The 284,004-nt window shown below is 45.7% G+C and overlaps 8 protein-coding genes and 2 long non-coding RNA genes across 37 annotated transcripts; 4 read left to right on the top strand and 6 right to left on the bottom strand.

Annotated features, from left to right (window-relative positions):
• Window positions 1–6,194: 6,194 nt before the first annotated feature.
• LOC118352526 (uncharacterized) lies at window positions 6,195–9,631 on the bottom strand. Its single transcript, XR_007406340.1, has 3 exons — window positions 8,855–9,631; window positions 8,498–8,711; window positions 6,195–7,161 (listed from the first exon to the last, which is right to left on the bottom strand). It is a non-coding gene; the product is annotated as an uncharacterized LOC118352526 (long non-coding RNA).
• An 11,984-nt stretch (window positions 9,632–21,615) lies between these two features.
• On the top strand, window positions 21,616–26,861 carry TMEM106C (transmembrane protein 106C). 2 transcript variants are annotated; one of them, XM_025477406.2, is made up of 8 exons: window positions 21,616–21,755; window positions 22,214–22,425; window positions 23,334–23,397; window positions 23,870–24,029; window positions 24,122–24,262; window positions 24,709–24,758; window positions 25,219–25,272; window positions 26,126–26,861. In XM_025477406.2, the coding sequence occupies exons 2-8, from the start codon at window positions 22,242–22,244 to the stop codon at window positions 26,220–26,222; spliced, it is 750 nt and encodes a 249-aa protein (XP_025333191.1). In that variant the 5' UTR covers window positions 21,616–21,755; window positions 22,214–22,241; the 3' UTR covers window positions 26,223–26,861. The 2 variants fall into 2 exon arrangements, with proteins under 2 accessions (XP_025333191.1, XP_025333192.1); XM_025477407.3 differs by lacking the exon at window positions 21,616–21,755 and adding an exon at window positions 21,996–22,072.
• Window positions 26,862–37,998: 11,137 nt separating this feature from the next.
• COL2A1 (collagen type II alpha 1 chain) lies at window positions 37,999–68,666 on the bottom strand. Of its 2 annotated transcripts, XM_025477408.3 has the most exons (54): window positions 68,417–68,666; window positions 63,882–64,088; window positions 62,430–62,446; window positions 62,194–62,226; window positions 62,057–62,089; window positions 61,902–61,955; window positions 61,624–61,725; window positions 60,509–60,586; window positions 59,776–59,820; window positions 59,617–59,670; window positions 59,162–59,215; window positions 58,348–58,401; window positions 57,881–57,934; window positions 57,695–57,748; window positions 57,339–57,383; window positions 56,751–56,804; window positions 53,682–53,726; window positions 53,096–53,149; window positions 51,807–51,905; window positions 51,469–51,513; window positions 51,279–51,377; window positions 51,028–51,081; window positions 50,569–50,676; window positions 50,135–50,188; window positions 49,953–50,051; window positions 49,753–49,806; window positions 49,241–49,339; window positions 48,865–48,918; window positions 48,461–48,514; window positions 48,087–48,140; window positions 47,820–47,873; window positions 47,553–47,597; window positions 47,313–47,411; window positions 47,045–47,152; window positions 46,679–46,732; window positions 46,379–46,432; window positions 45,990–46,043; window positions 45,572–45,625; window positions 45,189–45,296; window positions 44,551–44,604; window positions 44,031–44,084; window positions 43,143–43,304; window positions 42,843–42,950; window positions 42,483–42,590; window positions 42,105–42,158; window positions 41,821–41,928; window positions 41,540–41,593; window positions 41,271–41,378; window positions 40,961–41,014; window positions 40,471–40,578; window positions 39,775–40,063; window positions 39,259–39,446; window positions 38,822–39,064; window positions 37,999–38,353 (listed from the first exon to the last, which is right to left on the bottom strand). In XM_025477408.3, the coding sequence occupies exons 1-54, from the start codon at window positions 68,499–68,501 to the stop codon at window positions 38,207–38,209; spliced, it is 4,464 nt and encodes a 1,487-aa protein (XP_025333193.1). In that variant the 5' UTR covers window positions 68,502–68,666; the 3' UTR covers window positions 37,999–38,206. The 2 variants fall into 2 exon arrangements, with proteins under 2 accessions (XP_025333193.1, XP_025333194.1); XM_025477409.3 differs by lacking the exon at window positions 63,882–64,088 and having other exon boundaries at window positions 68,417–68,665.
• Window positions 51,815–53,411, top strand: LOC112678248 (uncharacterized). The gene is made up of 3 exons (XR_003147479.3): window positions 51,815–51,945; window positions 52,365–52,462; window positions 53,279–53,411. It is a non-coding gene; the product is annotated as an uncharacterized LOC112678248 (long non-coding RNA).
• Window positions 68,667–105,848: 37,182 nt separating the features above from the next.
• SENP1 (SUMO specific peptidase 1) lies at window positions 105,849–161,368 on the bottom strand. Of its 6 annotated transcripts, XM_025477422.3 has the most exons (20): window positions 160,549–160,816; window positions 158,919–159,218; window positions 157,312–157,359; window positions 155,436–155,566; window positions 153,624–153,708; window positions 152,702–152,743; window positions 147,861–148,020; window positions 143,579–143,750; window positions 136,395–136,498; window positions 136,028–136,311; window positions 134,142–134,196; window positions 130,239–130,277; window positions 129,301–129,385; window positions 128,915–129,070; window positions 127,931–128,062; window positions 115,028–115,231; window positions 113,880–113,959; window positions 112,843–112,927; window positions 112,293–112,388; window positions 105,849–111,373 (listed from the first exon to the last, which is right to left on the bottom strand). In XM_025477422.3, the coding sequence occupies exons 3-20, from the start codon at window positions 157,313–157,315 to the stop codon at window positions 111,311–111,313; spliced, it is 1,977 nt and encodes a 658-aa protein (XP_025333207.1). In that variant the 5' UTR covers window positions 157,316–157,359; window positions 158,919–159,218; window positions 160,549–160,816; the 3' UTR covers window positions 105,849–111,310. The 6 variants fall into 6 exon arrangements, with proteins under 6 accessions (XP_025333207.1, XP_048958321.1, XP_025333206.1 ...); XM_049102364.1 differs by lacking the exon at window positions 158,919–159,218 and having other exon boundaries at window positions 160,504–160,817; XM_025477421.3 differs by lacking the exon at window positions 158,919–159,218 and having other exon boundaries at window positions 160,549–160,817.
• On the top strand, window positions 160,428–205,244 carry PFKM (phosphofructokinase, muscle). Of its 5 annotated transcripts, none has more exons than XM_025477414.3 (25): window positions 161,433–161,752; window positions 162,936–163,030; window positions 163,675–163,797; window positions 184,900–184,992; window positions 191,014–191,087; window positions 191,924–192,001; window positions 193,395–193,584; window positions 193,801–193,966; window positions 194,675–194,719; window positions 195,144–195,252; window positions 195,373–195,468; window positions 195,684–195,776; window positions 196,586–196,711; window positions 198,065–198,129; window positions 198,635–198,704; window positions 199,473–199,622; window positions 200,031–200,101; window positions 200,420–200,507; window positions 200,602–200,754; window positions 201,431–201,595; window positions 202,603–202,664; window positions 202,874–202,985; window positions 204,188–204,287; window positions 204,369–204,474; window positions 204,702–205,244. In XM_025477414.3, exons 2-25 carry the CDS (start codon window positions 162,949–162,951, stop codon window positions 204,844–204,846), a joined length of 2,562 nt encoding a protein of 853 aa, XP_025333199.1. In that variant the 5' UTR covers window positions 161,433–161,752; window positions 162,936–162,948; the 3' UTR covers window positions 204,847–205,244. The 5 variants fall into 5 exon arrangements, with proteins under 5 accessions (XP_025333201.1, XP_025333199.1, XP_025333198.1 ...); XM_025477413.3 differs by having other exon boundaries at window positions 161,433–161,755; XM_025477416.3 differs by lacking the exons at window positions 161,433–161,752; window positions 162,936–163,030; window positions 163,675–163,797 and adding an exon at window positions 160,428–160,566.
• A 1,090-nt stretch (window positions 205,245–206,334) lies between these two features.
• Window positions 206,335–238,809, bottom strand: ASB8 (ankyrin repeat and SOCS box containing 8). Of its 16 annotated transcripts, none has more exons than XM_025477429.3 (5): window positions 214,503–214,645; window positions 212,185–212,369; window positions 211,626–211,789; window positions 210,092–210,196; window positions 206,335–208,250 (listed from the first exon to the last, which is right to left on the bottom strand). In XM_025477429.3, the coding sequence occupies exons 3-5, from the start codon at window positions 211,752–211,754 to the stop codon at window positions 207,618–207,620; spliced, it is 867 nt and encodes a 288-aa protein (XP_025333214.1). In that variant the 5' UTR covers window positions 211,755–211,789; window positions 212,185–212,369; window positions 214,503–214,645; the 3' UTR covers window positions 206,335–207,617. The 16 variants fall into 16 exon arrangements, with proteins under 16 accessions (XP_025333214.1, XP_025333213.1, XP_025333215.1 ...); XM_025477428.3 differs by having other exon boundaries at window positions 212,223–212,369; XM_025477430.3 differs by having other exon boundaries at window positions 211,626–211,785; window positions 212,223–212,369.
• Window positions 238,810–239,447: 638 nt separating this feature from the next.
• LOC118352596 (translation initiation factor IF-2-like) lies at window positions 239,448–241,513 on the bottom strand. The gene is made up of 3 exons (XM_049102826.1): window positions 241,451–241,513; window positions 240,402–241,372; window positions 239,448–239,934 (listed from the first exon to the last, which is right to left on the bottom strand). Exons 1-2 carry the CDS (start codon window positions 241,511–241,513, stop codon window positions 240,707–240,709), a joined length of 729 nt encoding a protein of 242 aa, XP_048958783.1. The 3' UTR covers window positions 239,448–239,934; window positions 240,402–240,706.
• CCDC184 (coiled-coil domain containing 184) lies at window positions 241,225–243,334 on the top strand. Of its 2 annotated transcripts, XM_025477425.3 has the most exons (2): window positions 241,344–241,988; window positions 242,228–243,334. In XM_025477425.3, coding segments are annotated over exons 1-2 (474 nt in total). In that variant the 5' UTR covers window positions 241,344–241,516; the 3' UTR covers window positions 242,230–243,334. The 2 variants fall into 2 exon arrangements, with proteins under 2 accessions (XP_025333208.2, XP_025333210.2); XM_025477423.3 differs by having other exon boundaries at window positions 241,225–243,334.
• Window positions 243,335–254,734: 11,400 nt separating this feature from the next.
• Window positions 254,735–261,584, bottom strand: LOC112678140 (olfactory receptor 10AD1). Its single transcript, XM_049102825.1, has 2 exons — window positions 261,580–261,584; window positions 254,735–259,868 (listed from the first exon to the last, which is right to left on the bottom strand). Exons 1-2 carry the CDS (start codon window positions 261,582–261,584, stop codon window positions 258,902–258,904), a joined length of 972 nt encoding a protein of 323 aa, XP_048958782.1. The 3' UTR covers window positions 254,735–258,901.
• Between the last annotated feature and the right edge of the window lie 22,420 nt (window positions 261,585–284,004).

Here is a 284,004-nt window from a genome sequence, read left to right as displayed (position 1 = left end):
TCTCTCTGTTTCATGAATAAATAAATAAAATCTTTAAAAAAGAAACATAAGGTTGAGTGTTAACAAACTACATATTCAGTTAAAGACTCAAGAGGATGTTCAAAGAAAGTAGAAACTGAAATAAGAGCAGAAACAAATGAATCAGGAGACAAACTCAAAAGCCGGTGTCTGAGATTATTAAACCTGACAGACGTAAAACGAAAACTAAAATAGCATGATTCATCCAGGGATAAAAAAGAAAGAGGTGGTGGAAACAGCCTTCAGGTTGATCAGAGGTGGTATAGATGTGACAATGGCCTGTGGGACTCTCCTGGCCGGGGAGGGGGACACATCTGGCCCGCGTATTGCCCATATCTTATTTATCTTTGTATCTTCACAGGTTGGCTGTCTAGTACATAATAGTGGGTCTGTTGCCTAAAAATCAAATTCCATTCTTGAGCAGATAGTCCCTGGCCCCTGTGAGGAAGCCAAGAGAATCTGTGGAGAGTTCTTAACAGAGGATCACATGTCCCTGGCTGTCCTGATGTTAATTAAAGCATGCAAATTTAGGAGCACCATACTTTGTTCAATAATTATGATCTTATCTCTTGTATGCCTTTGTTTTTTTAAGATTATTTATTTATTTATTCATGAGAGACACACAGAGAGAGAGAGAGAGGCAGAGACACAGGCAGAGGGAGAAGCAGGCTCCATGCAGGGAGCCCGAAGCGGGACTTGATCCCGGGGAACCCCGGGATCACCTCCTGAGCTGAAGGCAGATACTCAACCACTGAGCCTCCCAGGCTCCCCGAAGTTATCCTTATCGTAATATTCTTGCCTCTTTCTTGGGTGAGGCTGGCCTGAGTAAGGGAGAGGTGCAGAGTCTAGCTGGGGCAGGGGCAGGGGAGGGAGTGGTATTCATTGCCCAGGATGCACGGGAGGCTGTGTCCCATGTGTCTGCCAAGCTATTGAGGGGATAGGGAGGTTGAGAGCCCCCGGTTGATAATGATGGCTGTGCCCAAGCTCCATATGGCCAGGAAACCTGCATCTGCCAGATTTTCACATCAGTCTATGACATCAAAGAGTTGGTCTCAGCTCTCACAAACACCCAAAGTGGGTCAGGAGCAAGATCGGGAATGCACACGGCAAGGATGGAATATTTCTGGCTGGCAATGGAAAGTCGCAAGGCATACAGAGGCAGGACGCTGGAGTCTAGGATTTCAGAGGTAGTACAGAGGCCTCCTAACCCCTTCCAAAAACACCACCCTTTGCAGGCACTGAGGCCTGGACCACTCCTCTAGTTCTAACCCCCAACTTGGTTTTGTCCCCTAAAGAGAGGTCACCCCCAAGCCTGATGAGCCATTGTGAACTCTGAATTCGTGTGTCGGATGCTTTCCTGACTTGAGGTCTGATGGGGGCAGGTTGGGTGCAGTGAGTGAGGACAGGAGGGCAAGAGGGCATGAGGACACCGGCTGCCCGAGGGAACAACCCGGAGCTCCAACTGCCTAGCGCAGAGTCCTGCCCAGGGCCAGTCCTGAGCTTGTGGTGAGCTGCAGGGAGAGCCCACAGGCTGGGAGCCAGATGCCTTCCGGATGCCCCAGTGCAGCTGGAAGCCATGTGGCCGCTCTGGGTCAAGGGCCAGGAGCACAGGCCAACCAGCAATCAGAGGGTGGAGGGAGCCACACACCGAACATCTGCCTCTGCAAACAACAGCTTCCAGGGAAGCGGCTTCACGTGAGTGCTCTGCGGAGGATGGGGGCACTTATCACTCCATCCTCTCCCTGCCCTGTCAGCAGCAACGGAGAGTCTTTGAAGGTAAAGCCCAGCAACCTCCAAACAGTAATAACACACGTCTGTAAGACACTTGACAAACATAGACAGGGCTTTCCAATGTGTCATCTGCTATGGCTTCACAACATCCTCTGCGAGTATGTGTTTAAGACTGTTTTTATTTTGCAAAAGAGGAAACCGAGGCTCAGCAAAGATAAGAGACTATGGCAGACCTGGGACCTCTCACTCAGCCCCACTCTGCTAGTCAGAGCGTGGTCCATGGACGAGCAGCATTAGCCTACCCTGGGAGCGTGCTAGAAATAAGGCATCTCAAGCCCAGATGTAGTGAATCCGAATCCGGATCTTCACAGGACATTCACATTTACTATGCGCGTGAAAATTTGAGAAGTATTATTTCCACCATATCAGAACATTCCTCATAAACACCTGATGATCTACTTGAGTGATGTACTCTTGGGGAGTCTCAGTAGTTCTTGAGCTGAAAGGAGCTTCTCAAAAGCACGTGTACCTACTGATGGAAAAAACTGAAGACACGGACAAATTTTCAGAAGCAAACTCCTAGCAAAACTGAGGTGAAGACCCAAGTCTCCTCTCTTTTGGCTCAAGAGGCTTCCATTACACCTACCCCCTTCCTATTTCTTTAGTTTTTTTTTTTTTTTTTTTTTTTTCGTATTTGGTGTTTTTCATCTGGGGTTCTGTTTTTTTTTTTTTAATAAAATAATTTTGTATTGGTGTTCAATTTACCAACATACAGAATAACACCCAGTGCTCATCCCATCAAGTGTCCCTGGGGTTCTGTTTTAAAGGCAGGCTGTCTTTGCCGGTTACGTGCAATTTAGGCTAATGGTAAACTTCACTGCATTTTCTGAGCACACACTGTTAGAAAAGGAAGACAAGAACAAAAGCAATTATGGCGTTTTCTTTGCTGGGTATGTGCTACTTTTTCAGTGTTTTTGTAGCCATGGTTCAGTCACGTGATAGGCAGTTGTAGAAAACCAGCCTGGTAGGAAAGATTAGTCCCGAGTAATCTGGGGCGATCACTGGGTTGGTTACAAATACACGTTAGATGTGATAACATGTGGAGAGATATACTTAATAATAATGTGTGAAGGGATATCTAGGTATCTGCAAGGACGCAGGCCGCCCTAAAATTTGTGTCTGTCCAACACAAGTGCAGGACTTCGGCAATTTTCTGGTTAATTTGCTAAGTCTAGATGGCCAAACCAGATAATTCAGGCCAGTGGTAGATATTTTAACTTACATATTCTGGTTTGGCCGTCTTCGTTTATAAAGTTAACCTGATACTTGCCAAGTCATGGAGTGTGAGCCCTCTCAAGGGGAAGAAATGCTCATGTGAGTGTGAACGCACACGGGTTTTAAAATGTACATTCCCATGTAATTCCACTTGGGTCATGTTGCTCTGTGAGAAGAAGTAATATCGACTCCAACATTCATCCCACAGGTGGTGGGAGGTTCAGGGTCCCTCTCAATATTGCCAGGCATGTTTGGGATGGAGTTGGGGTTGGCCTTATGTTCCCCTATCTGCCCAGTGGCTTCTGGCTCCCAGTTCCTGCTTCTGTGGAAGTTTCTCTCTCTCTTATGTCTTGTCTCCTGTGCACATTTCCACTCCCTGCTCACATTGAATCAAACATCTAAATTAATCCACCATCCAGGATTTCTCCAAAACATCACTCACCAAGACCAGTAGGTGCAGTAGACTTTCCCTCTAGATGTGAAGTAACCGAGGGGCAGTTTTTTGCTGCACAATAGAATAGATCATACTGTTGATGACTATAGAATCTCTGTCCTTAAAAGTCTTTCAGCTATTCCCTTTCTCCACCTTCCCACCATGGGGATTTGTCTTCTCCTTGGGCTGAAGCCTCCTATCATGTTGTGGTTTCTCCTTCATCCAAGTTCCCTCTAAGCTAAATGACTCTTCCCCCTCAAATCCCTGTTTGGGTGTCTCTTTGTCTCAGTGCAAGCCGTCCCGTTCCACGACTGCCTCTACCACCCGAATGACATGTCTGATGTCTGTTCAACAAAGGGCCCAAGGATGAATTCTCCCACAGGCTGTCGGTGACAGTGGGCCCTCTCCCAACACTTCAGTGTCTTCTGTTACAGAACAGACAGCTGGACAGCATCCCCCTGCGTGTGTGAACATACGTGCAAGCAGGGATGAGAGGGTGTGTATGAGCTTGTGTGCAGTGTGGGACTGTGTGCACACACGTAGGGAGCAGCCGTGGGAATTAGATCAAATGCAATTAGGAAAATGTGTGAAGTGCGTCTAGATCCATTCATTAGGTACTGGAGCCAATGCTGGGAAATCCCACATGTCAGACCCATGAAGGACTCAAGGAAGGGATTCCCCACATCCGAGCTACATGTCCTTGGGGCAACATGGACACCAAGGCAAGTAAAGAGGTAGAACCATGGGGAACAGGAAAGACCAAAAGAATGCGTTGAACAACAGGTTCCAAGGTTGAATAAATAAATAAATAATCTTAAAAAAAAATAAAGGCATACAAGAGATAAGATCATAATTATTGAACAAAGTATGGTGTTCCTAAATTTGCATGCTTTAATTAACCTGGACGACAGCAGCCTGCCACAAACAGCACTGGGAGGGGGAAAAGCTGGGTAGAAGTTTCTACTCCTTGGGCGTAGAAGGCTCTGGGGCAGGTGAGCAAGATGTGCAGTGCCGCCTCTCCTTCCCAGGAATCTCTAAGGCCCCAAGAGCCTCCTCGTCAAAGCAGGGGAAGGGCCTGGCCTTGTGGAGGGAGAAGGAAGGCAAGAACGCCCTCTTGGAACCCACGCTGACCTGAAAGTCTGATACATGGGTTTCGAGGAAAGGAATGTGAGCCCAGCTATGGCCCAAGTTGGAAGCAACAGGACTATCAGAGTGGAAGGGAGGACAGGGTAGGACTAGCATTTCACCAGCCCCTTCTCCAAAACTGCTTGTGTCCCCCGGGGCTTAGTTACTTCTGGAGGACTGAGGTCACCAGACAGTATGTGTAATGTCACTGGGGAAGGCTGGTGAGACCCGGATGCCAGTGGCCTTGCGCTAATGGCCTTCCCCGTCATATGTTCCAGGCAGCTCTCCTGGGCCTCGGTGGAAAACAGCGGCTAGGAAGTTTGTGCCTTACCTCTTATTGTGCGGAGCACTGTCTGGGTGAGTCCCCCCGCCCTCCGATCACCTCCTCCTGCCCTGCTAGCCTCTGACCCGGTTCTGACAGCTGAGACGCTCCAAGAGGGAGGAGTTCTTCTCCAGGGGGTCAGAAAACCAAATCTGCATCCGGCCTCATCACTTCCTTCCTCTGCGACCTTCGCTAAGTTACGGAGTCACCTGAACATTTATTTCCTTGTGTATGAAGTGGCAGCAATAATGCTTTACCTTGTGGAGGGAGTCTGGAGGATTAAATGAGGTAAAGCTGGGAAGGCACCCAGGTCTGTGTCTGGGGACAGTGGGTACTGGTGATGGCTTTCCTCCCAGGGCCAGATCACGCCGTCCAGTCCTCAGGGACAAGTCTTACTCATCTTTATGCCCTCAGTACCTGGCCCCGCGCCCAGTAAGCCCTAGGGTATCCGGTAAGCGTGTGTTGAAATGAACAAAATTTGAGGACAAGTCAGAAGGTCATGGAAAAGGAAGGGTCTCATAGGTTCCGCCCGTGATCTTAGAAGGTCAAGGACCTGAATCTCCACTGCCACGCCAGGCCCCAGCTCCCCTACCCCTCACCCAGAACTTAGTCCATGTCTCTCAGAGCTTCCTCTTTACCTCCCCTCAAGGGGGCTGCACACTGGTGTGCTGTTGACATTTTCTGCTCCTCCCAGATCAGGTCCCAGACAGCTCCAGCTGCCCCCTGGCTCTGTGTACTACCCCCTTGGCCCCATGATACTATCAGGCTCTGAACCCACTTCCATCCCACCCTCCTCACTCTCCAGGTTGCCAGATAAAATCCAGGATGCCCAGTTAAATTTTAACTTTGGACATACCTATACTGAAAAATGATTTGGTGTTTAACTGAAATTTCTATTTAAATGGGTGTTCCGTATTTTTCTTTGCTCATCTGGCAACCCCACGTAGGGAGTATCAGTCTACCAATCACAGGCTTCCTGTCCTCCATACCTTTCTTCAGCCCTACCAGAACTTCAATGCCTATCGCAGCCAAGACCCCTCATTCATTTACTCACTCACTCATTCAGCAAATTTTAGTGTCTGTCTACCAAGCCCCAAGCCCTCTGCTAAGTACTGGAGGTACACTGCTGAAAGCATCACAGTCCCTGCCAACATGAAGCTTATATTCTAAACAAATAAAATTATTACAAGCAGAGTAAGTCAGGGATTAAGAAAATAAACAAATGTATTTGTTTATTTATTTTAAATAAATAAATAAATAAATAAATAAATAAATAAATAAAGGGGTTGAAATTGAAATTAAAGGCTGATATTTTATTTATTATAAATAAATAAATAAAATAAATAAATAAATAAATAAATAAATAAATAAATAAATAGAAATTGAAATTAAAGGCTGATGCGGTCACAGGAAAATCTCTCGAGAGAGACCCCAGGCTAATCTGAGAGAGGAGAATGGGGCTGGCTTGCGTGTGTGTGTGTGTATGTGTGTGTGTGTGAGTGTGGGTGTGGTGGGGGGATTCTAGGCCCTAAGGCAGGGAAAGAACTTTGACCATCAGGGACGAAAAGAAGACCCAGGCGCCAGTCGGCCAGTGGGGAGGACACAAGACAAAGCTGGGAAATGAGAAAACAAAACAAAACAAAACAAAACAAAACAATGCTTGAGGCCTTATAGGCTCTGGTCACGTTCGGAACACACACACAGCACATTGAAAGGCTTGTGGGGAAAGGGTTTGTGGTCTGAATGATGATTATTTAATGCTTCATTGTGATTGAAACGGAGGAGCCTCCCTTGGAAGCAGGCAGACGGGCTGCAAGGCCACCGCAGAGTCCAGGTAAGGGAGGATGGTAGTTCAAAAGGAAACCAGGTGGTGGCAACTGAGACACACTTTGGAGGACCCACTTTGGAGGAAGGATTTGCTGGACTTGATGGTAAGTTGGCTATAAGAAGTAGGGAGGAATCCAGGACCACAGCCTCAGCAGCTAGGAAGGTGGAGGTGATACAGGCAAGACGCGGGCAACATGGGGTGAGAATCCAGAGTTCTCCCTGCGACGGGTCACGTTTGAAACATCTGGGAGGCTTCACGTAGCAATGTCAAGTCTGCTTCTAGGAGGCAGAGCTCAAAGAGGAGGAATAGGCTGGACAGAAACAGGGACTTGTCACTTGCACGGTGGTGCCTACAGCAATGGACTGGCTGAGAGAGGCGCTCACGACCCAGGCCAAGGGCACCGACATCAGAGCCACGTTGCAGAGGAACCTGCGGAAGAAAACCAGGAGAGCACCACGTGGGGAGACCCAGAGAGGGGAGCACATGGGGCCAGGGGCCGGCTGAGTTCAAGCTGCAGACAGAGGAGGTAAGCGAGGCCAAGAAAGTTGGGTTTGGCAAGTTTCTTATGGGTGGGTGCGGTGAGGTGGGTGGTGGCACAGAAGCTGGACTTGGGGGGAGGGTGAAGAGGCAATGGCAGGGGAGGAGGTGGAAGCAGCCAGTATCGCCCGCTCTCGCAAGAGGGTGGCCGTGAGAGCAGCAGGGCAATGCAGCCGGGGCTGGCAGGGCATGGGTCTTGGAGAGGAGGTTTTTTTTCTTTTTTTTCTTTTTTTTTTTTTTAAGGCAAGAGCTACAGCATGTTCGGGTGCGGATGGGAACATTCTGGCAGGAAGCTGCAGAGTAAAGATGCAAAGGAGAGAGGGTTAGCCTGCCCTCAGATGCCCCTGGCTTCCCCAACACAGACGAGGGCGACCTTGCCCCTGGACCCAGACCTAGGCACCTGGCCACCTCCCTGGAGTTGGATGGCGGGGAAATGCCGAAGACTTGGGGTAAAGGGAGCTGGGAGGGGAGGGCCTGGTCTTGCCCTAGAAATAGAAAACCAAAACTGGTAACTGAGTAACTCCTGGAGAGGGGGCAAAGGCATTGGCAGCCTCTGAAGGAGCCAAAATAATCTGTCCCGCTTGGGCAGTGAGGCGGGTCCGACGTGGGGTGGAGGGGACTGGCCTGGGGTCACTCAGCCCCCAGCAGCCCTCCTTGGCCCACGGGGGCGAGCGGGGTCCTCAGGCTTACTCTGCCCATTCCCCCGCCCCGGGAGCGATGGGGCTTGGTGGGCAGAGCAGCCTCCAGCCAAGGTCATGCGCCCCGTGCGGGGGGCCAGCCAGCCGGGTTCCCTCTGTCCCGCAGCCACAGCCCGCTCTAGACCCCCACAGGCAAGTGTTCCTGCCAGACAGACAGACAGGTCAACAGAGCAGAGCCCCAGGGAGCCCCAGCCAGGCAGAAAAGCCTGAGCACAGGGTTCCGGGGGGTGGGGGTGGGGGGCTGGCCTACATCCCTCAACCCCGCCGGCCACTCCTGCTCCAATCACCCCAGCTGGTCAGGTCTTAACCGGTCACCCAGCCCCCAGGAGACAGGCCTCCGTCTTCTGAGGTCCCAAAGTTTGTGCCACACACCTCCTCTGACCCCCAGCCAGATAGCAGCTTCCTCAGGTCCGTCTCATCTCACAGCACCTGTGGGTGGACTGAGTCGGGGGCTGGTTTGTGCGTGTGGAAGCTGCTGGCAGGACCGGGGCCCTCCTCCTCCTAGCTTCGGCACCTCTGTCCTCTCTCACCTGCAGGGGAAGGCTGCCCAGGCTCACCTCGACGATCACAGGAAGCAAGGACACATCTCACGAGCTGACGGTGCCAGGAGATGCAGGAGGGCGAGGGCGGAGGGCTCAGCTCCCAGGTGTGTCCCTCCTCGGAGGCAGGCCTTGTCCTGGGGAAGCAGGGGTTTGAGGGAAGGACAGTGCTGGGCTCCAGAGAAGGGGGCTGGGCCTCTCTCCACTGAGGAGGAAAAGAAGGTGAGAATCACTGACCTGGGAAGTTTCCATGAACTCTGGCTCTGGGGGAGGAAGAGGGGGAGAGGGCAGCAGGAGCAGGGCCAAGCGCAGGGGGAGGGAAGCAACGTTGCAAAGTGGTTTCCTTACCATAAACTTCTAATTGGATCCCATGGTAAACAGACACGCTGGACCTGCCCTGAGGAATGAGAAGGGCCAGGCACTGCTGGCCACCGGGTAGAGAGGTGTTTGGAGCAAGGGGACCCGTGGACCTGGATGACTGGGGGTGCGATCCTGGGTGAGGGGGGCAGCTGGCCCAGGACCCACACGAAGGCTGCGCCCATCCCGCCCCCTCTGCCTCCCAGCACGGAAGTGGTGTCTGTTTATTGGTACTGAGAGTGTGGGGCGTGAAGGAAGGGGTCACGGCTGGCTCTTGGTAGCCCCAAGAGCTGCACCACCTGCTGACTCAGTCACCCCCCCACTCCACACTACACCTCTCTCCCCAGCTGATGGGAACAAAGTGGCCGCAAGTTTCCAGTTGTAAAAATTGGGGAGGAGCATCAAGAACAAAGATCAAGGCTCTGGATTTTCCATGACACTTGGGCAGGGGCGGGGGCACCGTGCCTGGCTGGCACAGTTCCCATCGCCTGCGCCCTCAGGGAAGCAGGAAGCTGCCATGCGGGCACGGGGCAGTCCCAGGCTCACGGTCTGCGGGGCGCCCTCTCCTGGGGTGCCCTTGGCAGCAGATGAGCTGACCGCCTTGCAGGTTGTCCGCGCAGAGTCTTCTCAACTCTGGGCCTTCCCGGCTCCAGTTCCCCCAAGGCCGGGAGCTCACCCAGCAGCCCCTGAGCCTGCAGCAGTAGGCAGAGGTCTAGGGTCGGGAGAGGGACAGGGAGGGACATGGAGAAAAAGACAGAGCACAGGAGAAGGAAGTGTGGACTTTGGGGTGGGTGGGGTTGTAGGGTTGCTGGAGGTCAAAAGGCAACTGGGACTGGGCTGTCTTCCCGAATAAGGCCAGTCTCCTTGCCCTACCACTCCCCTTGCACCATACTCTCCACCTCAGGAAGACTGGGGGAGCTGGGGAGGAAGACTGGGGGAGCCTACAGAGAGGCCAAGCCTGTTAGACACACCATGGTACATCTGTTTCGAGGAGTACTCTTCAGCTGTTACCAAAAAAAAAAAGGGAAAAAAATCCATACATACTAACAGAGAAGAAGGCCAAGGTACAGTAAATGAAAAAAAAAGTTGAAAGACAGTATGTAGATTCTGATTCTATTTTGTTAAAAAATAATTATTTTTAATTACCAACAATTACTTAACAACTATGAATTAATTAACAACTGTTGCCTTTAGATACGTACATCTAAATAACTATTTATTTGAATGTGCTTAGAAAGAAGCACAGAAGGATACATGCCAAACTGTTAAAAGAAATTATGTCTGGGATCATTTGGATTAGAATTAGAAGAAAGGAGAGACTTTTGTATTTGAAATTTCTTTCTTTTTTAATTAGTTTTTTAAAAGATTTTATTTATTTATTCATGAGAGTCGCAGAGAGAGAGAGAAAGAGAGGCAGAGACACAGGCAGAGGGAGAAGCAGTTTCCCTGTAGGGGAGGGACTCGATCCTGGGACTCTAGGATCACACCCTGAGCCGAAGGAGGGTGCTGAACCTCTGAGCCACCCAGGTGCCCCTGTATTTAAAATTTCTATAACAACAATAATCATTTTATAATGAAAAGAAAACAGCTGAGGGTAGGGGGAATGGTCCCAGGCACTCCAAGTGTGCAGATAGAGCTGGGCATACGGACATACCAGGTGCACACATACTCACACACTCGTGCTCTCACACCAACCCACACCTGGACCACCAACGAGGGCACACCTGGTAAGTCTGGCAAAACCTTGGGCACATACCTGGCTCGGGCATGTCCTCATGGTCCCGGGCTCCCTTGGCATGTGGCAGGCAGGGCCCTTTCTAGGCATCTATCCCATCCCAGATGGGCTTCTAGCTCCTTCTAGCTACAGGGTACTTCCCTGACTTCCAGCTACTCTCCTCTGGGCCTCCATCCCTTCTTGTCAGGCACTCATACAGCAGGGCCCTAAGGAGTCAGAGAGTCAGCAAATCTGGGAAAGGAGCATCTGGCCTGGCTGCAAAGACAGCCTCCCCCTTCTCCGGGCACTGGGGAGCTGCTCTCGAACACCAACACTGGGGCTGTCCCAGAGATTCTGATTTGACTGAGAAACCGCCCCAGGCATCAGCCAATCCAAATATGCTGCTGGTTCTCCACTTACTGGGTGGGTGGCCTTGGACTTGATGGCTAACCTTTCTGAGCTTCGGTTTCCTCATCTGTAAAGTGGGAATAATAAGGTTACTGTGAAACTCAAAGGTGATACTATCTAAGAGACTAAATGCTTTGGAAGATAAACAAGGAAATGACGATCACTAAAGTCAGGATACAGTCCTCTCCGGGGTGGAGGGGTGGGACTGATGAAGGGGGGCAGGCAGGACTTCTGGGGCACTGATGCTATTCTATTTCTCTGCCTGGCCTGTGGAAACCTGGGTATACGATTTAAATTATTTGTTAAACTGTACATCCATTTCTTAATAGAAGCATATTATGTTTCATAATAAGAAAAAAAGTGCTTTGTGAAGCTCCCAATTCAACATGAACATAAAATTGTATTAGGAAGTACAAATTCCCATTCTCCTAGCCCCTGAGAACCCTCCAGGACTCTAAATTTTGCGGTGGTCCAAGTTAGCCAGCAGCAAGAATCGCCTAATAGTAGCAATTTCAGTTATAAATTGAGACCTGTGTGTTGTCTTCCTTGCTGGGGGAGACCCAGGAGGGAAGATGTGTCTGGGGGTGCGGATCATTATGAGGGCGGCCTCGAAGACAGCCGTCAGCCCACTCGCAATCCTGAGCCTACCCTTCCCCGTGGTTCCTCGCCCCTGCAGACTGCTGAGCACTGCGGGCACGTCCTCCCACCCACACTTCCTGGCCACAGCAATCCTCAACCCCCCGAAAGACAAGGCGCTCTGAAGCCCAGACAGCCTCCTTTCACCCCCACCCACCACCTCTTATTCTTCAACAGCCTGGCCACTTTCTTGGTCCTCAGGCCCAGCGATGCCCTGCTCAGCTGGCACCCCAGCTCACTCCTGAAAAGTCAGCCCCCAGTTTCCAGCCTTTCTACCCCTGCTACTGGCTCCCTGAGATTGCAAGGCACTCTGCGCCCCACCTCCCCCCAGCTCCACCAGGCTCCAGAGCCCACAGGGGCATCCCCCCCCACCCCGCGGGCTCTGACTCCAGTGGAGGGAGCCCTCAGAAGAACCTGGCGTGGAGGGCAGGACCTCCCTGCCCGACCAGGCCCGAGACCCCCCGCTGGGCCCCCGTACCCGATGGCACCAGGCAGCCCCGGGAGCTGAGCCCACCCTGCCATCAGAGGCCACAGGAATTTCCATGTGGGTCTGGCCAGGGCACTGCCTAGTGACTGTCAATTCCCTACCCCCACATCTGACTCGCTCCCTGTCTCTTTCTGACTCGGCTTCTGTTCCACTCTATGATTTGCTTTCTCTCCCATCCCTGAATTTCTGTGGGTCTCTGTCTCAGCAACCCTCCCCCGGCCCGCACAGGGGCAGCGTGAACCCTCCATCTGCGTGTGGGGCAGCCCGTGGCCGTGGCCCCCCGCTCCTGGCCCTTGGCCTGGGCCTCTGCCGGCTGGGGAGGTCTCCCTGGCTGAGGCCCCACCACTAGCGGGAGGTAACTAAGGTGACAAATTTGGAAAAGAGTCTGCGGGTCTCAGAGGCAGAGCAGAACTGAGCGGGACAGGGCTGCAGATGAAGCTGGGGTGGCAGGAGGATGGCACTTCTCTTGGAAGTTTGGAAGCATGGGGTGGTGTTGGGGGAATGAAAAGCAACTGGGGTGCCCAGGGGCTCCCGGAGGTATTGTGTAATAAAGGCTGAGAAGAGGGACGCCTGGGTGGCTCAGCAGTTGAGTAACTGCCTTCGGCTCAGAGTGTGATCCCGGGGTCCTGGGATCGAGTCCCACGTCAGGCTCCCTGCATGGAGCCCGCTTCTCCCTCTGCCTGTGTCTCTGCCTCTCTCTGTGTGTCTCTCATGAATAAATAAATAAAATCTTAAAAAAAATAATAAAGTCTGAGAAGAAAGTTGAGTTCTGGAGAAAAACAGGTCTTGGGTGAAATAAAGGTGGGCTTCTCAGTGTCTAACCTCAATGCCGTCTGCTGCAGAGCCAACTCTTTGCATCTTCAGAATTCACACGAGGCATAAAGTGCGAGCAAGTGCAAGAGGTGCTTGTGAGCGGCAGAAAGGCTCTCTCCTCAGCCTGGGAAGCTACCAGGGTGTCCCCTCCCACCCCCAATCACCTGATAGCTCCCCAGTCCTTGGCACGACCCAGAGACAGACGGAGCTGTCGGCGGTGGCAGTTTCAAGTCACTTAGACAATCTTCCTTTCACTGGTTTATTTATTATTCTCTTCCCACCTCTCCACCCCTTCCCCACCAGCTGCTTAAAATATTTTTTCAAACAGAAAAATCCAACCACAGCTGGAAACCAACCCTAAAGTTAGTGGAGAACGTGGGAGCTGCCAGGGAAAATTGCCGGAGTTCGGGCGGGGCCGTGAGAGGAAGGGCCCCAGCCACGGAGACAGCACCGCTCTCGGCAGGGGCCCCGGTGGTAGGGCTGCGGCCCAGGGGAGAGGGCCCTTGCACCCCATCATCACTCCACAGTCTGCGAGGATCCGCGGTGGGGGCGGGGACACAGGTTGGCTTAAGTAAAAGAGGGGGACCCTCCCCTCAAGGAGCTGTGGGCTTAATGAGGAGACAGGGCACAGACACAAACACACCAATGACAACAACAGCCTCCACTGAGAGAGTACCTCCATGCACCAGGTCCTGGTCTAAGTGCTTTACATGCATCGACTCCCTCAAAGCCCTAACAACCCTGTAAGGAAGGTACTATCATTATCCCGGTCTTGTGGAGGAGGAAACTGAGGCACGCGGGAGTTAAGAAACTCACACACCAGCACACAGCTGGTGTAACAGTGGGGCTCTGTGCTCAGCGGGCCCAGAATCTAGGGGCTCTTGGCCACCGTGCTATGCCGCCTCTGGAGGACCATGCAAAGGGTGAAGCAACACCGACCCCCCTACCCCCCGCCCCAGAGAGAAGTCTAGAGAAATTAATGTGAGAATCTGCAGAAGGGAGAGAGGGTCCCTGGCAGAGGATTAGGACAGAAGTGCTTCACGAAGGAAGTGACATACGCGCTGCTTCTGGAAGGAGAGCAGGGATTGAGGGCCCATGCGCAGTGGCAGGGAGACGACCATACGAGCAGAGAGAGATGAGGCATGAGCAGAGGCAGATGCAGGACCCAAGAGGCCCAGCTCCCAACGTATGGCGCCCATCGCTCAAGAGGCTGTCCTCACAGCAGCCCAGAGCTCGGAGAAGGATGTACAGGCGCCCAGGCCGCCACCGTGGACAGTGAGTGCTTGCTCGTTCCGACCTCTCTGTGTAGGACATTCTTTTCTCCCTGCCTCGCCCCACTCCACACCCCATCTGTCACCGTGGACAGATTCCTGCTCCATCTCTCTACACCCTCAGCTGCTTCTCACCTCCGACCCCTCTCTCACCTGCCCAGTTCTCTCACTCTTACTGTTTGTGCTGTCCCCTGCAAACTTGTCCGTAAGGAGGGGTGAAAGACAAAACAAGAACACTCAGAAAGTCTTTATAATACAAATGTTTGGTGCCATTTAATTTAGACAAAAATCACCAAGCTGTCTCAGTTGGGATGGATGGCCCACCAGAGTGGCCACACAGCCATGTGGCTCAAAGACCCCCAAGAGATAGGGTGGTGGGTCAGGGGACTGGAACCTTCTCCCTGCCCTGCCTCTACTTGTCTCTGTGACCTTTATCAGGTCACTTGGCATCTCTGGGCCTCAGTTCTCTGTCTGGACCTGTCTGGTGTGCTCCCTTTCAGATCCAAAAGCCCCATGAACTCAGAGTCCCCTGAGTCCTACAGGATCTTCTTTTCCACATCTAAGGACTTGGAAGGACCGGCTGGGGGGGATGCTCAAAAGTAATCCAAAGATGGTGACAATGCTGCCAGGACACAAGTCTAGCTCTTCTCCTATATACCTTCAACTGCAAGCTTCTGAGGGCCGGTTCATAGAGAATCGTCACCATGATGATGGCTGTGATTTCTTGAATGCTTACTACCTGACAGGAACTCCTCTAAGGGGCTGTCATGGGATACCTCACTCCATCATTTTAACAATGTTACACATGAGGAAACTGAGGTACAGAGGGGTTAAGGTCAGTGCCCGAGGTCACACAGCTAGTGAGAGGCATCCCCTGCCTCAGTCTGGCCCAGAAGCCACTGGAAGGAGGAGGCAGGTGTAGGGCGTCCACAGAGGAGAGGGGGAGCACCCGGAGGGCAGGGACTACGTCCTGTTTGTCACTGCCGCCCAGGGCCCTGACTCCCTAAAAGATTGGGTTGGCCTTGACTGACATGGGGTAGAGCAGAGAGACAAAGCTGTGAGTTCTAACGAGTTGCTAGTGTCCAGGAATTTGTGCACGCCCACGATGTGGAAGGCTCTGCACCCATTCCCAGTTCAGCTCCAGCCAGAGCCACCAGCTGCAAGCCTCTATCTGTCCCAAGGTGGGCCTTGCCCGGGCGCATCTAGATGCCAGCAGCTGGCTGCTTCCTGTCCCACCAGGCAAGGGCCAGCCAGCCAGGCCCAGGCCTGCTGCTGCAGTAACCCAGCTTTGGGTGGGCTCCTTCCCTTAGAAGCTGGCCGTCTCCTTGGCCCTGCTGTGGAGGGGAACAACCCCAAACTTCTGCAGGTTTTAAGGCTGAGCCTCAGGGGGAAGAGAACTTCCAAGGTGGAGGCCTCCGATGCTGGGCCTCCCGCGCCCCCTGGTGGAAGGAACAGAGCGGCGCCAGGCCTGTAGGGCCACCTAAGCTCTGCTTTCTTTCCCCTCTCCCCCCACTCTGTCCTCTCTCCTCCTGCCTCTGGTCATTCACCATGACTGCACGTCCATTGGGTACCAAGCACGTGCCATGAGATGGGGACACAGAAAGAGTCCTGTGACTATGACACTGTCCCTGCCCTCCCCATTCATTCACTCAACTCACTCAACAAAATGTTGATGGAGCACCTACTCTCCGCCAGGCTTTCTTCTAGGCCCCAGGGACTCCATCCCTGCCCTCAGGGAGTCTACAGTCTAGCAGGGACATTTAAGTGCCTGGTTCACAGGCACTTTAAAGCACAGTAGGGAGAGCACAGGTGCTGGAGAAGATGTGACGACAGCTGTGCTGACGCTGAGCCGTGTGTGTTCCGGGACAGCGGGAGGTAGGTGTGCAGGGAAGGGTGCAGAGTGGCATCTGGGCTAGGCTTGGATGGCCGCGTAGGAGCTCTCCGGGTGCAGGAAATGGGGTGTGGAGTGGGGCGAGGCGGGGAGAAAAGAATGTCCTACACAGAGAGGTCAGAAGGAGCAAGCGCACACAGTGCCGGCGTGTTCAGGGAGCTGCAAATAGTCTTCTGTGGTCGGAGCGTGTGGTTAGTGGGAAGAGAGCAGCAGGAGAGTACAAAGGGCCTTGTCAGCTTTGGAAGGGGTTTGGGTCTTTTCCTGAAGCCTGTGAGGAGCCTCTGAAGGTCTTAAGAAACAGAATGATATGACTCCGTTTGCGTCTTATTAAAGGACCTCTTCCTGCGGAGGAAGAGCGGGAAGGGCACGTGGCCAGCGGGGTGTGCTGCTCCTACGGCGCCGTGTGATGTTGGGCAAGTCACCCCACTTCCCTGAGCCGCAGGCGTCCTATCCATCCAAGGGGGGCGTCGCTAGCCAGCCTGCAGAGTTGTTGCGAGAACTAAACACGTAACCAGTGCCTGCTACAGTGCCGGACGCGTAGTATCTACTGAAGAAACTGCTACCTTTCTTAAGCCAGGAAGCTTACTAAGAAGGCCATTGCGTTGCCCCGGCCAAGGATGTCCATGGCCTGACCATAGACAGAGAAGAGAAGCCGCCAAGAGCTAATTCAGACAGTTAACTTAGGGGATGGGGCTGAGGATGGATTTTGTTTTTCTCAAATCCTCTAGATCACCTCTGCCGTCTGTCCTCAGGCTCTGCCCTGCGGATCCCTCGTTCCTCGCCCACGGTTTTCGCTGCCCCCTTTGCACAGGGTGTCCACCCATTCACTGCTTGTCCCTCTTCCGTTCGTCTGGTGGAGTCTCAGAGACCACAGGGGGCCGAGGCTCTGCTGGCTGAGGCCCCAGGCACCCTGCCCAACGCAGCGGCACACACAGACAGGAGTTTAATGGCAGTTTGTGACAACAGTCAGGTGTAGATGTGTTTGGCCACCAGACTTGTCCCTGAGGCTGACACAGGGGGTAAGAAAGGCAGTGCTGGGGGAGGTTGACCAGGAGACTGGCTGACTCCTGCTCGGGTTCCAGCAAACACTCACTGAGGAGTTAAAATCCAGCAAGCCCACGTTGGCCTCCCCACCTCCGCCAGGCAGGCTTCCCTGCTTCGCCGGCCTAGACACCTTCCTCCCACACCTGGCCTGAGGGTGCTGACTCCCGACACAGTTCCCACTCAGGAGGTCCAGAACTTCCAGGCAGGGGCACCTAGGGGTGGCAACTCCTGGAGGGGGGAGGCCATGCAGTGCACATGTGTGTAGCACGCACACTGATGTGACTCGGCGTGCGTGTTCCTCTGAGGTTGCCAGCGGGGCTGGGGGGGGGGGGGCTTCTGGCATTTACTAAGGACCAAGGCCCCCGGGGCCATCAGGTGGACACTGGGGACAGTTGTTAACAGTATCCGAGGGCCAGATAGTGGTCTCCTCAATCTGGGAGTCCCCTGACAAGAGAGCCTGGTTCCAGTGTTTATTTTAAGATGTTGGTTTGTGTTTGTGTTTTCCTTGTATTTCTGTCCCTTGTTCCAAAGAGATAACAGTCCTTTCAGTTTCTTTGATTTCTGTGGGGCAGAAATCTTTCTTAAAAGATGGCTTCTGGAAAATCCCTCAACCATCTTCATTCCACTGAATGAAGTCCAGCTCACTGGGGAGATGACACCAGGTATCCCTGAAGTGCCATTGAGGAGAAAGGGGAAAACATGGGGAGAGCAGGGAGAGACGCAGCCTGTGCTAGGTGGGGAAGGGACCTGGGGCAGGTGAGCCCGCTGGAGGGTTCACAAGGATTTGAGACCTTTGCCCTGGCACCGTCGTGGCGAACAGCGTGCGGGTCCCAGCCCAGGCAAAGCAGTCACATCACTCAAAGCAGAGGCCCGTGGCACACTGTCCAAGGAGGAGAGAGCAGCTTCCCGGGCTTAGAAGCAAATGCTGACTGTTTCACGTACAGGGTGTCCCTTAACTTCAAGCAAGTTCTCCCACATGTGGAATAGATAAAGGGAGCAGAACCCTCAGCCTCCACGTCAGAGCAGAGGGAGGTTAGCATAGTCCTAAACTCTCCTTTGCACACCCGTCCCTATGTGCGAGGGGGGAGGGTATAGAGCTGAGCAGAGCTGGTCTCCGTCTCCCCCATCCCTCGGTGCCTCTCAGGATGGCAGCCCTGGGGCCCCTACTGCTCCCCGCCTGTGAGGCCCGGCTACCTAGTGCACAGGGAGCAACTGAAGAGGCTGGGAGTGCAGGGATCCCCAGGTGGCCCCACTCTGCCCTGGCCCACCTGGAAAGCCCCAGTGAGCTCATGTCTGCAGTAACCTCACTGCTCATAACCAGGATGGTGAGACAAACCTGGAAGCCAGGCAAAGGTGCGAAGTGATGGGTGCCTCCTCAGGAATGCGCCGCCCAATTAAAACTGCCTCCCGGATGGCACAGGCAGATGCCGGGACTGCTCCCCCAGGCAGTGCTGGCCAGCCTTCGGGCTGAGCCATCCCGCAAGCATTTACTGAGAGCCTACTATGCAGGCGTCGGGCTGGGTGCCGGGGACACAAGGAGATATTGGAGCCACACTGGAGAGTGTAGTCTATCTGTCCCACACTCACTTTCAGAAGCAGATGACCAGAGAGCCTCCGAGGTTCTTCTGCTGGTTAAGGCCCCCTTCACAGCCTCTACCAACCCGAAGCCCTTTTTTGTCTTCACCACAAGCCCAAGTGCTTCCTTAGCCTGTTCCCTTCTCTTTTCAAAGCATCCACAGCCTGCCATCTTCCTCTGGTCTCCACCTCCTATAAATCAGGCAGCTGCATCTTCACCCTCCCCGCTCCTGGGACAGCCAGGACGCTCTGGAACGCCCATGTGTAGTGTGGACATCAGTCCTTGGCAGGGTTCCAACAGAGGCCATAAGGTGAGGCAACACCCACGTGATGAAAGGATGGGCTCATTCCCCAGATTCCCCAGATGAATTCTCTGTCAGAAGAGGGTCCTCAGACAAGAAAGCTGAACTTGGAAGAATGGCTTCACACAGGAAAAAGGCCCCCCTCCTACTAAGAGCAGACGTTAGCAGAAGATAGAAACCTAAGTGTGGCCTACACAGTGTGTGATTAAAGCAGTGAGACTGCTTGTCTTAAAGCCCAGGCTTCACCCCTAACTAGGTCTGTGTCTGTATCTTTTAGGATCACATCTCATGGTGAGAGACACGCCAAAAAACTCACTTTTGGTGGGGAGTGGTTATTTTTCTCATGTATTGAGAAGTCAAAAGATAGGCAGTCTGGGGGCCTGAATGTGGCTCCAAGTGCCACAGGGACCGAGGCTCCCTGTATGCTTCTACCCTGCCTCCCCATAGCATGCAATTCTTGCCTCACGGCCACAAGAAGGCTGCCCTATCTTCAACATCAAGTTCAAACTACAAACAGGAAGAGGAAGGTCAAGGGGCCAGTTGAGTGTCCATCCCTTTTTTTTGTTTGTTTTTAAGATTTTATTTATTTATTCATGACAGAGAGAGAGAGAGAGAGGCAGAGACACAGGCAGAGGGAGAAGCAGGCTCCATGCAGGGAGCCCGACGTGGGACCCAATCCTGTACCAGGCCCTGGGCCGAAGGCGGCACTAAACTGCTGAGCCGCCTGGGCTGCCCGTGTCTGTCCCTTTTAAGGAAATATATTTTTAATTGAGAATATCGTTGTCTCAAGACAAAATCAGATTTGTATAAAGAATACAAATTGATATAGAGCTTGCAAAGAGAGGTGAAGATCAGATTTCAGGAGGGAGAAGGTACAGGCTGGACACAGAAAAAGAAGAACAATGGCTCCTTGTCGCTTCTGATAAAGATTCTTTGCTCGACCAAACTCTAGTCAGGCTCCTGAGACTTCTCATAGGCCCATCTGTGTGTGTACTGTACAAGCCAGTCTGAGCAAGAACTCCTGACCCTGGATACTTGATCATTCTCCACCATCCCTCAGGAAATGTCTGATCACCCTGGCCTGTCTTCAGCAGGAATCCTGTTAGGTCGGTTTAGCCAGAATCTTCCTTACGCCTGAGGTTTCCTCTTAGTAATTTTCCATCCACTGACCCCTACCCTGCTCCTTGGCTCTAAACTCCTCCTTGCCCATGTTGTATTCAGAGCTTCGCGCAACCCTTCTCCCTCACACCAAGTCCCTGGTGCAGCCGTCCCTACCCCTGTGGCCATGGCCCCCTTCAGTCAAGTCTGCCTTACTGTCTTTAACAAGTGTCATTCTCTCTCTTTTTTTTTTTTTTTAGCACTTCTTACTCTAAGGGCTCAGTGGACCGACTGTGACCAGCGGTTGGGCAGGCGGCTAGACAGCGGAAGGGGAGGCGCCAGCCTTACCCACGGAATGAGGAGAGAGATTCAGAGGGGCAGGGGCCTCGGCAGAGGTGGCCAGCCTCACTCCCCCTTGCCAAGCAGGCCCCTCATCCTCCCAGGCCAGACTCTCTCCCCTCCCCAGCATCATCTTAAGCAATGTCACCTGCTTAAGGTCCGCCGCTGCTGTAGGCTAAGCTCCACGGGGCAGTACGTGCAAAGAAATCCACCTTTTCTTTTAATATTTTGTTTATTTATTCATGAGATACAGAGAGAGAGAGAGAGATGCAGCGACACAGGCAGAGGGAGAAGCAGGCTCTCTGCAGGGAGCCCAACGTGGGACTCGATCCCCGGTCTCCAGGATCACGCCCTGAGCCAAAGGCAAGCGCTGAACCGCTGAGCCACCGGGACCGCCCCCACCCTTTATTTCTATTTATTTTTTACTGTTTTACTTATTTATTCATGAGAGACACACAGAGAGAGGCAGAGACACAGGCAGAGGGAGAAGCCAGCTCAGCCCGCTGCAGGACCCCATCCCCGACCCCGGGATCACGCACGGCCTGAGCCGAAGGCAGCCGCTCAACCAGAGCCACCCAGGTGCCCCGAAATCCACCCTTCAAAGTGTTCTCTAGGGCAGCCCCGATGGCGCAGCGGTTTAGCGCCGCCTTTAGCCCAGGGCGTGACCCTGGAGACCCGGGATCGGGTCCCGCATCGGGCTCCCCGCGTGGAGCCTGCTTCTCCCTCTGCCTGTGTCTCTGCCTCTCTCTCTCTGTGCCTCTCATGAACGGATAAATAAAATCTTTTAAAAAAATAAAATAAAAAGTGTCCTCTACCCCGTCCTATACACGCCTTCTGTGCGTGCGGGCTAGGACTAAAGGCAGGATGGGGGCAGCAGGGGGCAGCGCGCGCGTCCTCTGCATCTCCGTCCCGCCCGCGTCCACGTAGTTGAGAACGGCTCCGCCACCGCCGGCTCCTTCCTCGTCCCGCCGCCCGCCCCCCGGCGGAGACACGCGGCCCCGACCCGCCTTTCCGAGGAGCCGCCCGCCGCCACCTGCCTCCACCTGCCTCCACCTGCCTCCACCGCCCCCTGCCGACGCCCCAGCCGGGCTGCGAAGAGCGCACGCGCGAGCTCCCGCCTGCGTCTCCCGCGCCCCGCCCCCTTCCCAGGCCCCGCCCCCTTCCCAGGCCCCGCCCCCACGCCGCTGGCCCTTCGGCGCGTGCGCAGTGAGCGCCCGCAGCTGCGAGGAGCGGAGAGGCAGGTCAACCTGCGGAGCGGGCAGGTGGCGGCGGGTGCGGCCGGAACCGGAGCTGCCGGGAGTCGGCGCCCTGCAGGTCCGGGGGCGTCGGCGTCCACGCGGGCGCCCGTGGTGGGCTCGGAGCGCCGCTCTGCCAGGGGGCGTGACCTGAGCGCGCCCCCCGGGCTGGGCCTGGAGGGGGATGGGGAGCCCGGAGCCCCGTCGTCGGTCCGGGGAGGTCTGGCGGAGCGCGCAGAGTTTGCGCAGAGCGGACCGGGCGGGGCGGCGCTGGGCGGGTCTCCGGGCTGCGGGGAGCCCGGCGCGGGGGGGGGGCTGTGGCTCCTTGGGCTCTAGGGAGGGGCTGGGAGCGGTGGGGAACGTACCTAGAAAATGACCCTTGATGAAATTGTGCAGGTGTGTGGAATCACGGGACGGCAGTTGGGTCATTTTTGTGGTTTCGCTTTTCTCCTAGAAAGATGCAGTTTCTTCTGTTCCTGGCTCACTCAGTGCGGCCACTCAACCTGCACTTACTTTGCCTCTCTACCTACCTCCCAGGACATGACACAAGTGGCACATCCCGGCCATGGGGTCCCAGCATTCCACCTCCGCTCGCCCCTCTTACTGCAAGCGAAAGAAAGAGAACAGGGAGGATTTGCTGGCAGAAAGGGAGCAAGAAGAAGCCATTGCTCAGTTCCCATATGTGGAGTTCACCGGTCGAGATAGCATCACCTGTCTCACGTGCCAGGGGACAGGCTACATTCCAACAGGTGAGACTCTGGTCATCATGGGAGGGGTTCCCAAGGTACCCTCAGGGCTTCTCCTGTCTCCCAGGCAAAGCTTTTCTTCTAGCAGTAGTGCCGTAGTCCTAGGCAGTGTCCCGAACAGGAGCCAGTTGAGCTGACCTGATAGGCTTGGGTAGGTTCCACAACTTCTGTTGGTCTCCTTATATCCGAAAGCCTTTCTTCACTTCCTCTCTTTTGTTCTTTGTTTCCCTGCTTTGGAATGCTCCATTTGTTCCACGTTGTGGGATTTGTTGACAGGCACATCTTTTTATTGCTCGCTCTCACTCATGAGGCCTGGCACAGCTCTACAGGTGAACCATCTTGGAAGCTTCTTTTCAAGGAAGCAGGTAGTCAATCATTAACAGCCTAAGGTCTGGAAAATATTTCAAGTGGGGAGAGAAAAACATGTGCTCAGGAATGAAGCCTTGATTAAAGTGCAGGATCATGTGTCACTAAGTTGGCCCTCAGAAAGTCCTAACAGTTTAGATGGAGCATCACGGATGTTTGCAGCTGGTAAGAACCTTAGAAAGCATCTACTTCAGAGCCTTCGTATGACACATGAGGTGACCGTGGCCTAGAGCAGTAATGACTACTTCCCCAAGGCCATTTGGCAGCTCCAGGCCGCCATGCGGTAAAACTAGAACAAGATCGTAAGTTTCTCAACTTCCGTGTCACAGTCCTGGTATGACTGATTAATGTTTTGTAATTTGTAGCACACTCTATAGCTTTACTTGTTTCTTGTTCCTTAGACCCAAAATGTGAAACCCGTATCCTAGAAATGTCTAATTACAGACAAGTGTGTGTTACGGCAGGTTGACGTGTGACATAAAGGAAACTACCACCAGCACATGAGGTTAATTTCTACCAACGTTAATTGTTTGGTTCTTTCCTAGAACAAGTAAATGAGTTGGTGGCTTTGATCCCACACAGTGATCAGAGGTTGCGCCCTCAGAGAACGTGAGTTATTTCCCTCTCCTGTTAATAACTGCTTCTGTCCTATAAATTTATGAGCACCTGCTAACTCTTTGAAAACTTTTATCTGTTCTTGTAAATTCCCCATTTCCTTTTATACTGTTTGCCGAAGCAAGATATCTCTGCCCCATCACAGTCTGGGGAAGGAAACTGCTAGACATGTTCTCAGGGCCAAGTGAAAGAGCTGACTTGGAAGACTTTGGAGAATAGGGGTATCATGGGAAGTGAGGAAATGTTTCTGTCCTCGGAGCTGCTCTCTTCAGCTTCTCTCCCAGATGACAGACAGCAGTCAGATGGGTTTTAAAGGCTCCTCCCACTGCACTCACTCTTGCCTGATTCATGGTTCCTGGCTCTTTGTACTTTCCCTTTTCCCTCACATCTAGTTTTGCATTTAATCTTGACTAATTGGACCTTGATCTCTGACTGCCCGGTTGATCATGTGCTGTGTCATTTGCAGTAAGCAGTACGTCCTCCTGTCTGTCCTGCTCTGTCTCCTGGCATCTGGTTTGGTGGTTTTCTTCCTGTTTCCACATTCAGTCCTTGTGGATGATGACGGGATCAAAGTGGTGAAAGTCACATTTAATAAGCAGGACTCCCTTGTCATCCTTGCCATCACGGTAAGACTTAGGGCCTTGCCTCCCAGATCATGCACCTGCAAGTCTGGGACCCAGAACACTCATAACTTGTTTCCTCACTTGTCCGGATGCAGGCTACCCTGAAAATCAGGAACTCCAACTTCTACTCGGTGGCAGTGACCAGCCTGTCCAGCCAGGTTCAGTACATGAACACAGTGGTGGGCACATATGTGACCACTAACGTCTCCCTCATTCCTCCTCGGAGCGAACAACTGGTATGCTGTTCTTTGAGGGTCCTTGCTTCACAGGTTTCCAGGAGGAGTAGGGGCTATGGGATGCTGTAGCTTCGTGACTTTGCGTTTCCTCATTTCCACTGGTAGAAACTGGTTGGTGGGGAAGACCCATCATGCCCTGTGACTGAGAAATTAGGGAGGAAATCAGCGTTTAAGTATTAGGGGAACAGAAGAATTTGTCAGAGCAAGCAGTTCTCTACAAATCAAGAAGTGGGGGTAGGCCACCGGACAGTCCGAGGTCCATTGGCCTCAGAAGAGAAGAGGTTGCAGGCATTGTTAAAGGGACACAGTCTGTGTCAAGGACAATCTTGGGGAAGTATTTTGTATGTGATAGAAGAATGCTCCCAGGTCTATGAATTGCTCCTAACAGTACCATTCTGGGTCAAGCCTGCCTGGCCAAAAACTGACTCTGGTGTCTTTATTTTCAGGTGAATTTTACTGCGAAGGCTGAGATGGGAGGACCATTTTCCTATGTGTAGTAAGAACAGTTTTCTCTATATGTGTGCTCTCTGCCAGATAGAAGGGATTCAGAGTGTATTCAATTGATTGGGGCCAGCCCTACCTTAAGTCCCAGGCTTCGGCCTGTAGGTTCCCTAAGCTTTGGCCATCCTGAAGTTTCTTTGGAGGATGTGTTGTTGAATAGGAGACTGAAGTGCTGGAATTTCTAAGAGAACATTAAGGCACTAGAAACATCTCCAAGCTTCAGCATGTATATGGTGGGTTTGAAAAAACCAGAAAAGCATCATAATGTGGGAGGATGCATGGACACTGTGGGAACTCAGAGCTAGTGGACCTTGGCAGACGCTTAGGTCAGAAGGGTGGGGGAGGAGAGGAGCCCCATACAGGGCTGACCATGTAACTCAGCATTCTTATGATTCTTCTTCTTCTTCTTTTAAACAAAACGAAACACGACTGTTTCCATATTTGCCGTTTGGTAGCTTCTTCTGCACATTGCCCGATATCCTGGTGCACAACATAGTGATCTTCATGCGGTACGTTGCTCTTCCCCTATCCCCATGGCCTTTGTGTTTGTGCCTGGACCTCACCACCTTTGCTCGGGAGGTGCTTTGTGACCCACAAAGTAGAGGCACCTAACCAAAGCGGAGACACCAGTGCCATACAGGCACTCTCTTGGGTGTCCTCTAGAGGCTGCGTCCAAATCACAAATCACCAGATTTACAATGAGCAGTTAGACCATTTTCTCCATGAAGTGAGGTCTAGTTTTGTGATCCCATTAGAATTCTAATGAGGCTAGTTAAGAAAAGCTTCTCAAGGTGTAAGGTACTGAGCGTTTCGCCAGCTTACTTTGTCCACACAAATTACCCTATGCCACGGATCTTTAGAGCTGGGCCTAGAACCATGACTGTTAAATCTGCAGATGAAAAGCACCTGCTGCAGGCATTTGAACTACTTTTAGGGTCTAAAGCAGGGATTTTCAACCTCAGCAGAAGATTCACAACCCTTTTTGTGAGGGGCTGTCCTGTGCCTCACAAGATGTTTTACAACAACCCTGACATCTACCTGCTGAACGCCAGTGACAGTCACCACTTCCCCCTACCCTCAGTTGTAATACCCCAGAATGTCTGCAGACAGTGCCAGAAGTTTCCTGTGGGGTAAAATTGTCCTGGGTTGAAAACCACTTATTTAGAAGGTCGTCTCATGGCATAGCATTTCTATGAATGTACAGAGATCTTCTGGCCTCCTGGTTCTGTAAGCAAGAAGATACGCAGCTGGAACCCGTGGATATTGTTGCCTGAGCTTGCAAAAAATTATGTAGGCATTTTTTTCTACTTCATCTCAAAAACAGAACTTATTCTTCTTGTTTTTGTTTTTTTTCCCCCCTAGAACTTCAGTGAAGATTGCATACATTGGCCACATGACCCAGAGCTCCTTGGAAACCCATCACTATGTGGACTGTGGAGCTAATTCCACAGCTGTTTAGAAACTGCTCTTGGTTCTTCCATGGCAGCACCTGCCAGAAGAGACACAGCACCTGTTCCCAGGGCCTGAGTTACAGACCTATCCCAGGTGGTAGAAGTAGAGGAGAAATTGGTTCTCTTAATCCCCAGCAAACATCCTCCTGCCATTTAGGGGTGGGGGTGGGGAGAGCTCCTCTTTGTAGCACCATCTGTATTTCTCAGAACCAGCAGAATCACTGCCCAGTGCCTCGCTTGTGCCTGGCAAATAGTAGGCACTTAGAGCAAGTTTGAAGAATTGAATTCCCATCTTTTCAGCTGTTCTTGGGCATTACACATTGAAATCCTACCGCGGTTCTAGGTTATCAGACCATGGAGAGTGACATGGAGGTTGGACTGTTAGGGCAGCTCCAGAACGGGTCTCCCTCATCTGTGCAGAAGAGGCAGCGGGTGGGAATGTTTGAATACGTAAGAAAGCACAGACTGTCTAATACGGGAAATTTTTTCATCTCGCAAATGTCTAGGAACTTAACAGAAACCTTTTTCCTGTAGAAAATTACAGTTGTTTTTACATAGAGTCTATGTGAGGCTTGATTTACCCTTCATCCATTGGCTGGAACATGGATTGGGGATTTGGTAGAAAAATAAATCCTGCTTTTGATTCATCTGCGTCTCCTCTGATTGTCTGGGTGTCTTAGGAGCCACCTCCGGGGGACTCTAGAATAGTTGCCTGCTAAGTGGGTCAGCACAGGATTAGGAGGGAGGAAAAGGAGCCCTGACTGCACTGTCCCCGTGAGCTCCCATCATAGAAAAGCAGCCTCCGGCCACAGCAGCCCTGCTGCTCTCCATCTGTCCCTGGTGGTGGGAGGTTGCCCTCCTGCTCTTCTGAAACGGAGCACTCGGTACCCCTGGAGGTAGCTCGAGATAGCGCAGATGTCTGAGGAGTGAGAAGCTACTTTCCTAAGGAGGAATCCCTTCCCCCATCGATTGGCTGTAGTGCTGACTTAAGAGGACCTGGTTCGAGGCCGACCGTTCCTTGAAGTGTGACCACCACCCTCTTGGCGCCCAGAGAGTGGGCTCCAGCCCCGTGACGGCAGCGAATCTAGTTGAGTGGTGAGTTTTCAGGACTCGGCTGAGATGTTCTCCCTCACAGAGCAACAGATGGTGGCAGGGAGCCTAGCTCAGTTTTGCTTCCCATCCCCGGAGCGTGCCTCTCAGTATTCGCTTAATGATTTCTGGACTCCCAAATCTTCCAGCCACGGTTTAATGTCACAACTGTTTGGCTGATGTTGACTACGATTGAGTAACCCAAAGCTGAGGGTGAGAAGTCGAGTTTCAGTGCTGCACCAGATCCTTCGGGGGTGTTCGTGTGCGTGTTGGCGATGCCTGTTGGGTGTAGTGGTGCGGGGGCACGTCGCCATATCAGGGCACTGTCCCAAACCAAAACGTGCCCTCAACACAGGAAGACATTCACAGTTACACGCTCTCTCTTTAGTCTTCCCTTTTGCAAATAGCCTCTAGCACATTTCTCATGTAATTTTGGAAAAGTCGTTCATCTTGGTACTTCAGTTTTGAGTCCCGTTTTATGGCCGTGTGCCTCAGCATTTCTACTACATATTAACCATAGAATTCAGCTATGATAGATGACAGCACCTCACAGTCTTTAAACACGTCTGACTGCAAAATGCTATGTGGCTTCCCAGGCCTGTTTATATCCTGACATCCCAAACTAGCCTTCGGGCTGTTCTGCGTGGTTGCTGTCAGCAGCACGAAAATAGGGCAAGTGGTTGGCTTGGGCGTCACTGCCGTCACTATTGTTTTTCTAGTGCGCTGAGGTTTGGAGAGAATATGTTTCTTCGAGATGAGGCTTCACTATTGGTATCGCTGTAGTTTCTGGCTTGGCCTGTACTCTCAACTTTTTTGCTCTCAGGTTACTTCTATGTCACCTGGTGGAAATCTCCATTTGTTTGTTTACTTGTGCCAGAAAAATGTTAACTGAGCACCTGCTGTATGCCAAGGGTTGCATTTTGTCCAGAATCAGAGCTAGAAGTTTATCTGTCCCAAGCTTTTGATATTTGCCAGGCTCCATATAGGCCACAATTTGCCTCCCCCTCTATTCTGCAACCCCAGTTTCCTCAAAGCAGGATCTGCGAGATCTTTGGATCAGCTGTTCTAGGGACTCTGGCCTCAGGTGTGAACCAAACTATTTAAAAGGTTCCACCTATTCGGGGGGGCCCTGGCTGGTTCAGTTGGTAGACTGTGACTCTTGAACTCAGGTTTGTGAGTTCAAGCCTCACGATGGATGTAGAGCCTACTTTTAAAAAATAAATAAGTATGGGACGCCTGGGTGGCTCAGTGGTTGAGCGTCTGCCTTCAGCCCAGGGCGTGATCCCAGAGTCCCTGGATTGAGTCCCATGTCAGGCTCCCTGCTTGGAGCCTGCTTCTCCCTCTGCCTATGTCTCTGCCTCTCCCTCTCTCTCTCTCTCTCTCTCTCTCTCTCTCTCTCTCTGTCTCTCGTGAATAAATAAATAAGATCTTTTAAAAAATACTATAAAAGCTGTTTAAAAAAGCTCTACATGAATCTGAAGGGCCGCAAGTACTTCCTCTGGGCCAAGCAGTACTTATTCTTGCCTGTATAAGTAAGATTTTTGTTTTCAATGTAGTTAACACTGTTATATTAATTATAAGTATATAATTTTAGTGAATCAACACTTCTGTACGTTACTGAGTGCTCATCCTATGTGCTCTTCCCCTGCTTCACCTGTTGCCCCCATTCCCCACCCACTTCCCCTCTGGCGAGCATCAGTTTGGTCTCTGTAGTTCTCTGTTTCTTGGTTTCTCTCTTTTGCTTTGCTTGTTTTATTTCTTCAGTTCCACGTATGAATGAAGTCATATGGCATTTGTCTCTCTGGTTTATTTCACTTAACGTCATTCTAGCTCCATCCGTGTTATTGTAAATGGTAAGATTCCATTCTTTTCTATGGCTGAGTAATATTCCACTATGTACATATATCACATGTTTTTTATCCATCCATCCATCAGTGTACACTTGGGCTGCTTCAATAATTTGGCTTTTGTAAATAACCCTGCAATAAATGTGGGGGTGCCTGTATCCCTTTAAATTAGTGTTCTCATATTTTGGGGGTAAGTACCCATTCATGCGATTATTGGATTATATGTTAGTTCCATTTTTTATTTTTTTTAAAGATTTTATTTATTCATGAGAGAGAAAGAGAGAGGCAGAGACATCGGCAGAGGGAGAAGCAGGATCCATGCAGGGAGCCCGAAGTGGGACTCGATCCCAGGACTCCAGGATCACGCTCTGGATTGAAGGTGGCTCTAAACCACTGAGCCACCCGAGCAGCCCCCACTTCTGATTTTTGAGGAACCCTTATACTGTCTTACACCATGGCTGTAACAGTTTACATTCCCACCAATAGTGCAAGAGGGTTCCTTTTTTCTCCACGTCCTTGCCAACACTTCCTGTTCCTTGTGTTTTTTATTTTAGCCATTCTGACAGGTGTGAGGTGATACCTCATTGTAGCTTTGATTTGCATTTCCCTGATGATGAGTGATGTTGAGCTTTTTATCATGTGTCTGTTGGCCATCTGTGTGTCTTCTTTGGGAAAATGTTCATGTCTTCTGCCCATTTTTTAATTGGATTATCTGTTCTTTGGATGTTGAGTTGTATTAGTTCCTTATATATTTTGGACACTTGCCCTTTATCAGATATGTCATTTGCAGGTATCTTCTCCCATTCCCTAGGCTGCCTTTTGGTTTGTTTGAATGTCTCCTTAGCGATGCAGAAGCTTTTTATTTTGATGCAGTCCCAGTAGCTTCCTTTTGCCTTTGTTTGCCTTGCCTCTGGAGACCTATCTAGAGAAATGTTGCTACAGCCAATGTCAGAGAAATTACTACCTATGCTGTCTTCCAGGATTATTATGGTTTCAGGTCTCACATTTAGGTCTTTAATCTATTTTGAGTTTATTTCTGTGTATGGTGTAAGAAAGTGGTCCAGTTTCAATTCTTTTGCATGTAGCTGACCAGTATTCCCAACACCATTTGTGAAGAGACTGTCTTTTTCCCATCGGATATTCCTTCCTCCTTTGTCAAAGATTAATTGACCACATAATTGTGGGTTTATTTCTGGGTTTTCTGTCCTGTTGATCTTTGTGTCTGCTTTTGTGCCAATGCCATACTGGTTTCATTACTACGAGCTTTATGTTATGAGTTGAAGTCTGAAATTGTGATACCTCTAGCTTTGCTTTTCTTTGTCAAAATTGCTTTGGCTATGTGGGATCTTTTGTGGTTCTGTATCCATTTTAGGATTGTTTGTTCTAGTTCTGTGAAGAATGCTGTTGTTATTTTAATGGAGGTTGCATTGAATCTGTAGATTGCTTTGGGTAGTACAGACATTTTAATGATATGCTTCCAATCTATGAGCATGGAATGTTTTTCCATCTCTTTGTGTCATCTTCAGTTTCTTTTGTCAGTGCTTTAGAGTTTTCACAGGATAGCTCTTTCATCTCTTTGGTTAAGTTTATTGCTAGATTTGTGTGTGTGTGTGTGTGTGCAATTGTAAATAGGATTGTTTTCTTAATTTTTAGTGTATAGAAATGCAATGGGAGGTGCCTGTGTGGCTCAGTCAGGTAAGTGTCTGCCTTCAGCTCAGGTCATGATCTGAGGGTCCTGAGATCAAGTCCCACATGGGGCTCCCTGCTCAGCGGGGAGTCTGCTCCTCCCTGTCCTTCTGCCCCTTAACCTGGCTTGTTCTCTCTCTCTCTCTCTCTCTCTCAAATAAGATCTTTTTTAAAAAAAATAAATGCAATGGATTTCTACACATTGATTTTGTATCCTATGATTTTCCTGAATTCATTTTCCAGTGTCTATATATAGGTTTGGTATCAGGGTAATACTAGCCTCAAAGAATGAATTTGGAAGATTTACTTCCTCTTCTAATTTTTGGAATAGTTTGAGAATAGGCATTAACTCTTCTTTAATTGTTTGGTAAAATTCACCCATGATGTTGTCTGGTCCTGGACTTTTGTTTGTTGAGAGTTTTTTGATGACTGGTTCAATTCATTGCTAGCAATTGGTCTGTTCAAATTTTTTATTTCTTTCTACTTCAGTTTTTGGAGGTTATATGTCTAAGAATTTATCCATTTCTTTATGTTGTCCAATTTTTTTGGCATATAGGTTTTCATAATCTGTTAAAATTGTATTTCTGTGGTGTTGGTCATTTCTTCTCTTTGATTAGTGATTTTGTTTATTTAGGTTGTTTCTCTCTCTCTCTCTCTCTCTCTCTCTCTCTCTCTCTCTCTCTCGTCTAACTAGAGGTTTATCAATTTTGTTGATCATGTCAAAGAACCAGGTCCTGGATTCACTGATAATGTTCTGTTGTTTTTTTAGTTTCTATATCATTTATTTCTACTCTAATCTTTATTATTTCCTTCCTTTTGCTGGTTTAGATTTTTTTTGTTCTTTCTCTAGTGCCTGTAGGTGTAAGGTTAGGTTGTTTATTTGATATTTTTCTTGCTTCTTGAAGTAGGCCTGTATTGCTATATACTTCCCTCTTAGAACAGCTTTTGCTGCGTCCCAGAGATTTTCGACCATTGTGTTTTGATTGCCTCCATGTATTTTTTATTTCCTTTTTGACTTCTTGACCTGTTCACTGTTTAGTAGCATATTATTTAACCTCCATGTATTTATGTTCTTTCCAGATATTTTTCTTGTGACTGATTTCTAGTTTCATAGCGTTGTGGTTGGAAAAGATTCATGGTATGACTTTGATCCTGAATTTGTTGAGGCTGTTTTGTAAAAGAATATGTATTCTGCTATTTCAGGATGATATGTTCTGAGTATATCTGTTAGACCTATCTGGTCCACTGTGTCATTCAAAGTTGTTTCCTTGTTGATACTCTTATTTGAATGGTCCATTCATGTAACTGAGTTGTTAAAGTCCTCTACTACCATTGTATTACTCTTTATTACTTCCTTTATGTTTGTTAATAGCTACTTTGTGTATTTGGGTGCTCCTGTGTTAGGTGCATAAATATTTACAATTGTTAGATCTTCTTGTTGAATTGTTCCCTTTATGATTATGTAGTGTCTTTCTTTGTCTCTTGTGACAGTCTGTTCATAAGTCTGTTTCGTCTGATACAAGTATTGCTTCTCTGGTTTTCTTTTCACTTCCATTTGAATAATAATTCTTTTCCATCCCTCCACTTTCGATCTGCATATGTCTTGAGGTTTGAACTGAGTCTCTTGTTGGCAGCATATAGATGGGTCTTGCTTTTTTATCCATTCCATCACTCTGTGTCTTTTGTTTGGAGCATTTAGTCCATTTACAATCAACATAATTATTGATAGGTATGTACTTATTGCCATTTTCTTACTTGTTTTATATTTGTTTTTGTACTTCTCTGTTCCTTTCTTCTCTTGCTTTCTTCTCTCACAGTTTGCTGGCTTTCTTTAGTGATATACTTGGATTCCTTTCTCTTTATTCTTTGCATTATCAGTGGGTTTTTTTAATTTGTGGTTACCATTATGTTTGTCTGTAATCTCTTAGGCATGTAGGGGTCTATATTAAGTTGATGGTCACTTAAGTTTGAACCCATTCTTTACTCCTCTCCCCCCACCCTACATTTTAGGTTTATGGTGTCATACTTTATTTCCTTTTGTTTTGTGAATCGCTTGACTGATTTTTACAGATATACCTATTTTTACTGCTTTTGTGCTTCCTACTTTTTCTTATTCCTACTTATCTTTATTTTCCACTCAAAGAGTTCCCTTTAATACTTCTTGTATGGCTGGCTTAGTGGTCATGAACTCCTTTAACTTTTAGGTTCGGGTTTTTTTTTTAAGATTTTTTTTTTTTTGGATTAAGAGAAGGGGTTGAGAGGGAGAAGAGAGAGAGAATCTCAAGCAGACTTCCTGCTGAGCTCAGCCAAGTGTTGGGCTCAATATCATAACCCTGAGGTCATGACCTGAGCCTAAACCAAGAGTCAGATGCTCAACCGACTGAGCCACCCAGGTACCCCTAACTTTTGGTTTTTTGAGAAAATCTTTCTCCTTTGAATCTGAATGATAGCCTTGCTGTATAGAATATTCTTAGCCGCAGGAATTTTTCTTCCAGTACTTTGGCCTACAAAGGTGCTGCCAGAAAGTACCCTAATAGCCTTATGGGGTTTCTAGGTTTCCCTTTTATATAACTTTTCTCCTGCTGCATTTAAAATTCTTTATTACTTTTTGCCATTTTAATTACTGGGTGTCTTGGTGTGGACCTTCTTGGGTTGATTTTTGGAGGGGCTCTCTTTGCCTCTTGGATCTAGATTTCTTTTTTTTTTTTTAAGATTTTATTTATTTATTCATGAGAGACACAGAGACAGCGAGAGAGAGAGAGAGGCAGGCAGAGACACAGGCAGAAGGAGAAGCAGGCTCCATGCAGGGAGCCCGACATGGGACCCGATCCCAGGTCTCCAGAATCACACCCTGGGCTGAAGGCAAGCGCTAAACCTCTGAGCCACCCAGGCTGCCCCAAGATTTGTTTCCTTCCCCCAGATTCAGAATGTTTTCAGCTATTATTTTTTCGAATTTTCTGCACCTTTCCTCTCTCTTCTCCTTCTAAGATACCTATAATGTGAATGTTGTTATGCTTGATGGAGTCACTGATTTCCCTAAGTCTGTCTCCACCCCCTCTCATTTTTTTTTTTTTTCTCTCTCTCTCCTATTCAGTTCTATTGATTTCTAGTGTTCTGTCCTTCAGGTTGCTGATCCATCCTTCTGCTTCTAGTCTACTATTTATTCCATGTAGTGTATTTTTTAATTTCAGTTATTGAGTTCTTCATTTCTGATTGGTTCTTTATGTTTTCTGTCTCTTTGTTAAGGGTCTCACTGAGATCCTCCACTCTTCTCAGTACAGTGAGTATCTTTATGACCATTACTTTAAATTACTTAGTCATACTACTTATCTTCATTTTGTTTAGCCCTCTTTCTGTGATTTTGTCCTGATCTTTCACTTGGGACATATCCTTTTGTCTCCTCATTTTGTCTAACTCTCTGTGTCTGTTTCTCTGTATTAGGAAAGTCAACTATGTCTCGCTCTTGAAAGTAGTGGTCTTATGAAGGAGAGGTCCCGGATTGCCCTGCAGTGTAATGTCCTCTGTTCACCAAGACCTGGTCCTTCAAGGGTGTCTCCTATGTGTTCTGCATGAGCCCTGCTGTTGTGGCTGAACCGTGTTTGCCTTCAGTCCAGTCATCTGCAATGGCTCTCTTTGCCTATTGTGGGCAAGGTTTGGCCCCTGTGTTAGTAGGCCAGTCTGGGGCTGCCTTTGGGCTTGAGTTGTCAGTCTAAATGTTTGCCAGAGATATAGTAGCACCAAACTGCAGGGTGCTTTCCTTGTGTTATCCCCTGAGAGCTTTCATTGGTGAGTGGGGTCAGCAATCACATCAGCTGCCTGCCCCTAGCCCACTGTTAGGGCCATAGTTGGACTAGTGTGTATGGTTATCTTCACCTTTCCCCAGGGCATTAGTCACTTTGGAGTGGTGCTGGCCCCTGTTTGCACACTGCCACGCTTGTGGCACCACTTTGGGTAGGCTCTGGCCAAAGGCATATTGGAGGGGACAGGTCCACAGGACAGCATGGGAGCAGGGCTTGTGGCCAGTAAATCTTGTACCCTTCCACTGTGGGGGAGGATATGCAGCTGCCTAAAACTCTGGCCAAAGCCAGCCAGGTTGGAGGGGGCATGTCTTCAGGAGAACCTAGCTTGCCATTGTTGGCAAGCTAGGTGGGGGGGTGTTGATGTCACACTGGTTCCCTCAGGTGTCCTTGTGTCTAGGCTGAGACAGGGGAGGGTTATGCTGCCTGCCAGCTCCTTTGTTCCTGGACAAGTCTCCCAAAGATCCCTGCTCCTCCAGCACATGCTCTGAGATTAGCAAACAAATCTCCCTCCCATATACCCTAGGTGTCTTTCAAACTATTTCTTCTATGCTATATCTCAGCAGGGGTGTTTGTTTTGCTGTTTCTTTAAAGACAGGGACTCTGTTCCCTGTCACCCTCCCAGCTCTCCCAGAGCTGAGCCTACTTATTTTTAAAGTTCCAGGTATTCAGCCCCTGCTGATTGATTGTAAGAACTACAAAGTTTTGCCCAGTGGTTTTCAAAGCCAAGTGTTACGGGACTTTGTTTTCCATATGCAAGCTCCATGCCTGGGATTTCTGGTGTGAAGGTTTGTTCTCTCCCCCTCCTTCACACCCTTGGTGTCCCTCCCTCCCATGGACAGTTCTCTAAGTCTGTTTAGCTCTGGACCACATCTTGGCCCTTTCTACTGTTTCTGATGTGGCCTCTTCTCTACATTTAGCTATGGTATTTTCGACTATTTGTGTCATTTTCTGGGTTGTTAACAGTGATATGGGTAATTCTGGAGGTATCTGTGGGACAGGGTGAGCTTAGGATCCTCTTACTCTGCAATTTTCCCCAGAAGTAACTATAAATAAGATTATTTACCACCTTGACAGCACTCTTGAGATTCTGTGTTCCTTCACATGGTTAGAAGGGGAACCAATTTCAGAAGTTGTGATTAACTTAGGAACTAAGTGACTTGAGGAAGTCTGAGCTCCAGTTCCTAGTGAAAGCCCTTTAATGCTATGTTTTTATGGATATAAGCGATCTCATTTTAGTAATCCAGGTCTATCCATTCAATCCTACTGGGGTCAGGAGAGGCTATCCTTACCAGACAAACATTTTTGCCTTTCCTGGGGCACCAGGGATCACAGGAATTAGTAACAAACGTGGTTATTCTCACAGGACGCCTGGGTGGCTCAGCGGTTAAGCATCCGCCTTGGCTCAGGGTGTGATCCCGGGTCTAGGAATTGAGTCACGCATCGGGTTCCTGCAGGGAGCCTGCTTCTCCCTCTGCCTATGTCTCTGCCTCTCTCTCTCTTTCTCTGTCTCTCATGAATAAATAAATAAAATCTTAAAAAAAAAAAAAAAAAAAGGTTATTCTCACCTTTCCCTCTAGGCTAAGTTGGGACAAGAGAACACTGGTAGGGAGCATAGCATTGGCAGCCAAGGATGTATATTTTGATTTGACCACAGTTGAAGCAGATGCAGGCTTTCTGTTCCACTGCTTCCCTTCCCTTCCCTTCCCTTCCCTTGAGCTCTTCTTTCTGGCTTACTTGTTGATGACCAATGCAACAGTTGCTCTTATTTCTAGGTTTTAGTAGGTGCTGAGGAGGTGGGTGGGCTTTGAGGGATCATCTTGATATCCTGGTATAAATGGGACTTCTTTTATAAAAGTCTGAGCTGATGGTCACAATCCTCTGTGCTGCCTTAGTAAGAACCGGGAGCTGTGACACCACTGTGGGAAGCAAAGTGGGCTAGGAAGCAGTGTAAGTTCATTGAATGTAGCTACAGGGTGGAGCTAGACTCCACCACTCACCTCCACCTTAGTCTAGGTAGAAGTTTTCAAAAGCATCCGTATACCCCACTGCTCTCTCCTTGCTGGCATTAGGTCTCTCAGTAGATGGAAGAGTTATTTTAAATTATCAGGTAGCTTTTCTAGTTAGGTATTTTCACTTATGTTTTCATTTTACTCTTAGTTTGTCACAAACTAGCCCTGATAAGTTACACTTTATTCAACAAAGTTGACACTGTAAGCTGGATTTTAATACAAGTCCAACAAAAATATCTTAGGTATTTTAATTTTTGTTGTTTAATAGAAAAACTATCTACCTTCATCATCTGGAGGAAGGAAGAGGCAGGGATAGGAGAAAGGGATGGCTCCCTGGTTTATCAGCAGTGTCAGGTATCTTTTGAAATTTATTTTACAAAATACTAGTGTTGTTGATTTGGATTGTCTTCATGTCTCCTGCTCACATCACACATCACACCCACCATACCCTCTGGTAGGGAAGGTGACAGTTTCCTCAGTGTGCCACTCATGAGTCACTGGAAAGCAAGGGACCCCTGCTGATAGGGAGACATGGGAGGCTATCCGCTCATAACCCTGGTGTTGAGAGGAAGTCCGTGGAAGCTTTGAGTTCAGGCCTAGGAAGTGGAGAAGGGAAGGCCAGAGCAGGGGGCAGGAAAATGGAATGAGGGGTACAGGCAAGCATGTAACACCTCCACCTCTCCATGACATAAGTCACAGATAAGTAGATCACCCAGATTGGCCCATCATGTGCACTTATCACAGGCCCCTGAGGACGTGCTTCCCCTCCCCTCCTCCCCACCCCCTGCCATCCAGCAAGATGGGGCCCACACAGAGTCCTACGCCCGTATGCCCTGGAGTTGAGTTTTGTGTGTGTGTGCTCCAGAACAACGCAATTCCTATAGTTTCTGCCTCCCTTCCCAAATCTTGGCCTCTGGTCCCAGTTCACTCCTGGGTTCCATGCAGTGCAAAGGTTACAAAAAGAGGCAAGTCTGTGTTCATGTGAGGTCACAGGCAATATGACTCTAGTGCCCTCCCCTCCTGGTTGAAAAGTCAACAGATTAAGGCCTTAGGATGGCCATTTGGTCCTGCCTACAGACTCAAAGACTGAGGGCAAATAAAGAACAAAGCACAGGTCAATATGTACTTTCCAATAATTTTTTTGTTTTTAATATCAATTGATGTTTTAAAAAATACAGAGGTGTTTGACACAGAATAGCACCATTGTGTAGGACACACGCAGTTCCTGCGCCCGGCACCTGAAGGGAGATCTTCTTGCCTGGGCTGGGGACAGTCACTCAGGGGGCGTTTGACTCACACCAGTTAGTTTCCTGCCTCTGCCTCGACCCAAAGGTCTTACAGGAAGACAATAAATAAATAGAACACCGAGATTTTATTTTGCAGTCTGCCCAGTTCAGGTCTCTTAGAAAGAGGGGAGAAAAGTCCACACTGTGAGCGGGTGGGATGAATGGACATCAGGTCAGGTCAGCCATTCAGTGCAGAGCCCTAGAGTGACTGGGACTGGAAAGTACTTGGGTCCTCTGGATTGGCAATGGATTGTGTTGTTTGTGGGTTCGGGTTTTTACAAGAAGCAGACAGGCCCGATGTCCACACCAAATTCCTGCTCGGGCCCTCCTATGTCCATGGGCGCAATGTCAATGATGGGGAGGCGCGAGGTCTTCTGTGACCGGTACTCGATCATAGTCTTGCCCCACTTACCGGTGTGTTTCTAGGGGAGAAAGAGAGGAGAAACTGTCCAGTGCCAGCTGCCAAGGACCCCAAAACTGAGCAGCATAGAGCACAAAGTACAAAACATGCTCAGGGGCTCCCTCGACCTCTCCTTGGCTTCCCAGAGCCATCTCCACCTCAACTCCTGTCCTTAGAGCAAGGCCCCCTCCACACTGCCCTTCCCTCCTTGCTCCGTCCACTATAGTGAGAGCCTCTCTTTGCTCCACCCTGTGGGCCGAGCCAAACTCATGATGTGAGTACTCCAACAAGAGTAACTGGATGTGCCGGGTAGGGCTTACTCCCCTTATTTGCCTTGAGCCAGGGGAGTGAAGAAGACGGAACAGCACCCTGCCCTCTCCCATCACTCTGCATGTCTTCTCTACCCAACCCCTCACACTCACACCCCTGAGGATCCCATCACTTTAGGATGTGGGCCACCCTTCTGGAAGCTCCAGCCAGCTTGACTCACCGTGCAGCCATCCTTCAGAACAGTATATGTGAACCTGCTGTTGCCCTCAGCCCGGATCTCCACATCATTGGAGCCCTGGATGAGCAGGGCCTTCTTGAGGTTGCCGGCTGCTTCGTCCAGGTAGGCAATGCTGTTCTTGCAGTGGTAGGTGATATTCTGAGAGCCCTCGGTGGACAGCAGGCGGAGGAAGGTCATCTGGACGTTGGCAGTGTTGGGAGCCAGGTTGTCATCACCGTAGCTGAACTGTTAGGGCAGACAGCAGTGGTGTGAGGCCCAGGAGCAGCATCCAGAGGAATCCCAGTTAAAAATACTATCCCTCCTGTTTCCTTCCTCTTAAGCCCCCAAAAAGGCTGGCAAGAGTGTGGGTGAGGTGCCATCAGCTTGGAGAGAGAAAGATTTTGAGGTGCCATCCCTGGTTAGAGCAGCCAGGTACTCACGTGGAAGCCACCATTGATGGTTTCTCCAAACCAGATATGTTTCTTGTCCTTGCTCTTGCTGCTCCACCAGTTCTTCTTGGGAACGCTCGCTGGGTTGGGGTAGACGCACGTCTCGCCAGTCTCCATGTTGCAGAAAACCTTCATGGCATCCAAGGTGCAGCCCTGGTTGGGGTCAATCCAGTAGTCTCCTGCAGGGGGAGGAGGCAATACCCCATTGGGGTTCAGAGAGGCAGGCACTCCCAAGAGGGCCGGGCCTGCCTGGGAGAGACAGAAGGGCTTATGGGGACCCACAGGAGAGGCACGGATTGTGAGGGCCAGTGGAGCCCAAGGGCGGGGGGAGAAGCAGGGACCCAGGAGCAAGGAGACCCTCTTGCAGGTGCAAGCCACCCGTGAGAACCTTTCAGGCCGGCTCTGCCTGGTGCTAAGAGATGCCGCCTCCCTTTTTCTGAAGGCGCCGTGCCCAGTGGGCTGACGTCCTGCTCTACTGGGGCCAGGGGACCTGCCCTGCAGGCTCACCGCTCTTCCATTCAGGGTGGCAGAGTTTCAGGTCCCGGCAGGTACGAGCGGGGTTCTTGCGGGAGCCCTCGGGGCTGCGGATGCTCTCAATCTGGTTGTTGAGGGACTTGAGTGTGGCGTCCACCTCGGCATCATGCTGTCTCAGGTCGCCGGCCGCCTGGTCAGCCCGCATGTACTGCAGGGGGTCGGGGCCCTTCTCTCTCTGGCCCAGGCCAGCAAAGGCAGACATGTCGATGCCAGGGCCAGGGGGACCTGGAGGGCCAGGGGGTCCGGGGTTTCCGGGAGGACCCTGCAGCAGGAAAGCGGGAAACACAGCAGTCAGCCAGGAATTGTGGGGACACGCCCCTCCTGTGTACCTCTCCACCTGCTAGAAGATGCTAGGGTATCGTCTTCCAGTCCCCTGGGTGGGGGAGGGGTGCGGCAGGCCAAGGCCAAGAAAATCCTAGCCCTTCCCCTACTTCTTCATCAGCCCCTCTCTTCTGTGTCCCAATACCAATATGGACCCTGTATTATTTTTTTTTTAATTTTTTTTTTTCAATATGGGCCCTTTAAATGTCCCGGGAAGACCCAGGATAAAGGATGCTATCATCGTTGGCCGCAGGCTGATGCCCTGAAAAAGGCCCTTGGCACAAGAGAGCTCGAGCCTCGGGATGCTGGGGACAGCCCGGACAGCGGGGAAGGAGTCAGCACACTCACAGCAGGGCCAGTTTCGCCTGAACGTCCACGGGGACCAGGAGGTCCGATGGGGCCAGGGATTCCGTTAGCACCATCTTTGCCAGAGGGACCGACGGGACCAGGAGGACCCTGCAGGCCAGGAGAGAAGAGCCATCACCAAGGGGGCCGTGGGGAGTGGCTGGTCACGTAGCCGTCCTGCTGTGAGGCCCTGCAGCTGCACACGTCTCAGTCACAGAGGCCAGGCTGGCGGCTGCTTGGCCAAGGACCGCAGGGTGGTTTCACAGCTCTGCTGCCATCCTAAGCTCCTCCTTGTCAGACCCTACTCCCAGGGGGCCCGGCTGACAGCCGGGAGCTGTTGTCATGTTCATCCAGCCTGTGGACTCAGGAGCTTTTCTGGCCCTGGTCACCCTGAGCCAGTCCCCTCCCTGAGCCCAAGGCTTCCCTCCCCCTCAGAACGCCTGGCCAGTGCCCGGTCCACCCCATGAGGAAGGACTCCCTCCATCTCACTTACTCTAGGGCCAGAAGGACCAGCAGGGCCAGAAGCACCTTGATCTCCAGAAGGACCCTGTGCAAAAGGAAGAGGCAAAGGTCAGAGGTCAGCCCCGACAGGGCCCCATCTTCCAGGGTGGGAGGCCTTCTTGACTGTACATATGACACATGTCCTACCCCTGTTCCCTTTCCACTGGCTCCTCCCTCCAACCCTGAGGAAGTCCTGGCAATTTCTGAGGATGAGCCCAAGTTGACTTAGCAGCATGGGACACTCAGGGGGGCTCTGAGCAGTGGGAGGCACTGGGGAGCCACGCATAGACAGCAACACTCACAGGAGGGCCGGGCAGTCCCTGCAGACCAGTGAAGCCACGGTGTCCCTTCAGTCCCCTCTCGCCAGCCTCTCCAGCTTCTCCTTTGTCACCTCGGGGACCTTGAGGGCCCTGGGAACAAGAGAGACGCAGGTTGGGTTGGGTTGGCCAGGGCAGGAGCACTTTGCTGGCTTCCCCTCAGCCAAGGAGTCCCAGGAGCCACAGGGTCCCCACTGCCCTCCAGACCTGCCCCCCACCCTCAAGAAGCCAACAGAGGACAAGCAGATACTCACTGGGATTCCCCGGGCTCCAGCCGGTCCTGCAGGACCCATGGGACCTTGTGCACCCTGTGAGGGAGAGAGCGGGAACGGTGTCGGAGCAGAGCCGGGACAGGGCTGGCCCTCCTCTGCACCTGCCCCGGGCTGGGCACTGAGGCTGCTGCTCCCAGGGCTCAGAGACCTCCCGGACCCAGAGACGCCTCCAGGGCCTGGCGACCGGTAGACGGTGGGTGAGCTCCCAGCTCCCTTGGCCACCCTCCTCCACTTCCAGCTTTGACCAAATTCCGGACACTCACAGCTTCTCCTCGGTCTCCCTGCTTTCCAGTTGGGCCAGCGGGGCCAGGAGAGCCAGGGGACCCAGGGGCTCCAGGAGCACCCACGGGACCAGTCTCACCACGATCACCCTGTCAGGAGAGAGGTCTCGGGCTTAGAGAAGAATGTTCCAGGGAGACATGGAGAAACTGACCTCCCGAACTGAGACAAGATCCTGACCCCCGACCTGCCACCCCAGGCTGACCTGTTAGGCCCAACAGAATGTCCTCCCTGTCCCCACTGCACATAGAGACCGCCAGATACTCACCTTGACTCCAGCTGCGCCATCTCTGCCAGGAGGACCATCAGCACCGGGGCTGCCCTGGGCAAGGGGAAGCAGGATGCCTTCAGAGCTGCCCCTGCACGGCTCCCACTCTGCTCCCCCAGCCTCCCCCCGGGCCCCAGCCTGCTCCCTTCCATGCAGCTGGAGCTGCCGAAGCTCACCAGGCTTCCTTGTGCCTTCCTCCCCATGCACCAGCTCTGCACCCCATGCCCTTCTCCCTCCCATCACATCCTCCCCACCACAGCCGGGCACTGGGGCCTATCAGCCCGTCCTGTCATCCCCTCCGCCGGGGCACCAGGACTTGGCCTGGCCCAGCACACCTCTCCCCAGTAAGGGCCATGCACAACGGGTCTCACTGCTCACCTCTCGTCCAGGTTCACCAGAAGGACCAGTCAGACCAGGAGGACCCACGGGGCCTGGGGGGCCTCGGTCTCCAGATGCACCAGGAGCTCCCTGCTTGCCGGGCTCACCCTAGAGGGACAGCGAGAGGGAAGATGAGCGTGCGCTCTTAAGAATCCTGGCCCAGGACCTGCTGCTGAGCCTCTCCAAAGAAAGGGCTGATGAAGGGAGAGTTCTGCAGGTGCACAGCGGGTGGAAGCCCCAGAGGGCGGTGGTGCTTCTGCACAGGCCGGGCCACCACACCAAGAGCTGTGGGTGGAGAGCTCAGGCCTGAGCCGGACTGGGCCCAGCTCACCAGAGGAAGGGGTATCATCCTTCACTCACCGATGGGCCGGGCAAGCCAGGGAATCCTCTCTCACCACGCTGCCCAGGTAGACCAACGATGCCCCTCTGACCGGCCAGACCCTGGGGACCTGGAGGACCATCGGGACCCTAAGAGAGGGGAGGCAGGAGTGAGAACGTGAGCTCTGACATGGAGTGGCCAGCCGTCCACACCCGGCCTGGCTGCCACTCCCAGGGACCAGCACTCTTCTTGTCCCGGCAGAGGTCCCTCCATGGTGTCCCCCTCCACTCTGCGCTCTGGGAGCTCAGAAGACTCCCTGGCCAGGCATGTGAGGGACTTACAGAGGGACCATCATCTCCAGGCTCTCCCTTCTCGCCAGGGGGTCCAGCAGGACCTTGGAGACCAGGGTCACCAGCGCGGCCAGGGGGGCCGCTGTCTCCTCGAGCGCCTTTGGGACCATCTTTTCCAGAAGGACCAGGGGGACCAGGGGGTCCAGGGTTTCCCTAGAAGAGCAAATGGAAGACATGAGAACTCATCTTACCCTGCCCCATCCAGGCTGCCAAAGCCACTGTGACCCTAGGGATAACAGTTTCCCCCCAGGGTTCCCTCCACACGAAGGATGGCCTGACCCCGACCCCCAGTCCACCTCTTCAATCTTCTCTCCCATGTGGGATCTGTGATCCCCCCCTGCCCCCCGGCTTCCCCAGCCCCTGCATTTGCTTTTTCTGATCTATGTGGACTTCCTCCTGCCTCCTTACTCTGGGCCCCAAGCCTAGTGTTCCTCAAGGAACAACTCAAACTGGGCTCCTCTGACCCCTAACTAAGCCTCTGTACCCGCTCCCTCTGCACTTGGTGGGGGTGGTGACCTGGGTGACTTTTCACCATCTCTCTTCCCTCCATAGCAAACCCCCTGTGGGCAAGATGCATCAAGGCAGTTGTGCCAGCCTATCCCACCCAGTGTGCCAGAAGTCTGAGGGTTCAAGCCCAAGTCAGCAGGGAAGGCTGCCCTTGGCTAACAAGAGGGTCACAGCCCCTGCTCCCAGCTGTTTACAAGAACAGATCCCCGTGATGAAGTAACGACTCATCCGGGGAGTAGGAATGGGTATAAAGGGATGGACGCCAGTCTGGGCTCTTTGGGTGCCTGTTGGGGGGACTGTGCCAGACTCTGACCCCTGCCCATGCCTCTCATGCCAGGAGGAAGGTAGGAACCGGCCAGGAACATCACTTACATTGGAGCCTGGGGGTCCGACGCGGCCAGCAGCTCCAGGGAATCCGGTGGCTCCCTATATGAGGAGAAGAGAGGTCCTGAATCCCTCGGGTCCTCAGGAGGCCCAAGAATCAGATTGGGTTGGGGGGTCTCAGAGGCTGGTGTGGAAAGGAGAGCTAGAGAGGGCCCTGTGGGGTCTGGCCATCGGATCAGGAAGCTGCAGCTTCTCTGCCTCCAGCCCCTACAGGGGGCATCGGCCAGGACATTCAGTGCCCCTGGGAGCTGAGCGCGGCCTCCGTGGGACCAAAGACCTCCCAGGACCACGGCACACCCGCAGAGAGGGGCCCTCCTTCCCACGTGGCTGTGGGCTGGACTGAGGCTGGGGGCAAAAGCAACGCTGAGAAAGGTGAGTGAATCCCAGAACACCGGCGCGGGAGCCTCCGGGCAGGCCGCCTTCATGAGGCCAGAGTGGAAGCATGAGAGAAGCTGCTGCTCCCACAGTCCCCCCAACCCCACCTGGTAGGAACGGGGACCTCACTCACCGGGGGGCCTTGAGCACCTCGGGCTCCTTTAGGACCAGTCACACCAGTAGGACCCTGGCAAGGAAGGAGGGACACAGTGAGGCCTGGTCACCCAGAGGAGGGCTGTGGGCCTCGTGGGGGTCAAACAGGCCCTATGCCCAACAATGGACTCCTGAGGGCTAGGTTTGCAAAGACGTAGCTTTCTTGGTGCTAAAATCCCAGCCCGAGGAAGCCGTCACAGATGGGCCTGCCACCCCCGCCACGATACACTCATGTTCTAGGAGACCTCAGGGAGGAAAGCCCATCAGGCATCTGCAGAGCCCGGCCAAGGGCTCCCCAGTCCCTCCCCAGGAGCCTGGCTGCTTTGTCCCGGGCTATTTGTCCTCAACCCTCACCCTGTGTCTGTCTCTGGCACCCACACCCTACCCCAAGACAATGAAATCCAATTTGCTATTTTTGAACCTTTATCCCGGAGTACAGATTCCTCCCCACAGCCTCTCCCTCTGTCTGGGGCAGTGGCAGGCTCCGGTAGGTCCCAGGTGAAACTCAGGAGGGGCTACACCCCTGGCCAGCCTTGGCCTCGCCCCGGGCCCCTCACCCTGCACCCAGACACCCCTGCCCCATGAAAACAGTTACTGGGGGAGCTCACTGCTACCCACCTGAGGCCCAGGAGCTCCAGAGGGGCCCTGAGGACCTGGGGCACCAGCATCGCCTTTCTGGCCGGCCTCTCCTTGCTCGCCTTTGGCACCCGGCTGGCCATCAGCACCCTGTCCCAAGGAGAAAGGGGAGTGAGAGGCAAGCCGAATACTCAGGGTTCTTCCAAAAGGGCCAGGGGGTCTGGGTGAGTGGGTGGTCCGGGGTGAATGAGTGAGCGAGCCTGTGTCCACCCTGGCCCGGAACGCTGCCCTCAGATGGGATCGTGAGGTCAGTGTGGGTGTGCAAGGAGAGAAAGAGGCCACTTCCATCTTCTTTACATTCTGTCCCTCCCTCCCCCACAGGCCTGAGCAGAGGGGTGGGAAGGAGGGTGGTCGGGGACACTCACGGGAGGACCTGCGAATCCAGCGGGCCCAGGGGGTCCAGTCTCTCCACGTTCACCCTGTGAGAGAAGGGGCCCGGAGAGCTCAGGCCTCGTGCCTGCCTGCCTCTGTCCCCTCCTACACCAGAGCCCTCTGGGCTGGCCCCGCACCTCCCTGCCCCTCCCCGCCCGACACTATAACCCCAGAGGGAGGACACCTTGTCCTAGTGACAAGAGACCCAAGTCAGAAGGCCTCCCTTGGTCAGAGGGTCTGGTGACCTGAAGGCCCTCCACCATGACCACATCATGGGGATGACAAGCCCTCTCCCTCCCTTTCTCCTCTCTCCCCCACCTCCAGCCCCAAAGAGCCAGGCTGTGAGGCAGGGCCACTTCTCTGGCTCCCAGGGCCCTGGGGACAGGGCCAGGTTCAGGGGCAGATACTCACCGGGGCGCCACGAGCACCAGCGGTTCCTGCAGGACCAGGAGGTCCAACTTCTCCCTAAGGTGGGGAAGGGGACGAGAGTCACGGAGAAGGGTTGGGGGTCGGAGTGGGGCTCTTCAGAGCGAAGTGCATCCAGGAAGCCTCACAATGGATGGTCCATTTTCTCTTGTTGCTTCAGGCACCCCCCAGCCCCCATCCTGGGGCCTCCCTGGCCACCCCCCCTCCCCCCATGGCTCCACTGAACAGGGCCCACAGCCTATGACTCTGCTTTTAAGAAGACTCCCACCCCTCAGTCCCTGCAGCCCCCTAGTGGGCAGGAGGGGGCGAGAAAGCAGTCCTTGGTAGGAGATGAGGAGGCTGATGGGGGAGGCCAGCCAGAGAGAGGCACTCACCTTCTCACCATTGGCGCCAGCGGGGCCAGGGGGGCCAATGGGACCAGTCAGGCCCTAGGGAGAAAGCAGGCAAAGGTGAGGGTGACAGAAGAGTTGACCAGGGACTTGGAGCCCAGCAGGGAGTCCGGGGACCCTGCCTACGCTCCCACAGCCCCCAGAACTCCCCCTCACCCCGTGGCCCCAGTCTTGTCAGGAGAGTCCCCAGATCTGTACAACTGAGACAGGACCAGGGGTGCACTCACACGCTGCCCTTCTGTCCCCCCGGGGTCCCCATGGCACCTGCGACCAGCATTCACTTACTCGTCCTCCGTCCTTTCCAGGGGCTCCCTCGGGGCCTTTCTCACCAACGTCTCCCTGTGGGATGGAGAAGAAGGGCCACCTCAGCAGGGTTCTCCAGCTCAGCCTCCCCCTCGCCGAGACTCCCAGCAGAGCTCAGCCCCCCACCCAGCAGGATCTGCTCCGGGTTCAGGGTGGGTCAGGGTGAGCGAGAGGAGTGGGAGGGAGGGAAGTGGGGGGAGGGTGTCACTACAAGGCAAACAGAGCATGCCCGAGGGATCTCCAGGTTCCTCAAGAGGGTTAACTAGGGACCTCCCCACTCACGGGCCATGGGGAGATGGGGTGTGGGCAGGGACCTGCGACTTTGGGGGAGCTCAACCTGGTACTCACCCTGTCTCCTTTGGGCCCGGCGATGCCAGCCGCGCCCCTCTCACCGGGCATCCCCTGCAGACCTGGAGGGCCCTGAGCCCCAGGGGGGCCAGCCGGGCCAGATGCGCCCTGCAGGAGGAGGGGGAAGGGGGTCTGTGGTGGGCAGCACCTGCCCAGGACCCCAGCGCCCAGGTCCCCTTTCCTTCCCTTCCTCCTCTGCCCTCCCAGCCCCTCCCCTTCCTCCTTCTGCCCCAGCAGGTGGCCCGGACAACCCGCCAGCCTCACTTACTTTGGGACCGTCTGTGCCAGGAGTGCCGGGGAGGCCACGGGGCCCCTGGAGGCCCTGGGCGCCGGGAGAGCCACGTTCGCCTGGGAAGCCTCGTTCACCCTGTGGCAGACACCAGGAGCCATGAAGCAAGAGACCTGGGGCAGGGGTGCAGGGAGGAGCAGGGAGCAGGACAGCAGAGTGCCGCGGGGGGGCCCTGGCAGAGGCTCGCAGGGAGGGGGCAGCAGAATGACCGATACTCACCCTGGGACCCACGAGGCCGGGGGCTCCCGCTTCACCAGGGACACCCTGGAGGACAAAGAGGGACAGGTGAGACGGCCAGCCAGGGCTGATCGTCCCTCCCCTGAGAGGCTGAGCTCACACTGTACCCTGGGGGGAGCTGGGGTGTGGCCCCAGGCATTCCCAGTGACACATCATGGGGGCCCTGTGCCTTCCTGCCCTCACCTCCGGGGCATCGGAAGGGATCTTCCCATCTAAACACTTTGCACCTGCAAAGAGCCCCATACTCACCTGGTCACCTGGTTTTCCACCTTCGCCTGGGGGACCCGGAGGGCCAGGAAGTCCCTAGAAGGCAAAGTGATATCCATTAGCAAAGGAGTGAGTTCACTGCCCCAGCCCTCCAGGGAGGCCCAGGCCGGGACAAGAGGCAGGACTGCAGGGAGGCCTCGTTCCCCTGTTCCCCTCAGGAGGGGGGCGCCCTCCCCCCTCCAGGGGCCTGCTGCGGCCCACAGAGCCCTGGACACAGAATTGTAGAGAGGGCCCTGTCCAGCCACCTACCTGGAACCCAGATGGCCCAGGAGCACCCTGCTCGCCTCGTTCACCGGCAGGTCCCTGCAGAGGGAAACAAAGGTGGCCTGAGCCATTGTTCCAGAGAATCTGAGAGCCTCAGCGGGAGGGGACCTCGGTGGCAGCAGGAGGGCGGGCCAGACACATTCTGGCACTGCCCAAGAAAGATGTGCCTGCGTGCTTCCCCTGCTGTTCTCCCCCCAGTGACCTGCACCCCTGAAACGGGGGTGGGGTCCACACTGCCTTGGCTGAGAGTGGGTCCGGTGCCCCAGAGGGATCCGGATCCATGGCTCCTCATCCGTCACCGCCACTCCGCCACCCCCAAGCCCACAGGACCACCTCGAGGGGGCCAGGCAGCTACTTACAGCAGGTCCGGGGGGTCCTGCAGCACCAGTCTCACCATCTTTGCCTGGAAGACCCTAGAGGGGGGAGACAAGGGTGGTGTCATGACACGTGTTCTTCGGTCTGCAGGCCCCAGTGCCCAGCAGTCACACTTGGTGGTCCATGATCCCCCAACCTGAATTCCATTTCTACCCCTACTTCCCCTGGGCCCCTCCTTTCCCCAGTCTTTCTCAGGTGGGAGTCCTCCCCAGCCCCGGGCTGCTGACCAACAGCAACTAGAAGTCTCTGTGTGGGGGCTCCCGGAGCAGCATGGGCTCAGCCACAGGAACCCACGACGAGGGGCCCCAGGAGCATGCCCCGGGAGGTGTCTCCCCTTGCAGGTGTCCAGCCAGCACCAATGCATGTGCACACGAGGCGGGGTACTTACTCTCAGACCAGGAGCACCGGGAAGTCCCTTCTCACCAGCCTTGCCAGGCTCGCCCTGGAGGAAAGAGTGCAGGACCATGAGGGGAGGGTGTCGGTGGGAGGGGGTAGAGCAGGGGAGAGTGGGGCTGGGGGCCATGGGCAAAAGCCCAAGCCCAGCGTCGGCACCCTGTCTCACGCTCAGGCGTGTGATGGAATAATGTCATGGCTGAGGTGCCCCGCGTTTCCCCGGGTCACACAGGCCCACGCTGCCCACGGCACCAGGGATCGTGTTCATGACTGCCTGTGGGTTAACTCTACTCGGAGCCAGTCCTCTCTCCAGGGGGCGAGGGGGGAGGGGCACCATGTGGAAGGAAGTGGAAGGGCCGGCTGTTACTTACGTTGGCACCTTTGGGACCAGGGAAACCCATGACACCAGGCTGCCCACGAGCGCCCTGAGGACCTGGAGGTCCGGGGCGACCATCTTCACCAGGGGCTCCCTGAAAGAGAGGACATCAGTCTCAGAGTGTAGACACTCAACCCACAGTCATCCACCCGCTGAGTGCCTACTGCGTGGGCAGCACAGGGCGAGGCAACAGCCAGACCCCGGGCGTGGGGGGTTGACCGAGGTCTGGGCCAGCGGCCCACGCCGCGCATGCGGCCCAGTCAGCAACAGGGCACTGCTCGAATGAGAAGTGTTGCTCCTCAAAACGCACCCAGGCTCTGTCTCCCTCCAAGGAAAGGCCCGAAGGCGCAGAGGTTGGCATTTTCAGGGCTCCGCACCTGGCCCGGTAACTACCATCTGCCCCCTTCTCAAGTCTCAAAATTCACAGGCTGCCCCTCCCCAGACCCCCGTCTCCCTTACTACCTGCCTTCCCGGGGTTATCCTCCCAACCCCAGACGGTAGACTTACAGAAGGACCGACTTTGCCTTGAGGACCAGCATCGCCAGGGCGACCAGTGAGACCCTTTGATCAGGAGAGAGAGAAGATGGGTATCAGGGGAGGCCCCAGGTCTTCCCAATCCTGGCAGCACAAGGCTGGGGGGCCAGCCGGGGAAGGGCACGAGGACTTGCTCAGTGGAGGTCAGGCGCGAAAGCAGCTCGGCTACTTACCCGGGCTCCAGGAAGGCCAGGCTCTCCGGGACGGCCAGGGTCCCCATTAGCTCCCTTGGGACCAGCAAGGCCGCTGGGCCCACGCTCTCCGGGGGCTCCCTACACGGGGGGAGGCAGGGAGTCAGCAGGCGGCCGTCTGACCAGCAATGCAGGGACCCCAGCCCCTTCCCCCCCCCACTCACCTTTGGACCTGCCAGACCATCCTGACCTGGGAAACCGCGGTTGCCAGGAGCCCCCTAGAAGGACGTGGGAGGAGGACAGGTGGCGAGTCAGATTGGCCCCGACCCAACCACACAGGGAGCCTCGGCGGCCTCGGGAGCTCCATCGCACCAACCCCCCAGCCACAGCTCCTGGGGGGCAGGAGCGACAGCCCGCAAGACTCCGAGGGGTTAACCGCTAGGGCCTGTCCCACGGGGGAGCTCAGACCGTCTCATGCCATCCTGGGGGTGGCGGCAGAAATAAGATGGGCTCCCTGCACCCCCCCTCGCCACCGGCAGTGAGTGGGGGAGAGGACTGACGCTCAGGCCACGGGACTTGGCCAGGACACAGCTGCAAAGACTCTGCTTCCACATCCAGGTCACACCCCTCAGAAAGTGGGGCCTCCCAGCCCACCTACCCTTTCTCCGGGGGGACCAACGGGCCCAGCGCCACCAGGCTCTCCACGGGCACCTCGTTTGCCTTCTTCACCAGCAGGACCGGGGGCTCCTTGGGGGCCAGCAGGGCCCTGAGAATCAGGAGGAAAGAGAAACCGGGTGAGCGGTGACCCGGCACCGCCGCGGAGCCAGTCACCGGCCGGTGGGCCGAGGGAGCGGCCTCCGCTGCTGTTTCAGGGCTGGGGGTGCTGGGGGACCTGGGGTGGGGGCAAGCGGGGCCGCAAAGGATCAGCCCGGGGGAACAGGGGCCCAGTGGGCAGAGGGACGGTGGAAAGTGGAAACTGTTCACGTGGCTCAAACCAAACATGGGAGCTCGACCTGGAGGGTCCCCTCCTCCGGCCACAACCTGGGAGGTCCCGGATCCGGGGATGGGGCTGCAGAGGATGGGGGGGGGGGGGCAAGAGCTGCAGGAAGATACTCACGGGCTCGCCCTTGGGGCCTTGTTCGCCTTTGAAGCCAGCAATTCCAGGTTCGCCCTTGGGGAGAGAGAGAGGCGGGTTCTCACATGGGGTCCTCTCCACGGACCCTGCCCCCACCTCCAGACACCCTTAAAGGCTCCCCCCATCCCCGCCACCATCCCCCACAAAGGACACAGTGTGAGCACAGGAAGGGGGGACGGCGGGGTTTGACTCCAGGGGTACCGGTGGGACTTGGGGTTCACTCTGAACCTTACCGTCTGACCTTTCGGGCCCAGAGGACCAGTTGCACCTTGAGGGCCAGGTGGACCACGGGGCCCCGGGAAGCCGGGGGCGCCAGCGATGCCAGGAGCGCCCTGTCAGTGTGAGTAGAAGAGGGGGCATCAGGAGAGGTGGCCAGGAGGGACTCCCCTCCCCACAGGAGCCCAGTCCCCGGGCAACACTCACAGCAGATCCTTTAGCTCCAGGAATTCCATCAGTTCCGGGGTTACCCTGGAAAAGGGAGAGGGTGTCATTACAAAATAAGCAGCAAAGAAACCCCAGGCACCTCCCAGCCCGCCCCGCTGCAGATCCAGGGGCTAGACCAGCGGTTTTCAGTTCCAGACAGGGTCCCGTTGCGGGTTGCGGTGGGGGGGGATGGGGGTGCTGTAGAGAGACCCTACAGATGGCCCTAGAGATGGGCATGCAAGCATTGGGCCAAAATAAGGGTCTGGTGAGTGGAGCTCTGACAGGGGCCCCACTCCTCTCAGAGGTAAACAGAGTCAAGAGCACCAGAGACCACTTACAGAGGCACCAGCCGGCCCGGGGGACCCAGGAGTGCCAGGCTCGCCGCGAGGACCTTGAGCGCCTTCGGGACCTCGGGCGCCAGTGGGGCCAGCTTCCCCCTGGGTAGAGACAGACAGGGATGGAACAAGAAGATGACAGGTTGGGGGCACAGACCTCTCACAGGCCAGCAGCAGTTCGGGGGCAGCTGTTGGGCCCCCTGGGCCCCACCCCGGCCCTGCCTTCCACTCTCTGTGCCCCCCACGTCCCCCACGCCCCAGGCCAGGTGCACTTGTAGGTGCGGCCACCCTCAGGAAGGCCGGTGCGGGGTCCTGCCCTCTCCGGCACCCCCCCTGCCGCGGGGTTCTTGCACTGAGGAAGTGGGGGCCCTGCGACGTCTGGGCTGCAGGCCCCGCTCCACTCTGCAGCGGCTCTGGCCTGGGCCTGCTGGAGGGGGGGCCGGCAGGGGCCGAAGCAAGCTGGGACAAGCACCCCACTCCACCCGGGGGCTCTGGGGCTCAGTTCTCGCCTCTGGCAGCGCCCACAAGCCCCAGGACGCCTCGGCTTCCCCCCCTTTCCAGGGCACCCCGAGGCCCGCGGACCTGCAGGCAGGGCCGAGCCTCCTCAGCTTCCTCCTCCCAACGTTCTCGGTTCACTTCTGTAATTATTCTTTCTAAAGGTCAGGCCCCCTCACCTTCCGCTGTCCCTCGTCACAATGGGTCCCCTTCACCCAGCTCCCGGGGCCTCAGACACTGTCTGGTTGCCATGGAAACCCCAGGAGGGGAAAGGCAACCTGATGCCAGTGACCACATGGAGGCCGCATTCATCTGGGGCCGAATTCCCGAGAACGCGTGCAGCGCATCCCTGGGGCCGGGCCTTTCCCTGACCGGCGGCCTCCCGCTGGCCCCCATTCATCCTCGCTAACGGGGCTGGGGGGCGCCAAGCCTGGGGGGGGCCGGGGGGGGCTTGGAGCCATCTCCTGCCCACCCCACCTCCTCCGGCTGCCTCTGGGTCTAGTTTGCTGAGCTTTGCCTGCTTCCCTCCCCTCCCGGCCCTGGTCTCCTGCTCCCTCCCAGATCTCAGCCGTGTCCCCCATCTCTTCCTGCCTCCCCAAGTCTGAAGCTCTTCCTCATGCCCTCGTACTTTCCCTTCCAGCTGGTGGCCCTGAAAGGCCTGGCCCTTCCTTGCCCCCACGGAAAGCAGCGGTGGGCGGGGGTGGGAGACACTCTGAAGAAGGGAGGGGGCACCGTGGGGGGGCGGTGGCAGTCAGCAAGGGCAGCAGGGTCACGGGAAAAGGGGACAGGGCACGTACCTTGGCGCCGGGAGCACCAGGGAAGCCAGGACCGCCGGCAGGACCTACAGGACCCTGGGAGGGAGGGAGGAGGGGGGAGGGGAATGCTGTTTCTGGGTGGGACTTCTCCACCCCCAGAGGGAGCCACCCCACACCTCACACTCCTCCCCACGTCGTACTGATCTCGCTCTGCGTCCCCTGTAGCCCGAAGCCCCTGGATGAAAACTGTCCCCACTGCCAGTGTCCCGAGCCTGGCTTCCCAAAGCAAAGCAAGTATCCGACTATATACGTGCTGAGAAGCAGGGGACTCTTTGACCTCCCTGGCTATCCCTCCTCGGAAAAAAAAAAAGAAAGAAAGAAAAAAAAAGAAAAAAAATGCTAAAAGAGTGGCTGAGCAAAATGAAGCATCATTTCAAAGCTTGTAATCAACGTAAGAGGGTAATAGGGAGAAAGCACTCCTCCCCCTCCCCCTCCTCCCCATCCTCCTCCCCATCCTCCCTCCACCCCCCCCCCCCCAAGGCCCAGCACTGCGGTGGGGCCACGGAAGGCACCTGCCCGCTCCCCCGGGACTCAGGTAGGCCAAGCCCAGGCGGTGAAGGGCACTTACCGGAGGGCCCGCGGGGCCTGGTTGGCCATCGTTCCCCCGGGCGCCCTGTGAGTGGGGAGAGGGAAGCAGCGTGGTGAGAGGCCCCGCGAGGCCAGGCCCTCCCCTGTCCACGGTCCACCCCCACCCCACGGGGAACTCGGGCAGCGCCGGGCCCCGGGGACGAGAGGCAGGCTGGCCGGGTGCGGGTGCGGGTGCAGGCCAGCACCCCGGGCAGGAGCAGCCGGGAACCCTCCATGGTGGCCGCAAGGAGGGGTGCTGGGGCGCAGTGGGCATGTTCTCCTTGTAAACAAAGCTTGGTGATCTCCTCGCCACTCCGTCATTTTGGAAACTTTCCTTCAGACCCCAAATAACCCCAACTGCAAGGCCAGGTTATCATTTAAAGACTCGGTGAACTGGGCCGAAGAGAAATGGAAGCCGAGCAGCAAACCTAACTCAATTCCTGCCCCGCACTAGGAGAGACACTTTCAGGGCTTGGTTGACCTCCTTAGCTAAGGCTTGGTTAAGGCCTCCCCCTGGTTAACCCCGGGATGTCTCTGGGCTCCACCCCCTTCCCAGCCACTCAAGACCACCTGTTCCTAAGGGAGCCCCAGGATGTCTGCCACTGGCCTTGGAAGCAGCCTGTGATGGGGACAGGACACTGGGCACAGCCTGAGGACCACATCTGAGCTCACGCCCCTGAGAGTCCTTTACACAGTAAGACAAGGCTGCCAATTCTTTCTCTCTCAGACTAGTTTTTTGGGTGTTTTTTGTTTTGTTTTGTTTTTGGTAAAGGTTTATTTGAGAGAGACGGCACGTGAGTGCGGGGAGGAGCAGAAGAGAGAGCATCCTGGAGCAGATTCTCCGCTCAGCGTGGAGCCCGACGTGGGGCTCGATCTCACTGTCCATGAGATCAGGACCTGAGCCAAAACCAAGAGTTAGATGCTTAACCGACTGCGCCACACAGACACCCTTAGGACTAGTTTTGAGGGTTTTTTTCCCCACAGGTTTGAGGTAAGCACTCCCCAGTTTCTCTCTCAAAGCCCCTCTGGGCCTAGGGAACTTTTACCCAAACTCCAGGAGCCATCAGACCACGCAGAGCAGGGCTTGGCCCCTGGTCCTTGGCAGGGGACCAGAACAGCCGAGAAAGTGACCTTTCCCTGCCTGCCTGCCCCTGCCTCTGCTTTCTCTGGGGTGCTGAAGAAGGATACTTTAGGGGGAGCTCACGTTTTAAAAAAGACATCTTCTTCCTGGCTATGGCCCATTTCTCCTGATGGAGACGCTCCACATTGGCATTAAACATGAAAGCAAGAGGAGACTTGACAGAAAAGAAAATGTCAGAGGGCACGTAAAGCCTCGGCATTGGCCAGACCCCCCTTCTGAGCCAGGCTGGCTGCTTCGGGCAACCCTGGAGCACCCTCCCTCCAGGACTAGGCCGGAGGAGAGGCCTGGGGCCCAGCGTGAGCAAAGGGAAGCTGCAGGCCTGGGCTGGCATCCGTGGCTCTCCCTGCAGTACGGCCGGGAGAGGGCACAGCCTGGCCCAAGGGGGCGCGTGACCACGGCCAGCAGAGCCCAACCCAGCCGGGTCCCAGGCCCAGCCTTGACAGCAGGCCCGCACTGGGAACTTCTGTGACGTTGTCAACTTTCTTTGCCAAATCCTGCGCACAGCCTGCCAGCCAGACTACTGTGGGGACAGGAACCAGCAAGGAGGAGCAAGAAGCAGGGCCTGCTGTGCCCAGGAAGGAGGATGAGCAGGGATGCAGCTCATCTTCGCCCCGCACGGGGCGCCACCCGCGTGGCTTCAGGCCTGGCCAATAAACCACAAGCCAGGGCCGAAGATTCTGCAGAAATAGTGGTGTTTCTTGGCAGCCCCAGCACTCTCTAATCCCCTCACACAGAGTGACTCTGGGACAAGGCACTTCAGCAGCTCCGGCTGACAAACAGGGGTCAAGGCTGCCTGTTATATCTCACCGATCTGCTTTTGAGGGAAACGTCCGCCAGACAGATACATTATCTGGAGAAGAGCGCGGGGAGCGAAGCTGATTTACTCAGGCCGGCCTCACAAGGACGCGTGAGGAGGGGCCGCGGAGCTTGGGTGGCTGGGGCATGAGCTCAACGGAAAGCATAATCTCTCTTAAACGCAGCTTTCATCACATCACTCGCCTGAGCGAGCGCCTGCAAGGGCTCTGCCTCTCAGGGATCAGAGCTAAACACCTGCACACTCCTCTGGCTGCAAATCCCCTACCGATCCCCACGCCCCACGCCGTGCCCTTCCCACACCAACAAGAGGCCACCAGAGTCTGAGGCTGCCCAGCACTGTCTGAAGCGATTTAAACTTTCTAGGCCTCAGTTCCTTCTTCTCTAAAATGGAGAGAATAGGGGCGCCCGGGTGGCTCAGTTGGTTAAGCGTCTGCCTTCGGCTCAGGTCATGATCTCAGAGTCCTGGGATCGAACCCTGCATTGGGCTCCTTGTTCAGCAGGGAGCCTGCTTCTCCCTCTGCTTGTGCTCCTGCTCGCTCTCTCAAATAAAATCTTATTAAAAAATAATAATAAAGTAGGGAGAACAGTAGAATCTATCTTACAGGATTTGAGGGAAGATGAGTCAAAGCACAGAAGGTATTGACTGACCCTAGAAAGTGCCTGTGGCATAGTGGCCATGAATGTCACCCTATTGCCAGCACCAGTGACATCAAGTATGAAGGCCCCATGAGTTGAGACTGTTACACTTTCCCTAGAGCATCATCTCAACAACCAGAAAGGTCAAAATGTAGCCCAGCACTGTAGCCATCTGAAGGCTGTCCATAAATTCAAACTGGATTGACTAGGAGTGGGCGGGGGGCTGGGAAGGGGAGTACCTGAGTAATGCAGACTCCTTAAGAGAAAATCCCGCCCTCACCAACCAACCACCCTGCCACAGCTCACCCCTGCCCTTCAACTGTGCAGGCTCAGCCTGGCGCTTTGAGACATGATCAATCCTCCCAGGATGACAACACCCTCTACACCTCATGGGGGTTGTCGGGAGGATCAAGCCCTATATGAAAGCAACCTCCAGAGTGCTGGCCAAATGGTGGCTTTGGCCTTGTCATTACTCACCGCAGCACCAGCAGGACCGGTCCGTCCTCTCTCTCCGGGCAGGCCGCGGGGACCCTGGAACACGGCAGGAGGACACAAGCATGAGTTGGCTCAATGACACTCTGCAAGTCCTTCCCAGACACCAGAGTGGGGAGCATGCACGCGCCCAGGAGGCAAAGGTGTGGATGCCCCCGATCCGGCCTTCCCGACTCATCTAGGACTCCCCAAATCACATCAAAGGCCTTCCTGCCCAGGCCGAACACACAGATGCCCCTGTGGTTCCTGCTGGGAACCTTGTCATGGGTGCATCTTGCTTCATGCAACAGATGAACTCCCCAAAATATCAAGAAAAAACGGAATTTGTAAAAACTGAAGCACACCTTAAGTGTGCTCACAGGGCTATTTCAAGGAAATGTTGGTGAAACTTGACCACATCATCTATTCAATAGATTCACCTTTTTGATCCGATCGTAATCATCAGATCTACAAAGCTGATGATCTACCTTGCACAAAGGGAGCAGGGCATTTATAGCGGAGCCATCTGCTAGGCTTTAGGAGATGTCTGAGGAGTGTCTGGAGGCCCTCCCAGGGGAGGCTGTCCATACTCACCATTGGGCCTGGAGAACCATTCTCACCCGGTGAACCGCTCTCTCCCTGGGAAACAGATGCATAGGGTCAGTGAGCGGGACCCCACTGCCACCCCACCTGGAAAACTCCCAAGGAAGAACCTGAAAGCTCTGGTCAACTCAGCTAGCACCGAGACCCCACACTTGGGTTCTGCAAGGCACCATTCCCTGAGCTCTCCCGGCCTGCTGTTCTTCCATCAGGGTGTAGGACTGGGTCTTCCCAACCAAAGTTGTCCTCACATCCTCACTCCACTGACTCAAGAGCATCTCCTTGACCAGAGGGAAAGGCTCCTCATCGTCTCCCTCTGTCCCCACCCCCATGTGTTCCTTGGTCCTTACCTTCACACCTGGAGCACCGGCTTCTCCCTTAGCACCATCTAGACCTGGGTAGCCCTAGGGGATGAGAGAACACGTTCCATCACACTTCTGGGATGAACCCTAATAAGGGGATTCATGCTCCCACATGCTTTTTTTCTCCCCCCTGGATAAGTCTTTCCTTCCAAAACCCTTGTCTGCGATACTTACTCTGTGACCCTTGACGCCAGGAAGGCCTGGGGTTCCCGGGAAGCCGCGAGCACCCTGTGGTCCAAAGAGGAGACGGTCAAGGCCCAGAGCAGAGGGTGAAGTAGAGGCTGCCCTGCTTTGCTGGAGAACCTCCAGAGCCAGCTCCCTCAGGCCAGCCGAGTGGTCAGAAGCCCAGCACTGGGGCAGCTCTAGCAGGAGCTCCCAGAGCCCCCCTTCCTGTGATCGCCCCGTCTTATCCAAAATGGGTGAAAACGACAGCAGCTCAGCCACCACGGGGCTGGGCGGGGAGGGGGCTGTGTCAGGATCCTAAACATCAGCACGAAGGCCTGATGCAGGTAGGGGCTGTTGGAGTTCCCATTTTAGAAGTGAGCCCACTGAACTGGACGCACTGGGCGTGAGGCCTCAGCTGCAAAGGAGGGAGACTCAGAACAAGGTCTGAGGCTGGGAAAGGGGTGGGAGGACTTTACCTGAGGGCCAGGAGGGCCTCTTTCACCAGATTTCCCAGGCTTTCCAGCTTCGCCCTGCAAGGAGAGAGATGTACTTCAGCTTCCCCAGGAGACAAGTTAGCGCAGTTGGCGCACTCCAGATCCGGATCGCCTCTCCGCGGTCCGCTGTGCCTGTGGCCCACCTGCTTACTCATCTCCCTCACCTCCTTCGGATTCCAGACTTTCAATGCTTTTCCCAGGTCACTATGTGTCCTTTCAGACAGCTGCATGTGACACGGGCCACCGACCAGCCTGCGGCCTCCCGGGGACTCTGCTCTCTCCCGTCCTGGGCTCTGCAGACTGGGCTAGCGCTGCCCTATGCCCAGAGACTTCTAACGGGCCAATGTGATTCCCAAGAGCAGCTGAGAGCCAACTCTTGTCTCTTCCCTTCGTTTGCATCCTTTGCAGACATCCCCGCCCAGGCCTTGCTCCACTTTTCCTAACTCATTTACAATTAAGATAATGTCGGGCTGCTGAGTGTCTCCTCTGTTGTCCCCTCCCTACCATGGTCCCCCTGTGTTTTCCCTCGCCCTTCTCCCGTCTCTCAATTTCCCTTCCTGGAGCTAATGATGTTTTAATTATTTCCCTTCCCGATGGCTCCAAGGCAGTCCCCGGACACTCGTAAGCTAGGTTGCAAGTGGGAATGTAGACAGGGTCTGAGGCTCTGGTGGACCAGAGGACACCCCCACCCTGGGCCAATCTGAGGGCGCTTCTGCACCCCTGCCCCAGTACACAGCCTCTCCAAGCCCTCCCTCCGAGGAGGCAGCCACTCATTCCGCTACTCAGGTATACTCACATCATCACCAGGTTTTCCAGGGGGGCCAGGAGGACCACGGGGACCCATGGGACCCTACAAATGAAGGGAGAGAGTAAGAGATGGTTGGAGGGGGGAACGATACCTAATCAGTGGACAAGACTTCGGGACTGTAGCCTTTGGAATCTAAGTTCTCTCATAAGGAAGAGAGGTGGGGGTGGGGGTGGAGGGGAAGCCCACTTTGTGCTGAGAAAGCAAGAGTGCAGAGCCGATGATACCAGAGGGCAGCAGGCAACACAGGCCAGGGGTGAGCCAGAAAGGGGACGGTGGTGACAGAGTTCCTGGTGGTCCTTGCCACCCGGGGTCCTCTGTCAGGGATCCCACAGAGCTAAGAAGTGGCACCTCTGGGCCCTGCACTGGGGAAGCTCTGGGCAGTCTTGGGGTCTGAGTGGTACATCACTCCCTAGGAGGAGGGCGGGGCCCGTGCCAGTACTCACAGAGACGCCGGGTTCCCCAGGTTCCCCAGGGTTGCCTTGAAATCCTTGAGGTCCCTAAAAAAGCAACACGAGGACACCAGGTTAATTGACTCCACAAACTGACATGCAAGAGCTTGAGAGCATCCGCCCTGCCAGGGAGAGGAAAGACCCAGTACTCACGGGAGCACCAGCAGGGCCTGGAGGTCCTCGAGGTCCCATGGGGCCCTGCATTGGAACAGGAGAGGAGGAGGGTTACTGGAAATGCTTCGCCAGCGGCCTCCAGAGCGCCACCTCCTCCCAGCCAACAGCCCAGACAAAGGACAAAAAGTTACTCTGTGGGCAGGGGCCCTACGGTGGCTGCTCCCTCTCATTTCCCACTCCCCACGCAACAATCTATTTATTTATAGGCACCGTTTGGATGGAGAAGCTGGCCCTGCTTTCTCCTGGCCCACAGCCATGTTTACTAAAGTCTGAGTTTCATTTAGCATGTGCCAAGTCGGAGCTGCAGGGCTGAGATTTCCTGCTGGAAGTCCTGTGGGCGCTGGAGGACGGTGGCTGCTGTCTGCATTCTTCAGTTCTCATTCCAAGAGCAATAGCGACCGGCCTTCCAACAGCTCAGCCTAGATGTGTCTCTCCATCCTCATTCTTCTTGGTCACTCCAGCGCATCATTAGAACTGGCATCCGTCACCATTAAAAACCAAATGCTTTGGGCTAACCACATGGGAGGTTACATAACCTCTGGAGAAGAGCTGCTCTAAGCAATTATCTATAAAGTGAGGTTGTCAGATTCCCTTGCTCTGCGTAGGGCCACCTCCCACCACTCTGGCTGCAAAAAAAAAAAAAAAAAAAAAAAAAAAAAAACAACAAAAAAACAAACAAACAAACAAAAAAAAACCTGATGTCTTTTCTTACCATTGGCCCTTGCATCACCCCCATCTGGGCGCCACCAGCCTTCTCATCAAATCCTCCAGCCATCTGGGCAGCAAAGTTCTGCAAATCAACCCAACAACATTAGGAGCTTGTGAGGCCCCAGATTGTTCCCTCTCAACAAGGTAAGCTATAAATTGGGATAGAAAGAAAAAACGACGACAGCTCCATTTTAGATAAACTCTAAGTGTTGGAGACTAACCTAGCATTGAACAGACTTGCCAATGATTCCTGAAAAATCGTTCTGGAAATGTGTTATTAGATGCCAGTGGCATCACTTCCCTGGAAGATAAAGTGCTCTTCGGAGGCGCAGGTCATCAGTTACCTGCATTTCATTTTATGGAATTATTTTTTAAATTCTACAATATTAATACATTGTTCACTATACATTGAGAAGTATATACACAATATATACATTCAATATACACTGAGAAGTATAACTAAAATATCGCTTTTAAAGTTTTTTTTTTTTAATTCCCAGGAATTCGATGCCCAGCAAGAGACTAAAATCAACAGCCCTAAGATATTTCAGCAAGGGAAAGAGTAAGAGTCTGCAAGCCACCTACGTACTTAAAACATAGCAAACATCAAAAGGGCAAACCTGCAAAAACTGGACAATAATGTAATCTGTTGGCTGGCTGGATTCCAAAACTGACTTTAACCACACACCTTTGCTCAGTGGGGCTCTTTCATGAGAATGAATGGTTGCTTGGAATGTACCTGGCAAGGACCAGGTTTAAATGTCTTCCAAGGACAGTGGTCACTCTTCTTCCAGGGAACTACAAGTGCCCAGTCATCCCATCCCTCAGCCCCCACACCCACGCCCAGGAATCAACCGCACACAGGACAGACGCCTGGGAGCCAGGTAACTGAAGACTTTCTTTGCAGAAGCCCCGTGAGTGAAAAAAGCCAGCCCTTAGCACCACAGTCTCAAGCCTAATATGTGATTCCACTAAATTACAGGCTCAGGGAAAAGCCCATGGACAGGCTGTGTACACACTGCTGGCAGCCCTGGGAGCCAGCCAGGTGAGTGTGAGTAGCAATTTAGAAGCCACATTCTGGAGGGACAGCCTGAAGGAAGGGGACATAAGGATACTTACTCCACCAAGGCCAGGGGGGCCAGGGGGGCCAGGAGGACCAGGGGGGCCAGGATTTCCAGGGGTCCCAGGCTCTCCATCTCTGCCACGAGGTCCAGGGGCGCCCTTGGCAGAAAGAGAACAGGACACGCACATGAAGCAAGGCCTACTCAAGAACCACCCGTCCACGGGCTGCCCCTGAGGAGGTGGTCGAGCACATGGTGGGGCGGCGATGAGTGGAGGGCGAGACACTCAGGGGACCTGGGCAGCCCACGTGGGTCAGGGAGCATTTCTCAACTCACTTTTTCACCTTTGTCACCACGATCACCTCTGGGTCCTTGTTCACCTGCAGGTCCCTGAAGGCAAAGAAAATGTTGAGATGACGGCATGGCCCGGGGGGGCCTGCAGATCGGTAACTTGAGGAAGGGATGGTGGAAGGGATTTCTCCCTTTCTTACCTGAGGCCCAGGAGGTCCTTTGGGTCCTACGATCTGTGAGACAAAGAAAGAGACACCCACAGGAGGGCATGTTAGAGGTAGCCCAAGATGCTGACCCAGTTGAGACCCAACCCCTGTTGCGAGTAATTTGTACTTACATCCTTGATGTCTCCGGGTTCTCCTTTCTGTCCCTGAAACATGACACAGTCTGAGGATCGATCCATGCAAGCCCACCAAGCCCCAAGCACAAAAGCCTGCCCTGCAGCCCGAGCATTGAGGTGCCCCCTAAAACAGCCCTCCACTGCTGCCTAAAAACCACGGGCTGGGTGAGCATAACATTGCTTCTGAAAAAAGCAAAAAAACAAAAGAAAGAAAAAAGAGAGAAAGTCCTTACCTTTGGTCCTGGTTGCCCTGCAAGTGGAAAAATAGAGAAGAATGAAAAATTTGTGAGATGGAGAAGGACGAAGAACAAGTGCTTGTCACTCCCACGCTCTTGAATGAATTACACAAAGACTAGGACACAACCCAGGAAGGAGGCAGCTTCCTGTCCTGCTGGGATGTTAGGGTCACCGGGGTCCCGGGGTTGCTGAGGTCCCTTGAGGCACAGAGCCGACCCAGACTCGGTTATTGAAAAAGCAGCCAGCATGCAAAAGAATGGAGCGGGGCGTGTGAAGAGAAAACCAGGAGCTCAAGATCTAATTAGCACCAAGAAAGGAAGCACAGAAGCTGGCAGAGGGTCCGAGCCTCTTCCCTCCTCATAGGGTAGGAAGCCCTGCCCGCGGCCCGAGCCCTCCCTGAGGAAGTTAGGGAGTCAGAAGGGTCTTACGTTCAAGCTGGGTCTCCTCGAAGCAAGCACAAAAACACAGCAGGGCATAGGAGTTACAGAGGGCATTGCAGCCAGGGCCATCCCAAATCAGTGACCCCTTCCCCCTTGTAGCAGCACAGTAGTGAGGCAATCAACACTTCCCTCCACACAGGCCTCAGAAATGATCCGAAAATCCGAACCACAAAGGCAGCTCGCCAGTGTTGGGGAAGTGTTAAGGAAGGGCAACTCCTTGCTTCCAGGTCAACTTGCTTCCCCATTGGATGGGAAGGGGAGGGTGAGGACCACCGGAGGGGCCTGGCCATGTGCCTCCCCCTCCTTCCCCCCCATAGGGAGATGGGGCCTGTGTCCAAGTGCTGGGGATGGGTCACGTAGGCCCAGGTGGGCCCGCAGCACTGGTTCTGGCTGGGAGCAAATAAACCCACCAGGGCTCAGGCCTGCAGGGCTCCAGCCCCGCCCGCCTCCCAGAGCCCGGCTCCTCCTTCCCTTATTAACTTGCTTCTTAATTGGCAGTTAATTCCAAGAGAGGTAAAAACAAAAGAAAACTGCCACCACTGTCCCATAGTTCAAAGAGGGAGCCTGTCTTCTGTCTCCCTACAAGCCGGCGGAGACTCTCCCCACTGAAGACCACATATTCAGTGGATACTTAGTGGTCTTCTAGCTGCGGGTGAGAGGACTCTATCTGTGGTTTGGCCCACGGACCAGGGCATCTCCCTTGCGGCTCTAGGGATTTGCGGAGACGATTCCAGAGAGGATACTTTTGTGGAATCACATCTGTCCTTCCATATCTTGGAAGTGTATTTTTTGGGAGGTTTTAGGTGAGGACCGCCCCCGCTAGTGTCTCAGGCTCATTCAATTTCAACCTGCAAGCAAGACGTGGCCCTTCCTTTCAGCCTCAGCTGCTGGGGTCCCATGGATAACCAGTCCCTCTGTTTCGCAGAGATGACCAGCATCCATGGGAGGGCATTTGCTGCACCTGCAAGTAATTTATTTATGTGGAACAGGAAATAAATAAATTACGACCACTGGCAGTGGCGAGGTCAGTTGAGCAGATGGGACAGCACTCTCCGAAGGGGGTCTCGGGGCTGAGGCAGTCTTTCATGTCTTCACAGATTATGTCGTCGCAGAGGACAGTCCCAGTGTCACAGACACAGATTCGGCAGGGCTCGGGCTTCCACACATCCTTATCATTATACCTCTGCCCGTCCTGCACACAGCTGCCAGCCTTCTCTGCACCAAGGGCAGGGCAGGGGAAGCAGAGAGCAAAGGGAAGGAGGGGGTCGGGGGCCAGAAGAGAAAAAGAGAAAGAGGTTGCAGTCAACTTGACATCATTCAAATGTCGAAGAATGCGGGCTCTGGCCACCCAAACATAGAGAACTTGAACATTATTTTTCTAAGCCATCATTCGATCTTCTTGAATAAATTCAAGGCGTATTTATTGTGCACCTTGCGCTATGCTGTCTGTTGGCCCGTGGAAACCAGGACCCAGCCATGAAGGTGACGGGGTGCTACCGGCATCTAGCCTGGGAGAAGCCTGAGGGGGCAGAGGTGAGCTGCACGGGGAGCTGGGGGTGAAACCCTGAACGGGAACTCAGGGACTTTAAAGATGAGGACAGGGGAAACTGGAGAAGACCCCCACCCACCCCCACAGGAACAGCCAGCCTCCAAAAGCAGATCTATGGGGCAGGGTTGGTGGTGAAAGGAGGGGCTGTCAGAATGAGGACCATATCCAGTTATTTAAATCATATTAGAATCAGGATTCTAGGGGCACCTGGGTGGCTCAGTGGCTGAGCATCTGCTTTTGGCTCAGGGAGTGATCCCGGGGTCCTGGGATCGAGTCCCGCATCCCCCCCCCAACCCCCGCAGGGAGCCTGCTTCTCCCTCTGCCTGTGTCTCTGCCTCTCTCTGTGTCACTCATGCATAAATAAATAAAATCTTTTTTAAAAAAAATCAGGATTCTAATTCAATTCCAGGAGGAGGATAGGCCGATTCAGACAATACACTTGGGACCCAAGCAGGCTAACAAAATACCTTGGGAGGCAGAAGGACCAAGGCCCCCTACCCCCCCCACCCCCCCCACCCTCGTGCTGACCTCCAGCCCCCCCCCCCCCCCCCGCTGCTGACCTCTAGCCATAGCCCTCCCTGGAGCGACCCTAACTTCATCAGAAGGCAACACCTCAATGTGGGGGGGCGGGGAGGGCGCAGGGGGCGTCGAAGGCCTGGCCAGGGCTAAGATGAGCCAGTCCGGGCCTCCTGCAAGAATGCAGCCCCGGCGCGGAGCGGCACGGACTCGCCCCTCTGCACCAGCGCCCTGCCGTCTGGAATTCACCCTGCAGACGAAACCTGTGCTGACAAGAGCGCTCCCGGGAGCGCCAAGGGCCGAGGAGCCGCACCACGTGCCAGGGAGCGCCCAGCGCTGTTTTTCTCATCAAAATCTCCAAAGCAGTGGCAGCTGCGGGGGAGGAATAATAGGAAAGAGCCACAAACCAGGTGGGCGGAGAGAGAAATGGGCCTGCCTGCGGCTCTGGAAGGAGACTCTGAAAATCGGAAGATAAATCTTTTTTTTTTTTTTTTTTTTTTTCTTTGCCACCGGGAGAAACCCGCTCCGGCCTTTAGGCGAGATGATCCGGGCGAGGGTCGGGGGATCGCAGGGCGCACCCTGCGTCTCCCAGGGCTGGGCTGCAGCTGTAGAAAGCAGGCGGCGGGGAAGGGGAAGGCGGAGAGGTTAATGGTCTCCCATCCGGACTCAGGAAAGGCCCGATCTCACCCAACAGGGCTCCGAGTGGAAAAAAAAAAAAAAAAGAAAAAGAAAAAAAGAAAAGAAAATGCTGGGAGCAGGGGGTGCACCGGCCTGCGGCTCGGATTTCCCGGGGAGGGGCGGCCCGGGATGCGCGGGGGCGGGGCCGGGGCGCGGGCGGTGGGAGGCGCGGGGGGACTCTCCTGGCGGCCGCTCGGGCCGCGGCTCGCCCACGGACACCGGGAGGGTGAGCAGTAGGATTAAATGACTGGCCCAGAAAGGAGCCAGCCCCGTAACCGGATCCCCTAGGTGTGGACGGAGGAGCCCAGCGCCACCATAATTGCTGCTCGCGGCGGCCGCCGATAGCATCCCGGCGCGCCCGATCCGGTTCCCGTGGTTCCCGCCGCGCCGCATAAAGTGCTCCTTTGTCGCAGGCCAATTAAAAAGTTACCTCTTTCGGGGAACTGTTTTTGCTCCGCCGCCGCGCTGCGCAGGGCTGGAGCCCGGGAGGTGGCGGCGGGCGGGCACAGGGGGGCATTGTGGAGAGGGGGTCGGGGGGTCCGGGGGCGCCCGCCGGACCTCGCCGCTCATGAATGGGGCTTTTCTCGAGCGCACACAGAGCCCGATTCACGGGTCTCCGCAAGGAACCCGTTTAAATAAATACGGGCAGCATTTCAGCCCCATCTGGAAGCCATCGCTGCCAATCTCCCAACGCAAACAAGCCTCACAAAGGAGGATTGAGGTCTCTCCCCGCAGCCGAGGGGCACTTTTGGAGGCCAGGGCTGTGAAATGCAGATGTAGGTCAAAGACAGCGCCTCCCATAAGTTTCTCGAACTCGTGGACGGATGGGGAGGAGGGGCGTGCCCCCGCTCTAGGTTTCTGACATTCCTGACGTCCACGCAGACGGTGCCTTCCCCACCCCACCCCCCCACGCCGCTTCTCTGGGTCCCCTGACCCCTCGGGTAAGGGGGTCACGGGGCTGGGATGCGCCGGGGAGCAAAGTCAACCGCCCCGACGCATTCCCCCCACCCCCCACCCCTGGGGAGAAGGAGGAGCGACTGGAAGATCTGGGCCCCAGAAGCCCTGGAATTCGCTCGCTCCCCGCAAAGCTGCGGCGGTGAGAGCGCTCTGCCCCTTAAGTGAGTGCCTCTAATGCCAGATGCAGAATTGGGGGGTGATCTTAAAGTCACTTAGCTCATTTCACCGTGCACTAAGCAGAGGTCAGTTAGGAAGACAGCTGTGTGGGGATGCACAGGCAGAGCGAAGACAAAAATATGGTCAGTCCGAGCCTGGGGATCACTTAGAGACGCACCGTGTTCCAACAAGTGCCCGGGAGCGCGCCGCCAGCGGAGCGCGGAGCTGGACGACCCGGCCAGGATCTCCTGCCCCGGACTCCCTGCGGCTGCGCCGGCGGCCCCAGTCCTGCCCCCGCCCTGCCCCCGCCCTGCCCCCGCCCTGCCCCCGCCCTGCCCCCGCCTGGGTCAGCCGCGCTGAGGAACGGAAAGTCCTCCTGGGCCCAGGGCCTTCCAAGCCGTCTCTGGAGACTGCCTGGTGGCGGGAGAGACCAAACAGAGCCTGGTGGGCAGAGGGATTTTGATTTCCCCTCTCATCCTCCGCCCCCCACGAAAAGTTTCCCCCCGCGATTGATTTACAATCTGTAACATACAAAGACGGGGCTGGAATCCCAGCCATCGGAAACATGCCCAAACACGTGGGGAAAAAAAAAAAAAAAAAAGAAGAAGAAGAAGAAGCCTCTCTACCTAATACACTTTCCAGGCTTCGTTTGTCCTGAATATAATCCCAGACGGTGGGACTTTACCAAGGGAGGCGATGGAGAGGTGCGATCCGAACCGCCTCTGGACTAGACTGTAAAACTGTCATCCCTAACTATATCCAGTTGAAATTGTTACAGCAATTGGCCATCTGTGCCCCCCTCCCCTGCGCGCGCGCACACACACGCACACACTCAGCCTGCAGCCTGGCTCGGCGAGTTCCAGAAACTTAGAAGAGTAACTCATTGTAGTACCTCCGGGATTTGGAGAGGAAGACCGCGGGGAGGGGGCGCTATTTTCTGGGGCGTCTGAAAAGCACGGTCTGGTTGGAATGTTATCGCCTTTCAGATGGCCTCTCCTCCGGGCAGTTGCTGGACCCGTTAAGAGGCAGGACGAAAGCCGAGCTGAGACTGGGGGCCGCACCTCGCCCCAGAGCCAGCGGGGAGGGGAGGAAGCTGCGAGACGCGCCGGGGTCTCAGAGCGCGGCTGCGAAGCCTCTTTGTGGCCTCGGATTTCAGCCCCGGTTTCAGAGCGTCTCCTTTGTCTGACTCCCCCTTTGAACCCTCCAGCCACCAACCCCTGGACGAGACTGCGAGGTCAACCCTTCGGCGCTTCCTCGCGCCCTCGCTAGGGCGCGTCCCACCTGCTCCTAAGGCCGAGGGGCCGCGCCGGCGCTTCGGGGCGGCGAGGTGCGTGCGTGTGCGCCTGCCTGCTTCTCCACGCTGGCGGAAAGCAGCGCGCTCACAGCTGCGCGCAAACCTCTCCACCCGACACTGCGCGGGTTTCAGATTCCTGCGCGCCGTGGAGAGCGGCCGACGCCTCCACCTGCGAGCCGCACAGGAGGACGCTCGGGCCGGGCGCCCTAACTCGCGCAGCGCCGCCAGGTGAGCTCCTGCGCATCTTGCGCCCCAGGCCCGGCGCGCCGTGACCCCGGCGGCCAACTCCAGCCCGGACCCGCCGCGCTCCAGAGCCGGAGACGGCGCGGGGGAGGGCGCGGCGGGACGGCACAGGGGGGCGCGGACACAGCGAGGTGGCGTGGGGCGACTTACGGACATCCTGGCCGTGACACCGAAGGACAGCGGCGACGAGCAGCGTCAGCAGCACCAGCGTCTGGGGAGCCCCGAGGCGGATCATGGCTCACCGCGGGGCCTGGCGGCGAGGCGGCAGGAGCTCGGCGCGGGTCCGGGTCTCTACCGCGCCCTCATGCAGGAGGCCTTTGGAGCAGGAGGAGGAGGCAGGAGACCCGGCAGCCCAGCAGCGCTCTGCGTCTTCTCGCCTCCGCGGAGCCCGTTATATGCGCCCGGCCCCTCTCGAGACTGGCGAACTCGCCCAAACCGCGGGCCGCCCCCGGCCCCCCGCGGGGCTGTAACCTGAGACCCCGCCCCCGGAGCCGGCCGGGGCCCAGCCGGAGCCCGCACCTGCCCGGGCCGGACCCCCCTCTCCGCCAGCCCTGCTTCCCGGCCCCCGCCCCCCACCCCTAGTGTGCTGAGTGGCCTGATCGGGCGGGGCGCGGAGCCGGCTGCCGTCCTCCCCCCGGCCCGGGGCTGCGGCGCTGCCCCCTCCGACCGCAGGCGGGAAGGGGGGCCTCCGGCCCCTCCCCTCGGAGTTCTGCCCGGATCGGAGGGGCGGGGGGTGTTTGCAGAGGCGCAGGCCGCGAGCCCTAGACCGTGGACGGAAAGACTTGGGAGGGAGCAGGGAAAGTGGTAGAAAGAGGCAGCGGGGGAGGGCCAGGGGGGCTCCGCGCCGGGGCCTTGCGCGGGGGGCAGGAAGGAGGGCGCAGGGGGAGCTCGCGATGCTGTCTGGAACCCTAAATCTTGGAGACGGGCAAGCAGGGCCCGGCCTGGGGAGCTGCCCCGGCCTACCTTCTGGCCGCTTCCCGGAGTACCTGGCCCGGGGGCTCCCACCTGAAGATTCGGAACAGCAGCTCCCAGCCCCTCCCCCATCCAGCTTCTCGAAGAAAGAGCCTCCTCTGGAGCCTTGGCAGACGGTGGCCGGAGCCCATCGCCAGGAAAGGGGCCGGTGTGTTGCAGCACAGAGGGAGACCTGTGTGGAGGGCTGGGGGCGGGGGCAGGCCCCGGGAAGGGGGCTCGAGCGGCCCCGGAGGACCGGGGAGCCGAGGCGGAGCGGAGCTTGCTGCCCAGGTGGGGGACTGTCTAGTTCCAGGCTCAGACGTGGTGTCTGCTCTTCCTGGCCGGGGTCCGGGAGGCCCGGGGGGAGTGGGCACCGGTGCCCGGGCCCCGCGGCTCTGGCCAGGGACGGCTGGTCACTGCTGCAGGCCTGTCCAGGGAGCGAGGAGCCTGCTCCAGCTGGCCCGGTTCCGGGAGCCGGCGGAGGAGCCAGGATTTCCTAGTTGGCCCCCTGGCCCTGTGCTGCTTCCCACCTCCCCTCACCTTGCCCCACCAGCACCCTGGGGCACCTTGGCCCCATGCTGCTCCGGGCTTCTGGGGAGGCCCAGACATGCTCTTCTCTTGGCTCCTGGTCTCTCCAACGATATTAGAGAGGAAAGGACCCCAAATAGGCCTTCTTCCTCTTGAGGACATGGTTTTCTATCCCTGAGGACTGTCAGGGCCCTCAAAGAATTTTAGGAAAAATACAAACTTTCATGAAACTCGGACTTTGGGGTCTGACTTGACCGAACTCCCCTTCACAGCAGTGGGGTTTCTGCTGCCTTTTCCCCCTGGGAGTTGAGGGCACTTGGAAGAAGCTACTTGTATCACCCAGGCTTCGGGCTTCCATCCACCAGGAGTTCTGGGCTTCCCCCTCCCTCTCTCCAATCCCTCACGCTTTGAAAGTTCTCAGAGTAGAGCCCGGAATTCCAAGTGTGCAGAACTTCTGTGCACGTGTGCTGGCCAGAAAGAGAAGTCTCGTTGTTTAAAGAGATGCCTCTACGTTTTGTGCAGTCTGGATGGAGGTGGGTAAAGGATCGAACCACCGGTTCCGACTTCTCTGCCTGCCATGGGCCTTCTCTCGCTCTTTTCCCAGCCTCCTGTTCAAGAGCTTGCATTAATAAGCTCTGTGCCTTTCCTCCCTCGGCCCCAGCCTCTGCCAGGAGAAAGCAGGTCTCATGCCTCAGTGTCCCATGCCCTCCTTGGGGTCTTGAGGCTTGTCTTCTGCCTGGAAGGTAGGATGTCTAAATCCCATGCATTTCTCGAGACCCCCTAATGCAAGCCCCCCCCAGAAGTCGTCTCTGATATCACTAGAACATAACATCTCCCTGCCTTTCTGAATCCCTCTGCATCCACTATTATAGTCTATGCTACATACCTTTTGTGTATGGTTTTCTTTGTTTTTGTTTTGTTTTTTACCTTTGTATTCATTGGTTTTATCTTAGCAATGAGCCTGCGAGCCTCCTGGGGACAAGAAGAGTGCCTAGCACAATGTTAGCCCACAGGAGGACTTAGGTAAAGCCCTGTGAGGTAGTCCCTGTAGATGCAAAATATGATTTCTTTTATGATACAAGCAGTACATAGGCAGCTACAAAGTGAGGCATTCATTCAGTTGACCTCAAATAAAAGTGGCCATAAAAATCCAACCAAAAAAAAAAGTTTTCGTGAAAACCACTCAAATATATGAAAAAATCAAATCCTATTTCAAGGTGATCTAGTTTGGTAGGCAGTGACATGCAACATACTTCTGGGCTAAGCTGATCTAGATTTCATCCTCTAACTCTGTGATTCATCTTTGCCAGTGAACTCTTTCTACATATAAGAGCTGTGGCGTCTTTCCAGTAATCATGTTTCATCTGTGAATACAGTTTAGTTCTCCACTCCCTGTGGGGGAAAACAGAAGTTTTTTCATCACAGATGAGAATTGACCAAAGCAAAATAAAATTTAAAATTTAAATTGGCAAAGCCAAAATAAATTATGGAAATTATTTAGATTCTAAAGTCAACTAGACACCGATATTAATATTTTACCCATTCATGAATCCAAATAACTACCATTTAAAAACCTCTAATTTGTGACTCAGACTAAAACTGAACCTGTATGTGGCAAAAAAAATAAAAATAAAATAAAAAAAAATCACGGATTTGGGGATGACTTACCCAGCAATCTCATTATAGCCAAGAAGCTGAAAAGAAGAAAAAAGCAACCAGTGAGCAGCAGAAGAATCGCCACTCAGAATTCTGAGCAGCCAGGATTTAGGTCATGTACTAAAGCATACACACTTTATGCATACTGGAGTCCCTCTTGCTCAGTGTCCAGTTGATTCATAGTTTAGATATTCTGGTTAACAGGTAATGTCATCTGACCTCCCCCAGTTAGATGCAGAAAGGTAAGGTAGGAGAGCAGTTGTGGGATGAAAACACAATAAGAACAGCAAGAAAGGACAAGAAGAGAGGAGATAGAAAAGCAATGAGAAGTTGCCACAGGGATTAACAAACATGGTAGCCTAGGGCCGACAGGGTTGGGGTCAAGTGCTCTGAGGTCCTATGTGGCTCCAGGGAGTATCCTGGTTTATAGCATTTGCTGCTGTCCTGTGGTTCATAATGACTAACTTAAATGTCCAATAAAATGTTCACTTCAGTGTAATATGGCCTCTTCGAAGAGGCAGGGAAATCTGTGTTACATTTTAGAAAGGTCTCCATTAAACTTAATGAAAATAAGTGTGAGTTCACTTAATGTGACACATCTATCCAGGCAGTGCTAAATTGATGAGGAGGCACCTCGATGTCCAGAACTGCAGACGTGGAATCCAAGAGCTGCCACTTTCCCCACATGGTGGAAGGAGGCATCGATGGCTGAGGATGAAGCTCCCCCATGGCCTCATCATCCACTACACCCTTGACGCCCTATGTAGGTGTACTCCCCACGCCTCCCTGTAGGGAGAATGTCGGACAGACACAATAGCTCCATCTACCCCAAATGAGATCGACTCAGTGAGACAGCTGGATTAATCCAGTCATTTTGTATTGTGAAATAACTGTTCCACTGTGTTCTCCTTGTGGAGGGATATTAAATTTAGACTTATGTAGACACAGACTCACTGGGAAAGATATTTGTAGGTAGACTGTAAAGGAAAGATCTTTCTCTCCCTCGGCACAAATTCCATTTAAAAATAGTGATAAAGTGAGGAAGGATTCACATTCCAAAGAGGTAAACCCACCCCAAATATGGCAGGTGGTGAATGCACACACTTCACTCAGCCTCCAGCCACACCTCACCCAGACGGCCGTGGTGGAGGGAGAGCAGGTCCGGCTCACTCAGTGACACTCAGCTTCTATTGGTTGGGCTCAGTTCAGACAACTTTTCAAGACGTGTTTGTTTTCCTTTGGCATTTTTGGGGAAGAGTAACAGAATCAGGACAGTTCAGGATAGGGTTTCCAGATTTATGGTGTACATTCCACTGCATAGGAGCATAAATGCGTCACTCTGTATTCTCGAACGCAAACAGCGTCAAGAATCGCAGTCTCCTTGGCCCTTTCTCAGCACCACGCGAATCCAGCTCAGCACTCCTACTGAACACCTTCTGCTGTGTCAAATGGGGAGACAGGATTAAGGACTGTCTTTGAATTTGTAAGGGAAACACAAACAGACTGCAAAAAAAAAAAAAAAAAAAAAAAAAAAAAAAAAAAAAAAAAAAAAAAAAAATCCTGTAAGGAAGGTACCCTCCTAAAAAAAGAAAAGGAAAGAAACCACAGAGAAGGGGCGGGGGAGCAAGAACAGCATTCTGGAGGCCATAGAGGAGGCTGGGGAAGGTTTCCTGGGCCAAGTGAGCCTCTGGGATGGGTGGGGTTTTGAAATGCACAGGTATGGCGAGAGCACAGGATGGCTCCTATCACAAGGCCAACAGGCCCACAAACCGGAAGACATGGCCAAGGTCCCAGAAGAGTATGGAGTCAGCTGTGGGGGCCACTGGGAATAAGACGTGGCACTAAGGTTGAGATCTAGGCCACACACAGAGGACGCCATGAATGCCACTGGGTGTCACCGAGTCTGGCCCAGACCTGCCTTTCTTACTTCCCCTCTTTTCCCTCTTGGACTTCTCTCCTACTAGGTAGGCCTTGGAGGAACAAGAGAAAGATGTCTGGGTTTTTCAAAGACTTACTTTTGGAAGAAATACAGAAATGATCTTCCCATTTCACTTTGTTTCTTTCTTTCTCTCTCTCTCTCTCTTTTTTTTCAGAGGCCTTTCATACAAAATCTTGTGTTTTCTTAAAAACACGTGGCATTCAAGCTTTAGGGAACACATGTCTCTCTCATCAGCTCTTGTATGGTGCTGGGGTGAAGGGAGAAGCGTACATGCCTCGTTGCAGAGGTGTCCGAGCACTCGCACCAGAGGCTGCATGTGAAGCATCAGAAGCTTGTCCAGCCACGCCGGCCGTCTCTAAGAGCCAGAGAGCATTTGCCCTGGGCACTCGTCAAGCAATGGCACAGTGCAATGGCTCCAGGGACACCCTTTAGGGGCCACAACCCCGCAAGACATGCGTAAGTGTCTGCTTCTGTCTCCCGTCTCTCTCTCTCTCTCTCTCTCTCTCTCTCTCTCTCCCTTGAACTCTACACTTACACTAGTACCAGCACCGTGGAGTTGTGCCCTTAGTCAATCATTCATTCGTCCAATCATTCGTCTGTTCCTCAAACCTGCAGGGAAATCCTATGTGAATCTGTCCTCATATCCTCCTTGAGAGCAGGGCCTGTGACTTAGACATTTTGAGTCTCTGTAGCACGGTGCTGTTACAGAGGAAGTGCTCTAAATTCTTGCTACTGGAAGTGTGGTCCATGGACAAGCAATACCAACCTACCCTGGGAACTGTTGGAACAACAGAACCTACTGGATCAGGCCTGGCACTTCACCAAGATCTCCAGATAACTCACATGCCCCCTAGACCTAGCCAAGTGCTGGCCTAAATATTGGTGGGTGGCTAGCTATTTGTGGCCCTGGCTCATGGGGCGGTGTGGCCTGCGGTGACAGATGGCTGGGATCACACGTGCACTGCACCTGCAGGCCTGGCAGGGATGGGGTGGCGGGGGGGCTGAGTCAAGGGGTGGTAGAAAGGAGAAAGGACTTGAGGAGAAAGGATGGACAGAAGGTTATGGAAGAGGCACGACTTTGACAAGCCTGCTGCTGGGGGTGTGAGCCTGTTAACCCTCAAAGGACATCTCCCTCTGAAGTAGGTGGGAGGTCACTTTTCCTGTGCCCCAGATGGGAAATGGGACGAGAGCATGAAGCAGAGGCTGGGTTCCGTGGAGGTGGAGGGAGTGTTGAGGCGCAGCAGGGAGCGGAGGCTGCCGTCCTGCCTCCTTGCCAACAGCCCTTCCACCCTGCCTGCCTCTGGGGGGCTGCTCACCCCTGAATTCTTCCTGGGGTGGGGCTAGGATCATGGGAAGCGAGGCGCCATCCAGGGATGCCTCTGGGCCTGTCAGGGCACGTACACCTTCAGAGAAAGCCAGGTGCCTGGAAACCAAGTTTATTTTGCCCCAGTGGGTGGGGGGGGGCCTGCCCTCCAGGAAGTCCCTGAAAAGCTCAAGGGAACCAGTGGTAAGCTTCTAGTGGGCTCCCCTGCCAAAAACAACCTCTGGAGGGAGCAGGACAGCGTGTGCTCCCTCCTCCACACCGCAAACCCAAGGAGGGCACCTTGTGTGACCTGGCCCAGGCACCTGTCCAGGGGAGCCGGCCGCACTGCGCCGCCCGCCCGCACCCCCGCGGCCCGGGCCGCCCTCGGCCCAACCCCTCCCGGGCACGCTCGGGCACTTGGGGCCCTGCAGTCCTTCTTGGCTGTCCCCTCGCCTGTCCTCCCTCCTGTCCCCTCTCCCTCCCGTCCCCAGCCAGCACTCCCCTGGCTCCAGCACCAACAAGGCACCAGACACTTGCTCAGGGGTGCAGGGGCCACAAGGCACCAGACACTTGCTCAGGGGTGCAGGGGCCACCAGGGGGGATCTGCTCGGCAGGATCCCTGCTCAAGGACGTGACCCCATCAGAGGAGATACAGGAAGAGCCAAACCCAGCGGTAAATAAGCTGCACTATGTCGCGACCAGGGGTGACAGGCGCTGCGCAGGGCCACGCACGGAAGCATCCTGTTCCAGCCTTTAGCTGAGCATGGCTCTTCTGGACACGGCCCCGGGCAGGGAGGCCAGCTGGGCCACGGCCTTGCTAATCTCGTTAGGATCTCCAGAGAGCTGCCTTTTCCCACCCCTACCTTCACCCTCAATGAGAAGTTTCTTCCTCTGGCAGCTTAGCCACGTTACAGGCGAGGCCCCCACCCCACAAGGACAACCCTCCTTGTCACGCAGGGACCCTGTCCTGGAGTCCTCACATCCTTCTCATGTGAACGAGAGGAAAGAACCCCACTTGCACCTAGCTGCCACCTGTGCCGGCCCATCACGATGTCAGTCTAGTGCCATCCTAGTGCTCTAGGCCTGTCACGATGTCAGTCTAGCACCAGTCCCTACTGTTCTTTTGGGTAAACATAACAAGAAATAAGGGTTGCCCTTCAACTTGCTCAGGTTCAACATGGCAAGTGCGCTTCCTAGCTTTGTCCCCTTGGGCGAATTACTCAGCTTCCCTGAACCTCATCTATAAAACAAGGGTAACAGCAATCTCTCCTGGGCTCACTGCTGGGATAAATGAAGTAACGGATGTGGAGCATCCGCAGAGGATGTTACAGATGAGGCTCAGAGTCACATTTATCCTCCTTGCTCACCACCCTAGTTACTGACCCTCACTCATCCCACCTGCTTGCCACACCATGAAAAAGCAATCTCACTTCCCTGGTTTTAATTGAGTCCCATCTTTGTCCTACCAGTTATGTTTCCATGCGTTTGGATTACAACCGATGGCATCTAGGCTGGTCGATGAATATCCTGGAATTTGAGGTTTGCTGTTGAAGACATTTTAATTATTTTTAAATCGGTAACACAGACTCTTGGTGCACAGACTTTCGGTTACCCGAAAGGCACCCTTGGCACTGGGAACACACAGACCTGATACCTGGGCACAGTTTTTCCCTAAGAAGGAGAACTGGAGCTTGTCGTGTTGTCCTGAGGTCTAGGAAGACTAAAATAGCAACTGACCTTCTCAACACTTACCAGGTTAAACAAAAAGACAAGTTTAATTTGACTGTGGAAAGATAAAGGTGGGGGGTGGGGGAGCCACCTGCAAGGCTTTTTGATCTGGTTTGATGAGAAGTTTGAGAGGATCTAACTCAAAGATGTGAGAGGGAGAAGCTGCTGCTTCTCAGGTCAGGAGAGCACCGATATGATCTTTCCCAGACAGGGAGAGCAATTCCGAATAAACGAAAAAGGTGCCTCATCGTATCTAGGTGTTTCTGTGTCTTCAAATCTTGCTTAGAATTGTGTAGCTTTGTTTCTAAATTACTTGCTCTGATTCTCTGTGATCTTTATACTTAACTGCATTAACAAAGGGTTCCATTTTGTTTGGGGAAATATAGTTAAATAGAAAACTGCATGTGCCAGATTCTTCAAACTATCCACAGGTAAAACAGGGTATCCGCCTGGTGTCACGATTGCAGGCAAAGTGCCCAGGAGCCCGGACCGTGGCTTGGCAAATGCACCTAATAGTGAATGTCACATCACTCTTCTATTAGGGTCGTAAAATACCCAACATTCTCCTTGTGAGTTCAGTTACTGTCTTCAGCTCTTGGTGAGCACCTACCAAATGTTTTTTATTTTTATTTTTAAAGATTTTATTTATTTATTCATGAGAGACACAGAGAGAGAGTGAGAGAGGCAGAGACATAGGCAGAGGAGGAGCAGGCCCCATGCAGGGAGCCCGATGTGGGACTCGATCCTCAGACTCCAGGATCATGCCCCCCGAAGGCAGGCGCTAAACCACTGCTCAACCCAGGGATCCCCAAATGTTTTTTAAATGACAGCACTTAGCAAATGTTAGACTCCCCTAATGTTAATGCCTGTGAGTGTCCGTCCAGTCTGGTGTGTTTGTTTGTTATTGGCGTTAAACTGAAGGGCAGGGATTACTTTTGCCCCACACAGTTTCTCAGTGGAGATAACTCTGAATGGTGATAACTCTGGGATAGGCGTCTAGCCTGAGAACTGGTAAATAGCATGATCCGTGCCGGGGTGGGGAGAGAGAAAGGAGATTTTTGAGAAAAGCTGGTGGACGTAAGTTCATGTGTTTATTAAGAGCAGACTTTTTACCAGGGAAGGGCCTTGGGCTGCACAGCTTGCGAATGTGCAGGTGGCGTATCCACAGGCTCACAAACGGAGCTACCCTTCTCTGCTTTACCAGCTTGGAAACATTTCCTGTAGTTGTGGTGCTCATCATGTCTTCTTTCTTTATGCATGGTGAGTTACTCATTAAAGATGTTGCTGTAGGGCTGAGATATGTGAGCTGGTGGAGGGGAGTTAATCATCCCAGAAGGAGTGTGTGCAAGGTGAATCCAGCAGTAGGATGTGGTGAGTGGGAGTGAGAAGGCAGGAAAAAAAGCAATTTCATTACCCTCTTTTCCAGCTAACATTTCGAGGACACCGATATTACATATTGTACTGGAGACACAGATTTACGTAATATTCGATTTCTTCTCTTGAATGGCTTATACATTCTTGTAGATCTCTTGGGCATGAAGCAGTGAAAAGAGTATTGGCCTTGGAGTTAGGAATCTACATCTTATACTGACCTGTGCATCTAACTTGCTGTGTGATCTTGATCCACTTGCTCTACTCCGTGGGCCTCAGATGGTTAATCTGTAAAGTGGGGTGGCTGCATGCAGTTGTGTGATGAGAGGCACCAGCTCCACTTTGCCTCTATCCTTTACCCTAATCCTAACAGAATTTAATTTCACTATCAGTGACCCTCCCGTTGAATCTGAAAATCAACCACCGTGAAGCTAAAATAAGAGATCAACTGGCTGAAAGTTTTTCTACCCAGTGTGGCTAAATCAGAGGGAAACACCTCTGCCTCTGGGACTCAACACCACTCGCCCCATCCTACTTGTCTCCTGGGTCCGTGTCAGAGCCCTGCATTTTCTTGCCTGATTCATGGGCCAGTCATGGGTAAGGAAGCATTCCCAGCGCAACCTGGTCATTAACCTTTGCCAAGCTGACATACCCATTGAGCGGTCCTGGATACAACTCGCCAAGAATGCTGACTGATGCCCAAGTAGGCATCACGTAATCACCTAGTATTTATATAGGGTAGTCTACGGACAAAAGCATGAGTGCTCTAACCTGAGCAAGTATTAATTGAGCACCTAATACAGGCCCAGTGCTTGGGCACTCTGAGGAGAACAGAAGAAATGTGTTCTAGCCCCATGGCTCCCTGCCACCAAGAAAGCTTCAATCTTCAACATTTCAAGAGGTGGTCACTCGAATGGGGTGTCAGAGACAAAGAAATGCTCTAAGACAGAGCTACCTGATAGAACTTTCTGTGCTGATGGAGATATTCTGTATCTGTGTTGTTTACTAGGATAACCACTAGCCCCATGTGGTGACTGGGCATTTCGAGTGTGGCTAATGCAACTGAGGAACTGGATTTTTAAATTTATTTAATTTTAATTAAATGGCCATAGTTATCATACTCTCCTACTCAGCATCATGTCCCTGCTACGCAAAGTGTGTTCTGCAGACCGGAAGCATCCCATCACTTGGGAGCATTTCAAAAATACAGACTATCAGATCCCACTCCTATTGAATCAGAACCTTCCTTTTAAAACAAATGAAAGATTTATTTATTTGAGAAAGAGGGGGTGGGGGAGGGACAGAAGGAGAGAATATCTGAGCAGACTCTACACTGAACGCAGAGCCCAACTCGGGGCTCCATCTCACCACCCTGAGATCATGACCCGAGCCCAGACCAAGAGTCGGATGCTTAACCAGCTGAGCCACCCAGATGTCCCAGAATCCTCCTTTTAATAAGAACCTGAGGTCATTTGTTTACACATTAAGTTTGAGAGGCAAGCTAGTCTAGGACCATAGTTCCCAGCTTGACTGCATATTAGAATCACTTGCATACTGGGAAGCTTTTAAAACTCCCTATGTTATGACTGCACCCCAGACAGATTAAACCAGTATTTCTGGGGGATGAAACCCAGACACCAGTGTTTTTTAAGCCCCCAGGTGATTCCAATGCACACCCAATGTTGAGAACAGCTGCTTTGGGGCCATGCAGCCAGCCTGGGTCACACTCTGATGGATGAGTCCATGTGAGGGCCAGCGACTCAGCCTTAGCCTCTAAATTCACTTGTTGGGCCCTGCTGGCTGGGAAGCCAAAGGGAGTTATTCATTCTCAGCAAGTGTAAGAACTGGCTGGGGCTTATGTTTGTTTCCAGCGCCTAAGTGAGATGTTCATTAGTTTTTGACAAAACACGTCCAAATGCCACAGCACCAAAGGGTATTGAGCCAGCCGGATGACTGAAGGCTGGGAAGGGCTGATTCACTTCCTCACTCTGGGGCTGGATACCCTGGCATCCCAGAACAGTCCCATGAAGGGAGCTATTCTTCCCACCTAGGGTGGAGGCTGCCGGTTTTTCCAATGCAACTTGTCTTCAGCTGCCCCTTACGGCAGCTCAACAAGTGCCCAAGGGTCACTGGGGCCAAATAGAAAAGGTGGGTTTTCCTGAAGAGCCAGACTCTCATCCTGTTGATCTGAACAGGACCTGAGAGGCCCCAACCACTTTCTAGTGATGACTGACATTTGCAGAGATGAGTCTTCATCTCCCAGCGGGTGAAGGTTCAAGGAAAGCACATCTGAAATCAGGCTCTGAAGAAACTGGGTCCCGCTAGTAGCAAGGCTGTCTCAAGGGATGGAGCTGCAGCCCCTGTGTGGGGTGTTGATCTCCAGAGTCTCACTGAGGAATATCATCCTTGACTTGGGTCATATGGAGATGTAAATGGTTCACTTTGGAAGTAAGATCCCCAACTATATGACTATTAGCTCGTTTGTCTTGAGACATGTCCATAGCATTTCTTAAGTCTCATATCCACAGCTCTTCTCATGCATTCCACGCTTGACCTTAGGAGACTCGTCCATACAAGGGTGTCCTCAGGTAGATTATGAGAGAGCCAGCTATGATGTTTTGCCCATATTGGGGCAAGGGAGGAGGGCCGGCACTGGGAGTGTCCCAGGACAGCCAGAGCAAGTGCCTCCCTGCTCTCCCCTCCATTTCCTCATCCACCTCCACCTGCAGGTTACCAAGTATCTTGCAGTTATCCAGGTAGCCTTAGAAAGCGTTGTTAGCCAGCAGGCCCCTAAACCACAAGCCACATCTGAATGAGGTTCGTTGTGCTCTGACTGGATATGGGCCCATTTCCTGGGGAAGAAAAGAGGCAGGGGGAGGATTTTCTCCCCTCCATGGCTGCGTAGGTGAGGTTGTGCCCAGTGGAAAGAGAGAAAGCTGCCCAAATGTTAGCACTTCCAGCTTTCTCAGCTCTATTGCTGTCCTGTTGCCTCTCTGACGACTCCAAGCCACCCACCTGCAACGTTGTCTGGACTGTACAATTAAGACTTTGGGAAATGCTCCCTAATTCTCCAATGACGCTTCATTACCATGCTGCAAAGCTTTAGGGCCCAGCAGGCTACTTGGAGGACAAATAGTCCAACCTTCGTGACTTGGAGATAAGGGAAAAGGGGCTAGAGAGCTGTGCTGTGAGCCATATCGAAGTCTAAAGCTAAAGGAGGGGCAGCCCTGGTGGCACATGGGCAGCCCTGGTGGCGCAGCAGTTTGGTGCCACCTGCAGCCTGGGGTGTGATCCTGGAGACGGGGATCGAGTCCCACGTCGGGCTCCCTGTATGGAACCTGCTTCTCCCTCTGCCTGTGTCTCTGCCCCTCTCTCTCTGTGTCTATGAATAAATAAATAAAATCTTTTTAAAAAATAAAGCTAAAGGAGAAATCAATAATATTGATTCCATATCTATTGAAAATTTTCATATTTCATTCATCATTGATGCCTTAAAAGTCTCTTTATCTAAATGATTGAGCTTTTTTATGCACCTTAAAGTCCACACCCAAGGTAAGTGCCTCACTCTAGGCCTGGCCCTGGCAGGAAGGGTGGAGAGTTCCTCAAGGCAACACTAGTTTTTTTGTTTTGTTTTGTGTTTTTATTTTTTATTTTTTATTTTTATTTTTTTTAGTTTTGACCAGAGGCCAAAGGAGAACTTGGGTCTTCCAAATCTGTGAACCTTCTTCTTCTCTGTTGGCTTCAAGTGCAAAGACCTATCTCTCCCAGTAAGTGGAGAGTTCCAGTGGGCAGGGAGCTGAATTTGTAGAATAATAACACACATTTATTTATTTATTTATTTTTATTTATTGCCCAGCCAGAGAAGCAATATTTGAAAATTAAAGAAACTGCAAAATCATTCCTACATATGGGATTGCTGTTGATGGTAGTGTCGAAATATTGTTACTGCAGTGAGACAATAAGAGGTATAGGGACGCATGCCAAGGTGTGGACTAGCTCCCCAGCCCAACCCTCTCTCACCTGTACTACTTTCCACGTGAGGAAACCACTTCTATTCTTTCCAAGCCCAGGCTGATGACATTCTTCAAGAGTTCTGTTACTCACCCAATGCTCCCAGCATAGAGCACAGCCTTAGGGACATGGGTGAACAACAGTCAACAACCAAGCACTGAGGACCACCTCTTCTTTCTGTGTAGTGGCTGCACGATGTGGCACATTCCTCTGTATGGAGGCACCATGATGTACCAGCTGCTCGTTGATGGACATTCAGTTGCTTCTTTTTGTTCTCTCCCTCCCTCTCCTGCTGTCCCCTTTCCTTCTCAATCTCTCTCTCTCCCCCTAACATTTTGGCTGAGGATAGGCCCCTTTTTTTTCCTCCAGGATTTGGCATCATGTTTGTGATGGTATGTGATGCACACGGTTTTCTCAGAAGAGTACATGTTCCCTGCCCAGAATCAGGGCTGCTCATGATTCACGTTGTCTATCTAGAGGGTCAACTGTGTTCTACTCAAAGGGAAAGCCTGTAAACCCAGATGTATGGAAATCATGGTTTGGTGGTGAGCTTTAAGAGACAACTCATTTTCTAAAGTTTTTGTGAGCATGGCTGCTGGAAAAGCCCATATAGGAGAAAGGAGAGCCATCTTACCATGAACCAAGTTGGGTCAGCTTTGCTTGGGTTACAAAGAAAGGAAAGTACACTTGGTCTTTCTTCTCTCCCTTTATTATGGCTTTCCCAACCCCTCTTTTTAAGGAAAAAAATCATAATTTTAATAACATTTCTAATAGGCAATTCATTCCCATGATTCAAAATGTCTTTTCTTTTTTTTAAGATTCTATTTATTTATTCATGAGAGACACAGAGAGAGAGAGAGGCAGAGACACAGGCAGAGGGAGAAGCAGGCTCCATGCAGGGAGCCTGATGTGGGACTTGATCCTGGGACTCCATGATCACACCCTGAGCCAAAGGCAGCCGCTCAACCACTCAGCCACCCAGGCATCCCCCCATGATTCAAAATTTCGACGGTACAGAAAGTAATCTCCTCCCAGCCGCTTACTTCTCCTCCCAGAGGGAATCAACTTCACCTGTTCTCAGGTTCCCATACAGAGAGATTCCAAGCATACCCAAACAACTGTCTATAAAATTTCCCACTCCCATTACAAATGGTAGAAATCATCCCTCCCATCTCTTAGCACAAAGAAGAACATACTCCACACACTGGTCTTCACACAGGACTTCATTTTTTGTATCTTAGAAATGATTCCCTATCAACCCATTGAAAATATTCGTATTGTTTTAATGGTGGTTTAGTACTCCATACTATGGCTTACCACAGTTTGCTTAACCGGTCCCCTTTTGATGGACATTTGGGCTCTTTCTAGTCTTTTGTTGAAGTAAAGTTGCAATAATATTTATATATATATATGTCATTTTGCAGGTGCACACATTTTTCTGTAGGATTATTTCCTAGAAGCAGAATTACTGGGTCAAAATGGATGTGCATTACATGTTTGACAGATATTGCTAGAGTCCCTTCAACATTGCACATGCCATTCCCTCCAGTGGCACCTGAATGCCCGTTTGACCACACCTTCTCCAGAGCTCCTGCTGTGGTTTATAAAAGAGAAATCTCACTATAGCCACCTGTATGGTCATTAACCCTTCTGGTCTTTGCCAATCTGAAAAGTGAAAAATGGTGTTTCAGTGTGATTTGACTTGCATTTCTCGTATTAATACTGGGTCTTGTTTTGTTTTCTAGGAACTCTTTGTTCATATGCTAAGCCCACTTTTCAATTATATATTTGTATTTTGTATAGCACTTGATCTGTGTGCACTCTGTGTGCAGACCATCAGACCTTGTCTATGGTAAGACTGTTAAGTACCCCGTAGTTTAACATTTTTGTCTTTTGACTTTGCTTATGGTAATTTTGTTTGTTGGCCAGGCCAAACTTTTTATTTTTATCATCAAGTTTATCATGATTTTATGATTTCTGGTTTCATTCATCAATTTCAAAATCCTTTTAGACATCTTTTAGAGTTTGATTTATTACATTTAAACTTTTGAACCAACCACATGCCATTCATTTCATTTTCAGGTGTGAAGTATGAAGCTGACTTCATTTTTTCTTCCAAGTGTCTGCCCAGGATATTTCCTGAGAAATCTGTCTTTCTTCATTGGTTGAAGTGCCATCTCCATATGTAGCAAAGTCCAGGGTTTGTTTGTGCCTGTCTTGGCTCTTCCTCTGGTTTCTCACTGGCCTAGGTACCCATGTGGCAGCAGCAGACCCTCTCTTTCCTTTAGGTGCCACTTGGACTTGCCTACAGGTCCCTGGGTTTGCAGATACTGGACTGGTATGGAGTGGGGTGGAGGAATAGCAAAAGGTTTGGACAATATCGGAAAATTTCTAGGCTTCTCTAAAGCTTCCCCACATCTAAAATGGTTTTACTCACACTTCCTTTCTAAAGAAAAACAAAAAGAGAACAAGGAAATTCTTTTCCTCATTAAAAAAATTTGAAAAAAAAAAAATTTGACTCTTTGTCCAGCCTGGAGGTCCCCTCTTTTTTCTGTCATTCTGCTATTCTCGGGGAAGAGGGGCTTCCATTCCAAGTCTAGGAGCTTGGGGAGGCCTTGAAGCAGATCTTTGGCCACCATGTGGCTTCTTCCAGAGACTCCCTGAGCCTCAAACCCAGCACTTGCCAGCAGAGTGTAAATTGAGCTGGTCTTTATCTTAGAGACATTACTACAGACCCTAGACAAACACATTAACAGCTGCTAAAAGAGTAAACTAAAGCCGGCCAATAAACAAATCCCCAGGAGAGATTATGCAGAAGCGTCTTCCCTCCTTCTGCGTGGCCCTTCTCCCGCAGCCTATGGCGTGCGCCCCCACCAGACCAGACCTTACACACCTCACCAGTGGCCACCCTGCCTTGGGCCCCTTTTCTAACCCAACACAGTCCCCGCACACTCAGTAAATAACTATTGCAAATAACGTAAGTGAACAAATCTCCTTAGAAGGAACAGCTCATAGTTCCAAGCTAACAAAAGGAAAAGTTCTCCTTTGGAGATAGAAATTATCCAAAATACCAGAGGTTTTCAATGTAAGGTCTTCAGATGTGCCTCAGAGGTTCCCTGAATCCCTGCAATGAGTTGTAAAATTATAGGTAAGCCTGGGAGGAGCACTTTTTCTATGTGGTGGGAGAGTAAGGTCCTTGGTGTTCATAAGAGTCCAATACTTCAAAACAATAGCCAGTTGTCTATGGATAAAATAATATCTGGAATTTGTTTCAGAACATTCCAGTCGGAGTGTAAGGAGGGGTGGGGTAGGTGTAGTTACTGATGAAACCAGACTGGCCATGGATTGATAACTGTTAAAGCTATTGGTGGGTGCTTGGGAGTTTATTATATTGTTCTCTCATGAAAGAGAGTGAGAAGGAAGGAAGGAAGGAAGGAAGGAAGGAAGGAAGGAAGGAAGGAAGGAAGGAAGGAAGGAAAGAAAGAAGGAAGGAAAGAAGGAAGGAAGGAAGGCCTTGTTACAGACTAATGGGAAGAACCAGACAGCCCACAGTGTGGATCACAATTCCAGCTCTATGGGAACCACTTCTGCCCTGATCAGTGTTTGGGAGCCTGGAACACGTGTGGATGCAGAGGCATGTCCCCTTCACTTTCACCTCCACCCTGCACGCTCAGCATGGCCCAGGGAGCAGGACCAGAGTCCCTGAGGCCATCTTGTTCATACGCAGGCTTCGAGGGGCAGGGAGCCGGTCGGTCATCCGAGGCCCTTGGCTCCCCACCCTAGCCCAGGCAGATGGAGCCCAGGTTGCCCGAGTGCAATTGTGCACAAGGGGGCTGTGGCTGCACCGTTTGGATGTACTTGGAGCAGAAAATTCACAAATTCCAAGCTCCGCTCCCAAAGCAAACCTTCCCAGCCCAGGTGGCTGCACCCCGTCCTCCCTCTGACAGCGACAACTCCGCGGGCCGCCAAGCGGGAGGCTTTGAAAACCAGCTTGTGTTTGGATTGTGAAAGCACCAATGTTTGTGATGTTTGCCCAGCAGAGAAGGAGCATATTTTCTCCCTTCCAAATGCAAACTCAAAAGATGCTCCACGGTTTTTCTTCAGACTTTCCACAGGAAACATAAATAAGGAAGAAAAATGACCATAGGTGCTGAGACCCGAAGTGGAATGCCAGCCCCGAAGGCGCTGCTGGAACAGGCGCCCTCTGTCCTTGGGGGAGGCCCTCCGGAGCCTGGGGCGCGCTTCTTTCCTCTGAGCAGCCTTCAAGGCTGAGGCCAAGGGAGCAATGGGTGGCTCAGGCCGGGGCTGGGCGGCTGTGGAGATGCCTTACTGTCTATCTTTCTGTCTTCTGTCTTGGTTGTGTGGAAGTGGAGCAAACGCAGTGCTCCACGCCCAGAGCCCCAGCTGCGCTGTGAGTCAGATGCTGAATCAGAGCATGAAGTGTGCACATGGCATCCGGGGAGCCAGGCCCCCGTCTGCCGGCCCTCCCGGTCTCAGGCTGCATCTTTCAAGGAGAAGGACATCCCCGCTCTGTGGTGTCTGCCCTCAGGGAGCTGAGAATCTGCAAGCAAACACAAAATAAGAGAGGGCATAAGGCAGTGTTTGAGAGCACACTGTAAAATAAAACAGGGAGACCAATCTCGAACATTCCCTGAGCAGGCAAAACCAGTTTACTCACACAAGCAAATCCGAATGCAGCTTAATTTTGTAGAACCAACTTGACTTGAATTATTTCTTGCTTGTGCCTCTGGCACCTCTGGAAATCCTAGGCAAAGAATCGTTCCCAAGGTTGATACGAGGTAACCACTGTCCAATTCCTTATCAGTTAAGAAATTCTAACATTGTGTAAAAAAAAAGAAACGAAAAGAAAGAAAGAAAGAGAAAAGAAAGAAAGAAAGAGAAAAGAAAGAAAGAAAGAAAGAAAGAGAAAAGAAAGAAAGAAAGAAAGAAAGAAAGAAAGAAAGAAAGAAAGAAAGAAAGAAAGAAGAGAATAAAATTCTAATATTGTTTGTAACCAATGACCGTGGAGAAAACCAGTCACTGCTTTCTCACTCTATAAGCTGCTTTATAACAATAGGCCCCAGAGCCTCATTCCACAGTTTGGTTCTCTCGTTTCCAGCTCACTGTCTTTTTGGTGTGTGCACAGTAAATGTTTACTAATTACTACTGTGGTGATTCAGTGGTTTTACTTCTACTATTAATGAACTTTTGACAACACACATATGCATCAACTGACCCAGGGTTTTTAAATGATCTTAATGGACTTTTTCCTGCACACAGGATCAGAGTAACTCTTCCATGGGTTATAAATACCAGCTGACTGCTCCCATGTTGGGAGTTGGTGAAAATTGTGTGTTTCTAGACCCACTGGGCCTTGCAAAAGGCTCCAGACACAAGAAATAGAGGACTGAAGTCAGTTTGGCCAGTTCTGGCAGAGCTAATGCAACATGCTGATTGACTCATTATAAGCTACGACGGTGTGAGTGTTTGCAAGGGCCATAGCTGGAATGCTTCAAGGTCATCATTTCTGTCTCTTGACATCAGAGAAACTATCTTCTTGAGGTACTTTCCTCTCCTATAACTTTCTCTCTTTGGATAGGCCCAACAAGCCTATTGAGCATCAATAATAATAATAATAATAATAATAATAATAATAGATGCAATTTCAATTCTTGTAGCCCTGTGATGAGTCGACTAAACAAAGCAAGGACACCACTGGAAGATGTTTCCGAAATTATGCTTCCAACCAGAGTTAGAACTTGGCTTTGATATACCAAATTCACAGAAAGACCACAGAAACCATTTCCTTTTCAGCTGAGGTTTATTTATTCTGTTCATCTGAAGCTAGAGCCAATAAGCTAAGTAATTTTCAACGGCTAAAAAGGCTTCTCAGATTAGATTAATCAATCCCATCTCAGAAAGGTCAACCGACCTGCAGAACAGGGCACTGTATTCACGAGTGGTGCCAGTTCTGAGAGAGGTTCCCCTAGCGATGTTTCCAAGAGGAGGCACTACCTGAGATCAGCTCTGAGAAGAGACGCAGAGCAGGAAAGGGAAGGCGGTGTGCTGACGAGGGCGAGGGAGAATGATGGAGTAGAAGTTGTCAGGGTGCAGGTGGCTCAGAGCATGGGCTTTGGGGGCCACATGGATCCGGGTCCAAAGGGCTACCACATACCAGCTGTGCATCGTGATGTGCTGACATGTGTCCTGTCAATACTGGCACCTGCCTTATAAAGTGATGGTGAGGATCAAATAAGATAAAATGTGGAAAGAACTCCCTGGCAGCTCTCAGCAAATGGAAGCTATTCCAATCACAGGAAGAACAAGGGAACAAGTCGGGGTTGGGAGAGGACACGGTGGAAGGGGTGCCAAGGCCTGACACTGCAGATAGCAGCCCCCCACCCAACCCCGTCTCCAGCCACCACCTAGGACAGCGCATCTCCCAGTCCAGATGGATGGCACACATGTTTATTGAGAAACCATCCCACAGAAGTTACTGGAAACTTTACATTTGCAGCCTGGGCTCGGCACACTGCCTAGCTGCCACTGCTCACAACAAGGCATCGTTCACGTCCCCAGGCAGCTCCCTCGGCTGCCCCAGCCCCTCTGCCCATTGCACACCCGCTGGGCCTGGTGTGCAGAGGCCCCCCTAGTGCCGGGCCTCCTCCCCGCCCCTGGCCCGAGTGATTTCTGACTTGCTTTTTCCGAATGTGAAATCTTTGAATGAAGTTATTTCAGTTGGGGAGGGAGCAACGGGAGGGTCACCGAGGCAGTATTTCCTAAGTGCAGAGGTCCCTGGGGTGACTTCAGGTGGAACTTGGGTGAACGTTTTTCATTTTCACAGTTACATATTTATTTTTAAATGTATTTATTTTAATGTGATTGGACGAAAAGGTCAACCATCCGTCCCATGATACAGAGTTTTCAGTTCAGGTAAACTTAAGTAAAGCAAAAGAGAATCAGAGAGTTGATTTAAGGAAACTATTAAGTGAATAATAGCCTAGGTGGTCCTCAGACCTGATAGTTCTGGGAACGCTGCACACTTGCTCTCAGCCCTCACCTTAAGTGTCCTGGACACTCCAGTCCGACAGACATGGTTGTGATCACCACAGGATGCTCCTGCCCCGGGCTGGCCAGAGAGAGGGGCTGCTCCATGCCCAAAGAGCTCCAGTGACGTGTCACAGTTCCCTCGCCTGCGTTTCTGTCCATCCCCTCCATGGACACCTGAGGCCAACTCCTCAGCCCGGCACTCGAGGCCCTTTTCAATCCATCTGTCTGTTTCTGCCTTGGGCCCCGTACTCACTGCCTGGACGGCTGGTGTCCTCCCTTTGGTGTCCCCTCTGCTCCAGCGGCTCTGCCAACGTGAATTGTCCGCTCACCTCCCACCTGTCCTGTGCTTCCTCAACCTCCTCCCCGGCCCCTGAATCTCCTCCTTCCCCCGTAGACAGGACTGAGGGTCCAGCAGAACGCTCGGGGACAGCCTTTGAGTTCTGATTCTAGCACTACTGCTTCCCGGCTGCGTGTCCTTGAGCCAGTTACGCGCCCTCTCTGGTACGCAGTTGCCTCATCTGTGATGAGGGGCACTGACAGCAACATCTTCCTCCCCCCGGGTCTGTTGGGAAAGCTGACTGAGGTGCCGCTCCTGGCACAGCACCTGGCACACTCCTGCTCACAAACACAGTAGCAACAAGTACGTGGCGGTGGCTGCACCTTCCTTGACCTTGGGAGTTCAGTTCTGGCCCAGAACAGCCTCTGGCACGCGTCTCCCGGGCAGTAGGTGTTTGATAGATGCCTGTGGACTGATTGTGGATGTTCTGTGCTGTGTGTTCTCCCTCCTTCTCTTGTTCAGAGGCTCCAGGGAGCCTGAGAACAGTGTTCCCTTTCCTGGGCCCGAGCGTCCTTGCGGCCTTGACAAGCATCCATTCCCGGGCCATCTCGCCGTCTCCTCCCTGGGGGAGTCCTCTTTGCTCTCGAGGGCTCTTTGTGGAGCTGCCTCTTCTTCCTTCGAGTTGGGTCTAACGGCTCGAATCTTCCCAGGATCCCCCTAGGCCGGCAGAGGCAGCCCACGAAGCTTCGCCGGAGCAGATGGGAGGAGACAGAGAGGACCGTGGCTGGGCACACACAGGGCCAGCTTCCAGACTAGAGAGAGGCCACCAGCACACACTGACCAGGGTCCCGGGGCCAGGCACCGTGCTAGGTGCGGCCTTCCAGACCCAGGCCCGGCCTGGTCCCGGCCCCTTCGGTCCTTGCCCTGGTCGAGGACAGAGATGGCTCCGGAGCCTGGGGGTGAGCCTCGATTTTCCAGGGACCAGCGGGTGGCCGCGGGCCTAGGCTAGCACGGGCCTGCCCTCCCCCCGCCAGCGCTCAGCCTTTTTCTGAAAGAAGCGTGTGTTCCCCCGGCCCTCCCCTCCCGCATGCCCTTCCTCCCACAGAGCCCGGTCCGGCTGCGGGCCAGCAGTCCCTCTGAGCAGACTCCAGCGAGGCCGCTTTGTTAGCGAACCTCATTAGCAGAGACAGCGAGGCCGGGCGGCGCGCAGCGGCATTCCAGGGGGCGGCTGCGGCTGCGGCTGCGGCTGCGGCTGCGGCTGCGAGGGGCCGCGGGAGGAAAGGCCATTAAACCGTGCTGAGGCCAGCCCCTAGCAGAAGGAAAACAACTTGCACCCGGGCCAGGGCTGGGGAGGAAAGTGGGGCCTGAGCAGGGGATGCCCCGTGCTCAGGCCGGGCAGGGAGGGCTGCGCTCGATCCTGGGAGTCCCGGCCGGGAGGTCTGACCAGCCTCCACTGTGTGCGCCCCCGGAGGATGGAGGCTGGGCCTCAGGAGACGCTGAGCCCCCCACGCCCAGCACATGCTCAGTACATGCAGGCACTCAACAAGCACTGGATGACCGGGTGCCACTTGGCCTGCTCCCAGGGAGGAGGGCTCCGGAGCCCGGGCCCTTGAGCACTCACTGCGAGCCGGGCACGGTGCGGGCCCTGCCTCTGTATAAGCTCTTCGTGGGGCAACAACACCAGGATCGTTAGTTAGCTCCGTTGTATTTATATATGTACATAAATACATATATTACTGTATTTATGTACATATAATGAATATATATAAATACATATATTATATATATATTTTTTAAATTGTAGTTCAATTTGCCAACATATAGCATAATACCCAGTGTTCATCCTGTCAAGTGCCCCCCTCAGTGCCCGTCACCCAGTCACCCTATCCCCCTACCCATCTCCCCTTCCACTACCCCTTGTCCCTTTCCCAGAGTTAGGAGTCTCTCATGTTTTGTCACCCTCACTGATATTTCCCTCTCATTTTCTCTCCTTTCCCCTTTAATCCCTTTCACTATTTTTTATATCCCCCAAGTGAGTGAAACCATATGATGATGTCCTTCTCCTATTGACTTACTTCACTCAGCATAATACCCTCCAGTTCCATCCAGGTTGAAGCAAATTGTAGGTATTGGTCGTTTCTAATGGCTGATATCTGTATTAAAGACAAAGAAGTATAGATACCGGGATGTGTTATCCGGGGCTCCTCTAACCCCTCGAGAACTCTCTAGAACTCTACCTACTGATCCTTGGCACTTCCGAACCAGGAACACATTTCCTTCATTCCACAATTAGTCACAAAGAGGCCGAGGGAGCACTGGGGCTGAGGAAGCACGTGGAAGCTCGCCCCTCCCGAAGGGTAATTAGTGTGAAAGGCTGGTATCTGGAATTCCCTGTCCGCAGAGGGACAGGGGCTGCCCCGAGGCCGAGGCTGGGGACAGACGCTGTCTGCTGAGGGAGGCAAGGACAGTGGCTGCCTGTGTGGACTCCTGCTCTGCTTCAGTGAGTTCTATTTGCACCCCCCCCCCCAACCCGGGCAGGGACGTGCAGGGGTGGGTATTTTTGTCACCCAACAGGGAATGCACATGATTTATGAAGTCCTTTTAACCCGAGGTTGCCTCATAAAGGAGCTTTGAGGGGACTCCAGGGAACCTACTTATGAAAGGCCTTCCTTTCTGGGGCTCTGTGAGATGAGGCATCACTGCCCGCCTGCCTGCCTTCAAGGATTAGGCACCTGGTGTGCCCCAGTCTCAGTCTGGAATGATGGGACCCAGGGATCCCCAAGAAGGCTGGATGTGGATCTGTGCCTTGTTCCCTTATCCCTGCTCAGGCTTCTTGTCCTTTACATCCTCTTAGCTGCCCCCAGAGATCTCTGAGCCCTGACCCCTGATACTCTTGACTTCTGGTACCTGGGCTTCCCCTGGGTGAGTCATTCACCTCACTGAGCCTCAGTTTTCTCATCTGCAAGATGAGTACAATGCTACCTGCCTCTAGTTCTTGCACTGAGCAATCGAGGCCCGCAGCAGTTGAAAGGCTCTCTGAGGACAGCCCCCTGTGTGTCTCATTTACTCTTGTCTCTCTAGCACCTAAAGCAGGGCACAGAGCAGGGGATGCCAAAATGGCAATTTGTCAAACAGCATTCTACTGGATTCCACCAGGAGGAATGAGTGAAGTGTGTCTGAAGCCTCCAAGCACAGTGCCTGGTGGGTGTTTAGAAAAATTGGGGTTAAATCTGAATTTGAATCTGATTCTCCCCTGCAGATGTGGACAGAGACCCTGGCCCGGGTTGTGCGATGGGGCCCCGGGGGCCCAGCCCTCTCCTCCCAGGTTCCTGGTGGCCAGCTGCCGATGATCCCTGTCTGCCCCCTCCAGGTTCCCCTCCCCCAGCCCAGCAGCACCCCTGTGGCCCCTCTGGGGCGGTGGGCGTCCCTGTGTCGGCACAGCCAGGCCAGGCCCCTCTCCAGGGAAGGGGCTGAGGGGTGTGAAGGACTGGTGTGTGTGACTTTGTTTATTTTCTCTGAAGGATCCTGCCGGAGCCCTGCTATAAAAATAACCTGCCTGGAAACCTCATCTCCGAGGGGAGAAAGAGGCTTTTGTATCCAGAGCAGTGGCTCCAACGGCCTCCCTGTGCCTCTGTCTCAGCCCCACACATCAAGGAGGAGCTGGCTAAGGTGATGAAGAGCCTCGACTCAACCCAAGGGAGGTGTTCCGGGGCGGCAGCCAGTGGAGGGCACTGGTCTGGTACTGGTCTGGTCGGGGAGGGGAGGCGGCTCAGCAGCCCCTCTCCCACAAGCGCTGCTGAAGCACCCCCCTGCAGACCTGATCCAGGAAGTTCAGAAGGAGGAACTGAGGGACAGAGAGAACGGAGACATCAACGAGAGATGCAAACCAACAGGGATACACTGGATCGAGAGAAGACAAACAGTCCAGGAGGGAGAGGAAAATCAAGTCCATTAGAGACGAGAGACATGGGAAGGACACTGAGGCCAAAGGAGAAAGCAAATAGAGAGATGTTCACGCAACAATATGTGGATGGAGCTCAAGGGATCAGAAAGAGACTGTGGCCAAGTTTACAGAGGGAGCTAAGGATCTTGTCCAATTCCTGGGATCCCCACTGCGTCCCCCTGCTGGGGCAAGAGGCCATGCAGGGTCAGAGCCGGGCTCTAGGGCCCTTCCCTGCTCACTGGCACTGGCCAGCTCCTGCTCTGGCTCGGCCGGGGGTGATCAAGACACAGGCCTGCCTCGGGTTTCTCAAGGTATGGCTGTCCAAGAGACAGCTCCAAAGGCAAGAAGGGGATCTGCAGCAGTGAAAGAATACTGGCACTGCATTCAGGACACCTGGATTCAAGTCCCAATTCTCTCACATTTTAGCCTGGTGAGCTATGTAAAGTCTTCTAGCCTGGCTCTCTTACCTGTAAACTATGAATAATAAGTCCCCACCATCTCACAGCACCATTGGGCAGATCCACAGAAGGGTATCTAGACGGACTCTCTAAGTTGTATGGTGCCAGTGAGACAAGAGGGGATGAGCCATGAGGACACATTTCTCTAGGGGCTGGTGCTGTTGACCTAGAAGTTGGCCAGAGTCTTGGTAACCAACACGCTCATGGTATAGCAAGATGGTCAAAGGGGAGCTCAGGCATCAGCCATCTGGAGAAGAGTAGGTTCCAAAATAAACCAGGAAAGTAAAGTTTTTTTCTTGTAAGAAATCTCCCATGTTTTTTTTTTTTTTTTTTATCACCAAGACTCGGGATTGATTCACATAGAATCAGGTTGGTAGGACACATGCCACTGAAGACACTCTTAAACTTTAGTCCAGCAGGGAAAATTTCTCTCTCCTGGGATAATTTATGGAGCCAGTAGAAGATAATGTATTATTTCCACTGGGGCTTGGAGCTGGTGTTGGTTTTTTGTTTGTTTTTGTTTTGCCTTGTTTTTGAGTGACACAGATCAAAAGGAAGAACAGACCTGCGGGCCAGGATGCTTTAAAGCAACTCTTGGAGGGGCACCTGGGTGGCTCAGTTGGTTGAGCATCCAACTCTTGATTTCAGCTCAGGTCATGATCTCAGGGTTGTGAGATCGAGCCCAGTGTCAGCCTTCACATTCAGTGCAGAGTCTGCTTGTCCTTTTCCCTCCCCCCGTTCCCTCTTGCTTTCTTTCTCTCTCTCTCTTAAATAAATAAATAAATAAAATCCTTAAAAAAAAAAAAAAAAAAAAAAAAAAGCAACTCTGTACAAATTAAGATGTGGAGAGACCATAAATGAAACTCTACTTTAGGGAAAAAGAGCTGGGCAGCCCAGCTGTCCACTGAAGCTAGGAGGGGGCTAGGGAGCTACAGAAGCCATGATCAAAAGCAGGCTGTGGGCATTGCAGGGCCTAGAACATTCCCAGGGGCTTGAGGCTGAGCAGGGGCCCGAGAGAAAGAAACAGTAGCAAGATGGCTACTGTGAAATAGAAAGGCCTGGGCTTGGTGACACAACTGGAACTGTCTCCCAAACTGGCCTTCAGCAATGCATTTGAAAAGTAACTGATGGAATGTGCTCAGGATACTAAAAATATTAATAGCTAATAACAAATGGTTAGCACTACTGGGTGCCAGGCCCTGCTCTAAATGCTTTTCATGCATTATTGCACTTAGTCCTTACAAATGTCCTTCCCCAGCATCCATCACACCCCACCCTCACTGTGCAGCAGGCTTGCAGGCGGGGCAGTGTTGACCCCAGGCCCAGTTCCATGGGTAGGCCCTGGTAGATCTGAGCCAATCAGGGGAACCCCATAACCCATGCAAGAGGAACACCTGCAGGTTGATCCAAGTAAGGTGTAGACTAGAACTTGACTTAATAATGAGGGAAGAAAGGACCTCTCTCTCACTTCTGTGTTAGGCTGTGGTATGTGCAGGTGTGAGGCCTGGAGCTGCCAGCAGCCATCTTAGGATCATGGGTGAGCCATACTGAGGATGAACCAAAATATCAAGAAGGCAAAGCCAAAAGAATTGTGGGGAGTAAGCAGAAGCCTTGATCAAACTATTCCTAAAACCCTCATGACTTTAGGATTTTCACATGAATTAACAAAGTCCATTATTGTTTAAGATAGTTGGGTTGGATTCTTTCCTTCCCTCCCTCCTTCTTTTCCTACTTTTTATAACTTACAACTGAATGTATCCAAACTGATGCAGAATAGGTGGCCCAGGGAAGCTAAGCAAATCGTCCAAAGCCGAGTAAGCTACCTAAAAAGCGAAGGAGCTGGGATTCAAACGAAGGCAATGTGAACCTAGAGCCTGAGCTCTTCCAACAGCACCAAGGAACCCCACAGCGGTTACGCTCTGACCGCACACCAGCTCCATGCCAAATCCCTTTCCACGGCATCTCCCTGCATCCTCACAGCAGCCTTCAGAGATGGCAGGTACCACTACCCCCCATTTTTACGGATGAGGAAACTGAGGCTTGAGCAAGTTAAGTAACACACTCATCATCACACAGCTCTGAAACAACAGAGCAGAACTGAATCCAGGTCCCTGTGATCAGGGTGGTGGGCCCTCTCTCCCGCCTTGTGGGCAGAGGCTGCCTGACAATGGTCCCAGACAGTCTATTCTACTCCCTCTGAGGGTGAATGGATTTCCAGTTGTTGTGTCCAGGCTGGTCATATCTCCGTGGCGATTGCACAGAGAGGTGAGCATTAAAGGGGGTTACAAGGCCAACTTTAGCCCAGTATTAGGAAGAACATTCCTGTGGTTCCAACAACAGGGTAGGCTGCCTGAGAGAGTCTGAGCTCTCCGTGGGGGGCAGGCCAGCAGGCCAGGGCTGGTGGAAAGGCCTGCTGCCTGCATGAGCTAAGCTGGAAGGAAAGGCTGACGTTTCATACTTCCAAAGCCTTCCCTTCCCTGGGCCTCAGTTTCCCCATCGGTACAGCGGTTAGGGCAGGATTGGGTGAGGGCTGAGGTCTCTTCCAGCTCTAACATTCTCGAATTCTGGAATTCCCGGAGGCAGGACTCCAGGCCCCAGGGTCTGGCCAGGAAAACAGAGACGAGGCTGTTTGGCCAGCTGGGTAGAACAGTGGAGCTTATTGAACCCACGGTTCCCTGAAACAGAAACAGCCAAACGGCACAAGCAGAGAAGATAAATTCATTTGTGGGGCTGGTGAGAGCAGCTGAAAAAAATTCAAGGCTTGAGGGCCATCCAAGGAGAGCCAATTTTCAACTGGTGGGCTGTGACGGTGTGCTCACAGGATAGAAACTGCACAGTGGGCCACATTCTGCCCCGGCCAGAAGGAAGGCGGTGAGCCTGGACGCGACAGTCCCCATCAACAGCTACCTGGTCAGGGCTTCCTCAAGTGGGTCCACTTCCCTTGGAGACCAGAGGAGCTGTGTTTGTCAGTAACAAAGGGAGGCCTTCCGGAAATGTGTCATGGTTAAACTCAAACCATTGTTGTTCAGGTAACCAAAGGTGCTTCTTTGGCAATAGAGACCACTCTCACAAAGCCATGAGGCCAGAATTAGAGAGAAGGCCTGGAGTCTCCTTTCCTGCACAGTTCGGATTGGGCTTGAGACCGAGGGATGGACAAGATGCCACCATTAAGCTTTGGGATGTCTCTCTGGGATGTTCCCTCCACTCTTTACTCTAATGATGATTAATGTTGATGTTGTGACTATTTTCAATGTGCTTTGACATCTGCAAGCCCATTTGACCTTCATTACAATCTGCTGAAGTAGACAGTGGGATTATTTTATGCCCAACTAGAGAGGAGAAAATGGAGCTTCAGAGAGTGTAAGCCAAAGGTCACGCAGGTAGCAAATGATGGCTCTGGGGTTGAACCTAAGGCCCTGGGCCCCAATCCTATGCCCTTTTCCTATGGAACCCTGCTATCCCTCTACCCTTCTTTTTGGGGCCACAGAGGGCTGACTTTTCTAGGATGCTTTTTTTCCTCTTGCTTTAGGGACAATGCAGAGCCCTTGGAACTGGATTAAAACCATTACAAGAGCCAGCTCTGAAAAGATTGGTATTCGAAATAGAAGCAATTCTAATGATAAAGTAAATGTGAAGTCCAACAGTTTTGACTTTCATCATGATGATTACTTCCAAGCTTTAAAATAAGTCGAATATTGGAAATGAAATGATTAATGTTTTATTTGGTGTTGCCTCACTACTGGTGTCCTAAGTTTCTAGCTGCCTTTGGACCACCTCAGGTCCCTGGGTACCTAGGCCACATTGCTCTACACTGAGAGGAAACCTCTGGAATTGTCTGTGAAATTGGGCCATCCTATCAGGCTGGGAAGATGCCTGTGCTGGAGCAGGAAGTGACTGCGAGCAGAGACCGGGACACTGGAAAAAGGTGTTTCATGAGTGGGGAGGAATGAATGCTGTCTGTGAATAGCCTCATGCCATCCCTTGCAAGGTGTGGGGGTGGGGGGCGGGGCGAGGGGCAAGGAAACAAGGCCACAGAAATGGAGGCTGTGGCAGAGGTGTAAGTCAGATTCTTCCCAGGCTTGGGAAATGCAACAATGACCACCATGTTCACCTCAGGAAGGAGGTGCAGTCCAAATCCAGAAGGGGCAAGGCAAAACAGTGAAGTTAGGAAGGGAAGGCAGAGGGAAGTGTTAGGAATGTCCAGTAGGGGAGCAAAGAAACTGGAGATTGCCCTGAGTCCCCCTCCCTAGTGGATCAACCCTTTTCTCCAGAGCTCCTTGGGACCAGGGCTCCTTCCTGTATTCTCTGGTTCCTTCTAGACTCCAGTCTAGGGACAAGGTGGCTGGAATTAAGTGCAAGGGTATCCATCAAGAATCCAACCGGCACGTTTTCACACTTTCCCTGTTCTTTGTTCAGTAAGCTGTATGTCCAACATGGGGCTTGAACTCATGACCCTGAGATCAAGAGTTGTATACTCCACTGACTGAGTCAGCCAGGCGCCCCTCTCCCTGCTCTCTGTGATACTGCAGAGGCTGAAGGGGCAATGGGGAGGATTGTGGGAAGAAGAGGTTGGGGAACTGTATCAACAAGTGGTGGTGGTGTGGGGTGCTCTGAGCTCTTTAACAGCAATTGGTAAGAATTTGCAAAAATCTTTTAAGTAACGAAAAAATAAACAGGTAGTAACTCTTTGATTCTCTGCCTCCAGAGAAGTAAAATGTGTTTGGGGAGTAGCCAGCAAGCAGCCCCTGACCCAGTCCCTCCCACCCACCCCTTCTGGCTTGTAGTCCTGCCCTGGTCCCTAAGCCACCCACCCTTTTAGAGTCCCCATGGCATCACGTTGTTCCCTAGCTGTTCTCTGGCTGAGGGTGGGAGGCACTGGAGACCCTCGTATGCTGGTGGAGCAGGCCAAGGTCCCTGAGGACCCTGGGGTGGAGAGTTCTTTGCAGAAGTCAGAGCAGTGAACAAAGAGGCCTTTGAGCCCTGGCAAAAGCCCCAAAGAGCCAATGCCTTCGGCCCAGCCTGCTTGCTGCCCTCATACCCCCAAGGACTGGCTCAAGCAGACTGCTGGCTCTGGCCCCTTCTCCCCAAAGGGGATTTCTGATGCAGCTTTGTGCCCCAAACACTGCAGTGAGGTACTCAATTCACCTGAAATGTCACCAGAGATGGGGCCGTCCCCTCAATGCCCTCTCGTTCCTTCTCTTTTAAAAGACTTCGGAGTCAAATAGACTTGCTTTCAGTGTTAGCTTCTACCACTTACTGGTCAAGTGATCCTGAGCAATTGACAATTTCAATTGAACTTATTTCCTCATCTGTAAAATGGGAATGATGATATTATTCACTTCATCAGTTGGTTACACAATACCTAGCACATTGGTAAGCACTCAATAAACATCAGTATCATAATTATTATTCCTAATATCTATCCCTATTCGCTCTTTCCTCTTGACCCCTGCTGGGCTTGACCCTCCAGTCTAACCCATCCCAGCAAATGGTCCATTAGATGAGAAAGCTTCAGCTGAGCCTGAGCTGGGCTCTTCAAGGATGTGATAAGGTATGCAGTTCCCCAGCCTGGGGAGATAGGAGTGGGAGTCATGTGAAAAAACTTCAGGCACTAGGTACAGGGTGACGTTGACACTGACCTTAGATGATTGAGTGGACTTTCAATGGCCATGTTTGTGTCACTTACAAGCACTCAACTCATATAGATGGAATGTTCAAGAAGTTCACTCGTTTCTCTTGCACCGTTGGTGGGAATGCAAACTGGTGCAGCCACTGTGGAAAACAGTATGGAAATTCCTCAAAAAACTAAAAATAGAACTACTTGATACTGATCCAGTAACCCCACTCCTGGATATTTACCTTCCAAATACAAAAACACTAATTCAAAGCAATCTATGCTTATTGTAGCATTACTTACAATAGCCACACTATGGAATCAGCCCAAGGGTGCATCAACAGAGGAATGGACAAATAAGAGGTGGCATATATTATTCCACTGTAAAAAAAGAATGAAATCTTGTCATTTGCAACAATGTGGATGAAGCAGGAGAGTATAATGCTAAGCGAAATAAGTCAGAGAAAGATACAAACCATATGACCTCACTCATGCGGAATTTAAGAAACAAAACAAATAAGGAAAAAGAAAAGAGAGACAAACCAAGAAACAGACCTTTTATTATAGAGAACAAACTTATGGTTACTGGAGGGAATGTGGGTGGGGAGATGGGTGAAATAGGGGATAGAGATTAAAAAGTACACTTACCATGATGAAAAAATAATAAAATGATTTTTAAAATAATAAAACTAAAGTTTTATCTTTTAAGTTTTGAGAGGGTGCAATGGATCTATGAGAAGATGGCTAATCTTCTGAAACCTCTTTCCAGCAAAATGTAGAATTTTAACTTGTAATTTTAGTAGGTTTGCATATAAGTTTAGTAGGTTTTTCTCTGGACCTCAAGTTTACCTCTACTCATCTCACTGTTCAGAGAGTGAAGCCCAGAGGGGTTAAATGATTTGTCTGATGACCCACAGCTTGCAGGTGGCATAGCTCTGACTTGAACCCAGATTGTAATAGTCCTTGCTCTTGAAGGAAATGCTTCCATCTTGTTCTTTGATTGAGATTGTGTTCACTCCCCTTCTTGAACACTGGGAGGCTGTGCAAGCCCACGTGGGCTCCCTGGGGTCATGAGGAAGTTGTTCAAGGGTTAACTCAGGTGGGTCCTGTGCTGGGTAAAAGGGATTGAGGAAGGCAAAGCCAGAGCCCACACTAAGAGCCCAGAAGCTCTGCACGCGGTAGTAAAGGGTTAATAGAGCTTGAGTGTGGCTTTGTATGTGTGTGCTCGAGAGCAAAGTTGCATGTGCAAAGGCGCACGTCTCTTACTTGTGCGTGTTGGTGCCACAGGAGCAGGACCGCAGGCCAGCCCGGGAGAGAGGTGCTGCAGTGTCCTGGTATGAATGGGCCTCTGTCTTCAAGGCTGTGTGAGCCTCTGTGTGTACAGGTCCCATTAACTCACCCTCAGCCACATGTGGAAAGGGGAGGAGAGGCCTGGAGAAGCCCAAACCACTCTGAGTCCTTCTGATTTTAGAATGAAGTAGAAGACATAGAAGAAATATAAAGACTCAAACTCATATATGAATCGAGTACATACACACGCCCTGTCTGGTGCTGTCATAACCTTCTACCCTCAATCCTGTTGTTAACCTCCTGTTACCTCTCTGGGTACTTTTGGGTGAAAACTCTTCAGTTAATGCCCTAAGACAGACTCTAGATCGCTGATCCTAATTACCTCTGGGCTGTCTCAGTTCTATACTCTGTGTATCCGTCTTTGTCATGAATCTGGGTTTGGCTACTCTTTCCCCTCTCACCTGCAGCTCCGTGATGCATCCTCATACCTCCAACCCAACCAAGCAGGCCTCCCTTGCACCATTATGCCTGGGATGGACAGGCTTGGCTCAGGTCCTGCCCTGAGCCCCATGTTCCCACTCCCCGTTCTAGTCCTCTCTGGGCCCCTGTTGCCCTTGGCTGCGGTTTGTTTAATGGAGCGACTCCTGTCTGGGAGCGACCCAGAGCTCAGGACACAGGGAGACACTTGTCCAAACTGGCTATTTTTTCACCAAAGAAGCCAAACCACAGTGATGGGCTCAGTGGCCTGGCCGAGTGCCTTTTTCATCCCTCCAACCACTAGGCTGGCCCCCATTCCCCTGACTGGCCCTGATTACTAGTGGCCTCTGGTTTAGGACTCCTAGTTACCTATTGGGAGACCTCCTCAGCTGGAATCCGGTCCCCCATGTGAGGGGAGAAGGGAGACCTGGCTTCTGAGACAGTAGCTGAGACCAGGAGCGATAGCCTGGAGACCAAAGAATAGGCCCACAGAGACCAACATCCATACCATATTCATCCTTCTCTTCCTAGTGCCTGGCACAGAGCGGATTCTAAAAGAATAAATGAGTGAATGGTTGAATAGATAAGCAAATGGGTAGATGGATAAGATGGATAAATAAATAAATGAAGACTCTTAGACCCAAGTAGATATTCAGATACAAACCTAATTTGGGGGGTACCAGGCTGGCTCAGTCAGTAAAGCATGCGACTCTTGATCTCAGGGTTGTGAGTTCAAGGCCCACATTGGGCATAAAGCCTACTTAAAAATTTTTTTAAAAATGTTAAACCAAAGTTAAAAAACAAAAACAAACTTGATTCCTTGATCCAATCATGGGAAAGAAGGAAGGAGAGACCTAGGTCTAGAAGGTGCAGTCATCTTACCCCTGAATCTAAAGAAAATCTCTGAGCTCAGACCCTTTATTGCACATCTTTGAGACTTCCCTGAAGGCCTGGGGTTGGAAACTGGCCTTTCCTCCATGCTCATGTCCGTTCCTCAGGCCCCTTCTAGCAGAGGCTTCTGTGCTCACCAGAAAATGTGCTCTGCAGCTGAGCAAAGTAGCAATGAGTCAGGGAAGAGTGGAGGGTGGAGAGAGATGAAGCTCAGGCTAATGGTGATGCCAGAACAGGGCCTGGGGACAAAATGTTTTAGGCTGGGACTAGAGCAAAGCATTATGTACTTGGACTGGGAGAATGAGGCCATTTCTAGCACCTAACACAGGGACCTGGCATACAGTAGGCACTTGGGGATTTTTTAATTAATTAAACATTTCTATGTCCTGTTCTCTCTGGCTTACACCCCAAAATCCTTTTCCAAGGGGTATATATAGGACTACTAAGGACCTTCCTCGGGGGGAGGGGGGTGGGTTAGAATGAATCAGGGTCAGCAGTCCTACTCAGCGAAAAGGAAGCCGTGGGTGTATGTCCACCCCTACCATCCACAGTCCCCCTCCCTCACCCTCATCTTCCTTCCTACCACCAGTTACCTTGGTGTTGATCTGGAAGCTGGGGGCACTGGGCAGGAGCAGCACAAAGCATCCATGCTTATATGTGTATGTGCATGTGTGTATGTGTGTGACTGTGATGGTCTCATCTCAAGCTCTGGCAAAAGGCCTCCTCACCCCCCTGGCATAAGGGGTGTTTGGGGCTGGAGGTTTTGAGGGGGCAGGGGCTGGTCCTTGATGGAGAAAGGGCTTGGATGATAAGATGGGAAACTCCACACCACCAAGGCCACAGCTGCAGGGCTCAGAGACCCCATTCAGGAGAGGCCGGGCCCAATAGATGATCTCTGCTGCTGAGCTCTTCATGGAAGGAAATGCTTAGAACTTCTCCAGGGGCCTTGCTGCTGGAACATGCTCCTAAAGTTGGATCACTATTTCCTGCTGCAATTTGCCTTAAGAGAAGCCAAGCAGCAGCCTTTCCTTACCGTGTATCCATGGTCAAAGCTGCCCTCTGAATTAGATCTAGAAAGCCAGAGTTTTGAGACCCAAAGAGGCTTGCCTCTGGTCTCAGTTGAGCCCATTTTCTGAGCAGACACAGAGCTGTTGGCTCAGGGCAGGCAAGGCAAGGCCTTGTGAGCCAAGAGAAAACAATTAGGAGTAATTACCATCAAGAGAGGCCCCCAGTGAGGGGTGAGGGTGGGAAAGGCCAGTCTATTTAAAAGGAAGCTGAAAGTGGCAGACTGATTTTGGGGAAGAAATCGGAGAGAGGGTGGGAGGAAGGGTTGAGTGTGTGTGTTGTCTTTCTTCTCCAGTAAAAGAGCAGGACCCTCCCCCCTGGGCCTCTAGCTTGAACTAAGTTCCACCTCTACAGGGGCTCTGTGTACGGAGGTGGGGGTGGGGGAGCAGGAGGGCACAGGGCTACGCATTCCTGAGATTCTCAAACCAGTTGGAATGGCAGAGGAAACTCCATACTGAGGGGACAGAGCAGGAGACACAGAAAGAAGTGAAAAGAAAAAATGGAACACTGTGGAGCACCAGAAATGTCTCCAAATGGCCCTACACACACACCCTTGATTCCTGAGCTCCTGTGGAGATGAGCTCTATCTGCTTGGAATCTCCCTCCTCATCATACTCCCATCCTTAGCCCTCCTCCTTTCTAGGTTAGAACCAGAGGCCTCAAAGGAAAAGTTTTGCTAATGCAGTCAGCCCAGAGTTGGGGATAAGAGTGGGAGGCAAAAGACAGTAGGAGAAAGGTTTGTTGTGGGAGGGGTGAAGGGAATTCCTTGGTACCCCTTTCTGGTGAAACTAAGAAGAAATGAATTCAAAGGCAGAGGGACCCCACCATTTCCCTTGACCCTCCAATCTAAGGTGAAGAGGCAAGGATCTCAATCCTGTTCATGAAACAAAAGGAGGGGGGGTCAGCCTTTGCAGACCCATGGAAGGTTCTCTTCTTTGGTTTCACACGGGTAAAACCCCCATGATGTCCAGGTCACAATGTGCTCAGCCTGTCAAGATGAAACAGTGCCGGCTGTGTGGAAGCAGCAGGTCATGGGGCTTTTAAGGGCTTTGGAGACATGTTCTTGCCATGGAGTCCCTGTTTCTATCACTGACAGCCTGAGACTTTGGGCTTATTCAATCCCTAAGCTTGTTTTCTTATCTGAGAAATGGGGATAATAGTGCCTACATCATATACTCGTGGGGACTAAATGAGATAATGTATATAAAGTCTTTGGCACAAATGGCTGGGACCAGGGCCCCAATAAATGCTTATTCCTATTGTTAATATTGTTAGAAGGTAGCTCCAACTGCTACATGGATGATGCATTTGAAGCCAGGGATCCTTGGGTGGCGGTTTAGCGCCGCCTTCAGCCCAGGGCATGATCCTGGAGACCCGGAATGGAGTCCCACGTCGGGCTCCCAGCATGGAGCCTGCTTTTCCCTCTGCCTGTGTCTCTGCCTCTCTCTCTCTGTGTCCCTCATGAATAAATAAAATTTAAAAATCTTAAAAAAAAATGAAGCCAGGGACCCTGGGTAGGACACACTGTAAAGCAGACAGGAGGTGAGGACTTGAATCTGGGGGAGGCTGTCAAAAAAGGAAAGCATAGGCACCCAGGACACAGCATGAACAGAATTTTAGTAAGAGACGAAACAAATGAGTAAACTGATGTAGAATTGTTGGGTTTCAGAGTGGATGGCCAAGAGAGCTTTAGATGTTTTCAGTGCAAAAAGGTGGTTTTATTACAGCACCGGGACAGGATGGCAGAAAGAGTTGCACTGGGGCTGTGAGGGAGTGACGGATTATATACTTTCAAGTTGGGAGGGGGTCAGGGACAGCACAAGGCTCCAAGGTATTTCGGACACAAGGTTTCTGGGACCCTGAGGGGGCTAGCTATTGTTAGGAAAATGTTATTATTGTTAGTAAAAACTCAGTCATGAGACCCTTCAAGATGTGAATTGGCGGGTCCTACACTTGGAGGATGACTGCCAACATAGATCTTGGGGGGCAGAGATAAAGGATGTTTCCAAAGGAATTTCTGTATGTCAAAGTAGACTCACAGGATCCTGAGGAGTGGGGCTAAGATTGCTCTTTGCCCTTACCAAGTGTCAACATCAAGGCAGCTGAGTTTCCAGGGAAAGGTCATCCTGCCTGTTTCAAAGACTTGTTCATGGGCTGCAAAGTAGGAAGGAAATTTGTTTCTTGTTTCCCACATCATCAATAAAACAGTCAGATATGAAATGCTACGGAGAAGAAATGAAGGTACCGGAGCTGGGGAGCGTGTGGCGATGACACTGCACCAGAGCCTGGAGGTGGTGAGGGCCTGAGGAGGAGATCTGAGGGAAAGCCCTCCAGACACAGCAAATAGGAAGAACCCCTGTGAGGTGGAAGCAAGTTAGATTTGTCAGACCAACACCAAGGAGGCCCCTGTGGCCAAAGACCAATGAGCCTGGGCTGAGGGGTAGGGGAAGCTGTTGTTTGGAGGTGGTGGGCCCACAGTGCAGGGCCCCTGTAGGCCATCGCAGGCATCCATCACTGCCCAGTGATAGGCTGATGGGAAATGGGGCACAGGTACGCAAGGAAGCAAAACAGTTTTCCTGGAGTTCAGAAGTGTCTGAAACACAAATTCCTTGAAGAGCAGAACAAGCCTCCCCACCTTCCCCCCACTGGGCCCTTTGTAACCCTCTGTAATGCAAGATGACACCAGGGCCCCTGGAGCCCCTGGGGACAGACACTGACTGACTCACAATCCAGTCCAGGTCCCACTTTGAAGGAGTCTTCTCCCTGTTTGGTGACAGACATTGCAGATCCACGCAATCGTCAGCTATCCCTAACCACATACAGGAATGAGAAAATAAGAATGACTTGAAGACTTCCCTTTCGCTCCAATCATTTTCAAAGGGTTGAAAAATCTTTTTTTTTTTTTTTTTTTTTTTTTTAGGGTTGAAAAATCTTAACCGTGCCTAGAAAACTATTAGAACTCAAGAATGTCCTGGAGGCTACAAGGGACTCTTCTCACACAGATAAAATCATTTCACCAACACAGTGGAAGATTTTCCAGAAGCTGGTGCTTTCTTATGTTTTATTCTCTGGAGTAGGAGCTTTACAGGTAGAGAGGTTAGATTGTGAGGAGGAAGGGGTGCAGGAGAGGGGCAAGGAGACAAGGGATGTTGTTAGCAGAGTGGGTTGGAAGTCCTGACTTGTGTGTTTGGCTCAGGAGGGCCCTCTGGCCAGCTCCACAGACAGGCCTGGTTTTAAAAAGTGCCAGGGAGCCATGGATTTGCATGTTATTTGCGTTCCAGGCTTCAATTCCAGGTATGTGGAATGAAATGAATGAATGAACAGTATTCAGACTCTTGGTTAAGGGGTGGACTCAGGAATCCAGACCACACTGAGGATCCAATCACTGGTCCCATTTGGATCAGGAGACACAGACACAGAGACAGAATAAACAGTCAAAGAGACAGAGAGACAGTCTTAGAGAGACAAACACCACCAGGTCCCTTTTTACCAGGGAGTTTCCAGTCAGCGCAAAAAAGCAAAATCCACAGAATTTATTTTAAATAAATCAACTTTTAAGAATTAGGGAGAGTCACGCACAGGTGGATAAATGCAGTATCATCCCTGACTTAGCTCCACCTCTGTCCCTCCATCATCCACATCCAGCTTCCGACTGGACCAGGTGCCTAGGAGTTGGCCTTCTGGATAAGGTCCGTTGCTTGGTGTCTGCATCACCTCCAAATTAGTTAGACTCTAAGGTCCTTGAGGACAAGTGACTTTTATTTCCTTGGTCAAACCATCTTTTCACTCTACCCTCCAGGGCCCTCAAATCCAGGGCTTAAACACATGCTTATTAGACACCCATTGTAAAGGGTTCGTTCCCCAGAGTATCTGAGGAGGCAAATGACCTCCAGGAACTTAGCTCTGGCTAATAAACAAGACACAGGCAGCACATAAAGTGGTCCCATTTAAAGCACAAGGCAGAAAGGGACTCACAGTCTCAATCTACAAGGGATGTACAACAACACTGGAAATAAAAAAGATGGAGAAGACTAGAAAGATGTGTGGTTAGAAAAAAAATACTATGATTAGGTCCTTGGGACGGAGACCAAGATCCCGGGAAGGCATGCTAAACTGCCAAGGAAAAGGTGTAAGGGCAGGCTGAGGCATTAGGTTTGGGGCCACAAACCAGGTGCAGTGGCTCACTGCAGGCTGCCATAAGCAGTCCTCCTTCCCCAACCTTCAAAATGCGGTCTTTCTCAATCAATGTTTAATGCAGTCACCCTACTCCTCCCTGGTTGGCCTGAGAAGCAGTTTGAACTCCTGGCTTGAAGAAAAAGCGCCAAATCACTAACCTGCCTTCTGGCAACAGCCCTCAGTCCATTCCTGATGTGAAAGACAGATTACAAATAGTATGATGTGGAGTTATAACATTTTCTGATTCTAAGGGCTACAGCTGTCCAAATAAGAGATTTTAAGATAATATGATCAGGGAAGGCTTCAGGGAGATGGGATTTGGGTGTGTGTGCTCTGTAGGTACTTGTGAAAGGGACACAGGAGTAAACTGAATGAGGAGTGCTCAGCAGACTGAAGACTCGGGGCTCCTTTACATCACTTTCCCACACTTTTTCTTCAGGACACTGATGTTCTGTGGAATAGAAGGATAATTTCCAGGAGTAAGCAGTTGATAGCTACCTGTCAGCTGAAAATGGAGAAGTCAACAGCTATGATCTGTCTCATTAGAGTAAGACTCTGACTGGGCTTTAATTGTAAGACCAAGCCATATTAACACTGGCCTTAAACTTGAACTTTGAATCCCTACCTTGACTGAATTCTATTCCATGCAGAACTATAGCCCTCAACATTTCAGAATCTTGGGCTCTGACAAGACCCTAGATCTGGTCCAACCACTCAGAATTATCCCTGCCCTATCCCTGACAGCCCAGAGAGGCAGCCTGCACTAATATTATCTCAAGGTTTACCCTCTGGCTCTGTCTCCTAGTTTCTCTTTTCTATCTCACAAGGGATTCATGTGTAAGGTCTCCCTTACCTTTATGATAGGTAAGTGACCCCACATACCCTTATTGTCCCTCCTCACCTCCAAAGCCAGGAGTGATAGTCATGGACTCTTACAAGAGGTCAGGATTCAGCACAGGTGATGTAAGGCTCTGGGATCTAAGGAGAGATGCTGGGCTGAGCCCTACATTTTAGAAAAAATTTGAAGCAATGGGTAGGTCCCCCTGGGCAGGGAAATATGGTAACTTTCCCAGGAGTTCAGCTTGTAGCCTGTCTGAGTCATCGACAGGGCCTGAGCATCCATATTCCACCTCACCCTGGCCCATCCAGGTGGAGCAAGGTAGAAGACAAAGTCCAAGGGTCAATCGTCTGTCTCTCTTACTCTGGCAAGATCTATCTGAGAGCTGGAGGGATGGCACAGGACCAGAGGCTGAAACATTAAAAAAACGGGGGCTCTCAAGTGAATCCTCTCCCTCTTCTTAAGCCTTTTATAAGCCATGTAAAACCAGGTGGTGATAGACAGACTATGGGATGGGGTTGCTGGCAGTGCTTTTTCAGAACACCTGTTTCTGCTACAGGACACTAAAACTTGGGGCTAACATTGCAGTGGGTAGAAAATGCTGGCACAATTATAAGAGCTAAAGAAGAGCTGAAACCACAGGAAGTATGAAGCACCTCATATATAGAGAGAGGAGTCACTTCACACAATGCCTCCATGAGGGAGAGAGGGAGGTGAAAGTACTCTTACATCCAACCCCAAACACCCAGGAGCAACAGTCGGTGCCCAGCAACAAATGGGACAGAACTAACCTCCATGCCTTGAACCATGTATTTTCAAATGTTCTGATTTTCTCTACAGGGTCCAGGAGTGATTGGTGGGGCTGTGGTTCCTGTTGAAGGCTCTGTATCTAGATAGAGTTAATTATCCCTCAAGTGTTCCTTTTTAAAGGGAGGTAGGTGATTATGAGCACTGAACACAGGGAAGGAGGAAAGACAGGAGAAAAGGAAAGCAATAGGCTTTAGTTTAAAGCAGTTAAACTAAAATATTCATAGCATGCCCTTGGCACTGGAATGCAGGAACCTCCTTATCCCCTCCCCAGTCATCAAAGCCCACCCTTAAATGAAGGAGAAACTAAGTTTCCAGATGCTAGTCCTGATTTTGTTGGCTAGTCCTCTGGAAAAATGGCCCACTAGAGAAGTCTATATTTGGTTCCCACTGAGCCACCCTGGGCCACAACCTTTGTCTCAGCTTGGTCCACCCATGTAGAGTGGTCTCAGGATCCTAACTTCACCTTGTACAAAAATGCATTGGTCAGAAAGGGGGTCCACGTTCAGACAGGCTCAACAATTCCTTATATATTTTTCAAAGTGCTTTTGTTGCATGTTTCATTTTCTGTTATACATGGCAATAAATATTTGTTGCTTTGGTCTATACAAAAAGTCTGTGAGGAAGGTAAGACAGATGTTGTTATCTAAATGGACAAACAATAAATACAGACAACTATCTTGTTCTGAGTCCCCCAGACAATAGCAAGAGCATCTGAAAAACTCAGGTCTTTTGATTCCTAGTCCAAATCTATGCCATACTGCCACCTTTCAAATTGTCACTGAAATACATTAAGTACCAAGAATCTGTGTGCAGGAGTTCTACAATGAGCCTGCACACTGTAGTTTTCTAAAAGAGAATGTGAAAAGGTCTCAGCAACTCATAAATAGAAAGCTATTTATTTCCTATAGAAAAACACAAGAAAGGAAGGGAGGAGGGGAGGAAGGAAGGGGGGGAAGGGAGGAACGGAGGAAGGAAGGAAGGAAGGAAGGAAGGAAGGAAGGAAGGAAGGAAGGAAGGAAGGAAATGAACAAACGAATGAAAGAAAGGTGGTCTTCCCCAAAAAAGGCAGGCAGTTATGAAAAAGGTAGGACATCTGGTTGCTGGAGTGGAAACAGTAACATTCAGTTAACAATGGAATATTTAAAAAAAATAGTTTTCTTTTCAAATTGTAACCTGTGGTAAAACATAGAAAAATGTACTAAACAAGCTTGGTATAAAACAGAGTAAAATTTTCAAATAAGCCCAGAGAGAAAGCACAATGTTGGAAAGGATGGGGTACAAGGGAAGAAGAGAAAATATTTCATACAAAACTACCTATTACAATACAGAAAAAAGTATAAAACGTTCCTATTTTGGAACTTAAGTACAAAATGACACTGGCATTGGATCGTTTCACTATCTAGCCTGAGGAGCGCTCAGAGGGTGGGGGAGATGCTAGAAAGAACAAAAGGAATAGCAGTTTTTTAGTCTCAAGTTGATCAGTCCAAATTCCACCCGTTTTCCAGTTGAAAATCTTGCCTCCCTCTGTAACCTCTACCCCTAAGCCAAAGTTCATCCAGGCCTCAAAATATTGTTAGGAAGTCCACAAACACCCTACACATAGGGGCTGGGATCTGTGCGTGCTAGAGCTAAATTTGGAAAATGGATATAAATCTAAGGCTAAAGTGGTAAACACATTCAGCCTTTTAAAAAAACACATATCCCTGTGATTGAGATATATATATATATATACACACACACATATACATATGTGTGTGTGTGTGTGTGTGTATATATACATATATAAAATTCTCTGTGGTTAGAAACATATTTAAACTAGCCACAGACCAAACTAGACCTGCATTCATCCAATGCTGGAATTTTATGCTAAAGACTGAGGTCCTTCTTCTTGGTCAGAAGTAGGCGGCAGTAAAAGTGGTGCCTTTGTTGCTCCACTAAACCGCTCCCTGGGTGGTTCTTCTCCATATCATGTGTTGTGAGCACATGCAAACCCCTGCTTTAAGGAAAGGACTGCCTGGGACTTTGGGGTCCACCTAGGGCGCATGTGTTGTGCCTCAGGATAGGAGGAAGCTACAGATGATAAAACAGCCTTGTACAGAAGCAGATGGATTTCACAAAGAGGCATATAAATAGGGAAGTCCTAGAGGGACTTATGCATGTGGCCCAAAGTCCAAGTTTACAGTCACTTTCCTGACAACACATCTTGAAAATCCTCCGTGTATGTATGTGTGCGTGTATATGCTGGTGGTTTTCATCCCTACTTTTTTGCCCATGCCCTTTCCTACCTCTTAGTAAGGCCTAACAACAAGAGTTTATATGAAACCAGGAATCTGTCCAAGCTTCTCTCGGCCCCCAAATTAGGGACTGAGCGAGGCTGGAGCCCTTTGAAAACAAGATGGCAGAACTGAAGAAGTGAAAAGCAGTCTTTCTCTTCAGCTTAGGGATGTCCCTCACCCCTTTCACAGCACCAAAGTTTCTTTGCAAAAATAGTATCTGAGATACAAAAGGAAAGGCAGATGTGCTTGTGAATGCATCTCGCCAGGGCCTGGTCCAGGATCAAGGGCTTTACAAGAACAGAGGGGTGGGAGCAGCTGTTTCCAAGGTCTCTGGCTGTAGACAACAAAGAGCTGGTCCCCCACAAGGTCAATGTTGGGTAACTGAGACATCTTCACAAAAGCTTTCGGTGGAGAATCTCCCAGACCATCCGCTTCCGGAAGTATGGCATGTGTTGCTGTAGGGACACAGAGATACCCTTAATTGTTTCATTGCTTTCATCTAGACCCAAAACTCCTTTCCTTTTCAAGGTTTTCAATTAAAATAGCTTCAGTTGCATTTCTGGTCTTTCAAATTGCTCAATTCTTGATTACATGTAATTTTTTTCTATCGCTATCTATCTCTACTATAGTCTTACAAATTTTACTGGACACCACCAGGAGTCCCCAGGCTATACCCAAATGTCTCCAAGAATTTTGAGAATGGTATCTATCAAGTCCTCTAATGTTGAACTTTTAAGCTACGAGATCTAAGGCCTGAAAATCAAAAGCTTACATTTTAGGGGAAGAGTTATAGGAACTGCAAGAGTTAGCTCCACCCTAGGGCTATGGTGGAAAAGTTTGGTAAAACTATTAATTTAAAGTGAAGGATATAAGCCATAATCTCTAGTCTCAATCCACTTTGGTCTCTGAAGTACCACATGGACAGAAATAAACAATCACAAACTAAGAGAAGATTGATCAGCTGCATCAAGCGAGGGGCAGGGGAGGAGGGCAGCATGACCAATTACACTAGGAATTCAAGTGGTGGCCTGTTCCAAAACCTAACATGCTAACCAAATGAAGAGAAAATGAAGAAAACTTGCTCTAGTCCCAGTTCAGTTTCTTACAGGATCTGAGGTAGGTGGGGGAGAAAGAGGCAGTTAAAGAAGGCTCTGCTAATGACCAGGATTCCTTGACTACAGCAAGTGATGTAAGGGAACCCAGCATGTGGCCTATCACTACCCGTCTTTTTCTTATGATGTGGTCTGCACAGTAACCGTCAAGTTATGAGCCATAGGCAGAGTTCCCTAGGCAGAGCAGTTGCAGGAAAAAATATCTACCAGGCAGCCTGGAGGCAGGGTGGTCACAGGGCTCCATCCTGAAGGCTCGGCTCACCTGTGTGAAGTTGATCGGTCTGTCTTTGGTAATGCAGTCAGCATATTTGCAAGCAAACATGCCACAGTCACTTCCATTCATCTGCTGTGGAATTTCCTGAAAGATTGAAAACAACAAAAAGGTGACATCTTTCCAAGCTTCTTTCCTTATTAGGTTATAAATAAGAACCAAAGGATATAAATATTACAGGTTTCCCTGAATTTTGAAGAGGTGACTCTAAGTCCTTCACCCAGAACAATGGAGGCTCAGAGAAAAAAAATGAGCATCTCAGTCAGGTCTTCCTATTAATATTAATCTTCACATCAGGCACACGGGAGACTATCTTAGACTTCCATGACACCTACAGATGTAAAGACAAGCCCCTGCCACAAGGGCCAATCAGCAAACATTTTCCACAAAGAGCTTACTCTATCTTCCCCAAGGAACCAAACAACCAAGCCAAAGTCAGGCTAGACACTAAGATAGAAGGTCTCTGGGAATTCAGCAATAAAACCCTTTCCTTTTCAAATACCCTAATATCAAGATTTCTACCTGATGAGAGGAGATGTACCTGGCTTTTCTTGCTGAAGAGCTGCCAGCCATTGGTGTCAAACTCTTTCCTTTTCTTGTCAATGCTTTCTTGCTTCAGGTATTGCCTAAAGGTATTGGGAGAGTAGGAGATGAGCTATGGAAACACTGATGACAGTTGCCACTCTAAGAATGGGGTTAACAATCTCTTAGGAAGGGTTTTTGTCTATACTTCTGAGGAAAACAGTACCTAATGTTGGACAGAGAGTCTCTGGACTGCTAAGCCACCCCTGAAGCTCCCATAATTCATGCCCACCCTGTCAACCCAAGAGAAACAGGACCTCTGCCTCTGACACCCAGATTCCTTCTACATATTGTTCCTCCTAAGGAATGAGTTTTGATTCTTTTCCTTGGTTTATATGGTCCTTTAGAACTCAGTCTCATGGAAGAAGGTTTCCCTACCAATATCAAGGCAGTTATTCACTATTTATAGTCTTGACTCTCCTGTGTGAAAATTCAATCCAAATTACAATTTGATGAGTGCATACCTCATACAGAGCACTCTTCTTAAGTGCAAACTGTTCACCATTCTGGAACCTACCTCCTCCTGGCCACCAGAGTGGTACAGTGGTACAGTGAGGAATAGGCATTTTGGAAAGAGAAACAGATGGGGTATAAAGAGATTTGCATTCTGGTTCCCAGTTGAGCCACTAACTAGTAGGACCTGAGCATATCAAAGTCACCTCTGTGGGTCTTGGTTTCTTCATCTGAAAAATTAGGAGGTTGGATTAGATAATTTCTAATTAGTTACTATATCTATAGGTATATACTGACTCATTCATTATTTTTAGTGCCCTGGGACAATAGTTGTGCCCATGAGGGTATTTTTTTTTTGGTATTATTATATTATTATTAAATTTTACTTACTTACACATAATATATCCATTCTTACTCAATATGAAGATTTCCTTTATTAATCTTAATTATTCCACGAAAGGCGTCAAAGAAATGACTTCAACAGCTGGAAAAATACAACATACACCCAACACCAAACTCTTTTGTTCTCAACTCCCTACTTACAGGAGGATCCTGCAAGCTTCATTGTTTATCCCACCCATAGAGTCATAATAGGTAATATTCTTCTTTCGGAAGTCCACAACCTGGGAATAAAAATATTTGTGTATTCATAAAATAAGAAAAATAGTTTCTCAGCTTATGCTTCCCTGGAATTTGAAACTTTCTGCCAGATTTCCTACAGCACCATGACAAGTTTGATTGATACTTTGCACTATACCATGCTTAAACTGCAGAGGAAAGAACAAGGGGACTATTTACATAGCACTATGTAAATAGTAATGAGTGGCCTCATTAACGGCCCTGAAATCTTTTTTTCTAGTATTTAGGTTCTCCATCTGCCATGTGGACAACAGTGAAGACACACACGCTCTTTAGAGACTATAAGATGAATGAGATCATTGCCACAGGGTTTCAGAAAGATGATAAAATATTCAGGGTTTTGTTTCTTTCTGTGGAAGTTTTCTCTTTGGCTTTATGCTTTTCTTTTTTAGGTTTTATTTATTTATTTGAGATAGAGAGGGAGGGAGAGAGGAAGGGAGCTGGGAGCATGAGCAGGGGGAGGGGCAAAGGGAACAGCAGACTCCCTGCTCAGCAGGGAGTCGATCAAGGCTTGATCCCAGGACCCTGAGATCATGACCTGAGCCAAAGGCACATGTTTAACTGACAAGCCACCCAGGCACTCTGGCTTTATGCTTTTCAAATATAATTCAAAATAGACTGTGAGATAACTTTTATATTTTTATTAACATATTAAATGAATGTATGTATGTTCTCAAAGAGTCATAAAAATATTAAATTACCAAATATGCAAGGCAAATCATAATTAGGCAGAAAATAAGTCACAGAATCTGAGTTGGCAGTATCACTAAGAAGTCACTTTTTCTCCCCATGCCTTTCCTTGAGACTGTTTAGACTTACAACTCCCTTTTAAATATTTCCAGAAAAGGAAATTCCACAACTTTCTTCAAAGTCTAAGTATCTCCCACTCTTGACAGGAAGTTCACTGATCTATCCAATTTTTAGCCAACGTTTTACTATTCTTTCTCACAATCACCCAGTGAAAATGTCAAATTACAAACTCACTCCTCTCTATATTCTATTAATTACGTAGATTTCTTTTAAATTTGATTGAAAGTAAGAGAGGTACTCACAGCAAGACACCAGTGCACTCCCAGGTGAATGGGCACCAAAAGAATGTCAACAGAAAATACATCCACTTTCTTTGTCCAACGTTTCACTGCCTGATAACCGGCCGTTTTTAACTTAGTGAAGAAAAAGGTATTAAATGCATGCACACTTGGCAATCCCTTCTCTTTACTTCGCTCCATCAACATATTCATGTAGAAATTGATGATCTGTGGGAAGAAATTAAATGTATTAAAATAGATACTCAGTCCCTAAAATAGTTGTGTTGTGTGAAGGAAAAGCAGTTGCTGTGTTGCAGAGCATATGTTATTGTTTCGTAATCAATTGAGACTTCAACACCCCAAAGCCTCATGTCCCTGCATCAAATTCTGGAAGGTTGAGGGGCTTATAAACAGTGAAAACAGAAAAACTGATATAGAGATGTAGATGTACAGATCTACAGATATCTTATGGGGTTGAGGATCCATATGGGGCATGCTGGTCAGATCTGTAGAAGACTGAGGATTAGATCCAAAAATGAGAAGGAGGAGGAAGGAATGCTAGAAGAAAACACTTAAGAGAAAAGGAAAGGAAGGAACCAAGCAGTTGATGAGACACATGAGAGGTACTTTAATCTACTGGGAATGGGTGAGCAACTTAAATAAATCCTGAGCTCAGTTTAGTGTAATACAGCAAAGACCAATAGTTCAATCCTTTGTGTGAGTCACCTGGTTTTGCACAGACAGAAAACTGTTCCATGACTAAAGACTGCCTTTTCAGCCTAATAAGTTGGCTTGTAGAGGCGAACGGCTCTGGTTTCAAGTAGAATTGAGTGACAGGATAAACCATCCACTATACTGAAAAAAACACCTCTCAACTGACAGTAGCTCAACATTGTCATCTTTACAGAGGCAGACATGGATGTTGTATAAAAACCTACATTACATGAGACATGAAAATCCAGTCACTAACATGAAGAGTCAAGTTTTCCTCCAGAATCTATATGGTTTGCTTCCTCATTTTTGTTGATTCCATATATGTCACCAATATCAAGTATGACTGTAAGAGATCTGAATGCTTGATATGGAAGATAAAAGATTCTTTCTATTAACAAAACAATTTATTCTCTAATAGTGACTATGTCGACTACAGCCCCTTTAGGTCCAGGACTCCCTGGTACTAAAGCCTGAAAGTTACTGTGCCGGAAGTTACTGCATACCTACTTTATGTGGCCAGCTGAGGCCAGGCCAGTGTCTGTCAACTGCAAGGAATGAATGGGCTAACTGATCCACAGCTTGGAAATATGACTAAGAAAACAGGCACATTTTTCAGAATGCTTTTTGGGGAATGGGAAAACGCCCCTGTCCTTTGACAAATATTTACACACTAGGATGCCAGAGCAGTGAGCTACTGCCCAACAGTAGGCAACTACATACTGGGTAGGCAGCAGGGAACACTGCCAGGAACACACCGAAACATGGTCTAGACTAGAGAAAGGGCCTATAGATGAAGATGCCGAGGCAGTCGCAGGGAAACCACACTGCCATGAAGCAGAGCTCTGAGGGTGGGGGGGGGGGGGGGGGGGAGGAGGGGAAGACTAGGACTGAAGAAAGACACTGTTCTGCCTTCATCTCTGAAGACTGAGCAACAGGCCCAACCCTCTGGACTTGGGTCATGGCTGATCCTCTGCCTAGTGTGATGCCCAACAGATACCTGGAGCTCAGTTATTTTAAATAATGATCATGAATCAAAACCTAATTAGGATCACAGATTTCTCAAACTGAGGTTTTCAATCTAATTCTGTCCCCAAGGACAATGGTGCCAAAAGACAATTCTAGGCTTGTGATAGGCAGCCAGGAATGTAGAAGACCTGCCCAACAAAGCAGAGATTTCTAGGCAATAAAACTACATTCTCTAGTGAGGGAAAACCAGCAAGAAGGAATTGATTCCTCTGGTATTCTACTCATCCCACAATATTAGTCATGTTATGAGGCTAAGCCCTTCAATCCAAGGGGCGAGGTGAAGAGGTAGATGACCCATCAGTCACTGTAAGCCAAACCTTCCATGGGGTAAACAAGTCATATACTGTAAAAAGCAATACGGACTCCAGCAGAATGTGCAAAGAATCAGGCAAAAAGATAAGGACAATCTAACACATGAAAGCCGTGGAAATGTATCTCCTTTAGGTGCCCATCAGAAGGGTATCACCTTTGGGATCATTAACCTGAAGTAAAAAAGAATGACATAAATGAGTATCATGCTATCCATAATTTTCCTTTTTTTTTTTTTTTTTTTTTTTTTTAGGAGGAAAGAGTTCCAGAAGCCAATGAAGTTAAATTTACACAGCCAGGTTGTTTGGTTTCCTTTTTTTTTTTTTTTTTTTTTTGTTGTTGTTGTTGTTTGGTTTCTTATTCTTACATTTTTATTTTGAGAGCATGGATTATAAAGCTAAAGACCAACCCAGCTTAAGTAGTAAGAGACCTAATGATTAGGATACACATTGTCTATTTTCTTTGAGAATCCCTCTTCCATGGCTTTAGTTCTACCTCCAACCAAGGTTTCTCCACTGCAAGGGAAATGGCCTCCTCCAAAGTCAGTTTGTTAGTCAGCTTTAAGGAGTGATCTGGGCTCTTTTTCATTTCCCTCGTATCCCAGTAGGAGAGAGCTTGGTGGCCTCAATGTTCTCCTCATCAGCTGATGTATAATCTGACATCTGAGGCAGAACTGAGATCCCAGTTTCCTCAGTTTTGCAGCTATTACTCTGTCCAAATGAGGAAAATTGCCATAGTTTGGCCAAGACACAGTTCTACCAAAAAAACAAGCTAGTAGTTAGAGAACAAAAAGAATCCTACATGTCAACTCACAGAGGAGGGCTGAAGATGAAGGAAAAAGAAATGAGAGAAGGGATCACAGTGCGTAAGATCAAAGAGAAGCAGTGATAGAGCATTTGCTTATATTTTGTGAAGACAAGGGTCCCTTTCCCCACCACAGGGAGAGCCTTTCTGCATGTAAGACTCTCTTAGTTCCCAAGAGATCTCAAATTCCCCTTCAAATAGGGGGCTAAGGGCAGCCCTGGTGGCTCAGCAGTTTGGTGCTGCCTTCGGCTCAGGGTGTGATCCTGGAGACCCGGGATCAAGTCCCACGTCAGGCTCCCTGCATGGAACCTGCTTCTCCCTCTGCCTGTGTCTCTGCCTCTCTTTCTCTCTGTGTGCCTCTCATGAATAAATAAAAAAATATTTAAAAAACAAACAAACAAACAAACAAAAACAAATAGGGGGCTAAAAGTGGTCAATCAGCCCTGTGCTACTGTTTGTCTTGCCAATATACCAGCATCTGGGGACAACTGCCAGTGTTGGTCTACCTGTCCCTCTTTTGGGGACCCACACTTGTCTGTTTGCTTGCTGTAGCTCCAGTGCCTCAGGATCTGCCCTTCCTGCTGCCTTCACAGCCTTGGCCATGAGCGCCTGCTTGTCTATGCAGTGCTTTTTGGGGGATAGGACTGTTGTTTATAGTGTCTTGTTCCTTTGTGATTTTATTTGAAGAGCTGCCAGGCTGAAGTTGGAAAAGCTTCTCTTTAAAAGAAAAGCCTACAATGTTTTTAAACTAAAGACTCAATCCTTTTCCTGTATGTTACCACAATGACATAAATGACCATTGCTATTTGTATCTTCCTTCTCACCCAGTAGACCTGCCAAACTATTGTTTTCTCACCCATTTAGAAGGAAAACATCTCACTAACAGTAAAATCTTAACTTTTAACCCTTTCCAACTTTACACTCTGAACCTTTTCTTTTTTTTTTTTAAGGTTTATTTTATATGAGAGAGAGTGTGCGCACAAGTCCCACTTGGGGGAAGCGCAGAGGGAAAGAATCTTCCACAGACTCCCTGCTGAGCATAGAACCTGACACCAATGGAACTCAGGACCCTGAGATCTGGACCTGAGCCGAAACCAAGAATCAGACACTTAACTGACTGAGCCACTCAGGTCCCACTGAACCTTTCTAATTGGCTCAGGAAAAATAAAAAATAAAAAACATTCTGAAAGTTTTGGGCGTTAACACTGGTCCTAAGTAGAAACTAAGACAAGTTTTAAGGCAAAAAAAGCTTTTTCCTGTTTTACTTCTCTACATTTTCACCTTGACCTCCCTGTTCGGTTGTTTAAATTAAATCTAGCCTTGTCGACCACAATGCCCAAAAGACCAGCCATGCAGTAACACTTAAATACTATGAGTCAGAAGATCATTCACTCCTAAGATCTAACCTAATTAATACACAAAGCAGACTTTAGGTAAGCTCTATGCATTGCATCCCTCACTGTGAACATATACCCAGGATTTTTCTCATATGCAATTCCAAGTAACAAATGATTAGAACCACTGCTAAAGTTTTAGACAAAGACAGGCAGGCAACACCTATTTTTATGGAGTTGTGACAACCGTAATGACTATTCTCCCTGTGACCCTGCATAAATCCCTGGTTTATCAAAAGGACTTGTTCTATTAAGAAACACTTTGACTATAATGATGTGGAATCTATCAATGAATCATGTTGAAACACTAAAATTTCCATTCTGATCATTTTATTCTACACGTTAAGAGTGCACTGCATATGGCAGACACATCATATTCACTTAAATAATTTATCTCATTTTCTCTAGTTTTTCCCCCCCTTCTTATGAAACGAGTTTTTATTTCCTAAGGAAAACCTATTCCTTGTGTTAGGCTTGTCTAGTTGGGCTTAATGTTCTACAAGCCATTTTCTCTCTTTATTGAGCATTACTTAAATTTAAATTAAATTTAACGGCTCCTTGGAAACAACCAGAAAGCTCTGATCACTACCAACTAATTCCCCATTTCCACTTTTGTTATGAAAGAATGTTAGACAAAGAGTTACATGCTCTAATTTCAGATGCTGATTCCACAATAAAATCAGATGACCTTGGTATATCCCTTATTAAGTCTTACTTCTTTCTTTTTTTTTTTTTTTTAAGATTTTTATTTATTTATTCATGAGAGACACAGAGAGAGAGAAGCAGAGACACAGGCAGAGGGAGAAGCAGGCTCCATGCAGGGAGCCCAATGTGGGACTTGATTCTGGGACCCCAGGATCTCGCCCTGAGCCCAAGGCAGGCACTAAACCGCTGAGCCACCCACCCGTCCTTTTAAGTCTTACTTCCTAAGTCCCCTCTATCAATCAAGTAAGAATACTTCCTTTATACACAAGGCTATTGTGATGCAGAACAGCTGAAAGACACCTCTTTGCTTTCAGAGACTTAAAAATAGGTAACTGGTTGGCCTGGTTAGCTTGATCATCAGTCAGTATGCTATACAGATTCTACCTTAATTCCTCCTGCATTTCCTCACACCCCACATACGCTATTAGTCATTTCTTTATGGCATTTCCCTAGCTGGGAAAAAGTCAGAAATACAGTATTCCAACAGTCTAGTGCTTTTGCATTTTGGAAACAACTGACAATAATTAACAAGGGTTTGCAAAATAAAACCAGAAATAAAGACTTGGCTGCTTGCTATTTTCCCAATTCATCCACATAAATTAGTAGTACGGGATGACAGGAAGGAAAGAATCTTGGAGGGAAAATGAAGATCCCAGAAGTGCAGCATCATCCTGTTTCTCCACATGGGATGGGACACATTTAGTGCTGTGTAAAGGACAAAGTATTTCTTGCCCACAAGCATTTGGGTAGATGGTATCCATCTACCTACTCTGGCTTTCTACATCCTTGATGATTTTCTATTTCTCCTACTGATTGTTGAGAGAAGTGCTGAAATCTCCAACGATAATGATAAATTTATCTATTTCTTCTTTCAGTTCTGTAAGTTTTGCTTCAGATATTTTGAACTTCTCTTATAGGTTTATATATATTTAGATTAAGTCCTTTTGAACTTATCCCTTTCAAAATGTCTGTCACTGGTAATATTCTTTGCTTTGAAATCTACTTGGTATGATATTAATATAGTTACTTCTTTCTCTTGATTAGTTTTTACATGGAATATTTTTTCTATCCTTTTACTTTTAACCTACTTGTGATTGTGTCCTCACATTTAAAATGGGTTTCTTGGGATCCCTGGGTGGCGCAGTGGTTTGGTGCCTGCCTTTGGCCCAGGGCGCGATCCTGGAGACCCGGGATCGAATCCCACGTCGGGCTCCCGGTGCATGGAGCCTGCTTCTCCCTCTGCCTGTGTCTCTGCCTCTCTCTCTCTGTGTGACTATCATAAATAAATAAATAATAAAAATTTTTTAAAAAATGGGTTTCTTGGGGTGCCTGGGTAGCTCAGTGAAGCCTCTGCCTTCAGGTCAAGTCATGATCCCAGGGGTCTTGGGATAAAGCCTCACATTGTGCTCCCTATTCAGCTCCCTACTTCTCCCCCTCTCTCTCTGCTACTCCCCTGCTTGTGGCTCTCACTCTCACTCTCAAATAATAAATAAAATCTTAAATAAAATGAGTTTCTTGGGAGCCAAGCTGCCTCAGTCAGGAGAGCATGCAACTCTTGATCTCAGGGTCTTAAGTTTGAGCCCCATGTTGGGTGTAGAGATTACTAAAAAAAAAAAAGAAAAAAAAATCCAGGAAATTTCTAAATAAATAAATAAATAAATAAATAAAATGGATTTCTTGTAGACAGATGTTTTTCTTACCCAATCTGACAAGCTGTGCCTTTTAACTGGATGTTTAATCTACACCGTCCAATATGGTAGCCACTAGTTGAATGTGACTATTGAGCACTTAAAATATGACTAATCCAAACTGTGCTATAAGTATAAATATGCTGTAAGTATAAAATGGGTACTATATTTTAAAGAAAAGGTAACATATCTCTAATAAAATTTTAATATTTATTAAATGCCAAAATGACATATTTTATATATATTGTGTTAAGTAAAATATATATATATTTTAAGATTTTATTTATTTATGTATTCATGAGAGACACACACACACAGAGAGAGAGAGAGAGAGAGAGAGAGAGAGAGAGAGAGACAGGCAGATGCTCAACTGCTGAGCCACCCAGGCATCCCATGTTAAGTAAAATATGTTATTAAAATTAATTCCACTGGGGACCTTGGGTGGCTCAGTCAGTTAAGCATCTGCCTTCAGCTCAGGTTATGATCCCAGGGTACTGGGATCGAGCCCCAAGTGGAGCTCCCTGCTCGGTGGGGAGTCTGCTTCTCCCCTCATGCTCTAATAAATAAATTTAAAAGTTTTTTAAATTAATTTTACCATTTTTTGTTTGTTTTTACTCAATGTGACTACCAGAAAATTTAAAATTACATATGTGCCTCATGTTATATTTGTATCAGGCATGCTGGGATAGATCGTTTACATTTAATGTGATTATTGATACCAATGGGTTTAAGTCTACCATCATGCTCTTTTTTTCTATTTGTCCCATCTGTTCTTTGCATCTTCTTTCTTCTTTTCAAGCCCTCCTTTGGAGTATTTTTTTCCATTTTATCCTCATTATTTGCTTATTAACTATACCTCTTTGGTTTGTATTTTTGTTTTTCAGTGGTTGCTCCAGGGTTTATTTTTATTATTTTTTAAATTTATTTATTTATGATAGTCACAGAGAGAGAGAGAGAGAGGCAGAGACACAGGCAGAGGGAGAAGCAGGCTCCATGCACTGGGAGCCCGATGTGTGATTCGATCCCGGGTCTCCAGGATCGCGCCCTGGGCCAAAGGCAGGCACCAAACCGCTGCGCCACCCAGGGATCCCTGCTCCAGGGTTTATAATATAGTTCTTTACCTTATGATAGTCTATCTTCATATAACATTATGTCACTTCATGTACTCTGTAAGAATCTTAGAGTCATATGTACTTCCACTTCCCCCTTCTTTTGTATTGATTGTCATATTTTACATTATAAACCCCACAATACGTTTGTTTTAACTAGTCAACTGTCTTACAGAGATATTAAAAAATGAGAGCATTTCTACTGCTCTTCATTCCTTTGTGTAGATCGAAATTTCCACTGTTATATTCTGTGTAAAAAATATCCTTCAATATTTTTTTTTAATACAGGTCTGCTGGTGATCCATTCTCTCAGAATCTGTCCGAAAAAAAAGTTTTTTTGAAAGATATATTGGCTGCATAAAGAATGTAAGTTGACAAGATTTTTATTTTCTTCAGTACCTTAAAAATGTAGCTATACTGTCTTTTGGCCTATATGTATTTCTGTCAGAAACACATTATGTATTCCTCTAGTACATAATATGTCTCTTTTCCTCTGGTTGCTTTTATTTTTTTTTCTTTATCACTGATTTTCAGCAACTCGGTTATTGTATTTTTTAGTGTGGTGTCTCTTCTACTTGGGGTATGCTGAATTTCTTGGATCTGTCAGCATTAAGTTTCCAAATTAGGAAAATCTACCATTATTTATTCAAAAAATTTTTTTTCTGATACCACCTACATCTCATCTCCTCTTTCCTTCTGAGACTCTAATTACATACTCAGAACGCCTGAGACGGTCCCTCAGCTCATATATACTCCTCTTTCTTCAGCCTTTTTTGTTTCACTTGGATGGTTCCTATTACTATATCTTCTACTTCACTGTTTTTTTTTCTTCTGTAGTGTCCAATCTGTTAATCCCATGTATTTTTTTTTAATTTTTTATTTATTTATGATAGTCACACACACACACACAGAGAGAGAGAGAGAGAGGCAGAGACACAGGCAGAGGGAGAAGCAGGCTCCGTGCACCGGGAGCCCGACGTGGGATTCGATCCCGGGTCTCCAGGATCGCGCCCTGGGCCAAAGGCAGGCGCTAAACCGCTGCGCCACCCAGGGATCCCCATGTATTTTTTTATTTCAGATACTATATTTTTCATCCCTTAGAAGTTCAGTTTGGGTCTTTTACTTCTTCCATTTTTCTCATCATCATGTCAATTTTCCTCTAAACTCCTGAACATATGGAGTGTGTTTATAATATCTGTTTTAATATCCTTCCAGTCTATGCTAGTTCTGTCATTTTTGTCATTTCGGGGTATTTTTAGAAACTGTTTTTTCCCTCGTAATAAGTTGTATTTTCCTTCCACCTTGCATAATTTTTGAATGGATGCTAGACACTGTGATTTCATGTTATTGGGTTTTGTTATTACTAGAATATGTTTGTATTTCTTTAAATATCATTGGGCTTTTGTTCTGGGATATAGCTAAGTCACTTGGATCAGTTTCAAGCTTTCAAAATTTGTATTTAACTTTGCTACCACAGGTCCAGAGTGGCCTTTATTCTAGGACCAGTTTGGACCCACTTCTGAGGTAATATCCTTTAGAGGCCACTATTCAGTGCCTCATGATTTTTCCACTCTAACTAGTTGGAATATGAACTATTCTAACCACCTGTTAGCTCTAAGCTTTGTTCTGATTCCTTCTTTCTGGTGGTTCTTTACCCAGCCTCTGTAGTTTCTTCCTATCTACATATAGATCAGGGCTCAGCCAAAGATTTGAGGGGGGCCTCTGTACATCTCTGGAGATTTCTTTGCACAGCAACCTTCCCTTCAGTATTTTACTTCACAAATCTTGGCCCACTTTCACCTCCCCGAACTCTGAGCAATGTCTCCTCCACTGAGCAAGACTGTCAGGCACTGCCAGATTCTACTAGCTCTCCACACTCAACAGACCACAATAGTGAGGTGGGAGAAATCATCAGCTCATCTTTTTCATTTTCCTTATCTCAGGGATCTCTGTTATCTATTGTCCAAAAATTGTTTCATGTTTTATTTCATTTTCTAGTTAGGCCGAAAGGGTAAACCTGATCCATTTCATTCTATCATGACCAGAAGCAGAAGTCAGATCCATTTACTTATATGCCTAAAAAATTTCCATATATTTTTAAATTTATCTGATGCCTTATAAAACAACATTTAGGCCCTCTAAAAAGTAGAATCATCAGGCCATAAAGCAGAGTCATCAAGCTATTGGATCACAGAGGTTATCTAATGCAATTGCCAGGAATCAACAAATAATTTTTAGTGTTGATATCCATTTAAAAATATTCTCTTCTTGTTTCTTGATTGTGATTCTCAATCCACTTTTGCAACGAATTCCTCCTCTTTAACTCTGACCTCCTTCCTTTAATTAGATATTTCTATTAATAACTTATCACCAGACCCAGTAGGGAAATCCCCATCTATAATGTCCCTGGTGTCATCAGCCTTCCAGCTCCTTTTGCATTGACAAAGATAACCAATCCCCATATTCCATTTCTGAGAAGTTTCATTTTCTTACAGTGAGTTAAAAATGTCAGTCCTATCAACCAATCATTAGTCCTTTGAAGCTATACAGAATTTAACTATTCATCTATACATAAATCCATTCATGAAAAATGCTTGAAAGCCTATTTTGTAAATAAGCAATGTAGCCTACTCTTATTTTAGGAACAAGACCAGAGAAAGAGTAGCCTAACTGCTTTCTCCACATATTCCAAATATAGGACTTCTGGATTTTATTTTCCTTATAAATTATTCACATCTGTTTCACTTCCACTTCCAGACACTTCCATTGCCTATAAAATGGTAAGAATAATATGCCAATCACCTTATTTTGGAGAAGGACTTACAATAGCTTATAAAACTGACAGGAGATATAGAAAGAAAAGAAATGGCTATTAATGAAAATATCTATTTGAGGGAAGAACAGGATTGAAGAGAGCACGAATTACTTGCAAAAGAAGACTCAGAGTTCTTAACAGAAAAAAGAATTATGTATTTTTAAATGAATATTAATACTTAGGGATGTCTACTAATTCCTCATCAGAATGTTAGCTTCTCAAGGACAATAACTTTGAAAGCCTGAGAAGTACAGTACTTTGAAAATGGTGCTTTTCAAAATAGTTATCATCATCATGGACATGTGAATTGGTACCTGCTTTCAAGGTTAACATTCTAAACTCAGAAGACAAGTAAGCACTCTCTACAAAAGTTATGGGTAGGTGTGGTAGAGATAAAGTAGACAAGGAATATTTCCTTCTCCTTGACTTTTCTAAATAATGTAATTTCCACTAACTTTGCTTGCTAAAAATCCAACCTTTGATGGGCCAAAGGAATGGAAAACATGTCCTGATGAATGCTGCCTCTGTAAGGGATCTCACCAAATTAACTGCCACGGTAGACAGCACCGACTCAGCTCATATCTTACTCACTGCTGCCCTCTAGGAGGCTTTGCATAATCTACAACAAATGGGTTACAATGCCTGTAGAATAACTGACTCCTTTCCATTTAGCAGTGAGAGGCACAAGACAGCAAGAAACCACAAATCAATGTCTTCACATCAAAAACATTTAATTGATGGATACTTTGAACTGTCCTTGATTTCTATTTTGCTCTTTAATCTGGCTGAACTCTTTTTTTTTCCTGTTATTTGATCCAATGTTCAAATATCACTCTTCTGAACCAAAAGAAGCAAGAATGCTTTCCCCTAACACAAGACAGTATCAAACATACCTTCCTTACCACTCTTTGTCAAAGATATTTTTCACGGAGTGATTAACTTCTGAAATCTATATTTTAGAAACCGATCAGTGGCAAAGAGAATGGGACTAATCCAGCTGCCCCCAGAAAAAAAACAACATGCTGGGCATGGCATATGGCTCTCAAATTCTATACATCTAATCCTAAGACAGGATCCAATTTAGGATTCTGAGGCAGTACAATATAGTAGATAAGACCTATTGCTTGGGTCTAAATCCTGGCTCTGCTTTACTAGGCATGTAACCTTCCAAGTTTCTTAATCTTTCTATGCCTTTGTTTCTTTACCTATAAAATAGAAATGGATAAAACTACAGTATATACCTCTAAGGTTTATGGTGACTATTATCTGAATAGAATACATAAAACACAGCAGTGTCCAACATAATGTAAATGCTCAATAGATGTTGGTGAGTTATTATTTGGAGGAGCCTGAGCTTACAAAATCAGATTATAGATATCTAGAATATCTGGTGCTTACTATATAGAGTATCTCAAAATCTTCCATGGCTGTAAAGTTTTGAGTATACCCAAAATATCAGGCAGGGATGCTTCTACTGGGCCTAAGGAAGGAAGCAGGTACTTAGAGGAAAAAACCCAACCCCATTCTCTTCTTTTGAAGTGAAAAATATTCTTCTAAAATAAAACAGGCTCTTACAAGTTTAAGAATGGGGACAGATTAAAGACTGTAGTGTAATTAATCTACTTAAAATTATTAGCAGGAGGAACGCCTGGGTGGCTCAGCGGTTGAGTGTCTGCCTTTGGCTCCCAGGGTCCCAGGATCGAGTCCCATGTCGGGTTCCCTGCATGAAGCCTGCTTCTCCCTCTGCCTAGGTCTCTGCCTTTCTCTCTCTCTGCGTCTCTCATGAATAAATAAAATAAATAAAAAATTATTAGCAAGAGCTGGGGGCCATAGCTTTCTCTCAACCCAGTACATCAAATATTTAATAATATAGCTTTTTCAGTGTCAGTTTAAAAAAATATCATGTATAACTAGGCTACTTTAGAAAGCTTATCTCTCATAACCTATGTGAACTGGAACAAGTACAGATGAAAAAGGAAGTAGAAATGGAAGCCCTGATGGAAATCCCAAAGTACTCCTTCATGCTATAACATAGTCAAAGTTATTAAATATTTGCTTAAACAATGTGAACTGCAGGGTAGGTGCCTTAAAGAGAGTGAGAGTGAATGTCCTCTCCCTCAGTGTCTAAATCTTCCAAACAGAGAAAGGTAAATCATCAATTCTTAGACTCAAAGGTACATAAAAAAAAAATCAACTGAGGTACTTGTTTAAAATGTGTATCTCTACCACAATGCCTCATACTCACTCAGGAGAACGGGGTAGGCCATCTGAGGACCATACTTCGAGAAACACTGAGATAATGCTTGATTTAGTTTCCATTTAATGTTCACTTACTGTTTGAATACAAAAAAGTACAAGATTACCTCATCATTGAGCCAGTTCAGATGGTTTAGAGTTTGAATATCTTTGCGTGTAATGGTCAAGCGGAATGCTTCACTCAGAACTTCATCCTGATTCCCATTACGAAATACATTCTTTATTTCTTTCTCCATTTCCTAGGGAACCAAGAGGTGCCAGAGATGAAGCATACATGGCTAAGACACATTAGATTTCTCACCAAGTCCCATATAATCCCCAGACTATATTTATCAGTAATCAACTGTTTACTTCTAACATTTTGGTTTGATTTCTATTCCTTCCAGTAATCTCCTGGGTCACTTCTTTTCATCCCATCTTGTCCTCCCTTATCAGCAGTACAACATTTCAGACCCTTCTTTCTTTTATTCCTAAGTCTGAAATAACCTTCTGCTATCAAATTTTCTAAGTTCACAAAAAAGACCTAATTATATTTCATATCTTTGGTCCACAGGATTTCCTAATAAATAGAACCTTTTCCAAAAGGTAGTAAGGGGATAAAGGTAGTATCTTTCAGACACTTTTTCCTAAAAAAATTTGGGCTTTTTAAAGGTAAATTATGGAATCCATCACAACTTTAATAAATGTGTTCTACTTACCAGCTATATGATAATTTTATAAACAGAAGAACAGATTACAGAACAGATTATCTTACAATATACTTAGACTTTCATATATTTTCCAAATTTTTATACTGATTTTATATTACTTAAAAAATACTAAGTCTCAACTTACTATTTGATGTCAAACACATACGTTAAAAGTAAAAATGTACATAAAATGAAACATAAATTTAATGTTTTTTTTCGCTAAAGCTGTGAAAAGCCACCCATAAGTCTTTCCTCAATTTTCAATAATCCTCTAATAAGAGGAATACAATTTAAATTTAAATTTAAATGCCAGGTGTTCTGTTATTTCTGTGGTTGAAGTTCATTCAAAGTATTTTTTCTAAACACACTTGCTAGCACAAGAGTCTGTAGTATGTAATTTACCTCTGTGATTTCAGGAAATTCATCTTCACTATCAGTTAACTTATGACCTTTCTTTTCTGTTTCTTGGGTGATTGTGACAGGGATCTCCTTTTCAAGAGGTACACGAAGATGTAGTTCTACTGAATCATGTACTGAATGTTCCTGTTCCTGCAATCTCTGCAAAACAGAACTTTAGAGTAAGTGGGATAAAGAAAACTACTCCTTGTCTACATACACTGAGTAGGACTAGCTGGAGAGATCAAGGATATACACTAATCATATAATGCTATGCCACCATAACATCTTGCAATTATAATTGCTTTGATCCCAAATCCAGGTAATCTTCCAAATTAGTTTCAACTTGGATATGCTATTTATTTACAATCTTATCCTCAATTTTTTGTTACCTGATTTTGAAGCTGCAATGCCAGTGCTTTCTGCTCTTCAATCTGGCGCAATCTCTCCCGTGCTCGAGAATCATAAACACTAGTTCTAGGAAATGAAAAGGAACATGACACAAAAGCAGACCACTGTCTTAGTATCATGCACATTGCACAATGAGCATTGAACATAAAGTCTAAAATCCTTACACTACACTGATATTTTAAGAGAAATATTAAAATATCACTAATTCTATCACTACACTGATATTTTGAGAGAAACCACATGGTATTATTAAAATTATCCTAATTTTATTGAAATGATGAAAATCATTAATTTACTGCTAAATCTGAACAGGTGACTTTTGTGGATATTTGTAAATGTGTAGTCCTTTTTTTTTTTAAAGCATGCTTCTAAGATTATAGAGAAACTGAAGCTTCATTCTAGAAACCCAAAAATGAGACTGAATCTCAAAAGAGCAAATAATATATCACTGAGGTTTTAATTCAAGTATTTATGATCCAAAATTAAAATATGAGTTAATTTTTTTTCTCTATAAAATGAACAAGACCAGGGATTTGGATAACTCAAAGTGAGTTACTGAAACTGGAGACTAAAAACTTTCAGTAATTTTGCAAATTCCAGAAATGTGAATTATTCAATAAATTAGTTTGATCATTGTGAAAATTGTGGCATTTATTTTCCCTTCTATGTAACCTAACTTTGAAAGTTTTCCAACTCAATTTAGTTTCAGCAGCTGTTATATATTTAATAAACCTGAGCATAGAAATGTTCTAACCCCAATAGAACTCTAAAAACCCAATAACTTAAAAGTTGTTATATAAATTTATATTAAATAGGGAATATTTGCTGATTAAATATAGGTAGGATGATCAGCTAACTACTTCTAACTGGAAAGGAAGTGATGGAGAAGGAAAAATGATGCCAAAAAATAACAACTTACAATTCTTTGATCCACAGCTCTGCCTGGAAAAAAGTAGGACTATGGGTGGGAGAAGAAAATGACAAATGAACAGGAGGCTTCTAAGAAAATTCAAATATTTTCACCAAGAAAATTTACCATTTAAACAATTTACAAGAATGCTTTTATGTATGCAGTAAATAAAAGGTCCTAAATTACATAAAACAATGGCAACTGGGAACTAAAAGAATATGAGTCATTTGTGTTTATACTAGTTTAAAAGATGACTCAAAGTTCAGCAGAGAAATTAACTGTAGCATAGCTCTTTACCTGCATGAAGAGACCAGTATGACGCGGAGGAGTACACCACTTGTCAAGATAATATGGTAAGCTATAACATTACTCCTCCCAAATGGTTCAGACTGACAGACTTATTAATGATTTAGTCAAATCTTGGACGACTTCTTGTCAGTCTACTTGAATCAAAATATATTTAACCAAATCATACTGAACACTGAAAATCCCCACCGACACAAGAGTCGATATCAAATTGCTAGTGAGCCAATGCATCACAGTGGAAAATCAGCAATACAACTCCACTCTAAAGATGAGCGACCAAATCCAATCAATGCAGCTCTTGCTGACAATCCAAATGAATAATGCTTAGCAGAAGCGTTACAGGCATGTTCTCTCTCGTAGAGCCTCTAGCTCTTCTCAAATGTCCTCATCTCCTCGCCAATCCCTAACTGAAGGATCTCCCACAGAAACAAACAGAAGAGTGAACACTTTTCCAAAGAAAACTTTTAGATACACAGAACAAGTAAACAGAGCAAAGCATCAAATTGGGAGTTAAGAAACCTGGATTTTCCAGAGTGGTCCCTGATTCACTTTGTGACTTTGAACAAGTCACTTCATTTCCATGGGTCTTAGTTTCAGATTTGTAAAATATGGAAATCAGAGTCCCATTCAGTTCTTCAATTGCTACAGTCTGTCCTAGTGAAGGAAAGGACTCAAGAGACTATTCCTGGGACGCCTGGGTGGCTCAGCAGTTGGGTGTCTGCCTTTGGCCCAGGGTGGGATCCCAGGATCTGGGATTGAGTTCCATATCGGGCTCCTGGTAGGGAGCCTGCTTCTCCCTCGACCTGTGTCTCTGCCTCTCTCTGTGTCTCTCATGAATAAATAAATAAAATCTTTAAAAGAGAGAGAGACAGACAGACAGACTATCCCTTTCTCCTTTGCCTATCTTTTGAGAATCAGTATTCCCAGTCATCCTTAGGCTGGGATTTAACAATGAACATGCTATTCTATTGCCTCCACACTGTCACTGAGGTTAATAAGGGGAAAACATATGATAAGCAGCCTACACCCTTGGCACAGTGAACACTGATGTAACAACGATAAAAAGCCACAAAGATCAGTGGTAGCACTGTGAGGGGCTTAGTGTGTGATACTAAAAACAAGTGAACATGAAAACACATTTATTGCACAATATAAAGAAGTGACAAGAATTCCCCAGAATTTAATGGTATTAGATCATGCTATTGAAATTTATCTGCTTCTTTTATTAGACCATAAACTTAATGAGGATAGGAATTTTTGTGTTTCGTATTTACTACCGTATCCTCTGCACCAAGAATAGTGCCTAGTACACAGCAGGTACTCACTCCTCATTGAATAAATGAATAATTTAAGGGAAAAGTACTTCTCTTCAATGGATCAAGGTATTTGCTGGCTTAGGTAGGTAAAATGCAAGGGAAGAAAGCAAAATCTTTGGCTTTTCAAAGAGATCATACATTATTTTTCATATGATTGAAGCACACAGTAATAACTAAAACAACTTATGAGCACCCGCTCAGTGCCGTGTGAAATTATGCTCTAGAGGTTTTATAGTAGTTTAGCCTCATGATAATTCTCATACTAGTTATACTCAACAGACTATTTAATAAGGAATTATTACTCATAGTATAGAGCAAAGGAAATTGAGGTTCAGAGGATAATCTTTCTTGGAAGTCAGAATTAGAAACTATATGCATCCAATTCCAAAGACTGTGCTTTCTACTCTTGCAATGCACCTTTCAATAAACCAAAGCCTTAAACCAACAGGGAGATGATGAGTACCTGAGCTACTCAAGAGAGCATTTCAGGATTTCAAGAAAATGCATGTTTTATTTACTAAGTACCCATCATCTGCCAGGCATTATGATCAACACTAGGTGATCAGTGCAAAGGTATTAGTAATGAACAAGATATAAGGATAGAAGTACTAGAGGAAAAGGCTAATGGTATCTAGAGAAGTCAGAGAAACGTCTTGAGAAAAAAAACAACACCCAAGTCAGATTCTGTAAAGCAAAACAATAATTTAAGAAGTAGACAAGGACAGAAAGGAAATTTCAAGAGTTAGAATCAGCATGTATAACAGTACAAACACAGGAAACGACATGGCATATTCTGGGAAATAATAAGGGCAGATCTTCCCTGCTAGAACTTAACCAAGAGGCAGTGGTGGGAGATTAAGAATAAAGAGCCAATAAACCAAGCCTTGGGAGAGGGGGGCTCCAACTTCGATAAACAGTATTATTCAATCAGCCTTACCCAACAGACCATTTTTCCCTCCATCTCATTCTTCAGGCATCACTATGAGAAATCTTCCATAAAGGAAAGGCACACTGAGTAAAAAACCATAAAGAACTAAAAGCACTCTTTACATGAAATCGACTTTTTCCCAAGAGGGAATACCTACTTTTGCATAGTACATGTGAAAACACTTTTATAAGTGTTTTTCGTGTATTTTAACCTCCACAGTAAATACTAAGGTATTAATATTGGCATTTTCATTGATAAGGAAACTAAGGTTTAGAAAAGTAACTTGTCTGAAGTTACATGATGCCTGGACAAGAGCAGAATCTAGGTCTGACTCAAGAAAATAAATTTATAAAGAGTAAGAACTCCAGGGCAGCCTGAGTGGCTCAGCGGTTTAGCACTGCCTTTAGCCCAGGGCATGATCCTGGAGACCTGGGATTGAGTCCCACGTCAGGCTCCCTGCATGAAGCCTGCTTCTCCCTCTGCCTAGGTCTCTGCCTTTCTCTCTGTGTGTCTCTCATGAATAAATAAACAAAATCTTTAAAAAAAAAAAAAAAAGGAGTAAGAACTCCATACTATAAAATCTCCTTAAGAAACTATAACAGAGAATTTTTCTTTAAATATCTAAAATTCAGGACATATAGGAGAGCTGCAAAGAGGTACACAAGCTGAAATGAACAAGAACATTTCATTATTTCTAACTTCCTCAATGAAAAACTGATACTATTATTCCAACAATTGAATTGCTAAGGTACAGAAACAGCAATGGCAAAGAAATTGCAATCTAAGTAAATCTACTGAATTACAGAGAAAAAAGTTTCATGTAGAAGTATTATATAAAAGATCATACTTGAATTGAGACTTCAAAGATAAGAAAAAGACTCCTGCTTCTTTAGATAGACAAGTTGAGGTAGGGGGTACATACCAGGCTAAAGGAACACTGACTATGAACATAAGTAAGTACATATCACATTCTAGTTCAGCATGTAATAAAAACATGAAAGAGCCCCATCTTCCTATATGGCTCTTCCTCTCACCTCTATCATGACTCTCCTCAAAAGTCACTTATCAGACTTTCCATGACCATCCACATAAACATCCACGTAAACCCCAGTCTCTATGTTACTCTGCTTTATTTTCCTCCACAGCATTTATTACTACCGGACATATATATTTATTTGTTCACTATTTGTCCCCCATCTCTTTCCTTACACCCCGTATAACCAGAATGTAAGCTCCTTGAGTGCAAAGCTTTCATTTTATTCACTGCTATTATCCCCAGTGTCTGTATTAGGACCTAGCACACACAGGTTATCAACTAAAAAGAAAACAGCATGTCAAGAATGTCCTTTTTCTAAAGCTTACCTGGGATTTGGAGCCTGGGAATCTTTCACTTTGAGTAAAATCACAGAGTCCGATCCTAAAAAAGAAACAAAGAGCATATCATTATTAATAAAATCCTACATAGTTAAACACTCTAGAGGTCTGTAGTCTAAGTTCCCATACTTTGTCATATTTTATTTTCATAAAAATAATGCAATATAAGGACAAAGGCAGGATGGAAGAGAAAGAGAGGCAGGTCCATTTTCACCAAGCCAGAAATAGGGCCCAGTGAAGAGCTTGCCTCACAAAGAAAGCAGTTGTTCTAAAATACAAATATATATGCCCTTCATCATTTACTCTTGGGCTGTGCTTGATTCCTGTGCTGCTTCTTTCTGTTTCTGGGAAACAAGAAGAAGCCAAGATTTCTCAAAAGTCTTTGTTCATGAACTACCATGAGACTGAATAAGGTGAAGGCGAGGGGGTGGGGGAGGGAAGGCAGAAAGACAGAAAGGAACAGGTACAAAATTCTACCATTCCATCATTTATTTTCAGAGTTGATAAAGGCAGGAATCCTTCTAAAGGATCGTGTCCTAATGAAGTTCTAATGATTAGAATTTCATTTAAAATATTTATTAAATGGTACGAGAAAAGTAGGCAAACACTTCAATGTACTATCGTATGTTTGTTTCAGTTTAGTTTCATTTTTTTTTTTTTAAGATTGTATTTATTTACTCATGAGAGACACAGAGAGAGAGGCAGAGACATAGGCAGAGGGAGAAGCAGGCTCCATGCAGGGAGCCCGATGTGGGACTCGATCCCTAGTCTCCAGGATCACGCCCTAGGCTGAAGGTAGCGCTAAACCGCTGAGCCACCGGGGCTGCCCTAAAGGCTTTTTTTAATGGTAGTTCCCAGTAAATTATCTCACAAAATTTTATAAAGGTTTCCATGAATACAAGTAGCTATATATATAATGAGGACATCAACGATTTTAATCCTCAAGTGAAAATTTTAAGTAAGTGAGGAATAGCTTAAAAAAGAATAATCAAACCATCTGAGGGAGGGAAGAACTTAGAGATTGATCTATCAAAATATCCCTAATGTATAACCACTTAATCTAAAACTGTTTTTTTTTTATTTTTTTTTATTCATGATAGACACAGAGAGAGAGAGAGAGAGAGGGGCAGAGACACAAGAGGAGGGAGAAGCAGGCTCCATGCCAGGAGCCCGACGTGGGACTCAATCCCGGGTCTCCAGGATCGCGCCCTGGGCCAAAGGCAGGTGCTAAACCGCTGTGCCACCCAGGGATCCCCTCTAAAACTGGTTTTAAGCTATATACCTAAATATATACTATCATAAATACACATAACACATAACCAAAGAAGGGGAAAACTAAGCAAACAAAGAAAATTATCATAGAAACCCTTCATTAGCTAGAGTGCTAACTAGAGTAGATATTTTGGTTCGCTGAAAATTAGGTGGAAAATCTTTTGTTTCCAAAATTTGCTGATGACCATTCTAAAATGCACCAACGTACTATACAGGTCTTGTAATTATTACCAGGTTAATAACTTATACTTCAATACTTAATTGATGTTACAAAACTTTGAGAACTTCAGAGTACTTAATGGCCATTGTAAAGTACTAGAAACAGAGAAAGTACTGAAGTAATTGGGCTGACATTACTGACTGTAGACTCTGCTCAGGAAGTTAATCTTCTAGATAAAAATATATGAAATCATTTGCATCTCTGTAAGAAAAAAGCAAGTTACTTGCAAGGTGTAGTTTATTTGTAGTATGGCTAACTGAATTATCCGTATTTAAAGTTTCTTATATGTTAATTAAGTTACATGCATATTACAACCTTGCCTATAATTCACATAAACCGTTAACTGGCTATTAGGATTGAAAATATACAAAACCAATTTTACCTTCTGATTGTGTATTTGAAGCTGGTAAGTTATCTGGCTGATATAGAAGAGAGTGATGATGTTGGGGTTGATGGAGAGGCTCAGAATCTTTGGATCCAAATGCAATATCTGGGGCATAAGATGATAAGGAATATACATTGTGGGACAGTTGCTCCTGGGTAGTTAAAATGCTGGCAGATCCAGATGATGAAGTATCAGAGCCAATGATCTGAGCTGCACAGGAGTTTCCATTTTTAAACAGTGGGTCTTTCAAAGTATTCTTACTGGAACTAAGACATCGAGACCTAGCAAGAGAAAAATACAAAATTCAGTATCAAATAACAAAATGCAAAATTAAATTCATTTGAAATATGTTTCTGTGACTCACAGATGTAAAGGAAAATGTGTGGTAGGTTTGGCTACAGAAAACTGTTTCCCTGTGACCATCTGTAGCAGCTGTCTGTAAATCTCTCTTTCTTCTTCTTGGACTGTCTATAAAAGAAAGAAAAAAATATTAGACACATCCAGTGAGGCAAGTTTTTTTCAAAGCAGTATCTAGACCCCCAGAAGTTCTGCTAAAGTTTAGGTAGAGTCCCTCAAGATAATTAAGAATTATCATTAGGGATATTCTAGAAAAGTTGTAAAAGGAGTTAAATGAAATGCCATATACTTTGGAAAATTATGGGACACATGTAAGTAAATAACAGTGCAGAGAAACTATAGGACATGAAACCAGAAGGCCAGTAGGCAATCACTTTTGAGTCAACTGATAGCATCCCAGAAACAAAACATTTGAAGATCTTTCAATTAGGATTCCAACAACCCCTATGATTCTTGGCATCTACTAGAAAAAACCACAAGGAAGTAACCAGAATAGTCAGAATCAGAGTGGGACACCTTGCAGTTTTCCAGCCTACCCAATTTTTCAAAGTATCAGTATTTTCCAGAGATGGATTTCCACCTCTAGTATTTACTCTTTTTCCTAAGCCCCACTACTGAATTCAGGGAAAAGCACGTACTTCCTAACATTCATTCATTTGCTAACTTGAATACTCACTAGAGATACTGCGCTGACTAAAATAAAATTCCTGTCCTTATGGAGCTTACATTACAGTTAAAGGGAATGGCAAACAAGACTGACTAGTCAGCTAGTATGAAAAAATTAAAGATGAGGGAATAGAAAGTGATGGAGGGGAAATAACAAGTAAAAGCACTCTAAAAAGGTGATGATTCAAAAGAAACCTGTATCAAGAAAGAGGTAAATCACAGAAATTTATAAAAGCGTATTCCAGGTAGAGGAATAGCAAATGGACACGCCCTCAGACAGGTATGTCCTTGATGTGTGCAAAGAAGAGTAAGGTCAGTGTGAATTAGAAGAGCAGTTAAGAAATGAGGTCACTTAGCAGAGAACTGGATTACATAAGGACTTGTAATCACAGGAAAGCATCTGTTCTATACTGATCCCCTGAAGCAATGGGCTGCATTCACTAAATAATATGCCCTGGTCCTTAAAAAAAAAAACAACGAAATCTTATATAAGTTTAATACAACCACCAGTCTTCACGAAATAATTTTAATACTTTGTGCTGGGGCTAGCAGCATCCTGCACTATGACATTTCAATATGTGCATAACATTTTATTCAGTTATAAATGTTAAAAGCAGTATGAATTAAGCAATATTTATGCAAATGCAAACAGACTCTATTTTTTCTTCTTGATCACATATTAAATTGCTACATACTAAACTTCACATTGTCACTATAATGTTACTGATCTAACAAGATTCACCTTGAACAAAGAAGCATGACAACTCCTTATGAAAAAGAGCTAAACTTAATTTGAATAGATGAGTAATAAAGTAGAATTAATTAAACTTTTGGTGGAAAAATAGACCCAAGAGAAAAAACAAGTTGCAATTTTCTATACGAATAAAATAAATTCCATTATTTTACCCCTTATACATTAATAATATATTTAAGATAACAGCAGCTCTTTTTTCTAGTGTTTGTGAAGAGACGGTGTACAGTATTGGGCAGGCACTTCAATGATAGCACAAAAGTGATAACGGTGAGCAGGTAAACACTGATATCAATTACCAAATCTGTAGTTTTTGGCTATTGTACTGAGGAAGCCATAAGCATCTGAGGGATAAATTTAAAAACGATAATTAAAATAAATGCCTTTTATTAAAACCTAAATTTGCTATTACAAAGGTTCTTTAAGTAGACAGTGTGAAGAATGAAGCATCATTACAGATTATTAGATTTTAAGAGATTGCCAGGCAACTCCATAGTGATCTATATACAGGAAAGCTGTGTTATCTAGTACTTTAATGACTGACATTTTTGAATACCCCTCAATGTAAATTTTGGCCCCACTTTCCCACTACACCAAATAACCTAATTCATAACCAACATACAATAGGATTAACAGGAGTGGTAAAATAAAGGGAGTAAAGGCAAACCAAAGGAGTAATACCACTTGGATCATGGAAATTAATTCTTTTTTTTTTTTTTTTAAGATTTTATCTATTTGAGAGAGAGAGACTGAGCACACGTGTGCGAGAGAGAGAGACAGAGACAGAGACAGAGAGAGACAGAGAGAGAACAGGGGAAGGAGTAGAGAGAGAAGCAGACTCCCCACCAAGCAGGGAGCCTGATTCGCAGTTCAATCCCAGAACCCTGGGATCATGACCCAAGTCAAAGGGAGGGGTTTAACCAACTGAGCCACCAAGGCACCCCATTAATTCTTAATTAACCAATCATTTTAGCTCATTTCTATTGTCCTACCAAACTAGATTTTTAAAAAGCTTTGACTGCATTATCACATCATAGGGAGGAAAATAAAGCAGAGAAACCGCCATTAAGAGATTACTTTGCATACCAAGGAAATGTAAACAAATATCCCCATCACATGAAGACTTCAAGATCACACGGAGAACAGTGAGATAGAAAGATCTTTGCTTGTGGTACCCTACAGACTTCAACTGTATAAAAACACTTCTCTCCTCCTTCACATCACATAGCAAAATGGTTTCTTAGAATAAATCTTTATACTTCTAAATAAAACATGAAGAACCAAGGTGCCATTAAGTCATTCAGCTAATTATGACAAACCTATATTAATTCAATGTAAAGAACTGATTTTTAAAAATCCAACACACATAGGTCATCCACAAATGATTTTTCCCAGCTTTTCAAAGAAAACCTTCTGTCTAAGGCTGAACAACCTCACAGTCATTAGACACCATAAAATGAACAGGAATAGAAGTTCTGTATTCCAAATAATTATCTGAGGTTTCTTGAAGCCTCATACTTTCAGTTTCAACTAACTTATAGTCTAAAAAAGAAATTCTAGGAAAAAGGTTAAGAACTTTTCACTGTTCTACATGTTAATTTAGAGGCCACAAGAATTTATCTTCTATTTAGGACCATTCAGGTCCTAAAGAAAAGAAAAGATAGTCCTGGCAACTCTGAAAAGAACATATAACACTTGGCTTTACCAAAAGAAAATGCAAAAAGGTAAGTCATTTTATAAACACAATTCTTTTTTGGAGCATCTGGTACTATAAAGTAAAAGGAAACATCTTTCTCTGCACATTACTTATTAAACTATTTCTACTGAGTAAGCAAATTAGGAAACTAAGAGGAAAGGAAATAATAATTGGATAATATGTTAAAGTAAAAAAAAATTGGCTCATGTTATTTTTTTATTTTTTTAAAAGATTTTATTTATTTATTCATGAGAGAGAGAGAGAGAGAGAGGCAGAGACACAGGCAGAGGGAGAAACAGGCTCCATGCAGGGAGCCCGACGTGGGACTCGATCCTGGGTCTCCAGGATCACACCCTGGACTGAAGGCGGCGCTAAACCGCTGAGCCACCCAGGCTGCCCTCCTGTTAGGTTTTAAACCTAATAAAAGACCAAGGAAAGTTCAAAATGGTATAAAGGTAATTAAGGTGTTGAATTCTATTTTTTTTTAATGTGGAAAATATATTATAAATAAATAAATAAATAATGTGGCAGATTCTTGCATTTAGTTGTTTCTCTTAAAAGGCTCCATCAAAAAATAAATAAATAAATAAATAAATAAATAAATAAATAAATAAATGGCTCCATCATTGGGACGCCTGGGTGGCTCAGCGGTTGAGCATCTGTCTTCGGCTCAGGGTGTGATCCTGGACTGGAGTCCTGGGATTGAGTCCCACATCTGGCTCCCTGCACGGAGCCTGCTTTTCTCTCTGCCTATGTCTCTGCCTCTCTCTGTGTCTCTCATGAATGAATAAATAAAATCTTTTTTTTTTTTTTAAAGCTTCCACCATAAAACTAAACTGTCTGAAAATTATAAAAATTCAACAGAGAACACAAAGTGAATCTTACGAAACTAGTAAAAACCTTTGTTATAAATTACTCAAATAACCTTATAAATCTCCCAACTTTAATTCTGTTTAAAGAAATAGTTTTGTACTGTATAAATTTCAACTATCAAAAGGGCATAATTCAACAACTTTCTGGTTTTAAGTCCAAAATTCTAGGTTATAACAAAATTATAAAGTTTGGCTTTTTCGTTTTTTTAAGATTTTACTTATTCATGAGAGACACAGAGAGAGGATCCCCGTTTTGTTTTGTTTTTCAAGAATAAAACCATCGGTGTCATCAGGACAAGTCAGGAAGTCCAACATCTTAAAATGTTGCTCAGTATGTTGCAAAGAAGCATGTCTGGAAGCAACATATAAGTGAAAGGAAACGATCTGTTTTTCTTTTTCTTTTTTTTTTTTTAAAGATTTTATTTATTTATTCATGAGAGACACAGAGAGAGAGGCAGAGACACAGGCAGAGGGAGAAGGAGGCTCCATGTAGGGAGCCCAATATGGAACTCGATCCAGGATCCTGAGATCATGCCCTGAGCCAAAGACAGACACTCAACCACTAAGCCACCCAGGCGTCCCTGTTTCTTTTTAAAAAAAAATTGTTTTTGCCATTTTACATTTTTGAAATCCCTAGTATTTTCTCTTTCCCAAACAAATCCATATCCTGTAAACAGTGTTAGTTATATTAGAGATATTCTCTATCTGTACTGTCCACCGGGGTAGCCACTAGCAATATGTGGCTAATGAGTACTTGAATTGTGGCTTATGCGACTGAGAAACTAAATTTTTATTTTATTTGACCTGAATTAATTTAAGTGACACATGTGATCAGTGGTTACCCTACTGGACACTACAGTTGTTTAATGATGTCCTTGCATCAGTCATCACCCAAGTGGTGGTCTGTCTCGTCACCACTTACATGTTTCCAAATTCTTCTTTACGTATTCTCTTTAAACTCCTGTTGTAAGACTGAAGAGTGCAGTGGGAACAACATCACGTTAATTTTATAGATGGCTTTATATTCCTGAAGGTGGTTAATAAATCCAGCAGTAAGATTGATACACAATTTTCCTTCCTTAACATAAGCAATTGCATCTCCCTTGGAGAGCACAGTATTTGCATGGAAAATAACTTTTCCTCCACTTTGTAAGCTCCTGCCAATAAATTCTTTATTCCCGGGGGGGGGGGGGGGAAGTATTGTATTTTAATCTAGATTATCTGTACTATCCAAGACTAAATATCTAAATGATCTATTGATAATCTAATGAAGTTTGGTCTAATAATTTGTTTTATACGGGTGATTCTATATTTCTGTAATACAAGTGACTCACTTTTCATAGCAGAATATAGACCAACTGAAGCAAACAACAAACTGAAGCAAAATTTTCTGCATCTGTTTGATGGAATAGGTTCTATCCTTGGCATCTATAGAAGGAAAGGGAACTCTGACTTCATGTTCTATATTAAGCCAGCCTGTGACCTGGAGGGTTGAAAATTATCCAGCTGGCCCAAGTTCTCATGCTGGAGGTCGAAGTGAAAGAGGAGGGGCCGAGTGGCCCAAAGGACTATTTGACTAGTGGGTGAATGGTGGGCTTACAACGAACACAGATAATCTTAAGAATCTCAGTGATCTCAGTGGCAGCCACATGAGGTAGAAGAGGGTTGGGAAGTCAATATCCACCTACCATGCTGCTGTTGTCTGCTTCCTCACAAGTCTCTCTGTACCCTGCAGGCTGCCTAGGCTCCAGGAGAAAGCACAACCCCAGTAACTTAAAAATACTATTTTTGTAATAATACATACATGATACTGAATTCAGTAATACAAAAGTGAAAAATAAATCTCACTTTTGTAACTGTTGCTCAGCTCTCATCAGCAAAGGCGACTGCTGCCAGTTTCTTATCCACCCTTTCCCTACTAAATATAACTTACTAGTTCAGCCACGCTCTGCTTGAATATTTCAGATTCAATACAAAATTAAAACCAAAAGGATATACAGCATTTTTACTAACCATGTCATAAATAATCACATCTTGCCACTCAAAAGATCTTCATTATCAAACTATCTAATTATTTAGACAAAATGCTGTATTCTTGACTCCTTAATCTGTAAGCTCCAGTGGGCTGGAACTACACCACTGTGTTAATATAACAGAAAGTATACCAGACTAGACTCCAGAAGACCTGGGGTGTAGGCTGGCCATTTACCAGTTGCGTGACCTTTAACTTTTACTCTCCTAATGTGTAAAATGTGGATATTACCTCATCTCTACCTACTTCACCGGATAAAAATGACCCAACATAGTAATACATGTGGAAGCATACTGGAAACTCTATATGCTACATAAATGTAAGGTATTGTTATTCATTTGTATCCTCATAGCAAGCAGTCCAAAGCTGACTAGATGCATTATAAATATTTACCATAAGCACACTCCTTACCACATAAATTAAATGCCATATTATATTAACAGAATTTTTTTCCTTTAGGTTCACTGAATGCATATAACAATCAAAGTTTCAATACAACATCTTTCTTTGGGGGAATATCTATGATCTCAAAGCTCTTCTTACTCATAATGAAGGGATGTAAATTATTTAGCTGGCTTCTTGACTTTCCTTTTATACTGAGGGAAAATTGTCCTAATAAGAAATAAGGGGGCAGCCCGGGTGGCGCAGCGGTTTAGCGCCGCCTTCAGCCCAGGACCTGATCCTGGAGACCCGGGATCAAGTCCCACGTCAGGCTCCCTGCATGGAGCCTGCTTCTCCCTCTGCCTGTGTCTCTGCCTCTCTCTTTCCCTCTGTATTGCTCATGAATAAATAAATAAAATCTTAAAAAGAAAGAAAGAAAAAGGGCAGGTATTTTATCAAATCCAGCAAGGTTATCAGTTTTGCCATATGAAACAAGAGTTGAGGAAGGGCCCAAAAAAGAGAGAACAGAGGTAGTTTGATGTATGAGAAGTCATTTAGAAAATACTGAAAATTAAGTCTGCTGCTCAACTAGAAAGCAGTAAGAGAAGTAATAAAGTCCTGATAAAATCTCTCTTCAACTTCTTTAGCACAGATGACAGCACTCAAAAACTTAAGAAAAAGCACAGAAAGGATTAACGGAATGGTTAATAAACATCTAAATCAGAGGGAACAAATGGCTGAGTACAGGAAAAGATTCTAACCTTTAGTAGGCTTTGTTGCAGGTTTTCCTTACCTCTTCTGCTGTACTAACATGTCGTCTCTGAGTTTTCTTGGGGCTCAAAAGGTTTCGACGACATGAACCACTCCAAGACGGACTTGGAACAGGCTTAATAGGAAACGATTTTTCATATGCAGACACATGGCAGTGATGGTTTGACTTTCCCGTAAAAGTGTTTGATAATCCACTAAAAAAAAAAAAAGAGTTTGTAAGTAAAGAACAGCAAGAAAATTGAACCTAGTGATTTTTACTTTCAACAAATAACAAAAACAACCAAAGTGTCAACAAAACCAACACCAACAGGGAGAACGGTGGATGTACCATTTGAGAGAAATGTACAAGAAATGATACATGGGTTGCTCTATCAGGTTCTGCTCTATCAGGACTTAAGATGTCCTAGATTGCTATACTATATAATTATCAAACATTTAAAATTGTATCTTTTAGCTTTATAGTTCCTTTGGTCAGGAACCAAAGACCTGGGCAGTATAACCAAAAAGTTGATCAGGTGAGACTTCTGAAAACCTGGGTCTGAGGTACCTAACATACACTTTCTATTTACTCACTACAGCCTCCTCCCCCAATTCCCTTTGAAAAGAATTATTTTAAGATTAAATATGCAAAGATGTATAAGCTGAAGCCCTTCAATGAAGTTTTTAAGCTGAATTTTAAAATTTCCTAAAAAACCAACAGATGGCTCCCTTCCTTCATTAAAAGTAACCAGAAGGCTTTCTCCTAAGCTACATCACTATGTCAGTTCTCCTCCTGGCCTATTTACCTCCTCTGAAGGAGAATTTTCTTTGTGTTTCTTTAAACTGTTTGTGTTCCCCAAATAATGGAAAAAACTGGCAGGAAAAATACTTCTGTGAACTTAAAACCCAGTCTTATCTCTAAGACTAGATTAATAATTTAAAGTTTTTTCTATGTGGTCTTTTTCATTTGTTATTGCCCAGCAAGTATGAGCTACTTGCTCTCAGAATACTAAATCTCCCCCGCCTTTCTTTTTGCTGAGGATGCAGAATAGAGATACATAGCTGATTAAACTGAATTCAATGAAATCAACTCTTTAAATAAGTACATTCAGTCTGGATCCAAATGCAATCAGACTAGGTGTAAAGAAATAAAAAAGCACGTATATACTCTCTCAAAGGGAAAAAAAGAGAAAGACAAATTAAGAGAGGAGGTGAGGGTGGGAGAGAAAATTGAAACAGGTGATGAGGATTAAGGAGTGCACTTGTGATAAGCACTGGGTGATATACTGAAGTGCTGAATCACTATATTGTATGCCTGAAACTAACATAACACCGTATGTTAACTGGAATTAAAATAAAAGCTTAAAAAACTCACTTACATGCTAACTCTTCAAATTACAATGGTTTTTATGTGTGTTAGAGTGGGGAAAGGAACAAGGAGTCAGAATTTCAGGAACAGAATTACTTCCTTAGGATGGGTGGATGCCACTACAAAAACAAGGCAAAGGCAGTACAATTTGTCTGGTGAAGATATAATGAATTCCCCTACATTGCCTTTTGTATTGATGCTTCCTAGAATGTGTGTGTTTAATGCAAAAGACTTTTTTCTAAATAAAAAACAGTGGGAGGGCATATTACGATGCCAGAAAGCAACAACGAAAGAGGTTGGGCCAAATACAGCAGTAAGCTTAAAGGAGCTCCCTGTGGCAAAAGCTGTGAAAATGTAAACATTAAAAGAATAATGATTGTAGTGGATCGAAACACACTGAATCTGGAATGACACTAAAAAAGAACAGAAAAATTCAGCTGAACCACATGAAGTGGCTATTAAAAAAAACAAATTTACTTTGAAAATTGCTAATGAAAAAGAAAGATCTAATCCTATCTCCTGCCTTTCCAGTAGATGTATTTCAGGATAACCAAACAACCCCACCTAATAAACTAATAAGGAGAAAAAAGCTCCCCTTCACAGAATGACTAATCAGTATAGAAGAAATGGTAACATTGGAAAAGTACTATTTCATTAACTCTAATAAAAACTATTATCAAGTCAAAGGTCAAAATGCACAAACTTCATAAGTTCTGGGGATATAACATACAATGTGACTATAATTGATAATACTGTTACTGCATATTTAAAAGGGAAGGGAGAAGAAATGGGTAGGAAATATCAGAAAGGGAGACAGAACATAAAGACTCCTAACTCTGGGAAACGAACTAGGGGTGGTGGAAGGGGAGGAGGGCGGGGGGTGGGGGTGAATGGGTGACGGGCACTGAGGGGGGCACTTGACGGGATGAGCACTGGGTGTTATTCTGTATGTTGGCAAATTGAACACCAATAAAAAATAAATTTATTATAATAAATAAATAAATAAATAAATAAATAAATGTTGCTAAGGAAGTAGGTCTTAAAAGTCTTCATCACAAGAAAAAACTATTTTGTAACTATGTATGGTGACAGATGTTAACTAGACCTACTGTGATCATTTTGCAATATATATAAATATTGAATCATTATGTTATATACCTGAAACTAGTATAATGTTGTATGTTAATTTCACCTCAATTAAAAAGAATTATCCAATAAGGATTATCAAATGATATGAATAGCTATTAGGCTAAAGTGGAACTGGTCACTGATATAATGCTAAAGTAACATCACTTAGATTACATTCTAGTCGTCACAAGGGGGATAAAACCTAACTGTACAAAAGGACCAGATTGTTACCTCCCTAATCCAGAGGTTAATCCAGATCACTAATGAAGAGAACCCAGATTTGTAGGTTTTAATGTGATATAACACAGCACCAGCTTTTATTCAAGACAAAAAATCTAGTTTACAAAAAAAAAAAAAAATACAGAGGATATATTACAAAATAATACTATGAGGAAGAAACCTGTCAAATTCAAAAGGTGGAATATTATGTGAAAAAAGTCATGTCATAAGAAAAAGGGGATGTTCTAGATTGTAAAAGGCTTAAGGGCAATAACCACCACATTGAAAAAATGTAGGTAATGCAGAGAAAAATATCTGAAAAGATATGTACTAAGATATTACGGAGGTGATCTCTCACTGGTGGAAACATGATGTTTTACTTTTTATTTTTACCTAACTGTTATTTTCTGATTTTTTTTTTTTTTTTTTTTTTTTACAAACCATATGTACTTGTTAAATAATGTTATTTAAAAATAAAAAAACAACAGTATGGCCTTACTAGTAAAAAAAAAAATCTTTAATGATACATACAAAAAATCTTTAATGAAAACAAAATAGCATTATACATTTCATAGTATACATAGCATATATATTATGCTATATATAAGGAAAAGGAAAACAAGCATAGGGATAAGTTTGGAAGGAAACATACCAAGGGAAGAGGAATAAGATTATGAGGCATGCTCAAGGATCTTTAGCTTTACTGGCAATGTTTTAATTTTTACAATGTAAATGCATTAACGAATTCTTTTTTTTTTTTTTTTTTTTTGAATTCTTATGTAATTTAAAAATATATTAAAAAGTGGGGAAGATCAGCCCTGGGAGTACTGACACATTTTTCCAGAGTCCATGTGCTAATAATCATAAAATAAATGCCATCTCATTGGTTTCTATCAACACCAGAAAGTTTAGCATTGACTAAGCAGGAAATTATATGATCCCACATTCCTAAAATCTATCACCAGAGTAAAATTTAAGAAGTCATAAATAGTATTTTAAAAAGGAAATATTTTACCAATAAAGTTCCTAAGGGAAAAGTCTCTCAGCCAAACTTTATCTGTCTTTGATGGTGAGGGAATAGGTAGCACTTATGAAATTGGGCTAAAAAGGATAAATTTCTTTGTAACTCTATTTTCTAAGAGTAGTGTAGGTCTAGTTGACCAAGGCCAAGAAGTACAGTTTCTTTGGTTTAAGCCAGGTCTCTCTGGTCATGTGAGACCCTATAAAACATACTGATTACTTTGCTACTGAAGCTGTAGAAATTGAACGATTTCCACTTTAAGATTCATAATAGCCATATTAATCCCAAAATAATCAAATGCACCAAGATTTCCCTTAAAGCTCTCCTCTAAGGAGAAATTTTGGCTGTCCTCAAAATTCAGCACTGAGTAAATTAAAAGCTGAAGGTTTAAAATGGATTTGTCCATATTTTCATGGTTTAAGGTTCAGAAACAGTGTGCTTATATATATATATATATATATATATATATATATATATATATATATATATATATAAATAAAATAAAATGCCAAAGTCAGCAACTATCTTATGGCCATTTTCTCTTATATCAGAGGAAAGGCTTGTGAACTAAGTGGCCAGAATACCTACCTTGAGGTCTTTCGGGTTTCGAGGTAAAGACTTCGGCTGTTCCTTGATTTTTGTAAAGCTGAACCTGATGCTGGAGTGGAATTTCTCCACTGGCCATTTGCACTCTGGCCAAAGGTTCTTAAATCTCCTGAGCCAAGAAAACTGTCTGAGGAAGGGTTGTCTAAAAGAATAAAAGTTTGAATAATTAGACAAATATCTTACAACAGTAATTTTCCATATGACTGCAACCATGTCCAACATTGTATTCCAAAGTAATGTGGCAAGCACCATGTCTCTCATGGAAGAAAGATCCCAGTCTCAACTGCCAGTAAAGTCTGCAGTAAGGGAACGTCTACAAACTATAATTGATTCAGCCATACTAACCTGAAAATTGATGAAGGAGCTGAATCCTGCCACAGCCATGTGCCTTATCTGCATCAATGTGACTCCGTGGTGTCCACCAAAAGTCAACATTTTACCCCAACTATATCTTGCAAGCACTCCCAGGCCTGGGCCTGAAAGAAGGTAGGCCAGACCAGTAAGAAAGCAGGTGGAGGGCCAAGGAGAATTGTAATTCAAATGAACAACAGTTATTGCTTAATAAGCAGCTGGTGTCACTTTCTTGTTTTTAATTACCATGTTCACGACTCGGGGGCTCTAAGAGCAAAGATAACCTTGTTGCTGCTTATTCTGGCTGGCTTATGGCAGGAATGACCCATCATACGCATCTGATTCTGGTATGATAACATTCGGTCACTTAATATCATAACCATCAGATATATCAATACTACCTATGATGCTTGTTACTGCAATCATCCTAAGTGAGGATTATTTATTATTTGATCTTCTGACTTGTGGCTTACAAGGTAGGATAAGAAAAGTCTCTTGAAATTTCAGGTAGAAATAGAATAATTTCTTTTCTTTCTTTTTTTTCTTTTCTTTTCTTTCTTTTTTTTTTTTTTTTTTTTTTTTTTTAAGTAGGCTCCACATCCAGTGCAGGGCCAAACTCACGAGCCTAAGACCAAGACCTGAGCCGAGATCAAGAGTCAGATGCTCAACCAACTGAGCCACCAAAGCGCCGCAGGAATAGAATAATTTCTAAATTCACCTCTCCCTATCTGCAGGATCAGACAATTTAAAACAGTACCTTCAAAATAATTTCAGATGTTAAGTTATGAAACTCTGAGGAACACCAGTGGAAAAATGAGAATGATAATTCTCTACTTCCTGAATTTCTGCCTAATGCTAACATCATTTTGAAGATCTTCTCTCAAAGGATATAACTATAGAACTTTGTACAAAGTTATTTAAAATATTTAATGTAGCTTTTGATATTGTATCCAAAAGATAGGGTAGGTGACAAAAATAAGTTTTGTGCTGTTGTGATTGTTTGGTTATATTTGTTGTTATTTTTTAGAATCAGGATTATCAGGATTTGGGATAAATAAAACAGCAAAAAAATAAAAGCAGCATTCAGGGGTGGTATTACTACTAGCTGATTCACCAGTAGATGAACTTAATTTAATAAATTTACTTTCAAAATGAATTATAACCTTTTAGCTTTGTAATCAGTACCTATACTTAGCATCTATTACTATTATTTTAAGGAGAGAAACCAAGCTGATAAAAATGAGTTATCATTAAAGGACCAGAACATTTTAATCTTTAAATGCAAAGCAGTAACATCAGAAATCTGTCTTCTATACTTTTTTTTTGCTAAAATATGATGGGGAAATGATCTAACTAGAGATGTCTACTTGAGGAATAACTCTATTAAAAAATGCAAAATTACCCTGACAAGTGTGAAATTTGAGTGAGACCAAGGATAAGCCAGAGTTGCCTTCTTAACGGCATTTCACAAAGGTTTCAGCTTTTAAACACAAGGGAAAAAGCACAGCATCAGGCAGTCTGTTTAACTAGAACAAGGTGGTTCCATCTCCACTCAATGAAAGCAATGAATAGTCTTCTAGTGTTGATGCAATCAAAAGGGCTCAAGAGGAACCAACATCGATGGGGCTGCAGACACTCTTTTTTTTAGTGATATTTAAGCTGATTCCGTCATCGTTAAGAAATCAGATTGCAAATGCACAAATAAGACTCCTTATTATGTGCACATATGCAACACAAAACTATAAGGATCTGGGATCCCTGGGTGGCGCAGCGGTTTGGCGCCTGCCTTTGGCCCAGGGCACGATCTGGAAAACCCTGGATCGAATCCCACGTCGGGCTCCCGGTGCATGGAGCCTGCTTCTCCCTCTGCCTGTGTCTCTGCCTCTCTCTCTCTCTCTCTCTGTGTGACTATCATAAATAAATAAAAATTAAAAAAAAAAAAACCATAAGGATCTACACCAATAATTTAATTTTGGTTGTGTTCCAGTGATAGAATGATGGGTATTTTTCTACCTTTCTCTACAAATTTTCTATAAGGACAGGAAATACTTTTATGGACATAATGAAATAAACTTTATATTTTAAGAGAAGAATGTCAGGCAATCACAATAAAAGTAACCATCATCAGTTGCTCCTGTTAACTTTCAGGTTTAGTTATTAAAAGTAGCAGGATGCTTTAAGTCATCTACTAAATGACCGTTTGGCAATCTCATTTAACATATTTTCCAAAGATAAGATGTTGATAATGATTCTAAGCATGAGCAAAATCACTTCTTTTCATCTTAATCTACTTTTCTTTGTTTAGTGCTTAAAATGTTTTACTTTTCAATTGTGTTCTTAATAGAAGCAAGGTCCTGAAGTCTGACCAGTAGTAAATTATTAAAATAAAAGAGCTGCATTTTCTCTTTCTAAAAAAAAAATTTTTTTTAATAGTCTAATCTTAATGGATTAAGAAGCAGATTTTTTAAAAACTTGATATGGAGAAGAAAATTCAGTAAAGCAGGAAATGGTAAGCTCCAGACCCTGGATTCTAAAGTTTGGGGCTTTCCCATGTTTGTTTTCATCTTGATAGAAAAGAGAACAGCAAGAGAGGAGACAAACATCAAGACAGAATGAGAAGACTAAAGAAAGTAAACTGGAGACCCCCATCAAGCAATGAAGCTCAAGGTGACTGACCACAGAAATCAATGTGGGGATTATCAGAAAAGAATACATACGAAGGAGACAGCAGAGACAAAATTCTTAACAATCAGTTGGAATGGGTGTGACAAAGAAACGAAGTTTAAAGTGCACAGTAAAAGTAGATTTAAACTGAAGATTTTAAGAGAAAAGTATTTAAACCCTTGGCCTTCACAGATTTAAAATTCTGATTGTCAGAGCAACCCTGGAGGTCTATGACATGCCATACATTTGTTTGGTCAGGGATAAGATGAAACTTGGTAGAGGCACACAGCCGAATACTCTGCCTCAGGCTGTAAATTAGGGAATAAATCTAATAGCTCAGCAACCCCATTTCAATATGGCTCTGTTAGTCACAGTTACTATTCGCTATTCATCATGTATACAGTAACTGTTATGATTTTTTTTTTCTTTTCCTAAAAAATGGCCTTCAAGTGAGAGACAAAACTTCAGTGTAAGATTTGCTATGGGGATCAACTTAGGTATTAGGAGAAACAAAGGAAAAATGTACCTCTCAAGAATCATGTAATTGAGTAGAAAGCCAAGAATCTGGTTAAATACTATCATAGTCAAGAACATGAGATTTTGAGATGATCTTGGATATATCCTTTATGAATATTAAGGGTCTAATGAAATTTGAAGGAAAAAGGGCTATACATACAAATGTTTTTAAGTCATATTATTTATAATAGCTATAAACAGTGAGAGTGAAGGGGACCTAAACCATAGAGAAAATAATGAAGTAAATGAAGGCATAGGCCCATTATCCTAAATCATAGTCCCCTAGGTCCCACTGCACTTCTAAATTTAAAATTTTGGGGATTTTAGAAAGATAACTATATAAATACACACACACACATAAACGTACATACACACTATGTAACACTTCAAGATATAATTTGAAGGTACATCCTGTAATCAAACATATTGATGTATCTGCAGTGAAATATATAAGAAATATATAAATACTCATATTTACAGAGATAAATAGAAGACAAAATATAAATAGTTTCGTGTCAATTCATGTGGGTTTTGCCAAGGAATGATTTCAGGTCAGGTCAGTTTGGATGCCAAGTGAATTATAAAAAGAATTTCTGGTTTTCAGAACCTTTTATATTTTGGAATTGCACATAGAGCATTGTGAATGTGCATATCAGTTCTATGGATTACTAGAAATCAACAGAAAAAGGTAGACACGAAGAATAACATGTAAACAGATGAAAAAGTAAAAATTAGGCTAAAATGTTAGGCTAAAAAAGATGATATGTATTGAATCATACAATGTGTATCATGCAAGTACACACAGATAAGTTACACAGATAAGGCCACAGATAAGTTACACAGACAAGGCCACAGAGTTGAGTTGTTATGGTCAGCAGATTTTGAGTATAATTTTTATAAATAATTGTTTCTTATTAAGCAATTACTTTAAACTGTAAGTAAATATTATATCCAATGGTAAATCAACATATGAAATTATAAGCAAACACAGCCTGAGTTCAAAGGTATATATTAATGATCTCATTTCATTATCCACTCAACTGTCCTTCCCCTAGGATTAATAATGAACTATTCAACCAGATTTCAGGCTTTCTGCTCATCAGAAAGGCCTTTCCAATAATAATGATGGCAGAGTTACTTTCTGAGCCAGTTAACTGATTTTCCTATACAAACTATGCACATACTTTGCAGAGACCATTTCCCATAGCAACAAACAAAATCCAGAGCCCAGGGTACCACCCACCTAAATGACATTTAAATATAATATAAATCTAAAAGATCATCATACTAACGTCTTTTTAGGGGAGGAGATCTCATCTTGCTGACAAAGAATCCTGAGGAAGCCAAATAACAACAACAATTATTATTTGCATTTCATATTTATTATCTCAATTTATCCTTATAAAAATCCCATTAGGGCAGGTTCAGCAGTTCTATTAATATTCCCATATTAGTGGGAATGTGAGGAGACTGAAGCATTAAGAGTGATAAGACACGGGAAGGCATTATGGCAATATAATCTTCCTGGGTTCTCCTGCCAGGAAGCTAACCAACAAAAACCTCTTAGTTTCCCCAAGACAGAGCCAGAAGATCACTGGAAGTCCTAACCTTAGGAAGGGGGCAGATGGAAAGTCAGGCAGGCCATGGACTAGGAATAGCCTAGAGAATGCTGACTTCTGTCATGGATCACAAGCTGAACAGGCAAGCCCTTCAATATGCAAGCATGGCTGTGGCAGGTGCTAGACAAAAACATGTTAACATTTCCTGCCCTGATGGAGGGACAAGCTTGGGTAGAAATAATTTTTCAGGATTCATGGTTTCAAGCAGAATAGAAATAAGCTAACTCTGTGCTTTATATCAATCCAAAACAAATATCCTTTACATCATATACACATACCTCAAAAAAAAAAAAAAAAAAAAGCCCAAACCAAAGTTGTACTGCTTTCCACAATGACATAATAAACAAGTAAGAAAATGGATCTCAAAAAAAACTTTTTCATTAAAAATAAGTGGTTGAGACTAGGTCAGTAAAGTATTATAGCAACTCCCACCCCCCCAACACACACACACACACACACAGTGATGTTTTAGTGGAGAAAATACCATTTTGCTTTTGACAGTGTTTTCACTTTAGAGATGGTAAACAAACACAATTTGCTAGAAAGAAATCTGAATGGTACAACAAATGTTGTGACTCCAAGTAAAGTGTCATACCTGAATAATAATTTGGGTTACAAGCTGCACTTCTTGTTGAACATGTATAAGATCGGTCCAAATTTCCTTCCCTGGAAGGTAAAATCTAAACAAAGCAAAAGATTTTTCTTAAGTCATATTTTTGACAATAAAATGGAATAAAATTTATACTAGGAAAAAATGTATCATTAAACAAGATTGTGAGATATTTCAGAATTCAATATAACTATATTTTTACATATCATAAAGAAACTACATACTCATGAGAAAGGAAAATGCATAGACAATCTGATGAAATGAGTGAGGCTTCAAGGGGAAAAACAGGCAAAGTATCTGTTACACAACTTAATTCAAAGGACGCTCATTAAAAGGTAAATATGCACGTAGTATACTCTGTTCTAAAAGCCAGTTGTATCATTTATGAAAGAGGATGACAAAATGCATCTGATTTTGAATCTTTGGATAACTTCATACAGAAGTTCTTTATCTGGGTGGGGCTATACTCCAGTAACAATCTGGAAATGTGTGGCTATACATTCAGTTACCAAAAATCATTATTAGGGGCAGATGCTACAGGTATTTAGTGCCCAAGAGCCAAGAATGCTTAGCATTCTGCTTTGCTTGAGAGAGATTCACACAGTAAAGAACTGTCTTTTCCATATTAGTAACAGTTTTCCTACTGAGAAAGATTGTTCTATTAACAATGCTCCTCAGACCTTAATGTGTAAATAAACCAGCTGGAGCCTTTTTTTTTTTTTTTAATGTTTTAATTTCCGCATAGCTAATATATAATGTTACATTGGTTTCAGGTGCACAACATAGCGATCCAACTTTTCTGTAGGTTATGCTATGCTCACCATAAATGTAGCTATTGTCTGACATACTATACCCCCCGTGCTGTGTGCCTTTTACTTCTGTGACTTACTCCATAACTGGAAGCCTGTTATCTCCCACTGTCCTTCATCTATTTTGTTCTACCTCCTTCCCCACAACCATCAGTTTGTTCTCTGTATTTACAGATCTAATCATGCTATTTATTTGTTTTTTAGATTCCATATATTAGTGAAATCATGAGATATTTGTCTTTCGCAGTCTTAATTCACTCAGCATAATACTCTCTGAGTCTACGCCATACTGTCATAAATGGCAAGATCTCATCCTTCTTTATGGCTGCATAATATTATACTGCTTATATGTATATTACATCTTTCTTATTCATTCACCTATCAATGGACGTTTAGGCAGCTTCCGTGTTTTGGCTATTGCAAATAATGCTGCAATAAACATAGGGGTGCATACATTTTTTTTTATTTAGTGTTTTCATTTTTCTTGGGTAAATACCCAGTAGGAGAATTATTGGAATATGTGATATATCTATTTGCCAGCTGGAAAATTTTAAAACTGTAGATTCTGATTCAGTAGGTCTGGGGTGAAACCTGAGATTCTGCATTTCTAACAAGCTCCCAGGGGATGCTGTTGCTGGTGGTCCTTTACAGCACAGGGAAATCTAGCACCTCTGTATACTTACATATTTCCTCCCACTTAATGCTCAGCAACTTTAAGACACTAGTTTAAAAGAACACTAACCTGTGTTTCAGTAATTGTAATATGCACAGGAATAATAAAAAGTTTTCTAAAAGATACTGTTCTCAAAAGACTCATACACAGCCTAGTTCTTGTCTTTAATATATCATACAAAATTGAAAACACTAGAAATATTGATCCTAAAGAGTTTATATATGTTTATCCTTTTGAGTATGGCATTTAAATTATATCAGATGAAAATTTAAGCCAAAGTAATTCATTAACTAAGGGAAGAAAATTATTCCTAACCTGATGGTCAGAAAATGAAAGGTGGTCCTCTGGAAAACTTGTCTGTGCCAGGAGATGGGTTTTGAATATGGAGTTGTGGTTCACTAAAGTTACTTCTCCAGCATCCATCCTCATCCTATCAGCAATATCATCTGGGGAAAGAATCCAAATTAATTCAAGTCATATAATTCCTCAATAACTACTTTCCTATGAACAAATCATTTCACCTAATAAAAATGACTCCCAAAGAACATCTCTATATTCAAATACAACCCTTCTTTTATAACCATTGGCCAGAAATCTCAAAATGTCATGGTCAAAAAAGAGGCCCATGTGCAGAAATTGGCTCCTCTGGAATTTACCAAGATCACCTACCAAAAAGTTGAAAACTTGTGCAAGTATAGAAAAAGATGAACTCAGGATGCCTGGGTGGTTCAGTGGTTGAGCGTCTACCTTTGACTCAGGTCATGATCCCGGGGTCCTGGGATCGAGTCTCGCATCAGCTCCCTGGGGGGAGCCTGCTTCTCACTCTCTCTCATGAATAAATAAAATCTTAAAAAAAAAAAAATCCGAACTCAAAGTTTTAAAAATTTTCCCTAAAGAAACTCTGAATGTTTCAACTGTAGAAAAAAAATTAATTATTATAAAAAGAGAGAAAGAAATCTCACCATTTAGAAACAATCACTGTTAACAATTATTTATTTCCTTTGTCTAACTCAAAAGGGTGCTTTAAAAATAAATCCAGGGATCCCTGGGTGGCGCAGCGGTTTAGCGCCTGCCTTTGGCCCAGGGCGCGATCCAGGAGACCCGGGATTGAATCCCACGTCATGCTCCCGGTGCATGGAGCCTGCTTCTCCCTCTGCCTGTGTCTCTGCCTCTCTCTCTCTCTCTGTGTGACTATCATAAATAAATTTTTAAAAAAAATTAATCCACCTGAACTTTTTGTGTGTGTGCAAAAAGTATCATTTATTCATATGGCTCTTAACAGGTTATCAGCTCAATTACTATAATGCTACGGCAGAGCCTTACTTTATAACCACCTTTGAAATCTTTGTTAGTACGAAGAACTAGAACAAAAACAAATGAGAGGACAGAACTCAGTGACTTACACTGACATCAACAATTAGAGTAAAAGGGAAACAAATGATCAGGGCAGAGAGAAGATAGACTAAGAAAAAGGAAGAAACAGAAAGAAGAGAGAAGACTAATGTGACTTTAAAAGAAGCACATGGAATTATAAGAAATAACTATAAATTGTTCAATCTATTTCTGATTGGCGACTAGTACTGACCTTGTATTGGTCCCCTTTATAGAGAGAAAGAATCATGAAGATTGGAAGATGTTGCAATCACAATTCTCAATGCTACTAGCTAGATGAAATTTACCTTCATCAAATTGTTTATCATACGAAAGTTGGTATGACATAGTATGAAAGAACAAGGACTCTGGAACCAGACTGCCTGAGTTTAAATTCTGTTTACTGGCTCTGCCAGTATAGTTGTTTCTTAACCTCAGCTTCCTTGATGATATTAGGCACCCATGTAAGGCAGTTGTAAAAAAAACTAATTGAATTAATATATTTTAAGTACTCAGAACAGGGCCTGGCACATAGTAAATGTTTGCTAGTATGCATCTGGCTTTTTCAATACAATGAATGAGAAAATGTTTCCAAATGATGCTATAAACAATGTCTCAACCTAAAGAAAATTGTCTCATGTTACGTTGTTACATAATTAGATTGAGACCTCCTTTAAGATCATTATTAAGCACAAAAAAGCAAATAGTGAAAATGTAAAAAAAAAAAAAAAAAAAACCAACCCACAAACATTCTTTCGATTCAACTTAACTAATCAGAATAACTAAAAAGATTCAATTACTACTTCATAGTCAGACTTACCCATGTCAGGTCTCTTCACATCACTGAAGTTAGCAAAGATACAAAGTCCTATGAAAGAAGACAGAAAACAGAAATGTTACATACTGAAACACCTCCTGCATATAATTATAGAACAGGAAGTCACTCCCAAGTGACATTTGTGTTCTTTGTAGAGAAAACTATAAGGTGGTAATAAGGAGAGATGACTTGATGGAAGAGAATAGAAACTAAAACTAGAGGAGGCGATTCCAAACATTTCTGAACCCTGAGTTATATTAAACAGCAATTATGGACTACTCCTAGAATCACAGACTATTACATCAAGGAGTTGGGAGTGCCAACCCTTTGGAGATTAATTTGCATATGCTCATAAAGTTAGTCAGGGACTGCACTGAAATTACAACCTAGAAATTCTTTGCAACCCACTGCTGTATTACCACATGCTAAACCATTTTATAAACAAGTAATAGATCTTAGGGTGATCCCATTAGACTTCTCTTCCATATGTTTTAGTCAGCGGCCAAACATAAAGCTACTGATATTCTAAGAACAATCAAGGAATACTTCTCAGTTGTACTTTTTCTCCCATCATTAATCAAACTGTTACAAACCAAAGTCCTTTTGCCTACATGAAATTATTTTTTCCTCTGATGTACCTAATCCGCCCCCGCCCCCAAAAGGAATTTAAAAACCTAACTACTTGGAACTCGGATAATAAACATACCATTGGCACATAAGCTTCTTGGCACATCTAAGAGGAAACTAGGGATGGTAATACTCACACTTACTATAATCATAATCTTATATTTTTAAGAAGATTGAGCACTTCATCAACTTTCATTTATCATCAACTTTATCAATACCAGTATCAGGGCTTCAATCCACTAATGAGACCAGATAATGATAATAGGTATTCCTTATGAGCACAATAACACACAAAGAAAGCCGGCTTGAGCTTTTCTTGGCATAGCTACAGACTAAGCAGAGTAATCATCTGATTACGAGCCTCGTTGGGGAGGATTCCTAAATAACTTAAGCCTTATATTTAGGCTTCAAGTACGTTTCCAAATGCTCAACTTAACAAAAGGCTTCTATTTGGAAATTCTCCAGGTTATTTTTTTCCCCTTCTTCCATTTTAAATGAAGAATTCCCTGGGTTCCACATTAAGGGGAAAAATATCCCATCAACCAGTAAACTAGCAGTGGCTTTTTCTCATTTCACCTCTTTAGGCTATTTCATACGTGTCCTCACTAGCCTTTTTTCTTGATTTAAGGAGAATGCCAATTTAAAAGTGTGGTGCCTAGTAGAACAGTCCCATGTTACTTCCTTTGTATTGTTAAGATAGACGTAGAGGGAAGGAAGCAAGAAATTAAAGAATTTTACAGACTATGTCCAGACGGGTTAAGTGATTTGCCTGGAATCACATAGATGGGGGCAAAGAAAGATAAAAATCCAGGGCACCTTAACTCCCAAGCAAATGTGTTTTCAACAAACACCACAAAACTTAGTATCCTATAACAGATCTTCATCAAGGATTCATACACTTTGGCAAAATGAAAGTAATTCTCTGGGGGATGGTCATGGGGGATTCCACGCTGTTTCACAATTTTAATAATTAAAAGACTCACATTTACATTTTAATACAAATACACCCAGCTTCTTCCATGTGCTTATGTTACTTTCTTTTTGCCACTTGCATTTACATTAGAAGTAGAGATATTTTGCTCCAAGACTCAACATGAAATGCTGGATCTGGAAACTCTGATGCCACCAAATTCCCGCGAGCCTAAGAATGTTTCCATTTTAAGAAAAGTATCCTAATAACGGTTCCCGGTTTGCACTGGTCATTAATTTACTGAAGGAATATAAGCTGTTACAGGTGTTCAGGTGAAGTCAAGTTAATAGCTGAACACAAAATATTAGGAAATCTGAAAGAGAGAGAGAAAAAAAAAAAAAGATGGCCAAGTCCTGACAGTATCAGAATGTAACAGGTATAGCAAAACACGTATAATCTTACAGGCGAAGAAGTGGTTATAAAAGAGAATGTTTACAGTTACGATGGCTAGTTACTAGAAAGTATACAGACTGAGGAGAGGCAATTGGCTTTATCCAGGACCAAATGTGGTTAGAATAATTTATGATACGAGAAGGGCGTGGAAGTGATCTCAACTCTGTGTGTATGATACAGTTTGCAGCATATCATCGTGTGTCCGGGTCTCTCCTATTTGTGTCTATAATCTCTCCCACTTAGACTAACGCCTTAACACTCAAGCGCCTTAAAACACTAAGCATTCCACCTCTCCAGGACACGGACATTCCGTGTGCGCCAGTTACACGCGACGCACTAGGCACACGAAGATGAGTCAAGAACCGGTCCCTGCTGCTGCTGCAAACACTCACTGTGTCCTGGGGGTAGGGGGAAAGGGGGAAACCGGATCCATCAACAGATCACTCCTAGCAAGAAAAGTAAAGCTGGTGCAGCTGGCAGGAGGCGTGGGAGTCCCGTGAAGGAGAGGAAGAGACTTTTCAAAGCAGTAGTCAGAGGGTTACATCACCTTAGCCCGAAGTGGGAGAACCTGTTTTTTAATCCATTCTGCTCCCTCCAGATTTAACTCCGCTGATGGGTGACATAGAAGACCGTGTTTGCAGGCGGGATAATCAATGGGAATTGGGCAAAAAAAAAAAAAAAAGAGAGACTTCCCAAGATTAAAAAAAAAGGGGGGGGGAATGAGGCTTCCAAAATGGGACTGGGGAGGGGAGGCGGGGGTGGGGGGCGGAGAGAAGGGATCTCTAAGTTGGAAGATCTCTAAGTTGGAAGGGACCGTGAAGAGAGATGCTCAAGGCTTCGCGGGGACTGTAATTTCAAAGGCAGGGGAACCTGTCTTTCAGCAGGAGCGCTCAGCACAGTCATCCCTGCACAGGACGAAGATTTAGGAGCCGATGGGATCCTACTGCACCCGCGCCATCCAATTAGAACAAAGGCCCTCAGTCAAATAGGTGGGCAGCCTGGGGAAAGAAGGCTCCATGATAAACTTCACGGGCATCCCCACCCCCACCCCCACCCAAGTGTGCCCAGCGTGGGATGAAATGGCCTTAATAATAAAGGCTGACTCCAAAGTGATAAAGGAGCTTAAGTCCTTGCACACAAGATAGGGAAAATACTGCAGAGGCACCGATAAACAGAAATCACCAAGCTCAAGACAAGCCGGGCACCTGTCCAGGAGGGATCGCGCTGAGAGACGGTTCGGGGGGAATTACCCGGAGGCGATGAGCCAGGTAAGCGGACCGCGGCGGGCACCGGGGTTCTCATAGCCCGGGCGGGGGCGTCCGGCCGTGTCTGTCCGGTGGCGACACTAAGCGGTCATCCCACCTCGGGGGAGGACACCGCAGAGTAAGAGAGTTGGAGGAATGTTTACGCGAGACGCAGAAGTAGTCGAGAGAAGGGCCACCGAGGTCTCGAGGGAGGCGGGAGGGGAAGCAGGTGTCCGGGAGAGCGGAGCTTCCCGCCGCGCGGCGCCCCCCCCCCACCCCCCGCGACACGAGCCCCGGCCCGGGCGGGGGCGCCCCCGGATCCCGGCCGGCCTTTCTCCCCCGCACAGCTCCCCGGGATGCGGGGCGCGAGGTCACGGCGCTGAGGAGGGCGGGAGCGGGGAGTCGGGCCTCTCCCCGGCCCAGGAGAAAGGGGCCTTGAGGGAGCGGCCTCGGGAAGCCGACTTAACGGCCGCCCGCCGGATCGCGGCCCGCGGAGCGCGGGGGGGAGGGGAGGGGGTCCCAGGGGGCGGGGCGGAGGAAAGAGCGCCGGCCCCACGGCCCTCCCCGCTTCCGCCCGGCCCAGCCCAGCCCGCTGGGCCCGGCCCGGCGCTGCCTCCCGGCCCAGGCTCCCTCCATCCTCACCCCTCCCCCAGCTTCCCGCCGCCACTCACCGAACCGGAACCGGCTGCTATGCGAAGGGGTTTCCGGCCGGGCGCGGAACGCAAAACCCGGGAACCGCCGCGAACCGGAACAGCCTCCACAGCACCGGAAGAGCCGCCCGGTGGCTGCAGCTGCGGCGGCGGCGGAGGGGGCGGGGGAGGGGAAGGGGGAGGAGGGGGCGGGAGGTCAAAGAGCAGAGTTGAGGACCCGGGGAACGCCTGCGCAGTGCGGCCAGGCCCGAGCAGCGCCCAAGGCTGAAGGCAGAGTTCCCCTGTCCCCCTTTCAGTTTGGGGGGTTTTTCTCGTTCCCGTTCCCGTTCTCGGGGTTACTGTTAGTGCAGCCGTCGTCCTTCGCTGTTTTCTGTTCCCTCGAGCCCCTGGCGCGCCGTCTTCTGGTTCCGCTGGGCGATTTTTGCTTTCGCTCTGGTTTCCATGGCAGCTTTCCGCCGTGGCCCGCCCGCGGTCGGCGGGAACGTGCGGCCCCCGGGACGGACGCAGACCTGAGAGCCGGAGCGAGCGCTGCATCGGGTTTCACGGAGACTCACGCAACGGTGGTGCTTACAGTAGCTGTGGGAAGCGGGCGAGGCGAACCGTTTCAGGGAGGGGCACGTCCTCTCCCACAGTCGCCAAGGGCATGGCAAATGTGGGGCGACGACACAAGTTTCCTAACTTGCAGTCCTGTACGCTTTTACGTCACGTTATGCTCGAATGGCCATTGGGAAAAAGGAAAAAGGGGGGCGAAAAAAAAAAAGGCAGCATTTTTTTTTTTTTTTTTTTTAGGATTAGCTTAGGTCAGGCTCCGGAAACATGGAGAACTTTGCACGACTCTGAGGGAGTTTGAAACCTGGGCAGAGGTGTGAGGGGAGCTACTGGGCAGAGTCCGCCGGAGACACAGGTGTCGGTCACCCTGTGAAGGACTGAATGGCCCAGGTGGTGGCCCTCTGGCTGAGGTGGCTGAGGTGACTGACGTGTAGCCCGTGAGATTTTATTTATGTATTTATTCATGAGAGTCACAGAGATAGAGGCAGAGACGCAGGCAGAGGGAGAAGCAGGCTCCCCACAGGGAGCCCGACGCGGGCCTCGATTCCGGGTCTCCAAGGTCACGCCCTGGGCTGAAGGCGGCGCTAATCCGCTGCGCCACCCGGGCTGCCCCCGCCCCCAGCCCTGCTTTTAAAAAGGAAATAATGGGGAGAAATATGTTAGTTCATTCAGACTTTTTACCAAGTCCTTCAGCTTGGCCTCTTGACCCTAGAATCTAGGAGTCTTGGAGAAATGCTTTTAAAAAAAAAAAAAATTTTTTTTTTTTTATTCATTTATTCGAGAGAGGCAGAGGGAGAAGCAGGCTCCCTGCAGGGAGCCCAATGTGGGACTAGATCCCAGGTCTCCAGGGTCGCAGCCTGGGCCCAATGGAGGCGCTAAACCGCTGGGCCACCGGGGCATCCCAGAGAAACCCTTGTGAAACCTCCCAGGTCTGAGCGCAGTCTTAGAGCAGGGGAGCCTGGGGGGGGGCGGGGGGAGGGCCACCTTTTACCTAGATGCTCACTGAATCCAGGAGCTCTTGCCCTGTCAAATGCATAAAAGTATATTATTTGTACCACTTCCTGTGCTGATATTTTATGTGGTCATGTCCCAAGGCCTTCAGGACGGGGCAATACCTGACCCATGACCGTTTTGTCCCAACTCCATCGTTCCACAGATCTATTCATATGGATTAAACTGCATCTCTATTTCTAGGAGAAATACAGCCATGCGTAAAGAGGAATTTCATCTGAAATTTTTCATGTGTGTGATTGAGTCTCGCGGGTTAGTCAGGACTCCTCAGAGCACAGGTACCATGGTCTCCTGATCACACTCCAAGGACAGATGGGTTCTCTTGCAGGGAGTTTCAAGGCAAGACGAGACACTTATTGGTCTAAATGTAGGTGTTAGGGGCCAACTGACTTCATCCGTTCCATCTCCACTGTAGTAAAATATTTACCTCTGAGTCATGTCTCTTCCTCATACGAGTATCAGGCGAGATTTTGGCCTGATGTGTGGGAGTAGGCCCAGGCAGCCCAGGCAGGTAAGAAGGATGGACCTGGGAGTTGAGGAAGAACAGGATTTATAGCATGTGAGCAGGTAGTTGACTTCTCTGTCTTTTGTGGGCCCGTCTGTCAGGAGTCCTTGTTACAACTGTAATCGACACTCTAAGACCTATAACCTAGTGTCCCAAGAAAAATTGCTTTCTATTCCACCACACACTCGGAGTAGCTAGTTACATGTTCTGCTTTTCTCTCATTTATGTCAAAGGAATAGAACCTTTTTTAAGGTAAGATAGTTGTTGAGAGGGGTCATCGCTTCTCTAATTTTTCAATGGATTATGGGGGGAAAAGGCCCTGGACAGCTGAGAGTTACAGAGGAAATGAAAGAGAATAAGTAAGACTCTCTTCCCTGGGTCCCACCTTGAGGGTGACCTAGAGATATTGCTTCTCAGCTCGGGAAGCTTCAACTTCCAGCATGCTCATACAAAAGCCACCACCTGAGACAGACGACTTGAAGCATCTACATGCTGTGGATGATCCAACCACCAAGGAAGGCATACCTATTTTGAAAAATGGTGAGGCATGTGGTTAAGCAAGGGGGTGGGGAAAGGTGGAAAATGAAGTTTATGCATACATTATAAATTAGGATACAACTACCAAATTTGAAATATGAATTAAAACACAGAGGAGAAAATTTGTGTGGGGGGGGGATGAGGGAGACAGAGAGTAGGAGATCACCTGGGAAACTATAGAAAGAGGGACAGTGCTTTCTATGAAAAACAGCTCAATTTAATCAGTAGCCATTCAGTTGGCTTTCTCATGCCTATAAGGCACTAATCTAGTTTATCCTATTACCAGCAAACTTGATGTATAAAAATATGAAACAAAAAATGGATTACACAAAGCAGTTATTATATTACAAAGTGATTCCAAATATTGTAAAATATACTCACCTTAGGAATCCATTTAATAACAAATTTCTCCTGTATGTTTCAAATAGTGTTTAACTTGTAAATAATTTGTATGGAATGTTGGAAACATCTCCCCATTTCCTCTCAACTGAAATACATCTGTGTTGGAGTCCATTCATTGCAAACATTTCTTGAGTTCCCACTGTTGTGCCCAATAACATGCTAGAAATGATAGAGACATTGTAAAAATTACATTAAAGAACATAACTTTGTCATTTTTCTAATAGTTGCCAGTTTGAAAATGCCTTACTGAGTCCCAACTGCTCATATTTGAGGAAGAAATTCAAGTCAAAAGTGGTCTTCCTCAAGATGCAAACCAATTCATTGGCGTCATCAGTCTCAGTACCTGTGAAATTTATAGCAATCCTTATTCAATCATTTTTTCAAGCAGTTACTATTCAGTCATCACACTTCAATAGCAGTACATCTCCTCTACGATAGTACATGAGATGATGAGCTAGACACTTTCCCTTTCCCCCAGGGGCCTGTGATCAGAAGGTGATAACATAAGATGGGGGGGGGGGTGATAGCTTTTGTTCAAAATGTTGAATTTCAAAAGAGGATGCCATGGAGAGGCAGGAAAGGGAGGGAGCAGCTGACCACCCCTTAGGCAACGTTCACTCTGGCAGGGCACCATCGCAAAGTCCTAAGCTTCGTGATGCACAAACTATAGCTTAATTTAGTCTCATTTTAGTGAACCTAGAGTTAATCATGCTCACAAGAAAATGGTTTATACACAAGAATACCAACTTATTAAGATATTGGAGCAATATATATCTATATGACAACTGTGTAGTCGGTGTCCCTATGACAACTGTGTGTAGTCGGTGTCCCTTTAATCACACTTGCTTTGCCCATCCATAAATAGCTGCTAGTTACAAGAAATAAGCCTAGCTTGTGCCCCTGTCCCACAGTTCCTTGAATTTGAATAGACTATTTCTTATTTGCCCTATCTTCCCTGCTTTTCCCATTCTCGTGTTGCTCTATACCTAATACTCACCTCAGAACTCCTTAGCTCTGATCTATTTGGTGCCTTTTCTGTGGTTTGAATTCAACAGTATCCCACAAACAAAATTCTGATGTTAACTTCTGCCTTTAAACACTGAGGACTCAGGTAGGAGTTACAGTGAACCCTTCCAGCTTTCCCACTAGAGATGGAGAATCAAATGTCTTCCCAATTAGTCCCATTGGGACCTCTGTTCCTCCTTTTCTGCCTTTCTCCCTGCCTGCCTCCCTTCTTTCCTGTCTTCCCTCTTCCCTTCCTCCTTTTCTTTCTTCCTCTCTACCTCCCTCCTTACTCCTTCCAAGAAAATTGGTTGAGCACATACTGTGTCAGGCACTGTAGTTGGCACTAGGAATAGAGCAGCAAACAAGTACATTGCTTACTGTCATCAAGTTTATAGCCCTGTGGGAGTAAGATGGCAATCAGATCATCACACACAGATCATTAGAATGATGCTAGTAGAGTGAAAATAATATCACATAATTAGAGTATAAATACAGGGTAAGTAAGCAGACGTGAAAAGTTGGAAAAACCATTTCTAAGGAAGACCTGAAAAAGGAGTATGTATCAGCCAGGAAAAGGGGAAAGAAGAGCTTTTTGGGAAGGACAGTAGGATCTGAATTGAGAGTTTGGGGACGCCTAGGTGGCTCAGCAATTGAGCATCTGCCTGTGGCTCAGAGTGTGATCCCCTAGTCCTGGGATCGAGTCCCACACCGGGCTCCCTGCAGGGAGCCTGCTCTTCCTCAGCTTGTGTCTCTACCTCTCTGTGTCTTTCATGAATAAATAAATGAAATCTTTAAAAAAAGTGAGAAGGAGTTTGGCTCATTGGAGGAGCAGAGAAGGCCAGTACAACTTGGGTGAGAGAAGAGTAGCTGGGGAGTGAACTATAAAGATAGTGTAAGAGCCAAATCATGCTGTGCCTTCTAGGTCTTACCATTCCTGAGCTGTGAGAACTCACTGAAGAGTGACAGGATCTGGCTCCTGGGTTGAGGATGACTTGGCAAGAGAGATTATGTGCTCTGACGGGATTGGAAATGCCACTGCCTGGCTCCTCTCCATGCAGAGCATGAGTGAGAAAGTCATGCCATCAAACAGCATGGTTGGCAGGGTGAGCCCAGAGCTACCGATGCCACAGTACCCCAAACCCCTAGCCTGTGTCCCTCTGCTGCTATCAGCCTGAAGAATCCCTAGGCAGTCCACATGAGGCTGTGTGTGGACAAGCTGACCTCTAATCCTGATGGAAAATGGAACACATTTCTAATTTCACACTTGGTGGAGAAGCAGCTGCTGTTACTATCTTCTCAGACTCCCTGTCCCTTAGAATAGACCAGCTCTGCTTGTACTGTGATGAGGCAGGCCCCACAGTGTGCATTTGTGTATGTTTCTGGCCTATGGGGGATCAGTTCCCAACCCAAGGAAGCCATTTGGTCCTGGCCTGGGACACAGCAAAGGAGTGTGTCACCTAAGCCCCTAACCTTTGCGGTTAGAATTCCAGGAGAGCCCAGAGCGTGAGACAGACATCCAGCACAAAGGCTCAGGGACGGCAATAGCTCTGTGGGTCAGGCTCTGATCCAGCAGATCCAACCTCCTGCTAGGCCCAGAGCTTCTCCTCTGTACACACCTCTCTTAACCACTAATGGACAACTGGCCTTGGCAATCCAGGAATCCTGAGATGACTACTTATCATGCTGCAAATGAGGGAGTGCACCAAGATAGTAGTGTTACACCCATCTGTCCCCTGTGTTACCACTTCTCCCTGGAAGCATAAGACCTTACTACCATATTTCATACTTCATTTGGGCGATCTGTTACTAGCATTGCCCGGTTCTGAGGACCATTCTGTTCCTTTGACAGTAGGACTGTCAAAACCACTCATATCCTGGTTTATGCAGACCAGGATGCAATGTTTCTCCAACACTGTGAATGCAACTGATACATGGAGGTGATTGCTCCCCATAGCCCAGGTTTCTTCCAAGCCAATGTACTTGTTTTCTGCAGCAGAAACAAGATTCTCCATATATAGATGCCATGTTATAAGTGACCCAAGACCTGTTCTATTGTTGAAGGAAAATCAATGGGAGTTCTGCCTCTGTAAAGATTGTCTTAATCTCAACCTAGTTGCCATTCAACATTGATCTGATCCCAACCTTTCAGAACTAGCTCCAGAGAATTTGATTTTTCATGGACCTGAAACTTTCAGGGCTCTTCAAATGTCAACTGAATTGGGAAGATCATTGAGTAAGAAAATAGACTTTCAGGTGCTCTTCTTTCAGTCAAATATGCAAGGACACCAGTAAACTTCCGGAACACTTTTTTCATCTTCCATTGGTTAATAGAGATAATCTTATGCATCCCCTTTGGCCACCCTACTCTGTGTTGTTCCCCTATCAAATTGCCTCTCAGTCAATCCAGGGAAATGTATTTTTTTTATTCTTATTTTTTAAAGATTTTATTTATTCACGAGAGACAGAGAGAGGCAGAGACACAGACAGAGGAGGAGCAGGCTCCATGCAGGAAGCCCGATGTGGGACTCGATCCCAGGATTCCAGGATCACACGCTGGGCCAAAGACAGGCACCAAACCGCTGAGCCACCCAGGGATCCCTGGGAAATGTATTTAAGAGACTAAAAGTATAGTCCTTGGATTATGTACTTACTAAACAGCTGAACTTCTCACATTATGCTTGATGAAGTGTTAGCAGATCTGAAGTGGAAGACTCCCAGATTATCTTACGTAATTATTATTTGTCTTCTCTATTCTGATATTCCCCCAAAGCTTGCTTCTTTAAGGAGAGAAAATGTTTATCTGGTCCAAGCTTGAGGCTACAGACCTCAGCAGAAGAGTTTGTTTTCCTTTGCCCTAATCAAGACTTGAAGGTGGAACCTTCAACCTATAGTAGGGGTCTTGTTACCTGTACCCTCTTTCTTGAGCCAGCTTTCCCAAGAACTTGATCCTAATGGGTGAAAGTGACTTCATAGAAGTCATCTAAGTCTTCTGGGCATGCAAATTTATTTTTCAAGTGATGGTGTTCTTGGACCTCCACAACTTGCAAAAATCATTCTCATACTTACTGTGCATCGGAATCACCCAGAGGGCTTATTAAATCACTTTGCTAATCCCCTACCTCTGAGTTTCTGATTTAGTAGGTTCTAGATAGGACCCAAGAATTTGCATTTCTTACAAGTATCCAGATGATGCTGAAACTGCTAGACTGGAACTGGGAACCATGGTCTTAGCCAGTGCTCTATGTCAGAAACATTAATATTAATGGCTAGTGGAGGCTTCTCTGTCTCCAGGGGTCATCCAATGCCAGCCAGAGCTAAAGGTGACTCTCAGTGCAGACAATGAATGGGTTTATGCCCATGGCCTGGGTCTATCCTTATGGAGCTTCTATTCTGTTGGAGGAAAGCAGATTATCGTCAGCAAATGGCTAGATGAGATCCAGGATCTGTGTAGAAGTGAGAGAACAAGACATTTTTTTTTTAACTCAGAAGTTCATTCCTAATAGCATGTTTCACATCAACCCACCAAGTTGTTGTAGCCCATTTAGAGTTCTGATTCTAGTCCAAAGGAAATCTTGATGATCCTCTGGTGTGACACTCCTATCCTGTTCCTGCTTCAGGACCTTTGTATTTGCTATTCTTTCTATTTGAAAGCTCTCCCTTCAAAGGGAAGCATGGTTTTCTCACTCATTTGTTCAAACCTCTTCCTAGAGTATCATCAAGATTTTTCCGTCCACCCTATTTAAGATAGCACCTTTGTCGCTCAGCTTCTTTGCTCTGCTTTCTTTTTCTTCAAAGCTCTAACTGATATTTGACTCATTTGCTTATATTTTAAAGATTTTATTTATTTGAGAGAGAGAGAGAACACAAGCAGGTGAGGGGCAGAAGCAGGCTCCCCACAGAGCAGGGGAAATACCTATAGTATGCTATCTCCTATTCTCTTGGGTTGGAGTCACACGAGGATGACTGCCATGCCTACTTCTCCTAAATGTCCTGGTACACTATTACTAGCATCAGTAACATCATCTTCATCATCTCATCACAGTGGTCTAAATACAGATCTGTACCCATTCCATAGTCATGACCATCCTTGTAGTAGTGAATGGGCTCATGAATATGGCATACATCATCCTCTTTATTGTCTCCCATCTGTGCCAGCCTTAAGTAATCATTGTTAAAGAGATTTTCTGTCATCATGAACTACTAGGCTTCCTGGCAATAATGTCTAGCTTTATCCTGATTTAGAGGGTACTGTTCAAAGCTTTCTGTATCTTCATTTACCTATCCACTACTTAAGAAGGCTAATGGTTTGAACATTATGAACCAGGTACTTTAGAATACCTCAACTGGTTTACCGAAGTTCTCTTCCTGTCTAGCTGCTACAGAATTATATTTATTTTTTAAAAAGATTTTATTTATTTATTCATAAATAAAGAGACACACACAGAGAGAGGCAGAGACACAGGCAGAGAGAGAAGCATGCCCCATGCAGGGAGCCCAATGTGGGACTCAATCTGGGATCACACCCTGGGTCAAAGGGAGGCACTCAACCGCTGAGCCACCCAGGCGTCCCTACAGAATTATATTTAAACATCTGACACTTCTACCCTCCAGAATACCTTCTTTTATAATAACTATAATTTTTGCATTTATTCTTTGCCTGGACTCCATGCCAATACTTTAATAGCTAACTGATATCTGGAGAGCTCTGGGAAGTCCAAGAGGACCTTCTAAATACTTGTCTGTACTCTGAAGATCAATATATAGAATACATCTTTTATTGTTTGGTACCAGGGTATCACATATAAGGTGAGATATTATTTGGCTTTTCTCTGTGCATATTGGCTTCTCCTGACATGCTGAAAACAGGAAGACCATCACCAGATAGTACAAGATAGAAGAAATAGTGGATTTTTAAAAAAGATTTTATTTAATAATGAGAGACACGGAGAGGGAGAGAGAGAAGGAGAGAGAAAGAGAGAGAGAGAGAGAGAGAGGCAGAGACACAGGCAGAGGGAGAAGCAGCTCCATGCAGGGAGACCGACGTAGGACTCGATCCCAGGTCTCCAGGATCAGGCCCTGGGCTGAAGGCGGCGCTAAACCACTGAGCCACCGGGCTCAGTCCCTCTAGATTTTAAACTCCATGAGAGTTTATTATAACTCAGTACCTGGTACAGTGACTGGCACATAATGAGTCCTCAATAAATATTTATTGAATGTATGAATTAGTAATGAATAGAGATTTCCTATGATTCTTATAAAGATTCTTATTTATGGCTTTTCTTAACATGATGTTTTTCTTCCATCAGCTGTCTCTGTTTTGTGTTGGTTTTTACTAGTTTAATTCTCAGAAAATAACATCTTCAAGTTTGGAGATAGTACTAAGATGACATAAGCAAGGCCTAAGTACTTCTGAGAAAATTCTTCTTTTCTGGAACTCTCACTCCCAACTGACCTGAAGGTTTCCAAAGTGCCTTTTGAGATATTTCCTTGATTTCTGCTTATATAGTTTTCCAGGAACTCCAGATGACTGATCCCTGGACACAAAAAGGAATCTAAAGGATCAAGTGTCTATGAATAAGGCTATGAGTAACAGTGACATTTCCTTGCTTTCACCTAATTAAGGTAGACTGATTAATGCAATTATTCATTAAGAACGCTTTCAACGAATATTTAAGAGTTGGCTTTGAGCCACATGCAGAAGAGTGAAACTGGACCATTTCCTTATACCATACACAAAAAATAGACTCAAAATGGATGAAAGACCTAAATGTGAGGCAGGAATCCATCAAAATCCTAAAGGAGAACACAGGTAGCAAACCTCTGTGATCTCAAAACAACTTCTTGCTAGACAAGTCTCCAAAGGTAAGGAAAACAAAGGCAAAAATGAACTATTTAGACTTCACCAAGATAAAAATCTCTTGCATAGCAAAGGAAACAGTTCACAAAACCAAAAGAGAACCGACAGAATGGGAGAAGATATTTGCAAATGTCTTATCAGATAATGGGCTAGTATCCAAAATCTATAAACAACTTATCAAACTCAACACCCAAAAAATTAATAATCCAATCAAGAAATGGGCAGAAGACATGAACAGACATTTCTCCAAAGAAGACATACAAATGGCCAAAAGACACTGGAAAAATGCTCAACATCATTTAGCATAGGGAAATATAAATCAAAACCATGATGAGATAACTACCTCACACCAGTGAGAATGGCTAAAATTAACAAGTCAGGAAATGACAGAAGTCGGCAAAGATGTGGAGAAAGGGGAACCCTTTTGCACTGTTGGTGGGAATGCAAGCTGGTGCAGCCACTCTGGAAAATAGTATGGAGTTCCTCAAAAAGTTTAAAATAGAGCTACTCTATGGCCCACAATTGCACTACTAAGTATTTACCCAAAGGACATAAATGTTGTGATCCAAAGGGATACTTGCATCCCAATGTTTATAGTAGCAATGTCCACAATAGCCAAACTTATGGAAACAGATGTCCATTGACAGATAAATGGATAAAGAAGATTACACACACACACACATATATATATATATATACACACACACACATACACACACACACACTCACACACACACAATGGAAACTACTCAACCCACAAAAAAAATTAAATCTTGCCATTTGCAAAATGTGGATGGAACTAGAGGGTATTATGCTAAGCAAAATAAGCCAATAATGGGATGCCTGGATGGCTCAGTCCTGCCTTCGGCCCAGGACGTGATCCCAGGGTCCCAGGATTGAGTCCCACATAGGGCTCCCTGCATGGAGCCTGCTTCTCTCTCTGTTTATGTCTCTGCCTCTCTCTCTGTGTCTCTCATGAATAAATAAATAAAATCTTTAAAAAAAAAAAACAGAAATAAGTCAATCAGAGAAAGACAATTATCATACGATCTCACTCATATGTGGAATTTAAGAAACAAAACAGGATCATAAATAAGATGAAATCAGAGAGGGAGACAAACTGTAACAGACTCTTAATCATAGGAAACAAACTGAGGGTTGCTGGAGGGGAGGAGTATGGGGGGTTAGAGTAACTGGGTGATGGACAGTAAGGAGGACAAATGATGCAATGAGCACTGGGTATTATATAAGACTGATGGGGGATCCCTGGGTGGCTCAGCGGTTTAGCGCCTGCCTTTGGCCCAGGGCGCAATCCTGGAGTCCCGGGATGGAGTCCCGCGTCGGGCTCCTGGCATGGAGCCTGCTTCTCCCTCTGCCTATGTCTCTGCCTCTCTTTCTCTCTCTGTGTCTATCATGAACAAATAAATAAATAAATCTTGGAAAAAAATAAGACTGATGAATCACTGATCTCTACCTCTGAAACTAATAACACATTATGTGTTAATTAATTGAATTTAAATAAAAAATAATATCTGCTGCTGAAAAAAAAAGAGTTGGTTTTGGGTAGGGGACCCTGGCTGGCTCAGCTGGTAGAGCATGTGACTCTTGATCTTGGGGTTGCAAATTGAGTCCCACATTGGTTGTAGAGATTACTTTAAAATCTTTTTAAAAAGTTGATACTGTGTAGAAGGGGGTAAAGAATAGATTGCCTCTCAAATTTCAACCTGTTAGAGTTTCTAACTTCTAGAATGTTGTGGGAAGCTTTTCCAACTTTTCCTTTTCCAAAACTCTTTAACATCTTTATTGAGATATAATTCACATATAAAATTCACCCATTTCAAGTGTATAATTTGGACTTAAGAGTTCCTCCTAAGTAGCTTACAAGTCACCACTCCATCCTAGCAATGAGTAAGTGAAAAGACTGAAAAATTAACAATTCCTGGATCCATAAGAAAGGGCAAACTGCTAGCCCCAAAGTTGGAGAGACAGACCGGCAAGTACAGTTCCTCACGGCTTACTAGAGCAGAGACCCATGAATGGGAATATTCTTGGAACCAGTGATGCTGTAGGAAAACCTGAACTGTAATTAACAAGTTGCTGAAGGCTCAGCGTAGACCATTCTGAGAGTTAAAAACTGCAGGGGGTCCAGTCAAAGGGAGTCTCCACAATATTGTGAGATTTCCTTTCAGGAGCTCAACCGGATTCTCACAGTAAATATCAAAGAAACCCCCCCTAGGGCTTCCAAAACGGGGAGAAGAAAAGGACCTGTTTGGAATACAACAGAGCATTCCTTTCTTGTTAACAAGCCCCGCCTTCACAGGAAACTAATTAACCAGTGCCTAACTTAATGGGGTATTCTCAGAGTCTAACCCACTTGAGGGAGATAAATACCCAACTCCAGTCCACTCTAGCCTTTCTAGAACTACCTAGGGAGAAAAACCTGAGAAACTCTTGTCAAGTTCACAGTCTAGGGGCAGAGATTGAAATCTAATCATTGGACTATAGAATGCTTCCTCTCCTCACCGCATCTTTCCACCACATTACTGAAGGGCAATTTACAGTACTTCCTTTTACCCATTACCTCATGTCTGGCTATCAGGAAAAAATTACAAGGCATATAAAAAGACAAAAAATACAATTTGAAGAGACGGAGCAAACATCAGAACCAAACATAGCAGGGCATTAGCAGACTAGGGATTTTAAACACCTATGAATAATGTGTTGAGGACTCTAATGAATAAAATAGCATGCAAAACAGAGGGGCAATATAAGCAGACAGATGGAAATCCTAAAAAAGAGCAAAAAAGAAATGCCAGAGATAAAGAACAAACAATCACTGTAACAGATATGAAGAATGCCTTTGGTATTAATTAGTACACTGGACATTGCTGAGGAGAGACTCTAAACTACAGAATTTATCAATAAAATCTCAAAAACCAAAAAGAAAAGAAAATACTGAAGAAAACAGAATACCCAAGGACTCTGGGACATCTACAATAGATGTAATATACACAAATTAGGAATACCAAATGGAGGAAAGAAAGAGATAAAGGAACAGAAGAAATATTTGGAACAATAATGACTGAGAGTTTCTCCAAATTAGTGTCAGACATCAAACCACAGACTTAGGAAGCTCAGACATTTATGCTAAAAATAAAGACAAAACCCCCTACACCTAGACATATCATTTTCAAATTACAGCAAATCAAAGATAAAGTAGCAAAAGAAGCCAGGGGAAAAAACACCTTACCTATAGAAGAACAAAGATAAAAATTACATTCGACTTCTCTGGAACCACGCAACCAAGAAGAACATGGAATGAAACATTTGAAATGTTAAGAGAAAATGTCACCAACCTAAAATTCTGTACCCTGAAAAATTATCCTTTAAAAGTGAAGAAATATAAAAAATATATATATAAAAAAATAAAAAATAATAAAAATAATAAAAAAATAAAAGTGAAGAAATAGACTTTCTCAGACAATTTGAAGAAATTTGTTGCCAGTAGACCTGCCTTGCAAGAAATGTTAAAGAAGCTCTTTAAAAAGAATGAACATAACATGGGTCAGAAACTTGGATCTATGTAAAGAAAGGAAGAACATCAAAAAATGAAAACATGAAGATAAAGTAAAAACTTTTATTTTTCTTGTTTCTAGTTAATCTAGCAGATAATAAGTTGTTTAAAGTAATAATAGCAACAATATATTTAATTATGTAAACTCATATACATATCATATCTATACAGCTTACTCTTGAACAATGTGAGTGTTAAGGGCACAGTTGAAAATCCACATACAGGATCCCTGGGTGGCGCAGCGGTTTGGCGCCTGCCTTTGGCCCAGGGCACGATCCTGGAGACCCGGGATTGAATCCCACATTGGGCTCCTGGTGCATGGAGCCTGCTTCTCCCTCTGCCTATGTCTCTGCCTCTCTCTCTCTCTCTGTGACTATCATAAATAAAAAAAAAAATTAAAAAAAAATAAAAAGGATGATCACTGTTTAAAAAAAAAGAAAATCCATGTATAACTTTTGATTCCCCCCAAATTTAACTATTAATAGCCTACTGTTGCCTGGAAATCTTATCAATATCATAAACAGTTGATTGACACATATTTTGTATGTTATATGTATTATATGCTGTATCCTCACAATAAAGGAAGCTACAGAAAAGATAATACTATTAAGAAAATCATGAGGAAAAGAAATACAATTACAGTACTGTAAAAAAAAATCTCCATATAAGTGGACCTGCATAATTTAAACCAGTGTTGTTCAAGGGTCAGCTGTATATGTTTATGTATGTTTATAAGTGAGTGAAATGAATGACCACATTCTGGGGCATCAAATACACCTTAACTAAAAGAACAGAAATCCTACAATGTCTGCTCTCAGACCACAATGGAATTAAACTAGAAATCAGTAACAGAAAGATAACTGGAAAACACCCAAATATGTAAGGATTTAACAACACATAAAACACACATAAATCAGAGAAGAAATCTTAAGGGAAATTTAAAAAACATTTTGAACTAAATGAAAATGAAAACACAACTTGGCAAAATTTGTTGGATGCAGTGGGAGCAGTACTTAAAGGGAAATTTATAGCATTGAATATATATATATATATATATATATATATATATATATAGAAAGAAGAAGGTCCAACATGAATAATCAGTTTCCAACTTGGGAAACCATAAGAGAAAATTAAATCCAAAGTAAGCAGAAAAAAGAGATAATAAGAATTAGAACAGAAATTGGGCACCTGGGTGGCTCAGTTAATTGAAAGTCTCTTTATTTCAGCTCAGGTCATGTTCTCAGGGTCATGAGGTTGAGCCCCAGGTGTGACTCTGGGCTGGATGTGGAGCCTGTGTAAGATTGTCTCTCTCCCTCTTCCTCTGCCCCCACTCCTCCAAGGGGGAAAAAAAGAATTAGAGCAGAAATCAATAAATCTGGGGGAAAAAAAAAAAGCAATGAAACCACAAGCCAGATCTTTGAAAATATCAGTAAAACCTATAAGCTTTTAACTAGGCTAAGGAAAAAAGAGTGAGGACACAAATTCCTATCAGAAATAAAAGAGGGGACATCACTACAGATTCCAGAGAAAATAAAAGGATAATAAAAGATTACTGTGAACAAATCTATGCCCACAAATTTAATAACCTAAATGAAATGAACCAATTCCTTGAAAGACAAATGTGCCAAAATTCATACAAGAAGAAATAGGTGATCTGAATAGGCCTAAATCTATTTAAGAAATTGAATTAATAACCTTTCAAAAAAGAAAGCACTAGTCCCAGATAGATTCCTGGTGAATTCAGTCAAAGATGTAAGGAAGAAATCTTGCCAGTTTTCTACAATCTCTTTCAGAAAATAGAAGCAGAGAAAATACTTCTAAATAATTCTATGTGGCCAGCATTACCATAATACCAAAACCATACAAAGATACTAAAAAGAATACTTCAGATCACTATCTCTTATGAACATAGATATAAAAATCCTCAACAAAAGATTAGCAAATCAAATCCAAAAAGGAATAAAGAGAATTATATACTATGATCAATAGCAGTTTATCCCAGATATTCAAGGCTGGTTCAACATTTGAAAATCAATATAATTCATCAGATAAACAGATCAAAATAGAAAAATCACATAATCTTATCAATAAACACAGAAATAATATTTGACAAAATCCAACACCCATTCATGATGAGATTTTTCAGTAAATTAGTATAGGGTAATTAGTATAGTAATTAGTATAGTATAGGGTAGTATACGTACTTAATGTTGAGAAATTGAAAGCTTTCCCACTAAGATAAAATACAAGGCAAGAATGCATCTTCTCACCACTCCTTTTCAACATTGTGCTAAAAGTCCTAGCTAAGGCAACAAATGATGAAAAGGTAATAAAAAGTATAATGTACACGAGGAAATAAACACATTTGTAAAAGCAAAAAATAAAAAATAAAAAGTATAATGATTGAGAAGGTAGACAAAAAACTATTTTTGTTCATAGGTGATATGATTGTTTATACAGAAAATCTGAAAGAATTGACAAAAAACTCCTGGAACTAATTAGTCGGTGTAGGAAGGTCGTAGGATAGAGGTTAATATGCAAAAGTCAATTGCTTTTCTATACACAGCAACGAATAGATGGAATTTGAAATTAGAAACACACTACCATTTATGTTAGTGCCCCCAAAATGAAATACTTAGGAATAAATCTAACAAAATATATACGAGATTTTTATGAGGAAATCTAAAAAGCTCTGGTGAGTGGAATCAAAGAACTGAATAGAGAGAGATTCTGTGTTCATGCAGAGGGAGACTCAATATTGTCTAGATGTCAGTTCTTCCCAACTTTGTCTATAGATTCAATGCAATTTCAATCAAAATTCCAGCAAGTAATTTTATGGGTATCAAGATGCAGATTCTGAAGTTTATGGAAAGACAAAAGACCCAGAAAAGCCAATGCAATATTGAATGAAAAGAACAAAGTTGGAGGACAGATGCTACCCAACACCTCAAGACTTACCCTAAAGTTACAGTAATCAAGACAGTGTGGGATTGGTAAAAGAATAGACAAATAGATCAACGGTCCAGAAATAGACACCCATAAATATAATCATTTGATCTTTTACAAAGGAGCCAAGGCAGGACAATGGAACAAAGATAGTCTTTTCAACAAATGGTGATGGAACAACTGGACATCCATGTGCTAAAAAGACTCTAGATACAGACTTTATGCCCTTTACAAAAACTAATTATAAATGGATCATAGACTCAAATGTAAAATGCAAAACTATACAATTCCTGGAAGATAACATAGGATAAAACCTAGGAGACCCTGGGTATGATGATGCCTTTTTAGATGTAATACCAAAGATATTATTCATGAAAGAAATACAGCCGACCCTTGAACAACACAGGTTTGACCTGTGCAGGTCCACATATACATAGATTTCTTACAGTATAGTACAATAAATGTACTTTCCCTTCCTTATGACTTTCTTAATAACGTTTTCTTTTCTCTAGCTTACTTTATTGTAAGAATACAGTATACAATACATACAACAAACAAAATATGTGTCAGTCAACTGTTTTTGTTATTGGTAAGGCTTCCAGTCAACAGTGGGCTGTTAGTACAGTTGGCCCTTGAACGACGTGGGACACTAACCCCTTGTGCAGTTGAAAATCTGCATATTAACTTTTGGCTCCCCCAAAACTTAACTACTAATAGTAGGAACTATTAACTCTGTACAAGTGGACCCATGCGATTCAAACCCATGTTGTTTGAGGGTGAACTGTAATTAAGTTTTGGGGGAGTCAAAATTTATATGATTTTTGACAGCATGGAGGTCAATGCCCCTAACCCTATGTTATTCATGGGCCAACTGCAATAGATAAGCTCAAATTCATTTCAATGAAAGCCTACAAGTCAGTGGTATATAGTATGTTCATAGTGTTTTGCAGTCACTTTGAGTTTAGGACATTTTCATCACCCACAGAAGAAATCCTATCCTCATTAGCAGTCACCCCTCATTTCCACATCGCCCTAGTAGGCAATTGCTTATCTGCTCGCTGTCTCTATATATTTGCCTATTCTGGATATTTCATATAAATGGCATCATATGGTATGTGGTCATTTGTGAAAAGCTTCTTTCACTTAGCATGTTTTTTTTTTCACTTAGCATATGTTTTTAAGGTTTATCCATGTTGTGCCATGTATCAGAACTTCATTCTTTTTATTGCCAAGTAATTTTCTATTGTATGGACATGCCACATTTTATATATCCTTCATCAGTGGATAGACATTTGGCTTGTTTCCACTTTTCGCTTATTATGAATAAAGCTGCTATGACCATTGGTGTACACATTTGTGTGTGTGTGTGTACACGTTTTCATTTTTCTTGGGTGTATAAGCTAGGAATGGAATTGCTAGGTCATACGGTAACTCTGATTAACATGTGGAACTGCCAAACTATTTGCCATAGTAACAATATAATTTAACATTTATACCAGCAATACACAGGGTTCCAGTTTCTCCAGGTCCTCTCTAATACTTGTTTGTTTTTGTAAAAGTCATTTTAATAGGTGTGAAGTGGAATCTCGTTGTGGTTTTGATTTGTGTTTCCCTAGTGATTAGTAATATTGAGCATCTTTTCCTGTGCTTATTGGTTATTTGTATATTTTATTTAGAGGAATGTCTATTTAAGCTCTTGCCATTTTTTTGTTTTTTAATATTACAGTTTCATTAGATATATATTTTTAAAGATTTTATTTATTTATTCATGAGAGACACAGAGAGAGGCAGAGCCATAGGCAGAGGGAGAAGCAGGCTCCTCGCAGGGAGCCTGATGTGGGACTCAATCCCAGAACCCTGGGATCACACCCTGAGCCAAAGGCAGATGCTCAACCACTGAGCCACCCAGGTATCCCTTCATTAGATATTTCATTGAACAGAGTATGTTTTTTTTTTAAAAAAAAATTAGTAGACATTGTTTGTTAGAGAAGTTTTAAGCTTACAGAAAATTGAGCAGATTACACAGTTTCCTCTCCTGTGGTCAGTTTCCATTTATTACTATTTGCATCTGTGTGGTATATTTGTTACAACTGATGAGCCAATATTGATACATTATTAACTAAAGTCCATAGTTTGTTTATATTAAGGCTCACTCTTTGTATTATAAGTTCTATGAGTTTTGACAAATGCACAATGTCATGTATTATGCAGAAGTTTTATTGCCCTAAAAGTCTCCTGTGCTCCACCTATTTATCATTCTTTCTCTACACCAGAGAAATGTCATTCTTTACCTTTTCCAGAATGTCATTTAGTTGGAATCATATAGTATAGAGCCCTTTGAGACTGGCTTCTTTGACTAAGCAATATATATTTACGTTTCCTCTATATCTTCTTTTCTTGCTTGATAATAGGTCATTTCTTTTTACTGCTGAATAATATTCCATTGAATTGATATACCACAATTTATCCATTCACCTTTTGAGGGATATTTTGGTTGCTTTCAGTTTCTGGTAATTATAAATAAGCTGCTATGAACATTCATGTGCAGGTTTTTGTGTGGATGTAGTTTTCAGCTCATTTGGGTAAATATTTAGAGGGGTGTGATTGCTGGATCATATAGTAAGACTATATTTTGCTTTGTAAGAAACTGCCAAACTGTCTCTTAAAGTGACTGTACCATTTTGCATTCCCAAGAAAAAAATTAGGGTTCTTGTTCCTGTACATTCTTAACAGCATTTGATATTGTCAGGTTTGTTTGTGTTCTGGATACTAACAATTCTAATAACATGTAGTGATATCTGTTTTAATTTGCAGTTCCTGAATGACATACGATGCTAAGCATCATTTTATATGATTATTTGTCATATGTCTATCTTCATTGGTGAGGTATCTGTTCAGACTTTTTGCCCATTTTTAAAATTGGGTTGTTATCTTTTTTTGTTAGTTATGTATATATTCTGGCTACCAGTCCTTTATCACATATGTGATTTGCAAATATTTACTCCTTTTCTATAGGTTGTCTTTTGATGGTAACATTTGCATCACAAAAGTTACTTTTGTGTATTCCAGTGGTTTCATCTTTATTCTCAGTGTTTGCAGCTAGTATATATGCAGGGGGTAGAAACAAAAGTAAGAGGAAGGGGAGTAGAAAGAGCCTGGGGAGGAGAGATGCCTGTGAAGAGGCATTGCCTCAAAGACTTGGGTGGAGAGAAGAAGGAATAAAGCGGATCAAGGAAAAGAGGCACCTTTGGCTCTGGGAGTACTTGGCTCAGGCTCCAGTGGTGGATGCTGTTTGCTTGGTAGCCCTGTATTTTCCCTGAGAAAGGTCCATACATGTAAAAGGAGTTGTTTTTTGAGATCCCTCTATGGAAAATACCAGAGTTCAATGCTCCTCCAGGGTAGGGACTCTGTTTCCTTTAACTTTTCATCCTTCAGCACCTACTCCCAAACCTGGCACAAAGCCTTTCCATGAATGTTTGTTTAAAGAGTGAAACAGGTGGGAGACAATGCATCAGGCCAGAGGGAGGCGGGGGGAGGTATTTTTAGTTGTTGAGGGTGTTTGGATGCAAGGAGTCTCAGTCAATCCCAGCTAGAAAAAAGTTTTCTCTGCGGACAACATGGGAAGCAAGTAAATAATTTCTGATTCCCCCTGTGTACAGGAGCTGATGGCTCCCGAGACAGACATGGGGACCCGAGAACCTTCTGGGGAGTGAGGAGACTAAGCTGATGCCATATCTGAGCAGTCCTTGGGAGGAGGAGGAGGGGAGAGGAGGAGAAAGAGGAGCAGAAGGAGGCGGAGCCTCCGGGCCAGCATCAGCTAGTGGAGGTTGGGAAGCCTCTCCTCTTTCCCCTCCCTGTCGCCTCCACCTGGCTCCTCCCCGCGTTGGCCAAGCTCCCCTCCCCCTTCCCCAAGGACAGTCTGCAAGGAAGCCGTGGCGGAGGAGAGCTAAGACTAAAAGGCAAGAGGGGCCCTTGGGTAAAGACCCCAGGGGAGAGCCGAGAGCGAGGTGGGGATGACCGTGCTGGGAGGAGGCGGTGGGGAGAACTGGAAGGAGAGGACGGGCAAAGAAGAGGGGGTACAGCATAAGAAACTGGAGGGCGGAGGGGGATGGGTAGAGGCCGTCGCGAAGAATCCTACCCTTCGGCTCCTCTCCCTCGGCTTGCACGCACAGCCCCCTTCCCTGAGAAGCAGGGATGGGTGAGTGGTGCCCGGACCTCGTCGCCCTTGGTTGCCCGACTCCTGTCCTGGCACTCCTCCAATTCGAATCAGTGCACCTATGATGTTGCCTCCCTGTGTTTCTTCCTCCCGCGTGCTTATCTACACACATGTGGTTTTATATTTAGATTTTATGTCTGTGTATCTCTACATGTGTGTCGCTGTGAACCTCTAAGGATGCTTATAGATGAATCTGCGTGCATTTTGGTATCCTGTACCTCTATAACTGGTTAGAGATGCAGGAGAAGAACCTGAGCTGTTTTTTTTTTTTGCAGGTCAGCACTCCTAACCGCCCCCCTTGTTATGGTGAATTCTCTCCCCCGCTGAAGCCCCCAGGGGGTGAATGATCCCTGGGGGGTTTGTAAGTGATGAGCTCCCAGAGTGAAAGAGAGGAAAAGAACTCAGGGGAAATGGGATCAGCATAGTCATGTTTTGTTCTTTCTTTCCCAAATTTTTGCCTTCCTCTTTGCACCAGCTACTTGGTCTTTCTTTCTTTGAACATCAGAGATTTGGACATGCACACTCTAGTAAATAGGAGAGTGTTTCTATCTCTGTGTTTATTGTATTCCTTTTGCTGTTTGTCATTATATGCTTTCTGAAGTCCTATTTGTATCTGTATGTCTTAGAAGTAGAATATGGAGCTATGTTTGTGTCAAAGCATATTAGATAAAAGTTTTCATATGTCTGTGTACATTTTGTATTGTTTGTCAATTCACTAATGCTTTCAACAAGGATTTATTGAACTGTTATGTGCATAGACTTCACCAGGCTTTCGTAAGCTGCGGGAGAGTTTTTAAAAAATGAACATGATCCTTCCCTGGAGGATTGTTCAGTCTAGTTAGGGAAAATGGCTTATAGCAATCATCTATCCGGGGGTCTGCAAACATTTTTTGTAAAAGGCCAGGTAGTAAATATTTTAGTCTTTGCAGGCTACCTAGTCTTTGTCACAATAATCTACTCCTGTGGTAGCAGAAAAGCAGCCATAGGATGACATGTGAAAGAATGAGAGTGGTATGGACACTGAAATCTGAATTTCATGTAATTTTCCCATGTTGTGACATTGTATTTTCAACCATGTAAAAATGTAAAAACCTTTTTTAGTTTGCTGCCATACGAAACCTTAGAAAGGGCTGCATTTGATCTTTGTGCTATATAGTTTGCTGATCCTTGATTTAGTCCAACATTTTTGACATATAAGAACCAATTTCAATATCACATAGAGGCGCCTGGGTTGCTCATTGGTTAAGCAGCTGACTCTCAATTTCAGCTCAGGTCATGATCTCAGGGTCCTAGAATTGAGCCCTGAGCCCCAAGATGGGCTCTGCCCCCCAGCAAGGAGTCTGCTTCAGGATTCTCTCTCTCCTCTGTCTCTCCCCATCTCTCTCTCTATCTCAATGAAATAAATAAATCTTTAAAAAAAATACCACATAAAGTAGTGATTAAATGCTAAATGAATGATCCACTACCAGACAGTATATGATTAGACGAGGTCCAAAAAGAATCTCTCCTTGCCCTGTGGTAGTCAGTGAAGGCTTAAAATAGACTTAATATTAATAGAATTGCGACTAGGACTGGTCTTAAATGATGGGGTGGGATATTGATCTGTGGAAGGGCCAGGGTGGCCTTCCGGATGCGAGATGCAGTGTGCTCAAGTACACAAGTGGGAAGGAGCAAAGTAATGTTCAAGTGATGATGGAGCAGAAGATTTGTGGGAGCAAAGGTTGAAGCTGTAGATGAGGGCTAGATCACGGAAGCTTTGACTGCCAGTCTCGGAAGTTTGGACTTTATCTATGGATTATGTGTAGTATGTCTGAGAATCTGTGTCCCTTAATAATACTATGTGTGTTTGTGTATGTATGTCTTCATGAGTGTCTCATTGCATGTATTTTATTGGCATATATTCGGATTTGTGTGTTTATGTGACCTATGTCTTTATCAGCAGCTACCCAGATTTCCCCAGATTCACAGCAGAAACATGAGCTGTGCTTAAAGGTCATCAGCCCCCGTTCAAGTGAATGCATCCTCTCTCCACTGAGGCCCCAGGGTCCGGTGACCTTCTCGTGGAGGTTTGTTTTGTGTCTCTGATACAGTGGAGAAGGGAAATAAACAGAGGGAGAGCAGGTAGGCAGTCCAAGTGGGGAGAGGCAGCAAGGATCACAAAGAAGCGAAGGGTAAGGGAAGACAGTAAGGGAGAAAATTAGGATTTGATAACCGTTTTGACTCTGAGAGTATGGAGGAGATAAATTTAAAGATTTAGGTTTTAGCCTGGGTAACTGGGAAAGTGATGATTTTGTTGACATTTTTTTGGATACAAAAGTATGTCTTGTGTGTTCCTGTGAGAAAGAGAAGCCTTGAAGACAAAAATAGGAAGGTGGTCACATGTACTGTGTCCATATCTATGTATAGGTGGCAGTGATTGTGCTGCTCTTCCATCTGATAGCATGGAGTGTAAGGGGCAAGGCCTGAAGATGAGGTGGGAGATGCTCAAGAGTCAGGGAGCCTGAGAGAATGGGAGAAACTGGAATATCTTTAACCATTCCCGAGCCTGAACCATTGATTTGCGCAAGCTCAAATGCGCATGTAAAACCCCAATCCCAGTTCCAGCCTAGCCCAATTCCATAAAACTGAACCCTAATCTTCCTGTAATCCAGCCTGCCCTCGCTTTTCTGCCTCCACTTAGCTGGATCTTGATCAATGCCCCAAACCTCATCCGATTCCTACAATCTGCAGCAGCCCTTCCCTTCATGAAAGGGAAGGATCCTTGAGGCTAACTTAACTTTCCTCCTTCCTTTCTCATTTCTGTTCAGTCAACTGCCCTTCCGCCTGACCTTAGCTTGTTCTTCAAATAGGCTCCAATTGAGGTGGGAAGGATTAGCCAGGACCTTTGCAGTGTTGGGTTTGATTACTGTGACATTTCAGCTTGTCACTCTGCGAGGGAGTGGCCCTCTTCTGGAGGAAGCCCAAAGCTCCCAGGCTGTAAAGCCCAGAGTCAGTATAGTGAGAGAGCCTGACTGAGGTGGCTCTTGCCAGTTTAACAGAACCATTTTCCGAGCACCTCCATCTTCTTCTTGTGTCTTACCTGGTCCTTCCCTTGAATTCTAGAGTGGATCATGACCCATGAAGAGCACCATGCAGCCAAAACCCTGGGGATCGGCAAAGCCATCGCCGTGTTAACCTCTGGTGGAGATGCCCAAGGTAAGGAGGATGGCTCTGCTTGAGGAGGGACTGGGTGGCTGGTAGGCCCCCTTGAGTTTCTTGACTCCCTTCACCTGTAGAACAAAACTATCCTCCTTAATGTCCTTTTGTAGATTCACACTGGATTCCTGGGCCTTCCCCAAAATCTGTCAGGTCTAAGTCCCTAAGTACTTCTGGATATTGTTTGCTCTAATTTACTCAAGCCTTCATAACACTTCTTTCCAGATTTTTCTGAAGATTTGGGACCATTTGGGTCCTTTGGTACCTAAAAAAACAGGTGTTTCCTCAAGCAACATTAGAGACTGAAGAGATAAAATGGTTGAGAAAGCAGTAGGTGGATTCACTTCAAGCACATTGGAAGTGGTGGGGAAAGGGAGGGGCCCCTGAACTGGGATTTGGTGGGCCCTACCTAGACCCTTAGGTATTGCCTCCGATGTCTGTAGAGCTCCTGCACTGACCAGAGACCAGCACCTCACTCTGACAGCACTAGAAACAGTTCTACTTCATTCTCTGGCTTTTTCCTCCTTTTCTGTTCCTTCAGCCCTCGAACAAACAGGAACAGCAGCAGTTAATCAGTGCAGATCCATGGGTCGGGGGTGGGGTGCAAAAAGCAGAGCCAAAGAGAACCCCTATCTGGGTTGAGTCCCAGAAACCTGGAAGTCAGGAAAATCAGGTATATGGAAAAATGAAGTAGGAGATAGGGAATGTGTGATTTTTTTTTTCTCCTTTGATGATCTTGTATATTCTAGTTTATAATGCCTTGGAGAGAGGTAGAATCACATTGGGAGGGATACCAGGACATGAAGACTGTGCTGGGAAGAAGACAGAAGGAAAGAGATTTCAGCTAGTCTCCCTTTCGCTCTGCTCCACTCTCTCTAGGCATCCTAGACTTTGTGTTAAGGACTCCCTTTTTTTAGAGCCCTGTCTTACATGTTGTGAAGAAGTTGATTTCCTTGGGGGAATTTGTAGTTTTAGGAGGAGAGATGACATATATTAGCAAAATTCTTACGTAAGTCTCATAAATAACAATAATCAAGTGTGCCTTAACCAAATAGAACACACTCTAATAATGAAATGCTAGACCTTGGTATGATTAACCAGGAAAAAGTTCCCAGAGAAGGTAGATTTCGAGAAACCGAACTCTTCGTTGAATGAATTCTTCATTCGGTAATGCCTGGTACATAGTAAATGCTAAGTAAATGTTCCTAATTAAATGCAAAGGAAAATTTTGAGCACCTGTATACCAAACAGGATGGCGGGCACTAAGGATATATCCATGAAAAAGTCACATGTTGTCTTTACTCTTATGGTCCTTTTCTAAATGTAGATTTTAAATATGTTTTTTAAATTAATGTTCACTTAATTAAAACTGTGGCATATATCATGAATATGAGAATGCTAGAATGAGGACACATAGGAAGGAGGGCACAGAAGTCTGAGTTCAGCAATAGTGGCCAGATAAGGAATGCAGAGCCCTACTGGAGGCTGACCTGGCTTCTATTGCTTCTCTGTTCTCTCCTGGAAAGAATCCCTTGCTACATAAAGTCTGAGTGTTGACCCTAAAACCTTGGTAGGGTGGCCTGTGAAACTAGATGAAGTGAAGCAAGAGCCTGCTAAAAATCCAAGTGAGGTATCTGAAGTTAGGAAATTATGAAAAAGAAGGACTTTCTGGAGAGGGAAAGAGGGGGAAAAAAAAAAGGAAAGAAAAGAAAAAAATGAGAGAGACCTAGGATATAACTTGGGTCTAAGAGCAGCAGAGCCCTTCCAGCTCCTGATCCTGAGCAGAGAAATCCTCATTCCAAAGGGACTTTCACCTGCTTTAAGGGAAGATTATCCTTCATGGAGGCAGGGGCTAGCATAGGCTGATTTCTGGAAGGCCAGCTGGACCAAGGCCTTTGGGATCCTGTGACAGGCACAGTGTGCCCAGGGAAATATCCCATTGCGGGCCACATAACATCACAGGTGCACATTAGTAGGATGAAACTAAGAGAGGCAGGGAAGCAAAGCAGAAAACTCAAAGAAGAGCTGATAGATCCCAATAGAAGGAGCAGCTCAAATACAGCAGTGGCCTGCCCAGAGATAGGTTTAATGATCTTCAGTTCTCCCAGGGAGAGGGCACAGAAATGATTTTGCCCCAGAGGCTGTGGGCCACGTGGGAGAGTGAGGTTGGGCTCTGTAAAATCCATAGAGGCCAACAGCTCTGTCATTCCCTGAGTTTAGCAAAGCTGATAACTTCTTAAAGCAGAAGAGAGGCCAGAAGTCAGACATCCTGAGCTCAGAAGCTGGGCTGAGTTGATACAAATCCTAATTCTCTTTTCAACCCAGGAATGACCCCAGCTCTGCTAAATCATACCACATTTGACATTGGCTTATTCTGGAAAGGATCTCTGTCATCTGCTCTAGCCCTCTGTCTTCAGATGGACAGTCCATTCCGAATGCATGTTTATCCTGTTTAAAGTTTTTAAAGGTTTATAGGAACAGGGATTCAATTACCTCTCTGAATTGCTCTTCTAGGATTCATAATTTTAATTTGCATATTCAAAAGTGTCATTCAGATCTAACATTTATTTCTCATGTTGGAATTACCGGATTTTTTTTCCTATTCAAAGTCCAGTTAAAATAGAAAGTTTTTAACATCTGCTTTCCAAAAGGTAGTGACTAAGTCATTTATTGTTTTTTTCTGTCTCGTGTCATAGAGACCCATCACCCTTAGTTCTCCTCAAAGCCTCTTCCCTATAGGCTGTAATTAGAAACTCCAAAGTACGTGCCTCTGATGTTCTCCAGAGCCCCTCCTGGCTGTACCCAGAATACCCCCTGGGTGGTGCCTGTAATCTTATCCTTTGTCTTGCTTCTAATAAGTCAGACAGCTGCGAATAGAGGGTTATTTAGGGTAACATGGAACGGCCAAGGAGAGTCTGGCCAGGACTGGTCTGGGACCAGTAATGTTAAGTAGGAGAGCCCAGAGAATTACTGGGACTCCCTAGAATAAGTTCCATATACATCCCAATCTGTGATTTCTAGGGAACTGAGAGTTTGAGATGCAGGTATAGGGGGCAAAGAGAGTCCTAAAACTTGGTTTCTAGGAAAACAACTGTCTAACTTAGAGGCAGGATGGATGACCTCTGGAAGGTTGAGGTAAGAGGGTAAAAAGAGGAGAGAAGAGAAAGAATCTTCTTTTCTTGTGGGATTTTTCTTCTGCCCAGTGGATTTGGATATTTCCTACCTGCCATCTATTTACTTTACACTTAAAACCTTTTAAGTCACTTTTCTTAAATCTTTTCTCCCTACGCTTACTGAGTTTGGGAGTGGGAAGCAGTATTCCAACCTATGAATTCCAGAAAAATCTTTTTTCCTTATTTCTTAAGATCACAGATTCATACTCCAGAATTTCAGGTATCCCATAGAGAATCCCACAGACTTTGTGAAAGTCTAGAAAATAAAGGATAGTTTCATTTCTGTTCTGATCATACTGACTTTATTTATCCTTCCTAAGGCACTGATGGCTTTGTGTTGACTCCATTCTTTTCACACACACAGGCTTTCCCTAAAGCTTCTGAGAAACCTGCTCCCATCACAGATTTTTCCCTTTTGAATCCTTCAATTTGGGGGTGTGAACCTAGACTTCTAGACCTCATGTGACTTTGCTTCAGTGGTGGCGGAAGTGAGCTTTGACAGTGGTGCTCACCAGAGACCTTGTGTGGCAAGCTGAGTCTTTTAGCTCTTACTGAGATCAATTATTGGAAGCATTCAGCACTGTTCCAGCTTCTTGCAACTGTCCCCTTTGGCTTCCAAGACATCGCTAAGACCTGGTTTCCCTTTTGTCTTTCTTGTTGCTCCTCCTCAGTTTCCCTCATGGATCTCATGTTCCCTGCCTGTGCCTTCAGTATCAGTTTTGCTCCACATTCTATTCCTTGCCTTTCCCATTCAGGTTCTATCATTCTCTTGAGACAGCCCCTTCCAAGTCCTCATGGATGTCCCATAAGAACATCAAGCTCAAGCTCTCCCAATATGAATGTGTCATCTACACCCCCACCTGCCTGAATCGAAGCCTGCCTCTGCTCAATTACACCACAGTTTTACCCTTTGCCTGAGTCAGTCATGGGGCTTTTGCATTGTCCTCTCCAACACCCTGAAATCTTGTTTCCTAGATATCTCCTGTCCAGTGTCTTCTGTTTTGTCCCAAAGGCCAGTCTCCAGTCCAAGTCCTCATCATTTTTTGCCTAGGCTGCCAGATAGTCATCTTATCCCAGCCTCCTCTGCATTGCTGCCACTCTGATCTTTCCAAGATGCAGGGAGCATCGTGTCTGTCCACTCTCACAATTGTTCAAAGATTTTCCATCATTTGCAACTTTTTTTTTTCCAGGTCACAGACTCCTTTAAGAATCAAATGAAAGCTGTGGACCTTCTCTCAAAGGAAATTTCCATGCCCAGAAAGCTTTCCATACAGTTTCCTGGGGTTCTTGAATTCCCTGAAACCATCATCTATGGATCCCCAGTCAAACCCTGGCCTGCAGAATAGGAGGCACACTCCCTCACGTGGCATGCAGATGTCTGCCTGCCTGTATAGCTTCATCTCTCACAGCTTCCTGTCTTACATCTTATTTTTTATAGTACTGAATTACTTAAGGTGGTTTCTTGACCTTCACCTTCTTCATTTTTCACTGGCCAAAAAAAAAAGATTTATAAGGAATTGTCCACTGGGTCTGAGGCCAAGTGCTGTCTTATCTGGTATAACCTGTCCTGACTTACTCCTGGCAGCTTGGATGCTCCTTCTCCTTGTTCCCACTGGCTTTGTACGTACGTACCTCCCTCATAGGGATCTGTGTTGTAACCATCTTATACTCTTTGCAAGTCTTGAGGACCATTACCAAGTCCTTTATCTTCATATCCCTAGACTCTATCATTCACTGCTGTTTCCCCAATGCCTGTAGTGTGTGGAGCACGGTAGGTGTTCAGTAAATATTTGCTCAATGAGTGCATGGACCTCCAGTTTAACTTGGCACATATAGCCACCCGATACCAACTTTGTCAGCCTGCAGACCCCTGCAAATATTCTGATATTTTTTATTTTATTCCATTCCAGGTAGTTTTGGATTTTGTAGTAGTTCATGATGGATTTTGGTCTGCTGCTGCAGATTTTCTAATTACTGGTTTCTCTAGTACTCACTGGTATATGATAATTCTCTAGGCGGGATTCAGGACCATAAGAATAGATTGTAGATTGAAACAAACAAACAAACAAAAAACATGCTAGGGAAGCATCTGAGGGAAGTTGGTTAAAATGGTTCATAAGAAATTGATCTATCTTGGCTCCGAAGTTCCTTGAGCATCACTGTGAAGCCCCTCCTCACATTACAAGGTAGGATGGGTTACCGGGACCAAGACCTGGGAATGTCTTCTGTCTCTCACCAAGGAAGCTCTGCTTAGCACAGTTATCAGTAGTATTGGTTCTAATATGGAGGCCTTTACAGCTTGCTCCATGTCTTGTGTGCTATGCAGGGTAGTTCCTCCACCGTACTCTTGGGAGAGATGGTTCTTATTGCTGAGTAGCTCCTCAAAAGGAGTAATACTTCTATGGGAGAAAGGAGAAAGACTCTCCTCTCTGTTTTAGTCCTAATTGTTTCTCTCTGTGGAGAGACTGGCTCTGTGACCTTGACCTCTTTGAACTTCAGTTTCCAGATCTGTAAAATGGAGGCAACTTTAGGGTTGTGAATAGGATTAAACGAGATGACATTTGACGAGCAGTTAGCAGTGTCTCCCACTACAGTAAGCATTCAAGATTATAATTCCCAGATTGCCCTGTGAGGAAAGGTCTCAGGAAAGATGGGATTTGGCGGGGAGGGGGCTGACTGGGGGATATCTGGAGCTACATCAACACTAAACATGATAATTCAGTGTTAGTGGAGGAGAGTTTTCTAGATTCAGAGAAAAGCCTGAGAAATGGACTGAATTGTATCTTGTAGTCCAGGCTGCTTTTCTCAGGAGTAACCTCTCCCTGTTGTCTCTCCTCTCTCCTCACAGGTATGAATGCTGCTGTCAGGGCTGTGGTTCGAGTGGGTATCTTTACTGGTGCCCGTGTCTTCTTTGTCCATGAGGTTGGTTCTCTATTTTGTTCTCTGTTGTTCTTTCCCTATTTTCTGCTCCCCCTTCCCCACTTCCTATTTCCTCACCTCCCAGTTACATGCTGTCTGACCTATCTCAGCTCCCTGTCTTCATGAGTGTCCCCTGCCATTCCAGTTTCCAATAACGATGGTGGGATCTGGGGATCTACAGACTGGGTCCTCATGTTGCCCATCCAGTTAAAGGAAGAAGTAATCCTCTCTTCCCCTAACCTCCACCAAGATAAAGAGAGAAGCTGAAATGAGTATTTCACAGAAAATTTAGGTATGTCCAGAGCTAGAGCTTTTGGAAAGAAGAGTCTCATCAGATTTCTGTAGTTTGCAAACCTTCTGAGGTTCTGACTCCTCTTTCCTTCTCTCCCTTCCCTCTCATTCTTTGTCCACTCTTCTTTCTGTAAATTTTATCTATCTTCTCCCAAATTTTATCTTTTCCAGTCCTATTTCTCTCTTGGCCTCCCTCCAACCCCTTCTCTTTCCCCTCTACTGTTAACAAAGCCATCTGTTATCTAGTTCCCTGGGAAGCAGATTGGAGGACATGGGATGAGCCATAAGCAAGAGGAATTAGGATGAAATACTAGGAAGGGCATCCTGACCTTTTGCGATTACAAGAAACTAGATGAGGGTCTTGAAAATTTGATGTCTTCTTCCTTGCACAGTGTTAAATGTGACAGTGTCATGGGCATCCAGGACTCAGTAATGGGAGGAGGTGACTTGATTCTCAAAAAGCTTCTTCCCAGGGATTCTGTCTTAATCGTGGGGGTTTAGGGAGAACTGGCCTAGCAGGGGCTGAATGGCTGTAATGTGCCCCACAGGGTTACCAAGGCCTGGTGGATGGTGGAGATCACATCAGGGAAGCCACCTGGGAGAGCGTTTCGATGATGCTTCAGCTGGTATGTTCCAGAGGACTCCCATCCCGTATTTGTCCTGTCGTTGTTGCACCCCATTCTGGTTTGGCCTCATAGTTGCCCAAGTCTCCCCCCAACCCACAACAATGTGGCTCGACATGAAGGGTTCTATGACTAGAGAGGTGCCACGATTGCTCTTTACTCTTTGAGTTTGAAAACATCACCCTGTTTTCCTACGGTGGCAGGGGGGCAGGAATGCGGTCACAGGACAGTTTGCTCTTTAAAGAAAGGTCATAGGCAAGACTTGAGGAATTGGTAAGTAAGCAGGTCCTGCTCTGGCATCACGGGGAAGGTCTGGCCATGAAAATAACTTTACCAGAGGACTGGAGCCAGAGCCAGAAGTAGAGATGAAATCTGCCAGTCCTCATGTGATGGTGATAAGGTCACCTGAAACCAGAGTGTTTAAGGGAGGAAGAAACCAATATAGAGTTTCCAGAAACACCCTAAGATTATGCTGATTGCATCACAACCCCTTGAGCTACTTTCTCTAGGTCAGATACCTATTATCTGATTTACTGAAAGATCTACAAATTGCATTTGTATCCCCATTCTTTACCTCTCTCCTCTAAAAATCCGTGGGAGGAAATTTAATGTGCAGTGCTTTGTGAAGGTTCTTTATAGGCAATAGTGCCTGCTGTAAAGTGGTCTGAGAATGAGCCAGACTTCTCCATCAATACTCCCAAAGTCATGGATGCCAGTATATATGATTTGTGGAAACCCTAAGTATACTTACCTCTCTTGGGGTATCTCTAAACCCCTGACAATCCTCAGAGCCATTTTTCCTGTGAATACCTATGTCTTGTGTCTTCTTCCACTAGCACCATAGATCCTGAAGAGCAGAGAGGAAAGAATTGGCAGTGCCTGGTTACAATTAGAAATCAGTGAGTTCAAGAGGGAGAAAGTACTACCAGGCACATTGGGATGAACTCCTAAGAATAGTTTGGATGCAATCTGATGCAGTCAGGTCACTAGGGAGAATTTCCAAAGGCCGAAGCCAGTGCTATTTCATATGCTTCTAAGAACACGTGAAAGATGGAGATGATTCCAAAAGCCAACAGCATGTATGTGTTCCTTTGCTCCCCTTGAGGATAATCACTTTGATGACAATGCCTTCAATGAAATGGGTTGATCTGAGCAGTCTTCAACAAACAGGTGTAGCAGAATATAAGGAGTGACCCTGTGGTAGCTCAGCCAGTATCATTTCCCTCTCCTTTAGAAGGGACAAATGACCTGTAAGGATGTCAGGGTATGTCCTAGAAAGCCATGTGGTTATGACAGCCCATCACAGTGTTGGAATAGGGGAAATCTTAGCATGTTCAGCCAAAATTCAGCTTTCTCCTCCGGGGTGGGGGGGCTGACTCCTACCTCTTCCCCATAGGGTGGCACAGTCATTGGAAGTGCCCGGTGTAAGGATTTTCGGGAACGAGAGGGGCGACTTCGAGCTGCCCACAACCTAGTGAAACGTGGGATCACCAATCTGTGTGTCATCGGGGGTGATGGCAGCCTCACTGGGGCGGACACCTTCCGTTCTGAGTGGAGTGACTTGCTGAGTGACCTCCAGAAAGCGGGTGAGACGTGGTTGTCAGAAGTGTGCGCACCCCCACCCCAATGGAGGAGATCGTTACCCAGACGCGAATGGGGCGGGGGCGGGGTGGTCCTTGCTCTCCTCACTGTGCCACTGCCTGTGGTGCCCACTGGCTGCGGGTCCTGCTCTCTCCGCCCATCTGTTCTTTAGGCATGCCAGGCCCCTCACCTGGCGGCTCCTGGTTTCTTGTCTTTGTCAGGTAAGATCACAGCGGAGGAGGCTACGAAGTCCAGCTACCTGAATATCGTGGGCTTGGTGGGCTCAATTGACAATGACTTTTGCGGCACTGACATGACCATCGGCACCGACTCTGCCCTGCACCGGATCATAGAGATCGTGGATGCCATCACCACTACTGCTCAGAGGTGAGGGGGCCTGCAGAGAGGCAGCTGGAACTGGCTAAAGGGCTGGGGTCAGAGCAGAGGCACGCACTGGAGCTGCAGGCCATAACGACCAGTTTTCTGGTGCCGGGACACTCTTTAACAAAGAGTGATCTCTAGGGCCTGAGACTGCACTGCTGTCTGAATGCTGTAGGCTTGCGTCTTCTCACCATCTAGCCTACTGGCCACACTAGCTCTGGGGCTTTGACACCCAAAGGATGTCCCAGGATTAGCGTCCAACCTGAGACAAATCCGGGGAGCCCCACACCTCAGCCACCCTTTTCAGCTGTGTCATAGCGATTGTGGGGGCTATCGCTGCCACTGCTCAGAGTAGGGGGTGCGGGGGAGGCAGTGTGCGAGATTGGGAGGACAGAAGGTCACACTTTGCCAAGGCAATCCCAGGGGATTCCAGACTGGTCAAGTCCTCACTTCTTCACTTCTGTTCCCTTTCCCTCCTTCCCTTCCTGGGCCCCCTGGGCCCCCAGAACAGAGCCACAGGACTGACCCCTTTCACTGCACGTTTCAGCTCCCCGTGGCTGATGTGTTTCTCCTAGGTCTTCCTGGCTCTCGGGGAGCCTGCTGGAAGATCTAGTGGCATCTCCCAGGGAGGTTACCCATCCTGGCTCTGGGGGCGGCTTGATCCTGGCCGTAGGGACAGTAGGATTGTGTCAGCCCTGCGTCTGTCTCTTGCAGCCACCAGAGGACGTTTGTGTTGGAAGTGATGGGCCGGCACTGTGGGTAAGATCATCTGGACTTGCTGCTTCTGTGGAGTCAGCACTAACCTTCTCTTCCCCGGAGGATCCAGGGAGGTCTCCCGGGGGAGCAGATCTGGAGGGGCCCACGCTCCTCTGGCTGGGGCCTCGTTTCCCTGCTTCCACCCCAAGTGTGTGCGTGTGTGTATGTGCACAGGCCCACTCCAGCATGAGAGGGCACCCAGTGCTCTGAAGTCTGAGGCCACTGTGGTAGGGTGGCATGACTAGAAGGTGCCCTTCAGGGACAGAATCTCACTGAGAAGCTGTCTCAGCGGTGCTTCCACCTCCAAGAATGAAACCACAGGTCCTCAGACCCTTCACCAACTATGGGGCCAGGCAACCTGCAGGGTTCTGGTGAGGCTCTTGGTGGAGTGGGACTCCCCACGTGATGCTTCTGCCTCTCCTCTCAGATACCTGGCCCTTGTCACCTCCCTCTCCTGTGGGGCTGACTGGGTTTTTATTCCTGAATGTCCGCCAGATGATGACTGGGAGGAACATCTTTGTCGCCGGCTTAGTGAGGTACTGGCACTTCTTTTTTTTTTTTTGCCCTTAAAAAAACTCTCGCCTGTCCCGCTGACAATGCCCTTCCCATCCATCAGTTTCACCCCATCGACCACTCTTCTTTTTGTTCTTGACCAGACAAGGACCCGGGGTTCTCGTCTCAACATCATCATTGTGGCTGAGGGTGCGATTGACAAGAATGGGAAACCAATCACCTCAGAAGAAATCAAGGAGGTTAGTATCCATGAAGCCAGAGAGGCCTTGGATGCCATCCCGCCCGCGCCCTTCCCTGGTGGTTTCTGAATCTCCCCTTAGTCCTTCTGCACATCTTTCCCCAAGTTTCCTGCCCCCTAGTTTCCAAGGGATCATTACAAGAGGTTAAATCATCTGTGGTTTATCTTAGTCTCTGCTTGTTTTTGGTCTCTGACTCTGTGTCCTTCTGTCTTCAGCTGGTGGTAAAGCGTCTGGGATATGACACTCGGGTCACTGTCTTGGGGCATGTGCAGCGGGGTGGGACCCCATCAGCCTTCGACCGAATCCTGGTAAGTCATGGTTCTGTGGCCCTCACATCTTTGGACCCACAACTTGCACGACTGCACTTCACCACAACAGGGGCTTACTGCCACCCACCACCAGCCTCTGGACTGCGGTGGCCCTTGACCCATTCCCATACATTTAAGAATTCCCTTCTGTTTTAAAAACTGATGGGAACCTCTATGCTCCCTGAACGGTGAGGTCTCATATCTCCGCTTCGAGCATTAATAACATTATTTTTTTTTTTAATTTTTTTTTTAATTTTTATTTACTTATGATAGTCAGAGAGAGAAAGAGAGGCAGAGACATAGGCAGAGGGAGAAGCAGACTCCATGTACCGGGAGCCTGATGTGAGATTCGATCCCGGGTCTCCAGGATCGTGCCCTGGGCCAAAGGCAGGCGCCAAATCGCTGCACCACCCAGGGATCCCCGCTTTGAGCATTAATAACATTATTAAGATCTAACTCAGACACTCAGATTGAACCCTCTTATCTGATCTGCATTGGGAGAGGCCATATTCTTTCTTGCTTTATCAATAAGAAGGGAATATTATCAAGCCTCAGTAATCTCCTTGATTGCTACATTGGATGCGTTTCTCTGGAACCAAATAGAATTCTAACGGCAAGAGGATGAAGAATTATCAAGCTATAGATGAAATCTGAGTAGGGAGGCAAAGCCCAGCAAGCTCTTGGCTGTGGTCCTTAAATGTGCAGCTCCACCCTGTGATTTGGAAGGGCCTTGAGTGCCCTGGCTCTCCAGGCCGAGTCCAGATAGGGATCCCTGAACAGACTTGTCTTTGGTCCCTGGGCTCCCACAGGGCAGCAGGATGGGTGTGGAAGCAGTGATGGCGCTCTTGGAGGGGACCCCGGACACCCCGGCCTGCGTGGTGAGCCTCTCTGGTAACCAGGCTGTGCGCCTGCCCCTCATGGAGTGTGTACAGGTGGTAAGTACTGACCTCGGCTCCCCTTCCTAACAGCCCCGAGCCTGTCTTTGAACTGGAGCTTAAAGGGAAAGAGACCAAGTTCCAAGGCCACTAGAACAGGAGCAGATGGAAAGGCAGCATGGTGTAGTTAGAGTGAGGTGGGAAGAGCAGAATAGGCTTTGCAAAGAAGCCGCCACCTCGCTGAGCCTCAGCGTCCCTGTCTGTAAGTATTCCACAGGAGAGATGCTGACCCTACCAAGTAATGAGACCTAATATCGTGTAAAATCCAACCTCGCATCCAAGATTTTGCAATGTCTTTGCTGGAAGAGAAATGCAGTCTCTCTCTCCAAACATGAGTAGAAGCAGGGATGTTATTAAGGTCTGGCTGGCTGGCTTATATGTTTCTGTGATTTATTTATTTATTTTTAAAAGAGATTTTATTTATTTATTCATGAGAGACACAGAGAGAGAGGCAGAGACACAGGCAGAGGGAGAAGCAGGCTCCATCCAGGGAGCCCGATGTGGGACTCGATCCCGGATCTCCAGGATCACACCCTGGGCTGAAGGCAGGCACTTAACCGCTGAGCCACCCAGGCTCCCCTGTTTCTGTGATTTCTACTTGGACATGCTTCTCTGAAGCAACGTGAGGTTTCTAGCACTCATCCTGAGGGCTGTTACAAGGAGTGGAGGGGATGTTTGGGATGGGTGTGATGCAGTACCTGGAAAATGCTGAGTGTTCAGGGAGTGGTGGCTCTGGTGATGAAGGAATCAATCCTCGGATGCCACAGAGCAGACCGTGTGGCTGGGGGCTAAGGGGTCTGGCTGGCTGATCCTCCGGGCTGGCTCCCCGCTCCTGGCCTGCTTCTCTCCGAGGCTCACGAGTGTCAGCAACCTACAGCACAGACATGCTCCAGCCTTGCTTGGGACTGCGTATCCAAAAGCCCAAGAGCTAACGCACCAGAAATCAGTAGCTGGGAAACACATGGCAGGGATCAGCCTTTCTTCCTAACCACGCCGTCTGGAGGGGGGGTCTTCTTCAGTCATTCAGTTTAGAGGCTGCTTTGAGGTTGGGGTCCTGGGTGTGGAATGGGGAAGAAAGCTGTTCTGCTGAGCACTCCTCTGCTCTGCCCAGGTTCTAGTAAGTAGAGCACTGAATCTGCTCCTTCCTTCTGCTGCTCATTACTCCACAAATTAAAGAAAACCAAAGATATCTCTTTCTGTGAAAGCTTGGAGCACATAGAAAAGGTGGGGTGCATGGTAGGCAGCATCTTTGCAGAAGCGCAGAGACAGGCAGGGTCTTACCACCAGGCAGAAATCCTGCTGTGTAAAGGGCCCTGCCTCCTAGTCGTGACTCTTGCCGTGTTCCTTCCTCAGACCAAGGATGTGACCAAGGCCATGAATGACAGGAAATTCGATGAAGCCATGAAGCTGAGAGGCCGGTGAGGGGACGACCAGAAGCTCAGTAGCTACAGAAAACAGATTACTGGAGTGAAGAAAAAAAAAAATTGGACATAGCTTCAGACCCAAAATAGGAGCTTCTGCTTCTTTCTCTTGTGATTGTCTCTGCAACAGTTTTTTCCCCCGGAGCATGGGCTGTGGGGTGACTGGGAGGCACGGACCACCCCAGGGATGCTCTCCCTGGGATTGGCCTTCTGTAATCTGGTGTTCGTGTGTGGGGGTTCCAGCTAGGTTTGCTCTTTCTCTAGGCGAGGGGCAGCGTCTCAGGCTGAGTGCAGCACCCGGGAGGAGAGCACTCTGGCCCGGGTTGATTAATTCGTGGCCCCTTATCAGCTCCTGTCCAGTGCCTGCCATGTCCCGGTTATATCCCTTGAGCTTTGCCCCATGGAACTTTCACACTCAGAGCAAAACTTCAGACCCCCTTGGCTGCTGGCCAAGAGGAGTGGCCTGAAGTCCCCTCCACCCCCCACCCCGTACTTTTTACAGGAGCTTCATGAACAACTGGGAGGTGTACAAGCTTCTGGCTCACATCAGACCTCCCGTCTCGAAGACATCGGTGAGCTCTCTGCCCTTGACTCCTTCTCTCGGCCTCCCTGTGTGGCCACTCCTGCAACCTCTAGCCATGCCAGCTTCCTTGCCCCCCTGTCATCTTCGGTACAGGGTCCCCGACCCTGTGAAGAACTCTGCTTGTAGCCACCCCAGATACCAGCCCCGTGCTCCCAGTGTGCCCTGGTTGTCTCTAACCCAAGACCCACAACCAAGTTAGGACTCCCAAGGTAGCATGCAAGGAAGGGAAAGAGGCTTATGTCGTATTTCCTCTGAGCAAGGCTGGGAATAATCACACCTGGGTGTATGGAAGCCGCTTCTTCCATGGAAGGCGTGGTTCTCAATATGTAATATATATCAGAATCATCTGGGCTGCTTATCAAACATGCAGGTTGCTGGATCCTTCCCTCAGAGAGGATTTAGATCTGGTGCAGGGCCCAGAAATATGCAGGTTCAATAGGCATGAAGATCAGGTGGTCCAAGGATCACGCTTTGGAGATACTGCCCAGGAAGGCCTCACCGTTACGGAATGAATGGTGCCTGGGGTCAGGGACAGCAGCTTTACTTACTGACTTGTGACAGAGTTTTGCCTCCATGGCACGAGGAGACGGACCGTGCCGGCGCTCCCAGGGACAGGGTGTGTTGTCCAGAGGCAGATATCCTCATCCTAGGACCTGAGGGACCCAGAGTTCAGGGACCTTACTGACCTGTCCCCTCCCATCTGCTGGCGTTTCTGTCCCATCTTTGCCCTGCTCCCTCTCGGCTTCCTCCTCCCCAGGCTACCATGCACACGGTGGCCGTGATGAACGTGGGTGCCCCAGCCGCAGGCATGAATGCTGCCGTCCGCTCCACCGTGAGAATTGGACTCATCCAGGGCAACCGGGTGCTGGTTGTGCATGATGGCTTCGAGGGCCTGGCCAAGGGTCAGGTATGGGGACCAGAGGGACGGAGGGCCAAGGAGTGGTCGTGGCGAGGGGAAGCAGAGCAGGGCGACTTATCCATTTTCTTCCTTTCTACACCCCCCCCCCGCCCCTGCCCCTCACTGCCTTCCATTGTCTACGTTATTTTCCTCTCAGGGTTTGAGCAGAAGTAGCTACTTAATTTTAAGGCAGTATAAACAGGCAGGAGCCACATACGTGATTTAATTCTCTATCCCGAAGCTCAGTGCGGTGCCCGGCATAAGTAGGTGCTTATTTGTGAACGAGCCCATAAGGGTGGAAGGAGTTCATTGGGGTGGGGAAGAGCCAGTGCCTGGCGTTCCTCTTCCAAGGGGTGGGGGTTGGGGTGGGCTCAGGGCTCAGGGAGTGGTGCAGACCTGCGCGACCCTCTCCTGCAGATCGAGGAGGCTGGCTGGAGCTATGTGGGGGGCTGGACTGGCCAAGGCGGTTCCAAACTTGGGACTAAGAGGTAAGTGGCACCCTAGGAGCACCTCCTCCAGGTCAGCCCTGAAGATTCCCCGTGAAGTATAGTGTCGGTTCATTAGGTCAGCGTCCATGCTGCTGTAGGGGACCCTCTGTCCCCACGTTGCAGCTGCCTCAGTGAATTAGCAGCTCTGGCAACCTAAAGCCCCAGGGCGGACCCCTGGGCAGCGGGGAGACGTGGCCGAGGGAAGGGGCACAAGTCTGGAAATATACATCAAGCACCTCCTGAGTCTAGCTTTTCTCTCCCTCGATTTTGCTGTCTCCTCTCCCCATCGCCCGCCCCTGCCCCACCCCGCTCAACCAGGACTCTGCCCAAGAAGAGCTTTGAGCAGATCAGTGCCAACATCACTAAGTTTAACATTCAGGGCCTGATCATCATCGGGGGCTTTGAGGTGAGTGCCTTGCCGTTTCTTTCCCTCTGCACCGCCCCCCCCACCTCTCACTTCCCCCCCTCACCGCCACCCCTGCTGCGGTTCTTCTTCGCAGGCTTACACTGGGGGCCTGGAGCTGATGGAGGGCAGGAAGCAGTTTGATGAGCTGTGCATCCCGTTTGTGGTCATCCCTGCTACGGTGTCCAACAACGTCCCTGGCTCGGACTTCAGCGTGGGCGCTGACACAGCCCTCAACACTATCTGCACGGTGAGAGCCCGCCGCCGCCCCCCAGGCCTCGGGCCGGGACTGTAGTCCCTGGGCTGCCTGTGCTCCTAGAAAGTGAACGGCTCTTTTTTTTTTTTTTTCTAATTTAAGATTTTATTTATTTATTTGAGAGAGAGAGAGAGCATGAGCAAGGGGGAGGGACAGAGGGAGAAGCAGGCTCCCCGCTGAGCAGGGAGCCCAGTGCCGTGCTCGGTCCCAGGACCCCGAGATCATGACCTGAGCTGAAGGCAGACACTTAACCAACTGAGCCACCCAGGTGCCCTGAAAGTGACCTCCTTTTTTGCTACCAGCCAAGCGAGTGTTTGAAAAGTGCTTCTTGAAGCGCAGGCCTTTTCCCAGACTTTATTGGACCACATATGGGGCTCATTCTCACCTGTGAGTCTCCATCCTAGAAACCTGCCGAATGGCTTCTCCTTCCTGAGGCCCTGTGGCCTAATTTCCCCACTCTGAGTGACAGAAGGGCTGAGTACGACTCCCTTCTGAGGAGAGGACTTCCACAGCCTGGTTGGCAAGCGGGGCTGCCGTCCCCGAAGGCAGGAATGTGAGGAGGCGTAGGGGCCTGGCTGGCCTGGGGAGGAGCTGGGTTGCTGCAAGGGCCAGAGGAGGGACGAGGATCAGATCCCGGGCCCGGTCTAACTAGGACCCACTGTCTTTGCAGACCTGTGACCGCATCAAGCAGTCAGCAGCAGGCACCAAGCGGCGGGTGTTCATCATTGAAACTATGGGTGGCTACTGCGGCTACCTGGCCACCATGGCAGGCCTGGCCGCTGGGGCGGATGCTGCCTACATTTTTGAGGAGCCCTTCACCATTCGGGACCTGCAGGTAGACGGCCACCCGGGGCCTGTAACGTAGCTCTGTCCGCACTGTCCCCACAGCAACCCGAGCTGTGAGAACTCGAGATGAGGACAGCCGCCTGGTCCTCGGGGCCCTGCTAGGAGACTGCGAGGAGCGGCACGCAGGCATTTCCCGGTATCACCTCACACACACAACCACAGCTCCTGTCGTAGGGAGCGTTTGTTGTGAAGGACGGCATGTTGCTAAGCCCTTCTCATGTGTTTTTGCATTTTGTCTTCAAAACAGACGTGCAGGAGAGTTATCATCTCCATGTTACAGACGAGAACCATTTAGAGAGGTTAAAAGCCTTGTCTAAACTGGCGAGGTGGTTTAACCAGCAGAGAGTCCGTCTTTCTACGGCATCAGGCCACCCCTCCAGATTTCCCTTGCTCCCAGGCTCTTTCCTGTCACTTCCGGGGTGGGGGGCGCTCCGACTCCTGTTCCACAGAGAGACCACATGATCCTAATTTTCCAAGATCTCAGTTCGCTGGAGGAAAGAAGAACCACCAAGTGGAGGGGCAGCAGGCTGAGGGAACTCCCTAATCTGAAAACCCAGCCAACCCCTGCCAGGGATGGAGGGTGGGAGTCTTCCTCCTGTACCCCTGACTCAAAGCCCAGATGAAGGAACTGGTTCCTTCAATGACTGCTGCACACACACAAGCAAACCATTTAAAGGGCAACACTGAGAGCGAGAGTCAGCCCCCTGAGGGAACCGGAAACCCCTGGGAAGGGACACTGGGAGCGGGTGGAAAGGCAAAACTGGCAGTTGCCACAGCTGCCTCGGACTTGCCTCCTTCCAGCTCGGCCTGTCTCATTCGGAATCTCTGTTTACATTTCTGTCCACTGAACTTCTTGTAGGGACGAGACAGGATCGCAGACAGCTGTCTTCCGTGTCTCCGCTTCTAGAGAGAGAGGCCTGGTGGGGAACCAGAGAGCTAGGCACGTGCCCAGCCTCATCCACTCCCAGCTAGGCTTAGGATTTGCTCTGTTTTCAGGCAAATGTTGAACATCTGGTGCAAAAGATGAAAACAACTGTGAAGAGGGGCCTGGTGTTAAGGTACCTCATCCACGGCTTGTTCCTGAGTGAAGAGACAATAGGCTCTGGCTCTAGCCCACAGGCTGCACCCACGCTCGGGACACCCCCGGGGAATTTGGATACAAAGGGAGAGAACCTGAGCCACGGGAGGAGATGGAAAAAGCAGGAAAGGGTTGTGAGGGATGGATGGGGAGAGGACCAGAGTCAGGCTTTTGGTGTCTACTTGGCAGGAATGAGAAGTGCAATGAGAACTATACCACGGACTTCATTTTCAACCTGTACTCTGAGGAGGGGAAGGGCATCTTCGACAGCAGGAAGAATGTGCTCGGCCACATGCAGCAGGTAGGGAAGGTGCCCCGTCCTGCCCCTCACCAGATGGCCATATCCTCTGTGGCCACTGGGTCTCCCACTGGTCTCCAATCTGCCGGAGGCCATTGGTGCCACCAGAGCGTGAGCCTGCAATTTCTTACTGTCATAGGACCTGAATATCTCTACTCTGGAAATAGCCTTAGAGATGATGTGGTCCGTCCTCTCCATTTAGGGCAGGGTGGGCTGGATAATTCTTCATCGCGGGTGGCTGTTGTGTGCACTGTGGGATCCTTTAGCGACAACCGTGGACTCTACGCCCTAGAGGCCCGTAGCACCTCCTTCTGGAGTTGTAACAACTACAAAAATGTCTTCAGACATTGCCAGATGTCCCCTGGGAGGGAAAGTCACCTCCAGGTGAGAACCACTAGTTCAGATGAAGAACATGAGCCCAGAGAGGAGAAACAAGCCTGGGTGAGAGCCAGGGCACCTATTCCAGGGCCCTTCCCACCACACCACGCTGCCTTCCAGAAGGAACCTGGGGTGTGCGCACAGGCACCTCGCTGGTGTGGGCTCCATCTCCACGGACTGGGGTTTCCGGGGGAAATGGATACCTTTCTACAATCCACGTTCAACCCCCACACCTATGGTGGGCCGTGCTCCCCGATGGTTCTAGTGGTCTTAGGCCTCTTCATCCGGTGTCTCCAGCCAATGCTGCTTAAGTATGGACCCCAATAGTACCCTTAAGAATGGGGTACTATTGGATAAAGTATGGCCACCTCGTCCCCGCTTCCCACCTACGTTCACTTAGTTCAGAGAAAATCTATGTGGTGTTTTATGTTATTGTGAGGTGCTCCCAAGGGCATCCATATTGGTTCCTAAGGAACGCTTCTGTGTCATTGATGATGGTGACTGACAAGGGCTGCTCAGAAGTGACTGAATGGCCAGACGCCAGGTGAAGGAACAGGAGCTGACAGCTGTGGAGCTAGAAGAGGCAGCTGTGAGACCAGTTACCCCCTTGTCTAATTAGTCACCCTTACTCCTGATAAATGGCCACACTTGCTGTGCCCGCGCACTCTGGTGCTCAGCACGGTCTCAGAATTTTCTTTCAGAGTTAGACTTCTGGATTCCTGTTACTGGCCGTAAACCTGAGGCCATTTCTTTATCTCTGTATGTTCAGGTATTTCTGCTACTTGATTAGAGTCTTTCCCTCTGTAATCTTTATGCTTTTTTTCCAGGGTGGGAGCCCAACTCCATTTGATAGGAATTTTGCCACTAAGATGGGCGCCAAGGCTATGAACTGGATGTCTGGGAAAATCAAAGAGAGTTACCGTAATGGTAGGTTGGGAAAGAGGGGAAGCCCCCTCCACAGAGGCTGGTTCCCCATTATTGAAGCTTACTGATCGTCCTTCATTGCAGGGAGGATCTTTGCCAATACGCCAGACTCGGGCTGTGTTCTGGGGATGCGTAAGAGGGCTCTGGTCTTTCAACCAGTGACTGAGCTGAAGGACCAGACAGATTTTGAGTGAGTACATCTGCTTCCCTGGTAGTTTCAGGGTCTGCTCTTCCCAGCCTGTGCGCTGCCTTCAATCCTCTCATCCTAGGACTAACACCGTCATCACACCTATTTCAGATCTTAACCCCGTGCCCTAAAATCCGGCCTCTTCTACTCAACTTCTTTCCATAAGCTTTGGATAGAAGTCAGTTGGGTTGCTAAAAGCTGAAATCATCATCTCTCTCATTTCTCTGTAGTCACCGCATCCCCAAGGAACAGTGGTGGCTGAAGCTGAGGCCCATCCTCAAAATCCTAGCCAAGTACGAGATTGACTTGGACACCACAGAGCACGCCCACCTGGAGCACATCAGTCGGAAGCGATCTGGAGAAACTTCTATCTAACCCTCTTTGGAGTGAGGGTCATGGATTGTCTGATCATGGTCAGCTCACCCCCTGATAGATCCAAGTCCATGTATCCCCAAGTATTTTAGCTCATTTTTCTTTAGGTTTCCTTTTATTCTGCAACTGTAGCCATGACCAGCTCTGGCCAGGGAGCTGGGGCAGCGGGCAGTGAGTAGAGGCTCCTTTTAGGTGGAATTTATCAACTTCTACCCCAGCTTCATCTGTCACACAAGACTGGGCTCCTCTAGTGCTACTGCTAGATTTCAGCTACTCGGTTAGAATTTTCCTGAAAATAAGCTTTATTTATTTCTTTGTGATAACAAAGTCTTGGTTCCTCTATTACTTTTACTGCAGTGACAAACAATAGCTACACTAATAAATGCCAACTGGTCACTGTGCTTTTGGTTCTCCTGTTGTCACTTTCACAAGTGAATGTCATCCTGTCAACCCTAAGGACTGGACTCTGCTCAGACACCTGGGAAAATGCAGCCCATACGATCACCCCATGTACCTCTCTCCACCTCATGGCTTTTGTCCCCCCACAGCATCTCTTGGCTATGAACATAGGGATCTAGAACATCATCGTACACTGGTCCTTACCCTCATTCCACACCAGTCCCTCCTGTATCCTCCATAGCCATAGGACGTGCCAGGCTCTCTTTTAAGCATGAAGTTGTGTTTCACCTTCTGATCATATGCTCATGACCTGAGGGTGCTTTTTTTCCAGCCATCCTATGAGCTCTACTCCTCTTCTGACAACCTAGGGTTCTTTCTTCTCAACTCTTCCCCCGTACTCCTTCCTAGATGAAAGGCAGACTCCATTTGTGAGGAGCCATGCACATTTTGAAAGCCTGGGAAAGGGACCCCCAGACCAGGACCTGGTTTGGTGGGTTGGCTGAAATATGGCTTTAGAGAGTTGTTGGTTCCTATTCAGCTCAATTTATTTTCTGTGCCATAACAACAGCTTCCTCCTCCTCATTAGCCATGTGACTGCATCATGCAGTTGGTCTTCAGGAACCATCTAAACTGATAGGATGGTGCCTATCCATACCGTAAACCTGATGCCGGGTTTAAGCTTAGCTTCCAAAAACCAGACCTGTCACTTGTCACAAGCACACATACTCCCCCCAACCCGGTTTCCTCATTTGCTTGACGAAGCAGGGAGAGGTTCAAGGTTTCACCAGTGGTGGAGGAAGGATTATCTCTAGTACGCTGCTTTTGCTCTCTATTACCTCTGTACTGTGCAAACGGTTCTGAACAGGAACTGAGGCGGCTTGTCAGAATCCAGAATTAAAGCAGCCAGATGTTCTTTGGGCAGTTCTTTAAGGGGAAGAGAAATCACAATAAATATCAAGCACTGTTTGTCACGGCATCCTCAGACCAGCTAATGAGGAGGGTGATGGCAGCCCCGCTCCAGAGTGATGGACAATGGGACTCCCAGTGATTAAATAACATGGAGAGAAGCAGGAATAGTAGAAATTGCCAAAATTGCTTTTAGAAGTGTTTATTTCTCTTTTTTCAAGTGAGCAAAAAAAATAAAAGAAAAAAAAAATAAAAGAAAAAACAAAAAAACTCTAGCAACAGCAAAAGCAGACATAGTTTTTCAAATTAGCTGTGTCAGCAGATTCCAATCATTTTTATTTGTAGTTTCCAATCAGTTAAAAAAAAAAAAAAGGTTTTTCAAAATTGCATCTGGGTCATCCAAGATCAGTAACGACTTGATCTAGTTTAGGACCATGAAAAGGAAGAGTACTGTTGGCTAAGTATGGGTCCCTAAAGCAGCTCTGTGGTGAGTAGGCGGGCCATCGCAAAAGCAGCTCTTACAGAGCTTGTCCCCCGCACCCTCCGCTCCCCTGACATCTTGTATAGATCAGTAAAAAGCAAACTTTCCAAAACAACTGAAAGGAAAGTAACTCCCAACTCTTAGGAGAGTGAGCTGCCTACAAGGAAATGAAGAAGACCCATGGGAAGAGGCGGCCCAGCCCATCGTCTCCTGCTGGCGTAAAACACCTTCACCGAAGGTGCTCAAACACCTGCCAAGCCCGATGGAGCAAACTGGCTTTCACCAAGAGAAAGAACTGCGTTAGGATAAAAGTTCTGAGGACACGGAGTTCTTAGGACTGCTTGGACCTCTCTTCTACCATGTGGAAAGCAGCAAGACAATGCTATTGCTGAGCTACCGTAAGCCTCAGGCACACCCATGGAAAAGAGGCCAAAGGTACAGGTTCCTCTGATGGTGAGCGAGGGGCAGTCCCCTCCGGTCGCTCCGTGCCGTGGCTGCACCTTAGGGCATCATCCAGCCCAACTGTGAGTCTGCACATCCTGTGAGGTTGGAGGATCTTCATCTTTGGCTGGGATGTTTGAAACTTCTTCATGGACCAGTTACAATGCTTCTGGAGGGATGCTTCTGAAATGTTAATCATGTTCCCGAAGGAAAGCTAAACACACATTCTTGAAATACTTTTCATCTTCCTAGAGTTTAGTTGCACTTTTTCCCTATAGGGGAGGGGGGAGGCCTCTCCATTTGCAGGGTGCAATATAAAAAGCCAAGTAAGCAATAAACAGAAAACAAAAGTGAGGGATTTTTTTGTTTGGTTGCTTGGTTTAGGGAGGGGAGATGGTGTGGAGGTTACTGTTGTGACACGTTGCCTCTAAATACAAACCACACAACAGGAACGACTGCTTTTCCTGTTTTCCAAGACAAAGAGTGTACTGCAGGGAAACACCTCGGCCGGAGTTGCCTGCGTGACGGTGCAAATGTCTCCTCCAGCCTATTCCACAAGTAACAGGTATTCCTTCAGAGAAGCTGGCAGTGGGAGGCCCTTGACTGCATCTGGCAGATACTGGAGTCCTAAACTCCGGCGCACAGCATAGCGAGAGAGTGTTTTTAGAGTTCCTGGGGCTGAGCACAGAACAGTCAGTTTTTCACACAGCTGCTGGTCTCTGGCTACTTCGCGGGGCATGGTGCCATTCTTCCTTAATTCAAAGTGTCCAACAGCTCTGTGGAGGAGCTCAAAGCAAGAGTCTTCCTTCTCTGTTCCGAGTCCCCTAACTAACAGAGCCACCAGGCGGGAGATGGGCGTCTGGCCTTTTAGGTTGATGACTCTGACCTCTGCACCATAATCAAGAAGGATGCTAACGCTCTCGAGATTTCCCTTCATGGCGGCCCAGCTGAGCGGGGTATCATTGTTATAATCCAGGGCATTGACAGAGGCCCCGCTCTCTAGCAGGGCCCGCACACACTCGGCATTGTTCTTAAAGGCTGCCCAGTGAAGTGGGGTGTCTCGGTTGCCATCCAGTGCATTGGGGTTTGCTCCATACTCCAAGAGGACCTCCACACAAGCCTCATCTTTCTCAGCTGCATAGTGGAGGGCTGTTCGGTTGTAACCATCCAGGGCATTCACCTGTAAAGAGGGAGGAACTACGTTACAGTAGCTAGACTGCTGACAGGAAGATGGGCGGGCAAAAGCTTGCGTGTATCAGTCCACTACCTTTGCTATGTCCTGTTCTGAATATGAGAATCAACAAGCAATTCCCAAGGAGTCTTGGTGATCAAGAGGAGATATGACAAGAACTTAGGAACAAATAGGGAGAGAATGGTCTCAAAACAACCAGCACTCTATTCTGGGCATTGACTAGGTGGCCTGCATTATTTAGGCTTTTGCTCTGTTCTTGTTTATTATTCACTAGGATCCCTACCATGGGGTAAGGGGTAAAGAAAGAGATGAGGTCTAAAACCTTGTAACTACTCTGGAAGACATTTATTGGAAAGTATACATTTATTGGAAAGTAGCTTGAATATATTAGCCAGAGTAAAGGCTTTAGATTATTTTGCTTATCCCATCTCACTCTATCCTGTGGATAATGGCAATCACACTGAAAAATGAGGCCAAACTCTGCCCACGTAGCGTTGCTGTGCTCTGTAGCCATACAGAGCAGCTCAAATTGTTAATCCAATCAGCTCCCTTGCAAAAATATGCTGTGCAGTCACAAGAGAACTTCGATAAAAGCATCTGAAGGGAAGAGCACAGATCTTCCAATGCTGGAAGAGCAGCTGACTTGCTAAAAATCAACATTACTTTTAATTTTTGAAGGCTACAAAGACTTCAAAACCCAAATTTATACTATCTTCCCCTAAAAGTGCAATAAAAATACAATGAAATATTTAACTGAGTTTAACTTTCTATTTAGCTAAAAACTTTTCTCCCCCAGGAGATTTTCATCATTGACATTAGTCACTGGCTTTCATTTCAGGGCCACTCACAAGAGTGATGGAATAGATAACGACAAGCAGAGAACAGCATGGCTGTGTGGAGATGATGGCCCCTTAGGCTAACTGACCAATATTTGGGGCCTGAACACCAGCTTCATGGCACGTCTGATTCCAATTAGCGCCTCAGCACATGCAACTTCCTGATTGCTTGCAAATAGTTAAAACTGCTTATTTATTTATTAAACAAGTGCTGACTTAGCAATTACTACATGCTGGTGTACTACGTACTTGACAATCTTGTGAAGAAGGGATCATTATCACCCTCGTTTTACAGATGGGGAAACCGAGGCAAAGAAAAATTAAGTAACGTGTTCAAAGTCACACAGCTGGAAGTGACAGAGCTGGGATTCAAATCCATGAAGTCTGGCTCCCGAGTCCATTCTTTTAATCATTCATTACACTAAGCTGCTTCTTGCTAATGCCAATATAAATTAACCCATGTCTCTTATTTTAAGATACATTAAAAAGAAGATAGGAACAAGATACAATAAATGGAAAATAATTAGTGGGCAGATAGCACAAGTAGCTCAGCCCTGAGGAATGGGTTACCTAATGATATTCATCTCCCAGTTACAGTGGTATTAGAAGTTCATGTCTGGTAGCAGGTGTCAATGGTTTAGATTTAATCTAAAACCTCAAGTGAGGGGCCTCTGTACTTAGAGCTCCTGGACAGTCAAGAGGCAACAGGAGGACTGAATGGAAATGTAAACAACCCCAGAAGGAAGACTGGGAGAGAAAGGGGAGATAAAACCCCCTCTTCTGGAGCCACAGGCAACTTAAGAAAGAAAGGCAAAGGAATGAAATCCTTTGGATCACAGAATATATTTACCGTTACATTTTGCTTTAAAACTGGCTATGCCAATGTGACCGTGGGCCAGAAGATGGGAAGATATGGGAGAAGAGACAAGCTTTAGGAAAATGTGAAGCTCAAGTTTTAGTGGACCATTAATGTGACAGTGGTAAAAACTTTACCTCAGCTCCTTTTTCCAAGAGTAACTCCACACAGTCAGCATCTGACACCATGCAGGCACAGTGCAGTGGCTTCAGTGTGCCATGGGTACAGTTCACATCTGCTCCCTATGGGCAGAAGGAAACTCCAGTCAGTGTGCTCAGCTCTGGCTCGCTGAGTGGGACGAGACTCAGAAGTGGGTCCAGGGTAGAAGAGGGTTGTAGCTCTGACTGTACTATAAACATGCTACTGGTCCCAGTTTCTCTTCCTGTGTATTAAATAATATCCAAACCAAGAGAATACTCTGAAGATGAATGAAAGGAACTAGATCAAGTTATTAAGTTTTTCCACAAGGTAACTTGGTCATCTAGACACCGCTGAGGACCTATAGCCTCAAGTGTAAAAGCAATGGAAAACTTAGCATCGGGCAGGAAAGCTGGAAAAGCAATCCACTCTCCATGGCCACCATGCTCTGAAAAGGTCAGGAAAGGGAGTCTGTCACACTGAAGCCAGAACCTGGCATGTTCCTTTTGCCATTCAACAGATGAACATCATTAATAGTGAGGTCATCTTAACGTTATCTTTTTGTTTATAAACATCTTCAAAGTAGCCTCTTAGCTTCGGCATTCTCTGCCACCTAGGCCCTGCTGGTACTTCTGTTTCAAATCTGATGAAAGGAGATGGGGATCCTAGGGGCAGACCAAAGTCGCTGAATGACTCAGCAGCAGAGCTAGAATTAGAATGTGACAAACTTCCTACTGCTGGATCCTCTGGTACCGCTTTTGTGGAGAACAAGTTAACGCTGTATGACTATTTCTTCTCAAAGCTGCACCACCCAACTCTGCAGCAGCTAAAGAGCTCCAGGCTGTAAATAAGGATTCTACAGTTGTTGAAAGAATGTACAAAGGTAACCACCTGGATACATTTTCTAGCGAGCAAAAAATTACCCTGTAACTTCTCAATAGGAATAATAGTCAGAAAAAAGTATCAAAGACCAAAGACTGTCTAGGATACTAGTCATGTAACAATTGTTGCATAGCAGTGGTTAGATACCTTAAGATGTTTTCTTAAGTCAAAAATTACCATGCACTTTAGGGGTTGACATTCCTTACAGAACTCCAAGTGGTAGCTGCTGTCAAGATGGATGGCAAGTGATATCTCTCTGTGTAATTATTATAAACCACAAGGATCTGAAAACCACTTCTGCTTTGCTCGTCTCCTTCCTCCCTTAGTAAAACATGTGTAGAAGACTTTGAGCTTGCTGGATCCCATATGTAACACATCCAGAGAGACATTTTACAAAGACTGTGAGACTAGGGTTATCTAGAACATCTTTCCTGAGGAAAATATCAGATGCACAAAGTGAAAGGGAGAAGGAAAGAGAAGCAAAACACAAGGAAATGTACTTTCATGGTCAAGTTAATACATGTGAGAGGACCGTAAAAACTTGTAATCTTGTGGTGAGTCAATGCTACAAATCTGTAATCTATTATGATTCCCCCAGGAACTGTCCCCCTTCACCTCCCACAGGACTCCCCGTCAATCCAGCACACTCACCCCTCTGATGAGGTCCTCTACATTATCATGTGGGAAGGAACGAATGGCAGCGATTGTTCGGATTAAGCGCTCTGAGAGAGAGTATTTGCTCTGAATGCTCTGCATAATATACCACATACTGGAACTCATCAAGGCTCAGAGTATGTTCACATGCTCCAAACTGCCTGAAACAAAGAAGTTTTAGGCATACACAATATCACTGAGCAAACCTGTCCTTGGGATTAGGAGTTCTCTGAGGCCTTCCCAACTTTTACTAGTAGATTTCAAACAGATCAATGATTAATTAATATTTTTTCTTAATCATAAAGAAATAGATAATAGTTGCCTAGGGAGCTGGGTAAACCGGATGAAAATGCTCTGACCCTCGGCACTTCAATGCTACTCTCTGAACTAGTCCCCAAGAGGCCCCAAGACCCTCACTGAGCTCTGTGTAGTTTAAAAAAAGACCAGGCAAGGAAGGGGATTTTTTTTTTTTTTTTTTTAAGGCTGAGGATGCCACACACACTCTTTTCCTCCTCTGATTCTGTGGTCTTTCCTATCAGCATCACCTTTAGCTTACTTGTTATATTTGGCCCTGCAGTATAGTTATTTTCATACCGCTTCTCCTCTAAATTGTAATCAATTAGAAGGCAAGGTCTCTGTCTTCTATTTTTTTGTCCATGGAAGGCCAGCCAGAGTCTCACAAAAAGTAGGTATTTCACAAAGACTGGTCGATTGACCAAAGGCTATAGAAGTGATTGATACCTGTGTAAAGAGAGGGAAAAGGCTATGGAACAAATATATCTATGTTAACAACAACGAGGCATCTGTGAAACAGTTTAAAATGTCTTCAACAAAGAAAAAAAAAAGGAAAATATTTGAGGTGATATTCTAAAACAAAAATGTCAAAACTCACGTATATAAAAGTAGAAAAAAAATTGCAGTTGATATCAATGACATATGCTTGTGGTTGTAGGAAAACAAGAAGATTTAAGAGTGCAAAATGAACTAAAAATTTTAATAATTGGCTGTTCAAGACAGCTGAGAAATAGATTTGGGCAAATATATGTTCAAGCCACAATTTGACAGTGAGTTCTAGCATTCAAGAAGAAAATAACGCAAAACACTTAAATTTAACTGATAAAAGTTTTGGCTGTATAAGAGCCATATACTAGTTGGGGAACATTTAAAATTCTAGCAAACAAGGTGGAACATTTCCATGAAAAAACATATATCAAAAACTGCAGAAAAAATACAGTATGCAGTATCAGCTTTCTAGACAGAACTGCTTAGGAATACGTGTTCTTATTGAACTATACGTTCCTTGAGGGTAAATATAGTGTTATTTTCAATAGTTCCTGGCACATGGCAGGTTCTCAATATTTGTTGAATGTAAAGATTACTTTAGATTCTAAAAACCCAAGACTTGCAAAATTACATATGTTACGCATATGGTGACTACTAAGGTAAAAAACCCAAAGTTATTTTAGTCCTTTCACACTACATAATTTTTGCTTTCCATAATGGAGTAGCCCCTTACGAATTATGTAATATAAGTTTGAATAGTTTCTATTTTGCAAATCAGTAGCCATTTGTCTGTTTAAGCTATTACAGTATTAACTAATAGGATGTAAGTTAACAATGTTCCGAGGCATCAAAGATTCATACTGGGCATTCTTCTCCCCTACGTTATTATTATTATTATTATCATCATCATCATTATTTTTTTTAAGATTTTATTTTATTTATTCATAGAGACAGAGAGAGAGGCAGAGACACAGGCAGCGGGAGAAGCAGGCTCCATGCAGGGAGCCCGACGCGGGACTCCTCCTCGATCCCGGGTCTCCAAGGTCACGGGGCTCGTCCGGGGTCTTCAGGGTCACGCCCTGGGCTGAAGGCGGCGCTAAACCGCTGAGCCCCGGGGCTGCCGCCCCTACGTTATTATGAATGAATAACCTTATGCACTTATTTATAGGTCTCTCTGAAATTTTCTAGATAGTTTAGACTTGACATATGTTTGAATCTAACAGCTTAAATGCAGAGACAAGGGTCTGTATCTTATACTTCTTTGTTGCAAGGAAAAAGCAGGAAAAAAAAGCAGAGGTGCGTTTGCGCCAGAGATTCCAAGGACGGGGGCAGAAGACAGACATCTAAAGTGGAAGGCCCAGCCTGAACTGGTTCTGCTAACCACTCAGGGGCCACGATAAACTTGAAGACACTAAATAAACCCCGCAATCATTTTCGGGGCACTCTTGGGACTCCTGGCTTCCAAGTCCTAACTGGGGACAGGGCCGGCGGTTCTGTGCTGCTGCGTCCAAGCAGAGCGCACGTGGGGAAGGGCCACGGCAGTGTACACTCGACCCATCTCCTGACAGCAGCCCCGCGCCCTCTGACCCGAGGGGCCCCTTGCCTCCGCTGGAGCCGAAAACGCCCCCCCTCCCCCCCCCCCGCATTTCACTTCGGATCCAGAGAAAACACCAAGGGGTCCTCTATGGCAAAGCGGGAGAGGGGCGACACTGACAGTTCCGGCGCTAGCGAGGTGCCACCGCGCGCCCAGGCCGGGAGACCCTCCGCGCAGCCGCGGGCGCCCCGACCCCGCCGCACCTGCCACGTCCGGCCGAGGCAAGGCGCCGCAGGGCAAGGGCACGAAGCGCGAGGACGTGCGGCGTCGCTTCCCGCAAGGGATGCGCAGAGCTCGCAGCAAAGCCTGCGGCGTCCCGGGGCCGGCGGCGAGAGACGCGGTCGCGCGAGGGACGCCGGCGGAGCCCCCGCCCCGACTCCCCAAGGCCGGGGGCCGTCTCTGCCTCGAAGGCTAACGAAACCCGAGCTGGGAGCGGAGGAGGAGTTCCTGGGCGTAGCGCCACGGGCCCGCACTCCCGCAGCCGCGGACGCACTCACCGGACCTCGGGCGCTGAGCCGGGCGGGGAAAGCCGCTGTCAAGGCGTGACCCGGAAGCAGAAGCCGCGTCTCCGGCGGGCCCCTCTGTCCACAGGATGTGAAAGGCGACGGGGAGGGGTGCCCGCGCGCCGACCAATGGCTGCGGGCGGCGCGCGCCTGCGCAGACTCGTGAGGCGGCCTGCGCCCTCCCCGGGTAGAGGTAACAGGTGATTTTCGGGGCCCGCCGGGAGGGTTGCGCGCAGGCGCAGTGCGGTGCTGTCGGCCGCCGCCGGGCGCTCGGGTCCGCGGCTACTGGGCGGGTGGTGGGGGCGGCGCCTGCGTGGAGCGGGCTCGTAGCGGGCCCTGCCTGCCCTCCGCTGCCCCGCGCTGCCCCGCGCTGCCTGCCGCTGAGCGGGGGCCGGAGCAGCTCAGTTCTCCGCGGCCAAACCCGCTGTCCTGGCTCAGTAGCGGGGAGACCGGGCGGGCAGTAGCGGGTCACAGGCCCGGAACGCTCGCCTGCTCTTCCGCACCCGCCGGCCACGGCCACGGCCACGCCCCCCCCCCCCAGCTGTGCCGCAGAAACCACCCGAGGGGAGGAGTCGCCTACCTGCCGGAGACCGAAAAGGACGGAGGCTGCACCCTCCTCCGCCGTGAGGGGAGCCCACACCTGTCGGCGAGGTGCCTTCCCCGCAGAGCCGCCGCCGCCGCCGCCGCCGCGAGAGGCGCAGCCTGTGGCCCGCCCGGCCGCGCCCCTCACCTGCTCCCCAGAGCGCGTCCTAAGCCCCGTAATCGAAGGAGTTTAGCGTAAAGCAGGGCCCGGACGGTGATGAAGGTCACCGAGGGGATGATGAACTGGAAGAGCTCATGCCTTGTCTGCGGACTTCAAGCACCCTTGCCTTGCGGGGATGCGGCCTCCACCCCCTGCCACTCTGCTAGGGCGAGGTCGTCCGGTTTTCTCCAGAGAAGCTGGAGTCCAGATTTTGAGAGGAGCGAATCCTCCCCAATTGCAAATATGGGCAACGCCTTTTAAAAAGAACCATTTTGAAAGCAGGCGACAGTCAGCCCGTGAGCCACCAATTCCATACTCTGGATTAAAGGCTGCTTTGGTCATTGGTGGTTCTACGGGAAGAAGGGCTTAGGGTTGACTGGAAGCTGCAGCTACCCATTAACTACAGCGCTTTTAATTCATAGATTTGTTTAGAAGTTGTTGAAGGAATCTGAACAGTATGTGGAGGCTAGACCCCAACCCCCCCCCCACACACACACACACAACTACTGTAAGGCATTTGATCAAATTCAGTGAATGGAAACAGTTTGATTCTGTACCCATTGCTTCTAAACCAGAAATCTGTATTATTCTCTAGGGCCCTAGAGAGTGTTAAACCTTCAAACACAAGGGCAAGAGATACCGGTGTTGGTGCTGATCCACAAGTTCATCCTGTGAACCTAAGTCCTTCCTGGCCACCAGCAGGGAAGATCATAGATAAAATCAAGGCACTACGTGTCTTGTCAGACCTAACCTTGTTTCAGTCAGTACCTCTCAAACTCCCATCCCCGTGTCTAGAACTGTCTGACTCCTATTAATACCCCAATGGTAATATTCTCCCTAGAATCCCCCTTGAATCCTACTTGGCTGGGGGAATTAATGAGGTGAGAGGCAGATGTGTAATAATTCCACTGCAGGATGCAGTGGTCCAAGGTGTGCTAGCTCTCCCTCTCTCTCTAGGCCCAGTAAGGTGATGCTTTGCTTGGCACCACCCATAGCTTTCTCTAAGTGGAGCACAAGCTTCAGACAGTTGACCTATTGAAGGGTTGATGACTGCCTCTATGGCCTTCATTTTATTAAGTCTAGTACTACTCTGTGTTGGAAAACCCACTGCACAAAAGAAGGAGGTCCCCACGTGGACACAGCAGAAATGATAGGGTCAGAAGATGCAATGTGTGCAAGTAGTGCACCCGAGTTTCCCTGCCTTGGCAGCTTTTATTTAAAAGAGTCGTATGCCACTCAGGTGGAGAGAGAAACCAGAGTACAGAAATACAGAAGACCTAACTTTTGTTCTGGCTTTGAGATTGACAGTTACTTCATCCCATTTCTTTGGGCATCAGTGTTCTCATTTGTAAAGAGAGCATTGGCTGAAATAACCTCTGAATATCCTTCTATTTCTATAATTCTGAATCTGTGTGATTCTTGCTTCTAAAATTTTTTACTCTCTTGTCAGATAAGAACAGCTTTGTGGCTATCATAATACTACTACATTAATGGGACCTGTGAGGGCTTAATTAGAAGATGCCAAAGTCGACATAGTTTCCGTTCCATTTTTGCTTCCTCTGGTGCTTCCTTTCTAAAGCAGGTTAAAGACAGTGCTGATTCCAAACTTCAGCTTTTAAATGTTATTTGTGTTACATAAATGTTCAAGCATACTAAAAAACACTAGAGAGAATAGTATCGATGAACTATCTGTCATCCATATTTAACATATTAACATTTTGTCGAACATTTTAAAAATCCATTTTTTCTTTGTTGTTCTTTACAGCTTTAGGGTTTCCTAATAAACTATTCAGACAATACCCACAGTTCCCACGGTTTGGGAGGGAAATTTTTGACATCCTGTATGTTTTCTAAAAACTTGAGCTATCTCGTGTTTATGTATTCATTTATTCCTTGAAAAAACTGTGAATTTTTCCCCGGGTTGTCATGTTTCTCAAAAGTTCTTGATTGGTAAATAATAGGGTGTATAAATTCTGGCAAACTCCCAGCATCTTATAAATATAGAATGAGACTCCCATAGGCCATCTATGCAGATGATTTCATAGTGTCTGAGGATCCACTGCACAACCAAAGGAGTTTTCAGATCCATTCATTCATACATTTATCAAACATTTACTAGCACTTTGTTCCAGGCCCTGTGCTCACAATGCAGGGAAGACAGTGATGGAGAAACACATTCTCTTATTACCAAAGGTTGGAGATGGATTTGCAAACAGTTGCAATTCAGGATAATTATTTCAACAAAGTTTTTAACATTCAAAGTCAATGTTGAAGAACAGTTGTACTTCACAGTGAGATGGAGAGAATATAGAGAGGAAGGGTCTGTGAAGAGGTTTCTTGAGGAGCAATTTGTTTGTGCTCTTCAGTTCCCACTCCCTTCCCACCCAAAGGGAGAGTTAGTGATGGTGCTGCATCCCTGTCCTCCAGCCCAGAGAGGGCCTTCTCTGGGACCAGGAAGGTTGGCAATTGTTTCCCATAGTTGTAAAACACAGAGAACTGCACCAGCACTTGCCTATAATTTAAAGGCAGTAGCTACAAACAGAGGTGAATGCATTGGGATCTGCCACATTCACAGAGTTGATAGGGATGACAAATGTGTAAATGTTTCCCAGGACCAGATGTGGGCCATACGGAAGACAGTCAGCGTGGCATTGCCTTTGGTTTATTCATATGGCTGTCTAGAGGTGTGGAGGGACTTGGGGACCAGAAGCTAGGGATGAACAAACATAGGAATCCTGGAATACACAGAGATTGTCATCTATTTAGGCCAAAAGGACTGAAGTGAGAGGTCTCTGATGATAGGGTCTCCAAAGAACCTTTAAAAGCACCCAACAAGAAAAAGTCAACTTAAATCATCTGCCAGACCCGGGTAGTACAGATCTATCATATCTCTTAGCTGCCCTGCTTCCCACTTTTACACAGCAGGTCAAACAGCAGTTAGCTAGTTGGGGGAGGAGGTAAGGAGAAAGCTGAAGGCAGGCAACTGCCGGTCACAAGGGGCCTTACGTGGGGCAGACAAGCGAGAGGAGGAGAAGCCTTAAACTAGTGCCTTAGAATGAAGACTGAAGTATTTGATTAACATCCTGGACTGGAAACATTCTAATTACCAAATCAAGACTCTCTTGACTTAAAGTGACTAACATAAAGGACTGTCAGTTATCAAACAATGAACCGAAAGGTCAGGAAATCTGCCCAATTTTCCACTCAGGAAAAATTGCAGGGGAAGATCATCCCCTCCATATTTTTATTTTTTTTTATTTTTTATTTTTTTTTAATTTTTATTTATTTATGATAGTCTCACAGAGAGAGAGAGAGGTAGAGACACAGGCAGAGGGAGAAGCAGGCTCCATGCACCGGGAGCCCGACGTGGGATTCGATCCCGGGTCTCCAGGATCGCGCCCTAGGCCAAAGGCAGGCGCCAAACCGCTGCGCCACCCAGGGATCCCCCCTCCATATTTTTATATTAAAAAATATGTTTTTTAAGTAGGCTCCATACCCAGCATGGAAACCAACGTGGGGCTTGAACTAATGACCTTGAGATTGAGATCTGAGCTGAAAAGAGTTGGACACTTAACTGACTGAGCCACCCAAGTGTCCCCTGCCAAATTTTAAAAGACAGTAAAAGCCAAAAAACAAAATGGTATTTTGATCACATCCCATGAATTTTGCATTCAACATTCCAGCTCCATCTGTATACATTTTAGTTTGTTATTTGTGATCTTCGTGCTTTGATTGTAAGTTGTTTTTTGCTTGTTTTACATATATTTTGTTTCTCATAAGACTTTTAGGGTCATTATTTTTTCTTCTCTCCCCTGCTAATTCCAGTTCTGCTCTCAAGAAGTGTTCATTAGATGGTGTTGACTGACAGTAAAACTAGTGTTCCTATTTTCAGACCTTGGCACAAACTGGAGCTAGAAATTTGATAATGATGTTTTGCTTGTAGTGATTGCTGCCATCACCGTTCAACACGTATTAGTGTCCAGGATCCGGGTAGATGCCAGTTAGCTGACCCAGGTTACAGACCTGGGTGTCTTGCTTTTTGAGCTTTGGGTCTACCTCACAGCCACAGGCTTTTGTGCAACTCTTTTGGAGTGGAAGAACTCCTTTCTTCACCTGCTGGCGTCAAACCCTTTCCTGATTCTGAGTGCAGTCCTCTAGAGTGACCATGTACTGGAGGAGAGGAATGCTGTCTTGCAACCTCTGTAGGTCGTAACCGAAGCCTTTCACAACAGTTGTCTGGCTTCAGGCCAGAACTTATCCATTACTCTTCTGTCTAAAAAGGACTCATCTTTCTTCAGGGGCCACTTAGCTAATGTTGATGCAAATTTTTCCTGACACCCTTCCTAGAGGAAGATGCCTTAAGGAAGAAGCGATTCCTCCCAAATGAGTTCTTTTGTCACCAAAGAGGGAGGAAAGAACCAAAAGTAAGTTTGTGATACCCTAAGAGGAAAGGAGAGAGAGGGGATCAGTCAAAATTAACAAAATAGGGTGAAAAAATAGGATCTAAGTGTCAGACTAGTTAGGAAAATTAGCTTTGCTTCTTTAATATGCGTATTTTCTCTTTGAATTTCTTCAATTTTTAGTTATTGTTTATTGTATATCCCTTATTTTAGAAACAACATAATATGCAAACACCTTAGGGACCAAGTTTCCAGTTCTGATAGTTCTAGTTACTCTGCCTAAGCAAGTTACATTATCTGTCTCAGTTTATTGATCTGTACAACAGGATGAGAGTAGCAACACTTATCCTAAGAGCTAATTTCATAAAACTTAGATCACATTGGTGAAAAGTGGTTTTGTAAGCTATATAAATGCTGGTTCTTATCTATGTCATCCTTGTATTATTTTGTATTTTCTAATCCTCCTAGTTTCACTGCAAGCACCTCTAAGACAGAGATTTAGATTTCCTGCACTCCCCCCCAGCCCCCGCCGTAGCACAGTTCCAAACATACACCAGGTATTAGATACATGCAAACAGAATTGAACTAAAGTGAACTGACCTCTCAAAGACGGGAATAGTGGAATGCCTCTATGTACTATTGGTCTTTGACCCTGAGAAAGAAGTCAGAAATTGCATTTAAAAGGAAATTTGAAAAGGAGCTTTGGAAATAGAGCAAAGGAAAAAAAAAAAGTTCAGAGAAATATAAGCCTCTTGAAACTTTTTATACACTTAAACTTTGTCCTGGATAAAGTAGTTCAGCAGAGAAAAGAACAGCATTAATGTGCAGCAGGGGTAGTCTCCCAAGATGTGTCATCAGGATTAAACAAGGACTTCTTTCAGAAACTGCTCAAAGGCAGACATGCTCCCAATATTCAAACTCTATTCTTTTCTTTTTCCTTTTAACTTTCCCCGAGGCACAGGGAAATCTATGAATCGCTATTTTTTGAAAACTAGCTTTTCATCAATATTTTATTGTTTTTTGGCCTTATAGGTTACCAATATTTTCCACTATCAGAACAATTTTAACAAATTTTGAGTCTTTGTAGAGAAAGAATGCCTAAGGGATTTTGTGGGGGGAGGGATGCAGTAAAAATACAAATAAAAATGTTAATGATAATATTTAAATTATATATACATAGATACTATTTTTCCAAGAATGTGGGCAGTTACAGCTAAATCATCTAGCAAACCAAGACTGGAATAGACAAACTATAGCAGGAAGGATTTTAAGATTGTTCAAGGAAGGGAAATTAACAGAGGAAGTGCTCACTTGTCTGGTACCATTGAGTGGTTTAGACTGATCTGGAGAGTTCTACTAGCAAGGAATGATTGGATTCTCTGAATCAATTTCAGGGATTTAAGCTTACTGTTAATTTCAGGATTTTGTGCTCCCTTGAGGTCCATGCTACTTCTAGTAGGAGTAGGTCTCCCCCTAGAGGGGAAATGGAAAATTTGTTCCTTAGGCTTCTTGCTTGGAATTCAGTTAACTAGTTCTTTGTTCATTCACCCATCATTCATCCATTCATTCAATAAATACTTATTAAATTATATTACTGTGCTGTTCCCTATGATAGATGCTGAAGCTACAGCTGAAAATAAGATCAATGTGGTCCCTGCCTCCAGGAAAACTATAGTTAATGTCAGAAATAAACATTAGGGGATCCCTGGGTGGTGCAGTGGTTTGGCGCCTGCCTTTGGCCCAGGGCACGATCCTGGAGACCCGGGATCGAATCCCATGTCGGGCTCCCTGCGTGGAGCCTGCTTCTCCCTCTGCCTGTGTCTCTGCCTCTCTCTCTCTGTGTGACTATCATAAATAAATAAAAATTAAAAAAAAAGAAATAAACATTAGATAAAGAATCACACAAATAATCACATTAGTGATAAATTCTATAAAGGAAAAGTATGGAGGATAATATGACAATTCAGTAGAGAGCCTCAATAAGACTGGGAGGTAAAGGAAAATGGCCTTGAGTACGGATTTGGAAAACGAATGGATATAACCAGATCAAAACTGTTTAGGGAGTGGGGAGGGAGTGGGCCCTCCAGCAAATGGACAAGAGTATTCAAAGACTGAGAGGGAAAAAGCTTAGGTAGTTGGAAGAAGAATATGAGGACAGAATAATAAAGAGGCAAAGGGCACAAGTTATGGTTAGAAAGGTACAGATGCTCCAGATCAGCCAAGGTCTGAGTGAACATACTAACGATTCTAAACTTTATCCCAAAAGAATAGGAAGTTATTGATAGGTATTATACAAGTGATATAATCACATCTGTGTTTTTAAAAGATCACTTTGACTTTTTGATGAAGATTGGGTTATAGGAGCAGAGATTAAAATAGGAAAAACAGCAATTAAGTCATCTAGGCAAGAAGTGATAGGGATATAGACTAGGGTGGTGGCCATATAAAGGGAGAGAAGTGAGTGAATTTGAAATATTTTAGATCAGAATTGATCAAAATATTGGCTTGGTGACTGACTACAAACTGAAGGGGGTAGAGTTTGCCAAAAATGACTCTTAGATTTTTACTGTATGCTTCTAGATGAATTGAAGAGCCATTTGCAAAGGTAAGAACTTGTGTGTGTGTGTGTGTGTGTGTGTGTGTGTGTGTGTGTGTGTGTGTTGGGAGGAATCTGATCAAAGATCAGTTCATTAAATATTAAGGCTCCTACTAAATGTCAGGCATTGTGTTTAGCACTAGACACTGGAAATTTAAAGTGGAGGCAAAACAGGATTTCTGTCCACAAAAACTTTTGACTAATAAAAGATAATGATAATATTAATGCATCATTTCAACATTATGCAGCTATGCAAGAATAAATGCCATCCAGTAGAATCCCAGAAAAGAGACATCTTAGTACAACCTGGGGGCTCAGAGAAGACCTTTTAAAGAAAATTATAATGACCAAAGTCTTGAAGGATTAGGAGAAGTAAAGAAAGGTAGAATTTTTTTTCTTCAGGGAAAAAAAGGAATTAGATTACTTAGACCAGCCATGAACAATTAGGGTACTGAATAGATATATTTTTAAATATCTCTAAAAATTATCCAAGATGTTTCAAATAGGATTCTTTAAAGACTTATAATCCCAATTCCACTCTAATGCACAGAAAAAGGACTTCAAAAAATCTTTAGTGAAATAATAGAACATTGAAACCAAAATGTGATAAAGATTACACAAAAGAGAAAGCTACAGATGAATCTCATTCACAAATATCAATGCAAAAATCCTAAATAAAATATTAGCAAATTGAATCAAATAGCATGATATGTCATGACCAAGTGGAAATTGCTTTAGAAGTGCAAAGATGGTTCAATGTTAGAAAATACATTAATATACTTATTAGTATTATTATGTATAAGAAGAGATGTCTTATGATTATCTCCATAGATTCTAGAAAAATATCTAGGAAGACTCAAGATGTATTCCTAACAAAAAATAATTTTCAAAAGAGGGAGAGTATTTTCCTAACATCATAAAGCATCTTGCTTCCCAGTATCTTATTATTTTATGGGAAAACACTGGAGGCATTTTTGCTAATGTTTGAAACAAAACAAGGATGTCCACACTATTACTATAACATCTAACATGGTATTGACGGTATTTGCCACAGCACTGACACAAAAGCAATTAGATATATGAGAATTGCAGAAAATGTAATGGTGTATCTAGAAAATGAAAGCAAAGCAATAGGAAAATTGCTGAAAATAAAAAGATGAATCAGTAAGGTAGCAGGATACAAAAGCAATTTACAGATGTCAGTAGACTTCATACATATAGGGAAGAACCAGTTAGAAAATAATGTAGAAGAGAACATTGTAATCCCATTTGCAATAGCAAATTACAAAGCCCCCAGGAATAAAGTTAATAAGAAATATATAAAAACCAATGAGGAAAGCTTTGTCATATTCCCTGAAAACATAAAACTTGAACAAATGAAAGACATACCTTAAATTAATTTGTAAATTTAATTCCAGTAAAAATTCCAACAAGTTTTTTGTTTGTTTTTTGTTAAATAGATTTTTTTAAAAAGATTTATTTTTTTTTATTTGAGAGATATAGTGCACACTAGCTCAGGGGTAGGAACAGAGGCAGATTCCCTTCTGAGCAGGGGGCCTAATCAGGGCACCACTCAGGGCTCTCTACACAGGGCTTGATCTCAGGACCCAGGACATCAGACCCCAAGATCATGACCTGAGCTGAAGGCAGATGCTTAAAGTAGTAAAACATATTCAATTCAAGAAAGAAAGAAAGAAAGAAAAAAGAAAAGAAAGAAAAGAAAAGAAAGAAAAAAGAAAAGAAAAGAAAAGAAAAGAAAAGAAAAGAAAAGAAAAGAAAAGAAGAAAAAGAAATTACATTACATTGAGATAGCATTTCCTACTGTGTTGGCAAAAATCCAAAAGTCTGAGTGCACACTGTTGCCAAATGTCTGGTGAAAGACACATACTGATATGGACCAGTGGAAGTGTAGAATGATACAGCCCCCAAGGTGGGGAATTTGGTACTATCTAGCAAAATTACAAATAGATGCAGTCATCCTTTCGCCCAGCGAGTACATTTTCTAGGAATCTATCCTAAAATACATCTGCACAAATTTGTTATTCACTGTGGCATTATTTTTAGTGGAAAAAGACTATAAATATCCCAAATGCCATTTAGAGAGAGGAACTCAATAGTTAAATAAATTATAGTATATAATAGACATACTCATACCAATATAGGAATATTTCTTTGCATTGCTATAGAATGATTGTCGTAATAATACTATGTGAGGCAAGGTACAGAGCAGCATATGTGGTAGCTACTTCTTGTATAAAATTAAACATTAAAAAATAATTCAGAAACTAATAAAAATGGTTATTTATAGAAGGTGGGGATGGGGAATGAGGATCAAGGGATAGGATAGGAAGAGAGACTCCTCTGAGTATACCAATTTTTGTAGTTTTGAATTTATAATCATATAATTTTACATATTAAAAAAATAAATTAAAAAGGGAAAAAAGAGCAATCCTCCAAACTGAAAACAAATTAAATGAACCTAAGCATGTGATTGGTAACACCACCCAACACACACACAGACAAGATTTATTTCACATGACTTTTGAAACTTCATTCTGTAGTTTTATTGTTAATACCAATACTGGTATCATGAAATATTTTATATATATTATAGGATAAAGCAAGTCAGTTCAATATAAGAGGTGATAAAAATGTAAAATCAAATCAGTTAAAAATTGAGTGTTTAAATTAAATCTGCAAGCTATAGGTATTCTGAAGAAGGCAATAATTTCACTGAAGAATATGAATAAGCTGAATGATGTAGAGCTATGGATGAATCTTTGAATGAGGAATCATAGAAGATTGTTCTTCAGGGGGCCGAGCCTGATGATTCTCCACACAACTTCTGTGAAGCTAATGACATATAATACCTTGACACTGAATATGTAAATTGTTCTTAATTCTGAATATTACACAATTATAGGGGACCAGATGCTTGGAAGGTAGGGAATATCGTCACCTATGAAGAAAACTGTTTCAAGTCACAAACGATTAAAACCCTTTAGGGCTCTTGGGTGGCTCAGTGGGTTAAGTGTATGCCTTAGACTCAGGTCATGATCCCAGATGCCCTGCTCCATGGGGAGCCTGCTTCTCCTTTTCTCTCTGCCTGCCATTCTCCCTGCTTGTGCTGTCTCTGTCAAATACATAAATAGAATCTTAAAAAGCAAACAAAAACCCCTTTAAATATTTTAGCTTCTGACCAAGGGGAATGTGAAGAGAACATTTTTCACAGATGGTTTCCATGTAAAAAAAAAGAAAGAAAGAAAGAGAGGAGAGTATTTAACAAACTACTATCTGGACTGCCTGCAAGCATTAATGTGCATCTGAGTGCAAGACAGTTTTCACAGTATACCTGTTTGGAAAAGAAATGGGGACATGCATTATAGAATTTCACCAGTGTGTTTCATGGAATTTTCAAGAACTCATATTTTCTCTACTTAAAAGAATTAAAGGCCTTTATCTAAAGAGTTATCATTCTCTGAGCATCCAGATTTTCAACTGTTCAGTGGAAATGAAGTTTAAGATTTGGAAGACAAATTTACTCTTGGAAATATTTTATAAAGTTAAATAATTTTTTTTTCTAAAGATTTTATTCATGAGAGAGAGAGAGAGAGAGAGAGGCAGGGGCACAGGCAGAGGCAGAAGCAGGCTCCACACAAGGAGCCCGACATGGGACTCGTTTGCAACTTTATAAGAATTATTATTATTTTTTTGCTTGGAATAGAAAAAGGAGGAAACTAATTAAAGGAAAACTTTAGACTGCATTATAGAAATGTTACAAAATTATGGACTGTGTTTGTTGGTTTAAATGTCAACTGTGGGAAAATATTCAGACTCAGGGTTTGGGCACTGCTTCGAAGTCCTCTTTTTCAGAGAAACTGATAGCAATCATAGCAGAAAGTGGGCCCACTTACGAATTCCATCTAATCAGACAAGAAATAGTATCATTGTTTACTGCAATTGGAAGAATTTCTACAAGTGTAAAATAAATGAAAAAGTTCAGGAACTTGTTGCAAAATATTCATTAAAAAAATGAGTTGAAATGTGCCTACAATGTGGCACATTCAAATGTGCCTCTGAATAACAGAGGCCAAAGAGTGGATTAGTAAGACAGTTTGAAGTCAAACCTCTTATATAAAGTCACTTTTATCAAAGAAGTATTATATTGTTTACATAGTTTTATTCAGTGATTGTATTGAATTTAAACATGTAAAATATTATTGTGAGTCAAATAATATCTTGATAATGTGGCACAAATGTTAAAGTTTAATATTGAACAGAATCATAATTATCAAATTTTAAATTTTTAAAAATTTTCACAGGAGGAAATATAGTAAATTATAAACTACAGAAGAAAAGATTAGAGAGCTTAAAGGCCTGGAAATAGGAACTATTTAAAATGAAGTATAGAGAGAGAAAAAAAAGAAAGGATCAGAGCAAAAGTGATCTGTGAAATATATCAAGCAGTTTAACACACATGCAACTGAAGTTTCAGGAATTGGGGGCTAAAAATATATTCAAATAAAAAGTAATGGCTAAAAAATTTCCAAATTTGAAACTTCTGAAATCTAGTCAGAATAAACTTAGAGAAAACATGCCAAGGCACATCCTAATCAAACTGCTAAAAACCAAGGGTAAAGAAAAAATTTCTAAAAGTAGCCAGATAAAAAAAGACACATTACATGTAGAGCAAGGATTGGCAAACTATGGCCCATGGGACAAATCTGGCCCACTGCTTGTTTCTGTAAGTAAAATTTAGTTAGAACACAGCCCCACAAACTCATTTATGTATTTGCTAGGGCTGCTAGCCCTTGGCAGAGTTGAGTAGTTGCAACAGCCTAAAAGGCTTTTATAATTTGCAAAGCCTAAAGGATTTACTATCTTTCCCGAAAAGTTCGCCATTCTGCTATAGAGGAACAAAGAAAATAGCACCAGCAGATTTCTTATAAAAGCTACGTAAGACAGAAGATAAGATCAACCCCGAAGTTTTTACTCAGAAAAAATATCTTTCAAAAACAAAGGGAAAATAAAGACTATTTTAAACAAGCAAAAGATGAAATGTTATAAGGAAGCTCTTCAGGCAGAAGAAAAAAAAAACATGAAAATTTGGATCAACACAAAGGAATAGAGTGTGAGAAGTGATAAAATGTAGGTAAAATACAAATAATATTTTTCCCACGTATTAGTCTCTTGAAAAGATAAACAACTACAGTAAAAGTAATAAAAGCTCAGTTGAGATTTTAGCATATATAGAAGTGATATATGACAACAAAAACATAAGGATATAAGGGAGGAAGGAAATGAAAAATGTTATACTATTTGAAGGTTGGCTATGCTAAACTGAAGTGTATATTACAAACTCTGTAGCTCCACCATCTCACACAGTAGCTGGTTGCTACATGTGGCTATTTAAATTAAAATTTGAGAAAATTAAAAATTTAGTTTTTTAGTCATACCAGCCACATTTAAAGTATTCAATATCCATATGTGGCTAGTAGTTACCATACTGAGCAGTGCAAATTAGAACAATTCCATCATTGCAGAAAATTATTTTGGAGGGCACCTGGGTGGCTCAGTGGTTGAGTGTCTGCCTTTGGCTCAGATCATGATCCCAGGGTCCTGGGAAGGAATTCCGCATCAGGCTCCCTGCAGGGAGTCTGCTTCTCCCTCTGCCTATGTCTCTGCTTCTCTGTGTGTCTCTGCCTGTGTCTCTGCCTCTCTCTCTCTCTCTATCATGAATAAATAAAATCTTAAAAAAAAAGAAAAAAGAAACAGAACAGATGGGACAAACAAAACAAACAGCAAGATGATAGATTGAAGACCAATCTTGGGCAGCCCCGGTGGTGCAGCGGTTTAGCGCCACCTCCAGCCCAGGACGTGATCCTGGAGACCCGGAATGAGTCCCACATCGGGCTCCCTGCATGCTGCCTGCTTCTCCCTCTGCCTGTGTCTCTGTCTCTCTCTCTAGCTGTGTCTCTATGAATAAATAAATTTTTTAAAAAAGAAAACCAATCTTATCAATAATTATAAAAAATGTAAGTAGTCTAAATATCCCAATTATATGTAGAGACGGTTAGGTTGGATAAAAAGTAAGACCTAAGCATATTCTAAATATAAAGACATAAAAGGAAAAAAATGGAAAAGCTATGCCAGGCAAACACTAACAAAAAAAGCTGAAATGGCTTAACATCAGACTAAATAAATATTGGAGCAATGGATATTACCAGGAATAAAGAAAAGCCATTTCATAGTGATAAAGTTGCCAATTCAGCAAAAGGACACCCTAATCCTAAATTGTCAAACACCTAATAGTTTCAAAATGTAGGAAGCAAAATCTAATAGAAATGAGAAATAGATAAATCTACAAATACAGTTTAAATCCAAATATTAATGTATTGATATTAAATATAATTAGACTAAATGTTCTAGATAAAAGACAAAGGCTGCCAAATTGGATAAAAAGGAAAACAAAACAGAATCTGACTATATTCTATCTACCAGAAATATACTTAAAACTTAAGGAAACAGGCTGAAAGTAGATGAATAGAAAGGAATACATCATGCACCCCATTCAAAAGGAAGCAGGTGCAGCTATATTAATGTCAGTCAAAATTTAAGACAAAAGAATAAGAAAACAATCTAATAATGAAGAATATTCAATTAACTAGGAGTTATGACAATTAAAAAATTTAGATTACACTTACAACAGCATCAGAATATATAAAAAATAGAAAAAAATTATCAGAAGGGTAAATCCACAAATATAGTAGAAGATTATAATAGCAACTTGTTGGTAATTTGTAATATAAGTAGAAAAATCACTATAGAAAATTTTTATAAACAGTTTATAAATTTGTTTAAAAATCTGTACTAATATATCTAAAACTTACATCCAAAAAATGCAAAATATGGGCAGACTGGGTGGCTCAGCAGTTTAGTGCCACCTTCAGCCCAGGGCCTGATCCTGGAGACCCAGGATTGAGTCCCACGTCAGGCTCCCTGCATGGAGCCTGCTTCTCCCTCTGCCTGTGTCTCTGCCTCTCTCTCTCTCTCTCTCTCTCTCTCTGTCTTTCATGAATAAATAAAATCTTAAAAAAAAACCAAAAAAAACAAAAAATGCAAAGAATATATTCTTTCATTTATATATACAATCATTATAAATAAAGACTTGTATATTAGGCAGATTTCAACAAATTTTGAAAAGTTGATACTGAACAGGAAGTATTCTTCAACTACAGTGAATTTAAGCTATTAATCAATAATAAAAAGACAACCAGAAAATTCTCATGTTTGGAAATTAAGAAATGTGAATTTATTCAACAAATATTTAATGCATGCTTATTATGAGACAGGCAGTGTTCTAGGTACTTGGGATTGTATCAGAGAAGATAATAAATAGAAGTTTGACATACCAGGTATTGGAGAGAATATAGGGTAATGAGAACTTTTGCCATGCTGATGGAGTATGAATTATTACAACACTTTTGAAAGCAATTTGATGTGTTCTAGTAGAGCTGAAGATAAACATACCCTATGACCAGCAAATCCACCCATATGTATAAACTTTTGGAAAATTCTACTTTAGAAAGGCTTGTTATGCATATCGAGAGATATGTACTAGAATATTCATAGCAGTATTGCTAGTAATAACCTAAATTTGAAAACAACTGAACTGTCCATCAACAGTAGAATGCAACTGTAAAACAGATATTTATGCATTGCGGTATATTCATATAATGGAATAGAGAAGAACTATGAAAATGATGAAGCACGGGTCCCTCAAGAACATTGATAACTTTTACAAATTTAATGGTTTGAAAAAAGAAGCAGGACATAAAACACTAAAAAATAGTGTGATTCTATTCATATAAAGTTCAAGAGAATAATGTCATTATGATTCCATATACATGTTTGAAAATAGGCAAAGTCACCCTATATTGTTTAGAGATGTGTAAATATATGATAAACTATATAGGAAAGTGAAAATTATTATCATGGCAATCAAGATAGGGAGTTCCCATAGGAGGGAGAGAGCGTGGCAGTGGAGGACTTTGGGGAGGGAAGATAATTGTCATATCTGTTTCCTAGATAATGATTATACATCTATTGCTGTTGTTCATTAAATTGTACATGTATGGCTTATTTACCTGTATATAGTTTGTTATATTTCACAACTGATGAAGGCCCAAAAATAAAGGTAAAAAGGCATAATGTCAAGAAAGACATTAACATAGAGGACAGTGTAAATAAAGGTATGGTGGCATAAAAGTGTGCTGGGTGGATGGGAACTACAAACACACTTGTGCCTCTAGAAGGTTAACAGTGGAGTAGAAAGTGCTGGGAAAAAATGAGGTTGGAAGCTATGGAAGCCTTTTGTACATTTAAGCTGGGCTGTGAGAAGGCTCAAATCTGAATTTTAGGTAGATTCCTCTAAATGCTGCAGGGGAGAAGGATACCCAGGGAAGAGAAAGAAGGGAAGGGGCAGAGGAAAGGCTGAGAGAAAGGAGCTATTAGAATCTTCTGGGCAGGAGATACCAAGGGCCTGAAGTATGGTGTCACTTACAGAAATGCAGAGGAGGAAATGGATTAGAGAAGTATATGTGTACATTCTGGTAATCTTCCTATTTTGAAAAACACAGTCACTCCAGGGCTCTTTCAACTTTGGGTTTGTGGTTAAAATGTGGGTAGTATGGTGCCAAGATATCACAGAGCTAGTCTCAAGCATATATAAATCTATTTCTTTCCAAGCTAAACTCAGACAAGTAATACTCTCCCAGTTTTCAAGTCCTCCAGGCAACTGAGGATCCTTCATCTCAAATATCCATCACTCTCAAGAAGCCCTTTAGGTAGTATAGACATTTTAACAATGTTTGTTCTTCCAATCCACAAGCATAGAATGTTTTTTCCATTTCTTTGTGTCATCTTCAATTTCTTCCATCAGTGTTTTATAGTTTTCAGAGTATAGATCTTTCACCTATTTGGTTAGGTTTATTCCTAGGCATCTTATGGCTTTTTAGTGCAATTGTAAATGGGATCAATTCCTTGATTTCTCTTTCTGCTGCTTCATTACTGGTGTATAGAAATGCAACCAATTTCTGTACATTGATTTACACCTGCGACTTTATTGAATTTGTGTATAAGTTCTAGCAATTTTTTGGTGGACTCTTTGGGGTTTTCTACATAAAGTATCATGTTGTCTGCCAATAGTAGAAGTCTGACTTCTTCCTTGCTGGTTCGAATACCTTTTACTTCTTTTTGTTGTCTGATTGCTGGGGCGAGGACTTCCAGTGTTATGTTAAATGATAATAATGCCAATGGACATTCCTGTCTTGTTCCTGACCATAGAGGAAAAGCTCTCAGTTTTTCTCCATTGAGGGTATTAGCTGTGGGTCTTTCATATATGGCCTTTATGATTTTGAGGTATGTTCCCTCTATCCCAACTTTGTTGAGGGTTTTTATCAAGAATGGATACTGTACTTTGTCATATGCTTTTTCTGCATCTATTGATCATATGGTTCTTATCCTTTTATTAATGTGGCATGTCACATTGATTTGCAAACATTGAACCACCCTTGCAGCCCAGGAATAAATTCCACTTGATTGTGGTGAATAATTTTTTTAATGTACTGCTGGAGTTGATTTGCTAGAATCTTGCTGAGAATTTTTGCATCAATATTCACTAGGGATACTGGCCAGTAATTCCCCTTTTAATGGGATCTTTGTCTTGTTTTATAATCGAGATAATGCTAGCCTCATAGAATCTGCACATTTAATGCAATCCCTCTTCAAATACCACCAGAATTTTTCACAGAACTAGAACAAACTATCCTAAAATCTGTATGAAACCACAAAAGACCCAAAATAGCAATCTTGAAAAAGAAAAGCAGAGCTGGAGGCATCATAATTCCAGACTTCCAGGTATATTACACAGCTGTCGTCATCAAGACAGTATGGTGCTGGCACAAAAACAGACACATAGATCAATGGAACAGAATAGAAAACTCAGAAATGGGCACTCAACACTATGGCCAACTAATCTTCAACAAAGCAGAAAAGAAGATTCAATGAAAAAAGACAGTCTCTTTTAACAAATAGTGTTGGAAAAACTAGACAGCAACATGCAGAAGAATGAAGCTGGATCACTTTCTTACACCACACACAAAAATAAGTTCAAAATAGATGAAAGACCTAAATGTGAGCAGGGATCCATCAAAATCCTAGAGGAGAACACAGGCAGCAATCTCTTTGATCTTGGCTGTAGCAACTTCTTACTAGACAGGAACATTATCAACAACAGCCAAATTATGGAACTAGCCCAAATGTCCATCAACTGATGAAAGGATAAAGATGATGTAGTCTATATATACAATGGAATATTACTTAGCCACCAAAAGAATGTAATCTTGTCATTTGCAATGACGTGGATGGAGCTAGAGTATATCATGCTAAAAAATACGTCAAAGAAAGACAAATGCCATATGACTTCACTCATATATGGAATTTAAGAAACAAAACAAGATGAACATAGGGGAAGGGCAAAAAGAGAGGGAGGCAAACCATAAGAGACTCAAGTGTAGAGAACAAACTGTAGAGAATGGAGGGATGGGCTAAATGGGCGATGGGAATTAGGGAGGACACTTGTTATGAGCATGGGGTGTTACATATGTGACGAATCACTAAATTCTATGCCTAAAACCAACAATACCCTATGTGTTAACTAACTAGAAGTAAAAACTTGAAAAATGAAATAAACAAAAAAGAAGCCCTTTAAAAAGACTTAAATGTATCATCCTGCCTTTTGCCCTCACAGGGGATCAGGGAATGATGCTGCTGTCTATCCTCTGTGCTAGGTTGTTTCAGAGATAAAAATCTACTGAGAGGGCAGCCTGGGTGGCTCAGCGGCTTAGCGCCTGCCTTCAGCCCAGGGCACGATCCTGGAGACCCGGGATCAAGTCCCACATCGGGCTCCCTGCATGGAACTTGCTTCTCCCTCTGCCTATGTCTCTACCTCTCTGTCTCTCTGTTTCTCATGAGTCAATAAATAAAATCTTTTTTTTTTTTAAATCTACTGAGAAGTTCTTTCTAGCCTATCTTCCTCTCTCACATCTCTGTTGATTACTTCCTTTCTTCCATTAGACCTTAGATTCAGATAATACTCCAGCATCACCTCCATGCTTCATCTCCAAAGAACCTTTCTCCATAATCACTCTTTCCAATGACAAGAATTTCCCCCCAAACACTAATGAAAGTCCGTAAGTGTGAAGCAGAGGGGACTTATGTCTCACAGACCTCATTACAATTAAACACCCGGAATTTCAATGTTCTAACCATGTGAAATTGTGGGCAGTTTATTATCAATCACACCTGGAGGTGCCTTGGATGGTTCTCATTATTCTGCAGAACTGCAAAAGCCGGTATTGCCATTGGTAAGAGGGAATTAATTTTTAATAACACAAGAAGCAACTGGAAGCAGGTGTTTGATATAGTGATGGATAAGCTGGGATGATGGGAGAATGGATATGTGACTCAGGATCACACTTGAGGGGAAATGAGTCCTGGTTTGGTATATTCATTCTGGTACTCACCAGTAAAGTCACATAAAATTGCCCTCTGCTTCTTAGAGACCCAGACAATACTGTTGAGAATAGAAAGGCCTTACTGAAATTGTTCTACTAAGGTTGTTTAGGGACTAACTTTGACCTCTGGAATATTGTTTTTCTGATCCATGGTTGATTTTTTTTTAAGATTTTATTTTTTCATTTTGATATGTAGAGAAAGAGAGAGTCTGAATGGTGGTAGGTGGGGGTAGTAGAGGGAGAAGCAGGCTTCCAACCAAGCAGAGAACCCAACTTGGGGCTTGAGTTGGGACTCCAGGGACTCCAGGATCATGACCTGAGCGGAAGGCAGATGCTTAACTGACTGAGCCACCCAGATGCCCTTGATGTTTGGTTTTAATTTGGTTTTGCTATTCTAGAAAGTTTTATCCTTAGATCTCCTTTGTTATGTATTTGGTCAATCTGGAGAATTTTCATTTTTGTTTGGTTTGGTTTTAGAACAGAAGTAGAGAAGGCACAAGCAAGGGGCAGAAAGCAAGGGTCAATTTTATTGCAGTAAAAGGTACCCTGAACTAACATTACCCTAAATTACTAGCCTACTAGTTCAGGAACTCAAAGGGAAGAGAAACACTAGCTTGTAAAGCACAGTAACCTTCCTATTCATAATACCCTTGTCAGTTAGCTACCAATCTTATAACCAGTAGTAGGGCATTTTTTTTAACCCGTCTTTGGTAGATTAAGAATATAAACCAGGAGTTCTCCCTAACATATAGGATGGGGATACATTCTCAAACAACACTGATGGGGGGTGGGGAGAAAGCATGCAGTTCTCTGACTTTGAGTTCTTTTTTTTTTTTTTTTTAAATTTTTTTTTTATTTATTTATGATAGTCTCACAGAGAGAGAGAGAGAGAGAGAGAGAGAGGCAGAGACACAGGCAGAGGGAGAAGCAGGCTCCATGCACCGGGAGCCCGACGTGGGATTCGATCCCGGGTCTCCAGGATCGCGCCCTGGGCCAAAGGCAGGCGCCAAACCGCTGCGCCACCCAGGGATCCCTGACTTTGAGTTCTGACTGAAACTTGGCTCCACTATCTTTGTGACTTTGATGGGGAGGGTGGTAGTATATACCAACGGGGGTTCCAGTGGGTGGGCAGGTGATAACTCTCATTTCAAAGCCATAAGCACTTTCCTGTTTTACAAGTAGATACTTCTGTGTGTCTTACAGTAAGTATTCCTTTTTTTTTTTTTTTTAAAGGCCACTAGTAGGGTCATTTAATTGTGTGAACATAAGCTTTAAATCACTAACGTAGATGGGTGAAACCAAAGAAGCTACGCTGCTCTCTAAGATAAGACAGAGTTGGAGCTCTGCAGCTACATGTCCTTAAGGGAGATGTTTCTTTTTCCTAGATATGGATTCAGGCTTCATTCATTCATCTATTCAGCAAATATTTATTGAGCACCTATCATGTGCCAGGCACTATTCTAGGCTCTGGAGATATCAGAGTGAATAAAATCCAACATCTGCCCTAATGGATCTTATGCCCTATTTGAAAGTGAAAGACAACAAATAAATAAACAAGTAAAATATAGTGTAACAGATATTGACTGTTCTTCTCCCTGTGGAGAAGAATAAAGCAAAGAAAAGGGACTGGAGAGTTCTGGAGTAAAGGGGGATCCTTGTGCCTTCAAGAAAAAAAAAGCAGGTGATGACTAGGTGGCTCAGTGGTTGAGTGTCTGCCTTTGGCTCAGGGCGTGGTCCTAGAGCCCCAGATGGACTCCTGCATCTGGCTCCCTGCGTGGAGCCTGCTTCTCCCTCTGCCTATGTCTTTGTCTCTCTCTCTGTCTCTCATAAATAAACAAAATCTTTTAAAAAAAGAAAAAAGAAAACAAAGCAGGCATAAGCATCGTGAACTTATGGATGACCGTAGAAGATGGAACTGTTTTCACATAAGACTTTTATTTAAAACAGGGGCTTCAGGGTCTGTGTGAAAAAGTTGGGAGAAAGACCCTTCTCCTCACTTCTGCTTAGATCCAGCACTGCTGCAGTACTTTGAAGATGTGGATCACCTTCTGGAAACCCAGTCTGGGAAACCATCATGAATACTAGTGTGGTCCCTATTTGTATGTATTGAATAGAAGCCCAGGGCACCTTCACAGTGGCTGCTAAACTGTAGCTGGCAGTGCCTTGGTCATAGCAAAAGAGATGTGGTAAAAACTATTCTTGATAGTATTGTTAGGGTGTCTAAGAGATTTGGAGAGAGCATAACTATATGTGTTAGTAAGAATGAGACCCACAAAATTTTGTATGAATTGTCTACAATAGAATACCTTAGACTCCCTCAACATATGACAGGAGAGAAGAGGCCTGGAAATTTGCATATGTCAGGATATAGGAACACTGAATTTCTAGAAATTCATTTAAATGGAAGGGCATATTTCACTCAGCATATGAAATAAGTCAATTGGAGAAGGACAAACATATGGTCTCATTCATTTGTGGAATATAAAAAATAGTGAAAGGGAATAAAGGGGAAAGGAGAAAAAATGAGTGGGAAATATCAGAAAGGGAGACAGAACATGAGAGACTCCTAACTCTGGGAAACAAGCTAGGGTGGTGGAAGGAGAGGTGAGCGGGGGGTGGGGGTGACTGGGTGACGAGCACTGAGGGGGGCACTTGACGGGATGAGCACTGGGTGTTATTCTATATGTTGGCAAATTGAACACCAATAAAAAATAAATTTATACAAAATAAAATAAAATAAATGGAAGGGCAGACATACCCGAGTCTGTGCCCTGTCCAGATACTTGGGATATAATTTCCTCCAAATTGGACTGATACTCTCTGGGAGAGGCAATTTGTCAAGCAAAATTGTCCCATGGAACCAAAAATTGTGAGTGGCCTTCAGTGGTAAAGCATTATCAGTGCCTGATGACGGTTGGGACTTGGGGCCAAACCAGTCCCTGAGCTGATGGCAACTTTCTGGGCGGGAGGGGCGGGGGCACAAAAATATATAGAAAAGATGGAAGGTACATGAGGCCCTGTTACAGGCATCAGAGTTGGCTCCCGAGCTCCAAATGCCAGTCTGTGGCCAACTACCCAGCAACACTTGGACTGGAACTAGCCCTGTCAGAGTAGCATAGGATAAATGATTGAATGTACACTGAGGAAAAAAAGCCTCTGCAAGTGCTGACACAAGTCATGCAGAAAGGGGAGATAGGGTGAACACCAGCACGACAGGTTTAATTGGAATGACAGGTGATTTTCAGTGGAAATTCAGACTGTGTAAGAAGGAATTCTCGCTTTGAGTAAAGTTAATATGGAAGAGAAAGAAATGTGGGGGGAATGGCCTTTTTAAGACTCCTAAAAATGATTTGAGGGCACAGACAAAGCAACTGAAAGTCTTGCTCGGGCTCAAGTGTGTGTGTGTGTGTGTGTGTGTGTGTGTGACTTCATGGCCATGTCTGTGACAATAGTACTCTGGAGACTGTGGACAGTTGGACACCGTCTCCAGCTAGAGGCTCATAATGGTTCAGGGTCCTTGCAAACTACCATGTCCACTTCTCTGTACAAGGGTAGAGGAAATGAGCAAACAGGTTGTCTGTAATACCAGGCAAAGCACCCTCTCATGATGAGAATATTTAGTCTATGAGACAGACCGAACCTACAACAATGAGTATTCTCAGTCTCTCTTGAACCTCTAGAAAAAGACCCCTGCCCATGACAGTTGGTGCTTTCGCTACCAGTGCAGAACGGAGGGCAAAATCAAAGATGCTGAAACAAGGACAAAAGTTCCTTCTCAAAAAAGAAAAAGAATACATCCAAGAGGTGAAGCAAGCAGGCGAGTGAGAAAGCAAGGGCCAGGCTTGAGAGAAAGTATGGGAGTGTCTGCAGTGAAAGGAGAGAGAATGGCAGCTACAGCTCTGTCAGGATGTGTGAGATGAGGAGAGGAGGAGGGAAGAAAAGTTTAAGATGTTTTGCTCTGTGCTGAGAATGTGAATTCCTTTAGAGTTTTCCCAGAGATTATAATAAAAATAAAGTGCTTTTAAATTCTTTTGGGCTGTTGGATGTGTTTCTTTGAATGTGACATCATGATGAGATGAGCTTCAAGGTAACTCCATGCCATAAAAGTTACATCTGGACAGAACTGTCTGGGATGGTTGGATGTAAGGTGTAGCAGTCAGCTCCACCTTGGTTTTGATCATCACTCTCCATCTGGGTCAAGGCAGCATCTTCATCCTGGCTGTTGGATTTATAGTGCAAAAAGTACACTAGCTATATAAAAGACAGACTGGAGAGAAACTGGACGCCAGAGAGGAAAAGAGCAGAAACTTCTAAGAGTCACCATTCTAGTGAGAATGTGATGGTTAGAACTAGGTGTGCCTGACAGAAATCTGTATCTGTACACTATGGAGTCTCTTCCCCACATTGGCTCATGAGACTGGAATGAAGGAATAGACCAGCTGGAGCAGTTCCCTGAAGATAAGAGAAAAGCAAGGAGCAGACGGGATTGTTTTTTTCTTGCTAGATGGCATACATGCTATGTGCAAATACGCTAATGACGTGGCCAGAGTACCCATTCAGCCCCCTTTTGCTTGGGAATGGATCCATTCAATAAATCTTAGGGCACTGGTGTCCAGAGATCCCGGCCCTGAAACCTGGCCAGCTGACAGAGGCTTCTTTGCTCCCTGTATCTGTCCCCTTTATTTTTCAGAGGTTAGACCCTCCTATTTTCCCTAGTCCCATTTCCACACAGAATTCCTAAAATGATCTGGTTCTGAACCTGATGCACCAATAGTCTCCTCCTCACATTTTCAAGTCCTGCTACTAGTCTACTACTCCCCCAGGTCCCACCTACCCTCGGCTCTCACACGTCTGACCTGGAACTTGACCGGTTCAGCCACACCACTTGATCTCTGCACCTGTATCCCATGTTCTTTCGTGCTTCTCCAAGATTTTCCTTCCCTCTAAGCTCAGACCCCCTGTACTCTCAGCAGACTTCCTCCCAGCACCTCTGGGCAGCATAATGTAATCTTATGCTGAAAGCCTTGACATACATGGTATCCTCAACAATAGTGGCAAAAAGCCCTGTATGATGACATAACCCAGCTCCTACTGTACGGGGACCATGTTTAATGTAAGAGTAAGACTACGATGGGAAGCCCTATATTAGGGACAGGGTCATTTTTATGGATAAAGGCAGGGACCCACTTGAAGGGTGAGATAACTGGCAAGATGAAATCAACCATTTGAAATACTGGTCAAGAATGTGAAGTAACAGACCCAGGCAAAAAGCCCAAAGTCCTGTCTTCTCTGGCTATAGCAGAACTCTCCAGGGAAGGATGAACCACGGGGTCAAACCCATATGCCCTGAGAAGATGCTTTCTATAGTATGAGGAGGAAATTACACCGTGTAAGCTCAGCTGTGTGTGTGTCTTGTCTCCATTTCTAGTTTTCCTATACTTTTCTTGTAAAGACTTTTTGTAAATACCAGCCCACTTCAGCTGTGCTTAGGAAAACCAAGGAAAAGCATTTCTGTCTTCTCCTGAGCTTTAGGAATAACCCATGGGGAACAGAGCGCCACAAGTTTGTGGAGTAAAGAAAGGAATGAGCAAGCAAATAGGATTGAATCATTCGTTTTAGAAAATATCATACTGCAGGGTTTTTAATTTGTTCACATATTTGTTCTGGGAAGTCAAATTTCTAATGGCTGCAAATAATACTTTATAATTTCGGCCATCCCTTAGGTTAAACTTTCTGCTATTTAGGTTACCTCCCCACTAATTTCTATTTTAATAATAGTAGAATAGACATAAACCAAACAGTTCTTTAGTGCTATAGTGCTACAGAAGTTTCTCTGGGCCAGCCCCACTCTTCCTTACTGGAGGACACAACCGGGGAAATCCCAAGGTAACAAGTCGGCTATTGTTGAACTACTAGGGTACAAAACATCTCACGCAGATCTAGCTCTTCCCCATCTTGAAGTGGTCCAGTTTGTTTCTCCTCTTTAGATTTATTTCCTCGTACGAAATTCATTTTTAGCTCCTGACCGCCTGGCTTCTCCCAGTTTGCTAGGGTCATTACTAGTGAGTGTGCTGCTGCCCAGGTGCTTCTGCTTCGCAACCTCAAGTCAGATCTGTGAACGTATTAAATTCAGAGTTTCTTCCTCCTCCCCTTTCCCACTCCGCTCCTCAAAGAGGGAAAGTCGTCACTTTTGTGAGGCACTTGAGGATGTCTGTGCAAGGACACTGGGCCCTGGGGGTGGGGGGAGGGGGACTGCCCTCACACACACTGTCCCCATCCATCCCTTTCACCCGTGAGCTGATGCGGTGTCAGGGTTAGAGATAATATTGTAGATTATTCAATCCAATCCCCTAACAGATGAGGAAAGTTATTCATCCAAGGTCTCCGCACTTGGTCTTACGGCCAAAAGGCCGAGAGAAGCGATACCCAAGGTCTCTGAATTCCAAGGCAGGAACAAAATCGGATTCAGGTCCCCTGAAATCGGCTGTGTGGGCTGCAGAGCTCTGGAGGAGGGAACAGGGGCGCCCCGCGGTTCTGGCCGAGGGTTCATTCAACCAACACAGAGAGCGTTTTACTTACTACGCGCCAGGCACTATCTTAGGTGCCGGGGACTCCGGGGTTGAGGGCGGGGAGCCGAGGATGCCCGCACCTTGGGGAGCTTCCGTCCTCGGGCCTTAAGCGCGGGCCTCCGCGGGCCGGAATCCTCCCCGCGCCCCGGGCCGCCCCGGCTGGCTCAGCTGGGAGGGAGTCGCGCGCTTCCTCCGCTTCCGCGCGGCCTGCGGCGGGGGGGGGGCGCTGCAGAGGCCGGAGCCAGAGGCGAGGCCTCCGGGGCGCCCGCCCCGCGCTCTGCACCCCGAGGCCGGGCGGGGCCGGCTCCAGGGCACCTACGGGTCCTTCGCTTCGTGCGCGCGGCCGGGGGCAGAGCGGCGAGGCCCGGCGCTGGCGCCATCCTCTGACCGAAGGGAGGCCTGGGGGCGGGGGGGCTCCCAAGGCAGCGGGCGCCGAGGCAGGACGACGTCTCGTGACCCGGACGGAGGTCCCTGCCGCAGGCCGCCGGCCGCGCTCCCCCCCGGGAGGCCCCCGCAGCACCCCCGCCCCACTGCAGCTCCGCCGCCGCGCTCCCCGCTCGTCGCCACTTCCCGGTTGCCATGGAGACGCACGTCATTTACGTGCCGTGCGTCGCCTTGGAAACAGGGGCGCATCCGCGGCGCGGCTGGGAGGCCCGCCCCTGCCACTCCAGGCACGCTCGCGGGCGCCGCCGGTTCCCGGCCCGGGTAGTCCCGAGCGGTCCCCGCCGCCGGCCTCCGCGAGCGCCTCGGGGACCCCGAGAGCCCGCGGGCACTCGCCGCTCGTGGCGCCCGGAGGGCGGCGCTGACCCGGGCGCAGTCCGGGAGGCCAGGCGGGGGCGGGCGCTCGGGCCGCGGGGCGAGGCGGAGGGTCCGCGTGCCGCCGGCTCCTCCCGGCCTCCTCCGACCGTGCCGGCGCCCTCGCTCGGCTCGGGACTCGCCTCTCCCGTCGGCTCCCCGCCCCCCTCGGGAGCCTCCTCTTCCCTCGGCCCCTCCCCGCCACCCCCCCGGGGGCCTCTCCCCCTGCCCCGTCCCTCCCTCCCTCCCTCCCCCACCCCCGACCCCGACCCCGACCCCGGGGGCCGGGCTGGACCGGACCCAGACGCCGCCGCCCGCTTCTGCCATTCAATGGAGGACGGTCCGCTGGAGATCATGACCAAGGACGGCGGCGACATGCCGGCACCTCTGGAGGTGTCCACCGTGCCGGCCGTGGGGGACGTGATCTCCGCGGAGTACAACGGCGGCATGAAGGAACTGATGGAGCACCTGAAGGCCCAGCTGCAGGCCCTGTTCGAGGACGTGAGGGCCATGCGGGGGGCCCTGGACGAGCAGGCCTCGCACATCCAGGTGCTCTCGGACGACGTGTGCGCCAACCAGCGGGCCATCGTCTCCATGTGCCAGATCATGACCACGGCGCCCCGCCAGGGCGGCCTGGGCGTGGTCGGCGGCAAGGGGAGCTTCCCGGGCGCCCCGCGAGAGCCGGAGACCCCTTCGCCTGCGATCGGGGACAGCGGTTTGCTGGGTCGCGATCCCGAGGACCAGGACGACGATGAAGAAGACGAGAAGGAGACGCCCGGCTCCGCCACACCCACTAGTCACTGTGAGCGCCCCGAGAGCCCCTGTGCCGGTCTCCTTGGGGGGGACGGGCCACTTGTGGAGCCCCTCGACCCGCCCGACATTACCCTGCTGCAGCTGGAGGGCGAGGCCTCTCTGTGAGGGGACTCCGAGGGGCGCCACTTTCCCGGGCTGGCTTTGGGTTTCCGAGTGCATGACGCGAGGGGACTGGACGGCGCGGTGCAGCAGGCTTCCCTCCGACCGCTGCTCTCGTGGGTCGGGCAGAGAGACTGCCTCGAGGAAGGATGCGTAGGGTGAAGGACCCTGGGAGCTCAAGGATTCTTTCTGCCTAACCCGGGGAGACCTAGCGAACGGCCGAAAGGTGAGGTTCCGGGAGAGGAAGCGCCCATCTCCGGACTCCCATCCATCCCCTACCCTGCCCATTCCCCCTCCCCAGCCAACAGGAGAACCCCTGAATTGTGTAAATAAAATTCTGCTTTTTCTATTCTGAAAAAGGACTTATCTAGGACTATGGCAAATAATCTCTAACGATTTACCTAGAAACTAAGGAGTTGGGGGTATTCTGTTCTGGCAACAGAAAATTTACCCTTCTGCTGAAATCCAAGATATTCAGCGCTCTGCAGAAGCCTCTCCCCCTCACAGATCTCTGCGGCTGCTGATTGGTAAAGGAAGCTTGAGGAGGGAACTGCAGCCCTAGGAATCTGGGTGAATGGGGTTCCGCGGGCCCCCGGGCTGGGAGGAGCTGGCTATGAATGTGCATGAAGACCTAATAGCTCAACCTCTAGGATTTTTGCATGCAGAGCGGATCCTGCCTTGTCACTGACTTCATCTGGGATTGCTTTATCCACTCACTGGGGCTTAGAGAACAAAGAGCCCAGTACACAGGCAGAGACTTGGGGTGCTCAGCAGCAGCCCAGATTTAGGGGACGTTTGAGGGACTCTTGGGGGCCGCAGCCAAAAACTGTCTCTCTCCTGGCTACACCCGCTTAACTTCAGTTCCTTTTCCTGTCGATCTGTCCCTGCCCGCTGCCTCTCGGTGTTGCCTCCATGATGTCTTGTGTGTGCTATGTGTGTCGACTTGTGTAGTAGTGTGTGAGCCCTGAGGGGCAGGGCTTGTGGCTCTGGTGTTAGGTTCAGGGGGCTTCAGATCCTTCTGTGAGCCCCAGGCTATCATGGCGCTTTCCCCTGTCCTTTCCTCTTTTCCCCACAACCAGGGCATGGAGCATGTGGCTGTCCTGAGGTTCTTAACTGATGTGCCTCCCCTCCCACCTCTTCAAGTAGTGACTTTGTGTGCCCTTTCTCCTCCGCTGTGTATTCCTTCTCAATGCTTTCCTTGGTGTTAACCTTAATAAAGAGGCGTCATCTCCCCTCCTTGCTGACTGGTACTAGGGGGATGTCAGGGTGGGGCTTCTGGGCCCGCTACATGCTACATGGACCGGGGCTTAGGGGGGACTGCAGGGACCATGCCTTCCCTCCTCTCTCCTTGCCTCCAGTTCCAAGGAGTTGGCTGACCCTGCCCTGGTTGGGACACGCGTCGCCAGCTCTGCCTCCTTTCCCTTCCATCCTGGACTCTGAACTCAAGCTGGACGGGGGAAGGAAAGGGTATATGTTGAGTCTCCCAAACTAACCAGGGCTTTTAGTAGCAGAACTCCAGGTGTGCAAGTGACTTCTTTTCAGTGAAGCGCCTGCTCCCTCCCTGAGAGATGACTTCGAAATCTGAGTCCAGGAATGGCAGGCATGACACCTGTTCCATGGGAGGGTTAGGGGTGGGGTATTGTGGGTATTGTTCCAGAGGGATTGCCCAGGATCTCTGAGAGGAGAGTGACACATCACAAAAGAAAGCACAATAACTGCCTCAAGCCCCTAGTGGAGAATGCCAGTAAGGTATTCCCTGCGGAGCTCAGACTGACATCGGCTCTAGTCTGCTCCCTTGGGCCATGGAATTTCCTAAGGCTGCCCCAAACAAATTGGGGAGAAGAATGTGCTGGAGTGCTGTGGTGTATGCATATGCGTGTGTGTGTGTGTGTGTGTGTGTGTGAGCACGCGTGCCTGTGGAGAGGCTTCAAAGAGCACCAGAATCACAGATCTGGGTTTGAATCTCAGTTCCAACACTGAATGACTGAGACTTGGTTTGCTGCTTGAGACCTAATTTCTGCAGGTGTAAAATGGGGACAAGAAGTTGTTGGGGATAAAAATATCTAAGACCTGTAGTAACTCTTGTGCAAATGTTAGTTCTTTTAATAGTTAGTTCTCTTGGGATGGGGTGATGATGGTAGTGACTGGCTCCTTTGGGAAAACAAAACTACCTAATGAAGGTTCTAGAAGCTCTCTTTTTTATATATAATCCTTCCCTGTCCAAAGAACTCTTAACCTTCAGGATAGTCAAATAAAGGAAGAATGACGAGATTCCCAAGGTGCTTTTCATCATAGATGTTGTGAAGTTATGGGCCAAAAAGGTCTTGGGGACTAGCCCTGTAAAGGATGACGAGAGGAAGTTCTGGGTTGTGCAGTGGTTGGGGAATGTGTGTTGGGTCCCAGAGAGGACAGCTAAAGTATATTTGTGGGGAAGTATCCCCAAAGGCTGGGAGATAGTTTCCCGTTATAATTCCAGCATTCAGCACCCATAACAATGATAGCTATCATTTACTGAGCAGTTACCAGGTGCCAGACACTGTCCAATTTTTCCCTCCAATGAGAAGAAAGCACTATTTTTATTTTCAGTTAACAGTTCCAGAAACAGCCGCCAAGACTTTCTCAAGGTCACACAGCTAGTACTTGGCAGAAACAGGACTTAAACCCAGGTCTTCTGACTTAAAGAACCTGAAATTGGAACCGCTGTGCTAACTGCTCAATTATTTAGACCCTCAGTTCCCTTATTTCCCCAGTCAAGCGTCTAAGAGTCCTAAAAAGGAAATGACATTAGTTTTAGTCCCTTTTCATCCTTAGAACAAGAAATTCCACTTCAAGTTTCTGTTACTGGCCCTTATCAAAGTCTAGTGGATGATAATATAATAATGGCCCCGAGAAGATGGCCTCCTAGATCTGCTTCTCGAGAGGGAGAAGCGATTGCCCCCAGATGTTCCCCAACACAGCTCCATCATTGTGCCTCTTTCCTGCTCCCTACAGCTCAGTTTCTGCAGAGTCTGACATGAATCCCAAGGCAGCTAAGCCCTTTAGCCTCCATAGAAAGGTCTGGTTGAGCTCTTTACCCTTCGGCTCCATTTCAGTTCCCCTTCCTATGCACTTTGTCCTAAATATGTCACGAGTCCCTTAGCTTAGGTCCTTCCAGAAGTTCTCTAGCTATTCCTCTCAAGTCCAGATAAAAATATCCCCAGAAAAAGCAATTCTTCAGCTCTTTAAAGTTACCTTCACCAGCATTTCCTAGGGGACCAGCACAGGTTGGTGTCTGATCACCTTATTTCTCCCTCTTCCATATCCTTCTCTTGCATTTCTCCTTTAGGATGCTCCTGATGAGTGAGGTTTTTTTTTGGTATACGTTTTTATTGGAGTTCGATATGCCAACATATAGCATAACACCCAGTGCTCATCCCATCAAGTGCCCCCCTCAGTGCCCGTCACCCAGTCACCTCAAGATAAGCGAGTTTCAGGTGAGATTCCTAACCTGGGACTCAGGGACAGGGTCGTTATTGAACTTCAGGGGGCCATAGCCTCTGGAAATTGAATGCAAAATTATAGAAGTGTGAACATTCTCTAGAGATGTCTGTTGTTTCAACTTAATGCTTAAAGGTAAGAATTAAGTAAAAAAGAACCACTGAGCTAAAGAGTAATGAGACTTTTTAACTTGAAGAATACCAAGCAAGAGATGACCCTGCTGAGCTGGCGCTGGCTGGCAGCCCTATGGCACCCCTGCCTCCCGGGGCCTCCTAAACACTTCCTACGGTGAATTTAAGTCTTCACATCAATCTGTTTATTCACCACCTATTCAACACATTCAAATTATATTGACGCCCATTAAAATATGCTAGTAATCCTGTCCCCCATCATTTCCAAGTCTTCTCGTACTTGGGAATTTGCCAGAGCACTGTTGATGCATAAGTGTGAGGAGATGAACCCCGCACCCCCAAAGTTTTGCACTGCACTTTATGTCTGGGCCTCATTTAACACTGCATGTGACTTGTCATAACTCTTTCCACTTCTGGCACTTCTCTGTCTCTTATCAGTCTAAGGGAAATCTCTCAGGGTTAGCTCTTAAACTCAAAAAGAAAAGACATACAACTTCAGAGAAATACACTACAACTTTAGCCTGGTACAAGTAAAATCTGTTCTAGAGAAAGAACTATTTTTATAAGAGAGGCAAAATGGCGTCTAAATATGCATTTTTATGTGGCCTCAGTCTCACTAAAGACTATGGTCTCTCTGCTTAACACGTGTAATGAAATGGTTCACCTAGAAGTTTTCCCAGAACTAAGGAACAGTTCTTCCCCCAATTTTTGTAATTTTATACTTCCTGCAAGATAAAAAACTGCTTGTATCTTTGAAAAAGAGGGTTTTCCTAGGCATCTTTCCACATGTACATGCCTAGGGATAGAAATTCAGCCAAGATACTGTGTGACAGTAAGAAATGATATAGAAGTATAAAAGGAGTAATTTTGAATCTTTTATCCCAACTACCATTTTCTCCCAGCTTCTATGTTGTCCCCGGAAGGTGGATTCCCTCACAGAAACACAGCCTTTCTGCTTGGAAGCACTGTCCTTAGAGAAGGAAGTCTGCTCTGTAAATGGGGCTGTCATGGTGCCACCTGGTGAGCAATAGGGACATTACATTACAAGGGGACCCTCGGTGAATTTATGGCTTTCAATTCAGCAAGTGCTACCAACTGCTTACTAAAAGCCTGGCTCTTTGTCAAATAGTGGGTATGTGTGTGTGTGGGAACAATAAATAGAATGTATTTGAACAATATAAAAACTGACTGCAATAAACTCCTGGTCTTCCCTGGCCTCTCACACACCTGAAATCCTGAAGATTAGTCTTCCTAAACCACAGCTCGGAACACACATTCTACTCAGAAATCTGCATCATGTCTCTCTTACTTCCTGAAGTAAGTAAAATCCAGTGGTTGTAGGGAGCCAAGGTTCCCTTGGCTAACACCTTAGCGTACTTTTTTTTTTTTTTAACCTATACATTTATTTCCCAGGTACCTTTTCTAACCAACCATTCCATTTTTGGAGGCCTCTATGATCTAGTCAGCTAGATATGATTCCCTAGAGTACCCCAGTTCTTTGAAAATCTGGATCAGTAAGTCCCTCCTGACCCTTGACTCCATTTCTCTTAGTCATTCTTCCCAAATGCAGAGGAAGGATTTCTGCAGGCTTGGTCACCTGCACCAGCTTCTAGTGGGGTGTCCAGGAAGGCTGCTTTTTCCTTCTCTTATTCTACCTGCAAATGTTGGAAGTCCCCCAGAACAGTATGCACACATTTTTTATTATGAATTTGTGTTTTTACTTTTAGGAATTGGGTTCATTGCTTTCATTCAACTCTTAAAGGGATCTATAGAACAAAAAGTTACCAAACCCAACTGTCAAAATAAATTATTGACCATTCCCCAGAAATGCCCACGTTCCCACAGATTCTTTGTTCATTCCCTTCACTCTTCCTGCTCCATTCTGTTTCTGCCAGTTGGAATCCTACCAGTTATTTGAGGCTCTTCTCAAGTGCTACTTCTTTCATGGAGCCTTTCCTAATGTGATCTCTTCCTCCTTTAAATATCCAAATCTTTTGGGGACAATTATGGTATTTTTCCTTATTTCTGTTATTTATGTATTTGTTATTCTCCCTTCCAGAGTATGAATATCCTGAGGGCTAGAACTTCTTATGTTTATAGTCTCTTAAGTATTGACCTTATTTTACTGACTTTAAGGCACCATCAACTGCGTGACACATCACTCATTATTTTAGATACCGTTAAGAAAAAAATACAGCCAATTAAACCTTATCACTTTACTTTAAATTTTCATATGTTTAAAGAGCTCATGTAGATTTATTTAGAAATGGAACTTTTTTCTTTGGTATCCCTACAATGCACACAAATATAATTGAAAGTCACTATGGTATTCTTATAATTTGAGTCTGATGCTTATGAATCACTTTTGACTCAGGGTTGTTGATGTCTGTATTTTTCCAAACATTTCTATTCTCCGGGTCATTCTGAGTGTTAATGAAGTAGCATTTCTTAAAAAAAAAAAAAAAAAAAAAAAAAAAAAAAAAAAAAAGAGCTTCACTATTGTTTCTGGCAATTTCTTCCAGGCCATAAATCAATTCTCCAAGTTTTAAAGCTGGTGCCTTTTAATCTTGTCAGAAAGTGTTCAAGGAATATAGTCATACAACAACTGGGACTAATATTCCTTCAGATGGTTGTTAATGGTTAATTAACAGAAACATCAATTGTAGAATTCCAGTCATACTACCTAGAATGACAACTAGGTTCTGGCATGTGTAGGCAGTGACAACTATGTTATGACTGCTGTTTGGCCAACAGTAATTGTAAGCTGATATTATTGATTATAAGACACATCCCATTTTAGAAATGCTAACATGGGGGGAGGGAGTATTTGGAATTAATGAAATTAGTAGAATGGGAACTTTCTCATAATAGGAAATATTTCAACCTTAAATGCTTGAAAAAGTATAGGATTTGAGAGCTGAGAATAAAAAAATATATTCCCATCTCTTAGAATCTTTAAAAATGTTACTGCTGAAAGAAATCTTACTGATGATCATACAGGCATTTTACATATAACTCAGATGTCTGAAGAGACTGCTTTGTCACTTAAAGTGTCTGATTAAAATTGGCCCAAATTAAAATGTCACGTTCTGGGAATTCCACAACATTCCATACAATTTCTATAATATCTTAGAGTTTATTGTGCTTCTACTTCTTTCTGTGGACTCCACACTCCTGAGTCCATACAAGCTGCCTCAGTTTCACTTCTTATCAGCTCTGGGACACATGAGACAGCCCTTTCACTGATTTCAATAACAAATACAGCCTTACTAGGCATTTAAAATATTTTTACAGATTTGAATTTAAAAAAATGGAGCAGTGATCACAAGGAAAGCTCCCACTGAGTTTATATCTTTGACAGGCTCCTCCACCCTATCCTGCCTTTACTCTCTTCTTCCTCCTGCTTGCTCTGAAGTAACAAGCAAATTATTTCTCTTGAGAATAGTTTCTCTTCCATTTAGTCCCCTCAGTGGGAGAAATTTACCTTATTTCCACTCCAAGTACTTTATAAAAAAGTATAGTCTTCTATAGTGAATATATACGATGTCATTGCATATAATTAAAAAATAGAGATGACATGCCCAAAATTGAATAGTTAATGATAGTATTAGGACCAAAACCCTATCTGTCTAAATTATATAAATCAGTGTTGGTTTTTTCCCCATTAAATAGTACTGCACCCTACTTTGCTATAAGTGGTTATAATATACTAAGGGAAGCTTATGGTGGCTCAGCTTCAAGAACAAAAAGAGCAACCCAACATTCTTTTTAGAGTAGGTAATTCTTATAAGCATGATGGAAGAAGACTTCCTAGAAGGGAACCATGACTGAGTCGATCTTCCAGCAAGTATTTACCAACTGCCTACCGTGTATCGTGGAAGATGGTAGGTACTGGGGTAGACTTTAAGAAGTCATGGTGTCTGCCCTTAAGTTGCTCACAATCTAATGATAAGAGAATGATGTGTTCTTGAATTGGGACAGAGTGCTTCTCAGACGATTGAAAGGAAAATCTGTTTTCTGTAAGCATAGTCAACTGAATTAAGAGTACTTCAATTTTAAAATGGAAATGTGTGTGTGTGTGTGTGTGTGTGTGTGTGTGAGAGAGAGAGAGAGAGAGAGAGAGAGCATGCACACGCTGGGGCCAAGGAGTGGGAGAGCCAAGGTAAAAGAAAAGTAAAGAAATGCTGAGAAAACCCACAAAATTTTATACTACAGAGGACATCAAGTGTGACACTGGAAGAAAAACAGTAGCCGAGCTGGCATCTTATAATTCTCTGGAAAAAGTAAGTAGAAAGGGGCTGGGAAAAAAAAATACTTATGGTTTCTACATCAATGCACAAACTACAGGCAATGTACAAATAGAACTTGAGATTTTATACAATGAGGAAAATAATTTCTCACAGATATAAAGAAATTTGGTAGGATGGGACTCATGACTGGAACATGACAGTGAGAAAAGGTGTGGAACACTGTTCCAAATAAACAGAACAGGTTTTTTTTTTAAATTATTTATTTATTTATGATAGTCACACACAGAGAGAGAGAGAGGCAGAGACACAGGCAGAGGGAGAAGCAGGCTCCATGCACTGGGAGCCCGACGTGGGATTCGATCCTGGGTCTCCAGGATCGCGCCCTGGGCCAAAGGCAGGCGCCAAACCGCTGCGCCACCCAGGGATCCCCAGAACAGGTTTCTAATGTGCAACTGGAAAGGAACTGGCAGTCATGTAATCCACATCACATGTCAATGGGGACAGAAAAAGCTTCTTTGCTGTGATCTACATAAAGTCAGCCCCTGCTCTTAGCATTAATAAAATTAAGAAGGAAAGGAGGAAGAAAAAATGTAGGGACAGAAGGAAAAAAAGAAGTAGACCAAAGAAAGTAAGTGGGAGGAATAAAATAAAAACAAAAGAAAATAATAAAAGGAAAGTCTGAGTAACAGTTTGCATCATGAAGATACTTTTACATGGGATTTTATATCCTTAAGAATGGAAACAGTAAAGGAATTATTTATGTGAAGATAAAGGTGAGGAAAAGAAGTGACATTATTGTAATAATGTGCTAGAGTCTGCCAAAACAGATAAAATGGATTATAGATTCCAGGAACAAGTCATGAAACTGGCACAAAGAGGTTCCAGAAGTGAGGGGAAGTTGATTTAATGTAATCTAATCCTTCAGAAGGAAGAGGATAGCAAAGATGATTCTGGATCTAATTCTGACCCATAAATATGGAATTGGCTAGCAAAATGGGGGTGAGGAAGATCTTGAAGGAAAGTAATTTTGCCATTTTGGTTCTTCCTGATAGCTAAGGAGGTAAGGTCAGATGTTGTCCAAAGCTACTGGAAGGATGACTTCAAATAACTAAAAGATATGATTTTCATAGCTTGCAATTCTATAGGGGGAAAAGGCTCAAGGTAGATGGGATTCTCTTAAGAATGAAATTTAGTCAGTACAATTACTTTGGAGTCCAATGAAGAGGACTGGATGGAATGACCACAGGGACCTTGCCACTGAACTCAGATTTAGAGACGTCAGGCAGAGGGTAGGCATAACGAAGAGAGTAGTCCACGTTTCAATGCCTTCAAAAGTACAAACCATAAGGCAAAAACTGGTGGATTTGCTAAAACAAAGATTTATATTCTACAAAGGGGACCATGGACAAAGCTAACAGGTAGATGACAGAATGCAGAAAATATTTGCTTTGTCTAAAACTGACAAAGAATTCTAGAATTTCCTAGAATATACATGGAACTCCTGCAAATGAACAGGAAAAGGATAGCAACCCAACAGAAAAAAAAAAAGTGCAGGGATCCCTGGGTGGCGCAGCGGTTTGGCGCCTGCCTTTGGCCCAGGGCGTGATCCTGGAGACCCGGAATCGAATCCCACATCGGGCTCCCGGTGCATGGAGCCTGCTTCTCCCTCTGCCTGTGTCTCTGCCTCTCTCTCTCTCTCTCTGTGACTATCATAAAAAAAAAAAAAGTGCAAAAGATATCAGCAGGGATCCCTGGGTGGCTCAGGGGTTCAGCTCCTGCCTTTGGCCTGGGGCCTGATCCTGGAGTCTCAGGATCAAGTCCCGCATCAGGCTCCCTGCATGGAGCCTGCTTCTCCCACTGCCTGTGTCTCTGCCTCTCTCTCTCTATGTCTATCATGAATAAATAAATAAAATCTTTAAAAAACCAAAACAAAACAAAAGATATCAACAGGCAATTTAAAGAATAGGAAAAAGCTATTATGCATATGGAAATTTGATCAAAACCATTAGTCATCGAATGCAAATTGAGCCAATAATAAGATATTAGTTTATACCTATCAAACCAGCAAAACAGAAATCTGGATAACTACAGATGTCAGTGATGTGGAAATCTGCTGCAGGACTGGTTTTGCCACTTCTGGAAAGCAAGCTAGCATTACTTGGACACATTAAATAGATTCATACCCTAAAATCCGGTACCCCCTCTCTTAAGTAATATAAAACAAATTCCTTACAAGTTCAGAAGGGGACTAATGTGATGTTCATCACAGAGTGTTTTGTAGTGGCATGGAGTTGGGGGCAACATGGGTGCTCATCACTGGAGGAGTGGATGAATATAATGTAGTGAATGCATACCATGGAATACTAGGCACCAGTGTGAAGTAACATTAAATGTTAGCATCTGGCAAGATGGATAGAGATGAAAAACAGAGCTGAGTGAAAAACATAAGACACAGAATGAGTCATATAACTCAGTAGCTGTGGAGTACATTTAAAAATATAAGCCTACCAAAAAATAACTATTTTCTAAGAACACATTTAAACACATTAGAAAATTGTCTATTGTTGCAGGTGGGGATGGGAATGGAGAGCGAGTGTAAGGATGGAATAAAGAAATAGACTTAAACAAGAGGGCTTTTCCTTATAGGGACAATGATGGTGTATCACGAATTAAAGAGACTGATTAATAAGGAACAAAAACTTCAAAATAAAACATAGAAAACCACAAATGTAAATTTATCAGCACCTAGACCATGAACAGAACATCATTTCGAAAAGAAGCTTTAATGAGGAAAAACTTGTAAAAATACTGACAGCAAAATGGGCTCTTTATTCCAAACAAGAAATACAAAGAACAGATACCTCTGATGCTCAGAACACATGAGGTGCTATTTACATTTAGAGGAAGTAGCAGTTTTGGAGACACTGATTTAGATACTTCACCTCCTTTAATCCCCATAACCACACTGAGGTAGGTATTACCTTAGTAATATCTTTTTTTGTAATAACCTTTTTGATTGCAAGAAATAAAAAACCCATTTGCAATAATTCTGAGGAAGAAAAGGGGTTTATTATAAGGATGCAAGGTTATGTAACAAAGTCAAGAGCAAGAATGCAGCTGGCCCTCCAAAGCTGACTGAAACCAGGGCAGCCGTTATCTCAGGCTCTTTCTCTGAGGCTATGGTCTTCTATCTTTGCTTCTCTGTCCTCTGACTTCAATCTATTCTCCCTGCCTGTCAATTTTCTTTGCTTCTTCACATACATGGAAAAAGACAACTACTCAATAGCTTGAGTGACTGCCTGTTCCAGCCCTGAAATGACTATACCTACTGCATACCAATTCCAAATTCCCAGGAAATCCAGCTTCACTGCACTGTTTGTAGTGATAATGGGGGCACGGGGGTGTTCCATGACACTAACTTGGTTAGGGCTCATCCCAGTGGGAGAAGAGGGTTCTTGGAGAACAGGCCGTGTGCCATAGCACTCTCTAAAATACCTACCGCAGCTAATAGGACGGACTGTGGAACATTTGCCAAATGGATATGAGTAACTGAATGACATGAAACTGCATTTTCTCTAACGTCAAAGCCCATGCTCTTTCTACTACATCATATAGCCTTCCAAATGTTTCCACTTGAAATGTTTTCATTGCTTCAGTAGGAGAATGGTCTTATAGTAGGTATCCCCAGGAAACAGATGGGATACTCAAATTAGGATAGTTTGGGGATCTTTGCAAAGGATCATATACAACAGTGTGAGCTGGGTGTAGGGAAACTGCAAAGGGGCTACAGTATCCCAAATCTGGTATTAGATGGGCTAAGCCTGAGAAGGTAATGGGAGGTGGCAGTTCCAAAACTTAAAAATAGAGAACCAGGTAAAGAAGCCTAAATGGCAGGAGCTGAGATCTTAGCTAAAGGGACTCAGGTGAGCTTGCCATAACAGCCCCACAGGGAAAGAGCTAGAGGATTAAACAGCCTAACCTCACATTCCTACTTGGCCTATACTGTTCATTGGCTGAACCCAATAGAAAGCCAGAGGTAAGGGGATCTGTTGACATGCTTGCTACTGCATGAGGAATTGATCTGAAGAGGCAAATAGATAACGAGGTCTGTAGACTAGAATATAAAAACAAACGTGCAGAGAGAGGATCTAGACATGTTTAATATTCATGTCTTGGGTAAGCCATATTTCTATATATTAAAGTGAATATTTAGCTTAAGTCAACCGATAATAAGGGGCTCAGAGGTTTTCTTGGGGGTTCAAACCTTCCTCTCCAATTAGAAGAGCTTTGTTATTTGGTTAATACATCAAGATTCTGCTTAAGACTTCATTGAGAAGATAGCGCCACACCACCTCCAGATACTGTGCTAAGGGCTCAAAGATGAATCACAAACGTGGGGGAAGATAGAAAAGTAATTAAGTAAGAGCACAGGGTTAGGAAATTGCACAGGTCATGCAGGAAACTCAAAGTCCAGTGAGCCCAGAAAGGGGAAGGGGTCAAGGAAGGCTTCCTGGAATAACTGCAAAGGGCAGGTAAGGAAGTTCCAAAGACAATGGCGTTGTCCAGGAGGGAAGAGGAGCCCGACAATTACACAATTCCCCAAAATGGGGCGACCACCAGAAAAGAAGTAGGCTACGTATGGGGAGGGGGGGCAAGACTAGGAGACAGGAGGACTCGCTGTGAGAGGCAAAAATCTGCGCTCAGCCCTGCCTCCAGCCTTGCTCCGCGCCCATCCCACCCCACCCCACCCCACCCCATCCCATCCCTAACTCCACCGAAGGGGCGCTACATTTCAACAATTCCACTCAACCGCGAGGGTATCCCAAGCCTAAAATCCGCGCCTCCGGCGGGGGCGGCGGCTGCCGAGTCTCCCAAAACTCGAGCTGGTGTCTCCCGGAAGTCTTCCGGTGAGCGCGGTTCCGCCCAGGGGCGACCAAGGACAGGGCGCTCATTGGCTGCCGTAACCGAGCTCGGAGAGGCTGGGGAAGGCTGATTGGCAGTTGTGGTGGTTCTGGGCTTTCTTTCCCCGCCTCCCGCCCCCAGGGCCCCGCCCACCTCCTCCCCTCCCGCCAATCGGCTCGCGGCCCACGGCCTCATGGGTAGTTTGGGCGTGGCTCCGAGCCGGGCTGGGAAACATGGCGCCAGCTTGGGCTGGGGCGGGGCCCGGGCGAGCTCGCAGCCTGAGGGCGGCTCCAGCTGGCACCGCGGCTAGAGTTCTGGATTCCCTACCCACGTTTGCAGGCCCTGAGCGCGCGCCCTCCCACGACAGGTGGACTTGCATCCGGATTTATGAGCGGGCTGGGACGGGACGCGCACCGCGGAGTGACTTCTGGTGGTTGCAGTCACGTGGGTGTCCGCGGTCCCTGGGCGCTTTCCGTGTGCCCGCCGGGGGCCGGGACCCGGGCACAGGCTGCGGTAGGGAGGCCTCGGGGCGGCTGCTTCTCTAGCCCCCCCTCCCCCCCCCCCCCCCCCCCCCCCGGAGCCCGGGGCCTCGACTGAGAAAGTGCTTGCCCTGGAGGAGAGCGTGAGGTCGCTCCGCCTGACTCTACGGCCTTCGCGGCCACGCTCACCGTCCGCCGTGGCCGCGGGAAGCGTTGCGGCGACACAGCAGACCCCTCCTCAGGGCCTGGAATTCCTGCCGCGCCGCGCGTGGCTTCAGCTTTAAGGCTTGATTCTATCTTCGAAGGACCAACTCTTCGTGTAAAGCCTGTGCCCCGTGCTTGGGGACAGTTTTTCAATAACGTCCTTAGGAGTGACGCTCTGGGATTGGTGCCTGCGTTAGAAGTGCCGTTTGAACGTGTGTGATTTTGAGCAAATTCCTTGACTTCTCCGAGCCTCAGTTTTGCATCTCCGAATGGAAGTAATCTGGTACTTGAAGGGTTTTGTGAAGATTAAACGTAGAGCTGTGAGAACACAAGTGCTTGATCAATGTGAGCTGCTGTTCCCGTCTTCCCAGTTGTACTTTGTATAGGGCCCTTAAAACGTTTGCTCTTCATGTCACCATTATTTGTTCTTGCCTGCCCTATTAGACTGAGCTTAAAACCCAAACTGTCAGCGCACAAAAGTGTTGGGCAAATGTAAAGTCAAGAAGTTCCTTGGAAAACTTTTTAAAAAGCACTCTTTCTTTTGTTTGCTTCCTTTTTTTTTTTTTTTCTTTTTACTCTAAAAGGCTCTTTTGAGACAGGAATTCTCAAACTTGCGGAAGCTGAGATCCTAGGGGGAAGAATAAACACTTCTTTTGTTCTCTATGGTAATCAAGAAGGCCCCACCATTCCCCTTTCTACTTGACAACTTTGGGCAAGGTTCATCTTTTTTTTTTTTTTAATTTAAAGATTTTACTTCTTTATTCACGAGAGAATGGGCAGAGGGAGAAGTAGACTCCATGCAGGGAGCCAGCTGCTAGACTCAATCCCAGGGACTCCAGGATCAGGCCCTGGGCATGAAGGCAGGCACTCAACCCCCGAGCCACCCAGGCAGTCCTTGCAAGTTTCACCTTAAATTTGGGTCCCTGGCCTCTTTTTTCTCAAACCATTTATTTTAGAAAAGTTGTAAATCCCAATCTTTCTCTACACCGCCCCCCCCCCCCCGGCTTTTTTTGGCATTCTGAAGTCTTTAATAACAAGCTCTGTAACAGCTAAGTTATCCAGCACAATTACGGCCGAAATTTTTGATTTGATTAGCATCAATTCTTGTGGAGATTTATTTTTTTTGTATATATTTTTTTTATTGGAGTTCTATATGCCAACATACAGCATAACACCCAGTGCTCATCTCATCAAGTGCCCCCCTCAGTGCCCGTCACCCTCTCTAGCCCCTTTTTAAATGTATATGAATCTTCTTTAAGCCTTCTGTCAATTTTTTTTTTTCCTTCTGTCAATTTGAAGGCCAGTCTTTCTCATGGCTGAGGAACCATCCTTTTGAAATGTAATCCTCCGAAAGATAGTGTTCCTATTTCCTAATGTCTATGGAAGGGTAGGAACCCAACATCAATGGGCACCTTGCTCCAACGGCAAAACTACAACCTGTAAGCTTACTTTTCCTTTCAGTAAGACCAGTCACCACACACAGCTGGCCCTTACTGCAGCTCTTTTTTCTTTTTTTTTTTTTGTAAAGATTTTATTTATTTATTTGAGAGAAAGAGAGCAAACATGAGTAGAGGGAAGAGGGAGAAGGGGGAAGCAGTCTCCCTGCTGAGCAGGGAGCCCATTGTGGGACCCCAGGTCCCCAGGATCATGACCTGAGCCTAAGGCAGACTCTTAACCAACTCAGCCAGCTAGGCAAGCCCCTTACTGCAGTTCTTAATAACTCTCCAGCCACTTGTTTCATTAGAGTTGAATTTCCTATTTCAGTAGTCTTTAAGTCTTTCTTTCCTGTTTAACTATGCCTGGTGTAAAATCTCTTTGATAATGAAAATTTTATGTTCTACTTTTTTTGTTTCTTCTCGATTACAGTGGTGTTTCATTTCTTCACTGCTGCTGAGAAGGCCTTCTCACATGTCCTCTGATATCTAGAGATAAACCAATTTGGACTCAAAAGCTTAGAACTTTGTGAAGCAGTAGCTTCAGTAGTGAAGCTACTATTTTAAATTCCTTGCAGAAGGTAGTGTGATGTGTATGATGTGGAAAGGGTAGTATATTTTTTTGAGGGAATCCTGACTGAAGTGCATTTATCTTATGGAAGTGGCACCAGAAAATAACAGACCTGTCCCATTTTCTATTATTATGAAAGGGGCATGAGAAAAATGTAATTTTCAAAGAACAAGCTGGCTTAGAATATAATTACCCTCTCAAGGGATGCTAAATGTGGTTAAGGAGAGAAGCTAGAGGAAGTGAGAGAGGTCAGGGCTGCAAATGGAAAGACATCTGCAATGGTAGGTAGTGTGGAGAAGTGTTCCTTAAACTACAGGAAATGGAGTTTCCATTTAAGATGGGAGTAAGATGCAATAGGATTGAGTTGGAATGAAATGAAAGGTGGTTCGGAAAAAAAGAAGGCAGTAGGGAGAGTGGAGTTAATTGGGAGTCCAAACCAGGAAAGGAAACTAGTGGTTTGAGAAGCTTGACAGATGCATTGACTACTTGGATCAGAGTTCATGTTACTTAAGGAAACTAGAAGATTTAGGGAAGGGGTTTGACAGGCTAGCCTTTCTCACTTCCCCTTCTCAACAATATGCAAGCATAAACATAAGTTGAATGCATTATTATGGTGGCATTTAATGACACTCATAGGTTCTTCCTCATGGACTACCAGAGGCTAAGAATATGGAGTTCAGAGTGATGATCCTTAGTTTTTCATTTTTTTTCTTTTCTCTGACTTTTCTTATGTCAACACTGCTCCCTTATTCTCTTTTTCTGAACTTTTTCTCATTTTCTTATGTAGAAGTGGGGTGGAAGAAGGTGGGTTTAGGATATGAGAGTTGGAATGTGAGAAAGAAAATAAGACTAAAATGGTAAGTTAAAAGAGAAGAAAACTTTACTCCTAAATTTATGCAAAACTCAGACTGGGAATGGCGTGTGAAAGTACTGTACAAATAAAATGAAATGGAATCAAGTGCACTTATGTCTTTATCAGATCCCGTTGTGATAACATAGAAGAAAAACAAAGTCTCGAATTATCCTGAAAAGGACCAAGATAAAAGAACACTTGATGAGTAATGGGTGTTATACTATATGTTGCCAAATAGAACTTCAATTAAAAATATATATATATATGTAAAATAAAAAAAAAACAAGTGAAAGAATAAAGAATAAACTGTTATATCCAAAAGAAAAAAAAAAAAAAGAGCACTTGATGAAATCAGACATGAGCATAAGCCATCAACAGGATCTTCCAGGTCTGCTGCTAGTAGGAAGAAAATGATGAATGCTCTTTCCTGGAACCTGTTAGCATGGGAGGATTCCCAATTGTCAGGGTTAGGGGAGGGAGCATTTCTTCTTGGAGGCTTCCTACTAGACAGACTCTGCCTGTGCCAGGCTGGTCCTCCCAAGGGCCCTCACCATGGCTCCTTTCATTTCCTTGTTTCGAAAACTATAGATGATGGGGTTGCACATGGGGGTGATGATGGTGTAGAGGAGGGAGAAAGGCTTGTCTTTGTCAGGGCCATGTGTGCTGCGAGGGTTCATGTAAGAGAACATGGCAGAGGTGTAGAAAAAGATGACCACAGTCAGATGGGAGGCACAAGTAGAGAAGGTCTTCCCTCGACCTGAGGAGGAGGCTCTGCCAAGGATGGAGGCCAGGATGCGGGCATAGGAGATGACAATGAGCACCATGGGGCTGAGCAGCACCACGACGGCATCAGCAAAGATTGTCCTGAGACTAAACTGGGGGTCTCCACAAGACAGGGCAATCACTATGGGGGCCTCACAGAAGAAGTTCTCTATGTGGTTGTCTCTACAGAAGGGACCACGAAATGTCATATAATCCAGCAGAATCCCATTGATCAGCCCAAAGAACCAGGCAGTACTCACCAGCTTCACACAGACCCGCCGGCTCATGATCTGGGCATAGCTGAGCGGGTGGCAGATAGCAACATAACGGTCATAGGCCATAAAGGCCAAGAGGATGCACTCAGCAACACCTACACCAAAAACCAGATACATCTGGGTCAAGCAAGAGGCAAAGGAGACAATGTGGTTCTTGACCACCAGGTGGATCAGCATCTGTGGGATAGTGGTGGTGATGAAGCAGACATCCAGGAAGGACAGGTGGCCAAGGAAGAAGTACATGGGGCTGTTGAGCCTGGGGTCTGTCCAGGTGATGAAGATGATGAGGCCATTCATGGCCATGGCAAGGCTGTAGAGGGCTAGGAAGAGAGCAAAGAGTAATGCCTGAGTGGAAGAGGAGCTCTGCTCAAAGCCCACGAGGATGAACTCTGTCACTGTGCTGCCATTCCTTAGGTCCACTGTCTTGGACCTGCTTGAGGAGGGAGGACAAGAAAGCACAGGTGAGATAGTTTGTAGGGAATGTAAGGTACTCACTTGAGCCCAGAGACCCAGCTATAAAAGACAATGAGTGGTGGTCAATGTTTTGAACATTAGGAAAAGATGTAATTGACAATGTTGTGGGGCAGTGAGGATACCAGGGTCACCTATCAAAAACAGGAAGCGATAGTTATACTTTATTCTGATTTGGGCAGGCCTCAAATGAAGTACCACATCTGCCCCAGGGCTGTAAACACTGAGGATTAGCCACTCTCCAAAATGTGTTCAGAGGTGCAAGGCTAAGATGGTTGGACCTGGAACCCATGGCAATGAGGAAAAGTTTAAGAAAGTGAGGAATGGAGTATTTGAGGGAACAGCATGCTGGCTGTTAGCTTATAGAAGATCATATTTGGGAGATGTTTAGACACATTTTCCTAGAAGAAAAAAAGTGCTCAGCCTTACTGTATGTATTTAAAATGATGAATGGGTTGAGGTTTCAGAGGAAACAATAACATTCTCCCCTTCAGCATTGCCCCTTAGGTGAGAATGATTTGCAAATCTCTGGAAACAGCCATGCTTACCAGTCATCTACCATCTATCCAGACTCCGTCTCCCAGTGGTTGGTGCTGCTGCATCCACCACCCATGCTGTGCATGCGGGAGATGGGGCCTAGTTCTGAGCTCTTGCATGCTTTCTTAATGAAGGCAGTTTCCTACAGAGGTTGGAATACAGGGCTATGCACCGTTGGGTGAAAAGGATGCAACCGTTGCCGTGAGACAAGGGAAGGTATGAGTGGAGCACAAATTCAGCATTTCTGGAATGGACCTTCAGAAAACTTTGACTTGTCCGTTTGCTTCCAGGATAAGTCTTGTTCTTTTCCCATCATCAGAGAATGAACATTCAGGATTCTCATGTCTTTTCTCATTATTGCAACTTTTAGGAAGTCATCATATTCATGCTTATTTTTTTATTTTTTATTATTTTTTAATAAATTTATTTTTTATTGGTGTTCAATTTGCCAACATACAGAATAACACCCAGTGCTCATCCCGTCAAGTGCCCCCCTCAGTGCCCGTCACCCATTCACCCCCACCCCCCGCCCTCCTCCCCTTCCACCACCCCTAGTTCGGTTCCCAGAGTTAGGAGTCTTTATGTTCTGTCTCCCTTTCTGATATTTCCCACACATTTCTTCTCCCTTCCCTTTTATTCCCTTTCACTATTATTTATATTCCCCAAATGAATAGAAGATATAATGTTTGTCCTTCGCTGATTGACTCATTTCACTCAGCATAATACCCTCCAGTTCCATCCACGTTGAAGCAAATGGTGGGTATTATTACTCATATTCATGTTTAATCTCTCTTGCACTTTTCATCTTGTCTCAGAGTTAGGATTCTAGAGAGATCCCTTCCACTCTTAGATCCTTATAGATGGTTAGTATTTTCCTTCTTACCCTTCAGTTCTGCCAACCACTCTTCTTCATTTTCTTTTCTCTCAGGCCTTTCCCCACACGTTCTTACTCTACCCGTATGTTAGTCTTTCCCCCTCCTTTTTGCACTTCCATTTCTCACTGTTTTCTTCTCCCTCTCCCTTTCTCATATTTGGTGTGGGTGTCTGCCATTCAGTGACCTCTGGTTGGACTCCCCTTCCTTCTCTGTCTCTTTAAATATCTCATGTTGCCTATCTTAATTTTAGAAGAGACTTACCCCATTACTGCCACCCTTTTCTGCTTTGGATTCCCTCTAGGTGATTTCCTGATACGCCAAGGCAGTAGGCCATTCCCATCTGTACTTTGGGATGTTCCCCTAGAACTTGTCTCTAGAACTCCTCTTCAGGACTGAGAGAGGGCAGGGAGGGTCTAGAGCAATGTTTAACCCGAGAAGTGGCTTGGGATCATGGGACCAGTGGACATGTTGTGGCTGAGGTCAGAGTCTGGGCAATGAAGGCAGTGAGCTATGCTCCAGACAAGCCTGGGACCTGCCCAAGAAGACACTGAAGCTCAACCTAAGAAGGCCGTAGGATCCATAGGATTATATAAATGCTTATTTTGGTTCATTGTGCCAGAAAGAATACCTGCTGATAAGTGGCATCTAGAGGGGTTAATCAGCCAAGCATTTGTATAAATAAATAGGACAAGGACTTGAAAATCACATCCTACCTCATTCTGTGGCTTGGATGGTGATGATGTTTATCACTGAATCACTGCAGCAAATAATAGAGAAAATCTCATGGTGTCTGAAGAAGAACTGGTCCACGGAGGATGGTCTGACCTGCTGGTCCACTCTGGAAGATAGTTGTGGTGGTACCTTGTCAGTTCTTCAACATCCATAATATAGATGATGAGTGTTTACTTAAATAATACTACTACGTTACATTATATACTGCACTTTAACTGTCACATATTCCACTTGTTAAATCAGCGTACTTGCTCCACTTTTTCATACTATATGTTTGGACCTTCTCGGGACTTTTAATTCTATCCCAGTGCTGAGTTTTAGCACCCTGACTTGAAAATCACATGTCCTCTTAATTGTCACTTGAAGAATAACCAGCAGGAATATAAGAAAACATCATCACCTTTAGCTGTAGACAACCCCTTATTCTGTAATATAAAACAGGTCCTTGTAGTTGTTTCCAAAAAAGAACTTTCTGAAACTAGACATCAGAAATTGTTGCTCTGTGGTCTAAAACTAATGGTGAACCTCTAAAATATCATTTTATTAGTGGTCTTAATAATGGCTGTAGAAATATGTAAATTGATGTCTGTTTTTAGAAAGGTGTATATATACTTGTGAGATTTCTCTGTTAAACCAGAAGAGGATTATGGGATTTCTTCTGCCAAGGGTATAGATATAAAATACATAACTGTCTATGACCCCTTAGGTTTCTTGTTTAAAGAGTCTAGGGTGTGTAATCTCATTTAAATTCATACTAGTTTAATAAATATTTCACACATGCTATGACTTTTTATTGTAATTTAATTATTTAATTTAATCTAATTGAAGAACCTCTGGTAAGTTATGTTGGCAATGCAGTTGAGCAGTTTGGCAAGGAGAGAGGAATAGGGAGGAAGTTTTCAGCTGTGGGTCCAGATTGGCTTCAGAATGATTAATTACACATACTGTTCTGATTCCTTTTAGAACTACTTGCAAGCAAGATACAACTTTACAAAAATTCCAAGAGCCTCTCTGCAGAGCAGTGATTTGTGTTGGAGGAGCAGCCAATAGGATGGTGGAAGTAGGACTATTTATGTGTCTTACCTCTTATGGTTAATCATAGACTTAATGGGGTAAGAATACAATGCTAGATACTGTTAGGGGTGGGTAGGGAAGGAATAAGTTCTTCCATATTCCCGATGTTTCCTTTCTATGTGTGATAACATAACATTCTTGACCTTTCTTTCATCATTCACATGCTCCCATGGGGAGTGGAGTGGCTTACTGAATTCATGATTCGAGAAGGAGAAACAAAGCACGAGTTTTCTGTCCCTTTCTTGAGGTCAATTTCCCCTTGGGAGTGAGTGGCCTTCTCCAGAGCAGACTCTACCCCTGGTTAGGGAGACTTTGTGGTTGTACAGTCGTGTCAGTTACAGGGGAATAGGTTTGTCTGTTTCATTCTCTGCTTCTGGATTAGGAAACCCAATGTCTGCTTTGTTAAAATAAAGGTGCTGTTTTAGCCTTCACCTGCAACCTGTCTCATTGCTCAGATGATTCAGAACCAGGTAGGAAGAGCAGTGTTATTTGCTGGACCCCTCAAAATCCCTAATGGTATTAGCAGTACATAATCACATATATGGAAATAAAATTCAAAGAAAGAAATGTGATAGAGCTTTGGTTAAAATGACAAGAAACCATGAGTGACAATGATGTCTGAGATGATCCTGAGAGGGAAAGTTCTGCTGTTACACATATGCTGAATGCTCAAAGCACAATGCTGATGAGTTAAGGAAAAGAAAAGTATATTCCATGATCTCAGGAACACAAAGAACAAAGACTGCTATCGTAGAATAGCCTGGTGGGATAATGTCTCATTAAAATGTTAAGATTCTGATTCTTGTTATAACTACTGAAGAGGAGTAGGACACTATTGAATGCATTTGACAGCCACAATGTTCCTGTTTCCTAAAATGCTATGATAATGGAATGATAATATAACACAGCACCGTATTGGAGAGTATGCCTGCATTAGGAATGGGGTTGGTTCACTTAATTTGCAAATGAGCTTATTAGCATTCTTAAAATCATGTGTATATATATATATATTTTTTTAAATAAAATCATGTATATTTTTAGAAAGCTTCAGCTCCTGTGAGGCTTGGCTATCTTCTAGCAGGTAGATAAATAAACATATAAATAAAATGTGTAAATACATACAATGTGGCTCTAGTAATTTCAAATCTAACAAAGCTTGAAATCTGGTTTCTCTAAGCCCTTCTTTTTTGGATGAAATTCATACTTTCATGACCTTAAAACCAAAAATCATTATTTTTTCTGAGCAGAAAAACTTTGTGGTGGATATATATATATATATATATATATATTCTGAAGTTCAAGGAGCCCCAGGAGTGAGAAGACATGATTCAGGGTGTCCATGCATCTCAGAGACGTTGTGCCAAAACGTGCGTGCATGACAGCATTTTTCTTGGAGAGCTCATAGGCTAATCAACTTCTCAACAGCAACTGGAACCCAGAGAGGGTAAGAATCTTGTCATCTAGATATTTGAAGTCACTAAGACTTCTCTTCTTTAGACTGAAAGTGAAAGTTTTCTGTCATCTTGCTACATTGTTTATTTCCTCAAAAGTGTCTCCAAGGAGAGTGGCTGAGACATGGTTGAGCACTCAACTCTTACCACTAGTAGCCACTTAATATTATATTATCACTAAGAGGTCTCAAAAAAAAGTCCACACAAACATTTTATTACTTGCTTGAGTTTTGGCTTCCAGCCCTTATGTTGGAGGGCTCCTAGCTCCTGCTGGGGTTGACCACATGGTAAGTTTTTTTTTCCCCCACCGTGGGTCACTTAGTGTCCTAGGGCCTAAAATGCTAAAAGGAAGTGAAAATCCTCCTGTTGCTATCCCCCACACCTATAGACAAATCTTGACCTCATAATAAAGCGGAATTATCAGACCTAAGAATATACAGAATAGGGTTGGGGTGGGTAGGAGGGTGCAAGAAGATACCTAATTAAATAGCATATTTATGATATAAGTTCAGAAAATGACATTCTAAATTACCACGGAAGCGGTACTTCTGGCCCTGTGAACCACCAAATATTACCTAGAGAGAGTAACAATATTTTTATATTGGGAGAGAAATGAGGTGGCAGATTAAAAAAAAAAAAAAGGAGCTTCAGTGCACTTGACGTAGTTTGCTTAGGGAAAAACCTCTATGGTGAGGAGTGGTTTTGTTTCATTCAAGTTTAGGACAAGCAGAAATGGTAGTTAGAGGAATTTTCTGTCCCACAGGGCTTTTAAACAATGATACAAGTGCCTCAGGGGTCTAGTTTCCTGCCCTGTAGGTTTTTGAGACTATTTCAATGAAAGTTCCAGTATGTCAGGTCTGGTTTAGACTTGGTCCAGTACAAAGACAAAGGATAGACACCAGCCTGCATAGTTATCAGTGTCCCCAGGAGGATCCATGGTTCCTCCTCCTAACCTCCTTTCTTATTTAATGGTATTATTTGGACTCTTAGTAACCTAAATCAAAAACCACAAAGTCGCCTTCCACTCTCCTCTTTGTAACCTCCATAATATATTAAGTCCCAATAATATTCAATTTTCCCTACTCTCCTACAGACACCCTGAATTCCAGCCACAGCTCACATTCCCCCACAAACACCATAGTTTCTTGACCTCCAGGTCTCTGTGTAAACTAGTCCCTCTTTCTGGAATACACATTTTCTCTATTTGACAAAACCCTGCTTTTACAAGACCAACCTCAAGTCCTGCATCCATGAGTGACGCCTTCAACTACTCTTGCCCAGGTTGGCCCATAGGAATTTACATTTTTTCCTGCATCTTCTAGAGGAAACACTGATCACATGCTATAACATCTTCCTCTCTCTACTATAAGCTCTTTAACCACAGAGATTTTGCATCCTAATCTCTGGGAAGACTGCCTAGCACATAGCAGTCTTCAATGTACATTCACCAAAAGAATTGTAGAATAAATGACCACCTGAGTTCCAACTTTCTACATTATTTAATGCCGCCATTGATATCAACTTAGAAATATATTTCTATAAACATTTTTCCTATAATATGAGGAAAAACATACTTGTCCAATGGCTGTTGTGAAGGTTAAGAGGAAATTTATTCATTCAGTCAAAAATGTGTGTGCGTGTGTGTGTGTGTGTGTAAACATGTATATACATAAATCACACAGAACAGTATTTGTAGTAAGACAAATCTAAAGTCTCCTCACCTACGCCTGGATAAACAAAAAATATTAGCTAAGGCATTTACAGTTTTAAATGTCAGTAATGCTCCAAATGCCTGAAGCCTTTTATTTTATTTTATTTTATTTATTATTTTTTTTTGCCTGAAGCCTTTTAAAAATTGATTCCACAAAGTAAAAAATGTATTTCTAAGCATTGTTAAGTTCCGGCAGAGCATGCAGTATGGTTGAAGGTAGAGATATTTTACAATTTAACTGTACTGTGATATAGTTAAGAGCTCCACTAGGGCTTCAATAAAATATGTGGTATCTGGAATGATTCTAAGGAGCTTAGAGAAGAATGAGAGAAAAAGTGAGAGATCGTGAGAGAGAGAAGAAGGGAGAGAAACGTGTATCGATACAATAGAAGAGAAAAAGGGGGAAAGACAGAAGGATTCCTAGACAAACAAATGGATGAACTTAAAAAGAGAATACTTATATATTTAGATACTCAACAAATATCTGGAACCTGGTATCTCACCTTATAGAGAAGCAGTGAGGCTAAGGGGCTAAGGACGGGGACTTTGGAGGCAAGCATACCTGAAATTCAATCTTGGCGTTGTCACTTATAATGTGCAGTTGGCTAGCTGAGTCACAAGTTTTTTCTCCTATAAAATAAGGATTAGCTAAAATAACATGTAACTAGAGGTTGCCATGTATTGCACATTAAAAAAACATTAGATGTGATCTCTGTTTCTTCTCCCTCTCTCTGTGGTTTCCCTTCACATGTGGAAGGACTACTGTAAACATCCGGCCAGCTTCCCACATGCAGAAACAAGAGAAAGGAGGATCTCAATATTCCTAATGGTTCCTGCCTCTCTCTGTCAGAAGGATTTTTCCATCTAACTCAGTTTTCCCCCCAAATATTTGAGTCCCATTTACTCTTAATCTGGCTTACAGAAACATTGCAAAAACATCAGCCTCAAGCTCTGGAGCACAATCACTAAGAGAGGATCATCCATGAGTCAATTCTCAACCTCTCTTTCTCCAGGGAACAAGAAAGCAAAATACCAGGTAAGTAGAAAATACCAACATGCACAAACACCAAGCGGAAGGGTTGAGAGAAGAAAGAAATGAGAAAAAGTAGTCCTAGACATAGTGGAGAGATCCCACCCACACCAGACAAAAAAGGAGAAAAGTTAAAGCCAAAGAGAGAACTAGAGACACTGCAATAGAGAGAAGGAACTAGGAAAAGTTTTCACATGTCATAAGATGGTGTATATGTGGAAAAGTTAGGAACAGGTGACCCTGCAGGGAAGGGACAGAGAGAAGCTCATCAGGAGACAGAGAACTAAGGACCCAAATCATGGCACAGAATAAATGAGGAGAAAAGCCAAAGGTGGAAAAAGAGACTGAGAGGGTGACTAGGCAGGCTAGGCATAGCTCCCTGGTCATTTGGAATCAGAATCAAATAGCCAGGTATTAAGGTACTGCTCCCTCAAGTTCTGGAAATGAAAGACTGAGCTTCTGGATTGTCTCCCTCTCTGCATCAGTTACAGACGGGTCTTTGCAAACCAGACTGGCCCCACCAGACACATGCAAGGCACGTGCCCCTCATCCAGAGGCATGAGCACTGCTGGGCAGACTCTGAGAGCCTGATGGAAACTCAGGGGGGTGATTCAGAGAACAGCGTAGTCGGGAGAGAATTAGAAAAGCAGAGACGGAGGTAGGCAACTAGAGAGGGAGAAATGGACAAGCTGGAGGTTAATGGAGTCTCCTTCATGGCCTCCATGTGCAGACCCTTGGTGGCATCTGAACACAGGTGGTCACTGAGGGAACCAGGGGGATTAATCTCTGAAGGATGCCATCCAAGTCAGGGTCAGCTTTCACTGCAGAAGTGAGCACGTTCACTGACCTTCTCCATGGGCTTTGGTAAATGAAGGCGATGACATTGGCTGTGCTGATCTCAGGCCCGGAAGAGGGATCCACAGTCACAGAGTGAGGGTGCAGTGAATTCTGCTCCAAACCAGAAGCTTGTTTATAGGGCAAGGAGTATATGCACACAGGCAGGTGTGAGATTCTAACCGGTTACTGTGGGGGAGCCAAGTATAATAAGGCCAACAACTATCTTCTGTGAGGTATTACCATTCTAACTGGATCCCTAGGGACAGTCCAATAGCAGTTGATTTCAAGGCTCCCTTGTGAGGCTATGTCCATGGCTGGTGGTAAGTAGTAGAATAGTCTCAGTTTTTCCAAGGGAAGTTCTGGTCCATTTATCAGATATCTTGATAGACAAAGGGGCCTGGCAAGTATCATTATCCCCATGTCTTCAGTTTCAAAAATGGGAGCCCTTTAACTCTGGTCTGTCAATTTTATTTTGAAATTATTTTCTAGCTAGGATTTCTGATGATGTAGGCAGCGCTCCCTTTGTCCCCAGTGAAATACTTTTTCATACCATTATGCTGCATTCAACACAATGATAACCATTGTGTTGGTTGAGTACCCACTCTGCTCCAGTCAACTTCTTCAATGATGTCGATAGGGTGGTAAACACACAGTCACATGCTCTCCTTGATAACATGCTCCCCTACTAACCAGCATCCTCTACCACTCCCTGATCACACTTCCTTCCTTCAGATCTGAAGAACCATTTTTCTCCTGATCCACCCACTGCTCTTCTAAAATCCAGCCTGCTCAGCACTGAATTAGATTCTGCATCACCTAAAAAAACCCCGCAGTTATCCTCACATCCCCTCAATCATCTAAAGCTCTTCTTTGTACTCCTGAAGACCCTAGACTCCTATAAAATTTATTCATTCTAAATGTGTAGGATGGCTTTTTCTCTCCACTCCACCATATACCCCCAGCACCATTTTCAAATTAAAAACTAATTTATTTCTTTGGGACATTTCTGTAACATAACTCAGGATGGAGGAAGGCATGTTTTTAAAGCATAAAGCACAAAAGTTAAGCTTCAGGATATTGATCTTTGCAGCACAAGATATCTGAGATTCCTTCAGATTTCCATCAAAAAATTCTCAGAAAAAAACCAATTTGTCAACCTTTTATTTTTTTATTTTTATCTTTTTAAATTTTATTATTTATGATAGTCACAGAGAGAGAGAGAGGCAGAGACACAGGCAGAGGGAGAAGCAGACTCCATGCACCGGGAGCCCGATGTGGGACTCGATCCCGGGTCTCCAGGATCGCGCCCTGGGCCAAAGGCAGGCGCTAAACCGCTGCGCCACCCAGGGATCCCCTGTCAACCTTTTAAAAAATAGCTATTTTTATAACCATTAATTGATATGCTAAGAAGAAAGCTTGCTGGTCTACTCATTTCCTTATAACCTCTTGTCTACAACATTTTATTGACAGAATTCCAACCCAAGCATGATACGCAATTCAACTTCGGGTGACAAAATATTTATAGATGACCCTGGGACAACTAAGGGTAAGAAGCACAGCCCTTTGGGCAGCAGACATCTGCATAAAACTTTAATTCCCCCAAAACTTAACAACTAAAAGCCTACTGTTGACTGGAAGCCTTACTGATCACATAAATAGTTGATCAACACATATTTTGTGTTATATGTATTATATATTGTATTGGCACAATAAAGCAAGCTAGAGGAAAGGAAATTTTATTATGAAAATCACTAGGAAGAGGAAATACATTTGGAGCACTGTACTGTACAAAATCCATGTGTAAGTGGTTTTTCATAGTTCAGACCCGTGTTGTTCAAGGGTCACTTGTAAATCAAAAAAAGAGATGTCCAAAAGTGGTATAATTTCCAGAGCCATTAGAGCAAGGAGTTGTTAACTCTACTGATGCTATGTGACATAAGTCTGTGTATATTTCCATTTGTTTAGATTTTCTCTAGAGACTGTCCATGAATCATATGCATCTTTCCATGAAGGATTGCCTGTTGTCATTAGGGTTATTCCTATGTACTTTACATTTTGGATACTATTTAAGTGGCATCATAAAATTTTAATTTTCTTGTATGTTTGTGGGTATAAAGAATGCAATTCAGTTTTTGTATATCGATTTTGTGCCCAGTAACCTTGTTAAGATCTACCAATTTTAGTGTATTATCTGTACATTCTTTTAGTTTTTCTATGAAGACCACCATACATCATCTGTAAATGATGACAGTTTTGCTTTTTTATTTCCAGTTCTTATACCAATTATCTATTTTCCTTGCTTTATTGTACTTTCTAGATCTTCCATATAATCTTAAGTATGTATACACATACACAATGGAATATCTCTCAGTCATCAAAAAGAATGACGTCTTAAAAAAAAAAAGAATGACGTCTTGCCACTGGCAACAATGTGGATAGAATAGAGGGAAATAAGTGAGTCAGAGAAGACAGATACCATATGATCTCACTCATAATGTGGAAGTTAAGAAAGAAAAGAGATGAACATATGGAAAGGAGGAAAAGAAAAAAGGAAAGGGAGACAAACCATTAAGGACTCTTTACTTTAGAGAACACAGTGAGGGTTGATGGAGGGAGAAGGTGGGGATGAGCTAGATGGATGGTAGGTATTATTATAATTTTAAAAATATTTTATTTATTTATTTGACAGTGAGAGAGGGAGAGCACAAGCAGAGTGAGTGGGAGAGGGAGAGGCAGGCTCCCCACTAATCAGGGAGCACAATCAGGAGCTCAACCTCAAGACCCCAGGATCACCACCCAAAATGAAGGTAGATGTTTAACCTCTGAGCTACCTAGGCACACTGGATGATAGATAGGTATTTAAGAAGGCACTTGTCATGAGGACTGGATATTGTATGTAAGTGAGGAATCACTGAATTCTACTCCAGAAACCAGCAACCAATATTGCACTCTATTTTAACCAAGTAAAGCTTAAGTGAAAAAAAAAAAAAACCTACTATATTGAATAAAAGTAGGGTAATGGCTCCCCAGGCTTATTTATGATCTCAAGGTAATTTTAATGTTTCACTTTTGGGGGAGGATATTTGCTGCTAAGTTCTGGTGTATAATGATTTTAATAGCTTAAGGAACTTCATTTCTATTCCAGGTCTGCTGAGAAGTGTTGTTTTTTATAAAATTATAAATAGGCATAAATGTTTAATAAAACAGATGACTTTCCTACCTCTACCGAGATTGCAGTGTGATATTTCTTCATTTGTCCTTTAATGTAGTGATTTACATAATTCATTTTCTGATGTGAAGTAAACTCTGAATTAGTACTGGAACAAACTCAACTTTGTTCATGACATAAGGTATTATATTTTTAATACATGTAGGAGACCGTTTTTTTTTTTTTTGAGACCGTTTTTTTAAAGAATTTTGCAAGTATGTTTGAGAGTGAGATTAGTTTATTTTGTCTTTAACAAGTTTTGGTATTGAAATTATCATTTAAAGAGTTGAGGCGTTTCCCTCTTTTTCCAGTTATCTAAAATTAGATTACTTTTCCTTGGTTGGTAGTATTTGCCTCAAAATCCTATGTCTGGTCCTTTATTTATAGAAATATTATATAAATATTTTGTCAACTTTTTATTTGAATTCTATTAGTGAACATATATGTAAGTTTGGTTTCAGGTGTAGAATTTAGTGATTCATCTGACATATAACACCCAGTGCTCATCACCACAAGTGCTCTCCTTATTATGCATCCCTCATCTAGCTTATCCCTTTCCACCTCCCTCCATGAATGCTGTTTGTTCTCTATCATTAAAAGTCCCTTATGGGAGACAGAACATGAGAGACTCCTAGCTCTGGGAAACGAACAAAGGGTGGTAGAAAGGGAGGTGGGCTGGGGGTGGGGGTGACTGGGTGACGGGCACTGAGGGGGGCACTTGATGGGATGAGCACTGGGTGTTATTCTATATGTTGGCAAATTGAACACCAATAAAAAAATAAAAAGCTGGTATAAAAAAAAAGTCCCTTATGGTCTGCTTCCCTCTCTCTTTTTCCTTCTTTCCCCATGTTCATCTGTTTTTGCTCTTAAATTCCACATGAGTGAAATCACATAGCATTTGTCTTTCTCTGACTTATTTTGCTTAGCATAATACTCTCTAGCTCCATCCATGTCATTGTAAATGGCAAGATTTGTTCTTTTTGATGGCTGAGTAATATATATATATATATATATATATAGTAATTTATAGTAATTTCCACTACATATATATATGACATATATGTAACTTTACATAACCACTTAATATATTACCACACACCACATATTCTTTACCCATTCAAGATTCAATGGGCATGTGGACTCTTTTCATAGTTTGGCTATTGATAATAATGCTGGTATAAACATTGGGGTGCATGCACCCTCTCAAATCAGTACTTTTGTATCCTTTGGATAAATATGTAGTAGTGCACTTGGTGGGTCATAGGGTAGTTCTAATTTTACCTTTTCCAGGAGCTTCCATAAGAGAACTGCAAAAATGAATATTGCGACTTCATCAAGATATAAAGCTCCACACAGTGAAGGAAACAATCAATAAAACTAAAAGACACCCTACGGAATGGGAGAAGATATTTGCAAATGATGTATCTGATGAATGCTTAGTAATCAAAATCTAGAAATATATTTTAAAAAATTTTAAGTTCCAGTATAGTTAACAGACAGTGTTATATTAGTTTCAGGTGTACCATATGTGATTTAGGTGCATCAAGGACTGAAGGTACTGTATAGTGATACATCACCCAGTGCTCATTATGACAAATGCACTCCTTAAAGCCCATTGCCTATTTTACCCATCACTCCACCCACCTCCCCTGTGGTAAGCATCAGTTTGTTGTCTGTACTGAGTCTATTTCTTGATTTGCCTGTCTCCTTTTTTACTTATGCTTTTAAATCTTTGCTTTTTTTTGTTGTTGTTTCTTAAATGCCACCTATGAGTGAAAGGATATAGCATTTGTCTTTCTCTGATTGACTTATTTTCTTAGCATTGTAATCTCTATCTCCATCCATGTTGTTGCAGGTGGCAAGATTTCATTCTTTCTTATGGCAGAATAATATTCTGTTGTGTATATATACCATACCTTTTTTTGTTTTCATTTTTTAATATATTTTTAAAATTGAAGCTCTATTTGCCAACATATAGTATAACACCCAGTGCTCATCCCATCAAATTCCCCCCTTAGTGCCCATCACCCAGTCACCCCGTCTCCGCACCTGCCTCCCCTTCCACTACCCCTTGTTCGTTTCCCAGATTTAGGAGTCTCTCATGTTTTGTCACCCTCTCTAATTTTTCCCACTCCTTTTCGATCCATCTGTCGGTGGACACCAAGGCTCCTTCCACAGTTTGGCTATTGTGGACATTGCTGCTATAAACATTGGGGTGCAGGTGTCCTGCCATTTCACTGCATCTGTACCTTTGGGATAAATACCCAGTAGTGCAATTGCTGGGTCATAGGGTAGCTCTATTTTTAACTCTTTGAGGAACCTCCACACAGTTTTCCAGAGTGGCTGTACCAGTTCACATTCCCACCAAGAGTGCAAGAGGGCTCCCCTTTCTCCACATCCTCTCCAACATTTGTTGTTTCCTGTCTTGTTAATTTTAGCCATTCTCACTGGTGTGAGGTGTATACCACATCTTCTTCATGCATTCGTCTCTTCATGGACACTTGAGATGCTTCCATAATTTGGGCTCTTATAAATAATGCTGATATAAACATGTATTATCCTTGCATGTATATTCCGTACAATGCATTATCTGTATGAATTAGTGCTTTTGTCCTTTTTGATAAATACCCAGTGGTTGGATTACTGGATGGTAGTTCTAATTTTAACTTTTGGAGGTAATTCATTTTGTTTTCCATGGCCAGTGCACTAGTTTGCATTCCCACCAAAAGTGCAAGGGGGTTCCTTTTTCTCAACATCCTCCCCACACTTGTTGTTTCTCTTGTTTTGATGTTAGCCATTCTGACAGGTGTGGCATGATACCTCATTATAGTTTTGATCTACATTTCCCTGATGATGAGTGATGTTGAGCATCTTTTCTTGTGTATGTTGGCCATCTGGATGTCTTAGATAAGTGTCTGTTCATGTCTTCTGCCATTTTTAAATGGTATTATTTGTTTTTACAGGTGTGGAGTTGTTTAAGTTCTTTATAGATTTGGGACACAAATCCTTTATCAAATATGTCATTTGCAAATCTTTTTTTCTGGTTCAGTAGGATGCCTCTTAGTTTTGTAATTCATTTCCTTCACTGTGCAAAGCCTTTTTATTTTGATATAAAACCAATTGTTTATTTTTGCTTTTATTTCCCTGGCCTTAGGAGACATGTCCGGAAAAATGTTGCTACAGCCAATGTCAGAGAAATTACTGTCTGTGTTCTCTTCATTATTTTTATGGTTCCAGGTCTCACATTTAGGTCTCTCCACCAAGTTGAGTTCATTTTTGTGTATGGTGTAAAAAGTGGTCCAGTTTTGTTGTTTTCCATGTTGTGGTGCAGTTTTCCCAACAGTATTTGTTGAAGAGACTACCTTTTTCCATTAGATAATCTTTCCTGCTTTGTCTAAGATTAGCCATCCATATAATTATGGGTTTCTTTCTAGGTTTTCTATTTTGTTCCATTGATCCATGTGGCTATTTTTCTGCCAGTACCAGAGTGTTTTGATTACTATAGCTTTGTAATATAACATGAACTCTGGAATTGTGATACCTCCAGCTTTGCTTTTCTTTCTCAAGACTGCTTTGGCTAGTTGGGGTCTTTGGTGGTTCCATATAATTTTTAGGATTTTTTTGTTCTACTTCTGTGAAAAATGCTGCTGGTATTTTGATAGGGATTGCATGAAATGTGTAGATTGCTTTGGGTAGAATGGACATTTTACCATTATTTGTTCTTCCAATCCATGAGCATGGAATGTCTTTCTATTTCTTTGTGTCATCTTCAAACTTATGGAAGTATTCTTAACCTAATGATTGAACTTTATGATTACAAGTTTGTTATGTTTTCTTTCATTGTCATCACCTTTGGAAAATAATATTTTTCTAGTACTTTTCTATTTATCCAAGCGATTTATTTATTTATTTTTATTTTATTTTTTAAAATTTTTTATTGGAGTTCAATTTGCCAACATATATATAACACCCAGTGCTCATCCCATCAAGTACCCCCCTCAGTGCTTGTCACCCAGTCACCCTAACCCCCTACCCACCTCCCTTTCTACCACCTCTTGTTCGTTTCCCAGAGTTAGGAGTCTCTCATGTTCTGTCTCCCTTTCTGATAGTTCCCACTCATTTTTTTTCCTTTCCCCTTTATTCCCTTTCACTATTTTTTATATTCCCCAAATGAATAAGACCATATAATGTTTGTCCTTCTACGATTGACTTATTTCACTCAGCATAATACCCTCCAGTTCCATCCATGTCGAAGCAAATGGTGAGTATTTGTCGTTTCTAATGGCTGAGTAATATTCCATTGTATACATATACCACATCTTCTTTATAATTCATCTTTCAATGGACATCGAAGCTCCTTCCACATTTTGGCTATTGTAGACACTGCTGCTATGAACATTGGGGTGCAGGTGTCTCGGCTTTTCACTGCATCAGCATCTTTGGGGTAAATCCCCAGTAGTACAATTGCTGGGTTGTAGGGTAGCCCTATTTTTAACTCAATACAGTGGGCTAAAATAGTTAAAATCTCATAGAAAGATATGATCAAATATCTGTAGAAGAAATAATTCCCTAATGAGTAAAAATTAGGCACTATACTATATATATTTCTGTACATGACTTTACTTAGTTTCGATCCTCACTATTATAAAACTGCGAGATAAATCCTATCATCTCCACTTGGTGCTTGATGAAATTGAGGCTGCAAAGGATCGAAACAACACAACTGAAAGAACTGTCAAGCTTCCATTTGAATCTATGCCCACCCAAAACCAAAATTGGCATGCTTTCAATTGTCCCATTTAAGAAAGTGAAATGAAAGAACAGCTTGCCAGAAGTCTGCATAAAAAGTAGAACTCTTACAACACTGTTGCTGTTGATGCGAACTTGCAATGCACATGGAAACTAAATACTCATTATACAGATAAGGGAATAAGGACACTGTCCTCTTCTCTTCCCACTGAGTGACTTTCCACTAACATGAGCCAAAATTGGTTTTTAACTAATTCACACTCAGCAAATGAATAGTGTCCTAAAGTCAAAGAAGCTTCTCCTCTGTGTTCCTTATAGTAGCTGAATCTAACAGACAGGTTAATGTTATGATTACAAGTGTGTTATGTTTCTTTCATCTTTCGTCACACGTGGAAAATAATATTTTTCGAGTACTTTTTAATTTATCCAACCAGATTTAATGTTATAAAATTTTTCACAGGATTATCTTAGAATTTCAGAAGCTTGTATTATTAGTCTATTGCTGTGTAACAAATTGCCACAAATTCAGGGACTCAAAACAAGACAAATATATTATCTTTCAATTTCCTTGGGTCAGGAGTCTGGGTACGGTTAGCTGGGTATTCTGCTCAGGGTCCCACCAAGCTGACATCAAGCTGTCAACCAAGCTGTGATTTTCATCTGAGGCTTGGGATCCTCTCCCAAAAGCTCACTGGTTGTTGGTAAAATCCATTTCTTTGCAGTTGTACCACTGAGGTACCTGTCTCCTTGCTGGCTGTCAGTGAGGCATTGCTGTCAGCTTCTGAAGGCTGCCCATAGGTCCTTGCCACATGGCCACCACAGGCAGTTCACAATGTCGATGTATGCTCTCTTCCAGGCCAGTTGGAATTTTACTTTTCTTTGACTTCCAGCTCCTCTCTAGTCCACTACAATGGAGTTTTTTATAAGATAAATTTTATACTTTGATTTTTTTGTGGACTAGACAGCTGTCAATCGAATTGTGCTTCTTTTAAAAGGACTCTGTCTTTTCTTCAGGCAGCTGTTAAATTGTCCCTCTTTGTCTCTCATTTTCAGGAGTTCTAACAATGTATCCATGTGTGTATTTCTTTTTATAAATAATATACATTGGGTGCACTTAGGGCCTCTTTAACCAATGCACACTGTTGTTCAGTTTTGGAAAAATCTCGGCTATTTTCTCTTCAGATACTGTATTTGCTGTACCCATTCTTTCCTTCATCTTCTTTATGATATATCTCCCACTTTACTATTCCTCTTATTAGCTCTTCCTAAATCAGCTCAAATGCAGATTGACCATTCCTGGGTCATAGCTCCCAATTTCTTCATTGCCTTTTAAGTTAGTCCTTTAGTGCCTTGAGTGGATGTTTTATTTTATTTTATTTTATTTATTTTTACTTTTTGCCCATTTATTTTTATTTATTTATTTTTGTATTTTTAAAAAATATTTTATTTATTTATTCATGAGAGAGAGAGAGAGAGAGAGAGGAGGCACAGACACAGGCAGAGGGAGAAGCAGGCTCCGTGCAGGGAGCCTGATGTGGGACTCGATCCCGGGTCTCCAGGATCAGGCCCTGGACCCAAGGCGGCGCTAAACCGCTGAGCCACCCGGGCTGCCCTATTTTTGTATTTTTTTTTTTATTGGAGTTACATTTGCCAACACATAGCATAACACCCAGTGCTCATCCCATCAAGTGCCCCACTCAGAGCCCATCACCCAGTCACTCCAACCCCCCACCCACCTCCCTTTCCACCACCCCTTGTTTATTTCCCAGAGTTAGGTGTCTCTAATGTTCTGTCACCCTCACGGATATTTCCCACTCATTTTCTCTCCTTTCCCCTTTATTCCCTTTTACTAATTTTTATATTCCCCAAATGAATGAAACCATATAATGTTTGTCCTTCTCTAATTGACTTACTTCACTCCGCAGAGTACCCTCCGGATCCATCCACATTGAAACAAATGGTGGGTATTCATCACTTCTCGTGGCTGAGTAATATTCCATTGTATACATAGACCACATCTTTATCCGTTCTTCTTTCGATGGACACCGAGGCTCCTTCCACAGTTTAGCTATTGTGGACATTGCTGCTATAAACATTGGGGTGCAGGTGTCCTGCCATTTCACTGCATCTGTATCTTTGGGGTAATACCCAGTAGTGCAATTGCTGGGTCATAGGGTAGCTCTATTTTTAACGATTTGAGGAACCTCCACACAGTTTTCCAGAGTGGCTGCACCGATTCACATTCCCACCAACAGTGCAAGAGGGTTCCCCTTTCTCCACATCCTCTCCAACATTTGTTGTTTCCTGTCTTGTTAATTTTAGCCATTCTCACTGGTGTGAGGTGGTGTCTCATTGTGGTTTTGATATGTATTTCCCTGATGGCAAGTGATGCGGAGCATTTTCTCATCTTCTTGGCCATGGGGATGTCTTCTTTGGTGAAATTTCTGTTCATGTCTTTTGCCCATTTCATGATTGGATTGTTTGTTTCTTGGGTGTTGAGATTAATAAGTTCTTTCTAGACCTTGGATACTAGCCCTTTCTCTGATAATGTCATTTGCAAATATCTTCTCCCATTCCGTAGGTTGTCTTTTAGTTTTGTTGACTGTTTCTTTTGCTATGCAGAACCTTTTCATCTTGATGAAGTCCCAATGTTCATTTTTGCTTTTGTTTCCCTTGCCTTCATAGATGCATCTTGCAAGAAGTTGCTGTGGCCAAGTTCAAAAAGGGTGTTGCCTGTGTTCTCCTCTAGGATTTTGATGGAATCTTGTCTCACATTTAGCTCTTTCATCCATTTTGAGTTTATCTTTGTGTATGGTGTAAGAGAATGGTCTAGTTTCATTCTTCTGCAGGTGGATGTCCAATGTTGCCAGAACCATTTATTGAAGAGACTGTCCTTTTTCCAGTGGATAGTCTTTCCTGCTTTGTCAAATACCAGTTGACCATAGAGGGCCCATTTCTGGGTTCTCTATTCTGTTCCATTGATCTATGTGTTTGTTTTTGTGCCAGCACCACACTGTCTTGACGATCACAGCTTTGGAGTACAACTTGATATCTGGCATTGTGAGCCCCGGCTCTTGTTTTCTTTTTCAATATTTCTCTGGCTATTCAGGGTCTTCTCTGATTCCACACAAATCTTAAGATTATTTGTTCCAACACTGTGAAGAAAGTCCATGGTATTTTGGTAGGGATTATATTAAATGTGTAAATTGCCCTGGGTAGCATTGACATTTTCACAATATTAATTCTCCCAATCCATGAGCATGGCATATTTTTTCCATCTCTTTGTGTCTTCCTCATTTTCTTTCAGAAGTGTTCTGTAGTTTTTAGATTATAGATCCTTTACCTCTTTGGTTAGGTTATTCCTAGGTATCTTATGCTTTTGGGTGCAATTGTAAATGCAAATGCAAATTGTAAATGCAATTGTAAATGGGATTGACTCCTTTAATATTCTTCAGTCTCATTGTTAGTGTATAGAAATGCCACTGACTTCTGGGCATTGATTTTGTATCCTGCCACATTGCCGGATTGCTGTATGGGTTCTGGCAATCTTGGGATGGAGTCTTTTGGGTTTTCCATGTACAATATCATGTCATCTGTGAAGAGGGAGAGCCTGACTTCTTCTTTGCCAATTTGAAGCCTTTTGTTTCTTTTAGTTGTCTGATTGCTGAGGCTAGGACTTCTAGTACTATGTTGAATAAGAGCGGGGAGAGTGGACATCTTAGGGGAAAGGCTCTTGGGTTTTCCCCATTGAGAATGATATTTGCTATGGGGTTTTTGTAGATGGCTTTTAAGATGCTGAGGAATGTTCCCTCTATCCCTACACTCTGAAGAGTTTTGATCAGGAATGGATGCTGTATTTTGTCAAATGCTTTCTCTGCATCTGTTGAGAGGATCATACGGTTCTTGTTTTTTCTCTTGTTGATATGATCTATCACGTTGATTGCTTGATGAGTGTTGAACCAGCCTTGCATCCTGGGGATAAATCCCAGTTGGTCATGGTAAATAATCTTCTTAATGTACTGTTGGATCCTATTGGCTAGTATCTTGTTGAGCATTTTGGCATCTGTGTTCATCAGGAATATTGGTCTATAATTCTTTTTTGGTGCGGTCTTTGGTTTTGGAATTAAGTTGATGCTGGCCTCATAGAACGAGTTTGGAAGTATTTCATCCCTTTCCATCTTCCAGGACAGCTTTAGTAGAACAGATATTATTTCTTCTTTAAACGTTTGATAGAATTCCTCTGGGAAGCCATCTGGCCCTGGACTTTTGCGTCTTGGGAGGTTTTTGATGACTGCTTCAATTTCCTCCTTGGTTATTGGCCTGTTCAGGTTTTCTATTTCTTCTTGTTCCAGTTTTGGTAGTTTGTGGTTTTCCAGAAATGCGTCGATTTCTTCTAGATTGCCTAGTTTATTGGCATATAACTGCTAATAATATGTTTTTAAAATAGTTTTATTTCCTTGGTATTGGTTGTGATCTCTCCTTTTTCATTCGTCATTTTATTAATTAGAGTCTTTTCCCTTTTGTTTTTAGTAAGGTTGGCTAATGGTTTATCTATCTATTAATTCTTTCAAAAAAACCAACTCCTGGTTTTGTTGATCTGTTCTACAGTTCTTCTGGTCTCTATTTCATTGAATTCTGCTCAAATCTTTATTAACTCTCTTCTTCTGCTGGGTGTAGGTTTTATTTGCTGTTCTTTCTCCAGTTCCTTTAGGTGCAAAGTTAGCTTGTGTATTTGTTTTTTCCAATTTTTTGAGGGATGCTTGTATTGTGGTGTATTTTCCTCTTCAGTCTGCTTTTGCTGTATCCTAAAGATTTTGAACGACTTTATCTTCATTCTCATTAGTTTCCATGAATCTTTTTAATTCTTCTCTAATTTCCTGGTTGACCCTTTCATCCTTTAGCAGGATGCTCTTTAACCTCCACGTGTTAAGAGTTTTTTCAAAATTTCTTCTTGTGATTGAGTTCAAGTTGCAAAGCACTGTAGTCTGAAAATATGCAGGGGACATTCCCAATCTTTTGGTATCAGTTGAGACCCGATTTGTGACCCAGTATGTGGTCTATTCTGAAGAATGTTCCATGTGCACCTGAGAAGAATGTGTATTCAGTTGTGTTCAGATGCAAAGTTCTGGAAATATCTGTGAAATCTATCTGGTCCAGTGTATCAGTTAAAGTTCTTACTTTGTAGATGTTGTGCTTAGAAGATCTGTCATTTGCAGAAAGTGCCATGTTGAAGTCTCCCAGTATTAGTGTATTATCTAAGTATGTCTTTACTTTGGTTATTAATTGATAGATATACTTGGCAGTTCCCACATTAGGGGCATAAATATTCATGATTGTTAGGTCTTCTTGTTGGATAGATCCTTTAAGTATGATATAGTGGCCCTCTTCATCTCTTACTACAGTCCTTGGGATAAGCTTTAATTTATCTGATATGGGGACTGCTACCCCTGCTTTCTTTTGAAGACCGTTTGAATGGTAAATGGTTCTCCAACCTTTCATTTTCAGGCTGGAGGTGTCCTTAGGTCTCAAATGAGTCTCTTGTAGACAGCAAATAGATGGGTCTTACTTTTTTATCCAGTCTGAAAGCCTGCCTCTTTTGATGGAATCATTAAGCCCATTCACTTTCAGAGTTACTATTGAAAGATACGAATTTAGTGTCATCGTAATACCTATCCAGTCCCTGTTTTTGTGGATTATTTCTTTGAGATTCCTCTTTCTCTTACAGGGTCCCCCTTAATATTTCTTGCAAAAGCTGGTTTGGCAGTCACATATTCTTTCAGTATCTGCCTATCTTGGAAGCTCTTTATCTCTCCTATTCTGAATGAGAGCCTTGCTGGAGAGAGTATTCTTGGCTGTATGTTCTTCTCATTTAGGACCCTGAATATCCTGCCAGCCCTTTCTGGCCTGCCAGGTGTCTGTGGAGAGGTCGGCTGTTAATCTAATATTTCTCCCCATAGAAGTTAGGGATCTTTTGTCTCTTGCTGCTTTAAGGATTTTCTCTTTGTCTTTGGGATTTCCAAGTTTCACTATTAAATGAGGTGTTGAACGGTTTTTATTGATTTTAAGGGGGGGGTAATCTCTCTATCTCCTGGATCTAAATGCCTGTTTCCCTCCCCTAATTAGGGAAGTTCTCTGCTTTGATTTGTTCAGATATGCTTTCTGGTCTTCTGTCCCTCTCAGAGCCCTCTGGAACCCCAATTAAATGTAGATTTTTTCTTCTGAGGCTGTCATTTATTTCCCTTAGCTTTTCCTCATGGTATTTCCATTGTTTTTTTCTCTTTTCTCCTCAGGCTCCTTCCTTGCCATCAACTTGTCTTCTATGTCACTCACTCTTTCTTCTACCTTATTAAGCCTCATCTTTAGGACCTCCAGTTTGGATTGCATCTCATTTGATTGATTTTTAATTTTGGCTTGATTAGATCTAAATTCTACAGTCATGAAGTCTCTTGAATCCTTTATTTTTTTTTTCTAGAGCCACCAGTGGCTTTATAATTGTGGTTCTTAATTGGCTTTCTGACATTGAATTGTAATACAAAATCTGCAACTCTGTGGCAGAGAGTATTGTTTCTGATTCTTTCTTTTGTGGTGAGTTCTTCTTTCTAGTCATTTTGCTCAGTGCAGAGTGGCTAAAAACTAGTTGTACTTGTTAGAAGCTCAAACTCTTCTCTCTGTAGCGTTCCAGCTGTTCTCTCTTTAAGTCTCAGGTTGAATTTGTATGTTTTCAGGATGATTTGAAAGTTATCTAGGTAAGTTGGTGGGGACAGGTGACTTGGGAACCCTACTCCTCCACCATTGTGCCCCACCCAAGTGGATGTTTTAAAATATTTGTCCAGGTTTTGTTCTTAGTGACATGTTGGTCTAAATTACATTGGTCCTTCAATATCAGAAATAGAAAACCTCTTATAATTCATTTTGTAACATCTATAGTTTTGTGCTCCTTTCATCCTTAATATTGTTTAAATATGTTTATTTTTTATCAGTCATGCCAAGACCTGTGAAATTACTACTTTCTTCTAATTCTATCAATTTAATCAAGTGTTGGGTTTTTTTTTAAAATGATTTTGTTTATTCATGAGAGACACACACACACACAGAGGCAGAGACTTAGGCAGAGGCAAAAGCTGTCTCCCCACGGGGAGCCTGATGTGGGACTTGATCCTGGGATGGGATCATTACCTGAGTCAAAGGCAGATGGTCAACCACTGAGGCACCCAGGTGCCCCTTTGAGTTTGTTTGAATCAGTATTTACATGTATTTTTATTCCTTCTGTGTTCTCTGCATAGTCTAATATCCTGTGATTAAGTTGGCAGCTTATTACTTTTTAACACATCTTTTTTCCTAATAAAAGAAAGCATTGCTCTAAGTACATCCCACAAAATTGTAATTAGTTCCAATACTAATTTTAGATTTGTAAAATATTCTAATTTGTATTGTTATCAATTCTGTTGTTGAAAGCCCGACATGAGGTATCAGGTAAAAGAAACTGAGGTAAATAGGCTCTTAGTGGGAAGTTTTGTTTTGGGCATTAGACTATGTTTAATGTTTGCTATAGCTGTGGTATCAGAGGTTCAAATTCTTTCATATCCTGCTTTTGTCTCCTTTGCTGTTTGTGTGTGTGTGTGTGTTTTGGTTTCCCTAGAGACTCCTTCTTAAATCATGCCTGAGCATTGCAGGTCTTTTAGCTGTGATCTTTGAAACTCTCCACCATATTGATGTAGTGGTTAGGTAAAGGGGAGTAGAAGCATTGCATAGTCCCATCATTAGGTGAGTCTCCTAGTTCGGCTGTGTCCATGGGCTGTAACATTCACAGGTCCTTCTCAGTGTTGTGTTGTTGTGGTGGTGGTTATTTATTTATTAATTTATTTTATCCTTCCCTAGATTTGTTAAGTTCTCA

Source organism: Canis lupus, chromosome 27, assembly GCF_003254725.2.
Source record: "Canis lupus dingo isolate Sandy chromosome 27, ASM325472v2, whole genome shotgun sequence".
NCBI lineage: Eukaryota > Metazoa > Chordata > Mammalia > Carnivora > Canidae > Canis > Canis lupus.
Note: the sequence above shows the minus strand (reverse complement) of the source record. Positions and strands in the feature narration are given on the sequence as shown.

What these genes read in the sequence shown, in the direction of transcription:
- TMEM106C (XM_025477406.2), top strand. Translation starts at nt 22,242, where the DNA reads ATGGGGTCCCAGCATTCCACCTCCGCTCGCCCCTCTTACTGCAAGCGA. An exon ending in AGGTTGCGCCCTCAGAGAAC is followed by an intron (nt 23,398 to 23,869) that starts GTGAGTTATTTC and finishes TGTCATTTGCAG; the next exon opens with TAAGCAGTACGTCCTCCTGT. An exon ending in CTCCTCGGAGCGAACAACTG is followed by an intron (nt 24,263 to 24,708) that starts GTATGCTGTTCT and finishes CTTTATTTTCAG; the next exon opens with GTGAATTTTACTGCGAAGGC.
- COL2A1 (XM_025477408.3), bottom strand. Translation starts at nt 68,501, where the DNA reads ATGATCCGCCTCGGGGCTCCCCAGACGCTGGTGCTGCTGACGCTGCTC. An exon ending in CCGGTGCTCCAGGTGTGAAG is followed by an intron (nt 57,384 to 57,694) that starts GTAAGGACCAAG and finishes TCTGTTTCCCAG; the next exon opens with GGAGAGAGCGGTTCACCGGG. An exon ending in CTGGCACAGACGGTCCCAAA is followed by an intron (nt 47,153 to 47,312) that starts GTAAGTGAGGCT and finishes CTCCTCCTGCAG; the next exon opens with GGCGCATCTGGCCCGGCTGG.
- SENP1 (XM_049102364.1), bottom strand. Translation starts at nt 160,600, where the DNA reads ATGAGAACCCCGGTGCCCGCCGCGGTCCGCTTACCTGGCTCATCGCCT. An exon ending in TAACCCAAATTATTATTCAG is followed by an intron (nt 152,744 to 153,623) that starts GTATGACACTTT and finishes TGGCTTCCTCAG; the next exon opens with GATTCTTTGTCAGCAAGATG. An exon ending in TCCCAGGCTCCAAATCCCAG is followed by an intron (nt 130,278 to 134,141) that starts GTAAGCTTTAGA and finishes TCCCACCCATAG; the next exon opens with TCCTACTTTTTTCCAGGCAG.
- PFKM (XM_025477414.3), top strand. Translation starts at nt 162,949, where the DNA reads ATGCGTAAAGAGGAATTTCATCTGAAATTTTTCATGTGTGTGATTGAG. An exon ending in GAGTGACCTCCAGAAAGCGG is followed by an intron (nt 193,585 to 193,800) that starts GTGAGACGTGGT and finishes TGTCTTTGTCAG; the next exon opens with GTAAGATCACAGCGGAGGAG. An exon ending in GCCATGAAGCTGAGAGGCCG is followed by an intron (nt 198,130 to 198,634) that starts GTGAGGGGACGA and finishes TACTTTTTACAG; the next exon opens with GAGCTTCATGAACAACTGGG.
- ASB8 (XM_025477431.3), bottom strand. Translation starts at nt 211,754, where the DNA reads ATGAGTTCCAGTATGTGGTATATTATGCAGAGCATTCAGAGCAAATAC. An exon ending in TAGAGGACCTCATCAGAGGG is followed by an intron (nt 210,197 to 211,625) that starts GTGAGTGTGCTG and finishes TTCTGCCCATAG; the next exon opens with GGAGCAGATGTGAACTGTAC. An exon ending in TCTTGGAAAAAGGAGCTGAG is followed by an intron (nt 208,251 to 210,091) that starts GTAAAGTTTTTA and finishes CCCTCTTTACAG; the next exon opens with GTGAATGCCCTGGATGGTTA.
- LOC118352596 (XM_049102826.1), bottom strand. Translation starts at nt 241,513, where the DNA reads ATGGCAGAAGCGGGCGGCGGCGTCTGGGTCCGGTCCAGCCCGGCCCCC. An exon ending in CCCCCGGGGTCGGGGTCGGG is followed by an intron (nt 241,373 to 241,450) that starts GTCGGGGGTGGG and finishes GGAGGGGCCGAG; the next exon opens with GGAAGAGGAGGCTCCCGAGG.
- CCDC184 (XM_025477423.3), top strand. Translation starts at nt 241,517, where the DNA reads ATGGAGGACGGTCCGCTGGAGATCATGACCAAGGACGGCGGCGACATG.